General features: G+C 39.5%; 5 protein-coding genes across 7 annotated transcripts; 2 read left to right on the forward strand and 3 right to left on the reverse strand.

The window, feature by feature from the left end:
* Positions 1-4,669: 4,669 nt before the first annotated feature.
* Positions 4,670-26,062, forward strand: PRELID3A (PRELI domain containing 3A). Its single transcript, XM_067467470.1, has 6 exons — positions 4,670-4,878; positions 13,103-13,271; positions 13,547-13,636; positions 15,684-15,754; positions 15,849-15,951; positions 21,621-26,062. Exons 1-6 carry the CDS (start codon positions 4,847-4,849, stop codon positions 21,711-21,713), a joined length of 558 nt encoding a protein of 185 aa, XP_067323571.1. The 5' UTR covers positions 4,670-4,846; the 3' UTR covers positions 21,714-26,062.
* Positions 26,063-30,690: 4,628 nt separating this feature from the next.
* SPIRE1 (spire type actin nucleation factor 1) lies at positions 30,691-138,460 on the reverse strand. 2 transcript variants are annotated; one of them, XM_060775021.2, is made up of 17 exons: positions 137,955-138,445; positions 111,154-111,188; positions 94,278-94,505; positions 74,917-75,042; positions 70,448-70,531; positions 67,906-68,070; positions 67,451-67,537; positions 66,194-66,323; positions 61,952-61,993; positions 51,475-51,635; positions 49,184-49,274; positions 47,627-47,769; positions 40,494-40,631; positions 38,368-38,438; positions 37,264-37,291; positions 36,671-36,807; positions 30,691-35,667 (listed from the first exon to the last, which is right to left on the reverse strand). In XM_060775021.2, the coding sequence occupies exons 1-17, from the start codon at positions 138,301-138,303 to the stop codon at positions 35,409-35,411; spliced, it is 2,274 nt and encodes a 757-aa protein (XP_060631004.2). In that variant the 5' UTR covers positions 138,304-138,445; the 3' UTR covers positions 30,691-35,408. The 2 variants fall into 2 exon arrangements, with proteins under 2 accessions (XP_060631004.2, XP_067323570.1); XM_067467469.1 differs by lacking the exon at positions 61,952-61,993 and having other exon boundaries at positions 137,955-138,460.
* Positions 138,461-160,323: 21,863 nt separating this feature from the next.
* Positions 160,324-179,667, reverse strand: CEP76 (centrosomal protein 76). Of its 2 annotated transcripts, XM_060775013.2 has the most exons (12): positions 179,256-179,667; positions 177,653-177,808; positions 176,057-176,138; positions 175,409-175,633; positions 173,913-174,098; positions 173,333-173,430; positions 170,622-170,750; positions 169,098-169,289; positions 166,738-166,904; positions 165,206-165,539; positions 161,510-161,727; positions 160,324-160,857 (listed from the first exon to the last, which is right to left on the reverse strand). In XM_060775013.2, the coding sequence occupies exons 1-12, from the start codon at positions 179,316-179,318 to the stop codon at positions 160,719-160,721; spliced, it is 1,989 nt and encodes a 662-aa protein (XP_060630996.2). In that variant the 5' UTR covers positions 179,319-179,667; the 3' UTR covers positions 160,324-160,718. The 2 variants fall into 2 exon arrangements, with proteins under 2 accessions (XP_060630996.2, XP_060630998.2); XM_060775015.2 differs by lacking the exon at positions 173,913-174,098.
* Positions 179,668-179,757: 90 nt separating this feature from the next.
* PSMG2 (proteasome assembly chaperone 2) lies at positions 179,758-194,039 on the forward strand. The gene is made up of 7 exons (XM_060775019.2): positions 179,758-179,892; positions 183,256-183,427; positions 184,830-184,888; positions 186,257-186,375; positions 187,164-187,337; positions 190,262-190,382; positions 191,570-194,039. The coding sequence occupies exons 1-7, from the start codon at positions 179,833-179,835 to the stop codon at positions 191,660-191,662; spliced, it is 798 nt and encodes a 265-aa protein (XP_060631002.2). The 5' UTR covers positions 179,758-179,832; the 3' UTR covers positions 191,663-194,039.
* On the reverse strand, positions 192,804-220,212 carry PTPN2 (protein tyrosine phosphatase non-receptor type 2). Its single transcript, XM_060775017.2, has 10 exons — positions 219,949-220,212; positions 211,890-211,980; positions 206,163-206,263; positions 204,517-204,615; positions 204,239-204,376; positions 202,382-202,591; positions 202,100-202,261; positions 198,845-199,035; positions 196,925-197,026; positions 192,804-193,154 (listed from the first exon to the last, which is right to left on the reverse strand). Exons 1-10 carry the CDS (start codon positions 220,015-220,017, stop codon positions 193,133-193,135), a joined length of 1,185 nt encoding a protein of 394 aa, XP_060631000.2. The 5' UTR covers positions 220,018-220,212; the 3' UTR covers positions 192,804-193,132.
* Between the last annotated feature and the right edge of the window lie 9,279 nt (positions 220,213-229,491).

Consider the following 229,491-nt stretch of genomic DNA (forward strand, 5'->3'; position numbering starts at 1 on the left):
AATCTTGGTTTTTTTGATGTTTAGCTGCAACCCAGCTTTTGCGCTTTCTTCTTTCACCTCGATTAGAAGGCTCCTCAGCTCCTCCTCGCTTTCGCCCATCAAAGTGGTATCACCTGCACATCTAAGGTTGTTAATGTTTCTTCCAGCAATTTTTACCCCAGCCTTGCATTCTTCAAGCCCCGCACATCGCATTATGTGTTCTGCATACAAGTTGAATAGGTTGGGTGAGAGTATACAACCCTGCCATATGCCTTTCCCAATCTTGAACCAGACTGTTGTTCCATGGTCAGCTCTTATGTTGCTACTTGGTCCATATACAGATTCCTCAGGAGAGAGACAAGGTGGCTTGGTATCCCCATATCACTAAGAACTTGCCACAATGTATTATGATCTACACAGTCAAAGGCTTTAGAATAGTCAATAAATCAGAAATTGATGTTTTTCTGAAATTCCCTGCTTTTCTCTATGTGAAATTAGCAGTCTACAAACTTCACTAGATGTTGGCAAAACTGTAGTCACTTTTTCCACCTTCAGATAAATGTAATCCATGCCATAATTGAGTTATTAGACAGGCTTGTAATTGAATCAGCAAAAGTTACAGGCAAATAGTAGATGTCTATGCTGGAAAAGAAAGAGGGGAAATATAGATAGATATTCAGATATCCAACATCCCACACACTTTAGGTTCTAAGCAACTCAGATAAGAGATAATGAATATGTTACGTCAGTTCTTTACGTTTCTGAGTCCCCTTCTAAACTGCCATATAAAATCCAGATTATCTGATTTGAACTGGAATATATATATATATATATATATATATATATATGGCAATGTAGACTCGTATAATCCAGTTCAGAGCAAATAATGTGGATTATCTGCTTTGATAATCTGGATTATATGGCAATGTAGAAGGGGCCTGAGAAGCTCATAAGCAAAGTGTGAAGGCATTAGTTCTCTACCACACAAAGGTATGATTCCAGGGAATGAGAAGGAGGGAGGAGATCACAGCTTAGAACAGTGGTTCTCAACCTGTGGGTCCCCAGATGTTTTGGTCTTAAATTCCCAGAAATCTTCACAGCTGGTAAACTGGCTGGGATTTCTGGAAGTTGTAGGCTAAAACACCTGGGGACCCACAGGTTGAGAACCACTGGCTTAGAAGGATGGTGCTCAAAGCTGTCATCCCCCACCCCCCATCTTTCTCAGGAGCCCCTTCACACTACACACTTATAGGTCCGTGGTTCCACTTTGTCATGGCAACGGCTTTTGGAATACTGGGATTTGTAGTTGGCTTTGCAGCAAATTCTCATATCTAAAGTCCACAAAATAATGTTATTTTTATTGTCCAACCAATTGCCAAAACAAAACAAAACACAAAAAACGTAAGATTTTTTTAAGCTTCTCTGGCTTCTTTATCAAATACGTTAAAAGTAATGCAAGGGAAGAAAAGTGACAGTGTTAAGAGTCAGAGGTCCAAGGGCCCTTCCACATAGCCATATTACCCAGAATATCAAGGTAGATAACCCACAATATCTGGAGGACACGGAAAGAGCCTCCTCAAAGACTGAGTAAATACAGTGAGGTGTCCCCCGGGCAAAGTTTCTTGTAAATGGCCAACCTTTCCAACCCAAAAGCATTGCTTTTTATGCAATGCTTTTGACACACAAAAAATCCACAATATCTGCTTTGAACTGGATTATCTGAGTCCACACTGCCATATAACCCAGTTCAACGTAGATTTTATACAGCTATGTGGAAGGGGCCTAGGTTTTGGCTCAGATTTTTTTTTTTCTGTTGCCAGTAAAGATGGTTTAGAGAGGGATTCAATGCAGACGAAGGCTGCTCCCTTTCTCAGCCTTGTGGCAATGAGGACAAAGGGCAATAAAAGTCAGGTAATAAAATTTTCACTCCACTAGTAACAGAAAAAGGACATATTTTTAGACCCAGGCTTCCTTGTCCTTTGTACAGCTGCCTGCCACTTTCTTAAGTAGAGAACAGTACATTTCTCAAGATGTCTCTACTGTTATAACTCTAAAAAACATGTGGGTGCTATATAGGTATAATAATATAATAATAAAACTTTATTTGTATACCTCTATCTCCTGAGGGGACTCAGGCCAGTTTCCAAGTAACAGCACCAGAACATATAGAGTCACAACATAAGCAAAAATAACAATAACAGCAACAAGCATAGAATTATCCCAATAACACATATATATTAAAAGAAATCCTGACCGTTTTTCATGCCTATTTGTTAGGGCATGGGAAGGAATGGGTCAGGACAATTAAAAAGGCTGGGCCAAGACTGGTACAAAATCAAAATAAGATGGGCCTGGAATTTGGGTACAATACTGTAATAGGCAAACAACAATAGTGGGAACAGGCTTGTGGCTGCTCATTTCCAAAGGCCTCTTAGAAGAATAGCTAGGGTAATATGTAGTGGGTGCAAGGTCGTATTCGAACAATGTCTGGGCTTACCTAGCACTGGTCACTCTCAAAGGTTTGTTGAAACCACCAGGTATTCAAACTTTTATGAAAAGAGGGGAGGGATGGGGCCTGTCTTATTTCCCTTGGAAGGGCGTTCCAGAGGTGGTGGTGGGGCTCTCTCTTGTCCCATGGTGGGAGCGAGAGGAAGGCCTCCCCAGAGGATCTTAGAGTTCGCGCAGTTCATAGACGGAGATGCAGTCGTGTAGATAGGCGGGGCCTGAACCATTTAGGGCTTTATAGGTCATTACCTGCACTTTGAATTTGGCTCAGCAACTTATCGGCAGCCAATGAAGCTATTTTAATAGGCGTGTTGTATGCTCCTTATAGGTTACTCCAGTAAGGAGCCTGACTGCCACCCGTTGTACCAACTGAAATTTCCGGGCTGTCTTCAAGGGCAGCCCCATGTAGATTGCATTGCAATAGTCCAATCTGCATGTAGCCAAGGCATGGACTACCCTGGCCAAACAGATTTCACGAGGTATGGTAACAGCTGTATTGTAGTTTTAACTTTATTGGAGATTTTAAAAAATCAAAATAATTACATCTCAGAGCCCTTCCACACAGCCCTATATTCCAGAGTATCAAGGCAAAAAAAATCCCACATTATCTGAGTGTGGACTCAGATAACCCAATTCAAAGCAGATATTGTGGAATTTCCTGTATTGATATTCTGGGATATAGAGCTGTGTGGAAGAGCCCTGAGTCCATTAGATCTTTCTCATTGTACCAACAAGGGTAGCTAGGTTCATAGGGGCAGCCTGCCCTATAATCCAGATTATCAAATCAGATACACTTCCCTATTATCCACACTGTTTGCTTTGAACTGGATTATCCGAGTCTACACTGCCATATAATACAGGGCCCTTCCACACAGTCCTATATCCCAGCATATCAAGGCAGAAAATCCCACATTATCTAAATGTGGACTTGGTAGTTGATTAAATGTCCTTTGACCAGTGTCTGGCCACTTGGAGTGCCTCTGGTGTTGCCGCAAGGAGATCCTCCATTGTGCATGTGGCAGGGCTCAGGTTGCATTGCAGCAGGTGGTCAGTGGTTTGTTCTTCTCCACACTCGCATGCCATGGATTCCACCCTGTAGCCCCATTTCTTAAGATTGGCTCTGCATCTCATGGTGCCAGAACGCAGTCTGTTCAGCACCTTCCAAGTCGTCCAGTCTTCTGTGTGCCCAGGGGGGAGTCTTTCATTTGGTATCACCCATGGATTGAGGTGCTGGGTTTGGGCCTGCCACTTTTGGACTCTCGCTTGCTGAGGTAATCTGTTTGTTTGTTTTGTTCTATTAGAAATGTAATACAATGGTATGGTTGCTGATGACACAATAAATAAATAAGTATGGACTCAGATAACCCAGTTCAAAGCAGATATTGTGGGATTTTCTGCCTTGATATTCTGGGATATATGGCTGTGTGGAGGGGCCCCCAGTAAAAAGCAGATAATCTGGATTTTATATGGCAGCGTAGATGAGCCTGGATCTCAAGGAAAAGTTTTTTCTGTTACTAATGGAGCTGTGATTATATTACCTATCTTGTCTTGCCCTTTGTCCCCAATCTCCACATAGCCAAGAAGGGAATGACCTCTACAGAAAAGTGACATCAGAGAAAAAGTACTGAGATCAGCAGTTTTAGAAATATTTGGCATTCAGAAGAGCAAAGTATATGCAGTGGTTTGAGTATGGCACTATGGGCCTTTCCATATCCCAGACTATCAAGGCAAAAAACCCCATATTTTCTGAGTGTGAACTCCAATAACCCAGTGGAAGGGCCCCGAGTCCACACTGCCATATATTCCAGTTCAATGCAGATGTGGGATTTTATTCAGCTTGTGTGGAAGGGGCCCTAGTCTTTAAAAAGTGCTGCTAGATTGTTTCTCCCTCTCTCACTTCGTTTCACAACCAAGGGCACACATGCTTTAGTTACTTTGTGTTTTGCACAACTTCGATGACACAAAAAAAAGCTCAAGAAGAAGCTCGCGCCCTCAGCAGCAGACAACCTTGGAACAGCTCAAGGAGTCACGCGCTTGCCGAGATAGGAAGTACGGCGATGACGTAAGCACGCCACGACGAGGAAACAGCGCTGCCTCCGTTTCAAGGACACCTCCCGCGCATGCGCCTTCCAGCCGCGGAGTCCTCTTCCGGCCTCTGCCTCTGCGGCGCCTCGCCCAGGAACCGCCGGCGCGTGACGCAAGGAGCCCTGGCCTCGCGCAGGGGACTGCGTCGTGGTCGCTGACGTCACCCGTCACCTCTCACCCAATTTCCGCGAGAAGCCCCGCCCTTTCCTTTTTGGGGGGCGAGAAACCGGTTCACCTCACAGAGCGGCCGCCATTTGCGTCGCTGCTGCTGCCCAGGATGAAGATCTGGAGCTCAGAGCACGAGTTCGGGTAAGGGGGAGGGGGCTCCACAGCCTTTGGATGAATGCCTCGCTTTCTTGGCCCTTCCGAGTAATAATCCGGCTTTATCAGGCATGAGCTGCTGCTTCGCTTTCTAACGCCCGCAATGTCTTCGCTTGGCTTCCCCGGGGATGGAAAAAGCCCTGAGGTGCCAGGCTTTGGGCCTAGGGCTTTAAAAATGGTTAGGGTCGCTTCGCTCTCTCAGTTATTGTTATATTTTTGTTGTCGAAGGCTTTCAGCACTGTGAGTTTTCCGGGCTGTATGGCCATGTTCCAGGAGCATTCTCTCCTGACGTTTCGCCTACATGTATGGCAGGCATCCTCAGAGGTTGAGGGGTCTGTTGGAAACTAGGCAAGTGAGGTTTATATATCTTTGGAATGTCCAGGGTGGGAGAAAGAACTCATGTCTGCTTGAGGCAGGTGTGAATGTTGCAATTGGCCGCCTTGATGAGCATTTAATGGCCTTGCAGCATCAATGCTTGGCTGGTTGCTGCCTGGGGTAATCATTTGTTGGGACATTCCACAGCTATATAAACCTCACTTGCCTAGTTTCCAACAGATCACTCAACCTCTGAGTAGTTGCAGTTGATCGCCTTGATTAGCATTGAATAGTCTTGCAGCTACTGAACAGCAGAGTCATATCCCCAATAATCTCTTTTTCACTACTATTTCTGAAATGCACAAAAGGGATGCCCCACTGTTTGAGAATTAGTAGCAGCAACAAGTAGTAGTTAAGCCAAGCTAACATTTCCTCACTACCTCTGAGGATGCTTGCCATAGATGCAGGTCAAATGTCAGGAGAGAATGCCTCTAGTACATGGCCATATAGCCCGAAAAAACCTACAACAACCCACTAACATTTCTGAACTTGGGGATAGACTTACTACCAATAGATGTTGCTCATCTCTTGAAGTCAATTTATTGGTTCTCTTGATGTATGGTAAGAACACTTTTCCTCTAGGAGGATCTTTGTCTTTACTCTCGTGAACGGAACCACCTCGACTGGGTTCTACAGGCCAAGGGATACTCCACCAGAGACATCAGAAAAACTGCAAGGCCAAGAATAAGCCACAAGAGTAAAGACAAAGATCCACTCAGAGAAAAAGTGTTTTTACCATACATCAATTGGAACCACTGACCGCATTGGGAAGCTGATGAAGAAACACAGCCTACAAACTATCTGCAGACCCATTAAGAAAATCCAACAAAATCTACATTCAGCAAAGGACAAGAGGGATCCTCTCACCTCTGCAGGAGTCTCCTGCCAAACGCAGCAGTGCCCAAATACAAATCAAGGAACATGAAAGGCACTGCAGACTAACTCAGCCTGAGAAGTCAGTGATAGCAGAGCATCTGATGAACCAACCTGGACACAGCATATTATTTGAGAACACAGAAATGCTGGACCACTCTAACAACTACCATGTCAAACTATAAAGAGAAGCCATTGAAATCCACAAGCATGTGGACAATTTCAACAGAAAGGAGGAAACCATGGAAATGAACAAAATCTGGCTACCAGTATTTTTAAAACTCTAAAATCAGGGCAGTACACAAAGAGGAACACTCAAAAAGCAGGGGAATTCCAGACAAGAATCAAACAGGGCCAGCTAACAACTACCAACAAAGGATTCACCCCAGGCAGCAACCAGCCAGTCTTTGAAGCTGCCAAGGCTATTCAATGCTAATCAAGGAGACCAATTGCAACATTCACACTTACTTCAAACAGACAAGGGTTCTTTTTCCCACCCTGGACGTTCCACAGATATATAAACCCCACTTGCTTAGTTTCCAACAGACCTCACAACTTGCTGTGGGCAAAATGTCAGGAGAGACTGCTTCTGGAACATGGCCATACAGCCTGAAAAACTCACAGCTACCCAATTCGGAGATTACTTTTTTCTTTTACACTTCCACCAAGGACTCTGTGAGAAAGACTGTACTGGGAGCTTGTTGGGAAGTTCTCTTTCTATCTCTCCATGTTCTCTCGGTTAGCCTTGTTGTCAGCCTTCATAGCAGCGGTAAACCTTGCATTGCTATTTTTTTTTTGAGGAAATGTTATGAATCTTCCATTATTGGCTATTCTTTAATACCCAGAGTCTAGATGTAAATAACACTGAGGCTTATATTGTAAAATTTTACAAGATGTAGTTTAGCTGGGAACTTTGAAAAAAATTGTAACAATAGCTTAATAAATTATTGAAAGATGGGGCCACCAGTGCCTGCTAATTATGGTATGGTCTTTATACATTCCCGCTGTTCCCAGAGGCAGAATGTTTCTGATTCTGAATTACTGGGGGGGGGGGGGGGGTAAGCAGGAAAATGGGGTTAGGCTTATATCCCTACTAAGGAGCCTCCCTTGGCAATTGATTAATGACTTAACACTTGTGGGAACACTAGACTGGATGAGATAATACTTTTTTGTGTCCCAGCATAGCTTTCCTTATGTTTTTATAATTGGTACCAGATATATGGTTTTCTATCTTTTGACTTTATTTTCCAGTGAGCCAGGTGAGAATCTGTTTTGAGATGAGAAATGGAAAACACTACCCTTTCTGTTCAATTATCTTTTCAGGGAAATGGTGGTGAAGTATCAGTGAGGCAAAAGCGAGTTTCTTTTTCAGAAGTCATGTCATGGTAATAAGCCACTGCTGTCTGAGAATTTGTCACGAAGTAGAACTAGTTTCTGAGAATACTCCAATATAGTACAACCCCAGTATCTGTGGTACCAGTACCTGCAGTATAATCTATCTATGTCCAACATAATATATATTCTCTCAGAATTTTCCAGTGTAACTGTGGTATTCTTGGGCTGAAAATCCTTCCTTTCAAAGGGTTTGCAGTTATCTGCAGCTTCGTGTAAATATATGGAATATGGGAACATATTTCCTGAGGATAAAGGGATTGTACTGTATACACAAACCGAGACTGGGTATACAGTGCCATAGAATGCAGCTTAATTTATTTGGCAGTGCAGATGCATCCTGTTGTTGTTGTTGTTGTTCATTCGTTCAGTCGTCTCCGACTCTTCGTGACCTCATGGACCAGCCTACGCCAGAGCTCCCTGTCGGCCGTTACCACTCCCAGCTCCCTCAAGGTCAGTCCAGTCACTTCAAGGATGCCATCCATCCATCTTGCCCTTGGTCGGCCCCTCTTCCTTTTGCCTTCCACTTTCCCCAGCATAATTGTCTTCTCTAGGCTTTCCTGTCTCTTCAAGATGTGGCCAAAGTACTTCAACTTTGCCTCTAGTATCTTTCCCTCCAGTGAGCAGTCGGGCTTTATTTCCTGGAGGATGGACTGGTTGAATCTTCTCGCAGTCCAAGGCACTCTCAGCACTTTCCTCCAACACCACAGCTCAAAAGCATCGATCTTCCTTCGCTCAGCCTTCCCTAAGGTCCAGCTCTTACATCCATAGGTTACTACAGGGAATACCATGGCTTTGACTAGGCGAATCTTTGTTGCCAGTCTGATGTCTCTACTCTTCACTATTTTATCGAGACTGGACATTGCTCTCCTCCCAAGAAGTAAGCGTCTTCTGATTTCCTGGCTACAGTCTGCATCTGCAGTAATCTTTGCACCTAGAAATACAAAGTCTGTCACGGCCTCCACGGTTTCTCCCTCTATTTTCCAGTTGTCAATCATTCTTGTTGCCATTATCTTGGTTTTTTTGACATTTAGCTGCAACCCGGCTTTTGCGCTTTCTTCTTTCACCTTGATTAGAAGGCTCCTCAGCTCCTCCTCGCTTTCGGCCATCAGAGTGGTGTCATCTGCATATCTGAGGTTGTTAATGTTTCTTCCAGCAATTTTCACCCCAGCTTTGCATTCATCCAGCCCCGCACATCGCATGATGTGTTCTGCATACAAGTTAAAAAGGTTGGGTGAGAGTATGCAGCCTTGCCGTACGCCTTTCCCAATCTTGAACCAGTCTGTTGTTCCATGGTCAGTTCTGACTGTTGCTACTTGGTCCTTGTACAGATTCCTCAGGAGAGAGACAAGGTGGCTTGGGATGCCCATCCCACTAAGAACTTGCCACAATTTATTATGATCCACACAGTCAAAGGCTTTAGAATAGTCAATGAAGCAGAAGTAGATGTTTTTCTGAAACTCCCTGCCTTTCTCCATTATCCAGCGGATATTGGCAATCTGGTCTCTCGTTCCTCTACCTTTTCTAAACCCAGCTTGAACATCTGGCAACTCTCGCTCCATGTATTGCTGGAGTCTTCCTTGCAGGATCTTGAGCATTACCTTACTGGCGTGAGAAATAAGGGCCACTGTACGGAAGTTTGAGCAGTCTTTCGCATTTCCCTTTTTTGGTATGGGGATATAAGTTGATTTTTTCTGATGGCCATTCTTGTGTTTTCCATATTTGCTGGCAAATGGCATGCATCACCTTGACAGCATCATCTTTTAAGATTTTAAACAGTTCAGCTGGGATCCCGTCGTCTCCTGCTGCCTTGTTGTTAGCAATGCTTCTTAAGGCCCATTCAACCTCACTCCTCAGGATGTCTGGTTCTAATTCATTCACCACACCGTCATAACTATCCTCAATATCCTATGCTCAATATCAGCATCCTATGCTGCTGTTAACATGAACACTCTTGACAATAAGCTGATAGGAGTGTAGCATAATTCTTTGCCATGGGTTTCTCCATCTTCAAGCTACAAAGGATGGCTAGGATTTCCCGTTATAATTACTAGAAGTTGATGGAACTGTCCAATATCTTTCCTCAAAGAAATTACAAAGAAAATAGCTGAACAGACATCAAACCCTGAAGCCTAAATTAGATATTGCATTTAAAGGTTATGAGAACCGTGGTGCTTAGCGGAGAATTAGTACTCCAGAAACAGGTGGCTGAAAATGGATGGAGGTACTGCTGTATCTCATCTGTGCACAGATGTAAGGGAAATCATTTTACAAATGCATCCTCCTGGAATTGTGCATCAAGACAAGCTTAAGTATTGCACGTGAAAGCTTGTATTTACGTAATTGAGATAAAAATAGATCTTGATGTGCTTATTCAGAAGGGGGATTTATCATTCCTTTGGAAAGACAGGCCAAGACCTTATTTTATAAAGACAACAAATCAAAACTTGTGAGAAAAACTACTTGCGCTATATCATTTGAGAACCAGCAATTAAATAACTTTATTTTGCTTGTTTACTGTGTGGCAATTGTACATAAAACCAGCTATATGAAGCAGAAATCAGATATTTTTAGTAGTATAACATACCTGGATAGACATTTTGCTTTAAAATGCTTTTTGTAGTTCTTAGCACTGAAGCCTTTATTTTTGGAATTGAATCGAGAATTGACAGAAGTGGAACTCTGTAGAAACATGATAAATAGGTGGAAAGTAACCATGTGTTCACTAAATATCATTTGGCATTGACAAGGACAGTCAAATGTCATCTTGTCCTTTTTAGTTACCTTAATAGGCAGTGTCTGAGTTAGGTTGTTTGAAGTAACATAACCAACATTAATTGGATTGAAAATTTGTTCCTTGGTTATTAATCCTTCAGGAATGAATTGATTTCTTTTAATAATAATAGCATCTCTTTCATATTACTTTCTTTTTCTACAGTTAATCATTATACATGGACCAAAACCTAGTGCAAGTGTCCCATTTGCATGTGTGCCATGCCCAGAAGGCACTGCCATCTAATCAAAGTTTTCCTGGAATTTTGTTGAAACATTTTGTTACAATGGTCATTTTGAAGGTGTCATGTAAACTGTATGATTCACATTCAATATTTTAGTGTATTAATATAATATAATATATAGGGCTGTCTGGAAGGGCCCAGAGAGTGCAATGAAATACAATGGTAATGCCTATACTCACTTAAAGCAATACTTCCACTGGCCTTGAAGAACTAACTAAAGAACTGACTAAAAGAACAGGAAGTCTATCAGGGTCTTGGCACCAGTGAACAGGGCTCTGTTAGGGATGTCAGTTGTGGGAAGTTATTAGTGTGTTATTTGTGATTTTATAACGGTCAATTCTAAATTTGCTGTTAGTTGAATTTTTGTGTATCCACTGGAAATAAGAGAATATTATCAGCTTCATCTTTTCTTTGGGAAAGTTCTTAAGCTTAGTTGTTGATGAGCAATTACAATTTGCTTCTTTAGCTCCCTCACTTCACAGTGTTCCCACCTATATATGGCTGCAGTTGAGCACCATAAGACTGCTAGGAGAAGATATGGTTTAAGTGATCTTGGAGGAGAGTGCTCTTTTCCCTTTGTTGGGAGGAATTCTGAGAGTTATAACTCAAAAAGTAGCCCGTTAAAGCTTTGCTCATTATCTCTCATGACTAAGTGCTATCCACACCGATGAACACCTTTATTAGATGAGGTCTAAACCATCTTCAGATTATTATTTTTTGTCGTGTCAGAAGCGACTTGAGAAACTGCAAATCACTTCTGGTGTGTGAGAGAATTGGCTGTCTCTGCAGAGAGATTGCACAGGGGATGCCTAGATGTGCAAACAGATGGGAGCTCACTCCATCTCACGGATTCGAACTTCTGACCTTAAGGTCAGCAGTTCAGCTGGCACAAAGGTTTAACCCATTGCACCACTGTGGCTCCATCTTCAGATGCCTGTAGGTAGAGGAAGGTTGTGACTTATGATCTACTTTGTCACCAGATATGTCTTTATCAACAGCAAACAATATCTATCTATTTTCCATAGATGCTTGATTAAGTGCTATATTTTTTCAAGAAGCAAATGGTTTAAAAATAATTGTTTTGAAACAGACGAGGTCAAACACATAGGTATGTGTGTTTTTGGAGGTGTTCACAACTATGACCAGAACTTCCAGAATAAAAAATAGCAATCTAGGATAATGTGGCTTTAATATTGCAAGAAATATGTTTGTGCTTAATGGCTGAACTAGTTATACATTCAAGCAAACCCGTGGCTGTGTACAGAACATTTCCAAGGTGAAAAACTGCTTGCAAGCTGATAAAGCAGATTGCGATTGTTCCTGAATGCATAGCTATCACTTATTGATGATAACTTCTGCATTAAATAGTTTAAGAAAACTGAAACAGTTTAACTTACCTCAAGAAAATCTGATAAAGAACAAGTTAAATACAACATTGAACTTGTCATCTGAAAGATTTTCTTCCAGGTACAGTGGTCCTTTACTGGCTAGGAAGAGGCTGATGAGAAAAATCAAGTATTGTTTTTTACAGCTGGGTAATACTTGCACTTGTTTCCATAATAGCATGAATGTTCTCTAGATGCTACTAATCTAATGCTAGAACAATGAAAAAAAATGCAAGCTTGATCTTCCTTTTTGTGATGCAGGAATCTATTCCTATTCTTTCCTTTTTATTTTTACTTCTGCTATCAAAGTTTATATTACAGAAGTAGAGACTACATTCACATCTGGTTAATTAATTGAGGTATACTACTTCAGTTGCCCTTCTACATTGCTAATTTGATTATTCATAGACATTCATAGAATGTTATCTCAAGGAGTCTCTTAGTCCTGAAGTGTGATTATGGTCAGCTTCCCCCAGTCATACTGGAAAACCACTTCTAGATAGATCACCTCTCTAGGAATGTCTTAAATTCTCCAGTACAATTCTATGGCCATCATACAGCAGAAGTCTCCCAGCAGAATACTGGGAGACATAGAAATGCCTAGAGGGGTGCTCTCTCTGGTTAAAAAAAAGTGATTTGTTCAATTGTGTTTTTTCACTTTTACGGATTCCCTAACCCCACCAAATGTGGAAGGCGGACTATATTCTCTTGTGCTGGGGCAGCTTTTTTCTCTTTCTAGTGTATGGAATCACACATGTGCTAGGAGTCTCTTGCAGATATAAAGAATTAAGAAAACAGCTGATACTGTTGTACAGTGAGGCAGTATAATATTTAAATTTTGATTGTGCTGTTATTTGTAGAAGTTGAAGAAAGCTACAAAGGACTCTTCTAGTTTGTGTTTTCTCCTGCTAGGAATTGGGCTTCTGACTAAAGAAATTGCTTTCCTGCTACTGCCTTTCATGTCACTAACAATCTAATAGACAGTATATGAAAGAAGAGAGTGGACGAAGGAAGGGCTGTTACTGGCTTTTACATAAAGCTAGAAAATGGTTGAGTTCAGGAAAGTGTATTTGCTGTTCCTTAATACAAATTAAAGATATTTAATTTGCAGTAAACAGTACTGTATACACTAAATAATGTGGTGATTCTTTTGTGTTTCATTTTTCCTAGACATCCATGGGAAACTGTAATAAAAGCTGCTATGCGAAAATACCCCAATCCTATGAACCCATCAGTGGTAGGAGTTGACGTCTTGGATCGAAGCCTTGATAATCAAGGAAGGTTGCATAGTCACCGGTTGCTTAGCACTGAATGGGGCCTACCAAGTATTGTAAAAGCGGTAAGTTATCAAGTGAAGTTTAGTGGTAATACAGATGCAGATGATAGTACTTTAAGATAATATTCTGAACAAGTTACAGAATAGTTTCCTTGTGAGTGCATGTCCTATTCTTAATTACATTGCATATTATAACTAACTTTAAACTCTTAGGATGAATCTCGTTAAGAATGGATCTAGACAAAGAATGAACCTTTTTTCTGAAAAGATGAACCACAACAGACTTTATAGACATAGATGCTCACAGTGTTTGGGAAATGTTTGTTTTTCTTTTTCAGATTCTGGGAACGAGTAGAACTGTCACATACATTAAAGAACATTCTGTGGTTGATCCTGTAGAAAAGAAAATGGTACTGAGTTCAACAAATGTGAGTAATGAAGTGCTCTATGTTGTATTTGTGAGTGGAGCTGGGAGAGTTGCTTGCTGCTTTTGGACACACACAACATGTCCAGATGTCATTAAATGTTAGGATTCCATGGCAGCCCTGATTAGATTGAAAATGAACGAGCATTCTGATTTGAAAAGTATATTCACGCCTACTTGCAGCAAAAGCAACTAGGTGAACTGCAGACTTTGGTCAGCCCATAACATGAACTTAACAGTTCCTGTAGAAAAGAAAATGGTACTGAGTTCAACAAATGTGAGTAATGAAGTGCTCTATGTTGTATTTGTGAGTGGAGCTGGGAGAGTTGCTTGCTGCTTTTGGACACACACAACATGTCCAGATGTCATTAAATGTTAGGATTCCATGGCAGCCCTGATTAGATTGAAAATGAACGAGCATTCTGATTTGAAAAGTATATTCACGCCTACTTGCAGCAAAAGCAACTAGGTGAACTGCAGACTTTGGTCAGCCCATAACATGAACTTAACAGCAGCTGGTGCTGTAGCATGTTTCTCCCTTAGCGTGCCAGAGAAAGAATCTTTGGTTTGTTGAAGAGTTTATCTGTTTATAATTTATTCCATAGTTTAGTGTCCTGGCTTATCACATCATTCAAATTAGGCTAGTTTATTTGAATGTAGCCTAGTTTATGGCAGATGTTGTTTTATAACACCAACATCGAAACCAAAACTGTTATTTTGTGTTTGTGTTATAACATTTGGTTGTGTGTGCGTGCCTTTAAGTTTCCTGTTGGTTTAGGGTGACCCCATACATTTAATAGGATTTTATCAAGCAAGAAATAGTCAGAGGTCGTTCCTTATGCCTTCCTCTGAAAGACAGCCTAAACAGCATCTGGTAGTCCCTGATTCGAGTCCTAACCAAGCTTGGTCCAAATTCAGATGCAGTCTACTGCATACAGGAAATTCAGGCTTTCGGATTTTTAACCCGATATATATATCTTGTATATATACCTTGTAAGCTGCTCTGAGTCCTCTTTGGGGTGAGAAGGGCGGTATATAAATGTCATACATAAATAAATAGCCCGCTCTCCAAAAAAAAAGAACAGTTTGCAATTAATAACAAGCACAGGTGTGGGAAAAAGGTTTTACTCTGTGTGGGATATGGGTTTTGGGTGCATGTATGGTCTGCAATACGCTGTGTGTTGTTGTATGGATGTTATGGTGAACTCTTATATTAATCAAAAAATAAAATATATCAAAAGAAAAAATAACATGTTTTTTTGAAGAGGACGTTTTAGGAGGAGTGCTCTCGTTTTCTGTGTTAGAGTTTCAATACTGTCTCTCTCTATACACACACACACACGGTGGATTTTAGTTCCCAGCATAGTGTGTTTAGGATTGCCCATTGAAAACAAACTTTTAAGGCACTCTGCATGTAGGACTACAGTTCCTCTCGCTAGCATGTCATCATGGGATATTAAATGTGATAGAAGTTGTAGTTAAGCGTATATCTGAAGTTCACCAGTTTAAAAAAAGACTGCTTCAAGGGAAATTATTTTAAGTGTGTTAATCTATTTTATACCACTTCTGGTCCTTGAATCAGATTTGATAATTAATTTAGATATTATCATAAGATCATATGTTCTTTAGATTGGATTTTTAAAAGCATGAAAAAATTGGAGAAATTAATGAAACATTAGAGCCTCATAGCCTTCCAGTCCCCCAAGTTGATACACAGCAGTAAGCTGGAATGTCTCTGTGAATCATCCTACTCTCTTACAGCACAGAAATGGTCATGATGTGTGAATTTGGGAGAAGGGGGTGACACTGGGTGATATGGGTGTGGAGACTATGTTTCCAGATGTTGAAACTTTAAAAACATATTAAGCAATATTGTGTTAAAATGGTTTAAAAATCCACAATTAAAATAGTCCCAATAGACATAGTTATAAGAACTAAAGACCATACAAAACAGTACAGTTTTGCCTTTCTGTTGGAAGCTCAAAAGAAGGTTTATGCAAGACTAAAAAATGCAAATGGGAAAAAACTGTTTTTTCTTTTCCTTTTTCAAGATAACACTCACAAATCTCGTGTCAGTTGACGAACGATTAGTGTACACGCCTCATCCTGAAAACCCAGAAAAGTAAGTTAGAATATCTCTTTGTTTCTCATTCCTTCAATGAGAAATGGGAAGATGGGGCGTTCTGTACTGATCTGTTTCTCTCCTACCTTTTCAGGACTTTGCTAACTCAGGAAGCAATTATCACCGTAAAAGGTGTTAGCCTCAGTAGCTATTTGGAATCTTTAATGGCGAGCACAATATCTTCTAATGCTAGAAAGGTAAGTGTAGGTTTCCATACCTCAAGCTGAAAATAATGGTTTGAGAATTTTCCAATATGTGAGGCAGTCTCAATTAATGCTGAGATATACCATAACTGGTAAAATATATGAGCTTGTGTGAGCCTCGCTTTCATCTGCTATCCTTGTTTGTGTAGCATCCAACTGCTACACATATATTTGCATATCATCCAAATCCTAGTTTATGATGTGGGAATTAATTAAATTCTAGAACGTAATTAATTGAATTCTAGGTCATATTTTTGTAACCAGTTAAAATGTTTAATATTGTTGGGGGCTCTGGAGATGGCAGGGCTGATGATGAAATAACCTTTTGCTGTAAGTTGTAAATCTTTTCTGTATTACTCTAGGGGTGGGATGCTATTGAGTGGACAATTCAACATTCTGAGAATGTTCTAAGCTAGCAGTCTCTCTCTACAGCTGCATTTTGTACTAACTAGTGGTAATACCAGCATTTGTTATCTTGGTTCAACATTTCAGCTTCTAGCAAATGTGCATGTCATTGTGGTGTTAACTTTTAAAACTTGCATGCTTTATATATACACACATTGCATATAATAAACCATCACCCTTATCTTCAATACTGGATTTAGAGGCATCAGTGATGTCTGAAGTGTTCGAAATAATTTAAAAGGTTGCTAAACAAAAAGTGAACCATTAATTACGCTTGCATTTTGTTTTTAATTTACCTTTTGATTGTGTAGCATGCTATTCAACTAAGGATAGAGAAACTTTTTATGTTGTGGGATATATAGTCATCCCTCCACATTTTGTGAATTCGATTATTCATGGATTGTCATTAAAATGTTCTCTGGCAATTGGTTCTCTAGTTAAACTCTATAGCAGTGGTTCCCAATCTGTGGTACGTGGACCACCAGTGGTCTGCAAGAACTAAAATATGGTCGTCTGCATCACCATTACGACACTGTTTCAACTAGAGCGACTGGTCTTGTGAAACCCTCTTTTAGTGCCGAGGTTTTTTAAATATGGCTTTCTGTGAGTGAGCAGATGGTAATTACTGGATGGCATATATTCTGTATCAGAAACTAGAACTGATGTGATCTATTCGGTGCAATTTTCTGAATCAACACCCCAAATAACCAAACTGAATCTAAAGTTGACCAAAATCTGATTTGTACCCTTTTGGTACTAATGTTGGAGAGTGGTCCCTGGTCAAAGTGTTCACTGGTTAAAAAAAAAAAGGTTGGGAACCACTACTCGATAGAGAACTTCCTCCAGTTATGTTAGAGGACCTAGAGATAACACCTCTTAGGAATCTCTAGGTCCTGAAATGCAATTCTGTGGTCAGCTTCCAGCAAAAGTTAGCCATAGAGTCATTCTAGAACACCCAGAAATTTCTAGGGAAGAGTTTTCTCATATAAGAAATAGCAATTTCCTTATTTGCAGCTTTTCACGTTCCCCTAATCCCAGTGAATGTGGAGGGATGACTGTACTGTCAGGGCTAGCCTTTTGCATGAGATTTTTTGTTGGCAGTGGTTGGAGCTGTAACCCAAAAAGCGGGTAGCCCCCACGTGGCTTTTAAAGAACGAATGTAGATGGAACAACTTTGTTTATTTCGTATCAAAAGCATTGCATAAATAAGTATAAAACTAATAAAAATAGAAGGAGCACAAGTGGCTAATTTTTTTGGGATAAAAAATGAGCAACGGTGACTGTTTTGTCTCTAGATTTAAATAATTGTGGAACAACTGTTATTGCACTATAACAAATATTACATATTATTATAGACATTTCACACAGTTGTAACTCAAGCAAATGTGCTCTCCTGTAATAGAAATGTTTACATACAAAGTTTTGTAGGTTTTTTAAAAAGATTTTTAAAAAAACACAAATATGATGCTTGTGCTTAGTGCTTATTAGGAACATGACAGGTAGTGTGTGGCTGCTGCTGAAAGCAGCCTCAGGATAGGCTGACATTCTCAGATCAGTTCTGCCACACATGTGCTGTGTTTCCAACCTTTGTAGCAGAAGAAAGGAGGGGTAGATCTGAGATTGTGGAGCTTGGTCGTAGGCATGCATCTCCTGTCACACCTAGATCTTGCCTTATGCAAAAACTGCACTTCGCCCTTTTAGCCTCGTTGGCATTTAGTTTTCAGGTAGTTTTACTATTTAGACAACAGGACCAATAAAATTAACACCTTGGCTTCATTCAGATACAAAAACCAGTTGAGTTTGCTTTAGCTTTGAGCAGTAGTTAACTTTGGACTTGTGCATGTTCTCCGCTCCTTTCTTTTCTATTTTGCTTTGTAAATAAGGGGTTAGTAAGAAAACTCTGTCTGGTTTGCAACAATATAGTGATGTGTCATTTGGTTAAATCCCAATTTAATAAAAATGATGTGAACCAGCCAAATCTTGTTTTATTGATATCTAGCAATCTTTTTCAGGATCTGAATTGGAAACGTAAAGCTTCTTAATTTTATTTTCCCCTGTGGAAGTAAGGAAGGGGAAAGAACACATCTTGTACTTCTAATGACAAACCACAGCTGAGTTGTTACTTCTGAATAAGCCCCTTGTCCAAACTTAAATCAATTGCTGTTGCTGTGAAAATAGCTGCTCTTGTCTTCTCTAGTTAGATGTAGTATTTTTAGAAACTGATAGACTGTTATGTATCTGTATGTATGGTTTACAAGTAATTTAGGTGGCTGAATTTTAAGAATTCTTTGAGTTGGATAACAAGAAAGATTTTCCTAATAGTTTTTAAACAGAACAATCTGATATTCAGTCTTGAACTTGTCAGCTGAACTTCACGTCCTGTATGCAGGAGTGAAATACATCATGTTCATTAGTATTCTTAATACTCTAAATTTTGGAGTGTGTGTATATATTTTTAAAAAGCTAAACATGCACTGTATGCATCAAATATCAACCTGCATAATATCTATGTTTTTGAAATATATATTCTCAGTGTTTTTAAAATAATAACCACTGAAGTTATATGCAGTTTCTAACTCTCATTCTAGATACGCAGTGTACTACCAGTGTATATGTAACTAAGGATGCATGCATTGTTGCAGTGTGCTTGCTTACTGTTGTATACTAATATGCTATTTTAAGGCACACCACAATTTCTGTAAACCAGTCCTCTGTCAGATTGTTTTGTCTGTGCATACTGGGTTAATTTAAATGGGGACAAAATCATAGAGTTGTAAAAGACCATAAAGGCCATCCGGTCAAACTCCCTGCCATGGAGGAACAAGTTGCTTAGTTACTATATGAAATTAGTAATACCTGCAAGCAATGCTGGAGAGACTCAAGAATCCATAGGATTTTCTTTAAAAGCAGCAAGTAGTTTACATGAGCAAAGGGGGATTCAAATTGATATTTCACTGTTCAGAATTTGTTTAAAAGCAGATGCGCTGTACTTAAAACCTCAAAAATTGTATTGAGTGTGCAGGTTAGTTTTGCATGACTATCAAATTTACATTAATATATAACATGACTTGAAAGTTCCTCTTAAAATGTGCACACAAATGATCTCAAGCATTTGGCTCTGAGATTGCAGTAGTTCTGCTCCCTGTTCTGCAGCGGTCTGGTCAATTTGTTCTCTTAGCAAGTTTCTATGATGTTGGATCCCTTTTATTCTTCTCTGTTTATTTCATTCTGAATCCAAGCTCTGTAGCTTCCAGGATTCAGAATGCAATTTGGCTGAAGAGATGGCATGAATTTGGCTCAAGATCACAAGTTCTTTAGATGGGATTTTTAAAAGCATGAAAGAACTGGAGAAATTTAAACCTTAAAGCAGGGGTCCTCAAACTAAGGCCCGGAGGCCGGATGCGGCCCTCCAAGGTCATTTACCCGGCCCTCGCTCTGGGTCAACCTAAGTATAAAACTACTTGAAAGCACACAATAACAACAACAATCCCATCTCATCAGCCAAAAGCAGGACCACACTTTCCATTGAAATACGCAGTGGGTTAAAGCACTGAGCTGCTGAGCTTGTTGATCGAAAGGTTGCAGGTTCGATTCCGGGGAGCGGCGTAAGCTTCCGCTGTCAGCCCTAGCTTCTGCCAACCTAGCAGTTCGAAAACATGCAAATGTGAGTAGATCAATAGGTACCGCTCCGGCGGGAAGGTAACGGCGCTCCATGCAGTCATGCCGGCCACATGACCTTGGAGGTGTCTAGGGACAACGCTGGCTCTTCGGCTTAGAAATGGAGATGAGCACCACACCCCAGAGTCAGACATGACTGGACTTAATGTCAGGGGACTACCTTTACCTTTACCTATTGTTTTAAAATGTTTTTTGCACTACAAATAAGATATTTGCAGTGTGCATGATTTTTTCGAATGATAATCCGGCCCACCAACAGTCTGAGGGAATGTGACCTGGCCCTCTGTTTAAAAAGTTTGTGGACCCTGCCTTAAAGGAAAACATCTTGAGGTTTTGGGGTTGTTTTTCTTTTGAAAGATGTATTTAGTTTTGAGGAACATATATGCCCCTGAATTTGCTGCCAGAAATGTTGGATATTGCACAAAGCTTTGAGTGAAGTTAGCATAGGATTCTAGAGTTGGAAGCGACAGTGCCTAGTTACAGCTACTATTATTGTTTTAGAAAGCTATAGAAATTAAGTTTTGATAAATTGAATATAAAGCTATAATGCAGATACGCCCTAAGGTTGGCTGTGATTTTGTCCCATTCTTTCCTTAATGCTCTTTAATTTCACCCCAAAAGCCAGGTTAATGTGAAAGCAATGTAGTAATCTTTCTGTGACAACAGTGTGGCACATAATATTAATATACAGTCCGCCATATCTGTGAACTCATGATCTCTGTTCAATCCAATATGCATTCATATGTGCACAGTACTGTACATGTGAATTTGCTATAGGCAGCATGTCAGTCATCCTCTCCTGTCCTTGAAGCACCAAGACTCCTTCGCAAGGCAGAAATGAGGGGCTGTGTAGGTTTGCCACTTCCGCCACTGTGCCCTACACCATTTTTAATAAGGGTTTCTAAGGCTTGCCTTGTGTTCATATGCAGACATTGAAAGGTGAGGCTTTTGAGTCCCTACTAAAAATGGCAGCAGGCAACAGCAAAGGCAGTGGCTAATCTGGGCCTCCAGGCATGCTGCTCTCTATTTTGTGCCTCGAAGCAGGCGGCTGGCATGCTCTCTTAAGGTGTGGAGAGTCTGGAGAATGCAGATAAATTAGTCGTGTAAATAAATTATTGGGTAGAATTAATATTTAAACTGTTTACATTGTGTACAAGGCATACTATATGAATGCAAGAAGCAGGTAGGGGTGACTGCCACATCTAGAGCAAGCAGTATAATTTACCTTCTGGTTAAACAAACACAAACTGGGCCAGAAAGATAAATGATACTGCTTGCACTACACACAGCAGTTCGGCCTCTCTACACTGATCTAACATCTGCAGTCTTCAGCAGAATTCGCCTATGGCATGTAACTGTCGGCTTTATTCTCCTAGGAAAAATGTGTTATCTGAACAGACAAACTTCCATTTTCAAGACTGTTCTAATGGGAGGCATTTCAGTAGCACAGTTCATTAAGAAATACAAGAGATAATAAAGCAATTTGCTTTTGAAACTCTTGGTGTCTGACAGAGGAAAGATTTATAATTTCTGACATGGTATCTGATAGATCAAATGAGATTTTGTTCTTTCTTTAACAGGGCCGAGAAGCCGTAGAGTGGGTGATTGGCGAACTATCCTCCACGCGTGACAGCATGAAATCCACAATGGCAGCTGCTTCAATGGAAGATTGACGGACTATGACAAATGTTATTTTTCCATTAGATTTTTTTTTGCCAAAATGATACTCCATAGTTTTTAAAGAGATGTATATATATTTGTTTATATAATGAGACTCTTACAGGACAGAAGCGACATTTTTAAATGTATTTTGAAGCTTCCATGGGACCTTCTAGTTGCCTGAAGTGCAGATTGACATTACTGTATTTTTAGTTTTTTCACGGCTTTAACTTGAACTGTTGGCTTACTCCAAGTATGGAAACCTCAAGTCCTACTGAAGTAATGGCTTTTGAAGTCCAAGTGGAGGATTAGAATCTGCATAAGTACCATGCTTTGATAAACAAACTAAGGGAGTTAACTTTTTTATTATGTATTCCATTGTGCCCCCTGCTTAGTATTTATTATTTTCTTTAGAGGTGCAGCTACCGTTCTTCTGTAAAGGACAAAGGTACAAAAAGCACTGGAGATTTAACCAATCTCTAATAGCTCGTTTTGAATATGGGAGGATAACGAATGACAGAAGAGGAGATGACCAAGCTTGTCCAGTGGGCCTTCCTCAGAGTTTGCAATCTAGGATCTTCCAGAGGTTAATTCCTATCAATCCTAGTTAGTATGGCCAATTGGCAGGGATGATGGGACTTATAATGCCGTACATCTAGAAGACAACAAGCTGGTTACTCCTGGCCTGCAAAGGTCAGCAGCAGAGCCTACTTTAGTGGAACCTCTTTGGGAGTCAAATACTACTGGGGCTCTTGCATAACAGGGCTCCTTGGTGGTGAATTGCGCTCTCTTGTGAAAGAGGCCTTCTGAACCTTGGTCTTTGTGGGGACAAGATTGTCTTGCACTGTTTAAATGCAGAATATTTTACCTCTGATTATTTATGCTCAGCCCACAGTTAGGGACAGAGGAACTGTCCCGCTGCTAGCACAAAATGGCTTGACTCTTTGTTATCCCCCTTGTTTGTTCATCCAGTAGGCATTTTTTCAGATATATATTCATTGTGGTCACTAATGTGAAGATAACTGATATCCTAGTGGAAAGTTAGGACTAATTTAATATGTAGTTCTTAGTACTAAGAAAATAACCTTCAAATATTTTGATAACTTGGCTGCATATCTTGCTTTTATTTTTCTGTAACGGATGCTGAACTGCAAAAGGAATTTCCATCCCAGTCCAAAGTAATACTTATGGAATAGTTCTCTCGAAATTGGAAAAAAATAAATGGGAAAACCCTTGTTTAACAAAGGTTGAGATGACTGTGTAGCGTGATACTTCAGACAGAAGATGAGTTAAAAAGAAGAGAGAAAAGCAGAGTAAAACTTTTTAATGAAATGGAAATGGTTTTGAAAGTTTACGTAAATTTGGAGGCAGTTAAATTTTGTATTAAACATGTTAATTTGGATTAACATCATTAACAATTCATTGAATCATGAGAAGGCTGATCCCTTGGAAATTGTATAGTATATAAACCTAGAAACATCTTAGGCCAAATGCATTTTCAAGCCTTCTGTATTTCAGAATGGTAAAAGAGTTCCCTACATAGATTTGAAAATTTCTGCTGTCTACATACATCCAGTAAGAAAATAACATTGTTTTCCTTTCTTCAAATTTTGTGTTTCTGTTTGCATTTCTTTCTTTTTGGGTTTTTAACAAAGAGATCAGAGAGAAAAGACTGAAGTTTAAAAATCCCTTTTCTGCTTTTAGTGCGAGTCGAATCTCACATTGTGAAAATGTATGACTTCTGCTTAAGCGCATCATGCCGGAATTCTCATGTGGAAGCACAGTTATTGAAGATACAATGTGATATGAACTTCATGCTTTTGACAGCATGTTATGGGAGGAGGGCTTTTCTGTTCCTATTCCATCTGGCTAATTTCGGCAGGAAGGCCTGGCATTGTGTGTTCATCTTACCACATGGAGTTCAAGGAAATGGTTTAGTGTTTTAGCTGAAAACAGCCTGTTACTTATGAACAGTCACACAAGTTCAAGATCCTAGGGCATGTATCACAGGAAATAGGCCAGCTAGTCAAAATAACCAACTTTCTTCTGCACATAGATCTTATTTTTATCCTGTCCCGTTTCCTTCAGAAAGTACACTTCTTTGTGCTGGTCATGTTTTATTTCTGGCTCTTCTTTAGCCAATAAGTTTTGTTTTCTTCAGTATCCCTCCTGCCTAATGATGATCCCCCATACTCTTTCTGCTCTTTTCTCTTTGCTCATGTACCTCTCTGTGATGTCAGCTCCATCATGTAGCTTGCTCTTATTGCTGATGTTGTTCTTTGGTTGTAGTGGAAGCCTCACTGACACTTCCTGTATATGAAAGCTTGAAGGAATGTTTGTTTGTACTTCTCTAGTAGCTCCTGTTCTGTCATTTTCCTTATTAAATACCAATTAGTCATCTCTTTAGTTATTGATAGTCTTTCAACAGCCACAGGCGTAGACTTTATTTTCACTCCGAAGTGGAATGGCTTGGTTGCCACCACCTTGACTTTTTGTGAACCTATGGTGAAAGCACTCCATGATTTTCCTGATCCTGGTGACTGTGACGTTCTCTTCATGGTGCTAAGCACAAATCCCCACAAATCGTGGTGGTTATCCCCTTTGCACCCGATTCAGACATTCTCCTCAACTAAAAGCAAAAGGAGTCATGCTTTTATCTCTACAAGGATAACCACAACCATTTCCCTTGTCTAAACCCTTAAAATTGCTTTTCTGATTGTTGGGCATCCCAGCATGACATACATCTAGGCTAACCTTTTGCCATGTGCCCCTCATTCCTTGAAGTATCTATAGTGAAACAGGAAATGGTTTCAACAATAGCAATGTTGACTGTTGCCTTCATTCTACGCACAAATGAGTTCATTGTTCATTATGATGACAACGTTCTGGTTCTTCCTGTATTTGCTTGGTACGTTAGTGATTCTTCAGTAGTGAAACATCCAGTTTCTCATACCTGGCTTTGTAGTTTGTATTTACGAATCGCTATCCAAAGAGCTTAACTGTGTTTATGAGCATTCAGTTAGAACAATTGAAATTAGTCTTCAAAGGGCATTTAAAAAACCAAACAAAAAACCACAGATTTTCAAACATTCTTGTGTAGCATTAACAAACATCGGGACCGGAGACAGTTTGCTATATCATCTTGTATCTTGAATAGGGAGACACTGGTGGAAGGTTTATTTGGGGGGGGGGGAGGTCTTAGGATTTCCCTTTCGGGGAAGGCAATAAACACCTACCTCTCCAATCTGAATATGGCTCTGAAGGGAATGTTTTTACACTTGTTTCCAGTCTCCAAGTTGTAGAAAACTGGCCAATAAACCTCGAGTGCTTCAATGTTTGTTTCAAGCTGTCAATTTAGTTATTTTTCCACAGTTATGGGAAGGGAGAGGGACATTTTTCAGCTTCACGCCCATGAAGTTTTCATTTTACCTTGCAGTAAATCTTAACACAAGCTAATGAATGTTCCTTTAAGGCAAAAAAAAAAGTACAGCACTAGGAGGAAAGGAGACAAGTGCTCTAAAAATAACAGCAAAGTTGCAGGCAAGAAGACAATAATTAAAGAATAAAATTACAGGCAAATGTTTAAGACCTATACCGTTCTGTGCTTTGACTGTAAGCTCTTTAAAGCCGAGAATCTTTTTATGTCAAGTGGTAAATACCAAGGACATCTGGGGGTTATGAATAACATGACCTACTTCGCAAACTGTTTTTCGTTAAGATGAAACAAAGCTTGTGTTTGTATTAATTGTTAAGCAATATGATCATGCAATATGGGACTGAATCATAAAAACTAAAAATAGCACCACTATGAAAGCTAGAAGGTGTAATTTTAGAATGGCCTCTGTAATTGGAATTATAGAAGCATCTGAGGACTCATTGCGGCAGAATTATAGGTTCAAAGCAGTGGAAATGCTGTCAAAACAGGAAAGGTCCACTTATGAGTAAGACTGGCACTCCAGGGAAATTATGTTTATTCTCTTGAATGCAAGGCGATTGATTTATTAGCAAACATTGATAGGGCCGCACCGAATGTGTATGAAAATAACTGGTGTATTAGTGTTATGTTGTAACAGTAGTTTGGTACATGATGACATGAATTAATTGAAAGTAATATTGTGCAAAAGATTGGTCCACCATAATCCCTCAGTGACCAAGGGACTTAAAAAATATTGTATAACAGTTCCTGCAAGTTATTCAAAAGCTATGCTGTGAATTTTTAAAAAAAATGCTTCTAGGTTAAGCATACTTTTTGGTTCTGATATATAAAAATTAAATACAAAAGAAATGACTGTGTGCCCAGTTTTCATAACAACGGAAAATTAATTCTTGTTGGTCTCTGATGAATAAAGGAAAGATAATGCTACCTGATCACATCTTTTTTTTATTAATAATGCATGAACTGCGTGTCAGTATTACATAACAGGAAAACAAGCAGAAAATTTATTGCCTTTTCATTTACAAATGGCCATCTGATGCATCAGGAGCCATACAGAAGACATGCACAGTCACATCATCACTTAGGAAGGAATAAAAAAAACAAAACACCAGCTTGTGCTTCTATTCTTTTCAAATCTTAACATTGTTCCTGAACTTTGCAGACCTATATAACCAAGAAAATGTAGGACTAATACAATTCCCTTTCTGTTAGACTATTTGATCATGAATAACTATGAAGATGCAGTGAGATGAGTTGACTTCAACAGCTGAATGTAAATGAGCAGAAATTAACTCATGAGTCATAATTGACTTGATAAAGCGTAGCCCTGTGACTGTAAAGGAAGAACACTATAACATGTTTACATTTGTTTTAATTACATGGGGTAAAAATGGGGCAGCTGGTTTCCTGCCGTTTTAAATTATGTTCTTTAAGGGGTTTCAAAGACAACACAAAAGTATTACAGCTCTTGGAATATTCACATTGTACTAAAGTTCTGAATTTAACCATACCATTATCTGTGTCAAACATGCATCTCTTGAGGAGTTCAGGTTGGCAGATGTAAATTCCTTGTGAAAATAAAGGATTGGGACTAGGCCAAGTTGAAGAGTGCTAGCCAAATCACATTGTTAGTCTTGACAGAGTCGACCAATTAACTATTAGAATTGCCTGCATGTTGATGAAACAGTTGATTCTCGGGTTAGTCATGTTGGAGCTAAATGAGAGGATTCCAGACAGAGGCTACATCAGGGTCATGAATACAGCTGGGACAGAGATAAATCTTCCTCCAATGCCAGTAGTTTAAATTAAAATGTGTTGCCACATCTCAAGGGTTGTCTGGTAGTTCCTTATATTTTAGTACCATGTGATAGTGAATTGACATTTATTCACCTCTAACTTCTTTTGACCTGACATTTTAAAAAATACTTGGATTTGACTTTATAGAGTTGAGCTTGTCTTCTAAAAGCCAACTACATAAAAGATAGTAATAAAACCAAAGCCATGTCTTGAGATTAAAAAGACATTCTATATCTTGTTTTCTGATTCTTTAGTGAGATGGGAACATAGGTAGACCGTCCTCAGCTACGGCTTTTTTATAGATGGGAAAAAATAACAATTTCATTTGTAAGATTGACGGCCAGGGCTTCAGCCACTTTCTTCTGTTGCTGCTTAAACAATTAATATAGCTTTGCCTTCATCTTAGGATCCAAGATAGTGTTACTTAGCAGATATACTGCATCTAAACAACAAGTTTTATTAACTACTTTCAATATCTAGAGTTATGAATACAATTCGTGAAGCCCAGATATTTTATGTCCTTTCATTGCTCTAGGGCAGGCATGGGCAAATTTCAGCCCTCCAGGTGTTTTGGACTGCAACTCCCACAATTCTTAGCAAACATCTAGCTAATGAAGTCCAAAACACCCAGAGGGCCGAAGTTTGCCCATGTCTGCTCTAGAGAGAAAAATTACTACAGTCATCCTTTTAGAATTTGGCATTGGCTTTTCTGGAACTACAGCCTACTTCACCAGATATGTCTCCAGAAAAACTTATGCCAAATAATATTTGCTAATGATATAGGCACCATAAAAACAGGTTCATTTTGCTGTTTCAGATGAGCATAAACCCCCTTTTAAAATGTGTATCTTGACTTTTTCTGTTTATCTCCTGGGATTAACCTAGATGTACCCTATAGAACCTCCAGGTAATATATATATATATATATATATATATATATATATATATATATATATATATATATATATAAAAACAAACAGTAAACATAAGAAAAACTCACTAACTTATGTTAGATAAATGAACTTCTGTTAAGATTCTACATAACTTAATTTCTTGCTGATGTGAGAATGGTGAAATTGCTCATCCATCTGTGAAAAGGCACTTGTAGCCACCTCCACATCAAATCCCATCTTTGAAGGAAGCATACATTTCATTTCTATTGCACTCCTCTCCTATTCATATCTAGCTAATGAAATGTGGCATTAAGTTCCATGGGATTTATTCTCTGGTACATAGGAACAAGATAAGCAGACATGGCACATGGCTCTTCCTGTCTCCCAGCACATAAACCAACAATTCACTGGTGTGATGAATGGGTCTGAAAAGGAACTGCAGTTGAGATGCACAGTATAAGCAAAAGGCAAAGGTTCAGCTTGCAGGTACAACATGACCCCAATCACATACCATATTCATCAGATACATTTGACGTGGTGGAAAACCATGGCAATTTTACCAAACACATGGCCCATGTCCTTTTTGTGTATGCTAGGAGTGGGAATGATATGGCCCTCCAGATGATGTTGGACTGCAATATGCAGTATTCACGCTTAACTATGCTGCCAACATGGTTGAAGTTGAGGTCCAAGATCTGAAGGACTGTATGATTTCCAACATCAGCTTATGTGAGGAGGTCATAAATGTACTCTTCAACTTCTATACAGATTTCCTAGCATTTGTTTTGTTCCTTGTACTATTTTTCTGGAATTACATGCATTGTAAAAGTGTAGCTTTGTAGTGCTGCTGAAATAAAATAACAACATAGTTTTATATATGGCCTGCAGAACCTCTGTTTGATGCCTTCCTATACTCACAATCCATTAGGCATGAAGTAGTAAGGGAGAGAAGCAGTATGATAAATTCAGAAAATGCTATGCCAATTACGTTGACATCTTACGATGTGTCATACGTGTAAAATGAGAAAAAATGCTTCCCAAGAAAAATGAACAGGACAACCAAGCAATTTTGAGTTACACTGTTTTTCTAAAATATATGTAATATGTGCTCAACAACGTGAGCATGATGATTTTCTGTCACCAATACTGAAAAATAAGTGTTTGAACCTAAGCTATGATATCTTTGTGGTATAATTTTGAACACAACAATCCTTTTAACTCATTCTCATAAATTAACCCTAGACATATTTGCTTGGGAATAAACTTTATGGAACTTGTTAAATAGACAAGCATTGGACTAGACTACACTCCTTGTATGTATAGTCTCTATGCAAGCCACTGCAACAAGAGCTCCATAACTGTCTGTCATTTGACAGGTAGTGATCATTTGGTTTAATAGTAAGTTAGGATTTACATTCTATAACACTGTTGTGATTTTTTAAACAGGGAGAGAGTAACAGTTTAAAATCTAAAAAGAGAAAAATATAGGGTTAAAATTGCAAAACAGTTATAGAGGTAGAGGAGAAAAAATTGGACAACAGTTTAGATACAGCCACACCTTATTTAACCAAATGTTTGTGTGATGTCACCATTTCACAAATGATTCAGTCATAGATCACAGACCTGCTGAACTAAGTAATGCATGGCAACATTATATAGGAGCTGGTTTGAATCATAATGCATCAAGGAGGAAGAACTGAATAGGACATGGCATGGCATGGATGTGCTGGATGAAATGGGGATTGTTTACTTTGATAGCCCTTTCTGCCAAAGGAGAAGCTGTTATTAATTCTGACAACACAGATATAATGAATTCAATGAGTGGAAGTGTAGTTTTCCAGAGAACAAAAGCAGATTTAGGAAAATAGATCCCCTAAATGTAGTTGAACTGCAGTTCCCATCAGCACTTCCCAATGTAGCCAAAGGCAAAGCGGATGGAAAAGTATGACATAACTACATCTGGAGAGTCACAAGCTGCCCACCGATAACAGTTACTTACAAAGGCAGAAATATTGTCCATCAGTTTTTTGTATGGAAATAATTTTGGTAAACCACATTTTTAAAAATTTAGAATAGTTTTGTCTTTGTCTATGTGCTACAACCCAGTGTTTGTTTCAATGGGACGGGGAAAAAACAACTATACTATTACAAGTTGAGTACCCTTTATCCAAAATGCTCTGGTAGGGAATGGAGAAAATTTGGATTTTTTTCCAGATGTTTTAATATCTGCATTTGCATGGGACCCAAATCAAAATGCAATAATTCATTTATGCCTCATAAACATGTTATACATGTAGCTGCAAGGAAATTTTAAGATTTTTTTACGTTTGGTTTTCAAACAATATTTGTGTACATTGCTCTACTGAAAAGCAAAGCTGTCAATCTCTCAACCACTCGTGTGAACCATTTTGGTTTTCAGGATTCTGAACAAGGGATGCTCAACCTTTATTTCCCAAATTGCCATTTTATGTTGATATGTTTCCTTTCCTTCATGTACCCAAGTACAAAAAACAAACCCATTCAATTTTGTATTGTTGACGTCTTTCATGGCTGGAATCACTGGGTTGATGTAGGTTTTTCAGGCTATATGGCCATGTTCTAGAAGCATTCTCTCCTGACGTTTAACTTGCATCTATGACAGGAATCCTCAGAGGTTGTGAGGTCACACAGCCTCTGAGGATGCCCTGCCATAGATGCAGGCGAAACGTCAGGAGAGAATGCTTCTAGAACATAGTCATATAGCCTGAAAAACCTACAACAACCCATTCAATTTTGTTAGCAAACCAGGAAGAGCAGCCTACCAGTTAACCTTGTAGGTATACTGTAGGAACAGACTTTTACCACATACTTAACAGAGACAAAAGCTGTAACAGAAAGGCATTTTATTTTTCCCATGTATTTAATGTTTAAATAATGATTTTTAACAAAAGTAAAGCAACCACAGTCTCCTGGGATGCATAAGAATTTTCTGCACATCAAGCCATCACAAAGGCAGAGGGGAGCTGCCTTAGAATTAACCACAGAAGGTTTGAATGTACATAAACCCACAAGCATTGCACTGGACGCAAGTCTTCTACAGTACACACGGAATACTTTCTAGATGGATTAATAGTTAGAAAAATAAAAGCTTTAAAGTTCTCATAGTGGCAACTTTACTGGGTTGATACCCATTCCCCTCCTGAACAATGAAATATGAACTGTGAGGTTCCATATGTTAAAACTGTGTTAATGGGCAAAGTACGTAATTGTTGGACATACTCTATTGTAATGCATCGTCTTCACAAGAAGGTTCATTCCTACTTTGCACAGAATGGCATCTTTCCGAACCATAAATTACACATATTTACAAGTTGTGCTAACACTAACATCTGAACACATTTAAACGAAGTAGGGCACCAAAAGGCTTCATGCTAAAGAATGCTTTTTCTGAGGTATGGAGGGACAGAGATCACATTCTTGACCCCTGAACGTATTTGGAATATTAATGGCAAGGTGGCAGGAACATTACACCACTCAACAAAACAGACAACCTCACTTGCTGGGTTGAAAAATTAAGGAAAGCAGCAATAGTGGTCCAACTATCTTTTGCCAAACAAAACATTGCTGTATTGATTAGGGTTGTCATCTTCCAAAAGATGACTGGAATGACCAAGGAGAAAAAAAAGGAGGAACAGAGGGACATTGGCAACAAGGAAAGTATACATTATTAGGTCTGCTAGTGGAAGTTTATATTATGAAATATACAATTATCATAATGTACCTAAGTAGTTGGGAATAGCGGAAGCAAAAGAAGGAACTAACTGCCTAATGTAGGTGTTTTCTATCCTCTCCACTCCCAAAATCTGAAGCATCTGAGGTGGAAACTCCTCGGTCTCAGAAATGGTTCATTCCTGAAACCCAGAGATAATTTGCCAGAAAGGATTTTATCCACCTCCTTCCAATTCTCCTTGGACCAGTAAACTCGTAAAGTAATGTAAGGAGGATTTAATGATGGATGGGAAAAGGGAGTCCCAGTATAACTTGAAAAGTCCCTTGACAATATCTATAGAGAAATAACTAGATTCCTGTTCATACTTCAGCTTGAGATCTGATCATAAAGAACCCTAACCAAAGAACTAAAGCAGAGTGACTGCACAGGAGAAGAACAGACAGGAGAAGGGTGATCTGCATGGACGGAAACTTCTGCCTACACCTCACCAGGTTGCAGGAACATAACAGGAGCAGCTGCTGGCAGAGTCAGGCTATAAGGCAACCCTTTACTTTTATACCATAAATGTGTCAAATTTTTAATTAATGGGAAATACAGTTTAAGGTTCAGGAACCAACCTATTGTTCTAGCTTCTTGAGGGGGAAAATGCTACACCGCAACATGATAAAACACATCATTGCACGATAATTTTGTTAGGCCAGTTCACTTGCCATGGTGGAGCCCTGGGTGGCAGAATGGGTTAAACCCTTGTTCCAGCAGGACTGCTGAGTGATAGTGGTTCTAATCCGGAGAGAGCGGGCTGAGCTCCCTCTGTCAGCTCCAGTTCCCCATATGGAGACATGAGAGAAGACTCACAAAAATGGTAAAACATCAAACAAGTGGGCATCCCCTGGGCAACATCCTTGGTTCTCTCACACCAGAACCAACTTGCAGTTTCTCAAGTTGCTCCTGACACACACACACAAAATTGCCATGGCCATTTCTATAAATCTCGTTTGATATGGACCACAAACCACATTACATTTGATATTGTGGAAGACCAAGGTGTTTTGCCACATCAAGAAAACTTAAAAGCAACCAGCACCTTCAGTTGTGGTCCTCAATCCATTAATTTCCCAGCTGCAATTTTGGTAAGATTTAAAAAAAAATCCATGATCCAACCAAATCTATGATAAAATGACTGAACAGCAGCAATAGTCCTTAATGAATCTAATTCTATACAACAAATCTGAGGTAACCTGTGGCTTTCCCTATGTAACAGCTGTCTTGTTCTGGTACTGAGAATTCTCTAGGATGTCAAGCAGATAAGGGCTATATGCAAGTGTCAATCCACTTTTTGCTTGTATAAGTCTTTTTTAATCATTGTGGAGGTGGAGATTCTCTTCTACTTTCTGCAATGGCTAAAGCTCCTACCTGGATTCACTATTTTGGTATTGGAAGGGGGGGGGGCAATTAGAGCAGCATCTAGTTATGTCCACAAAACAAGATGCAAAACAATGGTATCACCAGCTGGGACCTCCAGGGTATTCCAGCAGATCGCAACAAATTAAGTCACCAATTGGTATCTGACTACAGGAGCTGCTTGTGGACGGAAAAAGCAGGGTATAAATAAGCAACAACAACAACGTAGCCAGACACTACTCCAACACTACCACCCTCCCCACAACAGCCACTGAATGGCCACAGACGGAGGGACTGCATCAGATAAAAGGGAGAGGAGAGATGTAGTGTGGCTCCACCTGCAGAACTATTATGCTTCTCTCTGTCTAACTGGATCTTGGTCATTGCCTGCAGTCTTCAATCCAACGAGACTACAGTTGTCAGTCTTGGGATCTGATTTAAAGATTAGTGGACAGGAAAATGTACCTTAAGCCACCAAGCACTCATGCTAGTCCATATACTTAAATATGTTGGAGCAGTAAGTCTTAAAGATCTGGCTACGACTTTTGAATTGTTGGCTCTGAATATTTTGATTGGCTTAAAGTAACAGGTCAGTTTTCAATAACGTTTTCATTAAAAAAAAATGTCTAATTAAAGAAATGTCTAATTAGAGATAGTATTTTAGCAGATTCTACTTATTTTGTGATATCACTTATCAATCTGTAATATGAAAATGAAAACCTTGAGCTGTATAGTTACATAGAGTGTTTCGATAGTAAATATTGGCCTAGCCATTACAAATGTGGAAGGTCTAACCGTCCTTGTTCACCAGATGATTTGAGATGTTTATAACTGAACTGTTATGAATATAAAAATAACCCAATTCCGCAACTCTACATTAAGCTCCAGTTTTGATTAGATTTAAAAATCTGAATATAAAAGAGTGCAAAAACGTGATGTTTGGTAATATTATTGGAATTTCTAGACAACTAGACAGTGTTTCTCCAAACCTTTAAAAAATCCAGAACAAAACCTTTCAATCTGAGACACGACTGCCTCAAATTTTGGCAGGATATAAAACTTCTTTGCAGCCAAGATATAAACCCCTGTAAAAAGGGGGTTTACAATGGATATGCTTCCATATATTTTGTTATTGCAATACTTATGTTTTCTATTATAGTACAAATATACATATTACCTGTTTTCTCAGGAATATCACCTAGAGAACGTTCTTTATTTTACAAAAAAACACACACCAATATTAAAAGGTTGAACTTGTATCTTGCACCTTTCCCATCAAGACTATGATTCTGCTTATTTCTAAAAGTTACAACGAGCGAAACTATTACTACAGCTTATATTCAGAATACATTCAAGACAGGGAAGAAATTACTACCACTGAGAACATACTAATTATATTATACTGGAACAGCAGCAGGTGAAGGAGATTGAACACTTCCAGTTCACTCAGTATTTTACACTAGAGTCCAGATGCTAGAAAAAGGCCTGCACAACCTGTGACCCTCCAGGTGTTTTGGACTTCAGCTCCCAGAATGTCTGACCACTGGACAGGCTGGCAAGGGCTTCTGGGAGTTTGAGACCTAATCATCTGGAGGTCCATAGGTTGAAGAGACCTGCTTTAGAGCCCCTGGCTTGGATTGGTCAAACACGCTGAGCACATCAGCAAATCAATATCACGCTTGGGCTATACTGCAAGGCAGGGATGGGCAACATGCAGGCCACATGCACACCTTTCCTAGCTGCCTCCTTTTCCAATTTGCCTTAAATGTCAGTAGAAGTGTGCTGCCAGAGTTGGTGCTCCCCAAACACCATGGAAGAAAGAAACAAAGAGCAATCTCCTCTTGCTTTTCTGGAAGGGAAGGAGGCAGCCCGCTTTTGGGATCCAGAGAGGCTCTGGCACTCTCCTGGCACTCTCACTGCAGCAAGCATCCATTTCAGAGGCAGTACAACAGCAGCGGAGGAAAACTTGGCAGCAGCTTAAATTATTATTTCAGCAGCAAGAATGCAATTTCCCAGTGGGAAGTTTGCCCTCCCATCTATAAGGCATTAAGAGCCTTCATCTCTTTTGCACACAGCAACACGGACTTGTGTACCCCTACACTGTGAAATATAAAGTTAGTTGGTAGCAAACGCCAACATCGTTTAACAACAACAATTTTGACATTATCCTTGAAAACGCATACCAGAATAAAAATAAAAGGCTTCCTTTGTACACTGCACACATACAAAAAGGCAACAGTCTAACTGTTGTTTTCTTCCAGTGCAAACAAGTTTATTGGCCGACCTTCTGCATAGCCCGATTTCTGACCATTTCTTTTTTTTGCCAACTAAATGGAGTGGCGATATTAGTGACCTAATGCAAATGTAGGCTGTCAAGTAGAACAAAGGAGAGGAGGGGGAAAAGACATTCGGGTTTCATCAACAGGTTCTCTCAGGACCGCATGACAACAGAGCAGAGAGAAAGGCACAAGGCTCAGACCTCATTGATAGTTCTCTCAGAAGGGCAGTACTCTGAGGTGCCTGGAGACGCCATGTAGAACGACTGGGTCTTCCTTTTTAACCTGGCTCGCTTGTTGGCCAGGGAGAGGCTGCGGCGGCTGGAATTAATGATCTCTGAAATGAACTTTTTGCAGTCCACACACACTTCCATTGTGCTCCAGTCCTCCATCAGTTCCTTTGGAAACAGGGCTTCTTCATCTGACTTATCTACAGACTTGGACTTTGTGGACAGTCTAAAAACAAATATACAATTATTTCCTTATTAGTGTCAATAGTACATTTTTTCCAGCTCCTATAGATCAGGGGGTTTTCTTGTGGTCAATTATGGTAAACAGAAAACACAATTTAGTGGCAAAAAAAGCCTGGCACCTATGAGGGTATTATTGTCTTAGAGAGGATTTGCAGTCAAAACAGATCAAAACAAAAAGAGTACTTTGCAAAATAGATTCAGAAATGTTTTCCAGCATTGTATTTTAACAGTGAAAAAAGTTTAAAATGATTTTTTAGAAAGGGAAAACATATTGCCCTATAGAGGTTGTTGGGCCGTAGATCCCATCAGCACTAGCCAATGGTAAGGGATAATGGAACTCAAGAGTTCAGCAATATCTAGAACACTGCTCATTCTCATCCAGGCTCCAACACAACACACGTTGAAACAATTTTACAGAAATACGCGTCCCACCCACAAGAGTTCTTAGCACCCTAAAGACAAGCAAATGTATTATAATACCATTTTCCACAGGCAAGAATTGACATGTAGATGAAAAAAGTATTCCTCTAAATTATTTTAAGAAAAAATACAAAATTATTTAGCAGATGGCTGTAACTATAGTAAAATACACTTTCAAAATACAATTTCAACCAGACCGTATTGCTATTATAGACCAAGACCCTAAGATAGCCATATTTCTACAAATGCCTTTTTAAGTACTCAAAGCTTTTTAGCTTGCTTATTTCTACTCAGAGAGTCAAATATTTGTGCTTTATGACATGCCATGCCTGAGAGTCCAATCATTCCTCAAGAAATGCTGACATGTATTACTGGAAAGAGCACAATGAAATGCCCTTGCGGATTTCCACAGGCAACTTGGTATCTGCCTATCAGTCTGATGGAAGATAGATAACAAATTTCTAAAATATACTTCTAAAAATGTAATATAAACCACAGGACACAGACAATGAATAGCAACCAGTTAATAAACATTTCTCCTGATCTTAAACAGTATGATATCTTACCTTGGAAGCCCCCTCAAGGACCTATGATGACTGGTAGAAGGTTTATCGGGTCTCATAAAGCTCTCTCCTCTTTGTAAAGCAGATGGGCCCAGAGAAAAGATAGGAAGAGTGGAATATGGCTTTGATGGCAGACGCATCTGTCACAAGTGCAACAGAAAAAGAAAATATTATTGCCCTGAGACTATGGTCTTTGGAAAAAAAATATTCCCATCCTATTCCAAATACTAATCAACCAGATAAGTGAAAAGAAGACCTAGCAAAGTCCTACAGCTATTTAATAATAATTATAATAAAACAGGAAAAGAAGAATATTATTGTGTATATATGAGAAGTATCATATTTGAAACACGTAAGACATTTAGTATTTGTCACACATACTCTGTGTGTATACACACACACACTTGAACACACACAGTCATACACACACACACCGAGTCAAATAAATGTATACAGAGAAAGAGAATTCAAAGTAGATTGCAGGGAAATTCTTTCAATTTTATTTCTTATTGTGTCTGGATGGAAGCCAGAAAGCAGCCATTTAATTACACCACCAATTTTAAGATGTGAAATGGTTTACAAGTTTCTAAACTTACCTTTTTACAACACTGTGAGCATACAGGCCTGTAAAGGTAAAATGAAATATATGGCTTACTCAGCTGAAAGTAATGTCAACAATGAGTGTATTTTCAAAAGCTTACTGTATTTTTCTTGTAAATTTATTTTAAGAGCTATGTTCTATTCTTTAATTTTGTTTGCTGTGGAATTTTTAAGTGCCACAACTGAGGAGATGTGTCAGAGAAATGACTTTAATTGGGACACAAAGGATCCTGTGAACATCAATTGGACCTTGCTCAATTTCCTGTTTTGACTTGTTGTGCGGCACCACAGCCTGCTCCAGAGGATTCTTTGGACAGAAAGGTACAGGACATCAGAAGGTATGATGATAAAGTTCTGACAAATATTCTTCAATCAAGAACTTCTGAGCAATATCCTTCAATCAAGACTCCCAAATGGACTTGAGAAAAAGAACGGCATTTTCTCTCTCTTCAAACTGAGAATACTGCCCCGCCCCCTTTAAGACTCTGCCTTAGCACTCTTTTCAATCATCCTAGGAGTGCAGATGACAGCTTTTAAATAGGTCTTACAAGAAACATGCAGAAACATTCACCTTGAGTGCAATATAGCTGTCAGTTAATAATATTTACAGCTTTTTAATATTAGAGTACTTATATTCAGTCTGCCCAGCAGACTGAAAATTGCTAAGCCATTTCCTGCTCTTCAGAAAATAATTATGATACATTTTAATTGGCAGAACTTTGCCAGCTACAGTTCACAAAAGCTGAAATAAAACTGTTATGAGCTCTTTGTCTTTGCTGAAATATACAACTACGGCTGCCATTGGACATCTGAGAAACTTGCAAAATCATGGAAGTTGAGATATGTTATCTACCCACTCTTATTTTTGTATTCCATAATGCACCTGATCAGCTGCAACAAAAAATTCTGTGTCTTAAGTCTAGAAAAATAAAAAAGTGTTCTATTCAAATTCTCATTTGTTCCCTTCCACAAATGACCACTTTTTCCCAATTACATAAGAAACATGTTAAAAATACAATAAATAATTACTTGTCCATCCAGCATTCTGCACCTACAACTTCACTATATGTATTGGTTCCCCATGACAATCAACAGCTTACCTTTTACAAAACTGACAAGTATAGGACCAGGTGAAGAAAGAAAACCTTCGAATTCGGCAACAAAAACAAAGCTACAAAAATTGACAAGAGCACATAACGTTAGGATGATTTCTGGAAATCAATTGATATTTACCTATATAGGAATAGCAGAAGATATAAAATGTCTAAAACGGAGATAAAACTACTATTTTTGGTGATTTAATTGATGCAATTAACTTTGTGAAGAGGGGCAAAAAGGTAAAGATAAAGGTTTCCCCTTGACATTAACTCTAATTATGTCCGACTTTGGGGGTGGGTGGGTGGGTGCTCATCTCCATTTCTAAGCCAAAGAGCCGGTGTTGTCTGTAGACACCTCCTAGGTCATGTGGCCAGCATGACTGCATGGAACGCCGTACCTATTGATTTTTTCGAACTGCTAACAGTGGGAACTCACCCCACTCTCTGGATTTGAACTGCCAACCTTTCAGTCAGCAACCTTTCAGCAGCTCAGCGGTGAAAAGGGGTAGTATTCACAAACTATTAATGAACTGCTTTACAATCCTTTGCTAATTCAAGTGCTTTCTTCCAGATAAATGGGAAATATATTTAAATGGTTCCACGGATGTTTCTTCCACAGAATGTTCCTCATTCTTGCAGCATTTCTAAATACAGGACTTGAAAATCTTTTTTTTTTTTTTTTGGGGGGGGGGGGGGGAGGGACAGCAGGGGAAAGAGGAGAAATTCTGCTTGTGTTTCATTGGAGTTCACCATGTGTAATCAACAGCACTGTCCTAAAGCCATTCTTTCTCAGAAGTAAACCCAATTGGGTTCAATTGATTGAATACAGACTTGTGTTTAACAGAATGCAACTGACTTTGGACAAAGTGAACTTCAAAGTAGAGGATGTAGTTTATTTTTCATTAGTGTACATCATCAATATGACCCCCTGTAAAAAGTAGCTGGGGAAGAGAGAATCAGCAAAAAAATCACTCTTCTCCAGCAGTAAACTTTCATGACTCATTTGCAGAGGAACATGTCTGAATTTTTAACACCTTTCTCACATTTGCATAGATTTGCGGTTTGTAGACCAGAATTACTTTCAATGCTGTTCTAGGAGACAAAGGCTTTTGTATACTGAACAGTCATTAAAGCAGTGGTTCTCAACCTGTGGGTCCCCAGATGTTTTGGCCTTCAGCTCCCAGAAATTCTAACAGCTGGTAAACTGGCTGGGATTTCTGGGAGTTGTAGGCCAAAACACCTGAGGATCCACAGGTTGAGAACATTAAACCAAGGGAGAAAAAGGGAAAGCAGGTTGGCCACCACAACAGAAATCATATGAAAACCCGATGAAAGGAGGGGAAAAACATCCCTGGATACAGTTTGTTGGCTCTAGATCAGGGTGTCAAACCCATTTTCATCAAGGACCAGCCTTATGGTTGCCTTCAAAGGGCCACTGAATCCATAGACAGAAAACTCATGGATACAAAAGACCAACAATAATCTTTTTACATAGTGATCAGTGCTCTTCAGTTTTTACTAAATTTGGTCCCCAGATGTTACTGAGTAGGAACTCCCATCCCTTCTGATTATCTGGGGATAATGGGAATGGCAACCCAACAGCACTTGTGGCTCTGAGATTGGGGACAGTAAAGGGAATTTTCAAGTCAGACAACATATCCACAGCCCTTGTATCTAAATACAAATCCTGACGAAACAAAACGAACTGTAGCCTCTCAGATGTTAATGTATCACAACTCCTATCTTCTCTGATCATGATATCTAATATTGAGGAATACAGGAATTGTAGTCCAGTATCTGGAAGGCCACATAAAGGACACGGTGGGTGGATTTGGCTCGCAGGCCTTGACTTCGACACACTTGCTCTAGATGATTACTGTTTGTGTTTACTTGTGCAGGACCTGCTTTCATATTGTGAATTTTGGATAAAAACCTGACTGAAACATGTTCAACTGTTCTTTTTTGTGGGGCAGGAACCTGTCTCAATTATGTCCATTTTATTTCTACTTTTCGTACCAGAGTTTCTCTCAAATGCCAAGGAACCCATTTGTTAAGAATGTCTGTAGTCAAATGAATTTCACCAATTTTCAGGAGCAGAACATTAGAAAATGAACAGAATTTAGATGTACCTTTCCCTTCTTTAGGGCAGTATAGACATCTTTATACTGCTGGTACTTCTCTAGCTCTGCCTTCACCAATACTTGACGAATATGCATTACTTCTTCCACTGTGAGAGCCAGGCATTCCACTGGGTAGCAAAACTCCTCCTGAAAACCAACATCCTCTTATTAATATGCACCTCACAACACCACCCAGCCACCAGTTCAGAAAGCCAGCCACCTGGTTAGTCAGAAAGTTCACCACCTGAAACTGAAAGAGCATTTTCGGATCCATAGGCATCACGAGTTTCAAGATGGCCAGGAGTTTTAATATGCAGTCATTTGTCAAGCCAATTGAATGAACATCATATTATATAAATGATTTGATTCAGAAAGACACTAAAGTGTCACCTAACCCTGAAAACACAGGTGATTATTTTCAGTGGAAGTACTTTGCCACTTCGTGATGTCTAGAGCCAGTTGATAAATAGTTAGTAGCCCAACCCAAGATAAATCTTTATTCTGTGGTACCACATATGGGTGCAATATAGTTATAAATATTTAGTAAGATTACTGTCACACAGAGATTTTATTTACATAGAGCTTTCATGACATTTAAAATTATAGCACATCTATTAATCCAACAATAAGACTTTTGTGGCATGTACAATATTAAACCTCCTTAATGTTAGACCATCAATACTGCTAGTACCACGGAATAAAAATACACTTCCAAATCATCATTATTGATTGTACAGGTCTAACTAAAAAACAGAAAATCTTATATCTATCTTGCCATGAATGATAAACTATGGTAACCAATTATATTTGGTGGAGGCAGGGTTTTACTTTAAGTTCAAGTACAATTTATTAGCTCTCAGGAAAAACAGAGGGAAATCTCATTGTAAATGTGTGCACAATTCTGCAAAATTTAATATGTATATTAAATGCAGATTACTTCACTTTACATGGCTTTAAGATTATTCTGTCTTTTAGTTAGAAAAAAATAATTTACAATGTAGACCTTGTAAAAATGAGCATGTAGGAGCCACCACATTTTGAAGGATTACTGTCTTACCCATCCAGAAATGAAACACACAGAACTTCATCCTGCTTGAGATGCTCACAAAAACTACAATATGAGTTAAAGCTGCTTTTGCAACCACTAACATTTGCCCCGATTCAAGACTCCTTATCTTCTAGAGGGACAAAAATCAGTATAGCCAGTTCTGAGAGATGCTGTGCTTTAAATCACAATCACACGCTTTCCTTTCTAACAAGTTTTAGAAAAGAAGAATATTTTCTAAAGTTTCCCTAGCTTCAGATGAAGAACTTGCTATTTTCTTGGGCTTGCAAAACACTTTTGATTTTTTTTAAATACTGTAGACCACCCTGATATCCAACGGGATCCCAAATTGCCATTCCAGGAATAAAAAGAACCCTTACATTCAAAAATGAGATAGCAATTCAGTGGAGGTTTTATTCTGAAGGAAATGAGGTAATTTCTGAAGATTTTCTTTCTCCTTCAGCTCCTTATCATACTTTCTCGAAGGGTTCCCTACCCTACAGAGGAAACTTTAAGTTGGGGGAGCAGCATTATAAATATGCAATTTCTTTTGGTTCCTTTCTTGAACATACTTGAGCATTATCCTCTACCCTATTAGGTGAGGGAAATGTGTTCTTACTTCCCCAATTCTCATTTAATATATAAAACAGATATAAATGAAAGAAGAAAAATGTACATCCTGAAATGTTAATTTGATTTTTTAAGGGATTACACAAGGGCAATCAAACTATAATGCAACATTAAATGAAAAAGCATGACTGGGTTCTTACAGGAATAAAATTTAAGATGTTAAAATAGATTCTATATTAGCTTAATATCAAAATCAGAGACTAATCAAACTAAAGTTTATTAAAAGTAGCATTTTCCATCATCAATTCCATACACAATCCATACCAATCTCATGACTATTACAAATAACTGAGAGTACATTGTCCAAGACCTTTTCTCAGTTCTGTCATTCAGCAAAATCCAGCAAGCACAGTAAACTATTGAAAAATAGTATTTTCTATATAGGAATCTGTCTTCAACTTTGGGGAGAGTTGTATAACATAAGCAAGATTAATTTAAAATGACTTAAAACTATAGGAAATATTTGGTTATATTTACCTAAAGCATAACACAACCTATAGAGCAGTGAGGGACAATGCTGTGATCCTCAAGTGTGGTCCAAATGACAAGGGACCCCTTTGTTCAAGCAGGGCCAAGCTTTGAGTTACTCTTGAAGTGCCTCCTTTTTTGACATCGACATGTTGAGTATGATTTTCTGCTAAGGAACCCTATATATGTATATGGGCTCAATTTGATCGCAACACCCATGTGACCAGACCCATGCACATGAGCTAGAGTTCCTCTAAAAGTTACCATGTACAATGTGCAAATATTAAGGAGGAAGGAGAGGTGACATCGAGGCAAGGCTTTTTAAAAACACTGCTTCAATGAAGAGATGTCCTATGTGCAAACTGTATATGAACAGGTCTTAGGTTTTCATAGATTCACTTTGCATGTTCCTGTTTAATACTGGCCAGGATCCCAAACTGAAAGAATCACTCCTACAAGGCCAAAGCCACTACTGCCTTGCTTTTCTCCAAAAATGGGTTTCAAAGTATTTGTTATATTGGCAATAGGATTAGCTATTCAAAGGGAAGGGAAAGGACAAAAACTCTAAAGTGAGCATAAGACAGTCTGTGGATCCTGGCTATTTAATTCCCATTGTGCCATACTTTTACCCATATAAAAAACTAATTAACACTCACTGTCATGTATTTAAAATAGTTGCCAAAACAGAGGGTGTATTCACTGATATATATATGAAAGCTAAATAAAAGCACCACCATGTCATTGCACAACTTCTGTAATGTGAGAGTTTCTCTTCAGGAGCAATTTCTGTTGCTTGTGTCTTGGGTTTCTTTCCAACCAAGAGTTAGATATACCAGGATTCTTCTTATATATGCACTTGTTCAACACTTGTTTTTTTTTTACATATTTAATGAGTTAAAATGTTATCTAGAATGACTGTGGAATGATGTATACATCAGGGACTTTAGTAAAATTGTTAAGACTCACAATCCCTGTTCTACACTCCAACTGAAGTCTACCTTAAAGGACATTTTTATGAGAATTGATCTAAGCTTACTTAAGTTGGACCTGATGCAGTCCCCAAATGACCTTAAAACAGATATGGGTGTTTGCTGACCCTATCTCTTCTATACCATCACTGTGTAAAAACAGCAGGCTTGGATTGTTGCTGCAATTCTGACAGTTCACCGTGAACCAGGGATAATTCATCAAGCTATAGTGTTTTTACAGGAGGATGAGCTTTGAAGGTTATACACTAGCACTGCTAAACCAGTGTACTGGCATACTAGGAAGGGGTAAAAACATCACCTAATAAAATTAATATAGGAATATTTTTTAACACATTAAAGGTTTCAATGAAAAAAATCTCCAGGTATTCAGATATATTGAGGTTTCTCTTACATATCTTTAAATTATGAACTCAGTTCTAAAACTCTGTGTTTGATTAAATCTTGTTTTATGGTTGGCATATGCATGAATACAAAACAATTCTCAATTGTCACAATCTCATCAAATTGAAACATGATCATTTCAGAAATAAGTTAATTTTAATCATATATATATATATATATATATATATATATATATATATATATATATATTGCGAACTGGCGTTCTACCAGTTTCTTTCTTCTGTGATCCCAAGGCTTCACAGATTAAATATTCTGAGAAGTCCTTCCTTATTTTCTTGTGATGTTGCATTTCGAGTTTGCTGCCCTTTCTCTTGGAATATTGATTAGGGAATCTACACATGCAAAGAAAATTCCTACAAGTACGGAAATCAATTTTAATCAGAATCTAGAAAGCTCTTCCAAACAAAACCATAACATTTCCCCCCCAAAAAACTAGAAAAGGCAAACATATCAAGGATCAGAGGGGTAGGGATGTCAATTAGGGGAAAAATACAACAACAATAACTACTATTGTGGGGAGAGGGGAAACATACAAGGCGTTAGGGGTAACTGTTGACTTCCATTTGGAATTTAGTCTCTTACTTCTTTCTTTTGCTTGTAATCCACTCGACTAAGGTTAATATAAATTTAAATAAACGTCTTTGGTTTTGTTTGGATATGTTAATAAAAATTATGGGGGGGGGGGGGAAAGAATCTAACAAGCTCTTGTCACATCTTAGGACTCTCTCATTCACTAGAAGGAGAGAATGACTTACAGAAAGGTTTATAAAGCCAACAGTAGAAGGCAAACCTTTGAAGGCTTCCACTGGTTGTTAAATGTTCTTTCACAGAGATAATAGACAGTCCTCACCGCCCCAAACAGGGCTGCTTCAAAAGGATGGGAGCTAAGCTGAGAAGCTGTATGTATAGTTGCAAAAAGTGATTTGAGGGTCATCCTTGGAAAGAACCTGGAAATCTGAACAACAGACAGGAAGTAGAAAAGGGAATGCTGAACACAAACAACAGGCTTATCTGGCACTTTGGATAATGTAACTAGTTGCAGTAACAAGTTCTTCAAGATATAGGGAACCCTGTTCAATAAAGCGTAGCTAGCTTGGGACACAGAATACGTTCTCATCTAATCCTTTAAAAACAAGCAATGTCCTGTTCACTGGAAGTGAAGAATATTTGAATAAAGCCTTTCTCTCACGCTGGAAACAAACTACCATCATTAGAAAAGCAACAAACGAAGAATATGTTGTTAAATTTAAAGTAATACACTGAATGTGATTATGGAATGTTCTTCATATGCTGAGAGCTTGATCACAGAACTATACTGTTAAGCACATACGTTAAAATAGATAGATCTGTCTTTAGCAATATTAAATGACACTGACTCAAAATATGGTGACAGTTTGAAGGATCTGCTTCAATACTGTATAGATTTTCTTGAAAATGTGACTGCCATTTATTTCTCCTAGGAGGCACTACTGTACAACTCATATATATTTACTTGCTATAATCGGCCTTTCTGAGTTTATCCAGACAAGCCAATAGTTCTATTAAATGTTGGAATATTCTGCTTCTTGATGCTTAGTGTTTCCTTGTAATGGCTGTTCCTGCTCCTGTGTTAAGATTTCATACACTCTCTTTTCTTGCTTGAGATGTGGCTTTCTGTGATGTGGGTGGGATTTCCTTCCCTCCCCATGATTCCTTCCATAAACTCAACACTTCTCACTAATGTTTCATTCCCAGTATGGCCCTGCTTGGTCTGCACATTTATGTATACACACACATATAAAAATATAGTTATAGTTGAATAGCAGAAGTACCATATCAGTAACATGCTACACCACTTTAGTACTCGATTTGTAAAAAGTACAAAGAAAATAAAAGACCATACTGTGAATGTAGAGCAGATTAATTATTTAATATGTTAATTGGGAATGTAATGAGAGCTCAAACTGTGAAAGATTATTATGACAAATTATTATGTTGGCAAGCCTTGTTCATCTGTCATGTTTTATCTGCTTTTCATGGCTGTGGATTTTTTTGTGAAGTATTCTATTCACAGTTCTTGCTCCAATTTTACCTCAGTCTAAACTCAAGAACTGTAGTAATAATATATTTGTCAAATGACATCTTTCTCCCAGTGACCAATATCAAGCTACCATCCAAATTAATGTGACAGCAATGTCAAAAGGTAAGAATATGGTTTCTATCGATGTAAAAAAAAAAAACACAGGGAACTTCATAAATTTATAAACAAATCAAAGACTCAAGAGTGTCTTTAGACTATTTTTAAAAGAATTAGATTAATGGATTGCTTTGAATTTTCTGGGCTGTATGGCCATGTTCCAGAAGCATTTTCTCCTGACTGTTTTGTCCACATCCATGACAGGCATCCTCAAAGGTTAATTTTTTAAATGGCTAAGAAGATCCCCAAGTTCTGAACAGGATCAGAAAAAATGTATCATGTCCATCACAAATGTCAAAACATATATGGAATTCAGAATTATGACCCTCACATCTAACTGGAAAACTCCTGTCTCTGATTGAGCTCATTGGATTGGATTCTCTCAATCATACATTGAATGAACTCAGTCAGTGAAGTGCCAAACAATTACTCTCATAGGTTAATTCTTGGGAAATAATTCCTTTTGTGCTGTATTTAGCATATTACATTGACAAAGGAGCTTAAGGCTACTGAAATGCAATTTACTCAAGATCACAAGCTGTACTCAAGTTAAAATCATATGACAAAAAATATTTGATTTCTTCTTGGAGAGAAGTCTGTAACATGTACTATTTTATATGTTAACCTCAAGCACCTTGAAGAATTGGCTTCAAAATCATAGCCTCTTGAGCTGAAGAGATGAAGGTCTCTCTTTAACGTCTGTCAATGGCACTCTATTGACCTAAAGTGTTGGAAAGTACTCTTTCTCTCAAAACCTGAAATCTTTTACTCTCTCTCTCTCTCAATTCTAAGAAGCTCTTCAATGCCTTTTTGGCACAGAACAAAGGGACAAAAAAGTGACCTGCCAATTTCTTATGAAATTGCAAGACATTCAAAGCACCATGCTGCGATATCCCCCCCCCCCCATTATACTTATGTGCTGTCGGAAAACTACTTTCAATTAAAGCCAATTGACGGAATGTGCTTTACCGTCTTTTCAAGAAGAATCCTTTCTTGTACTCCGTGAATTCAATATTGTAATGTGATCATGTGCTGCTTGGAATTCTTTTTAACCAAACAAACTTTTGAAATGCAGGGAACATAAAATAATAAATTTAAGTGTTATGAAAGCAAATATTGGTTTCATTATATGTTTATCATTTGTCTGTGAAAAGATCTTGTCATAAAGGTACAGTAATTTCATCAGTATATTTAATAAGAAATTAGTTGAACACAACATGTAAAATCTGAATTGGAAAGTTCAGAATTGTCTCCTTCCAGAGGTTCCATTCAGCTTAAGTCTTGATTCAAATTTTCATACAGTTTTAGGTTGTTATTGGGAGTTGGAATTTCATCACAGCAAACTTTTTAGGTTTTTCAATCCCCGTTGTTTGGAGTTGCTTTAATCTGTACCCTTAAACCAATGGTAAAAATAATCTGCCACGTTACTTACAAGTGATCTGGAACTCTGTTTTGTGGGGGGCAGGAACTGTCGTACATTGGTTGGGGTTTCCTTTTCTATAGAATGGCGTCTCTGAGGTTGCTGCCTCCTCTCCGGCTGCGGCGTGGAGGATATTGGCAAAAATTTGGGAGGCACTACAAATTTAATTAGCATTAGTTAGTTCCAGTTTATCTTCACTAATGGTGAGACATTTTCTTATAAGAATAAAATTAATAAAACAAAGAAATGAAGTACAGGTAACTCAATACTATTATTCTGGGGCAACTGAAAAAATGAAGTCTTGAGTATAATTTGGCATGCCATGGTAGCAGAGGTATCAGGCATGTTGTTAAGGTCCTCAATCCATCTCAACTGTCACTGCCCTGGCCTCAGAGGGCGAGAAGAGGCAACTATAATTCTATCATACCTAGGTCCCATAAACAGACGAAAGGCTTTCCTCCATCCCAACTCCTTCCGAGAGACAGAACAGGCAGTATCTATTGGAATCAATCCCCTGCCATACTGCCATCTCCTTTTACTTTTGTGTTAGATGTTAAGCTTGATAACAATGAACTGTTTTGTTGTTCTTTTACTTATAAAGTGCTATGTAAAGCCATTGCACTATATACGCAAATACATAAATAAATATATGATGATGCTTATAGTGGTTGTAATAATAATAATAGTAATAATAATAATCTTAAACGTATTATTATGGTCATGAATTCTTCTTGTTAAATAAAGTTACATCACTACAGTGCAAGTCAAGTACACAGTTGTTACTCTAAAAAACATCCTATAAAAATACAGGTTTAAAATTCACTATGCTCTTTTATATAGACTCAGAAAAAATAGCTGGATGTTTTTCCAAAATCTACATATTAAGGAGGCATATACTGTTATATACTATATACTGTTATATACTATAACAACTCTCTAAGTTACCTGTAGCACAGTGTTTATTTCTTTGCTCAGTATGCTTCTCAATACAAGCTAAAACCACAAGTAGGCTGTATTATCTCCTCATCACTTCTTATCAAGGAGGGATGAGCAGAGTTTGGTCCCTGAAGGAAGGAGTTTGCCATTGCCTTCCTTGGAGGCTGAGAGAGTATGACTTAGCCAAGATCAGCTTTGTCCTGCTCAGAACCTGCACACCTTATAATACAGTGGAATAGGCTGTCTCCTTCTTTGGAGATTGTTAAACAGAGGCTAAATGGCTATCTGTTGGGAGTGTTTTGTAATCTTTTCCAAAACTCTATGATTCTAAGAGCAGAGTTAGTTAAGACTTCAGGTCCCATGAGACACAGTCAGAACAGAGAGTGGTAAGAGATCATGGGAGATGCAGTTGAATAACATTGGAAGGGCAACAGGAATTTTAACGTGCTTCACGACCTTCCAGTAAAAACAACTAGCTTTTCCATTAGTCTGTTCTAGCCCTAATTCTCTGGTCATCTGAACCTCCATTTAAGTGCACAAGCTAGTTATCCCCCATCTGATCCACCTGCCTGACTTGGTTCATACTGTAATGATCAACACGATCTTTATTTTTTTCAGTGTCAAGACTCTTACCCTTTTTCCCAGATGTCATCTCTGGAAATGTATCTTCCATTTGTGAGGGAGAGATACTACTGCTACTGGCTGATTTGTGTACAGATTCTTCCTAGAAGTTAAGAACAACAATAAAGGTATTTTGAAATCCTGGTGATTTATTGCCCCCTCCAATTCTTAGAAAATGACAGAAAATCTAGTATCCAAATACAGTATATTGATCTAATTCTAATACCCGCAGTAATCCTAATTCTTTAATTATTTGCAAACTGACCAAGATCAGGATTTTTCAGTGTATATATCAGTAGCATATATGGATAATAAATATATTGCAATATGACAAAAACTCTCAAAGATGTCCGTAAGCCATGGAGGATATTTCAAATTCTCCCTCCTCCCCCACTATCACAGCTTGCATTGCTCGCCCTGTTTTTAGAAGGAAGTGCTTTTTCTCTCTCTCTTTCTCAGTCTCCCTCATATTCTCATTCCCTCTCTCTTTCTTCCAGTTTCTGGCTGCCTGCTGTTCCTTCCTTTTTTCTCCCTGGCTGGCATAATTGCTTCCTGACAGTTTTGCAAATCAAAACAAAACACAGTGCTTCAAAAGCTGCAGCTCGGTTCTAATTTTAATTGAAGCAATCATCTCCAGAGTTGGAGTGACAGCAATCCCAACTAGGAATGTACTGCTATTGGCATGCAGGACCTATTATTATTATTATTATTATTATTATTATTATTATTATTAGTTATTTAAAATATTTATAATTAATTTTGTTGTGTCTTTCTCAACTATACAATTCTATGCTTACTATCAAAGTCTTGCAAAAGGCGTCTTGCAGCACAATAAATATAAGCAGAAATTGGAAGAAAAAATACAATAACATATGGTCAGAAATATTAAAGCAATTTTTGGAATGGCAAGAGGTGGGAAACCTCACTTCACTGGCACCTTTGTTGTCTGTCTAACTGCAAGGGTGGTTTCCAGGGAAATCATCAATTAAAATCATGTGCAACTATACCCTTGGGCACTGCACTTGTTAGTGCACTGCATGTGCGGCCTCTTATGTTTAAGTGCTGTGAACTGCTGTAAGGCCCTAGATTTCCAATGCTAATAATACCACTGTCTTTAGCAAGTGCTAGGAGAGTAGTAGATGTGGTGATTTTCCAATAAGGACTCAGAGGGACATCCCTCTACCCAATCTGTTTTAAAAATCAAAAATATCTTCCAATTTCTCATAGGGCAAGAAAGTGATTTTTTTTTAGCAATGTGAACTTCTTGGCGGTTGCTATCAGTCTCTGGAAATCCCATCCTGGAGAGGTAAAACTGGTCCCCTCCTTGTTCTCCTTCTGCAGGTTTTGTTTTGGCAAATCTTTGAAGAGTGACCGACTACTCAAGGGGAGTGGGACATGCATAATGTGCTGTACATTGAGTTTTTGCTATCCACATGGATTTGATTCTAGGACACCTCCCTCCGAAGATACAAAAATGTGTAGCTGTTGATGTACAGTGAGGTAGTATAATTGTGTCCTTTACATAAAATGGCAAAAACCCCACAAAATTTCTTTTTGGATTTTTTTCTGGGATGGGGAAAGAATATTTTCAAGCCATGGCTTGTTGCATTTGTGGATACAAAATATTGTTTGTTTTCAATGGCTATATTTTTAATTTCATTGGTAATTTAATCAATATGAACATTTTTAGCAAAGGTTTTGGGGGGCTCTTGAAGGTCTCAAAATGATGTAGAGATTGGTCCTCAAGCCATCTGCATGACACACTTGGCTCACATTCAGAGCTCCAGAGGGATGCAGGTGTCCCTTTTTTAGTGCTGTGGGTATCGCTATTTCTTTATCTCCTAAGTAGTTCCCAAAGCTCTACTGTCAACTTACTATGAAGCTCTGAAGCATAGGTCTCTTCCGTTTTCCAGGAAAATGTATTTTATCTACAAGAAAATGTATTTTATCTACTCCTGGTTCATACAACTTCTTTGCTTGATGCTGTCTCTGTAAAATTATCTCTGGTGGTGAACATGTATCCTTCAGGCCACCAATTCAAGGCCTAACTTCTGCACGAAACCTGACATCGTTTCAGTGCAGTGCTTGGTTTTCAAACACAGAACTGGCATTGGATTATTTATCTCAAATAACTGACTGGGATGAATATTAATGCATTTTTCCAAAATTGATTCATTATTTGTATTATTTAGGAAGGGGAAACAAAATATTTTCAAGTTAATCAATAAGCAGTAGTAAAATAGATGAAAACGACAAGAAGTATATATAGTGAAAAGAGAGGCATATGCTACTTGACACCTTACCTCTGAATCTGAGGTATCCAGTTCGGCCAAAGTGGGAGCTTTCAAAAGTCTCCGTTGTACTGTCATCATAGTAGTACCATTCATCTTTGATTCAGATGCCAAGCTGCCATTTACTACACAGCTTTCTGGCATTTTTTTCTTGGCCTCTGGTGTCGATACATCTAGGGGTAAAAGCAGAAATGCTTGTGATGGAAGAGACTGGACATTATCCACTTAATTTTTTTTTCTAGATGATATAGATTCCACAATTGTAACACTTATATCTTGTTTAGAAAGTACAGACACTGGAGTGTAATACAGATGTGATAATGACGGCAGGACCATTATTTAAACTGAAGTGGTGAACATGTGGCTTTCATAAAGGTATTTAATTCAAACTATGTAATTGTACTTCTAGCTGACAGCGACCTCATCTACACTGCCATATAGTGCAGTTTGAACTGCACTCTATGGTCAGTGTAGACTCATATAATGCAGACTCAATTTCATTGAACTGGGTTATATGAGTCTACACTGCCATATAATCCAGTTCAATCAGCATTATAATGGTAGTATAGATGGGCCAACGTTAAATTGGGGGGGGAAACAGGAGTAAATTTAAACTATTATGGCAGATTAACTTTCTTGATCCTTTTCTGATTTACCGCTGAAGTGTACAATTCTGATTCTTCTTCCCTAGAGAGAACTACGAGGCCCAGCTGTGTTTTCTTCCAGATAGTAAACAAACAAAAAGGTTTATCTTTTTTAAAAAAAAAATCTTGCCTAAACATGTACATCTCTTTATTTTTCCTTGTATGAATGAATACAGATGGTTTCTTTAGTTAGTGAGTTTTTGTAGATTTTTGGATGATTTTTCACATTTGAGGACATTTCTATTTTTAAAATCACTTACAAAAACACCATTATTTGCACTAAACATGTTTTGTTTTCATTATTATTGGGGTATTCCCCATGTCTGCTGGGAGAATGATAATTTCTGGATCTGAATTGAGGTTCTCTGAATTAAAAATAGAAATACAAAAAACTAAAACAGGACCCAACCAACAAAATTACACAAAAAATCAACACTTTGATCAAGAACTCAATTAATCTTAACATACGCCAACATCTACGCAAATTGGAAGCCCTCCCTCATAGGCTTTATGGACACCCAAAAATCCATAAGGACTCCACTCTGCTCAGACCCACCATGAGCGCCATTAGATCTCCCACATATGATTTGGCAAAATTTCTGGTTGCACAACTAAAAACCCATATTGAGCGCACAACATGCTACATTAAGGACACAGCCCACTTCATAGAAAAATAATCAACAATCTCAAACTCAACACCAATGATAAACTGATTAGCTTCAATGTGGTGTCTTTATTCACCAAGGTCCCTATAGCAGACACCACTGCACTCATTAACTGGAATTTTCCAGAAGATATCACAGCCCTGTTTCAACACTGCCTCACCACAAGCTACTTCCAATGGGACAATGAATTCTATGAACAAAAAGACAAAGTAGCCACCGGAAACCCTCTTAGCTCTATCATAGGAAATGTTTACATGAAACACTTTGAAAAAACAAGCCCTGGAAACAGCACCAAAAAGTCCACTATATGTTCGGATATGTGGATGAGACTTTCACCATTTGGAACCATAAAGAAGAACGAAAGAAGTTCCTGGACAACATCAAGAACATCCATTCAAACATCCGATTTACCATGGAAAAAGAAAATGAAGGAAAACTACCATTTCTAGATGTCCGAATCATCCCTAAACCAAACCAACAATTGGGCCACACAATTTTCAGAAAACCTACGCACTAATACATACCTACATAAGTCACCCAGGTCAAAAAAAGAAGCACAATTAAAGCCCTGACAGACCGTGCAAATAGGATCAGCAAACCCCATCTCCTCCAAGGTGACTTGAACCACCTAAACTGAGCTCTACAGGCTACTGGGTATTCTACGACAGACATCAGAAGAGCTGCAAGACCAAGAACAAGCCACAAGAGTAAAGACAAAGATCCATCTAGAGGAAAGGTTTTCTTACCATACTTCAAGGGAACCACTGACCGCACAGGAAAGCTGATGAAGAAACACAACCTAAAAACAATCTACAGATCCACCAAGAAAATTCAACAAATGCTACATTCAGCAAAGGATAAGTGAGAACCTCTAATCACTGCAGGAGTCTACCGTATACCGTGCACTATGCACATAGGGACAACCAAACGCAACACCCAGACACGAACATAGCAGAGCACTTGATGAACCAACCTGAACACAGAATCTTATTTGAGAACACAGACATTCTAGACCACTCTAACAACTATCATGTCAGACTACACAGAGAAGCCACTGAAATCCATAAGAACGGGAAAAATTTCAACAGAAAGGAGGAAACCATGAAAATGAACAAAATCTGGTTACCAATATTAGAAAACACCAGAATCAAGACAGTAAATAAAGAACATCGCTGAGAAATAGCAATCTCAAACTCAAAAAGAACTTCAGATAGTAAACAATCAAGTGCCAGTTAACATCTCCCAAACCCAGGTTACCTCTATGCAGATACTCTCACTGATTGACTTTGCAGCTTCACGGCTAGTCAATGCTATTCAAATTCACTAATATTAATATTATTAATAATAATTCAATAATAATAATAATAATAATATTTTATATTCCGCTGTATCTCCCCAAGGAGACCCAGGGTGGATTACAACACACTAAAAATACATGGAGGCAAACATTCAATGCCTCACTACAAAAGGCATTGTCTAGGCCTCTGTCTAGGCCTCCGCCCAGATAATGAAATAGTACCCAAAAATGTATAGATTGACCTTCCCAAGATAATTGTAACATTCACACTTGCTTCAACTGACAAGGGTCCTTTTTCCACCCTGGACATTCCACAGATAGATAGATAGATAGATAGATAGATAGATAGATACTTGCTTCTTTGCCAACAGAACATCTAAAGATGGCAGCCACAGATGCTGGCGAAATGTCAGAAGATAATGTTACTGGAACATGGACATACAGCCCAAAAAACTCATACAACCCAGTGATACTGGCCATAAAAGCCTTCAACAACACACTAAAAATATTTTTGTGTTCTGCAGACTGTCTCCTGCATACACAAAACAGCTTCCTGTTGAATATATTTGCAAACTAGATCTACACTTATAACTTTTAGAATTAATGTTGTTGTCAATGAGCAAATGTAACCCTACCAGAAAAAACACCTAACTGTAAGGTTTCCAAGATGATACAGAGCCAGGTGCTAGGAAATTGCAGGGCTGGGGTATCTCCAGCTGCCTATCTCAATGTTATTGGAAGAGCACTCTAGTTGCTATTTCCAAGAACGCTGACCTGCAGCACCTCAAAAACATTTTGTTTGAGGCACTACTTGACTCAAGAGGCAGGTTTTGGGCTGGCGGTATCAGAAGTACAACAAGCAGAATCTTGGCCATTGTTTTGAAAGCAAAAACCAAAGTTTTTGGTATAACATTTTGAAAAGCTTCCTGAAAACCAAAAACAATTAACAAAAATAGTTATTGTTCCAATAGTCCATTTTACCAGGGGAGAGGGTGGCTGAAGGAGGAAAACCATTTATCCAGTTTTCATTGGTTATGCTCTCTCCGCCCTCCCACTTCCCATGTCATAAAAAAGGGTTGTTGCGAGGAAGACAACATGGGGGTGAGAATAACAACCCCCCCCCCCTAAAATGGATCATTCTTCTCTGTTTAGGCCTCCTTTTGGCCTCTGCCTGGATAATGGAACTGTACTCCCCCGGGTATCAAGACATCCTATTTCATTGGGGACAACAAAATGGGTGATACTTTAATTTTATGGTAGTCATATTTTATAGCAGTGTTTCTCAATTTGTGGGTCCCCGGGTGTTTTAGCCTACAACTCCCAGAAATCCCAGCCAGTTTACCAGCTGTTAGGATTTTTGGGAGTTGAAGGGCAAAACATCTGGGGCCCCACAGGTTGAGAACCACTGTTTTATATCCTGTTGCTAATATATGTTATTGATACGGTTCAATACTTATTGAACAAGGCTAGTCTGAGTTTCTGTTTCATTCAAAAACAATAATTTAGAAAACTTAAGCCACAATATTTGGGAGGAGAGCCTGCTGTCCCTAAAAAGTTTTAAAGTATGTCATTATCAATTAAATTCAAAATTTCTACCTTGGCATCCTTTTGAGTGACAGGCTTTCCAAAAAGCTTAAGTGATAAATCTAAAATTAAAATGGAAGAAAAGCAATGTTTTCATTTTTACACTTAATATCTTTACAAGGAAACGTTATTTTAATTTTATTATGTGAACTTAATGTTATTCCAGATTTACAGAGCCACTTCTCTTTCTCCGCAGTAGAGAAATGGGAGATAAATTAATTTGCTTTGGAGGGGAGGGATGTCTGGAAGCTAGGATTTTTCAAAACATTAATTCTTCTCTGGGTTTGATACATCCCATGTTATCTCTTAAAACACACATAGGAATAAGCTACATAGAGCAAAATGTTTTTGATATGCAAAGCCTTATTACAAGATTTTATTTGATTAGTAAAAACTGGGTCCTCTAAAATAGTTTTGAAAATGATACAGCTAAAATAATCACATTTGCAATCAACTGAATTACTATTCAAAATATAGAGTAGACTGGAACATGTTAAGAATTGATGTGATCTTGTTTTTTTGGATAAGTATGTTTTAAAAGATTATTTGGGTCATATACTTATAAGCAGTTTTGTAGTAAAACCTGCTTTTTATTTAGGTATATTTAATTGGCCACATTACTTTTATGAATATTTCACAATTTTAGTTGTGTCTTGTGGCAGAAGACCATAAGATTTTCTTAGAAATAAAGAAAAGGAAATACTGAATCAACAGACTAACTGTTGAAAAATATTCAATAAAAAGATGTATTTTGCTGTCTATTTCTTCAGTCGTTTTCGAGTCTTTGTGACCTCATGGACCAGCCCATGCCAGAGCTCCCTGTTGGTCGCTGCCACCTCCAGTGCCTTCAAGGTTAAGTCAAGTCACTTCCAGGATAACATCCATCCATCTTGCCCTTGATCAGACCCTCTTCCTTTCTCCTTCCATTTTCCCCATGTATGCATTTCTATATTTACAGCAAATACAGAAAACCAACTATGTCCTCATTTGCCACAAAATTACTCAACAGAAAAGGCTTTCATAGAAAATAATTTGAATCATATTACTGAATTCTATCAACTGATGCCTCTGTTGATAGTAATTCTAAAGCAAAGAGTATACTGGCTGTAATATACTTCCCTTTTTCTACCAAAAATATCATTGAATACTATAGGAACTTGGAAAAATGTGTTTATTCCTTTGAAAGTCACGTTGTTTTTAATGGAAATTGCGCTAGATCACTGCTTCTTAAACTGTGGATCCTGACCTTAAATGGGGTTCCCTTAGCCCAATATTGGGGTCATGAAAAATCTGGGAATGGTAAAAGTTTTCTGAACTCCACCTAGTGACGATTTTAGACATTAATATCTTGCAATGTGCATTGTTTACAGTGTAGTAAAGGTAAAGGTAGTCCCCTGACTACTCTGCAGAAAATGCTTCTGCTGTACTTCATAAAAAGGAGAAATCAGCCTGTTAAACAAAGATTTCTCCTTTTTATGAAGTACAGCGGAAGCATGTTTGATTTTGATACCTTCTTTATACACCCATATACCTGGGGTTGCACAAAAATGCCTGTGGCAGAAAGAGGTCATGAGTGGAAAGAATTTTAAAAGACCTGCTCTAAATAAGTCTACATATAATAGTAGGTTTCTTTACAGTGTAGTCCTATGTATGTTTACTTATAAATAAGTCTCATTGGATTCAATAGTATCTGGGCCCAGATAATCACATATGGGACTGCAAACTTACTTTCTTAAGAAGACTGTTTAGGTATGTTGGTATCTGTGACCATTAAAGTACATTGTTTTACTAAATTATGATAAAATAATGCAAAACCAAATTGGAATTCACTTTACTTCTAGACAGATACTTATGTTGTTCTGATTCGGTATAATTACAGAGAAATCTTGTAGCACTTTTCAGAGTAAATTATTTCTCTATAATCTTTCATGGACTCCAGTCTGACTCTTCAGTACTGAACTTGCCAAATTCATAATGAAGAAAATACATTATATATGAGCACAACCAAGCATGGAACCATATGGTGTTTGCCTTGAAGGCCTGCTTTAATAGGCATACAGAACAGATGCATGGGGTGTGGTATAATATACTATTTGCCAAGAAATATAAGCAGTCTGGAGATGGCAGATTTTTAAAGAAAACGTTTTACAACAGGTAAAGATCCTTTTTTCATATGAAGAATATAGGACTGCCTAAGCAGAAGTAACATATAATGTGTTTACAATTACAGTTGTCTCTCCATATTTTGCAGGATAAGCTTTTGCGGATTTGATCATTTGTGGATTATTGTATTTTTCTGTCGTCTCTGCTGCTGCCCTATACACAGACAAAATATGTTCTCTTCAGGCATTTCTAGGTAGTCAATCACCGTCGTAATTCAGTGCTTAAGCCACGGTGTCCCCCTAGACCCTTAATCACACTGTAAATATGTAAAGCATTTTTGAATTTCAGCTGCATTTACCAGAGAGGAGTTTCCATTAAACTACCTGGGGCATACTTCTGAGTAGAAGCGCAATGCAACTGCAATACTAATTAAATTGCATACCTTTCGTTTGGGTCTAGATAACCAAAAGGCTGAATGGAAAAGAGATTAATAGCTTCATCATGCTATTTGACAAAACACTGCACTCCATGCTAACTATGGGAACCCAGTGCAGGCTTAAATATTACCTTACTGGGGAAAATAGTTGTTTTTCTTAATTTAAATTATCCTTGGGCTTTGGATCAAATCCATTAAGGGGAGATTCTAGTTAATATAGTCAGCCCCCTTACTTATTATGATAGTTTCAATATAGGTCTAAAGCATTAGAGATCAATTTGTCGACCCACCTTCAAGATTCTCTTATTTGTGAACAAAATTCCTGATTTAGCTAAGTAGCTTAATACCAGGAATTGTGGACTGATATTAGAGAATGTTTGCTTAATCTTATTAATTCCCAGAAACAGTTTCCTCACTCACTTCCCTGTTAGTGTACAGAAGGCTCAAAGCATGAGAGTTATTATTTCCTTTAAAAACAGAGTTCCCCTGTGATGAATCTGTTAAATTATTAATTACTGAAGTTTCCATCACACACAAAATGATAAGTAGCCTATCTCAACCATTTCAATATCAATTAAATAAGTGGATCAAAAGAATAACTGCCTCCAGTTCTAAACTGGGAAAATATTTCCTCTACAAATCATGGGACCATATTTCTAGTAACGGGTCTATTAGGGGATCAAACCAATTCCCTCATATCTTACAACCTTCCATCTTCTGACTGGATCAATAAGCTAAAGCCAACTATAAAATTCATCTTGTAAGGTGAATGCCTCTTTTTCTCTTTCAGCATTTTAATACAAAATTTTCATCTCAATTGTCTCCTGACCCCTTTGAAGTGCCAAAAGGAGATGAAAATATCAGTTAGGAGCAATATATAAATACAAGGGGCAATGGTACTGGAAGCTATTGAGGCAAATACAATTACTATAGTAACATTTCTTGATAACTAAGATAGTTACTTCCTAACATTTTCCATGCTCCATCCTATAGATATTATTAATAGTCTGACAAAATTGAACTTGCTACAGATTGGCAGACATTGCCTGATGAATAAGTTTCTCCTCTTGCTACAGCCTATCTGAGATCCCCAAAAATCAAGTAAAACTAATTTTTCATCAATTATCTTTTCTTGGTAAAGAAAACAGTTTGATGGAATTTACTCCTACAGAAATTATTGGTAGATCGTAAGGGGTGTGATATTTGGCTCTTTCTCCTAAATGTATCTTCAATAGTTTCCAATTTCCACACTGATGACTTCTGTAAAAATCCAAATAGAATTGAGTTGCAAACAAAGGCATGTAAATTACTCAATAGCCACCTCTCATTTTATGTTAAGGGCCTAATGATGAATTGTAGTACTGTGTACAAACTATGAGGGTACAGATAGAACAATATGTTGTCAAACTGCTGGTCTTGATTCTGTCTCCCTGATCAGACAGATTTTCTTAGTCTTCAGAGATGTTTGCCAGTTAATAAACACACATGTCACCTTTCAGTTGATATTCTACGCCCTTTTAGTATTGTGAACTGGGCAAAGCATTGTAAGTTCTTTTTAGACTTTGAAAAAAATGAAATTTCCCCATTAGTAGCTTTTTATCACACTTTCATCTTAACTGTTGCTCAAAAGATTAACTTCTCTACACCCAAGATCATTTTAATTGACTGTCCATTTTCTGAAAATCCCAAAAGCCGAAATATTCCAATGTCCACTTGGATCGCTGAAATAGTGGCACCTATACTTTCTGATGGTCCAATGTACACAACATTTTTCTTTCACAAAATTGTGAAAAACACCTTTAGGATATGTGTATAAGGTGTACTAAAACAGAAACAAATCCCATGTTATGATCTGGGTCCCATCATCAAGGAATCTCAATATGTATATGCAAGAATTCCAAAACCTGAAAAAATCCAAAATATAAAACAGATCTGGTCTAAATCATTTCAGGTAAGGGTTACTCAATCTGTTTCAGAAACCTTCCAAACACAACATAAACACCTTATTTGTATTTTTCAAGTGCTCTGAAGTCTGGTCTCATTTGAGCTTTTAGCCCATGGTTTCTGTTTCTGCCGTTCCCATGATCATTACCAGTTTCAGTGCATATTCTCAATTATAATGCCTTTTGCCTCTTAGAATTACCTCCCTGCTTATCTTATGAGGGACCACATTTCTCTTCTCCTTCATGTTTTCCCACCAAAATACACCTTTTTCGTTCGGACTTCGACTTCATCAAAGCCTCATTTCATCAGTGTTTAAGACAACACCCTGTTTTTCCTGTATCCTGAATCACAATTTCAACTTGTGCTAATCATGTGACATGCCATTTCTTTCCTCACCAAGTTATTTCATAAAACTTCCTCAATGTCGTTCTAGAAAGGACAACTCAACCCAAAATTCAGACAATAATCATATTTCAATGTCAATCACATGCCTATTCTAAATGTTATCTTCTTAACAAAGAGGAAAAAACAAGGAGTTCTTCAAAGATCATTCAAAGCCAAAGAACTATTTAAATATGTTACTTGCTATATTGTACCAAACACTATGTGCTTATATAAAAGACTATTGATATATCAAATATATGTACACTATTAGAAAGCTAAACATATTTATTTAATTTACTGCTTAAGACCACAACATGAAAGCATAGTATGCCCTTATGTTTGTATCCTTCCCTCTTCTCCCAATTTTTTCATACGAATTCCACTTCTGTTTGATTTATGCCTGTTGCAGTACCTTGCCTAAGTTTTTTTTATCCTTCTCATTACAGTTAGAGCTGTGAGTGAAGCTTAGCATAGCTGGATGAAATACAAGTACAGATATAACAATGTAGATCATAGTTAAATTTGAATTTTAAAGGAGGGGAAATTTAGATGTGAAAGAGAAAGCAAAATATATAGCGTTACAGAAGGGTAGGGAATCATGTGCTTTCTAGATGTTATTGAATTTTAATTCCCAGCCTTCCTCCCTATTGGCTAATGCTCACTAGGTCTGCTGGAGCCATAGTCCAGCCACATCTGTTAGTATAATTTATTTTATTGAACTGTAATTAGAGTTTACAGCATGTTTAATATTTATAATATTTATAATATTATTTATAATATTAATGTTATTTATTTATTTAATATATTTTTATCCCATCCTCCTCACCACCACCACCACCCCGGGGGGGGGGGGGGGGAGGGACTCAGGGAGGCCTCACAATTGGCAACCATTAGATGCCAACATTACATAGTTTTAACTTTTATATTGTTATGTTTTATTGGCTATAAACTGCCTTGAGCCCTTGAGTAGGGAAAGGCAGGATATAAATGTCTTAAATAAATAAATAAATAAACATCTGAAGAACTGTACAATGCCTATCTATACCAAGTAGGTCACTTCAACTATGGCTAGTAGATCTAGTCCAAGAATTGAAGGAGATTTCATACTACATTATAATGGATGATTACACTGGTACAGAAGGCCAATAGAAATACTTGTATAAATAACTTCTGAATGAATACAGAAAAAATAGCTTAAGGAAAAGGCATTCATTAAAACATTTTACACTGGTATTGTTCCCATCTAACTATACATATATTTGTCTGTCTGTCTTTCTCAGATGGCACTCACATTAATCTTAAAAATTTTAAACTAGGATTTGGAAGGTGATTTCTAGGTTTCTTCCTCACATGAAAGTTAAACAAACAAAATGGGATGGAACACATTTTACACGGATCACAATAACCACGTCAGGTGCTCTAGCACTTTTACCTGACAAGTCAAAACTGTAAGACATGCTAAGAGGCCGGATTGCTGGAAAAAAGAAAGGAAAAAGAAAGAAAGATGACAGAAAGAAAAACAATTCCGTTGTTAAGGAAGCAAAGAAAATAGATGGTTAGTTTCAGGGGAGACACATTTCGAAGTCTAACATATAGGCCAATCTAAATTTGAAATGCGCCTGACACTTTTTCTTTACGGTTGTAAAGGTATAAGTGTAAACACCACAACAGCATCACTGGAGGATGCAAACTGACTTGGTTGGATTCATGCAGTGTTCCTCAAATGGAAGAATTCCTTCCATTTGTGGAAGACACTTACAGACAGTGGAGGCTCCCATTTCAAGAAGTTTGAGAGAAGCAATCTTTCCTGATTTGGCCTTCCCCAAGCATCCCTTGTACCATCTCTGATAATATTCTGGAAAGTCCTTCAACCCTTCAGATAATGTTTTTCAGAGGCCAAGGGGCAAAAGAAGGATCCGCAGATTCATTCCTTCTCCTGCTTCTCTTGTGGGAGTGCTTACTTGCTGAACAATTCTGTAAACTTCTGAATCCAACATCTAGATCCTAAACATACATTGTTGGAGGTAACAGCCCATGGAGGTGGTATTAATTCCATATGCAGTCTATAAAAGGTCCTTTTTGTGGCATTATAAACCCAGGCAGTATAATATTTATAAGATCTTTTATTAAATGCACAGCTATTATTTCTGTATTACACATCTCTCTCTCTGCTGTTGAGAGTTGTGCTGCAGTATGGCTGTCCAGCAAAATGGAGATTTACCCAAGGTAAAAAAGTTTTAAATTGCATTCTGCTTGTATACGCATAATCTTTACATCATTAAGGGCTTTTCTGCACCCTGCATGCAGAACAAATACCTTCCAAATTGACTGTATGTTACATATATTCCAGTAAGGGCTACTTGGAACATGCCATTATTTTTTTGTAACATCATCCATACACATGGTCAGGAAATCCTGACTGGTGGTAGGTTTTTGTAGCATATGCACATAAGAAAATAGACGTGCATGTATTGTTGTACGTTTTCTATTTGAAACTTATATTGAGGTAGGACATTCTTCATATTCCAAGTGGCTCGGAATATACTTAGGATCACGAGCAAAGTAAAACAAAACACAAAACTCACAAACACAGAGTAGAATAACTTTTTCTACAGTTACAAATGTACATAAGGTAGGATGTGGAGGGAGAAAGCACTGCACAACATCAAATTTCTGTGATCTAAAACATTCACACAATTCTGAAAGCTTGGCCCCTATAACCTATATTTCATTTAATAACAAAACAGCATGTGAATGAACTTCAGCCATCTTTCTACATGTTAAAAACTGGAATTTATTTTTATCTGAGATACAAAAGTGTGACAATCACAAAATATTTTAAATCAATTTTAAGTCAACATGTAGACCAAAGGGGAAAAATAGCAAGCAAGCAGTTTTTCACTCTTTGGAACAGAAAGAGATACACCCTAGGTTTGTTTAAAAGGTGTCAATAATATTAATATAGTACTTTCCCTGAAGGTTTAAAGGCCTCCACATGTTTCATTTCTGTTTCATTTTCCCCCAATAAAGGTATAATTATAACTTATGCAAGGAAAGCATCACTAATTTTGGCATGTAAACGTAATGTAAAGTTATTATTGTGGTTATTAAAGTGTGGCTTCATTGAATGACAACATATCACATGGTTAAATGCTGATTTCTTGCATGTCTTGTGCTACTGTCTTGTGCTTTACTCGGATGGCAATGTATTGTACTACACGCCAGCTGCTTGCAGGATTTATATTTTTTAATGAATTAACCAAAAGTAATTATTGTTGTCACTTTTAAAATTACTACTAGGATGGTAACCAGTAATTCTCCTTTGGATGAGAAAACCATTTCATAAAGTAATATTTCATGCTCTGTTTCACTCTTCAATTTTTTACAGTAATGCTGGGAGGTAAATCGGAATCACAGATGAGGAGCAGATTGAGTGGCTCAATTCAAGTTGCCCAGTTGTCCAGCTGAGCACAGATCTCAAGTAGATTATACTAGATCTCATCTAAAAAGTCTTATATAAGGCAGTTGATTAATAACAACAACTGTGACCTCAACGCTGCAACAATACAGAATTTTAAATGGTAAATATCTAATTTTACATAGATAGATTTTAAATTAGACCCCTCACACTGTTAGGTCCAGCTTCTGCCAACTTAGCAGTTCGAAAATATGCAAATGTGAATAGATCAATAGGTAATACATCTGCGGGAAGGTAACGGCGCTCTATGCAGTCATGCCGGCCATATGACCTTTGAGGCGTCTACAGACAATGCTGGCTCTTCAGCTTAGAAATGGAGATGAGCACCACCCCTCAGAGTCGAACACGACTAGACTTGATGTCAAAGAGAACCTTTACCTTTACTTTAGATTTTTAATAATAAGAATGGAAACTGCTGATGTCAAATATTGTGCACTGTTAGTGCATAATTAAGATTAGGCACTGCAAAGGTAGAGGGGGCAATTTGAATAAATTTAATTTACATCAACCTTTCTCTGGATATGGGAGGGAAATGCTTTTTTGCCGCTCTGAGTCCCCCATGGGATAAGAAGAGCGGGATAAAAATAAAGTAAGTAAATACATAAAACATGGATTAAAACAAGATATACCCAAATACCTAATGATAAAGAAGTTAAAAAACAGTTAAATAAACGAGAAATAGGCACCATAAGATATAGCAATTCCTCTATCTATCTATCTATCTATCTATCTATCTATCTATCTGGTCGAATTCAGAGAAGCAACGACGGAGAGGGGAGAGTTCCCCTTCCTCATGTTAACCCCTTGTACACATCACAGAGGGCTCTGCAGGGCTGGAAAACTCTGCTGCATTATTTTTCAGGTGGTGTTGAGGGTTTCATGGGGATGGGGCAGAATTCTGTTATGGCTGTCTCCCGTGTCCTGGATGTAGTTCTGGGATAGCCAACACAGGTTTGTGGCCACAATGCACATCCTACTGTAGAATCTTTGTGTTGCAATGGAAGAAATTGTTTGTTTTTTTAAAGCAAAAGGCACAGGGTGTGTGTACTTAAAAGTGAACTACATGTACATAAAGGATGCATGATGGATGCCTTCCTTCAAATAACTTTAAGCTATAACTCACTGACTTTATTTACTTGTTAGAACGAATGTTTTTTTTTTTCTATAGTCACCACAAATTCTGTGATGGTTGTAAAATTACCATTTAAAAAAAACTGGCATCAAAGTGAGCACAATCTACCATGTTTGTAGGACAGACAGTCCTATAGGCACAGTTAAAAAAAGAAAAGAAATGGGAGTCACAGAAAAAATAAAAGCTCTGGGTGTAAAAATGCATTTTGAGACTCAAAACAGTATTTTAAGCTTGCTAAGAGATTTTTAAAAACCTGTCCAAAACAGATTTATTGCGTAGAACATTTAAAAACTTCTAGGATATATTAAATATATGTTTAAAAAAGCTCTCAGGTAGTATATAAGGACTTTTAAAGAATTATAATCTTTTAAGAAATCATAGAATCTGGAACAGCTGGTTCATATATTATGGTCAAAACAAACTAGAAATGACTCAATGAGGAGGCAGCCATCAATTCAAGACACATGTTTAAAAATGGATCTATGAGCTCAAGACTCTGACAGCTAACGACACTTGAAGTTGAATTTTTGCAGTGGGGATATTCACAACAACTGAGTCACAATGAATGTTATTTGGGAAAATTCCAGAGAGATTAGCACAATAGTTGCTGCTATGATCACTAACTACTGTGTGCTGTGTCTCAGCCACTAATATTTTAATGACCTATAACATGAATAGCTGCTAAGGAACAAAGCCATTCCCAAGGCTGAGCTATTTTGAGACCTTTTAAGAAAAGTTTATTGCTCAGAGTTTGACCAGTCAGCTTGGGAGCACTGATCTAGTCTGTTTTAAGAAGGGCCAGGCACCAAGGAAGGCATCGATCCGTATGCCAATGTCCCTTTAAGTCATACATGTTTAGTTTTATTTCATTTAGCATTTCAGATGATGTGTGTTATTCTGTTCGAAGTCTAAGCATACACCTATCCTGATGTTATTAAGATCATCAGTCCCATCTCACTTTTTTCCAAACCAAGGTAATATGCTTACAAAACCTTAATAAGGAGGAATAACTGTGTTAACCCATCATCATTCAACATTAATGTCATTAAAATAAAAATACTTACCTAGCCTGCTACGTCTGATCTCATCTGGAGAAACAGGTCTCAACTTCCTTTCAGACTTAATTTCTTCCAATATTCTTTCATGCAGACTACGTGGTCGTGGTGGGGTTGGTTTCAATTTTCTTGCAGCAGCCTTGAGTATACAAAAGTAGGTGAATTATGTCACTAAACATGCTTATCAGTAGGGAATCCACTCAAAAATGGAGAAATTGGTATAATTCTTAGAAATCCCAATAAAATGTCTCTTGATTACAAAGTGTGGCAATTAAGACTTTCTATAACCTTCTACCATCAATTGACTACTAGCGATTTTCTACATACACTTGGCCCTCTATTTCCACAGATTCTTCATCAATGGATTCAATCACTGCTTGAACCTATTACAATACTATAAGCAAATCTTATATATATGGAACAAGATTTTACTATGTCATTACATATGGTGGGGTTTGACCATCTATGAATTTTGTATCTGGGGAAGGGGGCTCTGGAACCAAACCCTAATGACATCAATTGTCCAATATACTAATCTAATTGCTTTATTCTTAGAAACCTAGAAAGATCTATACGTAGTGCACTGGATTGATGGATCTTTGCTTTCATTGATAAGTTCTAGTTGTCTCCTGGAAAGAACCTGATCATTGGGTTGTTTTTTTTTTTCTGAGAAGTTGCCACAAAAAGGAAAAAAGAAAAACTCAGTATGTGTTTAGACTATTGCAAGTAGTGTGATGGATAGCACACCTATTTTAATCCTCATAAACTACAGTTTCATAACACCCTGATCAGGTTGGCAGGAACACTTCTAGAAATAAACCAAAGTAAGTTATTTACTATGTATTAAATATTCACAACATAGTGAAAGGTGGTGTTCTGGAAGCATAGTCAGCTCTCCGGTGTGAGAGACATCTGGAAATGTGCAAAAGGAAACTTCTCTCTTAATCCAGGTAAGTATATTTGAACATTAGAGAGATAAGGATAGCACAAAAGCCATAAAAAGTACCATCATAACAGTAAAAGTGAAAGGGAATGGTCTCTCTTTCCTATTCCAGTCCCCAAGCATCTCCAAAACCTGCTCTTGAAGACTAAGAAACACTCTGCAACCGGTTTCCTAGAAATACGGAATGCTGAAACTGAAGTGGGGAAGAAAAGTGCCAGCAGAATACTTCACGTAGATCATTCCTTTTTCTTAGAATGGTGACTCTAGTGTACGGTGCTTACAAAAAATAAATAGTTAAAAACACAATTTATTATAATACGTACTGGATTTAATGGAGGTCGAGAACGAATAAAATCCAAGATAATTTCATGGGCACTCTTTTTTAATCGTGGAGGGATATCCCCATTCACCTGAAAGAGAAAGAAACTAAATTTTTGCTTTCACATTTATATCACATGACATTCTAATAATCCAACCAAAGCTACACATTCTAAACTAACATGGTTATTAATTGACTTAACAATATGAAAATATATTTAAAAATGCTGAGGATGTGTATTTGGTTTTAACAAGAAATAGCATGCCAAGCCCTTCTTCTGCTACAACAACCAATGAAAGGAAAGGCATGATAGAAGGAATGCTAATTCATTTATCACTCCTAGTAGTACCACCACCCAATTTCACCCATATTTTACTCCAAAAAAAAAAAAATCAAAATAATAACACATTTTACTGATGAATAAAGAGCTTTTTTTCTTCTGTATTTGTTATATCTTACCATGACTTTTCTTAAAGTATAGCGTTTGGATCGAATATCATCCATTAGCATCTCATATGGAGTCAACTGATACTCTATGGGAAGAGGATTGTACAAACGTTCTTGAACCTTCTTCAGTTTCACACCATTTCTCAAGTCTCGCATGACCTGTACCCAAAATTGAGCCTGAAGAAATAATAATATTTTTCAGAACATTGAAAGAAACATTGATCTATCAAATGTAAGACAACTGATCATACTCTAAACTAAGCTAATAGTTAATCTACATAAATGCACTTCTTGCTTACATTTTGATTTAAAATTTCTGGAAACTTGGTAAACTTTTATGTGTATTTATGGAAGTTAATTCTGTCCTCACAGATATTCTACATATAGGACAGGACATGAACTCATTTTTTTGTTTTTCCTGAGGACACATGTAAAGAATTAGTGTGCACTGACATTTGGATATGAATTAAGATAGAATCGTTGAAGCATAGAGTTCAACAGAAAGTGCAACTCCCTCCTCAATCCAGGAACTGCAGTAAAAGCATCCCCAGAAGGTAGCTGCCCAGCCTCTTTTTGACAATGCCCAAAGATGGAGACCACATTACTTCTCTATGTCAATAAGTTCTTTCTAATGTTTAATTAAAACACATTATCATGTATTTTAAAAGAATCAGACTTAACTCTACCCTTGGAGATAGCAGAGAACAGACTACCCCCCCCCCCCAAGTGTCACTCAGTCTTCTCTTCATAAGAGTATATTGCCCAGTTCTGTCAACCTTTTTTCCTAATATGTTTTCTTTTCCATAGTTCTACCATGCAATCTCCTTATTTGCAGCAGACTATTATGGTGTAAATGGAATACTAAGATTATTAAGGAATACTGAAGTGTGGAGTCATTAAGGCAGATGGTAGAAAAGTGTAAACAGCACATTATTAGCTGATCTGTTGGCCAAAGGGTTAGAAAACAAAGGGATGAAAATGAATGTTAGAAATTGAACCTAAATGTTAAGAATCTCTTATTTTAAAAGGAGAAAGATAGGAAGATTGTTTATATTGAACTAAATATTTAGTTATATCATCTTTCTTGGTTGTATCAAGAATTTAAAACATACAGTACTCAGACAGTCCTCTGAATGTCGGGAAATATTTTACCAGGTTTTGTACTGTGTATGTCATCTCTCATCTACTACACACTTGTGCCTTTCTCATTCTCCGTTTAATTTTCCCCTGACCAAAAAATTATTATCATATTTCATTTTTTTTAAAAATCCAACAAGTACCATGCGTTTTTGAGCATGCCACAACATAAATATGCAGAATGATGATAATTTAGCTTTATAACAATACTTATAATAGTTAATTTGTATTCAAATTATCATTACTGTTAACGTTTTAACTATAAGTCATAACATAATTGAACAAATTGTTTTTCTCATCTGACATGCATTTTAGAAGCAGAAAAACAATTCATTTGTGGAAAATTAGCTCCTAATTAAGAGATACTTGAACAAAGTCTTCTACTTTAAAAGTGATTTTGTTTTTCATATCATTAAGAATGTGATCATACTGTTTCTTAGTTAATGGCAAAATTTAGGTAGGAGACAGCAAAATAGCTCTTTACATCCCTGTGCAAAGGACAGGAAAGATGACAGTAAGCAAGTTTTCCATTACTCCATTACCACATCCTGACTTTTAAGCCTTCATTTTTGTAATAACCTTCTAAACATGAAATCCTTCTTTATCTTACACTGCAGTCCTCAGCATGATGATTCAGAGGCAAAATTCCACTGCATTCAATGAAAACTACTCCTTAGAAGATAATTAGTCCCAGTGAATTCAATGAGTATCAATTTTGAGTGAACAAAAAAGAATTTCAGTATTTGTAGGTGAGATATTCTGCTTAGGACTATGCTTATGATCAAAAAGAACTAGTGATTGTTAGATAGGATTTCTTCAAACTAATATCATCCAGATGAGTTGAACTACAACTCCCCATCACCTCAAGTCAGCATGGCCTGCTCCCAGTATGTGTGTTGTCTAGTAAATGTGGATAGCATCCGTTTGGGAAAAGTCAATTTAAATAACCCCATTGCCACTAAATCCAAAAGGCTATACAACTTTCAGACTTGTGTGAATAGAAGATTCTTCACTTGGCATTGTATGTCCACAAATATGCGTCCATGCAAATCTTTATGGAAAACTATTCTACCGGGGAGTCACCTAATACATTTCATTATGGTGTTTTCTGTCTTTCTCATTTCAGCTACTCTTCCTCCCTTCAAAAACCGACATTCTGAAATGGGAAAGTAGGAGACTGTAACTGGAAGGGGAAATTAGTATGACTCCAATAAGTGTAGCAACCATCTCGTCAGAATTAATACACAAAATTATAATACTGTGTTTAATCTCCAAAATGAAATATGTATCCTTTTCTCTTTTTCCAGGAGACAGTAAATATTTTCCAGGAGACAGTAAATATTTCTCCTGACTGTCAAACTGCATATTTGCCATTATCCTGTCAACATCATTTATGATATTATTCAAAGGTACTTACCCAATCAGCAGTTTTTAATTCATCAAGATCTGTGCTAGATTCATCATTTACTCCTTTGTCCATTTCCTGCATCTTCTTCAAATTCTGTCAGATAAAATAAAATCTATATGTTTGCTTAAATGAAGTAAGAACAGTGAGGCAAATATTAAAGGAAACATATTTAAAAGAACTTCATATTTTATTGCATGCAAGTGTGCTCATTCAAATAGTATAACTACTATCACTAATTCAGCCATGAGTTGAATCATACTTTAGAAGTAACACTAGAAAATGTTGTGTCTTCTACATTCAAACAGCTCTGTTTCAATATTACTTCCCTAGATCTAGACCAGGGGTCCTCAAACTAAGGCCCGGGGGCCGGATGCGGCCCTCCAAGGTCTTTTACCCGGCCCTCGCTCCGGTCAACCTAAGTCTGAAATTACTTGAAAGCACACAACAACAACAACAACAACAACAACAACAATCCTATCTCATCAGCCAAAAGAAGGCTCACACTTCCCATTGAAATACTAATAAGTTTATATTTGCTAAAATTGTTCTTCATTTTAGTTATTGTATTGTTTTTAAGTGGTTTTGCACCACAAATAAGATATGTGCAGTGTGCATAAGAATTCATTCTTTTTTTTTCAAATTATAATCCGGCCCTCCAACAGTTTGAGGGACAGTGACCTGGCCCTCTATTTAAAAAGTTTGAGGACCCCTGATCTAGACACTATGCTCCTATTGGTGGCGGCAAAAAAAGCCAATGGGATTTTGGCCTGCATCAATAGGAGCATAGTGTCTAGATCTAGCGAAGTAATGCTACCCCTCTATTCTGCTTTGGTTAGACCACACCTGGAATAATGTGTCCAGTTCTGGGCACCACAATTCAAGAGAGTTATTGACAAGCTGGAATGTGTCCAGAGGAGGGTGACTAAAATGATCAAGGGTCTGGAGAACAAGCCCTATGAGGAGCAGCTTAAGGAGCTGGGCATGTTTAGCCTGAAGAAGAGAAGGCTGAGAGGAGATACGATAGCCATGTATAAATATGTGAGAGGAAGCCACAGGGAGGAGGGAGCAAGTTTGTTTTCTGCTTCCTTGGAGACTAGGACGCGGAACATTGGCTTCAAACTACAAGAGAGGAGATTCCATCTGAACACGAGGAAGAACTTCCTGACTGTGAGAGCCGTTCAGCAGTGGAACTCTCTGCCCTGGAGTGTGGTGGAAGCTCCTTCTTTGGAAGCTTTTAAACAGAGGTTGGATGGCCATCTGTCAGGGGTGATTTAAATGCAACATTCCTGCTTCTTAGCAGGGGGTTGGACTGGATGGCCCATGAGGTCTCTTCCAACTCTTTGATTCTATGATTCTATGATTTAAATGAGCTAATTCAAAACATATTCATTTCCAGTAGTTAGATACTCCCTCAGAAAACAGTGTGGGGACAATTTGCAATAAACATACACAATACCAGAAATTTAAATATAATAAAGGCACAAAATCAAAGTCAAAACAAAACATGAGCACCCCCTACTGAAACTAACATCACCCAAAATAAAACACACATAGAGACTGCGATTACATGGATTATTTAATGGCCTGGTTAGAGGGGCAAAAGTCTTCACCTGCACTCCAAATAAATAAATACACATCAAAGAGACAGTGTGTACTGTCTAGCAAATCTGGGAAAGCATTTCTATACCAGAGATGCCACTTAATATGTTGTTTTTACTGTTGTTATTCCACCTTTTCCCCAAAGTTGGGATTCAAAATGGCCTATTTTGCATTATGAAGTATTTTAACAGCATTTCTAAGTAGAACACATACAGTACATACTAAACCTCTTGATTATAAGACAGAATACTGAACATTGTGCTTAAATAAGAAAATGATTCTGACTATGCAGTATAAAAATATTGGTTGTTCCTTTGAAATATTAGTTGCTTCTTTTTATCATTTATCAGAACTATAAAAGACAAATAGACTTTCATAACACAGTGAAGGCAATCAAAGGTTAAAATATGAGAAAACATAAAATATCACACCAATATATCACTTCCTAATGAGTAAGGTAAGCTTAATTGAATTCATTGAATCTATTTGCAATATGATTTAGTTCTAGAGCTAAATCAGTGGCTATAATGTAAAATAGCCATTTGAATGAAGGCATTTCTCTTTTAGAATCACTGCTAATTACAGGTTGTATAAAAGGGGTTAACATCTGCTGAGGAAGATGATCCAGGGATGCCTCCCTAGAGAGATCCTTTGAAAGCTATTGTCACTGAGAGAGAGTGCCTTTTGTTCTGTCTTTTATACAGCATTTGCTCCAGTTCTGCTGCTTTTAATCTTTGTGGAAAATGTTCAGGAGAGGAAACAAAACAAGTAGACAGAACTGGTAACAGATTGGTTAGTCATTTTCTGAGCAAAGTCAACTGAATTATATATATCTTTTTGGTATTTCACAGACGACTGCTGTAAAGCCAGATTTTTTAAAATGACCCCATCAGTCAGTCAGTCAGTCTCTCTCTCCCCCCCCCCCCCTCTATATATATCACTCCATTATGTTTCACAAGAACTACGGCAATGCATACCTACAAGTGATTATAAATGGAATTAGGATTCAAATTTTATTTTACAAATGCAGCTTTCTGAGATTTTGCCATGTATAGAACCTGCTTAACTGAGCAGCATCTGTCTAGATGTGCATACTTTCAATTTTGTTCAGATAGTACACTCTTACTCATAAGCCATAATTCCTTAGAATTCAAGTTTGCAGTGGATAAGACATTATGTTCGTGAATATTATCCAACTATTTGTGCTACTGCAGTAGAGGAAACCATTTATTTACCATATTTGTTTACCATATTTGTCTGGTTGCTCCTGACACAATAAATAAATAAATAAATAAACAAACAAACCATATTTGTATACTGCCCTTCTCAGCCTGGAGGCGACTCAGGGACCTTCAATATATTATTTACATATTGTGACATAATAATAATAATAATAATAATAATAATAATCTTTATTTATTTTAGAAATTGGTGCTCTTATTGGTGCCTTGCAGATAAGCCAGAATCAAATGCCACTGTTTTCATCTGTACAACCTCAGGGGTTCAGCGCAGGAGTAGTTTAGACACGCACAGAACCAGTAGAACCACATATGACTTGAATGGGCCATTGTTGTGAGTAAGATTTTGGAGGATCATAGATGGAAATGTAAGTGGTAATACACCCAGCCAAGCACCATGCACTCCCAGAATCATCTTCACCAGCTTTCTCAGATATCTGGGTTTTCCAATTTTTCACTATTGAAACCACTTGGAATCTTCAGTTTCTAAATTTATCCTTTGAATCTCTTTTTCTCTCTATTCTCCTCCCAAATACATCTAGTGTTTCCCGATATCTTCATGTTGTTTTATAAAAAGCACTCCTATGCCTTCACTAGTCACTCAAATTGTGTAACTGGCAGGCACACAAATTATTTCATTGTTTTTCATTGTAACAACATGCCAAAAATCAGATATATTGTCCAGGCTGATTTAAAAAACACACACAAATTAAAAAGACAATTAAATTGTCTGTTAAGCTGAGTGGAAATGGCTAATTATTAATCATATTTATTTATTTACTAGCTGTACCCAGCCATGCGTTGCTGTGGCCCATTGTGGAGAAATGGAAAAGAAAGAAAAGAGGAAGAGCTGGTTTCTAAGCTATCAATACACAACTGAAGTGGCAAAGTTTCAACCTAATATAGGCCCATTTCAGTCTCCTTGAGCCGAAAGGGTTATATGGATGTGTGGAAGGGCCCTGGGTTACCTGCATCCACACTGCCATATAACCCAATTCAAAGATATTATATAGGTATATTATTATTGTTATTATTATTGTTATTATTATTATAGACGTATAGGTATTATTATAGACATATAGATATTATTATAGACACAAATATTATTATTAAAGGCATGTAGGTATTATTATTATAGATGTTATTTATTTATTTTGTATCAAAATTATTGCTCAAAAAAGTCAACATTAAAAAACATCATTCTACATGTTTGTATAAGAATCTTTGTTACTTTGTTTAAAACTAGTAAACTGATTCCTTTGAAACAACAAACATTTCATAATTATGAAACCAGTTTGTTTCAACGAACTATACAGTAATGCTAAACTGGAGTACCAGGGACAAAAATAAAAGTTAGAGAAGAAAAGGAGAAAGCAGCACGTGAACCTGAAATTCATTATAGCTTGATCCCATCATGATTAATCATGGTTTGTCATGATTTCAAGGCATCTCACAGTCTCTCTTACATAAATTTTACATTTAGAAAGCATTTACTAAGCATTTAAAATTTTAGAAGTTCATCTATATGATCTATAAATAACATTTTTGAAATGAAATAATAGACATAGCAATAGACAGAAGTACAAAACAACTCTCAAATATTATAAAACAAAAAATCCAAATGGCTTTTACTCAGCTTACCTCTCTTGCACTTTTAATTCTGGCCAAGAAGGTATATAACTCCATTGTCTCGGCAAACAGTGCCCGACATACTGCTTGATAGTGATTTGGTGCATCTGATCGAGTTGGTAGATGAGCAGCACAGAGCTAGGGGGAAAGTATTTTAATGAAAAAATGTAATTATTCTTGCTTTATAAAATAAAATGCTCGTGTAGTCTCTGACATACTAAAAATGTGTCCAAGAAAAGATCCATTTTATATCATCCTTTTGCAACCAAAGTTCATAATCCATACACTTATTATTATTCCACTACCCAGAAGAACTAAATGAACATTCACAGAAATGTATATGACTCAGGAAAAGTTGCAATGCCATTATCTGCTCTGCCACTCTGCCCAGGAATAAGATGCAAGTAGACTATTAGAAAGTACTTTCATTGCATTGGTCTTTAACTAGAAGGCTGTCATTCAAAAATATATCATGAACTGACCTATTCTTAATCAGCAATCGTACAGAATCACAGAATTATAGAGTTTGGAGGGGCATAAGGGACTTAATACTGGTGATTTATTTATTTATTTGCCCTATTTATACCCCACCTTTCTCAACCGGGGGGGGGGGGCGGGGGGTGGACGGACTCAAGGTGGCTTACATACAGTATAGGCAATTATTCAATGCCTTAAAGCAACATACAATTTCAATTAACAATTAAAGTTAAAAATAAAATTAAAATTAATACACATAAGACATTTTAAAACATTACATTCAGTATTAAAAACCACACCATCAATTCTTCATTCCCTTGTAGTTCACCATGTTTCCAGGCTGAGGAGGAGACTTCAGTGGGGTAGTTAAACCTTTCAAAGAAGTAGCAAATCCTCATCAGGAAGATACACTATATAAGGAACAGGTTAAGTACCACTAAAGTCAAATAAATGTCCTTGCATTAAAAGTGATATTTGTTGCATATACATTCTGCTTGTCTTAACCCGGCCAATATTTACTTCTGGAAAGACTGTTACATGGTGTTCTTTACAAAATGAGAAAAATAAATAGTTCACAACTTAATACAGAATGAAGAAAATGGGTTCTCTAATTACCAATGGCCTAGTAAACAGGTGACCATTGTGTCTCTCACATGATTTGCAAATTCATAGGTATGTCACTTTTATCAACAGTTGGAGCTAAAGGACTGCATCCTCCCATATGGGTCTGTCCAAGAACTTCAGGTGATATGTGAGGGAACTCTGTCTGTGGATACAGTCACGTGGATATAGTTGTTATATGTAGTCAGGTATAAGTCCAGAAATTATACTTAAAGCAATAAAACCCAGACATTGCTTGATTTATCGACACATCAACACAAGTACAGTTCCTTAACTCTTATCAAAAAAGGAACCCTGCCCTTCTCTGAGTAGAATGATGAAAGGTAAGAGCTTAGTCCATCCCCTTTCTGAATATCATGGCAAAACAATCCATTTTTGATGGCTGGGTGGGAAATGGTGGCAGCAGTGGTTAGGGGCAGCTAACTCCCATGGAACATCTCAACATCCATAATTTTGGCCTCAAAAACTGCCCTCGACTTATATATAAGGTTGACTTATACATGAGTATAGGTTGTACTTGCTGAAGAGGCTATGTTGATCCACTCTTTGTTCTTATACTAGAAGGAGAAGACTGTTCATAGACAGACAAATAAAAGGTGAGCTGAGTGGTAAGTGAAAGCTGGAGCTGACTCATTCTTACTTCAAATTTCAGTCTTGGCACATTAGAAAGGGAATGGAAAGAACCTACACAGTCTTTTTGGTTTAAAGTGCTGGCTGTGCTGTTCGCAAGAAACGCAGGAGAAGGATGCATTTGAAAAGAAAAAGAAAAACATTATAGTGTGTTAATGAGGGAAGAGAGAAAGTATGCAAGTGGGAGTGCTGTATAATTAAATTTCTGTGTGAAGCTTTTATATTCAGGGCCCATTTTGGGCTGCTTAGAAAGTGGGTTGCCGTTTTTTGCTTAGATCACTAAGAAGATTAGAGCATTTTCATCTACATTCAGAGGTCACAGGGAAAAAAACATTATGTAAACAGGGGAGCCTGCCAACTTTCTCTTCCTGGGGTTATTTTCCTGTGAGTAAGGAGCAACAGCAAACCTAAGCTGTGTGGTGCTCAAATAAATTACTGCTATCAGGAAAGATCAAACAAAATTTCTGGCTCCATTTGAGTGCATGTCATCAACAGTGAAACCAAATTACAACTAAATATTCTCAACTGACTGACCTCGCAAAGCTCACTTGGCTTCCATATAAACAGTTTCAAATAAGGATATGAAACTTGCACCACAACTCAGTCTGACTTGGGTTAGAGTTCAAAAGATACACACCTCTTTCAACTTCTAATCATCAACTGAAAAGAGATGTATTGTCATTCTGGACATAGAACAAGAAGATTTCCCGTGGGACCTAAAACATGATCTAATTATTGATTATTCTCCAAGTAAGCACCAAAAATACACCAAACGCTTATCCTTTGGATATTTGAGCTTAAAAGGATGGAAATCTGCCACACATCTGCCATGCTGAGTCCTTTATCCATGAAGCCAATCTCTTTTCATGGCTTCGGGTCTTTCACACTAAAATCTGCCACACTCACATGTATTCAGCCACATGAGCCTGTGTGATGATAAAATTAGGCAGCTGTAATTTCCCCTAAAACTGTTGGATGCTTTTCTCAAAATGTTTACACATAGCTTCCCATGTGTCCCACCTGTACTTGATGGAGTTCTGTAGACCTTGGTGATACTATAGTTCCAAGTTAAAAGAGAGAGAACTAAGCTAGTTGGGATAGTGAAAAATCCTTTGTTGGATTTCCAACCATCTTTCTAAAGTTGAAACCAGCCACCAGTTTTAATCAGTATCATGGTATAGCAAACTACAATCATGGTGTTGCAGAAAATAATACAATTTTCCCCAATCTAAATAATGCACCCAAAGCTGCTAATTGTCCCATGGGGAAAGTATGCAGGCACCTCCCAGGAAGTATCAGTATACTTCTGAAGCCTGTGTATACTCAAGGCAGCGGCTAATTACATGAACTTCCAAAGGCGATCACACAACAATGACATTTGGATAATTACAGGTAGCAGCCAAAGGGGAAAAAAAGAGATTACCTCTACAAGAAACTAGGAAAAAGGATCCCTGCTGAGATGTTATCTATTTGTGCAACAGAAAAAATAGAGCACCTATGGTAGAGAAAAAGTGTCCTAACCAACAGCAACCAACAGACACAAATTCTAAATCCAGGCCCAAATGCAGCACGGAAACTTGTTTCCATATTTCCCATATAATGAAAAACTCTGCCCATGTAACAAACAGGAAGTAGAATACATCTATCACATTCTACTGTCATGCAGCTTCTATGAACAAGCCTGAACACACATAATCAACCCCCTACATAGAAACTTATTAGCTAGTCCAGTGAAATTTTATATGAAGTTTCTACTTGGTGATGACCTTGCCCATGTGACCTTGGCAGTTGCCAAGTTTCTTTCCAAGACAGCCAGGATTAGACAATTCCCAATTTTAGACACAGGCTGAAACCCACCAGCACTTCTTGTTTACCTATGTTTTTAGCCAACATGCATTTTAAGCAGTTTTTAACTGTTGTAAATTTTACCCATGTGTGTGTTCAATTAACCGGATGTTGTTAACCTTGTATACCTATGGTGCAATAAGGGTCCACAATAAAATGTTTTGTTTTTATATTCATGTCATAATGACGTATTTGTCTGGAGAATTAGTTCATTTACACCGATTCGGGTAACAGGAGCCAGGGGAGAAGTATACACAAACTTTGTGGAGCAAACTATGGAGATCACATGCTCCCCAATTACTGTAGCTAAAAAGCTTGCTTCTTATAATGATACTTACTAATTATATCTTGCTACTTATGCACTGCCTGAAAAAGGTTAAATCTTCACATTTTCTTTCAGTTCTAGTGATGTAAACATGTTTTCAAATCAAATGCCCCTAAAGTTTAAACAGAGACTAATACAAAGGACATCTTGGAGACAAGGCAGTAAACCGGGGGGGAGGGGTGAATTTGCAATTTTCAGATTGAACTTCAGAGGGTTGATGCATTCTCTGTGTGGAGGAAGGGATTAACCACCTGGGAGACAGCAGATGGTGTACAGACCCTCTTCTAAGAGGATCCCAAGAATACCAGCTCAGCATTAACTCAAAGGTATAGCTCTGCAGTAACAGCAGTGGCAGATGTCATCACAACACTATAGTTTCGGACTGAAATGATGAAGTAATCCCTCACTGTATTCCTCAACAGCTGAGTTATAGGTTTGCAGAAACATGATTTCTTGCAGCAGTGGACATCTAGGCATAGGCTGGGGTTGTCTTTTCATTCCTAACAAAATGCACACTGAAATAAATCAGATTTATCCTTTGTTTAAAAAGTGCACATTAAAAAAAAGTATTATGTAATTTGGTATTTTTTAAAAAGATGAAGATGATGAGGATTTGATTGTTAGTTGCCACATTTAAAAGCTTATGGAAGGCAAAGGTTTTAAAGTTAAACACTGAGTCAGTGACTCAAATAAACATTAAAAATGTAGAATGTTCTTACACAGAAGATACCAATTGGTCTGGGGAAAAATATAAACTTTAGAGATCTAATAGTGGCCTAGCAAGTAAAATGTCAAACTTCTGCCTGATAAGACACTCTTTTTGACAAACTAATAGCAAAAAATGCTCATTGCTACAAATAAACTGTGTAAAATGCCTTCTGAGGCCATAATAGAACTATATGTAGTGTTTTTAAGCCTTCTATTCTCCTTCAGAACATGAATTTATTTTAACTTGAAACACGTGCAGACAGCTTCTGGGGTATAGAGCCATACAACAGATCCAAGTCATTGCCTTTTACTGTGGTGTTCAATGTAACCCCAATCATTCTAGGATCTGGATTCAAGCAAAGATCCAAAGTGGCACTAATGTTTCTTTTTCTTCATAGAATGCTACTACTTTTGAAACTACAAATTGGCTTGATTCCCTGCTCAGCCATAGAATTCCATTGGGTGACCTTAGACAAGTCACATTCTCAGAGGAAATCTTTCCAAGAAAACCTTGTGATAGATTCTCCTTAGGGCTGCCATAAGTGGGAAGCAACTTTAAGACCAACAACAACAAGCTCATTAAAATCTTGAGGGTGTCTATATTTTACCCAATTTTGTGCATATATGTGGGATTTATTATTTAAATGTGTGCTAATTCATTCAATAATTTCATGTATGTTTATATTTTTGCAGTTTAATATTTTAAATTGTTTAATACAGTTTGAAATACTTCTCTTGAAAGTTAACCTGAGATCCTTTGATATAAGGTTGGGTATAAATATTATAAAATAAATACATAAATATGCTGTTTAAAGGGGGAAAAGGACAAATTACATGCAAGGCCTTAAAGCCATGTACACAAATTCTTTGGATCATAGCTTTAAGTTGTTATGAGCAGAGAATGAACTGAAAGAATAAATCCATGATTACAAAGGAACACTCTGCTTCTAAGAGCATAACTAGATGTCATACCAAACTAGTCTTTATATTCAGTGTGCGCATATTTCAAAGTGCATATCATATTCATAGAATGAAAGTGTAGCCCTTTCCTTTTCTATGGAAGAAAAATCACCCCCTAAATTATGTTTATCTGGGAGTAGGGACTCCACTGATATCCCGGAGCATACTAAATCTATTTAAATAAATGTGCATGGTGAATGCAAATCATATTTAACGCTTTGTCTACCTTGGTCAAAAATGTTGAAAACATGGCATGTGGCTCAACTTGCTGAACTAGGCTTAGTAATAAAAGAAGCCTTAATACCAGGGAAACTGTCAATCCCTCACACTAGTTTGCAATGTTAGGTGGAAACATTAGGCCTCAATTTCTCCTGTATTTGCTTAGGAATTAAAGAAAACAACCTAAAAACAGGTTTGCACTGGCAGCCTAGTAAGTGGAATTTTCCACAGTGTGAGTGAAATCTTGGATCTCCAAACTTAGAACGAGGGCAGAATCAATTACATTGTTGTTTAGTGTAGTCAGGGAAAGAAATACGACTCTGTCTTGAGAACGACTGTGTTCTGTGTATTCAGAAGAGTTTTACTACAGGACAGCAATTCCAAATTAATGTTCTAGATAAACCCACAAAGATGACGTACTTTGGCCACATAATGAGAAGACAGGAAAGCTCGGAGAAGACAATGATGCTGGGGAAAATGGAAGGAAAAAGGAATAGAGGCAGACAAAGAGGAAGATGGAAGGATGGTATCCTTGAAGTGACTGGCTTGAATTTGAAGGAGCTGGGGGTGGCCATGGCTGACAGGGAGCTCTGACATGGGCTGATCCATGAGGTCACAAAGAGTTGGAAGCGACTGAGCAAACAAACAACAAGAAACCCAGGTACCAACTTTGTCCCAGCATCTACTCTGGAAGCAATAACACCACTCACAACCTCAGAGGAACATTTACTTGCTCTTCTTCCAGGAAGATATATGCCATGCTATGCCAAACAATCCTCCTCTATACTCGATATTACATAAACAGGTCTCTACCCAAGGGGATTAATGGGCATAAAGTTGACATTAGAAATAGCAATACCCAAAAACCAGTTGCAGAATGTTTCAATCTCCCTGGATACACAGTAAGTGATTTACAGATTGCGATCTTTGAACAGGAAAATTACAAAAGAAGACTGGAAAGACACTCTGCTGTACCAACTTATAGTGAAAAATTCCAATTCATTACCAGAGATTTGAACATATCATCACCACTATCATCCCATCCTAAGGTGAACAGTGACAATTCCCATGTCATTCTTTGTAAATCATATGACAAGACCCAATACAAATGTTTTAATCAACAAGTTAACTAATGGTAAGTCACTTGAATAAATTACTTCAGTAAATAGCATTTATTCTGGTGAATTAATTTTCCAGTTTTACTTCTTACTTAGGCGATCCCTCGTTGGACGAGTAAGATGGTCTTCCATTATGGATTTCCTTGTGGGTCCGTATGTGGCTGTGGAGCCCTATTCTTGCTCTGCATCTTCTTCCGCAGTGAGGGCATTGGTTTCCAGGTGGAAGGCGGTCCCGATCGGGGTTGGCTTGACGTGCCTTCCTCCTGGCACGTTTCTCTCTTTCACCCTCCACTCGTGCCTCCTCAAATTCTGCAGCACTGCTGGTCACAGCTGTCCTCCAGCTGGAGCGCTCAAGGGCCAGGGCTTCCCAGTTCTCAGTGTCTATGCCAGAGTTTTTAAGGTTGGCTTTGAGCCCATCTTTAAATCTCTTTTCCTGTCCTCCAACATTCCGTTTTCCGTTCTTAAGTTCAGAGTAGAGCAACTGCTTTGGGAGACGGTGGTCGGGCATCCGGACAACATGGCCGGTCCAGCGGAGTTGGTGGCGGAGGACCATCGCTTCAATGCTGGTGGTCTTTGCTTCTTCCAGCACGCTGACGTTTGTCCGCTTGTCTTCCCAGGAGCTTTGTAGGATTTTACGGAGGCAGCGCTGATGGAATCGTTCCAGGAGTTGCATGTGACGTCTGTAGACAGTCCACGTCTCACAGGCATAGAGCAGGGTTGGGAGGACAATAGCTTTATAGAAAAGCACCTTGGTCTCCCTACGGATGTCCCGGTCCTCAAACACTCTCTGCTTCATTCTGGAAAATGCTGCACTTGCAGAGCTCAGGCGGTGTTGTATTTCAGCATCGATGTTGACTTTGGTGGAGAGGTGGCTGCCAAGGTAGCAGAAATGGTCCACATTTTCTAATGTTACACCATTAAGCTGTATTACTGGCATTGGGGAGGGATTGGTTGGTGACTGCTGGAACAGCACCTTGGTTTTCTCAATGTTCAGTGACAGGCCGAGCTTCTCGTATGCTTCTGCGAAGGTGTTTAGAGTGGCTTGTAGATCTTCTTCTGAATGCGCACAGACGACATTGTCATCAGCATACTGGAGTTCTATAACAGATGTTGTTGTAACCTTGGTTTTGGCTTTCAGTCTGCTGAGATTGAATAGCTTGCCATCTGTTCAATAGATTATTTCCACTCCAGTGGGAAGCTTCCCATCAACAAGGTGAAGTATCATAGCGATGAAGATGGAGAATAGAGTTGGGGCAATAACGCATCCCTGTTTGACACCGGATTCCACTTTAAATGGGTCACTTTGGGAGCCACTGCTGTCCAAAACTGTTGCCATCATGTCATCATGGAGGAGCCGCAGGATGTTCACAAATTTGTTAGGGCACCCGATTTTGTGGAGGATGGTCCAGAGAGCGCTGCGATTCACTGTGTCGAATGCCTTTGCAAGGTCGATGAATGCCATGTACAGAGGTTGATTTTGTTCTCTGCATTTTTCTTGGAGCTGTCGTGCCATGAAGATCATGTCCACGGTTCCTCTGGAGGGGCGGAAGCCATTCTGGGATTCTGGGAGGGTGTCTTCTGAGAAGGGCAGAAGGCGGTTTGCAAGGATTCTTGCGAGGATTTTCCCAGCGGAGGTTAGAAGGGAGATACCTCGATAGTTTCCGCAGTCTGTTCTTTCCCCTTTTTTGAAGAGGGTGATGATGGTGGCATCCTTGAAATCTGCTGGGATTTTCTCGGTCACCCACACTTTTTTTATGAGCTGGTGGAGTTGGTGTGTCAGCTCAGGTCCTCCCTCTTTAAAGATTTCAGCAGGGATCCCATCTGGTCCACTGGCTTTGTTATTCTTCTGTTGGCTGATGGCATTGCTCACTTCTTCCAAACTAGGCAGTGCTGCAAGCTCATCCCTGGTTTGTTGTTGTGGGATTTGTGAGAGGACCTCTTCGGCCACGTTGGAGCTGCGGTTCAGGAGGCTTTGGTAGTGTTCTTTCCAACGTAGTGCAATTGCGTTTTGGTCCTTCAGGAGTTTGGTTCCATCTGATGAGCGTAGAGGCTGTATGCCATGGTTTCTTGGTCCGTAGATGACCTTTGTGGCTTTGAAAAATCCCTGAGCATTATGGGTATCTGCCAGGTGTTGGATTTCTTCGGCCTTCTTTGTCCACCAGATGTTCTTGAGTTCTCTTGTCCTTCTTTGGACCTCAGCTTTTGCACTGGCGTAGATCTTTTTCTTAGCAGCACTGTTGATGTCTCTCTGCCATGCTTGGAAGGCTTTCCTTTTCTTGTCAATTAGCTGTTGGATCTCGATGTCATTTTCATCAAACCGGTCTTGATGTTTCTTGGCTTGGTATCCAATAGTTTCTTCGCAGGCTGTGATGATGGAGGTCTTCAGTTTGTTCCAATGTTCCTCGACATTTTCGGGGTGTACTGTGGGTAGATGGTCCTTGAGTGCTGTTTGGAGATGGGCTCGTCTGGAGGGCTCCTGAAGGGCTTGGGTGTTCATTTTGCACCTTGTCTTCCTTCCTTGGAGTCTGCGCTTGGGAACGATATTGATAGCCATCGAGGATCGAATTAGCCTGTGGTCAGTCCAGCAGTCATCAGCACCTGTCATGGCTCTTGTGAGGAGCACGTCACGGCGGTCTCTGGCGCGTGTGATTACATAGTCTAAGAGGTGCCAATGCTTTGACTGGGGGTGCTTCCATGATGTCTTGAACTTGTTTTTCTGGCGGAAGAGCGTGTTGGTGATGACAAGGTTGTGCTCCGCACATTTGGTGAGAAGCAGGATGCCATTCGAGTTGCTGTTTCCAACCCCGTCTTTTCCGATGGTTCCTGGCCACAGGTCGAAGTCTCGCCCAACTCTTGCATTGAAGTCCCCCAGGAGGATGATTTTGTCCTCCTTAGGTATCCCCGATAGGACGTTGTCCAGCTGACAGTAGAATTTCTCCTTGATGTCTTCGTCAGCATCTAGTGTTGGTGCATAGGCACTTATGATGGTTGCCCGTTGGTTTTTGGCAAGATCGATTTGGAGGGTTGAGAGTCGTTCGTTGATGCCAGTGGGTGCTTCGGACAGATGTTTCATCAGGTCATTTCTGATGGCGAAGCCAACTCCGTGCATTCTATGGTCTTTTTCGGGCAGTCCCTTCCAGAAGAAGGTGTAGCCTCCTTTTTCTTCCTTCAGCTGTCCCTCTCCTGCTCTCCGGGTCTCCTGAAGGGCTGCTATGTCGATGTTGAAGCGTCCCAGCTCCCTTGCAATGATGGCAGTTCTGCGTTCGGGGCGTTCACTGCCACTGTTGTCCATCAGAGTCCGTACGTTCCACGTACCGACGTTCATTTTTCTTTTTTGGCCGGAGGGTGGTGACCCCACTGGACGCGGCAGTCCAGTCAGGGATAAGTGAGGCAGACTATGTTTAGGGCACCTTTTCTAGCCCCCTCCCCATGTGGGGTGAGCAGAGTGGGTCCTCAAAAGGGCTGCTCAGTCGCGGATACAGCTGCCGAACTACTCAACTGCCTCGGTCCTTGAGGTAGAACGACTGAGTCCGTACCCACCGCCCATGTGCCAGTCTGTGACTAGGGGCTTCCAGATTTCACAGTCCTGCCCCCGTCGCCACTCGCTGATCGCCATGGGACTTTGGTTGCTTGGTTTTTATTTTCTTTGGAAGACGCCTGTGGTGGGTTTTTTTAATGTGTGGAGGTCAGTGCACAACTGATCAACATACAGACTTCACGGAGTGAGGTTCCACTGGTGATGTAGTTTAACACAATGACCGTGGCTTCTCAGTCTGTTGCAGCCTTCTTCCGCCTTCGCAGCCGTTGTAACATGTACCATGTTATCCTCCGCCTGCTCCGCCGTTGAGGTCTTTGGGTCTTCGGACTGTGATTGGTCTGGAACCTCGCCCGCGGCCACTCCTGGGAGTGCATGACTCCAGTTGTTGTGCCTACAGGTTCATCGGAACGCGCAAGCCCCCTCACCACGACAAGGTGACAGTCCATCCAGTTTTAATGTCAATGTTATCCAATAGGTTTACACAGTCTGAAATTCCAAGCTCTGCTTTCTTCTGTACCTATTTGGATGTATTTTTAAGGAAGTAAAGTTAGTTTGTTATACTGTGTTATGCCTTCATAACAAAGAAAATAATCAGATACAACCAGAAGCTCCAAGGACAATTATCCTTGCTTATCCCCAATGACGGACAATTGATCAATCATGTAGTTAATATTTAATGATCATTAATGCTCTCTCAAGAATACCTTTCATTTTGCTAAAGACTCAGTAATCTAAGGCCATTAGAGACCCTAACTCAGAAATGGGGAACCCTTTTTAATGTTGACAGCCAGATTCTTTTGGGTATAATCTATTAGGGGCTAGGTGAGGGAGGCACAAACAACAGGAGCCAAACATGACACATTGCTGCCTTTAACCTCCTTAAGAGGGATGACTGTGTCAACTGAGAAAAATCTACTGTTGTGAAGACTCCAAACTCCCTCTAAATGATATGCAAACTAAGCATTCTTAGGAAGTCGCCAAACACCTAGAAGACTGATAGAATTTCTTTTGCAAGCATGCCAATCTTTTCAAGAGGAAGGGTTTATCTGTTAAGTTTCTAGTGTGTATAGTAAAGGATATTGTTCTTTTTGGTATATTATTTTTGGTGTTTTGTCTATACTTATATATTCAGATGTTGTCCTTTTCGATGTAATACTAAATGTACCTTGTTTTTATTCAAATTTATTCCATGTTTTGGAATGTTTAAAATAATGCTTTGATGTATTGCAAAAAATAAGTTGGTATTTGTGAGCTGTTCTGGGCATACTCTGCTGTCAAAATGTGACTCATAAACTCATTTATTCATCAAACAGAATCTACACTACTACAATAGGTTTATTCAGTTTCACTTTAAACTTTCATGACTCTATCCTAAAGACTCTTGGGATCTCTAGTCTAATTAGATACTTAGAATCATAGAATCATAGAGTTGGAAGAGACCTCGTGGGTCAATCAGTCCAACCCCCTGCCAAGAAGCAGGAAAATTGCATTCAAAGCACCCCCGACATATGGCCATCCAGCCTCTGTTTAAAAACCTCCAAAGAAGGAGCCTCCATCACATCTGGGGCAGGGAGTTCCACTGCTGAAGAGCTCTCACAGTTAGGAAGTTCTTCTTCATGTTCAGGTGGAATCTCCTTTCCTGTAGTTTGAGGCCATTGTTCCGTGTCCTAGTCTCCAGGGCAGCAGAAAACAAGCTTGCTCCCTCCTCCCTATGACTTGCCCTCACATATTTATACATGGCCATCATGTCTCTTCTCAGTCTTCTCTTCTGCAGGCTAAACTATCTGAAGGAAATCTCTACTGCTATAGTTCCCAGGATTCCACAGGATGGAAACATGGCATTCAAAGTGGAATTAGAATATATGTACTCTGTGTACATATATTCCACTCTTCCTGAAAATCTTTTCATGTCCTATTCATGCAGAGAACTAGGGAGGACTAGAGTAGAAAGTTTCCTCTTGTCAAAGATCTGAACTACTGTAATAGCTTGAAGAGGACCTTGAAATTAACATAAGCCCTCAGGTTGTCTACCTCCATCACAGTGAAGTTGTGAAAAACAGGCCCTCTTAACTAGTGTTGTTCATATTATCGATATTAATGTATTAATCTCAATATATTTAGTGGTTTTGGGACTGTATACTTAGCTCTGAGTGTAATACAAGCAGAAAACTTAACTTTGTATAATATCTTAACATACACAAGTATGTTAAGCACAATTGAATGATATAGTTTAACAGCTGGGTTATCATACACATTCCAAATAAAACATTCATTTCTATGTAAGTAATATTGTTTCTCACCAAAACATTAATTATTGAGTTACTTCTATTAATTTCTGTGATTTTTCTTTCCTCAGAATCTTCCCTTAATCAGTCAAGCCAAATCTTTAAGGGCAATGGAGCCTATGCCAAGGATGAAAAAAGCAGATTGACTTGTTGATCCTCAATCCAGATTATTTCCTGTCTTATCCAATTTGCCTAGGTGGATCTAATGCTCTCATCATGAAGATAGTGAAACTGAAAAATGCATCACACCACACACTGAATTTATTAGTGTTAATGTCTGGGCAGCAGAGGTGTTTGCACTAAGATGAACTCAGACAGATCAGCTTTGGAAGTGGTCACTCTGACTTGTCCGTCTGAAAGCCTGCTTTATTAATAAAAAAACTTTCATTCATTAAGAACTTTGTTAGGATGAACAATTATAAAAAACTGTCCCTAAGTGCTAAACTAAGTGAACTAGCAAGACATCTGTTATTTACCTCTTGCCTTTAAAAAAAGAAATTAAAAGTAACAGTGGGAATTACTGTTCAGGAACTTGGTGGTTTAGAAGACAGCACTTTATTCTTTCCCCCATATCTTCTTCCCAACCCAATTAGCATCTGCTCTATACAAGTAAGGTAAGTACAGAGGTACAACAAAGGGGGGGGGGGGGGAGAGAGAGAGAGAGAAAGCTTTAAAAACTGGTGGGTTTCAAATAACAATTATTTATTTCTTCTCTAGTGAATATTTTACCTGTCTTTCTTCATGAAAATTAGAAGAGAATCTACTTAAGCATGCCCCGATTTCATAATGATTTGCAAGTATTAGCAACTATTACAGATTCCATAACTAAATAGATCATCCATACCAGGCATCCTCAAACTGTGGCCCTCCAGCTGTTTAGGCCTCCAACTCCCAGAAGCCCTAACGAGTTTTTTCAATTGTCAGGAATTCTGGGAGTTGGAGGCCCAAACAACTGGAGGGCTGCAGTGTGGGTGCTTGATTTATACTTTCCATAATGTAAAGTTTGAATTACTAAAAGACAGGCCTCGTTCTATCAAATCATGGTCTGATGACCAGAAACAGATATCACGTGTGTATATTCTTTCTTCCTTAGAACAGTCCATAATTGTCCTGTGAACTAAAGTTGAAAACCCAATGCAACCTCAAGATGCCATTCACACATCACAGGAAACTATGACTTGCTCAGATAAGAACATCAGGGGGGTTAGAGCTCACAAGGGAAGGAAGGTACCTACAAGCACAACATCCACTTGCAATATCTGAATTATGGCTTGATTGATGTATCTGCAGTGGGCTAATTATATCAAGAATAGTCGAGATTCATATAATCTAGAATTCTGTAACACCGTTCTAATTTGAATCCCTGCATCAGACGAACGCAGTACATATTTTATCTTAAGCTGTGTTTATCTCTGTAACTTCAAACAAATTCACAAAAGTTTCCCATAGTGTAATGAGCAAATTGTTTTGGCTACTACATTAACTTGCAAAATGGTTATGAGATTCAGATTTTACCTTAGTGGTGCATTTTATTAATACTTAAAACAGCAAGAACATTTTATTTTTGAACCATTTCTGCTTATTTTATTACATGTTACTTTTAAAATAATGGAAGTGAGCTGGGATAATTTAGCTCTCCATCCAGACTTTGATACATAAAGAGGGCAAATGTAATTTTAAAAAGATGCTACTGTTAATCTTGTATAGCCCTCAGTTATTTACAGTGAATTTGAATCCAGTTCATGGATTAAATTTCATTCATTGACAGAATGAATGAGCTGCCCCCTAACAAACAAATCCAACATTCAAACCATAATCAAAATTTAGGGACACGGGGTGTAATTTGCTTCTTTTCTGTCAGCAGTAGATGGCCTCTGTGAAAAACATGCTGGCAGCAAGAAAGCAGCACAGAACTCCTTCTGTATAGTGTGCCAAACAGCAACCTTTACAAAATGAATCTTGGATATCCAAACTGCTGGCAGAAGAATTCAAGCAGTAACCCACAAAACTGCAACACTACAATTTGCTTTCCAAATCTGCCATACCAGCTGCTGGAACAGGGGAAGCACAAATGGTAATGAGAACCCTCAACTGTGCAGGGCTATTCTGGAACGCAACTGTAGTCTTTGATCTCTTAATTAGCATGTATGGTTTGTTGCTTTTTTAAACAACTGATGTATCTGAAAGGCTACCTGCTAATGTTTCTACAGTAATAAAATTGATTGATAATGATCTCCATTTAGGTCAACAAAACTAATGAATCTGAACAATTTATAGCATCTATGCTGGTCTTTAAAAAGTGAAGACATTATGGTATATATGAAGAATCTGCAATCCTGACTAGCAAATTAAGCAACCAGAAGCCAAACATTTAAACTTAGAACATCACAACCTCTCTGATTTGACCCTGCTTGGAAATGAGGTGTTACCTCATTCAAGCATTTGAGACAAAGTGGCATTTCTGAATCTGTAAACCCAAAATGTGAATGATACATGGTCTCATCCTAGAGGATAATACACCATCCACTTAAAAATATTAATGATTGAATGTTCTAAACTGCCACCGTCGCTACAGCAACTGAGGAATGTAAAAGCCAAAATGTTTAATTTAGTAAATGAATTGTAAAGTTTTATTTGTCAATCATGCTAATAAATACATATTTAATGATTAATTACATCCTTTTGGGACCTAGAGCAAATTTGTAAGAAGCATTGTTGGTTTTTAAATCATTCAGAGAGAGCCCGGGGGGGGGGGGGGGTTACCCTGGTAAAATCGAACATATTACATATTCCACAAGGAATAACATTTCCTCTCAAGCCTTATTCAGGAAAAGATGTATGGATCTGAACTGGTTAAAAATTTATGAGGCATCTCCCTTTCAACCTGACCTTGCTTTCAGAAACACCGTTTTAAAGTTAACTGTTAATCCACCCATTGAGAGGCTTCAGGAAGTGATGGAATCTCTCTTTCACTGCAATTTTGAAATTCTGGTAGAATGAAAAATATGAACCAAACCCTCACCCCACAACATTCCCCACACTAGCAGAAACAGCAGCCCCATAAGTCTGGACTTTTGGACACACCCTGAGTCCCTCAGACTAGATCAGGCATTCTTAAACAGGATTCCTTGGAACCCTAGGGTTCCTTTGGCAGGTTGTTCATAATTTCATGAGCGCTATCTATCTATCTACTCTCTCTCCCCCCACCCTCTCTCTCACACACACATTGTGTGTGTATGTGTGTGTGTGTGTGTGTGTGTGAGAGAGAGAGCATGCTGGCAACAAAAAAGCAGCACAAAACCCCTTCTGTAAAGTATGCCAAAAAGCAACCTTTATAAAATAAAACCCTAAAGTGCCAGCTGAAGTTTTAGAAAGGCTGGCCGAAATCTAGAGGGCCCATTTATCTGCCAAGCACTAGCAGTAAATTCAGAGAAATGGTAGCAGGAAGAAAACAAATGTAGCTGGTATGTTATCTGAAAGAGTAGATCTCCCAGGCAAAACTACTAGAGCTGCCAGAAAACTGGGCACAGGTTTCAGTTAAAAGAGTTTGTGCCATAAGAGATAAATGCTAGCTTTTCTGATTCGTGGGCCATGCTATTAGTTCAGGCAAGCCGGATCACTGGCATCTATTCTCTCTTCTTCATCTTGAATTGTCTCCTCCATTCAAAGCTGAAACTTCCATGATGTAGAACATAAGCTATTCCATAGATCCAAAGCTACTCCTGCATTGCTGTGCTACAATATCTATAAATGTGGAGCCTGGAGCTAGTTGACTGAGAGTTACACTAGATGTTAAATGAAGAGTATTGTCCCTTTTTAAAACTAATTTTCCCTTCCAAAATGTGTTTTCATAGAGATACATTTTTTACAATCAGACTTGCACATTAAGCTTGGGCTTACCTCTCAATAACTAGTTATAAAACAATGTAGATAGAATGCAAGGTACAAACACCGCTCTCCCCAAACTCAAAAAGACACATTTTATCACTTGGAGAATAGCTTCAAGAAAGAAAGTCAGAGGGATGTTCAGTGGCATTTCAAACACAAATTGACATCCTGGGAATCCCTGTCTTTTGTTCCCAATTTATTTATTTATTTAGGGCATTTATATCCTGTTCTATCGCACCTCCGCAGAGGGACTAAGGGTGGCTAACAACCAGAACAGCACAGTGCCCACAATAAGAAAAGCATAAATATACATAGTGTAATAAAAACAGTATAAAACAATATAAAAACATTAGAACACATCGCCAAATTCCCAACCATGCAAAGCTGAGTGATGAGTATGTTCCTTCACCGTTCCCTCATGAATATAGAATTCTCATATATTACTTTTTAACCCAAGCTGTATGGCAACCTTTCCCACCATATACGTTTTGCATGACATCTGTTCCCAGGAGTAGATAGTCTGGCTACTGGTCAGAGATAAGGGGAGTTACAGTCAGCCCTCCTTGTCCATTGTATATAATAGGACTTGGGCATGCATGGTAACCCCAGTGGATACCAAGGGTCCCCCCATACAGCCCAACTTCAGGAAAGTATAATGTCAGGAAAGGCTGACTAAAAATGAACCCTTGTGAGAGATGCAGGAGCATGCTCTGACGTGTATATTACTCCGATGAGAGAATATACTGAGGACATTCCTCAATCTCATTTCTGTTGGTTGTTTTTTTCTATTAGTATGTCAGCATCAAGGGTGACTCAGTTCCCAGTTTGTGCCGGATAGCAGTGCATTTATTTATTTTTTGGATTTATACCCAGCGTCTTCCTGAGATGGGATTCAGAAATAATGTGGGTGTGCCTGTCATTTGCCTATTGTACTATTATTTTCTCTTTGAGTGCTTGCCCCTCTTGGTTAAAGGGCAAAACCTATATAGGATGTGGTGGCTGTCTGCAAATATTTGGCTCTACCAGCTATTGCTTTTTTGTTTTGTTTTGTTGTTGTTTTTTGGTCAGGAAGAACTGCTGAAGATACCTTTGAAGACTAAAAGTAGAACTATGATTCAGAATAGATAAATACAGGTTAATTTATCACTATTACCTAGCACCATATTACAATCAATCTCTAAATTTCTAGAGCTAGAAATCATGAGATGACTGTGACATTTCCAATCTTAGTAATATATATGAATATAAATACCAAACTGATCTGCATATTTATATAAGTTATAACTATTTGGAATTTTACCTAGGAAACATTTTGGAAAGGACAATCTGATTTTAAAACAACTCTTCAACTACCATTAAATGTGGCTAAAATTCAAAGATGAAGCCTATAGCATCCTGTACATTATCACAACAGGAATAAGGTGTCATCAACACATTGACTGACATATTTATTTTTCTCCCTGTTGAAAGTGTGAATTTTGTATGCTTAACAAACAGAAGGTAAATTTGCACTACTAAACAAATACAGCAGAAAAATCATTTGCTTCCTTATAACTAGTTCTTCAAGCAACCAGTTGCAGATGCCATATAGATGGATTCCGAATCTCCCAGAACCTTGTCTGGAAACATTCCAAAATGAGGCCAATATTTTGGTGGTTTCTCCAGCCTTCACCCTCAATATACATACTCAAGGGAGCTCAATGTCCCATCTTTCTGCTTAGATCAGAATGGATCACACGCAGTAACATTAGTAAAGATAAAATGGTTGAAATCAGGTAAAATCAATAGCTGCAATGGGTTGGAAAGGCAGACTGAGTCACCACACAGTTGATTACTTACAGCCAAGCAACGTGTCTTTCTTTTTCAGGGTCTCTGTTTGGTCGCATATATAGAAGTGTAGCAAGCTATTTGACTAGAATTGAAGAAAGTGTTTAGTTTACTATTTTCTTCTGAAATGAGCATATGCTCTGGATAATATTGTGTGGCCAAGTGAAGAAACTGTTGGGCAAGCAGTGGCCTTCGTTGCATTAAACCACATGAGAGTTGTGTGTTTAGCCAGTTTATAGAAGAGTTGTATGCTTAATGTTTGTCTGTGGTGCATTGGGAGACCTTTTCTGGGACTTTGATAGTACAGTCAGGGGCCCCACCTGACATCTGCACCCTCGTCCAAACAAATGGCAAGAACGTGTTCAAGATATTAAAAGTACCTCCAGTTAAAAGGTAGAGAACAGAAATGGGTCTTCATTAAGGTGAAAACAGAAATCACTTTTAAGAAAAGTAAGGCATATAGGCCAAACATCAGTTGGAACATGTACCAAAAGATCCATTGGAAAGCTTCTCATGCCCTCCTAACTAATGTGAGGATTACAAGATTGTCTTAGTCAGTGTGCAAAACTGAAAGAAAGGGTCTGTGGCACTCCAGCAAACAGGAGCTACATTTTTATCAGTCCTTTTCTAAATGTCTCATTAAAATGTAAGGGAAAACAACCTGACATACTGTCCATTGGACTATGGAAAATGAAGCAGCTGCTTAACTAAACTTGATTCATGACACCAGGATGGAAAAAAATCTTCAGCTTCTTTTCTAGTTAATTTGAAATTTTCCTGTCACTGTGAATTTTAAGGTAAAGATTTAGTCTTTTCAAGTATTAATTATATATTTTTCCAGGTTATATGAAAGAAAACAGTTTCTAATATGCAATAAAATACAATGCATCCAATATCAGCATTAACATTAGCTACCGAAACTTGTGCTGTACCTTCATGACGTCTCGGTATGACTGTATAACTGGATCATTTTTCTCATTCTCATCATCTTCTCCCTCGTCCAGAGCCTCATAGCCTTCATCTCTGCCTCCATTTGCTTCTGTCACATTAGTCATATGATCAATAAGCTGCTCCAAAGGAGGACTTAGCTCACGTTCTTCATTCTCTTTCAAGCCATAATCCAGTGCTTTATAAATAATAATCCCCAATGATTCAATTACCTGGAAAAGAAGGATATCACTTTTTAAAACACAGCAAATGACTATTTTTCTACTTTAGTCCAAAACTTCTTTAGGGCACCAAGTTGAGGAGAATGCTTTATACTACATAAGCACTTAACAAAAGAAAGAGGTCCTTGGATACATCAGTATTGTGGAAATAGAAGATATTATTTTCAGACCAAAAATGAAAATATCATTACCAATAAAGTGCTATTACCTAAACCCACTTATTCTTTCTCCCCACAAAGTAGTTATGAAAACATCAGAATAGGATGAAGCCTGTGGTGTTGGTAAAACTGTTTCTAGAAAGGTAGCTATCCCATCATTGCCCTTCTAATTGTTGACTTCAAAAGGAAGTCCAATTGATGTTCCATACCACCGTATGCTTGTACTAAAACCACGGCAAGTCTTCTTTTGGTCTTAACATTAAAGCAATGTCTTATGTTTGGGTTTGATTCCCAAGACAATTATTTAGCAAGGGCTGGTTATGGAAATTGCTGGAAATGCAACTTAGGAGCTAGAATGTTTATTTACATGGTCTAGTTTTATTATACAGCTGTTTCAATTTCTTAATGAGATTCTGCATTGCAGTCAGCCATCTACATTCACTGGGGTTAAGGGCAAAGCATTCTTGCAAAACTGAAAAACTACAAATAATAATACTATTTCTTAAATCTGAGAGAACACCTCTCTAGGAATATCTAGTTTCAGAAGTATGACTCAATGGTCAACTGCCAACTGACTATACTGAAGTAACTAGAGATTCCTGGAAATGTGTTTTTTCTAGGAATTTGATTATTTGTAGATTTGATTGAAATATTATCTATGTCCTCCCAGATGACTCTGTGGTCAATTTCTGTCAGATTCCTAGAGAGAATATTTCAGTCAAATCTGCAAATAATCAAATTCTTAGAGAATAATAAAACCTGCAAAATTCAAATTTGAAAATGTGGAAGGCCAACTATACTAATGTTTGCTTAAGATATATATGTTCTCTTAGGAGGTATCATAAATATATAGATTTGGGGTGAATATGTCTTGCTATGTTAATGTTTTAGATTGATAGTGTGAGGTATGTTCCTATTATTTTCCTTTCAAGGATGTTTGCTGCCTATTTCCACTTTTTTTTAAAAAAAATGTAACATATTGTGAAATAAATTCTGACCCATGAAATAAAACATATATACTGAGCTATATTTTACACTATGAATCACTATGGAACACTATCGATTTATTTTTATTTTCCCTTCCTCCTTTTCTTATATGTGAATGGGAACCGTAAAACTCAAAGTGACTTAGTTTGAATGCACTTGACAAACATAAACCAATATTATCTGAAATGGCCCCAAGGGTAAAATTATACATCTAACCAGCAGAAGCATGAAGATGCACTTAAGAGGAGTGCTCAACTCCTTAGCCACCATTTCTACCCCGCTTTTTTACATTTCAGTCATTCTGAGACATGTTAATATTTATCACAAATACCACTCTCCCACACTTTCAAGATTATAATAGTCCATTGTTTATATGCTTGCCTTTCCCCTTGAGGTTCCTCGTGTTCATAAACAGAATAACAAAGCTTTAATGCACAAGCATACTGTAAACATGAAAAACTCTAGTTTTAAGCCAAAATTCCTGTCACACTTGTAATTCTTTCATTATTTTTTTCTCCAAAGCTGGTCATCCCTTTGTGAGTCTTAGGCTCAAAAATGTTGCTGTCAAGAAATGTCACTATAGTTCAAGATTTTTTATTGGCTTCTAAAGGGTAAAGACACATTTAAAAGGACAAATAATATCCATTCTGCCATGTTACAAGACTTGTCGTGTTTTCATACACTTGGTTCTCAAACTATTCAAAAGCCCAGTCTTCTCTACAATCTATTTTTCCCTCTGTAGCACAGAGAAAGAGTTGGTACCAACACTCAATATGGAATAGCGAAAATCAACCTGCTGTTGTTGAGATTTTTCCAAAGAGCTGTTAATCCAATCAGGAACATGGATGGTGGGAGGGGATTTTGCCAACCAGCACCTCATCTTATCCCACATCCCAGAAATTGTCAGAAAGCAAAACATAGGCACATAAACTATCAATTCAGTTGGAAATGCATATGCAAGAGCTGGAAGTCTGCTAGGGTGAAACGTTAGTGAAAAAATAATTGTGTAATTGGTTGTGCTTTTACTGAAGTTGTAAAAGCCTGAGCCCTCCTAAAGTCTGGGCCCTTCCACACAGCCATATAACCCGGAATATCAAGGCATATAATCCACAATATCTGCTGTGAACTGGATTATCTGAGTCCACACTCCCATAAAATTCAGTTCAATGTGGATTTTATACAAGTAAGTGGAAGGGGCCTCACTCTGCATGTATACACACAGCATTTTCTCTCAATTTTGACTCAGTGGATGGAGAGCTAGTCAAATATTGTATAACAGGAAGTTCAACACGCTGCATCATTTACTGTGCACTAGACTATTAGTATTAAGCATAGTTACAATAAAAGTAATTTGCATGAAGATATAGTAAATAGGCTCTTAGAACCTTCTGGGGTTTTGTGTGGTTCCAGGACAGCAAATGAAGGCTTTGTTTTTAACTTTGAATATGTATTAATAGATTTAACTATTTTAAAAAATACTATTTATATTTAATTCTGTTTTAATGTTTGCATATTTCTATATTTTAAATTGTAAGCTAAAGAGATAAAGTGGGGTATTAATAATAATAATAATAATAATAATAATAATAATAATTTAAACAGTGTTGAATCCAACTGTGTAAGCAGAGCAGAGCACAGCAAAGAAAGCGTATCTTTGTCTTAATGGTAACTGCATGCTATTTTGTTTTTATGCTCAGCTTCCCAAATCTTTACTTCTAACACAGCTTGATATTTTTAAGGCTTCTCCTTCTTTGTGATCACATGTTATCATGACATGTTGTGTTTTACTTCATTGGCACAGACCCCTAAATTTAAAATGAGGTGCCAGTTTTCACCACTGAATCTCTTAACCTTGCCAGGCAGTTGAGTCCTGGCCAATCCTCATCTTCCTGCCAGACGTTCCTTGCTGGAGCTGCAAAGGGAGAAGTGACACACAACTCTGGCAGAGCTGTCACCACTGCATAATTTGTATAGCCCAGCATCTAAGAACACAGCAAGAAGGCTTCTGCATTTTAAAAATATCACTCTTGATGAGGGAAGAAGAAAACCACTTAATATAACCATGACAAAGGAATTAATTTGCTGAAGCAGGCTGTAGACAAGGCAGCCAGTCAGACCTTTAAGACTCTTCAGAAAGGTTGTGGCTCCAAATTAAGAACAAGGAATGGTGACATATACAGAAAATGAGGGAGGTTGGGAGGTGATGAGAGTTGGAAAGATGGAAATGCAACCCTTTGAATTGTAGTGCTAAGGGGAAGATGATGTATTCTGTAAATGTCATGTTTTTTGGTGCTGTCTAAAACCAGTCTAATAAAAATCATTAGTCCTATGCATTCTTCACTGAAGTTGTTTCTTGGAAATTTTATGTAATAATATAAAATCATACACTTTCCAAGAACACACTTGATTTTTTTTCAGATACAATTAAAAAAAAACTTTCTGAAGTACCAGTATGATTCTTGTGAAATAGACATTTAGAAGCTTCTTCCTATCCTCTAGATCAGTGGTTCCCAACCTTTTTTTGACCAGGGACCACTCTCCAACTTTACTACCAAAAAGGTTATGAATCAGTTTTTGGCCAACTTTAGATTTGGTTTGGTTATTTGGGGTGCTGATTCAGAAAATTGCATTGGATAGACCACATCAGCTCTACTTTCTGATACAGAACATATGCCATCCAGTAGTCGCCATCTGCTTGCCCACATAAAACCATTTTTAATAAGCCTCTGCACTATAAAAGGGTTTAGCGAGACCAGTCACTCTCGTTGCTATGGTGTAATAATGGTGAGGTCTTGGACCATATTTTAGTTCTTGCCAAACACTAGTGGTCCACGGACCACAGGTTGGGAACCACTGCTCTAGACAGAATATAGTGTTGTGTATTTCAGGAACTGACAGAATGTAAGACAAATTTTGACAATTGCTCTAATGCGCATATGGCATTGTTTAAATCTGTATTTGAACTCCAACTGTGTGTGAATTAGACATGTATGCAATGACCTGTAAATCACAGTGGCAGACCTTTTTCTTAGTTTTCCCTTCTTTCCAGATATCCTTTCCTCCTGTGTATAAACAAGGGCCTTTTAGTTCTTCATGTGTTACCATTCAGTAAAATAAAGGAAAATCTCTCTGTCTTGGTTTCTCAGTACTAGTTTAAATGTACAAACACACTCTCTATAGTGCAGAAGGGCTGGGTCTGGTTCCAGGAATTGCAGCAGATCAGACTGATGCATGAGATTGCTCTAATATAACTTCTGATTGGTTTCAGCAAATCTCACAAGATCTGGAAATAGATACATAAATGCATGAAATCAAGTACGTATAAATATCCTCAAGCATGATTTGAGCCTGGGCCCCTTTGGACTTTTAGGCTATACAAAAGTGTACACATTTCCCTGCCATGTGTTGATAGACCAGGGAGTAACACTATGATCTAGCTGCTAAAGATTTCAACTTTTCTGAAACTTTCTTTGCCTGGTCTCCATTTCACATGAGTACATACAACCCATGCTTGACTCTATAAAAAAAAGATCAACACGAGAAGGGAATTTCATAATCTCTCAATGCTTATGAGGATCTGAATTCTGTTTCTACTCCCAAGTACAACAGACCAATTGAATCAATGGGACTACCCAGTGTATTGACTCACTATTCAACAATTTACTCTATGGGTTCACTTTTTTTAACCAATAGGATTCAAGACAATATCCTGAAGGCTTCCACTTAACATACAATAGTAGCATTCCTACTTTTGTCCAAATCAACTAGTACACAACAACCAAACTGTGTTAATATAAGAATCTTACAGGTATATACTATATATTTACAACATAATTACTTCCACTTAGCAATGCTTCCATTTGTTCAGTTGTGTGATAAAATTATATTTTAGGGCACGGGAGTATGTAACACAACCTGTATCATACCTAACTTAAGACTTAACCCCTCTGAGCATGACGGGACTAAAAATGCATAGACATAATCAGTGAATTTAATGTCTAACAGATAGTGAATATCTGTGCATAATATACGAAAATATTTAATTCATGCACTCCTTAAATGATAGCTATTTAGAACATGCATTATTCTCTGTTGTACAGGACTTTACCTTGACATTCTTGAATACCTTATGTTCAAGTGGGAGAAAATATAAGCATTGCAAAAGATTGTTTACCTTTCTGTTTGGAAGGCAATTTTATGAACTCCCTTAGCAAACGAAGCAAGAACCAAATTGTTTTATTTGGTTCAGTCATAGAAATATTTAAAAGAACTTACTTTTGTTCCACTGTTAACCCTGCAGTCTAATACTTATAAATGCTATTAGACTCTTAACATTGTTTTGAGAATCTTATTTAACACAATGTTAATTAGAAGTGATTATGGTTCAGTGTCTGTACAACATACATGTAAACTGACATCAAAATTACATGAAAACACATTTTAGGAGAGAAGCTACACATACTCAGATGTATATATGGGTATGTCCCTATTTATTATGATTCTTGGAATTAAGTACTGTGAATCATCCCAAAATGGGAGATCATCTACACATCTGCATGAGAGCAACACAAAATATTATAATCTGTAATGTGTTATTTTTTGGTGCACCAAGATCACCAGAGCTATTACTTTAATATAATGATTCATGACATAATTTTAGTTTAAAGACTAACATTTATTTCTCACTCCTGAAACAATCGAGAAGTCATGTCTAAGGATTTGTGACTATTTTGAATTTTTATTTTGCAAAAACAGCAGAAAAAGAATTTTCAAATGACATGCCAGTAATGAGAAACCCAGTGCGCAATATGGTAAGACGAGTGGATAAATGAGAGTGTTCTGGAAGAAGCAATGACCACCAGCACTGGAAGTATGATTCCCCACCATCAACTTTACTGAAATGGCCACTTTGTTCAAATGTCTGCTCACCAGCTCCCAAAACAGTTACTTTATTATAAACTCGAGACAGAAAACTGAATGTTGGTGAACAACAAAATATGGGCTTAAAGATAATCTAAAAAATGTGGTAGAAACAGTAAGAACTAGGAAGCACTGGAACCTAAGTGTTATAACTGGTAGTCAGTTATTACCATTGGTGGCATTGATTTTGAAGAGGCACAAATACAGGGCAAAAGGGAGAAATGCATCAAGAAGAAGGCATGTCAAGCAAACCCTTGTTGTGACTGTCTTCCATCTGGAAATCTATATCATCAATGTGACAGACCATGCGGATCCAGAATTCACGTTCATTTATGGACCCTCCCCTAAGACTGTATCTCTGGAAGACAATCATATGTGGCCACTAGCAATGGTTCATGATGATGGCTAATGCCAACACATTACTTTGCAAAAGTAGCAAGCAATACATTTCTTTTAAAAACAACAGTTCAATATCTGGGTGTCATGAATTAGGGAAGAACAGGCTAGAAAGTCCAGTGAAATCAAGGTGACTTAGACTGTGACTAGAAAGAAACCTGTAACGAATCAGCAATGGTGTAGCACAAGACTTGGCCTACATTTGTTTCCATCAAAGGTAAACTATATCCCTGGAGTATCATATTTTAGTGCCTTAAAATGGGGTGCACTGAGAGAAGTATGTGTAACTTGCCATTGCAAATCCAGATAGTTTTCTGTATATCATATAAGGCAAAGCTGAGAATCTGAGAACATACAGCTATGTATTTTGATTCAGTGGCATTTAAAGCCATGCAATCACAATATTCAAAGGCCAGGGGTGGGGGTGGATTACTATATTGGGGTGTGTCCCTTACAATTAAAAAGGGCCATGCTTTTTATATATAACTCCTACAACTTGTTTTTGCAACTTTTCTTGTACATAAACTGAGCTGTATTTGAAAATAAAATACCATTTCAGTACATTCTGAAACTCCCAAAGCAATATCCTGGATCTCAAGCAGTCGCAGGGAAGGTCAAAATCCCTCTTCTCGTGCCAAACAACAGAAAACAGAATGTCAAACCCACAGGAGTTTAAATAATGTGCATATTTGAAGGGTAGGAGAAAGGGAGGAGGAGGTGATGCATGGAGGAAAATCTAAACGACAACACCCAAGAGAATGCACCAAGTTGCTGGTGCACACAGAAGGTGTTTGGTGAACAGATAAAACCTTTTATCTTTACCTAGTAGACTTTAACAAATCTTATATCCAGTTTGATCCCTACTAATTTTCAAATGAATATCACAGTCTTAGTACAGATTTAATTTAATTACAAAGTTACATTTAAATCAAACATTACAGGAATTGAAAGATACAGAAAAAAAATAAGTAGAGGGCTCATAGAGAGTAGAAGTTCTCAGATATAAGTTTTCCCAGCATATACTAAACTTATATAAAGACAAGCAGAATTGGGCATTGGACAGAACAAAGGAAGCTTTCACTGAGTGTTGCATAAAATAGTAAGGACTAAATAAGCCTCTTAAAGAAACATCATTTAATATGGAAGCACCAAGAGATGTCAAAACCAGTCAATTAACTAAGCTGCCTCTAGGGTTCCAGTTCTTTGATATTTTAAGTATCAGTGAATAATCCCCAACTTCTGAACTATACAATACAGAATGGTTTTCTGTTTCATTTCACTAATTCTTCTCAGTGGATTATTTTCTAAGAGGTGGCCAATAAGGAACAAACCAGTAGTAGAACCAGTCTTACATTTCTGGTTCACAAGTACTGGTTTCACTTAAGGCTAGTTATTAAAGACATTTTAACTTGTGGAGATAGGATTGAATCTGGATCTTTGTGATTGCAAATAGATTTGTGTATGTATGTGATGTGTGCGTAATTTCCTGTCAATTTATGGTGACCCCATGAATTAGGTCTTTCTTGCACATGCAAGGAATATCCAGATATGGTTTTGTCAGTTCTTTTCTTTGAAACATAGCTGATAGCATTGTCAAAGGCTTTAGCACTTGGTATTGATTGGTGGTCTCCCACTTAGCTTCCATGATGTGATGGTACCTAGTGTTTTTAGGTCCTTCAAATGCTTTATATCTCAATCATTGCTCCTGTAATATTTACAGCTACAATTTTTTTTAAAACAATGTCTTGGCAAATTGAAATTCTGAACAAGATCTACTTATCAGTGTGTACTCATACTATTATTTTAAAAGGCCACTTGCCTGGGTTTAGGGCACTCTGTGTTCCTCTTAATTGTTTCTTTCCACCCAACTACACGGCAACACTATAGTTCCTAGTATCATAACAGACTCCCTCCTCATATCATTATGTTTTCCACCTTTTCAGTAACACTCAATTGAATATTTCACTCACAACTTGTAGTCAACATTAACTATAGATCTGTCAGCCCAACTTTTACTGAATTAATGTCAATTACAGCTCTGGGCCAACAAAGAAATATGTGGTTTATTAAAAGAGAAATAACAAACCTTTCCGGATTAATTTTCTTGTTTTTATGTAGGGGCACTGTACGTAGATATTGAACCATATTAGCTAGAGCAGGGATCCTCAAACTAAGGTCTGAGGGCTGAATATGGCCCTCCAAGGTCATTTACATGGCCCTTGCTCAGGGTCAACCTAAGTCTGAAACGATTTGAAAGCACACAGCAACAACAATACCATCTCATCAAAGCAGACCCACATTTCCCATTGAGATACTAATAAATTTATATTTGTTAAAATTGTTTTTCATTTTAATTATTGTATTGTTTTACATGTTTTTTGCACAACAAATAAGATATATGCAATGTGCATAGGAATTCATTCATGCTCTTTTCAAATTATAATCCGGCCCTCCAACAGTTTGAGGGGCTGTGACTTGGCCCTCTGTTTAAAAAGTTTGAGGACCCCCCTGAGCTAGAGGCTTACTGCAGCTTGTCGCTACTCATTCAGTCAATGTGGCATAAAAATGCTACCAACAGTACTCTTAAAATGCTCCTGTACACATATGGGCTGGCACAATGATATTATAAATGCCTATTGTTGTGAAGACTGTAACGGTGCAATTTCACTTCATTATATGCTTGTGTCTCTTAAAAGTACTGCTAGAGGTGTATAGGTTTAACCTACCATGGATCCACTGATTCCAGGATAAACTCCCCCATACTGATGGCACTATAACTATCTATAGTGTCACTGTCTACATAGATCGGTTGGTTATTCTCAAGGAAAAGAAAGCTGTGGCAATTCCTTGTCCTCTGACAGTGAATACAGATGATGCTCCCCATATATCACTAGATACAGATGATGCTCCCCATATATCAGTGTTGAAAAAAAAAAAGAACAAAATGAATTCAATTAACATGCATATTATAATACATTAATATGGATCGTCTATAACAGCTTTGTAGCATTTGTAAAGCACTCATCAATACCACTGTGCTTCAAATCCATTATGTAATTTAACTATGAGGGAACTCCATAATTCTAAAACAGCCATTGCCTAATGCTGTGGCATGATGCTTTATTATTGATCTGCACTAAATCAAGTGGATGATCTAGCTGTCATGTTGGATAATTGAAAGAATCCAGCACATATCTTGATTCATGCACACCTAATCAATATGTTATATACTGCTTGCATCAAGGACCGCTAATTATTTTACACAGGGATTAAAGTAAAATAAAGAAATATATTGTTAAACGAATAAATGAATATCTAAAGTCATATTCGACTTTACCAGTGCCAGTTTCAGTGAACAAGCATCAAGATACGGCAGTGTTAAAAGTCATTATTATAATAGAATCATAGAATCCTAGAGTTGGAAGAGACCTCATGGCCCATCCAGTCCAACCCCCTGCCAAGAAGCAGGAATATTGCATTCAAATCAACCCTGACAGATGGCCATCCAGCCTCTGTTTAAAAGCTTCCAAAGAAGGAGCCTCCACCACACTCCGGGGCAGAGAGTTCCACTGCTGAACGGCTCTCACAGTCAGGAAGTTCTTCCTCATGTTCAGATGGAATCTCCTCTCTTGTAGTTTGAAGCCATTGTTCCGCGTCCTAGTCTCCAGGGAAGCAGAAAACAAGCTTGCTCCCTCCTCCCTGTGGCTTCCTCTCACATATTTATACATGGCTATCATATCCCCTCTCAGCCTTCTCTTCTTCAGGCTAAACATGCCCAGCTCGTTAAGCCGCTCCTCATAGGGCTTGTTCTCCAGACCTTTTATCATTTTAGTCGCTCTCCTCTGGACACATTCCAGCTTGTCAATATCTCTCTTGAATTGTGGTGCCCAAGAACTGGACACAATATTCCAGATGTGGTCTAACCAAAGCAGAATAGAGGGGTAGCATTACTTCCCTAGATCTAGACACTATGCTCCTATTGATGCAGGCCAAAATCCCATTGGCTTTTTTTGCCGCCACATCACATTGTTGGCTCATGTTTAACTTGTTGTCCACGAGGACTCCAAGATCTTTTTCACACGTACTGCTCTTGAGCCAGGCATCCCCCATTCTGTATCTTTGCATTTCGTTTTTCCTGCCAAAGTGGAGTATCTTGCATTTGTCACTGTTGAACTTCATTTTGTTAGTTTTGGCCCATCTCTCTAATCTGTCAAGATCGTTTTGAATCCTGCTCCTGTCCTCTTATACTGGAAGTCACCACAGTACTTCTAATAGTAATCGGTTAACAAAATATTATTAGTGTAATTCTATGCAAGGCTTTCAGAGGTACCATTAAATACACTGGGGCTTCTCCCAGAGATATGAATATTGTAAATGACAGTAACCTAAAATCTTGGTTGCTATCCCTTCAGAAGTTTTCAAATAAATATTTTATATAACTTTAGTGATATTCCCAACCTTCCCACTCACTATTACCATATCAGAAATCCAGTGGGAGTCTGTTTTCTTTTCTAGAATGTTTTTAAGTTGAATTTTTGATAAGCAAACCAAAGCAGAAAAGAATCCTAATACTGAATATGAACTGGCAGTGAATACCAACTATGTGTTCTGAGATTCTGTCTTACATTTTCATCATAGCATATATGAGATCTGGAGCAATAAAGGAAAATTTGGTGGTTTTGATAGAGGAAATGAAAACATTTTGAGTGTGATGCAACTATCATTTGCTCAATTTCTTCAAGAAAGAACTGAGCTGTCATTCTGTTCCTTATAACTCTCTCTTTTCAGTCTAATGTTGTTTGATCGGTCCGAACTGCAAAAAGAGGTCACGCTTTCAGTTTCTGAAAAGATCCTAAGAGAACACCTTGTCAAGAATAAGTGGATTATTTTCAGGAAAAATCTAAGTGAAACATCAAACATAGCAAGATTTCTAGCACAAACCCTCATGTGTTTGTGGAAGTTATACAAATATAACATCTACATAAGATTTTCATCTAATGTGAATCACAATGAGAACAAAATACTGCTTGCACAATGTCCAATAAGATACAGCTTGATTGGCTGGCCAGAAGGCATTCAAGGTCAATAAAAAAACACAGTCATGAGAGTAGCTCTGTTTTAAAAGTATAATCATGGATTTTAACCAGGAGTTGTCTGTTCCCAGAGTTAATACAGTCTGTTACTTTATCCCCAATAAGCACAGAAAAGATGGTATCTAAAACAGTAAGCAAAGCAGTTACAGTAAGCAGGAGAAATGAGTGCCTAACAAGACAAGAGATGAATAATCACCTTGCCAGATAAAGCTGAAAGTCTAACACTTTATCATTGCTAGAGATAAGCAGCTGACTGTTCTAATTAATTCAAAGAATAATGAGATGGGGTACAAGATAATGTGCTTTATTATCTTTATTATCCTTGCTAGTGGCTGCATATTGAACTAGGCTGCTGCAGAAATAGGTTTCTATAATTTTAACACATATAAATGTCATTTCTCTATTTCTGGTGTTGTACAATTTAACAACCCACATTAATAGAATTAGTTCTTTGCTAGTCTAAGCATGAGGATTATAGATGGGGTGTGCAATGAATGTGGCCCGCATAGATTTTTTTCTTGGATTTTGATTCTGATCTAAATTTCATTTATAAATATCTAACTTCGTTTAAAGAAAAGAGAAGGGAGAACTGCCATGGGTACAGGATCAAATGTAAAGAGACTATTCAAAAGAAATAAAAGCCTATAAAGCCCGAAATGGTTCTAGCCCAGTTTTCCTGCTGAACAGGAAACAGTTTCCCTCTATGATCCACCTCGGATATTATGATCTTCTGGGGAGGCCCTGCTCTTGGTCCCACCCCCTTCACAGGTGCAATTGGTGGAGACAAGGGACAGGGCCTTCTCAGTGGTGGCCCCTTGGTTATAGAAATCCCCCCCTAGTGAAATTAGAACAGACCCCTCCCTCCTGACCTTCAAGAAGAAAGTAAAAATGTGGTTATGGGGCCAAGCTTTTGGATAACAAGTGTTTTAGTGCAACAAGAAAACAATTAGTAGTTGAATGACAAATTGAACAGCCTTGGATTATGATTTTGGATGGTGTGATTTTAATTATTGGTTTACAACTGTGTTGTTTTAATGTTTTTGATTTTAATGTAACTACATTTTATTGTATGTTTATTTATGGCATCAAATTGCTGCCTATTTTGTAAGGTCGCTCTGAACTCCCTTTGGGATGAGAAGGTCAGGATATAAATGAAGTAAATAAATAATAAATTGCCCAGTATCACTGTTTTCCCAAAGAAGAAGCAGAAAGAACACTTAACCTCATAGTTGCCTAAGAAGAAGCAACTATACAGCTAGCCAATATACAGTGATTGGACTATTAGACCAACACTCTAGCGGTTATAATCTGCATTCTGAAACTGCATTTTATATAGTGTGCTTTAAGTTCCGTCATAGAAGAAAGGCAAACATAAATGTAATTTTAACTCCAAAAAGCCACACAAATGAACATAAATGAACTCTCACTAAGCTTATTGATCTTCAGGGTGCCAACACAACCATTTTGCTCCCAGTCTAGGCCACTTCCATGATTAAAATTGAGAGAAAGTTGTCAGAGCCACAGACCCTTTGATCATTGCGTTAGAGTGTATACACTTCAGGCAGACTTCAGGCTGCATATGTGTTCTTTTTTTTCTTTTCTTTTTAGAACACTGATGCTTATCAACCACAGCCAGACACAAAGGGGTGGTTCAGGGAATAGTTTTATTACCTACAGGTAATGGGGAAGGAACAAAAGAAGCAAACGCCTACAAAAACACAAGCAATGGTCTTAAAGGTCTTACAGAAGCAAGCCGCAATCCAGACTGATTAAACAACAACAAAAAGAGAGGGCGGAAAACAGAGAAGGGTGGGTATGATCAGGAACTGTGATGAAGAGAAAACAAGATGTTCACATATTGACTTGAAAATTATCCAATTTTTTGTTGTGAGCTTCTTGTGTGTATGTTTACTTTATAGACACAAGCAGCACTTCTATTGCACTTCCATAGCATGTTTTGTTAATTTATTTCAAACAAGGAGCTATTTTGGATTTTATGCATGATGTCAGGTGCTAGGAGCAGAGTAGTTAATAGTATGCTTTAACTTTCAAAGGAGGATTGTCCTTCCCCTTCAAGCCTGGCACATACAACTGATACTTATCACTAGGAAGTATAATCATCTAGTTCTAGCAGCACTTGTACTAATTGGAAACATATACTGTGCTTAAAATATATTTCGGCAAGATTCAGCAGAATTCTTTTCCTAGCATAATGACTTCTGCCAGCTTTTTGTGTCGAAAGCATTGCATAAATAAGTATAAAACTGTTAAAATAGAGGAAGCACAAGTGGCTAAATAATATTAGACCAAAAACGGGCAACAGCAACCACATTGTCGGTAGCTTTAAATAGTTCTTCCTCTTTGCATGAGGCAGGGCATTGTGGACAAGCATACATCTGGTGAGTTGTTTGTTCTGCTCCACAGTCACACAAGGTGGAGGATTCTTCTGCTAGTGCCATTTTGCCAGGTTGTCTTTTGATCAGCCCAGTCGACTTCTGAGTCTGTTCAGGGACTTCCAAGTTGCCCATTCTTGGTTTGCCCCTTGAGAAAGACCCTCATGCGGGCCATCCAGTTGGGATTTCCTGGTTTAGCTGCCCAGAGGGATACTCTTGTTGTTGCTGGGGAAACATTAAGAGGAGTGGTGGTTTTCCTTGAATTGAGGCTACTGGGAGGGGGCTGACAGCCATGCAGTGGATGGCTTTCACAGTGTTCAACCTTATTTCTCTCATAGTTGGCAGCAACTTCCCATCGCAAATCGGGAGGGGATGGGGCAATGCCAGCTAGCTTTCCCCAGTTCAGCTTCTGTCAGCTGAACTGGGGAAAGGCAATTTCCCCTTCCAACCATGCCCGCTACAGAGGAACAGGGATGTCTTAAATGTTCTCAATCTATAAATTTGGTGGCCAGACAATGCAACCTTGTTCCATGACCAAAGTAGCCCCACCAAGACTGTTTGCATAGTATTTAATATGGTCTCTTTATATAGAAAGAATGAAGAATAGTCTGTCCCTCCATGTATTGCTTGACTGCATCATCTTGCCCTGATGACTACAAAATATTCGAGTCAATTTTCTTCTCTATAATACAAAAATGACAGGAAACTGGGACAGAACTGCAGTCAATTTCTAATAAATAAGTTCCTGGCAAAATTTAAAAAAAATCTGCTATAAGCCTGTAAAGGTCACTGAATGGTTCTGACACAGTGGGGTAAATCTTTTGCAAGTTTCCTTCTGTTATCACTACTGGAAGGATTGATACTGGCCTACAAATATTCTCCCTGTGTGTGAGGGAAAACACTTCTCTCTCTTTTGAGTCATGAATCTTTCCTGCAGTCTTTCATAGATAAAGAAGTACAGGCAAGCTAATCCCTACATTAATGCTAACTAAGGAAGGCAGCAAGTGTGAAAACCTGGAAAGAAGCCCTCCCAACTAGCATTGCCAAATGCGTTTCAAGGTAAGAGTTCTGTAACTTCTATGCTTAACAGATTTTCAAACAGGAAAAGGCACCATAAAGCTTCTCCAAGCAGGGCACATGTGTCTGTCCTTCATCGCCTTTGAAACACCAACATTTAGTTGTACCTGTCCATTCTCAACATGATACTGTCCTCAATTGCTTCCCATAACAAGAATAGAGGTGTGTGCTTCTTTGTGCCTCTCCTCCCTCCTTTTCCACCAGGAAGGCAATATGGGTGTTGGGAGGGGATGACTGAGGCTGAAAGTTGGAGTCTGGAAGATGAAGAAATGTGTGCCTCATTCTGATGGAAGATCTGTTAAGCATTAAAGTTGTAGCACCCCCATCCAGGATCCAGTCTAGTAATGTTATTTTCACCCCATCCCAGTTTTTCTTGCCCTTCTATTCCTTGAAATGTTTGTCTGCCTGTGAAAATGTGTAATTAGTTCCTTCTTCCTTGAACTTAGAGGACAAGGCAATCTCACATGTGGTAAGGGACTTATATAAGGATGCCGAGGGCAAGCTTCCTTTCATTGCTATTTTTAAAGAGATAAAATGTAGCTCTAACTTAAACATAGCACAGAACAAATAAGAGCCATTTATCATTTCATTTTTCAGTATGTTTACATACAGTTTGCCTTGAGTTAGCCAGTGCCTTGATCTAAGAGATTATTTTTTCTGACAGAAAACCCAACAGGCAGTTATTGACTGAGAATAAGGCTGTTTATTATAGTATAACATGATATGCTCTTTTACCTTATCTCTGATCACTTACACCATCAATAAATGATCAAACAGAAATTTCTTCCCATTCAAGAAGAATGGCTAGCAAGTAAAACAAATTCACACTGCACTCCTGAATAAATGACAAACCAGTGAAAATTCAGAGGGCGTTGCAAATTCAGATTATAATTTGAAAAAAAATGAATTAATTCCTATGCAGACTGCACATATCTTAACTGTAGTGCAAAAAACACTTAAAAACAATACAATAATTAAAATGAAGAACAATTTTAACAAATATAAACTTATTAGTATTTCAATGGAAAGTGTGGGCCTGCTTTTAGCTGATGAGATAGGATTGTAGTTGTTGTTGTGTGCTTTCAAGTTGTTTCAGACTTAGTTTGACCCTGAGCGAGGGCTGGGTAAATGTCCTTGGAGGGCCATATCCGGCCCCCGGGTCTTAGTTTGAGGACCCCTGGTCTAGTGAGATAGATAAACATAGATGCAAGCAGTCCCCAAGTTAAGAACAAGATAAGTTCTGCAGGTTTGTTATTGAACTTGTAAATAAGTTGGAGCAGGTACATTTTGAAGTGTAACTGGATAGCATGGGAAAGGGTTAATGCCACCATGGTGTTTGCTGTGCTGTCTGTGCTCCTGTTCAGAAGATTTCAGCTCACTTTCTGACCCTGTGACAATTGGATTTTTAACATTTTGGCTTGTTTTGGAAACAAGAATTGATGATAAAGCTTCAGTAGAGACATCTTTTCCTCAGGATAACTCTTTAAGAAATGAATATCCTTTCCTACACAGATTTGTCTCACTTCATGTTGTCTCACTTCTGTTCTTAACTATGAGTTGTTTGCAAGTTGGAATTTCCTATATAGTTCTCAAATAAAGCCCAATAAATTCTTACCTCTGTCTCTGAACAACGGGAATGTTCTGATTTACCTGAAATAAAAAAAAATATCTTTACTCGGGGAGTCAAAAACAAGATTAGAAAACTCATTCTAATGTATGAATTTCCTACATATACACAAGAAACATGTAGACTATTTCAAGCTACATAATAACATTTGGAAAGGATTCTCCTAAATCAGCATTTCTCAACCTGGGGGTCGGGACACCTGGGGGGGGGGTCACGAGAGGGTGTCAGAGGGGTCACCAAAGACCATCCGAATACACAATACTTTCTGTTGGTCATGTGAGTTCTGTGTGGGAAGTTTGGCCCAATTCTATCATTGGTGAGGTTAAGAATGCTCTTTGATTGCAGATGAACTATAAATCCCAGCAACTAAGCCTACCAAATGTTCAAGGTCTATTTTTCCCAAACTCAACCAGTGTTCACATTTCGGCATATTGAGAATTTGTGCCAAGTTTGGTCCGGATCCATCATTGTTTGAGTCCACAGTGCTCTCTGGATGTAGGTGAACTACAACTCCAAAAACTCAAGGTCAATGCCCACCAAACCCTTCCAGCATTTTCTGTTGTTAATGAGAGTTCTATGTGGTTCAGTTTCATCATTGGTGGAATGCAGAATGCTCTTTGATTGTAGATGAACTATAAATCCCAGCAACTAAGCCTACCAAATGTTCAAGGTCCATTTTTCCCAAACTCAACCAGTGTTCACATTTGGGCATATTGAGTATTTGTGCCAAGTTTGGTCCAGATCCAACATTGTTTGGGTTCACAGTTCTCTCTCGATGTAGTTGAACTGCAACTCCGAAATTCAGTCAATGCCCACCAAACCCTTCCAGTATTTTTTGTTGGTCATGGGAGTTCTGTGTGCCAAGCTTGGTTCCGTTCCATCGTTGGTGGAGTTCAGAATGTTCTTGGATTGTAGGTTTACTATAAATCCCAGCAACTACAACTCCCAAATGACAAAATTAATCCCCTCCCAACCCCACCAGTATTCAAATTTGGGCATATTGGGTATTTGTGCCAAACTTAATTCAGTGAATGAAAATACATCCTGCATATCAGATTTTTAAACTGCAATTCATAACAATAGCAAAATGACAGTTGTGAAGTAGCAACTAAAATAATTTTATGGTTGGGGATCACCACAACATGAGAAACTGTATTAAGGGGCCGCGACATTAAGGAAGGTTGAGAACCACTGACCCAAATGCTGCTTTCTATATATGTGTGTGTATAAAGATGTGCAGATGGATGTATACATGATTGCGTACACAGACAAACACTCTAAAGGTCAACAGCCAAAGACATGTCTGAACATGGAGCATGACTCCTTGAACCCAACGCACTTTATCAGAGATTCAGGATATCTGCATGCCCATCCCCCTCCAAACACCCCACCTTGTCATGCCCAGCACTTTAAATTTTAATTGTTACAATTGGCCCGGCCATTTTTTTAAATTGCGTCATTGGGTGTTGTTAATTGTTATTGCTTTGTTTTTTGAGTTATTGTGTTGTTGTTGCTGCTGCTGTTTTATTGTTGTATTTGGGCTCGGCCTCTTGTAAGCCGCACCGAGTCCTTCGGGAGATGGTAGTGAGGTACAAATAAAGGTTTATTATTATTATTATTATTATTATTATTATTATTATTATTATTATTATCCCACATCTTTGGACTTTCCAGTATAGTACACTCAGTGGCAGTGATATTTTAGTACAAATGTCTATGACTGGATCTGAATAGTTGTGTAGCTGTTTTGGACAGAAGAATGAGGCAGGTAAGAGCAAGTATTTCCAACACATAATTTCAAAGCAAAGGGTTTGCAGCTCATGGGCTACACCTGTCAGCAGGACAAAAAGGACTGTAGTAAACCCAAAGGGTGTTGCAGCTCAAAAATGTCTTCTTTTCCAAATTCTCTTATTTCAATGCAGTTGAAATGTGAGTAAGAAAAAGAGCATTCTAATGCTTCCCCCCACCTGTTGCTACAAAGTTGAGATGGCATTCAATGTTGTATACACATCTGAAAAGAGAAAAACCTGTCTTGTTTCTCACTTCCCAAAAAGCCAGCACAACACTTTATCTTCCCATCCCAAGGGATGGAAAAACTGGAGCAATACCAATCCTCTCCCTTCACACAGATGGCATCTGAAGTAAATTTAAAAATACTACCTCTGTTCCTCATGTAACTTGGGTAGAGTGACCATTTTGTATATCTGACACAGGCAACTTCTGTAGTCCATAGCTAGAGAAGCATGAGGCAATTGTTCTTGCCTTGGTTGTGTATGTATTCGACATTTCAAGGCTGTGGTCACAGATACCTTCCTATATGCATTTTTAAAAAGAATCTTGTATTGTATTTGTAATCCAGTGGCATATGAAATACAGGGAATCTGCACTGAGTGGTTATAATACTTTGATACCACTTTGATTATAACCATGTCATTTTATAGAATCCTAGGATTTGTAGTTTGCTACGCAGGTCATGTCCACTCCCCTGATTTATAACAGAGGTAAGTACCTTACCAGTGATAAATCTCATGATTCTATGAGATCAAGCCATACACTTGTGTAACATGGAAACATTCATAGTTAGGTTAGTCTATATCTAAAGAGCACTACTCTTTTTAGATTACGCATTTTAACAGCAACAGAGGTACTTGTCACTAATTTTCTGTTTCCTAGTATGGGCTAATGAGTTTAACCTCGCTCAAAGAAACACTTTCATAATAGTATTTCCTGTTAGTGATCTATCAAGTCAGATAAGGCGAAAGAACAGGGTTATATTATCTGTTATATCATAAGAGTTGTTCAACAGTCAGAGTATGGTGGAAGCTCTTTCCTTAGAGGCTTTAAACAGAGGTTGGATGGCCCATGTGGTCTCTTCCAACTCTATGATTCTATGATTCATCTAGCCACATTTTCTGCTGACCATACATTTGTCCCAGATTTCCATTTCCGGTCCCTGTCTTTAGCTCAAAGCAGTCGAATACAATCTCAATTCTGTCTTTTCCTGTCAATCTAATTTCGCCTGTCACATGTGTAGACATCTTCTCCTTTCTATTTACTTATTTCATTATTTCATGCTTATGCAACTTTCACTATAAGACATTCAAGCTGGCACACATAACTGATCCTTTTTTACTTTTTCAACAAACCTGTAACACATAATTCTCTCCCTTCTTTTCACAGAATTATAAACACATATAAGTATCTCTCCCTACAGAAATATTTAGTTAAAAGGCAAAATATTTACATAATTTTAAGAAAGATCAAGCTATCCTCTTTGCAACATCTTTTTGAGATGGGTTAGTTTAAGAAATATTTGTCATAAAGTCAGCCAATAACTTTGTCATGGTCCAATATTCTAGCCACCCATTAAAATCATAGAAGCTTGCAGCATGGAAACTACTTTTTCTTCCTCTTTTTTTAGTGCATTCTAGCACCAACCAATTCTCAGTGCATAAGCCACTTTTGCCACCCAGTGCAAAGCACCTCTTGCCCAGTGCAAATGAACTGTTGAATATTTTATACAACAGCTCTTCATGGGCTGGGTAATACTGAGAGTACTAAAAGGATTGAGGAAGAATGAGAGACCTCATACTTTGTCAGCTGCTGTTCTGATGGGAGGAGGAAGTAAAAGCTACACCAACTTAAAATAACCAGGTGGATGGGGAGTCTCTTCAAGAAGGGACTATCTCCATATGGGCTGATTTTAGTAAGCCTATCTTTAAATTCACAAGTGGTGTATTCAAGAAGCACATTATTGTAAATTTCACTTATCAGGTTTGTCAATGTAGAATTCTAGACATGCGTCAATTTTTCTCACTTTCCAGGAAAAGATATTCTGTTTTTCTGAAGACTTGGCATTTGACTCACACAATTTATGACTCAATTTCAACAGAAGAACTCATAAAGAATGCACATGTAGAACACTCCCATCTTCCTTCCTCCTTCATACTCCCTTCTATGGTTAACTGGAAACAAACATTAATTGATTTCTAGTATCTTTTATATGTAAGCTATGAACAATGGCACCAACTGAAATCATAAGCACATTCACTTAGCAGAAGACTGCGCTCTTAAATAACTAATGGATCTGAATTTAAATGTTAGGTATAGATCTAGAGAGGTCTTTCAGAAAGCTGCTATATTTTACTTTCAACACTAAGGTGTAAAAAAATCTTTAGTCAGCTGATGATGAAACACTCTTGAGTGGATTGCTCTATACCAGTGAATACCAAAGCAAGTAAGATATGTATTCTTTCCAAATATGTTGCAATATCCTTGATTACATTAAAGATCCATGAGAGTGGAAGGAATGGTCAACCTTCCAACATGGTAGAGGCTTAAAGAGAAAATGGAGCATGATCTCAAATATCTTATCAAACTGGGGTGAATGTAAACAGCAAAATAATAAACAAATATTTTCTCAAATGTAAGGAGCAAAGCAACTGCAGATCAGCCAAGCTCAGTTTTCTGCCTACCTAGGAATTAACTACAAACTTGCTTAGGTAGAGCAGGCCCGAAGAGGATGCAAATGACACATGGTCCAAACAAGGCAAATGCAGGAGAATCTGGTGAAAGAAGGCTCTTGCTCTTGAACCCATGAACTCTAAATACACAGCACTCATCAGGCGCATTGATGATATTGAGGACAACACAAATGCAGCCTTCCAGCCATGATCATTGCATAAGAACATGATTAAGAAACTAGAACAATCAAATTATCATCTCCAAAGTAAAGCTGAAGACCTAAAAATGGGTGGCAGTGTCTCAATATTTACTTGGGGGGGGGGGGGGGTTCTAGAGCACTAGAAAAAAGAAGATATGCTAATGTTTATACTTATCTGGATGAATTAAACCTATCTCAAGCTGTGCCCGAAAAAAATTAAATATTGAGCAAGTAAACATATCCATCACCTTGAACTTGAACTCTACCCAGAGATACCACCCAAAGAAGATGCAAACTTTTAATAGATTTTCTGTTGTGCATGATTTAAACTACAAGAACTGCAAAATACGAGGCCTTCCAAGAACTCTCTCTCTAGAGACCTATGGAAACTGCCATTTCAAACCCTTTACACTCTTGTTCCAACAAGGAGGGATGAAATATGAATAAGGCTTCCCTTTTAACTTAATTACTGCATAGAAAGACATTGTCATGATTATAACAACTAAAACACACATGATCAGTCCTGGGTATTTAAGTCTCTCAGTAAGCTGAAGGAGGAGGCAAGAAGCAAAGACAAATTCCCAGCTCAAAAAGGAGATAGATAACTATCTTCAGGCTGGAATAATAAGAGAACAGCAGAAGAGCATCTCCTTGAGCTTTAGACTGCTTAAGACAAAGGAAAATTAATAAGTTTCAGCTCGGTGATTGTGACTTTTGTCATCTGTTCTGATCATTATTCTCTTTGTGATCCTTAGAGCCTATTCCTGTTTTCCAGTATTTTCCTTGCTGTGCTGATCTTGTTTTCTCACACTTTCCCTAATAATAGGAGGCACACATTTAATTTTGCTACCTCCTTAAAATGTAGCAAACTTGCAATAAAAATAATTACTTTATCTTCACTACCTTCCTTAAAACTGCATGCTCCAATATGAGGCTTTTTATGTTTCTCACCAGGTTTTTTTTAGATTTGTGTTTTCCAGCTGCAATGCTAAAGATGAATACCCTGCCACATGTTTCCAGAGAAGATGGGATATCATTGAGCTTATTGAGATCAAGTACAACCCTTAGATTCTTACTGTCTTAGATTTAATATGTTTAACAAAATTCTTATTTTGATATTTGTTCTAAGGCTTATGGATGTGGCTTATTTACAGTCTAAGACACTTTGCACTCAATCCTCCTCTCCAGTCTGATGAACGCTCAATTAACTCTGCAGACAAATCACATGCATTTAGCATGAACTAAAGGACATTCTGTTCCATTTTCACTGAAAAAATGGAAATAAAAGATCCGCTGTTTTTATATCTACATCCTATGTCTATGTTTGTTTGTGTTTTATAATGTATGTTCTTATTTCATGTTACTTTTTCTTTATTAAACTTTTTTTAAAGATACATAAAATTTCAAATTAAAGTGCAAAACACAAAATTAAATTGTCATTTTTAAAAAGTGCCATGAGAAAAGATGAAACTTGCAACATCAGAGTCTCTGTCTAGCCTCAAACGGCTATAATTACGGTCTTAAGATTCAGCTCTGTAATGTCTAAAAGCTCTATAGTCTGCCCTTTCACAACCTCCAGTAGAAAAGCTCTTGACAATGTTTGACTGACTTTTAAAAGTTGCATGAGAGTTGTTTGTGTGGGTAAGGTTTCACATGATCAACTGCTTTGCCATCCAAAGCAAATTCCTTAGTGATTCTTTTGCATATAGAAAACAACACTCCAGTGACAAATGACAATAGTTTGACATGCTACTGTCTTTGTTGAGGGACTGGTGTTGGGATATCCACACCATGTGAATTTCCTACTGCAGTGTGAAGTAAGGCAGTTATTAGAGCTAACAAAGTAAATTTCTTCAATATTGTAATCAATGTTGATAGAGTTTTTAAAATAAATTAAAGGTGTCCAATATGGACGGATATACATAAAGTACACCCTCTCTCCAATAGTGTCTATCTGAATCCAACACAAGCCCTTTAAATAATGCTATCCATTTCTAGTTTCCTCAGTTTTATTTTCTCTTCTAGAATTATACATCAGCTGCAATTAGTATCATGTCAGCAATTAGCAGGCTACACACATATCCCACTTCATCTGCAAAGCATGGTCATTTCATCTTCAATTATACTGGTAGCTTCACAGGATAGTTTTGCAAGGGAAAACTACTTTTTGTAACTTTTGTAACTGTGCACAGATAAATAAAGGTTGCTTACCTGTAACCGTATTTCTTCGAGTGTCCATCCGTGAAATTCACACTTATGGGTTATCCCTTCGCGCGTGTGCAGCAATCCGGAACTTTCTAGATTTTAAATGATTTTTTAAGTGATTATTTGAGTACAACACAAGCCCCGCCCATCCCCCGCCCCCCCCCCCCGATATATAGGCCGTGGCGTGCGCCTGAGAGGTAGTTCCCAAGCGCCAAATAGCGGCATAACACATATAGGCATGACAGAGGGGAGGACGGGCGGGTCGTGTGAATTTCACAGATGGACACTCGAAGAAATACGGTTACAGGTAAGCAACCTTTATTTATTCTTCGTGTCCTCCGTGAAATGCACACTTATGGGTGAATAGCAAGCTACTGACCTGGAGGTGGGTCATGCCACGCAGGAAAACAGTACAGCTCTGCCGAAGGCCGCATCCTTCTTGGCTAGTATATCCAATTTGTAGTGGGATGCAAACGTGGATGGCGTGGACCACGTAGCAGCTCTACAGATTTGATCCAGTGGAACTCCACGCATAAAGGCTTGAGAGGTGGAGACCGACCTGGTCGAATGGGCCACCAGGTGAGATGGTGGTTGTTTCCCTGCCAATTGGTAGGCTAGTCGGATCGTAGAGACGATCCATGAGGCTAATCCCTGAGAAGATACAGGGTGCCCCATCATGTCTTTCCTGTATTTTAAAAAGAGTCTGGGAGACTTTCTGTGAGTGGACGTTCTATGGAGGTAGAATGATAGGGCTCTTTTGACATCTAGTGAGTGAAGGGCCACTTCGAGAGGAGAGGATGGATTTGGGAAGAAGGCCAGTAGTATGATGTCCTGAGACATGTGGAAGTGGGAAACTACCTTCGGTAGGAAAGTGACGTCGGTTCGCAGTATAACCTTGTCATCATGGAATCTTATATATGGTGGGTCTGATCGAAGGGCCGCGAGTTCACTGGTCCTTCTGGCCGAGGTGATGGCCACTAGGAATGCCACTTTCCATGAGAGATGGGAGATATCATTAGAGGACATGGGTTCAAAGGGAGGTTTTGACAGTTGAGACAGTACTAGTTCCAGGCTCCATTGTGGTGGAGGGAGGGAGACAGGGGGGTGGACATTTTTATATCCTTTTAGAAACAATTGGACCAGATTATCTTGAAAAAGGGACGGCAAGCCACGTTTTTTTCTAAAGGAAGAGATAGCTGCTAGATAACATTTTACAGAGGAGAGAGAGAAGCCTTTCTTGGAAAGGTGAACCAAAAAATCCAGCACTATTTGGGTGGGTGCCGTGATGGGATCGTGGCCCACTGATTTCGTGAATTTAGAGAATAATGACCACTTGTAAGTATATGACTTTGTAGTGGATGGTTTATGAGCAGCTAGGAGTATACGCGATACTTCCTCTGACAGGTTTACTGTGGTTTGATCCTCCATGCCGTCAGGCGGAGGGAGTGGAGGTCTGGGTGGAGAACGAGCCCGTTCTCTACTGTGAGGAGGTCCGGAATGGGGGCAAGGTGGAAGTAGTCCCCGTTGGAGATTTGGAGGAGGGTGGCAAACCAGTGTTGGCGTGGCCACCAAGGGGTGATCAGGATGCAGTTGGCGTTGTCCTGGATTACTTTGGCTATGACATGTGACAGGAGGGGGAGGGGGGAAAAAGGTAGATGAGGTGTGGTGTCCAGCGGAAGAGAAAAGCGTCTCCTAGACAGCCTGGGGATACGTGAGGGCGGAGTCTTGCGCAGTATATTGGGCAGTGAGTGTTCACTGGGGATGCGAACAGGTCTATTGTCGGTGTTCCCCATCTGTGTGTAATGGCTTGGAACTGGGACTTGTGGAGATGCCATTCGTGATTGTTTTTCCCTGTTCTGCTCAGTGAGTCTGCTAGAGTGTTGTCTTGGCCCGGTAGATGAATGGCCGTGAGGAGGATGTTTCTCTGAATGCACCATTCCCAGATGCGTGTTGATATTGACGTTAGTGTTTGAGACCGTGTTCCCCCTTGTTTGTTGATATAGAATTTGACTGCTGTATTGTCTGTCACTATTTGAATTATACGGTTGGAGACGATGCGGGTGAAGGCCCGAAGGGCTTTCTCTACCGCCATCATTTCCAGGGCGTTTATATGGAAATGTGTTTCCTGAGGGAGCCAGTGACCACTGATTCTGAATCCCTTGAGATGTGCTCCCCAGCCTGAGTTGGAGGCATCTGTTGTCAGGGACATGGATGGGTGCGGCTGTATGAAAGGCATGCCTAGGCGAACATTGTGTGCCTTTGTCCACCATTTGAGGGAGTGGAGTATCTTGTGTGGTGGGTGAAGGATTCGAGACTGTGGATCGTGGAGGGGGTCGAACACCCTGATGAACCAGTTTTGCAGGGGCCTCATCCGAAGCCGAGCAAAAGGGGTTACGGCTGTGGTGGAAGACATGTGGCCAAGTATAGACTGAATGGCCCAAGCCGAGGCTTGTCGGGAGTGGAGGAGGGAGAGAATAGCCTGTTGAAGTTTTAGGAAACGGTCCTCTGGGAGGAAGGCTCTTTGAATTGTGGAGTCTATGATGGCTCCTATGAAGTGAATGCGTTGAGTTGGTTGGAGTTGCGATTTTTCGTGGTTCACCACCAGGCCGAGATCCTGCAAAAGAGATAAGGTGTAATGAATATCTGTGCATAATTGAGCCTTAGAAGACGAGGCCAACATCCAATCATCCAGGTAAGGAAAAACTGTTATACCTTGTTGGCGGAGGTGTGCGGCTATGACCGCCATGCACTTTGTGAACACTCTGGGGGCGGAGGATAAACCGAACGGGAGAGAATTGAACGAGAAGTGGTGGTGTTGGACTGCGAAGGTGAGAAACCTCCGGTGTGAATGTCTAATTGAAATGTGGAAGTATGCTTCTCGTAGGTCTATTGTTGCTAGCCAGGAGCCTTCAGGAATGAAGGGGAGGATGTTGGGGAGAGTGACCATACGAAATTTGCGTGGGGTAATGAAGGTGTTGAGTTTGCGAAGGTCGAGGATAGGCCGTAATCCTCCATCCTTCTTGTCTATGAGAAAATAGCGGGAGTAGAAACAGGTGTTGGATGTGTGTGGAGGTATAGGAGATATGGCTCCTTTGAGGAGTAATGATTGAACTTCTTCCCATATGGTCTGGGAAGGTTGTGTGAGGATGACCTTTCCCACTGGTGGGTATTTGTTGAATTCAATCGCATATCCTCTGTCAACTATATCCAAGACCCAAGTGTCAGAGGTGATGGACTGCCACTGTGGGAGAAAAGAGTGTAATCTGTCAAGGTAAGTGATAGGTTGTGCGGGGGAAGGGGGGGGAGGGAAGAGGCTATGCTAAAAACGACGTTTGTTGTTGCTAGAGGGCCTGGTACCACGGTACTGACCTCTAGACGGAAGTGAGGGGCGTCTTGTAGATGCTGCCGGCATATATGGTCTCTGTCTTCCTCTGTAGAAAGAGTTGTTGTAAGGTCTGTTGTAAAATTGGGGGCGATAGTAGTAGGAGCCCCAACGTTGTCTTTGATAAGTGTACGGTTGTTGGTCATATTTGTACACTGTTTGCTTCATTTTATGAGAGTGCTCCAATTGTGAGTCAGTCTCTGGGTTAAACAGGCCCGCTTCATCCATCGGGAGGTTCTCAATGAGAGAACGTTGAGCTTGGGTGAGAATTGCTGCCCTAAGCCATGCATGGCGGCGGAGGGCTACTGAGCCTGCAATAAGTTTTCCAGAAGTATCAGCTGTATTCTTTGCTAGGTCTTTTTGCAATTTTGACAATAGAAGGGCTTCCCCGTGGAAGGCTTTAGCCAATGGTTGTTCTGCTGGTGGTAATAGGTCTAGGTATGGGGATATTTTGTTCCAGAGGAACGTCTGGTATACACTCATATAAACCCCATAATGGGCCATGCGTGCAAAAAGGCATGCTGAGGAATAGAATTTTTTGGCCATAGAGTCTAGTTTTCTCCCTTCTTTGTCAGAGGGGGATGTTTGGTTTATTTGAACTGGCTTTGGTTGAGCATCAGTTACCACAGAGTTTGCCTTGGGCATCTTAGAGAGCCATGAGGCTGTGGATAGATCAATACGGTATAAGTTTTCTGCTCTTTTAGGAGTTGCTGGAACCAGGGCTGGAGCAACTCCTGTATTCTTTAGAATTTTCAACAAATAAGGAAGAGTGGGCAACACAGTGGATGTAGGCGCTTGTTGTTCAGTAGAGGTGAAGCATGGGTCTGTCACAGTGTCCGTGGGCTCAGGTGTGGTAAGGTTTAAGGATCTAGCCATCCTTATCAGTAGCGCTGAGAATTTTTTGAAATCCTCTAAGTGTTGAGGGGAAGGATCAGGATCTGGAAGGGGGTCTTGGATGACTGGTGTGTCATCTGTAGACTCCAGCTCAATGGTTTCTGGGTCTAGCTGGGGGGGCATGTCTGGATTGAGAGGGAAGGCTTGGGGTTCCAAGTCTGTATGGAGATCTGGAGGGCGAGAGAGTGTGGCTGAGGGAGGGGCACGTGGGGGTTGGGGAAAGTTTGGATCCACGGGGTGAGGAGAGTAGGGTCCCCTGAAGCTATCAGGAGGATGGGGGTAATAATAAGGATAAAAAGGGAAAGGAGGAGGAGGAGGAGGGTAGAGGTGGTAAGGATATCCGTGGGGAGTGAAAGGCTGCTGATGCTCCGAAGGCACGGAGCGCATCTTCTTGGGAGGGGGGAGAGAGGAAGCTTCGGAGCGGCGCGGAGCCGGGGAAGGAGAGCGGCGGCGGCGTCCGGCGGCGTGCGCCGAGGTGCTGGGTTGTGCGGGCGAGGGAGATTCGCCTGGTTCCGGGGATTGGGGAGGGCTGGGGGAGGGAGGAGGCGAGGCTTGAGATGGAGGAAGGGGAGGAGGTGAGACTGAGAGATCCGCCGGAGGCTGTGTTTCCAGCTCAAGGTGCGGAGCTAAAAGCTCCAAGGGGGGAAGGTGGGAGGGGTCTTCCATTTGGAGCATGTTGGGGAGCGGTTCCTGCAGATGCAGAGCGGAACCGGAGAGGAAAGGCACAGTTTGTAGCATAGGGGGACTCAAGGGCTGTGCGCCAGTGAGTTGCCGTCCCTTTTTTTGTTTGTTAGCTTTTTCTTTTGATTTAGAAGACCTCGTGGTCTGTTTTGGTGCCTTGGGCTTTTTTCTCGGCGGCTCCTCAATGGGAGTGTCTGCCTGACCCTTGTCCCGCCTATCCCCAACGTGTGGGGAGGAAGGCTGGGAGGTCTCTTGTATCGGGGAAGATTGGGAAGGGGTGGGAGCCGTTTGCGGGGCCAGGGCCCGCTCATAAAGCAGCGCTTTGAGCCTCGCATCCCTGCTTTTGCGCGCTCTGGAGGTGAAGGTTTGGCAAATCTCACACGTTTGGAGATTGTGAGTCTCTCCTAAGCACAGGAGGCATTTGGAGTGCCTATCTGCCTCGGGGAGGTTAGCCCCGCAGGCAGAGCAATTTTTAAAACAGAGGGAAGACATGCTAGCCTGATAGAGTTGTCAGCCGGTCCGAGTCAGGTAAGGAGAGTTTGGGAGGTCGGTAAACGGTCCTGGTAAAGAAGTCAAAGAAGTCCGAACGCAGAGAGAAAGTCCTGAGATGCTGTCTGTTTGGCGTGGAAAAAGGAACTACCTCTCAGGCGCACGCCACGGCCTATATATCGGGGGGGGGGGGCGGGGGATGGGGGGGGCTTGTGTTGTACTCAAATAATCACTTAAAAAATCATTTAAAATCTAGAAAGTTCCGGATTGCTGCGCACGCGCGAAGGGATAACCCATAAGTGTGCATTTCACGGAGGACACGAAGAATAAATATAATTCCAAACAAAGACTATACTGGCAACATTTTAATTTCGTACTATAAGAAGAACATATAAGTAGAAAAGACTGGAGCAATTTGATTTTGGATTGTTGTGAGTTTTCTGGACTGTAGGGCCATGTTCCAGAAGCATTCTCTCCTGACGTCTTGCCTGTATCTATGGCAGGGATCCTCAGGCAGGCATCTATGGTAGACAACTTTACAACCTCTGAGGATACCTGCCACAGATGCAGGCAAAACGCCAGGAGAGAATGCTTCTGGAACATACAGCCCGGAAAACTCACAACAACCCAGTGATTCCGGTCATGAAAGCCTTCGACAATACAATTTGATTTTGCATGAACTTATTGGGAAGGGCATAATTCCAGCTCCTCCTCTCCCCACTACTGAAAGAGTGACAATTCAGTTTGACACAACAGAAGTAAGCTGAGGAGGAGAAAAAAACTAGGAAATATTAAAAGCATCTGAAAAAGTGGGACAGAGTATAAATAGGAAAAATAAATGGGACCATCTCTGCCAAACTGTGACAGTTGGATGATATTCTGATTACAAATTATGCATTTAGCAATCTTTTCATGGCAGAACTTTTCTTCTCTATCACATGTAAAATCTAATTAAGTATTTTACATTCAAACGTAAACACTTCATTCATCCCCAGTACTGACACCATCAACTGCTTTTCACAGTTCCTACAAAAGCAGGCTAATATTCCAATGTACAATTTTCTCTGTTATTGTGTAAACCTTTGATGAATAAGTTTTTACACTCACTATTGGATAGAAGTCAACCTACTCTACTCCTCCCTATTATTTTGATGAAGATTATCTGGCACTTAAAAATAATGTGTGGGCCCTGGTATTTTATGGGAGGAATGCACTGAATCAAATTAATTAAAATGTTACATAAATCACCCAGCAGATAGGATATTTTAAAATCAAGTTATCCATTTAGAATGAACCCATTTCCTAAACAGAAATGCCCACTAAGTACTGTAGTCTACACAATGATTACAACATGATAGCATCTAAAATTAGCCCATAATTGATACAGAGATAGTTCAATTTTCTTCCCTCGCAGCCTAAATGTTTTCTGCACTACTGTAGTCTACCTTTCCATGCACAAAGATTGGCCAATATAAAAATAGGACATTTCTTTCTCTTTTCTTCTTTCTATACATAGAAATACACTAAACAATTAAAATGGAAGAACATAAGAGTCAGAGCTTTCAAAAAATGCTTAAGAACGCTTTCTGCCCACTGAACCCCCAATACATATCCCAGGGCTATCAAGAAGGATAAAGCTCTGTCTCCAGAGAAGCTCCTTGGAAAATACCTGTACTACAGTGTCTCAATCATGGATTTATCTAGTTACAGGGAAAGGGATGGAATTTTCCACAAGTCTCTAAATTCATTGCTCTGCACTAAATAAAAACTTCAGCTGATCATTTAGAAATGCAGTTTAGGCATTCTAAGCAAAGAGGAAAGCAGCACACTAACCAAGGGAATGTGAACAAAATGTGAAAGCTCTAAATGGGAATGATTTTCAATGGCCCCCACTCTACAATGCCAGAAATTTGCAGACTGAAGACAAAATTAATTAAGGGTGCAGAATTCTTGATTGAGGGGGCGATGCCCAACTTTTGCCCCACACATCCCTAGCCTCCATCCATTCTTCTCTACTATCATTGGATCTGCAAGTTGGGTCTACTCTACTCTTTTTATGTTCACATGCACGTTGCTGGTATGCAAACTTTATACAGTGTGAACAAAATCAAAATATGATTACTTTATAACTATTTTCTTATTGCTTTTATTTTAATAAGAAAAACGGTTTTGCAAAACAAAATTAATAATAAAACCATCAAATAACATTTTTCCTTGGATACAAAAATATTTCTGCATGTATTCTCCTTTAAAGAAATCAATTTAACATGTTTAAATGCATTCCAAGGTATTAAAATGATCTAACTTTATAACTCCTGCACAATATTTTGGGGAAACCTAATCTGATCCTTGAAATCCAATTCTGGGTCAGCTATTCTTTCTCAGTAATATGTGCTCTATAACAACGAAACAAGTTGGAAAATTTCAGCAATTAATCATCACTAAACACCTCAGAAATTTATCACCATAACTCTATAAATATGGGCACTTCTCCCCTCAAAGCAAAAAGAAAATCATTATCTTTTCAATTTCAACAGAAAAGAGGAAACCATGAAAATTAACAACATCTGGCTACCAGTATTAAAAAAAAACTATAAAATCATGACAGTAAATAAAGAACAACACTCAAAAACAGGGAAATTCCAGACAAGAAACAATTATGGCCAGCTAATCATCTCCCAGCAAAGGATTCCCCCAGACAGGAAGTAGCCAAGTTTTGAAGCTGCAAGGCTATTCAATGCTAATCAAAGTGGCCAACTGAAACATTCACACTTGCCTCGGACAGAAAAGAGTTCTTTCTTCCACCCTCGACATTTCACAGATATATAAACCCCACTTGCCTTGTTTCGAACAAACCTCACATGTAATCATTAAAAAATATTTGACCTACTGATGCCTCAATTAATGTAACTTGATTGGCATCTATTTTTATTTTGAAATTTACCAGTAGCTGCTGCATTCCCCACCACTGGCTTATACTCGAGTCAATATGTTTTCCCAGTTTTTTTGTGGTACTTTGGCTTATATTCGGGTTGGCTTATACTCAAGTATATATGGTAACATGTTTATAGATTCTTCAAAAATGGGTTCAAAAGTAAAAATTTAATTAAATTAGCTAGCCTTAATCAGTGAACAAATTATAGATGAACACAGAAACACTTAATCATTCATATTTAATGTTTTGTCTCCTCTGGGAATCAAGATAAAAACTGTGTTGTCAAAGGCTTTCATGGCAAGTGAGGTTTATACATCTGTGGTATGTCCAGGGTGGGAGAAAGAACTCTTGTTGGCTTGCTGCAAATCTAAAATTAGGATACTAAATAAAGAGGAACACTAAAAAGGGGGGGGGGGAATACTGAAATGAAATGATCAGGGCCAGCTAAAATTTCCCAACAAAGGATCCCCCCCCCAGACAGGAAGCAGTCAGACTTTAAAGCTTCAAGGCCATTAAATGCTAATCAAGGTGGCCAATTGCCTCAAGCAGACAAGTGTTATTTCTCCCACCCTGGAAATTCCACAGATATATAAACTTCATTTGACTAGTTTCTAAAGACCTCACAACCTCTGAGGATGCCTGCCACAGATGTGGGTGAAACGTCAGGAGAGAATGCTTCCAGAACATGGCCATACAGCCCGGAAAACTCACAGAAACCCAAGATAAGAGACTGTTCTGACTTTTAGTCAGACCAGTCAGAAAAGAAACCATACCGATTTGTTGAAGTTCTATTAAGAAGGTTTAGTTGACATAACTCTAATAATCCATTAATATGTTGGCCTATATCCAACAGTGACCTAGCATAACTTCTTTCCTTTTCCTGCTGTGATGCTGTCCTAACACACAGTTTTCCAAAGAAGGTTGGGGAACTCTGAGGAGGGTGATCATCACTTCCACTGGATGCCATTGCCCCACCAACAGACAACCTGGATTACTGCTCATTGCAAGAACTATTACATTTTGCCCTTTTTTCATCACATCTTGAGTTGCATGGCTGAAACAATTAATTAATTAATTAAGTCAACTAATTATCACCAATATAGTACTGTTATTAAAAATAGTAAACTCAACTGGTATGTTGATTTGTTCTGTTCCTTTTCATGCAGAACTACTGTAAAAGTAAACAATGGCTGTACTCTACACCTTGGAACACCACCAGCCCTATGGTATTTTTACAACACTAAATACTGTTGGTATTTAATGCAAGGTAATTATTTACACAGAGAGTAACAATATAACTCAAGCCACTGGAACAACTTGCTCTTCAGGCACACTGATATGGTACATTCCTCTTTTGTACAACCTCTCTGCTTGAAGTCAAAACTATAAAAGATGATATGGGGAAGGCCAAAACAGATTATGCTACCTTGTGGATAGTTTCCTCCTCGTGCTGCTGCTTTTTTTCTTTTGTTTTTATCTATTAATACATACTATTGGTGCATGTTTTTATCAGCTAGGAGAGGAATATTGCTTTTTTGAGCAGGTGGGAATTGTATAGCCCTAAGTATCCCTTGCCCCCCCCCCCATCCAATAATTGAAATTTTTGAGGAAGAGAGCAAAAATGTGGGGTTTTTTCTGAGGAGAGAATCAAGAGACTCCATTTGAGCCATATCCCATCCCAAACATTTCTGGACATTACCCATTTCCATTTGCTGAGCACACTAATGTGTCCTGTTGAGAAATCAAAAATGGACTGCTGATCCTAGTCATGTTTCCACTCTTTTTTAGCCAGCTGGCTATGACATCCTCAAAGACACTGAGAACAGTAAGCAACTCAATTCACCATTTACTTCACATTGTGGCAATTAATCCACTGCTATATTTGCACACCTTTGACTTTGCAGAGTTTAACATGGACTTCAGAGCCCCTGGTTGCGCAGTGAGTTAAACCCCTGTGCCGGCAGGACTGAAGATCAACAGGATGCAGGTTCGAATCTGGGGAGAGGTGGATGAGCTCCCTCTATCAGTTCCAGCTCCTCATGCGGGGACATGAGAGAAGCCTCCCACAAGGATGATAAAACATCAAATCATCCGGGCATTCCCTGGGCAACGTCCTTACAGACGGCCAATTCTCTCACATCAGAAGTGACTTGAAGTTTCTCAGGTTGCTCCTGACACAAAAAAAAACCAAAAAAAAGCATGGCCTTTAGAGCAAAAGTTTGTCAAATACCTTGACTTCATCACACTAGAAAATGAATCCCCTTTAAATCCGGTTTCTGCCTCCTGCAGAATTCTGGGGTTTATAGTTTAGTGAGGCTGTTAAAGGCTCCTCCCTAAACTACAAATCCCAGGATTCTGCAGGAAGCAAAAACCAGATTTAAAGTGGATACATTTTCTAGTGTGATGAGGTCCATAAGAAGAGGTAGAGGATAGGATGGTAGCATTCCTTTCTTTTGAGACTGAAACCTAGTCAAAATCATAGATTGAGAAAGCTTGCTAAAATATGTTAGTCGATAAATGTTATTTCATCTTGAAGGTTCAACTCACTACCACATATGGAAATATACTATTCCACATCATATTTTGTTTTGGGTTCCGTAGTTTATTTACTTCCCTATAAGTCATATTATAACACAACCTATCTATATATTTGTGTTATCTCCATTTGTTTTGTTTAATAGGTTTGACTTTATCCACACAATTTGTTTCTAGAACATTATGAACTGATAGAAACCGTCTTTTTTAGGGAATAGGCATCACCTAATTATCAGAATTTCTTCCAACAATGTTTATTTGTCTTTTTAGTAGTCTATGACCTCCATAGAACCATCTGATACCACAAAACCAGCTAATCCCGCTTGTCTGTACTATCAGCTTATACCAACTATACTTAATATTGAACAGAGATAGCCTAGAAATTGAGATCCACATACTGATAATGCTATTAAAATTCTTTAACAATAGGTAGTGCATAATGCAATGTCTAGTTTTCCAACTGGACTACCTTACTGCACATATCATATCTGTACTGAAGTCTATAGTAACTGTCAGAGAGCTACTACATTAAGTTTCATGTATTGGTATCAGCATGCCAAGTTCTATACAACTCCTGGCCAGATTATCTTCTATATGTCTGTCTATACGTCTGCTACTTCATGCTGGTACTGGCGTACAAAATAAACAATTCAAAACTAGGTAGTTTCAATCCTAAACCTGTCCCGTTTCAAAACAACATATGCCCAAGAGTGTATATACTTAGCTTGAGAAAACAATAAAGAACCAAGCCAGTCCATGGTCACATACAGAAGATCCAGAAGAATAAATTAATAATGAAAGTAGTCCAGGACCTAAGAACTATGATCGAGACTTTGCAATGCTAATTAAGGTGATTAATTGCAACATTCACATTTGCCTCCAACAGACAAGGGTTCTTTCTCCCATCCTGGACCTTCAATAGATATATAAACCTCCCTGGTCTAGTTACCTATATACAACATCTGATGATGCCTGCCATAGATGTAGGTGAAACATTAGAAGAGAATGCTTCTGGAACATGGCCATACAGCCTGTAAAACTCACAGCAACACAACTATGATCTACATGCACAGTCCAATTGAAGAGGAGAAAATGAAAAGTAAAACAAATTTCAGGAGACTGGACCTTTACAATACCAATGATAGTGGAAGTGCTGTTATGCAGCATAGAGAAAGCCTCAACTGTGCTGATTTATAGCTAGCTATAAGTCAACATAGCTGGACTTATAATAACCCTGTTATTTTCCTTTTAAGACCTAACTTAGACTACACATTTTGCCTGTATTTTTATTGGTATCATTTCAGCTGGAAAAAAGCTGTACTCCAAAGGAAGAACTCAGCCTTCAATTCTTTTCCTTCACGATTAGCATTTCATGGTCCAGACTCCACTTCTGGGAACGACTGAACTATGTGAGGCACCTCTTCCAGTCTTCTCTGGTCCTGATATAATAATACCATCTCTCCAGACTATTATAGTCTTCAGAAAATGTATTGTTTTCCTTGTTATGATCTCCAGATTTTCATTTGCTGATCTATGAAAATGGGTCTGCTTGGCATCTACTTTTTTCAAAATACCTGCTTTCTGCAGTGTATCAGCTAGCATATTTGATGCATTTATTGAAAATATTTTCAAACATATCATTCTTGAAATCATGAGCTAGATGTCTTGTATTTTATTCCTTTCTTGTTCCCAATGGCTATGATCCATCAATACTAAGAGCCACCTATGGCTCTGGAAGGGAATGACCTTCTTCACAAGAAACAAAAATAACATGCTTTCATTTTGATGTAGCCTGGTTGCACAGCAGGGTGAAGGTACATATCTATATCTATTCTGTTGCTTCTGCACATAGATTTTCCTTGTTAGTTCAGGGGAAATTATACCAAAGCTCAAGGGAATAAATTAGGAGGTCTTTTTATCTGATTAGAATATGCGAAGTTACAAGATTCACATACATATCTTAGATCTGTGTGTCAAGAATTTATTTTAATTAATTTATACAGTTTTAGAGAGTCTTGCTGGTAATTTTAGCTTTTACTGTTGTATTTAAAACATTTATTATAGTTCAAAATATATGATAGTAACAGACCACTCCAAAGAAAAGGCTTTTTACTTTAGTGATGTTGCAATGTTTTAAAGGGATTAATAAAAGATAATATGCGCTGTAAATGCAAATATGAATATTGCTGAATTCCACATCAACCAAGAGAATATCTGCCCTGAAATTTAGCCAAGTGGCATCAGCATTATGCATACTGCAGCACTAAGCAATCAAATACAGCACAGTAAGCACTAAATTCCAAAACATGGCAGAAGATACATTTGAAGGACCATTTCTCATGCACCATAAGCTGTGGAGGTCAATGGATTCCATGTCACTAGGGTGATTAATCACTTCTGGAATTTAGTTTGAATGTTAAGGAAGGTCTAGGTATAACAGTAAAAGGGAACCTAACTTTTACTTGTCCATAGCTTTGTTTTTCATTAAGTATCCGCAGATTCAACCCCACGTGGCTTGACAATATTTTTTAAAAAATCCAAAAGATAAACCTTGGTTTTGTCATTTTATATCAAGGATGCTATTTTACTACAGTATTGTATATAATGGGACTTCCGCGTCCATATATTCTGGTAACCAGAAACCAAGGTCCAGGAGATACCAAAGGACTCACTGTAAACAATAACCTTGTTAATGGAGTCTATTGTCTGGGATAGCAGTGGCCTAAACTCTTTAGCCAGGATTGAAGAGTCTGTATCCCTCAAAATATTCTTGCCACAGAACTCCCATTATCCTGGGCCATAGGTCATGCTAATATAGAGGGAAGGGATTCCAAGTTGAGGTACATTTACAGGGTGATGTTGTTTCTCACTCTGAAATTTAACAGACCCCTACTATGGTTTTTCAAACTAATTGTAGCAATTTTTAAATCCTATGTTACTAAAAAGTAACAGGATTTTATTAGTTCTGGACATTCCTTTTTTCTTGAAGAGACTGAAGGATTACTGTGTAGCCTAATCTTTTCAGCGAAGTTGCAAGTGCCAAGAAAATTAGTGGCATGCACTATTTCTTTCTATATATTATGTTATGCTTACTTGTTTGAACTGCATTTTATGACAGATTATGAGCATCACTTTCATTTTATTAATGATACCTATAATTAAGACAGATCATAAATACATAAATAATATACATTCAGATACAGAACACTCTTAAATGTAGGTTAACAAAAAAAGTATTTATAATGCCCATCATACATTGCTTTTTCTAGTTGTTTTGGATAAAAACCAGTCTGGGAGGTGTCTAATGTTTAGCATGTAGAAATTAATTATAATGACATTGAATTGAAAAACCACAATATTCTCTTCACAAGTTCCCTGTTCCCCGGACAATGAATGCAGAAGAAGCAACTGGCATCTGAGTGAGAGTTATGAAGGGCCCTACATGAAAGTAAAAGATCCATAACCCCACAGTTCTCTCTAAAACGACAGATTAGGCAAATTTCTTGCCATGCCCTTTAATTTGATTTTCAAATTCAATTGCACTATAAAGTCTTTATGTTACCTTGTGTTCTAGCATATCCACGTATGTTCCAGAACACATTGTCTGTCACTTTTGATATTGTGATGCTTTATTGATACATAAGTAAAATGACAGGAATAATCTGTGTAGTGCTAGAATGAGTTTATGTTGAGCTGGTTTTGGTTTCGGATGCTGACTCAGTTGTTAAAATTATGTTTGAGGCAACTAATTTAATCAGAGATACTTGAAAGCACATGCTATGAACATACACCAGTAAGGTATTATGTTATTATATTACTCACACAAACAAAATGTGTATTTAATAATAATCTTGAAATTGTAAGCCTGAGGGCAAGGAACTGTTTTTTCCTGTTTTTTCTTGTATAGTGATGCCACTATATAAATCAATAACAACAATTATATGTAATTGCCAAATCCACTTAAGATGATGTACAGAAGCACACACTTTCACGGTACAGGAATTCATGGAGTCATGCTTTCCTTCTCGCATTCATTATGCCATTTAATTAATTTGATATTGTCATTTACTAATAAGTACAAGTACAACATTGACAGATCAGAACAATCTTTTCCACCTGCATGTTTTCCATGAACTCTGTGAGAAGCAGATAAACGACTGCAGAACTAAGACCTAAATCCCACTCATACCAGTAGAATTTATTCCAAAAGAATTTAATTTAGGATTAAAGCCTTTGTTTTGGATAAACACACACACACTAAACAAAGGCACAAAGCCAAGCGACACTAAAACCTCCTGCGAACAGCATGCCCGGCCTCTGACAGCTGCTCTCTTTGTTTTGCTTTGCAGTGCCCTCCCCCAGCATCACGCTGACCTACATGAGCAGCTCTGCATCATTTTCCTTTCGACAGGCTTTCTCTAAGCAGAAGCAGCAAAAATAAAATCTAGCTTATAGAGGCAGAGATTGAGGAAAATGCAGACAGCTACACACACATCTCGTTTTCTGATACAGATCAGAACAACCTTTTCCACCTGCATCTCTCAAGTTCAATGCACACATTCATATAGCTGCATTAAGCATGGAAATGCAGCAGCACAAATCAAGGCATTTGGGGCCAGGTTAAAGAAACTGCCCTTGCAGGATCAAGGAACTGCCTGCCTACATTTGCATCAGCCATAATGCAGTATATAGTATATATATCTAAATAGATACATATATGTATTCATGTATGTATTTAGCAATGTGTGAGCATTAATAAAGGATAAGTTGCTCTGTAAATACAAGCACTTTCCCTTCCCTTTCACATAAACATCTCTAAAAATAGGGTGCATCTTAGAAACGAAGGTGCTTTTCTTATATATAAAGAAAGCTTTTTTCTGTTGGTGGTATTAAATTAGTGTGCATCTTACAAACCAGGGCATCTTACAATTGAAGAAATATGACAAATGGGTGCAGCTCAGGAAAAGGAGGTGTAAACAAGATGGAACAGAGGTGTTTTTGTAAGAGTGATTCTGGAGGGGAGGAGGGGGAATCCTCATCTTGAGGCAGAGGAGGGATCCCATGTTTAGACAGTCAGCCCTCTTTATTCACAGATTCTACCATTCATGGCTTAAAAATAATCCAGTTATTTATACCACCAGCCCTCCGTATCCAGAGATTCTTCATCCATGAATCTTAGAATCCATTGATTTCCAAAAGTCAAACCGTTGCATATCAGGGGACACATTTTGCTATGTCCTTGAATAAACAGTACACTCTCAGTTAACTGGCACCCATGGAGATTGGCAGATGCCAGATATATGTAGTTTCTGGTTGCTTGAGAGCAACAATTAAAACAGGCCATACTATTTATATACCATACCATAAAATTTGAATTGACTTGATATTAAGATCAAACTACAGAGTTCATGATATGGAATACAAGTTAGGCCTGTTTTAACAGTAGCTCTCAAGTAACCAGAAACTACATGTATCCGTTATCTACCAATGCTTTTGATATCAGTTCACAGCAAATTAAAAGCAAATTATGACAAAGAAAGGCAAACATAATGTAACGGTTTTACTGAATTATTTTAAAAAGCCTTGTTCTGCATAAAAATGTTTTTCTTTTTTGTGCCAGTTGAGAGTTTTGGTTGCTCAAGAGTTCTGGTTAATGGAGAGTCTACTGTGGATTAATAGAAAGATGGCAGCTAAACATGGATCAACGTGTTTTATAGTATTAGATAAAATATGATTTTTTAAACTTTTTATTTGAAGCACTCTTTGGTTTTTTGGGGTTGGTTGCTTGAGAGTTGATATCTGGAATAGGTATTTATAATGCAGTAAAACTGTTGTGTAACGTTACATATTTATGTCTTTATATATTTATGTGTTTTTATCTATCTAACTTATTTGGTAATTCATTATATTTTTTAATCTTCATGTATTTTTGAATTTGTTGTACCCTGCCTCAAGCCAGCAGTAAAGGTGTTAGATTGCATTATATATTTATGTACCTTTATCTATGTAATTTAGTAATTTCTTGTTTGTTTATGTGCATTTGTTTTTGAATTTGTTGCACTCTGCCTGTAGCCATTCGGAGAGGGGGTAATAAATAAAATGTATCATAGGAATGTATCATACTCTGATCATAGGAATTAGCTGGTTTTAAACAGTATGTATATATATATATATATACACACACACACACACACACACATAGATACATACATACACACACACACATAGATACATACATACACACACACACACACTGTTTTTAGAGGGATAAATCGTCTTTTAAACTTTTTAAATTTATGTTTACATTATCATGCTATTTTGCTTTTATAAACTGGTATGCAATTATTGTCTGTGTTATATCATTTACTGCATTCTGGGTTGCTGTGAGTTTTTCGGGCTGTATGGCATTCTCTCCTGACATTTCACCCACATCTATGGCAGGCATCCTCAGAGATTGTGAGGTTTGTTGGAAACAAAGCAAGTGGGGTTTTTTATGTCTGTGGAATGTCCAGGGTGGGAGAAAGAATTCTTGTCTGCCTGAGGCAAGTGTGAATGTTGCAACTGATCACCATGATTAGCACTGAATAACCTTGCAGCTTCAAGACTTGGCTGCTTCCTGCCTGGAGGAATCCTTTGTTTGGGAGGTGTTACCTGGCCCTGATTGTTTCCTGTCTGGAATTCCCCTGGTGTTTGAATGTTCCTTTTTAATTACTGTCCTGATTTTAGAGATTTTTTAATACTGGTAGCCAGATTTTGTCCATTTTCATGGTTTCCTCCTTTCTGTTGAAATTGTCCACATGCTTGTGGAGTACAATGGCTTCTCTGTGTAATCGGACATGGTGATTGTTAGAGTGGCCCAGCATTTCTGTGTTCTCAAGTCATATGCTGTGTCCAGGTTGGTTCATCAGGTGTTCTGCTACGGCTGACTTCTAGGCTGTGCTAATCAAGGTGTTCAATTGAAGCATTCATACTTGCCTTTAACAGACAAGAGTTCTTTCTCTCACCTTGGACCTTCAACAGATATATAAACCTTACTTGCGTTGTTTCCAACAGACCTCACAATCTCTGAGGATTCCTGCCACAGATGTGGGCGAAACATCAGGAGAGAATGCTTCTGGAACATGGCTATACAGCCCGGAAAACTCACAGCAACCCAGTGATTCTAGCCATTAAAGCCTTTGACAAACACATTTACTGTATTTGTTTATTTTGCTGTAAGCCACCCAAGTCCCTTTGGGGAGAGGGGTGGGATATAAATACCTTATTATTATTATTATTATTATTATTATTATGTAAAGGTAAAAGTTTTCCCCCAACATTAAGTCAAATCGTGTTCAACTCTGGGGGATGGTGCTCATCTCCATTTCTAAGCCGAAGAGCCGGCGTTGTTCGTAGACACCTCCAAGGTCATGGGGCCAGCATTACTACATGGAGGACCATTACCTTCCCACCAGAGCAGCATGTACTGATCTACTCACATTTGCATGTTTTCAAACTGCTAGGTTGACAGAAGCTGGGGCTAACAGCGGGAGCTCACCCCTTTCCCCAGATTCGAACCGCCAACCTTTTGGTCAGCAAGCTCAGCGGTTTAACATGCTGCGCCACCAGGGGGCTAAATACAAGAGCACTTCATTATCCTGCTATTTTGCTTTCACAAATTGATATGTGATCTTTGTCAGTGTTATACCATTTACTGTATTTGTTTGTTTGGCTGTAGGCCTTCCTGGGTCCCTTTGGGAAGAAGGGGGAAAAATATAAATAAAGTTTATTTATTTATTATTTTATTTATATTTACTGTATTGGTATACGGCCTTTCTCAGCCTGTCGGCGACTCAGGGCGGGTTAACAACAAATCAGTACACATAATATCATAATACAAATTAAAACATTAAAAACAATATAAAACCACAACAGAAGCCATAAAAACCAACATCATTAGCGTCTCCTTTATTATTTAATAGCCATCCCCTGCCACACGTTGCTGTGGCCCAGTCTCTGTATATGTGTTTTGTGTGTGTGTATATGAGTGTGTGTATGTTTGTTTATGTGTGTATATATGTATGTTTGTGTATATATGTGGTTTTGTGCATGTGTTGTGATGTAATTTTTGTTTTTTGGCTTCTTAAGTATCTTCTGCTATGTTTTTCTGTGTTTTTATGAGTGATGGTCACTCATTGGCCTGAAAGGTGTATTGTGTCCAAATTTGGTGTCAATTAGTCCAGTGGTTTTTGAGTTATATTAATCCCACAAATGAACATTGCATTAGGTTCTTGTGGGTTTTTTCGGGCTATAGGGCCATGTTCTAGAGGCATTTCTCCTGACGTTTCGCCTGCATCTATGGCAAGCATCCTCAGAGGTAGTGAGGTCTGTTTTAATAGTTTTACCGTATACCATGCCGCCGCGGATTTTGTCCTATTTCCAACAGACCTCACTACCTCTGAGGATGCTTGCCATAGATGCAGGCGAAACGTCAGGAGAAATGCCCTATAGCCCGAAAAAACCCACAAGAACCTAGTGATTCCAGCCATGAAAGCCTTCGACAATACATTGACCACTGTATTTTTATTTATATAGATTAGTAGTAGAAGTTATAGTATTTACAGCAAGCATGGGCAAACTGTGGCCCTCCTGATGTTTTGGACTTCAACTCCTACAATTCCTAACAGCGGCTGTTAGGAATTGTGGGAGTTGAAGTCCAAAACATCAGGAGGGCCGCAGTTTGCCCAGGCCTGATTTGCAATCTTGGTCACAATTTGCTTAGGGTTTTGCGGATTCCCGGGACCAAACCCCAGCGGATAAGGAAGGCCCAATATATAAACATGAGAGAGAAAGGCGAGCTAAGGATAACGTGAGGGAAGGAGGGGACAGCAAGGGCAAGGCGGGGGTCCGTTGCTAGGAGAGGATTCTCCCCCTAGCAACGGATCCCCCGGGCAGGGAGGGGCTCTCCCCCTGCGTTGCTAGGAGACGGGAGGGGGGCCGTCGCCATGGGAACGGAGGGCTCCTACCTGCTCCTCCGGGGCCTCCTCCTCCTCCTCGGTCCAAGGTGACGGCGCCGTCCCTGGCGATGCGGATGTCGGCGGGGCTCTCCACCCGGCGTCCCAGCGGCGACGACGACGACTCTCTCCGGAGAGACCCGCAGCACTGGTAGCACACGGCCCAGGCCTGCTCCTCGTTGATGGGCTGGTTGTAGAGCCTCAGGATCTCCTCCAGAGAGAGCGCCTCCCGCAGTGGAGCCAAGGGCGCCTCCTCCTCGTCGTCGTCCTCGTCCTTCTCGCCGTCGCCTCGTCCTCCCCTGCGGAGCCCCGAAGGGCCCGGCAAGGGCTCCTCGCTGCCTCCCGCCGCCGCCGCAGCCATTCCCTCTAGCTCCGCTCGCCTCGGCTGCGCCGCTTCAAGTGGCCCGCATCTCCCGATAGGCTCCGCCCACCTCCTGCTTCGCCGCCTCGGGAAAGAGAGCGCGTGAGGCGCCCGACGCAGCGCGCGCCTGCCGCCAGCAATCCACTGGAGGAGGAGGAGGAGCAGGCCCCGCCCAGCACGCGGGAGCGCCCCTCGCGCACCGGCGCCCTCCTCCGGCCGGCGCGCGCGCAGCAGGAAACACAGCACGCAAGGATGGGTGTCTTTGGTTTGTCTTTGGTTGTTCTGTGCCGTTACGCCCAGACGCTTTATAAAACAAACTCTGATGTACTGCTATCTATGTCTGGGCGAAACTGCTGGGGTCTTTCTTTAGAAGATTGAGCTTTCTTGAATAACTGAGACCACTTCAAGATTAAACATTAAACAGGGTATTTATTAACAAAGTCCTTGTAGACTTGGCTCAGCTTATTAATGTTACCAAACAATCAATCAATCTATCTATCTATGTCTATCTATCTATATCTATATCTGTATCTATATCTGTATATATAATAAAGAAGAGTGTTTGTTTGTATAGGACAGAGGAAGGACGGAGGGAGGGCGGAAGTGTATGTGCCAGCGTTCTGATTGGCTGCCGCTGTGGTGCTATTTGCATATGGTCTCTGATTGGCCAGCTTCAATAGGAGCCCCTGGTGGAGAAGAGGGTTCATGGCAGAAACGGGGCATGACAGAAGGAAATTTGCATATGGTCTCTGATTGGCCAGCCTCAAATGCAAGATTCCGAGATGAGAAAGAGAGGAAAGGAAAGGCCGGGGGCTGGGTCAGAACACTACCAATACAGACCGAAATTGGCACACAGAGCCCCCATCACCCACTCTACATCCTACTGCAGTTTGGAGGAGGATGAACCATGGATGATGGGACTTGCAGTACCACCACTCACATTCTGAGACTGCTGTTAACCTCATCCAGTGACTGATCAGGACCAAACTTCGCACATAGACCTCTCATGACCCACTGTACGTCCTGGTGTGGTTTGGCCGGGGATGGACCGTGGATTATGGGACTTGCAGTACCATTGCTCAATTCTTCAGACCACTGCAGCCCTCATCCAATTACCGATAAATACCAAACTTGGCACACTGAGTCTCCATGACGCACTCTACATCCAGGTGCAGTTTGAAGGAGGATGCACCATGGACGATGGGACTTACAATACCTAAACTCCCTTCCTAAGACCATTACAACTGCCAACGATGATGGATCAGGACCACAATTTACACTGAGAGCCTGCATGACCCACTCTACATCCTGGTGCGGTTTGGAAGAATTTGGCAATGGATGATGGGACTTGCAATCATTTCACTCACTTCCTGAGATCACTGCGACCCTCGCCAATGACTGATCAAGACCAAACTTGGCAAACAGAGTCCCCCATGACCCACTCTACATCCTGGTGCACTTTCGAGGAGGACAGACCATGGATGATGGGACTTGAAGTACCTCCACTCCCTTCCCAAGACTGCTGCAACCCTCATCTAATGTCCAAACAAAACCAAACTTGGCACACAGAGCCCCCATGACCCACTCTACATCCTAATACGGTTTGGAGTAGGGCATGCCATGGATGATGGGACTTGAAGTACCTCTACTCGCTTTCCGAGACTGCTGCGACCCTCAACAATGACTGAACAACACCAAACTTGGCACATAGACCTCTCATGACCCACTTTATGCCCTGGTGAGGTTTGACTGTGGATCGTGCATGGATTTTGGGACTTGCAGTACCTTCGCTCAATTTCTGAGACCACTGCAAAACATCATCCAATTTCTGATAAGGACCAAACTTGGCACACCGGGTCTCCATTATGCACTCTACATCCTGGTATGGTTTGGAGGATGATGCACCATGGATGATGGGACTTAGAGTACCTTCACTCAGTGAAACCACTGAGACCCTCATCCAATGACTGATGAAGACCAAACTTGGCACACAGAGCTCCCATGGCCAACTCAACATTCTGGTGAGGTTTGGGAGAGAACAGACTATGGATGATGGGACTTCAAGTACCTCCACTCCCTTCCCAAGACAGCTGCAACCCTCATCTAATGTCTGATCAAGATCAAACTTGGCACACAGAGCCCCCATGACCCACTCTGCATCCTGCTGCAGTTTGAAGGAGGATCGACTTTGGATGATGGGACTTACAGTACCATCACTCACATTCTGAGACCGCTGTTAACCTCATCCAATGTCTGATCAGGACCAAACTTGCCACATAGACCTCTCATGACCCACTTTACCTCCTGGTGTGTGTTTGGCTGGGGATAGACCATGGATTATGAGACTTGCAGTACTTTTGCGCAATTCCTGAGACCACTGCAACGCTCATCCAATTACCGATAAAGACCAAACTTGGCACACTGAGTCTCCATGACGCACTCTACATCCAGGTGCAGTTTGAAGGAGGGTGCACCATGGACGATGGGACTTGCAATACCTGCACTCCCTTCCTAAGACCATTACAACTGACAACAATGATGGATCAGGACCACAATTTACACAGAGACCCAGCATGACCCACTCTACATCCTGGTGCGGATTGGAAGAATTTGACAATGGATGATGGGACTTGCAGTACCTTCACTCACTTACTGACACCACTGCCACCCTCATCTAATGACTGATAAAGACCAAACTTGGCACACAGAGCCCCCATGACCCACTCTATATCCTGCTGCTGTTTGTAGGAGGATGGCCCATGGATGATGGGACTTCAGGTACCTTCACTCACTTCCTGAAAATAATGCAGCCATTATCCAAAGACCAATAAAGTCCAAACTTGGCATACAGAACCGCCATTACCTACTTTCTCTAATAACCCGGGCAACGCCGGGTCCCCAAGCTAGTATATAATAAAGAAGAGTGTTTGTATGTGGAGGGAGGACGTAGGGCGGAAAAGTTTGTGGCAGCGTTCTGATTGGCTGCCACTATGCTGCTATTTGCATATGGTCTCTGATTGGGCAGCTTCAATAGGAGCCCCTGGTGGAGAAGAGGGTTCATGGCAGAAACGGGGCATGACAGAAGGAAATTTGCATATGGCCTCTGATTGGCCAGCCTCAAATCCAACATTCCGAGATGAGAAAGAGAGGAAAGGAAAAGGCCAGAGGGGGCTGAGTCAGAACACTACCAATACAGACCGAAATAGGCACACAGAGCCCCTATCACCCACTCTACATCCTACTGCAGTTTGGAGGACTAGGAACCATGGATGATGGGACTTGCAGTACCACCACTCACATTCTGAGACCGCTGTTAACCTTATCCAATGACTGATCAGGACCAAATTTCACACAGAGACCTCTCATGACCCACTTTACGTCCTGGTGTGGTTTGGCCGAGATGGACCGTGGATTATGGGACTTGCAGTACCACTGCTCAATTCTTCAGACCACTGCAACCCTCATCCAATTACCGATAAATACCAAACTTGGCACACTGAGTCTCCATGACGCACTCTACATCCAGGTGCAGTTTGAGGGAGGATGCACCATGGATGATGGAACTTGCATTACCTGCACTCCCTTCCTAAGACCATTACAACTGCCAACGATGATGGATCAGGACCACAATTTACACAGAGAGCCTGCATAACTCACTCTACATCCTGGTGCGGTTTGGAAGAATTTGACAATGGATGATGGGACTTGCAGTCACTTCACTCACTTCCTGAGACCACTGAGACCCTCGCCAATGACTCATCAAGACTAAACTTGGCATCGCCTAATCCAGTTTCTACGTTGTCCATAGTCATAGTCAGCGCCATCGCCCGGTCTGGTTTTTCATCTTCTTTGGTCGGGGTATTCGGTCGGAGACGCTTCCTTGTGTTTCCTGTTGATGGTGATTCTTCTACCTGGGATGTTGTGCCTTCTCTTTTTATCCTTTGTAGAAAGGCTTTAGCCTTCTCCTCACTTTTAATCCAATATCTCTCATCTTTGAAGGTGCCCATTAGACCTTCCGATTTGTCCCACCTAAATTTGATGCTGCGTCTCTTCAGTTCTTGGGTTAAAAACGAATATTTTTTGCGTCTGTCCAGTATTGATTTAGGAATTTCTTTGAGTACTATGATTTTCTTTCCATCTAGTGTTAAAGGGTTTTTATTAGATTGTCTCAGGATTTCATCTCTAGTATATTTGCGCGTGAAACGCACCATCACGTCTCTTGCAACCTTGTTTTGTTTGGCGAAGGACGATTGAACTCGGTAGGTGCGGTCTATTTCTTGTTGAATTGTTCCTTCTGGTATGTCGGTGTGGGTTGCCAGTAGATTAATAATTTTTGCTCTTAGATCTTCTTGAGATTCTTCCTGAAGATTCCTCAGTCTCAAAAAATATTCCATCTCCTCTTGCTGGGCATGTTCCAGCTCCCTTATAGTCCTGTCATTTTTTGCCGATAGTTCTTCTAGTTCGCGTTGCATCTTTTTTTGCTCCTTCCCTAGCTTGCAGCTATCGTTCTTAATTATATTTATGTCGTTAGAGTTCTTCATAATGTCCTTTCTAATAGTACCTAGGTCTTCTTTAAACTCTTTCCTCATTAGCTCAAGTTGGGCCTGTTGTTTGATTTGGCTTTCCCTAATGGACTTCAGTTCTTTCTTGTTCTCTTCTTGATTTTCAGTTATTTTTTCCGATAGTTTTTGAAGTTCTTTCAGGATGTCTTTCATGTTAATGTCCTCTTGCCCCGAGCCTCTTCTACCCGGGTTTTTGGGGTCTTTTAATTCTTTGTCAAGCTTTGCTTTGGGGGTATTCATCCTTCCCTTCTTTACCAGAGTTTCCCTAAGTAGTCGCTTAGCTTGCCTTGGCGATATATGCCTTGTTTTACAGGGTGGTCGATGATCGTCTGGGGGAGGGATTTCCACTGCTGGTTTTCTTGCCAGCCTCTGTCTACCTTTGTTTGTTTGGCTGGCAGCCAGGGGAAACAGCCCCCTGTCCTTCCCTGCCTGCCGCTTCCCTGGCAGAGGGAGGGCCCTTCTACAGAGTCTTATTTCTTCAAGCGGATAGGGTTAGCATAATTGCTAGGTCTTACCTTCTTACACGGCTCAGTGTGGGTCCTTTTCAGCGTGATTAGTCCTTAGAGCAGTGATTCCTCCCGTCCCCGCGACGTTTCGTAGCTTCACTCCCTCTCCGTCTTCCGTAGCAGCTGGAGGCTGCAGGCAATGGATGAGCCGCTCCCAGGGTTTGGGGAGGGGGGGGGTGAGGAGGGTATGTTGGCTGTTAGGAGGCAGTCTTAGTTGGTCTGTTGGCCTAAGTCTGCCTCCTGTCTAACCTTCCTGGGTCCGCCCACGGACCTCACTTCCTTCTGCGTCCCTTCCTCTCACTCTCTCTCTCTCTCCCTCCTGGGCGTCCTCTTTCTCCTTCCGTCCTCGCGTCCTCGCGTCTCCTCCCACCTCCTAGGCCTGCTTCCTCCCCCGTGATCTGCAAGGCGCCAGTCCGAGAGGAGGTCCGCACCATCCAATGGCCTTCTCGCGCGACCAGAGCCGTCTACTCGAACAGTAATGTAGGTAAGTGGGCGTCTTTTGCCCCAGGTGCGGTGGGGAGAAGGGATAAGGGTGGCGAGACGAAACTGGGTCTACTTGCGTCTACTTGCGTGTAGTTGATGGTTGGTGGCTGATAGTTGGCATGGTGCTAGGTAGTTAAATAGTTGGTTGTTGGTTTTGCTGTTCTTTATACATGGAGAGAATTGCCCTCACTGCTGTCGGCTCTGCAGAGTTCAGCCACTTCAGAGGGTTTCTAATTAGTTAGCCTGGTCGGGACAGTTCAAGGAGATAGCAATGATAGTAGAGTGCCACATTGATATAATTCCACGGTGTCTTCTGCCGTTACCTCCGTATCTTCCGCCGTTACCTCTGTGACTTCTCACGGGGAGACTTCAGCCCTCTTTCGAAGGAGGGAGAGGAAGGCGGGTGCAGTGCAATAATACAGTAGAAATAGTAGAAATACAGTAGAAAAGCGCGGTTTCTCCTACCGAAGAGATACTTTCCCAGCACTTCCCAGCTGGCGTTTTTGATTCTTTACTCTTTCCGGGTGCTTTGTCTTTCTTTGTTTTCTTTGTTCGCGGACCTCGTTTGGCCCCCGTTTCTGGCTGGGAGCATGGAGTATGGAGTTTAGGCGCCGTCCCGTTCTCTTTCGGAAACCAAATTTTCCCTTATTTAAATCCCGTATATTCTTACATTTATGAAATTTATGTAGGCGTCGGAAGGTAGTAGGTGCAGACAGGGTCTGCTTCTCGCCGAGCCGCTCGCGCACCTCTGGCTCTGGAAATGCCAGCTAGGTCCATGCGTACCCCCCGGTGACTGTCTGCCGGGGGAGGGGAGCAGGGGGCTCTACCCAGCGGTCTCTGAAGCGAGTAGGGGTTCAGGCGAGCCGGAGCTCTCCTGACCACGTCCTACCTCCAAGAAATAACTTAGAGAATGATGGAACAACAAATTAACTTTTTCTGTTTGAATGTTAACGGACTCAATTCTCCCTGTAAAAGGAAAAGATTATTTCAGTATATTAATAAAGGTAACTACCAAATCACTGCGTTGCAAGAGACCCATATTTGCCATAGGCATGTTGCACATCTGGCGCAAAGGAAAATAGGTAGAGAATTCTACTCAGCATGTGATGTGAAAAAAAGGGGGGTGGTCATCTATGTCAGCGAGGAAATTCCGGCAGAATTAATGTTTAAAGACCAGGATGGGAGAATGGTGGCAGTGAGAATTAAAGTGGGAGGTGAAAACATTTTGGTGTGTAACATTTACACACCGAACGGGCCCAAAACGAAATTTCTCAGAATTCTGAAAGAGCATCTAGAAAAAACGGAATTCGATAGTCTGGTGCTTTTAGGGGACTTCAACGGGATTTTAGATAAAAACCTTGATAAAAGCCCATGTAACAAGAAAAAAGGCGAGAAAGCCACCCTCCCCAAAAACTTTCTATCTCTTAAAGAGGAATTTGATCTCCAGGACACCTGGAGGCACTGCCACCAGGAAGAAAAAGACTTTACGTTTTTCTCGGCCCGCCACAAATCATGGGCCAGAATAGACATGATCTGGGCGTCAAATTCAATCTTAACTAAAATCGAGAAAACGCAAATCCTGGCGAGAGACATATCCGACCACTGCGCCCTAACAATGACTCTTTTCAAAAAAACAGACTCCAGAAGATGGAGACTAAACAACAACCTGCTCAAATCCGAAACTGATATCAAGAAAAACAAAGAGCACATCAAGGATTTTCTAGAGTTAAATGACACAGCCGAAACACCACCGCAAATAGTATGGGACTCCCTAAAGGCTGTCATGAGGGGATACCTTATCCAGCAGAACGCAATCAAGACGAAAAGAAAATATGCCGAGCTGAAAAACATCGAAAAACAGATAGCTGAGAAAGAAACTGAGCTGAAGAGAATGCCAAATGAGCGAAGGACAGAGGAAAAACTGAGATGGCTTAAAAGAAAGAAACACCACCTGGAGATCGAAGCCTTGGAAAAGAAATACAAATACATAAAACAACAAGAATTCGAAAATGCGAACAAGCCAGGGAAATGGATGGCGAGGAAAATCAGGAAACAAAAACAGGCCCAGCGAATAATTAACATCAAGAAAGACGACAGGCTTCTAACGAAGGACAAAGATATTATTGAAGACTTCCAAGGATACTACTCCACCCTATATAATAAAGACGACACATCAGAACTCGACATCACAAGCTACCTGTCCAAGCTTAAATTAGAGAAAATCTCGGAAGATCGGAGAGAGGCCCTTAACAAGGAAATATCGGAACAGGAAATCTTAGAAGCAATCAACAACCTGCCCGCTAATAAGGCCCCGGGTCCGGACGGCTTCACCGCCTGCTTTTACAAAACAATGAAAGAGATGTTGGTACCATTTCTTCATAAAATTATGAACTTAGCCCTATCTTCTGGCCGAATCCCGAACTCCTGGAAGGAGGCAGAGATAGTGCTCATCAAGAAAGGAAATACGGACGGAGCGGAAAAACAGAACTATAGGCCGATCTCCCTCCTAAACTCTGATTACAAAATCTTTGCAGCAATCCTAGCGAAGAGACTTAAAGGGTTCCTGTCCGGATGGATTGGCGAGGAACAAGCGGGCTTTCTCCCAGGCAGAAGCACAAAAGACAACCTGCGAACTATCATAGATGCCATAGAGTACTATGACGTCAACACGCAAAAAGAACTGGCACTGCTCTCCCTGGATGCAGAGAAAGCGTTCGACAACCTCAGTTGGAAATTCTTGAAACTCTTGTTAGAGGAAATCGATATTGGCTTCACGTTCAAAAATGCAATATTCTCTATTTATTCAGACCAAACGGCAAGACTTCGGATAAACTCCCAGCTTTCAGAGAAAATCCAAATTTCGAAAGGAACAAGGCAAGGCTGCCCCCTCTCTCCACTTCTGTTCATTCTGGCCTTAGAACCCCTTCTGAAAACAATCAAAGAAGATAAAACAATCAAAGGAATGAAGATCGGAACTCAAGAATATAAGGTGAGGGCGTATGCCGACGATGTGATTTGCATCGTCGAGGACCCGCTCACCAACATCCAGAGATGGCTTCCTACATTAGAAGACTTCGGCAGGGTATCGGGCTTCAGAATAAACAAAAATAAGACAACTATACTAACTAAGAATATGGAGAAAGCCAAGCAGGCCGCACTAAAAAAGATAACAGGTCTAGAGATCAGCAAAAAAATCAAGTACCTAGGGATCTGGCTTACGGCCAGTAATGCACAGCTGTATAAAAACAATTACGAAGCAACCTGGAAGAAGACCCAAGTAGACCTGGCAAAATGGAAATTCCTGAACCTCTCGCTTCTAGGGAAAATTGGGCTTATAAAAATGACTATCCTGCCTAGGCTTCTATACCTTTTCATAAACCTCCCTATTATAAGAAACAAAAAAGTGTTTGAAAGTTGGAATAAAGATCTAAGAAAATTTATCTGGGGTGGGAAAAAACCCAGATTGAACCATCGGATAATGGTGGACAGAAGAGAAAGAGGAGGCTTTGGCCTCCCTAATCTACAAACATACTTTGAGGCCTGCGCCCTAGTATGGGTGAAAGACTGGGCAAACCTCAAAAATGAAAAAATACTAACAGTAGAGGGGTTCAACCTCAGGGTGGGATGGCATGCGTACCTGTGGTACGACAGGTCTAAACTGGAGGGTAACTTCGGTAACCACTTCATTAGATCTAGCCTGCTTAAAACATGGAATAAGTACAGGCACTATTTTTACACCAAAACCCCCCTGTGGATCTCCCCAATCGAGGCGAAACAGAGACGCTTGCTAGGATGGCAGCACTGGCCAACCTACAAGGAGGTATTGATCAAAGACAACGAAAATAAAACATGGAAGTTGAAGCAGCAGGAAGACTTAATGAGGAAGTTTAAGCAGCTCACGTGGCTACAATACTTTCAACTACGCGAGTCTTTCAAGCAAGATGAGAAGACCGGGTTCGAAGAGAAAACATCAACCTGGGACGTTGTGCTGAACACAGAAAAGAAGTCTATCACCAAACTGTATAACCAACTACTCATCTGGGAGACAGAAACAGAGGAAATTAAAAACTGTATGGTCCACTGGGCCAGAAATATAGGTCGCCCAATAAGATTACAAGAGTGGCAATTAGTTTGGAGGAAAAAACTCAAGTATTCCTACTCCACTGTGATAAAAGAAAACTGGTTAAAAACCTTTCACAGATGGTACCTAACACCATATAAACTTAGTAAGATGTATAAGAACCTCAAGAACTCGTGCTGGAAGTGTAAAGAACAACCAGGCACCTACTTCCATATGTGGTGGTCCTGCCCAGCTGTTAAAAAGTTTTGGAAAGGTGTTCAGGAAGAGGCACAAAAAATCTTGAAGATTAAAATCCCAAGAAAGCCCGAATACTTCCTACTAGGGATCATGGACGAAGATCTCAAACTTAGCCCTAATGAAGATATTCTCTGGATATACTTATCAACAGCTGCACGAGTAGTGTTGGCACGACACTGGAAAGAAGATCAGACTCCGGTGGTAGAAGAATGGGTAGAGAAATTTGCGGAATTCAGGGACATGGACAAACTAACCTTCCTACTGAAATCCAGTTCTGGAAAGCCAATCAAGCAAACTGACTGGTCGAATTTCGACGAATACGAAAGGGAAAAATTTGAATCTTAAATAGGTGCTGCCTACAAGAAGAGATACGGTATTAACCCTACAAGGACAATAAGGCGCTTAACATGACCGGAGGCGTCAAGGAATCTCCGGCAAATTTTAGTTGATCTTCACTCCGGAGGAAAACCAAATGGAAGTCACAGCCCCTAACTTCCGTAACGAGGAGGGAGGATGGACACTTGTTTGTTAGTTCGTTAGTGTTGGTGTTTTGTCTCCCCCCCCCTTTTTTTCTTCTTTTCTCTTCCCCCCCCCCCCATCTACTTCCCCAGCCATGTCCCCCTTGGACCCCCCCCCCCTCTCCGGCTGTCCTAGCCTTTCCCTTTTTTTTTTTTTAGATGATGAGTTTTTTTTCTATACAGGGAGTATTTCCATGGGAATAAGCATTTGTATTTTCTACATGTATTTATGTCTCTATCTTTCTTAAAAAACCAATAAAGAATATTTAAAAAAAAAAAAAAAGACTAAACTTGGCACATGGAGCTTCAATGACCCACTCTACATCCTGGAGCAGTTTGGAGGATGACAGACCATGGATAATGGGACTTCAAGTACCTCCACTATCCAAGACTGCTGCAAAACTCATCTAATGACCAATCAAGACCAAAGTTGGCACACAGAGCCCCCATGACCCACTCTACATCCTGCTGCAGTTTTGGAGAAGGGTGGACCATGGATGATGGAACTTCCAGTACCTTCACACACATTCTGAGACCTCTGCAAACCTCATCCAATGACGGATCAACACCAAACTTGGCACATAGACCTCTCATGACCCACTTTACGTCCTGGTGTTATTTGGAAAACTTTGGAGATGGATGATGGGACTTGCAGTACCGTTGCTCACCTCCTGAGACCACTGAGACCCTCGCCAATGACTAATCAAGACTAAACTTGCCACATGGAGCTCCAATGACCCACTCTACATCCTGGTGCAGTTTGGAGGAGGACAGACCATGGATGATGGGACTTCAAGTACCTCCACTCCCTTCCAAAGATTGCTGCAACCCCCTTCTAATGACCAATCAAGACCACACTTGGCACACAGAGCCCCCATGATCCACTCTACATCCTGCTGCAATTTGAAAGGGGATGGACTTTGGATGATGGGACTTGCAATACCTTCACTCACTTACTGACACCACTGCCACCCTCATCTAATGACTGATAAAGTCCAAACTTGGCACACAAAGCCCCCATGACCCACTCTATATCCTGCTGCTGTTTGTAGGAGGATGGCCCATGGATGATGGGACTTCAAGTACCTTCACTCACTTCCTGAAAATAATGCAGCCGTTATCCAAAGACCAATAAAGACCAAACTTAGCATACAGAACCGCCATTACCCACTTTCTCTAATAACCCGGGCAACGCCGGGTCCCCAAGCTAGTATATAATAAAGAAGAGTGTTTGTATCGGAATTGTGGAGGGCGGTGTATGTGCCAGCGTTCTGATTGGCTGCCGCTGTGGTGCTATTTGCATATGGTCTCTGATTGGGCAGCTTCAATAGGAGCCCCTGGTGGAGAAGAGGGTTCATGGCAGAAACGGGGCATGACAGAAGGAAATTTGCATATGGTCTCTGATTGGCCAGCCTCAAATCCAACATTCCGAGATGAGAAAGAGAGGAAAGGAAAGGCCGGGGGCTGGGTCAGAACACTCCCAATACAGACCGAAATAGGCACACAGAGCCCCCATCACCCACTCTACATCCTACTGCAGTTTGGAGGAGTATGAACGATGGATGATGGGGCTTGCAGTACCACCACTCACATTCTGAGACCGCTGTTAACCTTATCCAATGATTGATCAGGACCAAACTTCGCACAGAGACCTCTCATGGCCCACTTTACGTCCTGGTGTGGTTTGGCCGGGAATGGACCGTGGATTATGGGACTTGCAGTACCATTGCTCAGTTCTTCAGACCACTGCAACCCTCATCCAATTACCAAAAAATACCAAACTTGGCACACTGAGTCTCCATGACGCACTCTACATCCAAGTGCAGTTTGAAGGAAGATGCACCATGGACGATGGGACTTCCAATACCTGCACTCCCTTCATAAGACCATTACAACTGCCAACGATGATGGATCAGGACCACAATTTACACAGAGTGCCCGCATAATCCACTCTACATCCTGGTGTGGTTTGGAAGAATTTGAAAATGGATGATGGGACTTGCAGTAACTTCACTCACTTACTGAGACCACTGAGATCCTTGCCAATGACTGATCAAGACCAAACTTGGCACACAGAGTCCCCATGACCCACTCTACATCCTGGTGCACTTTTGAGGAGGACAGACCATGGATGATGGGACTTGAAGTACCACCACTCCCTTCCCAAGACAGCTGCAACCCTCATCTAATGTCTGATCAAGATCAAACTTGGCACACAGAGCCCCCATGACCCACTCTGCATCCTGCTGCAGTTTGAAGGAGGATCGACTTTGGATGATGGGACTTACAGTACCATCACTCACATTCTGAGACCGCTGTTAACCTCATCCAATGTCTGATCAGGACCAAACTTGCCACATAGACCTCTCATGACCCACTTTACCTCCTGGTGTGTGTTTGGCTGGGGATAGACCATGGATTATGAGACTTGCAGTACTTTTGCGCAATTCCTGAGACCACTGCAACGCTCATCCAATTACCGATAAAGACCAAACTTGGCACACTGAGTCTCCATGACGCACTCTACATCCAGGTGCAGTTTGAAGGAGGGTGCACCATGGACGATGGGACTTGCAATACCTGCACTCCCTTCCTAAGACCATTACAACTGACAACAATGATGGATCAGGACCACAATTTACACAGAGACCCAGCATGACCCACTCTACATCCTGGTGCGGTTTGGAAGAATTTGACAATGGATGATGGGACTTGCAGTACCTTCACTCACTTACTGACACCACTGCCACCCTCATCTAATGACTGATAAAGACCAAACTTGGCACACAGAGCCCCCATGACCCACTCTATATCCTGCTGCTGTTTGTAGGAGGATGGCCCATGGATGATGGGACTTCAGGTACCTTCACTCACTTCCTGAAAATAATGCAGCCATTATCCAAAGACCAATAAAGTCCAAACTTGGCATACAGAACCGCCATTACCTACTTTCTCTAATAACCCGGGCAACGCCGGGTCCCCAAGCTAGTATATAATAAAGAAGAGTGTTTGTATCGGACAGCGGAATTGTGGAGGGCGGAAGGGCGGTGTATGTGCCAGCGTTCTGATTGGCCAGCCTGAAAGTTCCAACATTCGGATTGGCTGCCGCAGTGGTGCTATTTGCATATGGTCTCTGATTGGCCAGCTTCAACAGGAGCCCCTGGTGGAGAAGAGGGTTCATGGCAGAAACGGGGCATGACAGAAGGAAATTTGCATATGCTCTCTGATTGGCCAGCCTCAAATCCAACATTCCGAGATGAGAAAGAGAGGAAAGGAAAGGCCAGAGGGGGCTGGGTCAGAACACTCCCAATACAGACCGAAATAGGCACACAGAGCCCCCATCACCCACTCTACATCCTACTGCAGTTTGGAGGAGGATGAACCATGGATGATGGGACTTGCAGTACCACCACTCACATTCTGAGACCACTGTTAACCTTATCCAATGACTGATCAGGGCCAAACTTCGCACATAGACCACTCATGACCCACTTTACATCCTGGTGTGGTTTGGCCGGGGATGGACCATGGATTATGGGACTTGCAGTACCATTGCTTCAGACCACTGCAACCCTCATCCAATTACCAATAAATACCAAAGTTGGCACACTGAATCTCCATGACACACTCTACATCCAGGTGCAGTTTGAGGGAGGATGCACCATGGACGATGGGACTTGCAATACCTGCACTCCCTTCCGAAGACCATTACAACTGCCAACGATGATGGATCAGGACCACAATTTACACAGAGACCCAGCATGACCCACTCTACATCCTGGTGCGGTTTGGAAGAATCTAACAATGGATGATGGGACTTGCAGTCACTTCACTCACTTCCTGAGACCACTGAGGCCCTCGCCAATGACTCATCAAGACTAAACTTGGCACATGGAGCTTCAATGACCCACTCTACATCCTGGAGCAGTTTGGAGGACGACAGACCATGGATGATGGGACTTCAAGTACCTCCACTCCCTTCCGAAGATTGCTGCAAACCTCTTCTAATGACCAATCAAGACCACACTTGGCACACAGAGCCCCCATGATCCACTCTACATCCTGCTGCAGTTTGAAAGGGGATGGACTTTGGATGATGGGACTTGCAGTACCTTCACTCACTTCCTGAAAATAATGCAGCCGTCATCCAAAGACCAATAAAGACCAAACTTGGCATACAGAACCGCCATTACCCACTTTCTCTAATAACCCGGGCAACGCCGGGTCCCCAAGCTAGTGTATACAATAAAAGTCAAAACTTGTATGCGGAGGACAAAAGTGTGGCGGGAGGAGTATGTGCCAGCGTTTTGATTGGCTGCTGCAGTGGTGCTATTTGCATATGGTCTCTGATTGGCCAGCTTCAATAGGAGCCCCTGGTGGAGAAAAGAGTTCATGGCAGAAACGGGGACATGAGAAGGAAATTTGCATATGGTCTCTGATTGGCCAGCCTCAATTCCAAGATTCCGAGATTACAAAAGAGAGGAAAGGAAAAGGCCGGGGGGGGGGGGGGCTGAGTCAGACAATTACCAATACAGACCAGACTTGGCACACAAAGCCCCCATGACCCACTCGGCATCCTACTGCAGTTTGGAGGAGGATGAACCATGGATGATGGGACTTGCAGTACCATCACTCACATTCTGAGACCGCTGTTAACCTCTTCCAATGACTGATCAGGACCAAACTTGGCACATAGACCTCTCATGACCCACTTTACGCCTGGTGTGGTTTGGTGGGGGATGGACCATGGATTATGGGACTTGCAGTACCTTTGCTTAATTCTTGAGACCACTGCAACCCTCATCCAATTACCGATAAAGACCAAACTTGGCACACTGAGTCTCCATTACCCATTCTACATCCTGGTGCGGCTTGGAGGAGGATGCACCATGGATGATGGGACTTGCAATACCTGCACTCCCTTCCTAAAACCATTATAACTGCCAACAATGATGGATCAGGACCACAATTTACACAGAGAGCCCACATAACCCACTCTACATCCTGGTGCGGTTTGGAAGAATTTGACAATGGATGATGGGACTTGCAGTCACTTCACTCACTTCCTGAGACCACTGAGACCCTTGCCAATGACTGATCAAGACCAAACTTGGCACACAGTGTCCCCATGACCCACTCTACATCCTGGTGTACTTTCGAGGAGGACAGACCATGGATGATAGCACTTCAAGTACCTCCACTCTCTTCCCAAGACTGCTGCAACCCTCATCTAATGTCCGAACAAAACCAAACTTGGCACACAGAGCCCCCATGACCCACTCTACATCCTACTGCAGTTTGGAGTAGGGCATACCATGGATGATGGGACTTGAAGTACCTCTATTCGCTTTCCGAGACTGCTGCGTCCCTCAACAATGACTGAACAACACCAAACTTGGCACATAGACCTCTCATGACCCACTTTACACCATGGTGTGGTTTGACTGTGGATCGAGCATGGATTATGGGACTTGCAGTCTCTTCGCTCAATTCCTGAGACCACTGCAATCACCATCCAATTTCAGATAAGAACCAAACTTGGCACACCGGGTCTCCATGATGCACTCTACATCCTGTTGTGGTTTGGAGGATGATGCACCATGGACGATGGGACTTGCAGTTCCTTCACTCACTTAGTGAAACTACTGAGATCCTCATCCAATGACTGATGAACACCAAACTTGGCACACAGAACCCCCATGGCCAACTCAACATTCTGGTGAGGTTTGGGGGAGAGCAGACTATGGATGATGGGATTTCAAGTACCTCCACTCACTTCCCAAGACTGCTGCAACCCTCATCTAATGACCAATCAAGACCAAACTTGGCACACAGAGCCCCCATGAGAGACTCTACATCCTGGTGCTGTTTGGAGGTGGACGGACAATGGATGATGGGATTTGCAGTACCTTCACTCACTTCCTGAAACCACAGTGACATTCATCCAAATACCAATAAAGACCAAACTTGGCACAGAGAGCCCCCATGGCCAACTCAACATTCTGGTGATGTAGAGGGAGACTATGGATGATGGGACTTGCAGTACCTTAACTCACTTTCTGAGACTGTTGTGACCCTCATCCAATGACTGATCAAGACCAAACTTAGCACATAGAGCCCCCATGACCCTCTCTCCATCCTGGTGCAGTTTGGAGGACGATGGACCACAGACGATGGGACTCACAGTACCTTCACTAACTTCCTGAGACCACTGCGAGCCATATAAATAACTGATAAACACCAACTTTGATATACAATTCCTTTCTCTAATAACCCGGGCAGCGCCGGGTCCCCAAGCTAGTGAATAATAAATTGCATCTATATTAATAAACTCTATATTCAGTTAAACTCAATTACTCTATCTATATCTATCTATCTATCTATCTATCTATCTATAGGTCTCAATTAAACTAAATTAATCTATTATACTAAATTACTCAATAAATCTATCTATAACTAAATTAAACTCAATTGTTTTTGCGATGGTATTTTCGGAGGTACCTGTCTGCCAATAGCACATCAAGGATTCTTCCTTAAGACTGAAGGGGCAGGGAGACCTCCAAAATGGCTGCTTCTACCCTGGAAACAGGGGCAGGCCCAAAGAGCTACTCTTTGGCCAATCATTGCAGAGGGCCTGCAAACTGGCTTTCCTGCTTCTGGCTGCTAACCTTTTAGGCCTTGCAGAGGCTGCAGCAGCCTGGGAGAAACACAAGGAGAGGCTGTTTCCAACAACTAAAAGGTAATGCAAAACCCAGTCTCCTGGGAGACGGAACATGTTCTATACCAAGCCTGGGCACATTTGAGCCCCCCCCTCCAGGTGTTTTGGACTTCAACTCCCACCATTCCTAACAGCCTCAGCCCCCTTACTTTCCCCCCTCAGTCGCTTTAAGGTCCCGAGGCTGTTAGGAATGGTGGGAGTCCAAAACACCTGGAGGGCCCAAGTTTGCACTATACTCATTATTATTATTATTATTATTATTATTATTATTATAACTTTATTTGTACCCCGCTAGCATCTCCCGAAGGATTCGATGCGGCTTACACAGGCCGAAGCCTCAGAACACAATACAATATAATACATGGAAACACACCATCCAAGCACCCTCGACAGATGGCCCTCCAGCCACTACTTAAAACCCTCCAGAGAAGAAGAGTCCACCACACTTCCAAGGAGCATCTATATATATAGAGAGAAAAAGAACAGAAAATTCATATAAGTAAAACTAGAAAAAGTATGTAACTGATCCTAAAACTAAAATACAATGCTAATACAATTAATGTAAACAAACATGAACACAAAAGGGTTCTGAGTGCCTCTCTGTCCAGACTATAATCATTTCGGAACCATTGGCAACCATCTTTGAGAATTCTTGGAGAACGGGAGAAGTTCCAGCAGATTGGAGGAGGGCCAATGTGGTCCCAATCTTCAAGAAGGGAAAAAAGGATGACCCAAACAACTACCGTCCGGTCAGCCTCACGTCGATACCAGGCAAGACCCTGGAAAAGATTGTTAAGGAAGTGGTCTGCAAACACTTAGAAACAAATGCAGTCATCGCTAATAGTCAACATGGATTTATCAAAAACAAGTCATGCCAGACTAATTTGATCTCTTTGTTCGATAGAGTTACAAGCTGGGTAGATGCAGGGAATGCCGTGGATGTAGCGTACCTGGATTTCAGTAAGGCCTTCGACAAGGTCCCCCATGACCTTCTGGCAAGGAAACTAGTCCAATGTGGGCTAGGCAAAACTACGGTGAGGTGGATCTGTAATTGGTTAAGTGGACGAACACAGAGAGTGCTCACTAATGCTTCCTCTTCATCTTGGAAAGAAGTGACAAGTGGAGTGCCGCAGGGTTCCGTCCTGGGCCCGGTCCTGTTCAACATCTTTATTAATGACTTAGATGAAGGGTTAGAAGGCAGGATCATCAAGTTTGCAGACGACACCAAATTGGGAGGGATAGCCCAATACTCCAGAGGACAGGAGCAGGATTCAAAACGATCTTGACAGATTAGAGAGATGGGCCGAAACTAACAAAATGAAGTTTAACAGTGACAAATGCAAGATACTCCACTTAGGCAGAAAAAATGAAATGCAAAGATACAGAATGGGGGATGCCTGGCTCGAGAGCAGTACGTGTGAAAAAGATCTTGGGAGTCCTCGTGGACAACAAGTTAAACATGAGCTAACAATGTGATGTGGCGGCATAAAAGGCAATGGGATTTTGGCCTGCATCAATAGGAGCATAGTGTCTAGATCTAGGGAAGTAATGCTACCCCTCTATTTCGCTTTGGTTAGACCACACCTGGAATATTGTGTCCAATTCTGGGCACCACAATTCAAGAGAGATATTGACAAGCTGGAATATGTCCAGAGGAGGGCGACTAAAATGATCAAGGGTCTGGAGAACAAGCCCTATGAGGAGCGGCTTAAGGAGCTGGGCATGTTTAGCCTGAAGAAGAGAAGGCTGAGAGGAGATATGATAGCCATGTATAAATATGTGAGAGGAAGCTACAGGGAGGAGGGAGCAAGCTTGTTTTCTGCTTCCTTGGAGACTAGGACGCGGAACAATAGCTTCAAACTACAAAAGAGGAGATTCCATCTGAACATTAGGAAGAACTTCCTGACTGTGAGAGCTGTTCAGTAGTGGAACTCTCTGCCCCGGAGTGTGGTGGAGGCTCCTTGTTTGGAAGCTTTTAAACAGGGGCTGGATAGCCATCTGTCGGGTGATTTGAATGCAATATCCCTGCTTCTTGGCAGGGGGTTGGACTGGATGGCCCATGAGGTCTCTTCCAACTCTTTGATTCTATGATTCTAGGGGGGGGGGGACCACCATTACAGATCCAGCCAAATAATCTAACTAGAGTTACTAATAGCCATAGTCAGAGTATTGCATTGTTATATTATCTATTGCTAAAATAATCCATAAATGGTTTCCAAGCTTTTCACAAAATTCAATTGTCTTATATTTAAAAAGCCCCCAATAATTGTCAATTTGTTGAACTCAGCAACTGGGTTTTTTAAAAAATGTATTGGGCATTGAGTAGATTAGCAGTCAGCTCAGACAGGAAGGTCTGACGTCTCCCCAGGGAAGAAATTCCATTATACACCAATGCATTCCCTATGGCAATTTGCCAAGAGGAAGGCTATTGCTATTATGGCCTGGATAATTCTTTCCTAAATTAATAGGAACCTGTCATTCCTTTCCTCCTAAGTGTACAAGTTCCCTAATTCTATTTCCAGCACTGCTTTGCATGCAAACATCAGCTTTGCATGCCGGAAGTCCTCAGTTTTAATCCCCTGGCAACTGTCTGGCCTTTGCAACTGGTGCCAGACTGAGCAGACAAAGTAGGGGCGCAGATCACCCTACCATGCATGATTTGTCATTATGCAAGAAATGTTTCCATTCCAAACTACAGTTTATTAGTTCCCACTGCCATTCCTAGAGGGATTTTGTTACATTGGAAGCAAGCAATGGTGACAGAAGCAAAGCCCTCTCTGCAGCCACGCAAGTCTTTATCGCTTGTATTGTTTTGAGCTGAAATGGAAAAAGATGCATTTTAAGTCATATTGTCAAACTATTTTAATAAACTGGAGAAAAATTTAACCCTCTAGTCTCCTTCTGCGCCTAGACATTTTCTCTGCTTGAAAATATTGAAGCAACTAACAAGTTAGGTAGAGCATACTTGTAAAATGTACTATTTGCCCAATAGTTGTGCCTTAAAACATCTATTTTATATGTCATACAGTTCTTAATACAGCTTCTCTAAGAACATGGAGAACCTAAGGTTGATGCTGGATGTGTTCTCTCCCTTTCACTGTGTTTTCCTTAATGTTTTTAAAAAACTGTCCCATTTAATTTAGTTACTTAACTGGCTATTCATCCTGCCCTGAATATTCTGGCCAGAATTCCTTGACTGCATCACCATGGTCTGCTGCTAGGTGAGAACAGCTTGCTAAATGTAGATGGCATGCTTCGCATACAGAAAAGCCCAGGTTCAAAACCTGGCACATCCAGCTCAAAATCTTTCTAACAGGGCTGGGAATATTTATCCAGGCAATAACACCAAGAACCTATGGTCTGAGAGACCACAAGTCAGCTTTGTAAGTTTACTTGCAATCTATGCATTTTTGTTGCTTTTCACAGGTGTACGAGTACAAGGCTATCTGGTTTCCCCAAAGTGTGTTGGGCTGCATTTTCCATCATCTTGAGGTGGTAGAAAGAGGAAAGGTAAGACATCTTTCTTTGAATGTTTTGAAAGGAGATTTTGTGCACAATGATGGGATTAGAGAAAGTAGGAAAATTAATATCTGAAACCCACTTTAAATAGTGAAGAGCCTCCAAACAGCACAGCACATGGCTCTGCCTTGTGTTGGCCCTAGTTTGAAAGACATCCCCAACTGCCAAAGAGGAACAAGTAAAGAAATACAGGTGCTTGGGGAAATAACTACATTGAGAAAACTGCTTCTGAGTGGATGTTTTGTCTGTTTACAATGCGTTGTTTATTTCCTGAAGTGTATGTCTTCTTTGGTTTGCCGTCTTCCTTAGCTCTATGTACCTGAGGCAGTGGGAGGGGCTGCAGACCATGTGACTGTTTTAGAATGCAGTTTAAAAGGTTGACAGTTGAGGCTTCAGTCCCTTGGAAGCAGAAATAGCTTATGAAATAGAGCTGTACAGAGCAGTATAGTTTTGAAGAGACTGATAAAGAGTCTAACTTAAAGACACAAACCGAAATGTTTAAAGTTTAACCTGATAAGAAATGTGCCTGTATATTTACATACATGTCATTGTGAGTAAAACACACAAGTTATTGTTAAAGAAGTCTACTTGAATCTTTGTCTTCTGAGAGCATGGAATAGAAACAAGATATTTACGTGCCCAGTAATCATCCATTACCCAGTAAACTAAGAGAATACTTCTGAAACTCTGCTACCCAGTAGGTTATGATCCTAACACCCTCCTGTAATTTCACAAACAAGCACTTAGCCCAGCATAATTATCTGTACAATATAGTCATAATTGACCCTGGATTGAGGAATATGATTATCTGGTTTTGGATCTATACACAATAGTCATGTAATGTTTACATATGTTGTTTTAAATTGTTGTTTGATTGCTTTTAATTGTTGTTGTTTGGGCATGGAATAATGCCAATTATGTAAACCGTCCTGAGTCCTCTTCAGGGCGAGAAGGGTAGGATATAAATGTCGTAAATAAATAAATAAATAACTTATTATATAAATATACATATCACAATATATTATTACCCACAGCTTCATAGGTAACAGAATATATGGCATCTCAATTAAAGTTTATTTTACATAGCAGTAAAGATGCAGAAGAACTATTAAATTGTGATCGCGTACTCTGGGAGTTCAACATTTTACTTATTTTTCTTTTCTAAAGAAAAAGAGGCACTGTGTTTTTCAGGTTTCCTAATTTTAATACAACTGAAAATATTTATTTAAAAAATGACAGTGTCTAATTAGTCAGCTGTTGCTGATGTGATTAACCTTGTACACCTTGTATACCTATGAAGAAAAAGTGGCTTTGGACGATAATAAAATGTTGTTGTTACAGTTATAAGTAATGAAATACTGAAGACTGGTTGTCAAATTAAACTTCAGGACGTCTGTCTTTTTAATTATTTATTTTTATTAAAACAAGTTTTTAAAAATAAATATTTATTTATTTATAAAATATTAATTACATTTTATACACACTTCTTTCATGATACATTAGACAGAATCTCCCAGCCAATGCTCATTATTGTACCTGTTTATCAAAAGCACACCATTATGTTCTTCAGTGCTATTTCAGCATTGCCTTCAAATAGACACAATAACATATAATTCCCCAGCACACTTACAAATAAATTCCTCTGAGATCAATGCAATTTACTTGCAAATTATTGTGTTCAAATATAGGATATGAGTCATCCATCAGTACTGCACAGAGCTGTATTTGAGCCTGAGTCTTTGGGACTTTGCTTGTCTTAGCAGTAATTCAGTGAAACAGTTGAGTGATTTCTTAGAGTACACAACGATATTTGCAAGCAAACATGATCCAAACAGCACACGCAGATTCAGGGTATGTGAATACTCGGACACGAACTGCAAGCCGCACTTGGTCCCCTCGACAACACAGTATTTCTTCACAGAAAGGAGACCTATTTGAAGAAACAGAAACATGATTAATTACGGTCCTTGAATTCTCATATATGTTTTATTGTATTAAAACAGGGCTTCCAATTTCTGCGAGCATCAGGGCTACCATAATGTAACTGCACAATACTGAAAAAAATGATTATTTCAAACCCCCTTTTCCTTTGAAAAAAGATGCATGTTCATTGCACACATTATTTACAAGCAGAGTTTTGTGTTATGAGGTCTTCTTGGAAGGAAATTCTACTTATACATCAATAATACTTCTATTTTTTTAAAAAAGGGTTTTATTTACATACAATAACAACTTACAGTGTAAACAAAACACAAAACAGTGAACATTATATGCAAGTATTAACTATTTTTACTGTCTTTCCACATTCATGATTTGATTTTTGTGGATTTTTCATTCATGAATTTGTTCGCTCTAGTTGCTCCATTGTGAGTCTGATCTACGTCTAGTGGATGTCAACCACAGAGCCATGTTGAAAGGCCTAGAGGTATTATTTTGGGTAGAAAAAAACCAGGAATCTTCCTCATTCAGTTTTTCACTTTCACAAGGGTTTTGTGTCCTTAACTCTAGGGAATGTGGGTAATTAATGGTGGTCTTTGCTTTTAATGGAAAGATAAAAGAACTGACAATGAGTGATGTTTTACCGAAGACATGCTGCAAACGCTCTTCTTGCATTTTTGTACACAAAATGGATAGGAAATCCTTTGAATGTGTGGCCATCAGGGACTGCTCTCCTGATAGCATCTTGAAACTCTTCATTTCCAGAAGAGACGCCTGTGGTACGTTCAAGTTCATAGGCTGCCAAGGCTGGGGACAAAAGATAAGATAGCTGGTCGTCCCAAACTGTTGCCAAACCAAGATCCTATATGTCAAAACACACGAAGAACACAAAATAATAGGATCAATGTATTTATAATGCTCCTTGGCTAACATTAGTGGGGTGGGGGTGGGGGGAACAAATATATGGGAAAAAATATCAGTCAAAATATCAAAAATGAATTATATCAAGTCAGGAGGCATCACAGTTATTAAAAAACAATGTCTTTAGCCAATGCTATTATTTGCTATTTATTTATCAGTAGCTGTCCCCTGCCACGCGTTGCTGTGGCCCAGTCTGTGTATGTGTGTATGTGTATATATTTGTATATATATGTGTGTGTGTGTTTGTGTATATATGTGGTTTTGTGCATGTGTTGTAATGCATTGTTTTGTTTTTTGACTTTTTAAGTATTTTCTGCTGTGCTTTTCCATGTTTTGATGAGTGATGGTCACTTGTTGGCCTGATAGGTGTCTTTGTGTCCAAATTCGGTGTCGATTCGCCCAGTGGCTTTTGAGTTATGTTAATCCCACAAACGAACATTACATTTTTATTTATATAGATGTCAGAAGTTAGTTGGGGACACAGTTAAAACGCATTTAAAAACACAAATGAAGTTTAAAAAGAACTTGACATTATGCTAAACGTCCTTTGACCAGAAGCTGGCGACTTGGAGTGCCTCTGGTGTCGCTGTGAGAAGGTTCTCTATTGTGCATTTGACAGGGCTCAGGTTGCATTGTAGTAGGTGGGCTGTGATTTGCTCTTCTCCAGACTTGCATGTTGTGGACTCCACTTTGTAGCCTCATTTCTTAAGGTTAGCTCTGCATCTTGTGGTGCCAGAGCACAGCCTATTCAGTACCTTCCAGTTTGTCCACTCTTCTATGTGCCCAGGATGGAGTTTCTCATCCGGTCTCAGCCACTAATTGAGGTGCTGGGTTTCAGCCTGCCACTTTTGGACTCCCGCTTGCTGAGGAACTATTCCTATGAGTATCTCTGGAGATCTTAGGAAGCTGTTTCTTGATTTAAGGTGTTGGCATACTGACTGATATCCATATATTGTTTGCTGACATTATTTGCTGACATGTATTAATATGAGGGAACAATAATAGGGTTACATGTTTTTTAAAGTAATTTCCCCCCCCCCCCCATGTACAGATTATTGTGTAATTCTGGCAACTATTGTAAACTGGCTCTCTCAGTCTGTATGGATTATCCCAGTAGATTTCCTCTACAGAAACTGATATTTTTTAAAAAGTTACAAGGCTGAATAAAAACAAATTACAAAATGAAATATTTGGGATTTAAAACCCATATGCTCTAAATTCTCAAAGAAACAAGAGACCCGTGCTTTCTGCCAAACAGGCCAGCCTTTCATATAGGAGTGTCTACAAGCAATCTCTGAGTTGCAAATATATGAATTACATCCGCCTCCTAATTGCAAACAGGGTGAGACAACAGGAAGTGAGAAGAAGAGCAATTCACTCCTGGAAGAGTTATCATGAGGAAAGGTGTCTCCACTAAAGCTTTATCACAATTCCTTGTTTCCATGACAATCCAAAATGTTCAAAACCCAATTATCACAGAAACAGAAAGTAAGGTGACATCTTCTGAACGGGGGCACAGATAGCAAAACAAATGTTAGAGGTGTTAATCTTTCCTGATGTTATTCAGAACTAAAAGGTAAAGGTTTCCCCTGACATAAAGTCTAGTCGTGCCTGACTGGGGGGTGGTGCTCATCTCCATTTCTAAGAGAAAGAGCCAGCATTGTCAGTAGCTACTTCTAAGATCATGTGGCCAGCATGACTGCATGGAGTGCCGTTACCTTCCTGCAGAAGAGGTACCTATTGATTTACTCACACATGCATGTTTTTGAACTACTGGGTTGGCAGAAGCTGGGCCTAACAACAGGAGCTCACCCTTCTCCCTGGATTCAAACCACCAACCTTTCAGTCAGCAAGTTCAGCAGCTCAGCAGTTTAACCTGCTGTGCCACTGGGGTTCTATTCAAAACTAAATGGCTGGAATTATACTCTTAAAAAAGTTCCATTCTGACGTACATACAAATTCAACTTAAGAAAAAAACATACAGATCCTATCTTGTTTGTAACTTGGGGACTGTCTGTACTTATATGAAACATGTTATTCCCACCCTTCAGGTTGATATATAGGAACTGTTACATGCTTTTGTAGCACAGTGAAGCAGTTTGAATTTAGGATCTTCTTTCTAGTCTCTACTGCCACTAGTTCTCTAAGGAACTTTTTAAAGTAAATTCAGTTATTTAAAAAAAGACTGTTAATGTCTTCAAATGATGCTCCAAGGCAAAAAGTGTGTTTTGCTCTATTGTGCATTATAAAAGACGCATGGTTTAGAAAGAACACACATTTAATCCAGTGCAGCAAATGTACACAAATTCCAATTCTAAATTATGCTGTTTTAAGAGGGAAAAGTCAGATTGTGGAAATCCCCATGGCATCACAACATTCATGTGATTAAAGACATTAACATAAGCCAGACAAAGCAATGTTTGTTACCATTAGGAAGATTACAGATGTCACAATCAAGAGTAACTGAAGATAAGAGTCTAAATCCAAAGCTTTCAGAACTTTCCTTCTCTCTCTGACAAGAGGGTATGTTTACATTGTTGGATGTAGTTCAGCCCTGTTTCAACTGCCATGGCTCAGTGCTATGGAGTCATGGGAGCTGTAGTTTTACAAGGTCTTTAGGCTTTTCTGCCCAAAAGTGCTGCTGCCTCACAAAATTACAGCTCCCATGATTCCATAGCATTGAGCAATGGCCATTAAAGTGATGTCAAACTGTGTTGATTCTGCAGGGTAATGCATCCAGAGTCTCCTCCACTGCCCAAAAAATAATGCTGGGGTATCCCAGCCCTGCAAAAGCTATCTGGAGTGTGTATGCATTAATTATGCTACTGAGAAAAGGAGGATAATTATTGATCTGGCTCTTACAACATCCTGTCCATAATCTGCTATTTTGGGTTTTACTATTCCAGTCCTCAAAGCTTAAATAGATTAAAATGATCATATGATTCAGCATAAATGTTTTGTCTAAACATTTTCTCACTTTATAGTTATCAGGTACTACATTGTCATAGTTCAATCCCTGCAGCACTTAGACAATTTATCCCATTATCATTAACAGGAAAAGGCAGAGTTTAATTCAGTGGTGGAGAAATTTAAACTTTCCAACCCTGTTCCATAGCCCTTGAGCTATTAAACTTGGAAAACCTTTTTGGCAAAGTGCCAAACAAGCTTAAACTACTTTCCTAAACCCACACCAGGAGTTAGCTCACTGAGGGTCTTAACTATACACAAAGCCATTTTAGATTATTTTGCACATTAATATAAAACCAATGGTCAATAACCTGAGTACCAAGGGGTGGGGTGGGGGGAAGTAAGTGTGCTATTTTAAAAATATCTAGCCTATCTTTGGTGGTAGCTTTAACTTCTTTATTTGAAGAAGAAAACAAGAACAAAGGAGAACACAAATGGATAATGATATATACCTTCCTGTGTTCTGCCACTAATATCCTCAATTGCAATTCCAGTTCATTGCTTGCTGCAGCAGCATCTATTACTGAAGCACAGAGTGGAGGAAAAGGTGGAAGCGCAGTCGTGGCTCCTGGAGAACACACCGATTTGATGGCTTCTCCGCTCATTGGTTTCCATTTAGATTCATCATGCAAATCGAAGACACAGAGTTCTACAGCATCGGAAGGCTGGCAGTTGGCCAGAAACCTTTGGTGATTGAAGAGGCAACCTATGGTTCGGTAAGGATACGCTGGCTTGGGCTGTTCAATAATTGGAGGATCATCAGGCTTAATAGGATTGTGAATATACCTGGAGTAACATATATATAGATATATAGATATATTACAATACTGCATATTTTCATTTAAGCTAAGGTCAAAAAATAAAAAGAAATCTAATCTACTTTGGATTATATATGCATTGTACAATAGGCATTACTCAACTAAACTGAACAGACTGAAAATGGACATGAGGAATGCACCTTTTAAAGCAGGGGTTCTCAAACTAAGGCCCTGGGGCCGGATACGGTCCTCCAAGGTCATTTACCCGGCCCTCGCTCAGGGTCAACCTAAGTCTGAAATGACTTGAAAGCACAACAATTCTATCTTATCAGCCAAAAGCAGGCCCACACTTCCCATTGAAATACTAATTAGTTTATATTTGTTAAAATTGTTCTTCATTTTAGTCATTGTATTGTTTTAAAGTGGTTTTTGCACTACAAATAAGATATGTGCAGTGTGCATAGGAATTCATTCATATTTTTTCAAATTATAATCCGGCCCTCCAACAGTTTGAGAGACTGTGACCTGGCCCTCTGTTTAAAAAGTTTGAGGACCCCTGTTTTAAAGCATGAACCCAGCCCTAAAAGATACATTCACACTATCAAGAGTTAAATGTTTAATGTGGCCGAACAGTTGCCCACTAAGGTAAGACTACTGCTTAGTTTGCACAGTACATTAGTACATGCCATTTCAGCAAATTTGTATTCAGATCCCAAGTCAATTTTAAATAAAATGTAAGCAACTGTGCTGAGGACTAGTTTTGGCCTGTTGGGAGACCAAAAACATGCGGAGAAACAAAAGTAAGATATGGCATGTCTTACAGTACAGTGGTAAGCTGTTTTTCAGCATTTTTTAAATATAACGGCCATTTTGAATTTATTTATTTATTTATTTAGTATCAAAAGCATTGCATAAATTAGCATAAAACTGACGAAAATAGAAGGTGTGCAGGTGGCTAAATATCTTTCGACAAAAAACGGGCAACAGCAATGGCATTGTCTGTAGCCTCCAATAATTCCTCCTCTGTACATGAGGCAGGGCACAATGGACAAGAATACAGATGCAGAGTTGTCTGTTCTGCTCCACAGTCACACAAGGTATGGGATTCTTTTAGGTAGTGCCATTTTGCCAGGTTGTCTTTTGATCTGCCCACTCCACTTCATAAAACTTCTCTCTGAGAAGTCCTAAAATATGCCGTAATTTAAATTTGTAAGTTGTTTACTTACCTATGTCCTGTCAAACTCTCCCAAAAAGTGACCATTCCATCAATCCCATAAGTCATAACCCATGTGTGAGGAACTCCTTTAGCCTTTGTTCCTACACAGACAAAAGCTTCAAGCCCAAAACCTAGCAGAAGACTGCATAAAAGGTTAGCATGATCTTCGCAGTCGCCCTAAATAGGTGACACATGAATTGAGAAAATATTAGAAAGCTAGTCAGAAAAAGTAGCTTAAATGAAGTGCTATCAAAGTGCTATAATTGTTTTAAAATAGATGAATGGAATTTTAAAGTGGTGACTAGTTGATTTAATTTATTTTAATAGGTCTATTCTAGTTTATTAATCGTATCATCAGCAACCATACCATTGTATTACATTTCTAACAGAACAAAACAAACAAACAGATTAAAAAAACACAGATTTTGCAAACTTGGTAGTTGATTAAATGTCTTTTGACCAGTATCTGGCCACTTGGAGTGCCTCTGGTGTTGCCGCAAGAAGGTCCTCCATTGTACATGTAGCAGGGCTCAGGTTGCATTGCAGCAGGTGGTCAGTGGTTTGCTCTTCTCCGCACTCGCATGTTGTGAATACAACTTTGTAGCCCTATTTCTTAAGATTGGCTCTGCATCTCATGATGCCAGAGCGCAGTCTGTTCAGCACCTTCCAAGTCACCCAGTCTTCTGTGTGCCCAAGGGGGAGTCTCTCATCTAGTATCACCCACGGATTGAGGTGCTGGGTTTGAGCCTGGCACTTTTGGACTCTCGCTTGCTGAGGTGTTCCAGTGAGTGTCTCTGTAGATCTAAGAAAACTATTTCTTGATTTAAGTCGTTGATGTGCTGGCTGATACCCAAACAGGGGATGAGCTGGAGATGTCTCTGCCTTGGTCCTTTCACTATTGGCTGCTACTTCCCGGCGGATGTCAGGTGGTGCAATACCGGCTAAGCAGTGTAATTTCTCCAGTGGTGTAGGGCGCAGACACCCTGTGATAATGCGGCATGTCTAATTAAGAACCACATCCACTGTTTTAGTGTGGTGAGATGTGTTCCACACTGGGCATGCGTACTCAGCAGCAAAGTAGCATAGCGCAAGGGCAGATGTCTTCACTGTGTCTGGTTGTGATCCCCAGGTTGTGCCAGTCAGCTTTCATATGATATTGTTTCTAGCATCCACTTTTTGCTTGATGTTCAAGCAGTGTTTCTTGTAGGTCAGAGCACGGTCCAGAGTGACTCCCAGGTATTTGGGTGTGCTGCAATGCTCCAGTGGGATTCCTTCCCAGGTAATCCTCAGAGCTCTGGATGCTTGTCTGTTCTTAAGGTGAAAGGCACACGTCTGTGTTTTAGATGGATTAGGGATCAGTTGGTTTCCCCTGTAATAGGCAGTAAGAGCACCTAGAACTTTGGAGGAGCTTCTGTTCAATCATCTCAAAGCTCCCTGCTTGAGCAGTAATGGCACGATCATCAGTATAGATGAAACTCTCTGTCCCTTCTGGCAGTGGCTGGTCATTTGTGTAAATGTTGAACATGGATGGAGCAAGCACGCTTCCCCGAGGCAGGCCGTTCTTCTGTTTCCGCCATCTGCTTCCCTGGCCCTGGAACTCAACAAAAAAGCTCCTGTTTTGTAGCAGGTCTCCTATGAGGCGGGTGAGGTGGTAGTCCTTGTGATATTATACATTTTTCTCAGGAGGAGGCGGTGGTTCACAGTATCATAACCCGCTGACAGGTCTATGAAGACAGCTCCTGTGATCTGCTGCTTTTCAAAGCCATCTTCTATGTGCTGAGTCAGGTTCAGCACTTGGGATGTGCAGCTTTTGCCTTTCCTGAAGGCAGCTTGCTGTGGAATCAGACAGGGGTCTATTTTTTCCATAATTCTATGCAAAATAAGTCTAGTTATGCAAAATATTCTAGTTAAGATTAACATAGGGTTTTAGTTCATAATAAGAAATGGAAGAAACCACCCCAGTGCTAAATTCTACAAAAACAAAGCAAAAATGTGCTATATTTTATTTTAAGTTTGTGACCAAAAAGAGGAGCATTATTTGAATGTAGAAGTTCATAGACATGCATCTGGGTTATACAAATGTTAAGAATTCTGAACACTCCTACTGAATATAACTTTATATGGCTTCTGTGCAGTAGGATTTATATTTAATGACATTCATGACTGGGTGTTGAACCCTATTTGAACAACATTTTTGATACTCCAACCATCTGAAAGCCATTTATGTAGCTTAATTTATAAAGTCAGCAGTGGCTCTCCCCACTCAGTTTATGTACATGCTGAAGTAAAGATACAAGCCACCAACTTTCAAATAATTTTGAAACAATCATCAGCACCAACTAAATAAAATATTATCTTAAAATATCTTACCTTGTTTCTACACAAAAAAGCCAGAAGGGTACACCATTGTTCTTGTTTACTATTTCCCCCACCAATAACAGGAGCTCTTTCATAACCGAGCACACTGACAAATCTTGCTGCTTGCCTCGGGGTATCCAAGATACGGCCAGCTCGAAGTGGCCTAACATAGGAGCACACTGGTCTGTTTATCCCATTCTCATCCTAAACATAAATATATAGAGAGAGAGACCATTAAAAATAGTAATAGAAAGTACCATGGTTTTTATAGGTTAAAGGGATAAGGTTTTACATAATTTTAAAATGAGGGTTTTCAATAATAAACATATATCACACCTACACTCTATAGTGAGAATCCCCATCAGATCACTCCATATAAATCTCGCATCGGGGCTTACTATATATTATTGGTATTGGTATTTGTTGTATTTTAATATATGCATTTTAGCAGTGTGGTATTTGATTATTTTAACCATGTTGTACCCTGATTCGAGTCATAAGGAGAGGTAGTTAATCAAATTATTATTACTATTATTATCACTATTAGATATTATATACTAGCCATCCCCTGCCACGCGTTGCTGTGGCCCATATGTGTGTGCATATATTTGTGTATATGTGTGTATATATGTGTGTTTGCATATATATGTGGTTTGCGCATGCGTTGTAATGTATTTTTTATTTTTTGGCTTTTTAGTCTCTTCCGCTGTTTTCCAGTGTTTTTATGAGTGATGGTCACTCATTGCCCCGATACGTGTATTATGTCCAAATTTGGTGGCAATTTGTCCAGTGGTTTTTGAGTTATGCTAATCCCACAAATGAACATTACATTTTTATTTATATAGATTATTATATTGTTGCTTACTTTATTATAAATGACCATTAAATTGTACAAATGCATTAACAATATTTCTTGTTACAAGTGCAATTGGGCCAGGGGGCAGGGATAGATGGAGTGCTACCGCTGTAGTCCCTTGTCTCCCTGTTAACTCACCACCTTTTGCTTCACTTGCTCACTATCCATGCCTTTCTCTGCTTGCTCCCCTGGCTCTTTCTCTTGCAGCTGAGGCAAACATGGAAGTGTCAGGCACTTTTACTCATGGGAAAGCAAAGGTCCAGTGCAATTGATTCTTGGATCTCCATCCTCCACCACCATCTCACCTCCTCCCTGCTCCTGTGGGCCAATGATGGCCAGGGCCATCACCTCCTCACCCATCTACTCCACTGGGGATGCTGCCTCAACTTCATGTACCCAGCTGGTAACATCATCAGTGTTGCCTGGGTGGAGGAAAAGCATCTAGGGGAGTTTCTACCACCACCACCTGAGCTGTCCTGTATGTCCCCAGCCTATGTGGGCCTCTTCCGCTTGCTGTGCTACATATGTCCGTTTCAGTTTACCAAAGGAAGCAAGATTTCTCATTGTCCAGGAGCAGAGAGAAGTCTGGATAAAACCCAGCACATCTGTATTTACATTTTTTTCTTCAGAGATTTTTTTTACATATAGTAAAAAGTAAGAAAATATAAAAGTTGACAAACCTGTGCAAAAATTTTGACTAGCCTTGTGTTGTGTGAGGTCCTGATCTGCAGGTATTCCCTCCACCATTGTTTAGCATACACAAGAAATAAGCGCTCTTTTTCTGCTGTTTTCTGGCGTTCTAAAGCAAGCTGTAATTTAAGAAAACCAACAGGCACTGTGCTATACTGTTCAGTATTCTAAAAATTAAATAATTTAATTTAGTAGGAAAAACATATTACATATTATCAAGGAAACCCATTAATGTAACATTCAATGCAGAGTCTTAAAATACACAGGAGACAATTTCATTATCAGCAGATCTTTCTGAAGTAGTCTCTGAGGTAAAGTCTTTTACTTTCATTGCTAACAAAAGTGGTTACAAAGGTATTTATTCTTAAATAAAACATTTAAGAGACACTGTAGCATCTCTGAGCCTTATGTAGAGTCCAAGTGAGATTTAATCAAAAAATGTGTAACTGCAGCTACATTGTATGTCTCAAAGAACAGTTGCAACTGGCACACTAGTTTTATCTATGCAAAGTCACTGCTCATCAGTGCTCAAACCTGGAAATCAAGGATCAGAGTTCAATCCAGAGGTGTATCCCACTCCAGAGAGGCAGTGATATTATGGTGAATGGTATCAAAAACTGCTGCGGCCCAGTAGAACTTACAGGGATGTATTTCCCTTGTTCAGTTCTCTGCAAAAGCCATCCACCAGACAACCAAGACTCTGTCTCATAATCAGGTCTAAAACCAGACTAAAATAGATATAGATACTCTGCCTCACCCAGAAGCAACTAGAACCGGAAGGTCACCAGATACTGTACAGCCTTATCCGAAAATGGAATGGTACGGATAGGCCAATATTTATTCAGAAATGTGAGATCTAAGAAATACTTCTTGAGTAACAGCTTAACTGCAGCCTTTAGTCAGGATGGAAACGTCCCTTTTTTCAGTGAAGCATTTGCCATTCCCTTTATCCATTTGACCAATTCTACATAAGTCAGACAAGGATCCAATACACAGTGATGGCTCTCATTCCATGCATCTGATTAGAACAGTGGTTCTCAATCTTTGGGTCCCCAGATGTGTTGGCCCTCAACTGGTAAACTGGATGGGATTTCTGGGAGTTGTAGGCCAAAACACCTGGGGACCCACAGGCTGAGAACTACTGAATTGGAACTTGTTTCAAAATATGATCCAGGATTCCCTTACATCTTTTCATGCAGAATAATATGACTATGTCACTGAATTTTTAAAATAAAGGCAGTTATATTACTGTTCTCTGCCCTAATATATTTACTTGCTTTGGTAATTGTTTCAGTTAGTCCAGAGTTAATCCACTGCACAGCTCATGTTTCCTTTCCAGTTTTTCTATATCATTTTGGTTTTCAGCACATGTTAGCAATTTTACAATATAGAATCACTGTATTACATTCCAGGAAAAACTTCATTTGAGAATATTTTACCTCTACACAATCCCACCACATGTGCAGTTACATTTCTCACAACCTCTCCAAGGTTTTGAAGATAGGGTTTCATATATGATGAGGAAACTCACAGAGCAGATGGTGGGTGTCCAGAGAGAAAGAAGGCAAGGAGATTTCCTCCATGTAAACAAAATTCAGTTACTTAATTTTGAATTTAATCTAAAGAAATAATTCAAGGGTAGCTTAAGAAAGGAAGCTGAATTAAAACGGAAGATGAAAAATCCGAGACATTTTCATTCAATCTGACTTAAGAAAAAGCCTGTTTAAAACATATTTGTACGTATGTCTTTGTGAGATCAACAATAAGCAAGATAATGGATAAGATGTTTTAAAATGTATTGTTACAGACTACTTCTTGATACTGCAAGCAACAATATTTTGGAGTACAGATACTCCATCTGTAACAGTTTCACACTTGGAAAAAATGCCTGGTGACAACTATCTTCTTCAAAATTGCAGTTACAGTTGCAATAATATTAAATTGCAAGTATCAGGACAATATAATATTTCCTTCCCAAAAAGCCAAATTTTGTTTCAGATTTACCCTTCCAGTATGGGATACATCAAGCAATGAGGATTAAGGATAGCTCTTTTTCAGTTAAAAGATATTACATAAAATTTAGAATGGTTTTTTTTTTTTTGTCGTGTCAGGAGCGACTTGAGAAACTGGAAGTCGCTTCTGGTATGAGAGAATTGGCTGTCTGCGAGGACATTGCCCAAGGGACGCCTAGATGATTTGATGTTTTTATCATCATTGTGGGAGGCTTCTCTCATGTCCCCGCATGAAGAGCTGGAGCTGATAGAGGGAGCTCATCCACCTCTCCCCGGATTTGAACCTGCAACCTGTCGGTCTTCAGTCCTGCCGGCACAGGGGTTTAACCCACTGCGCCACCGGGGGTGCATTAGGATGGTAATGTTGATGAAGAACAGAATGAGATGAACAGGCAGAAAATGCAACCAATGTTGCATAAATTTTGTTCTCTTAATTCTCCAAACTAAATACATTGATACATGAACCACAGTAGTGCTCAGTTATTCCATGTTTCCTATTCATTGCAATACCACATTTTTAAGAATAAAGAGGGAGACAACTGTATTTCAGCAGAACTTTTACAAACAACAACAAACTCAATTTTTACTGTTTCAAATGGTATAAAAGCAATCTGATTTGCATTTTAAAATATATAAATTTATATGTTAACCTTGATTGTGTCCCGTCCCCCCCAAATGTTAAGACTTACTTGAGTACTGACTATTTCCTGAGAAAGTATCTTATTTAGTTTTGGGTACATTTCGAGTCTGATGTTCAGTACTCCCACTGAAACCTTTGATTCTGAACCTTTGGACCAAAAGATATTTGTTTGATAAGAATATAAATAGACATTTTAATAGGTCAGTTTTTCAGAAACCACACAAAAGACATACATTTTCTCTTCTAATTAAATTTAGGAAATATAAAATCTTTGCGGTAACCACATTCCCTTATAGTCTTATCTGAATTACAAAGAATACTGTGCCCGTTTTCCAAAGCAGAATTTTAAATTATATGAGATTAATATGTATTACTAGAAAGTAATGAAAGGAAAGAACCTGGCTTTATTGTGAAAACAACAGGCTTTTGAGGGGAAAAATGTTGGAAGTTGTATCCTGGGTGACATTGTTTCCTCTTTCAAGAGTGATAAACTTTACAGCTCAAATTGCTTAATAAACAGTTTGAAACCAACTTTCAATTTTACTATTCCCATCTTCCTTTTTTAATTTAATCTGGTGTTATTCTTTATATTTTACTATATTTTACAGTAGTATATTTTTAAAGCTTACCTACACCCAGAAGTTCAACAGCAATATTTGTTATCTTATTCTCTGCACTCAGGACTGACCGCCACTCTAAGAAATAAGAGGCAACTAATGTTGTCTCACCAGCTGTATCTGTTTTGATCAAGACAATGTGCACTGGATCACATATTGAAAGCATAGTGGTTGCATCCACCATTTTACTTCCTTCACCTGTCAATATATCAAAACAGATGAAGAGTCTAGTCAAATCCCCAGACATATTGCCATTACACTTTTGAAAAATGACTTAAAGAGTCCAAATTATGACATACGTATCAAATTTACAACAAAAAACAACCAGAGCTTGTTAATATTGCCTAAGAAAAGCAACTATGACATGGAGAAATTTTGAGTAGAAAAACAGCTGAAGGGGAAAGAAGTAAGCACTTCACTTCCTACTGAATCCTTTCTATCCAAAATTACAGCACTGATTTTGTCTATTAAGCAACAGGTTCCATGGATTTTCATAAGTTTCAACAACAACAACAACAACTTTGTTCTTATATCTTGCCTCCATCTCCCCGAAGGGACTTTGGGCAGGCTACATAGGGACCAAACCCAATATAAACAAAGTTACAAAATGACAAAATTAAAAATATCAATCAAATATATAAAAAATAAAACCAATAAAATCTAAAACACCATAAGACATAACTCAACAGCAAGCAACCGATGGCCAAGAAAAGTGAGCATGTGCAGGTTTGGGACTAATAGGGCAGGAAAGAGCTAGTGCAACATAATCTGTAAAGCCGGGACTGGGAATAAAGTGCTGGACATCCTACCAAAAGATGAGGGCTAGACAGATTTGATGTGTGTGTGTGTGTGTGTGTGTGTACATATGAGAGGATATGGCTGCAGTTTCATGAAGAGTCAGAAGGTGGAGTCTATTTTTTATGAAGGCAAATACATGAGATACACATCAACTGCTGCAAGTATACAATCTGCTGTTACATCCATACAAATGTGAACCAAGAATATTCATCCAATACCAGCACAAGGTGAACCCCCCCCCCCCTTTTGTCCATTTTTGGGAGACAGGCTATTCCTGTAAAATCCTCAAATAATCCTATACAAACAAACTCACAAGATTATGGGAATATGTTCTTTATATTTACACATTTTTGGGCTTATTATTAGTGTATTATCTCATGATGAGAATAACATGATAGTGACGAAACAAGTAACAAAAAGTGTGTGTAGAAGGAACATGGCCATACAGCCCAGAAAACTCACAGCAATCCAGTGCAGAAGCTTATTTTTTGTAAACTAAGAGGTTTTGAATTGAAGTTTACATTTTTTTCAAAATGAGGTCTACAAAGCAGCCATGACTAATTAATTTTGCCAATGTGGATAACTGCTATGAAACCTTTATGTGTGTGATAATACTTCTATATGCAAAAGGAAAAAGAAAAGAAAAAAGAATGCTAATATCCCCAAAGGAGAACTCAATATTATTCCTGTCACACTTCAGATTTTCTTACCTAAGGTATCCTTATATACTTCAAGTAGAAAGCCATCACTGAAATCCGGTTCACAGGCACATGGCACAGGTTTAGAGCGGAAACGTTGATTTCGAAAATGTAAACAGAGGGTGAAAGTAGAACAAGTTTGACCAGGTAAAGGCTCAGGTTCCTGCAGATGTTCCAGAAAAGCTTTCCCACTCAGAACCTGAAGGTAAAGATACCTCCGTGTTGGGTCAATATTTGCTGCAAAGTGTACCAATAAATAGGAAATAATCACAGTTTTGTACAAAATATATTTTGCATTAATAGTTAGGACTAGTCAGTAACTGTACTTTAAAGTATTTACATAAAAGTCATTGTGAATATTAAAATTCCTTTCCTATTTGATCCTGATAGCATACATTAAAGAGAAATAATTTTATTGGATTTGACTGAAATCCCAGATTCCCCATTCATGTATTACAGGATCATCAGTTAAGATCAACTCCACTATGAAAACATATCACCAGAGAAATGGCAACACTGCTGACAAAAGAATACATCAAAGCAGAAGGAAGATACTTCTAACCTACTTTAAAAATAATATAAATTATGTCTTACTTTGCACCTTATAAAGCATCTAAAAAACAGTAAATGAAATGTTGTTAAAAATAGCATATAACCTACTTTTTTTCAGCACCGCTGGTTGTGTATCAATGAAGTGTGTTGAAGGTTTTGGAGGTGAACTTATTTCACCACTGTTCATATCCTAGGATTATATAGAGATAAGCACACATTCAACACACCCTTGCAACCATGTCTTTTTATCTCAATAGAACACATTCTGAAAATGCCAAAGCAGTCTTCAATAGTTCACATTATACAATCTCTAAGATACACTGTTATGAAATAAAATTATGAAAATAGCATCTAGTCTATAAGACAGTTCCTCGGGCTACTTGTCATTGTTTAGGCAGTATGATTACGTGAATAATACGTAGAAATGGTAACACCTCACATTGAATGATGCTGTTCACAGAAGTAGTATGGCTGTAATCTACGTACTTGTATTGGCTGTTGCCAATGTAATTTTTCATACCTCTAATCTACAGGGTGTTTCAAAATGATGAACCCAATTTCAAAACAGTTTATTTCACAACAGCAACATGTTACAATTACACAAAAGGTTACATGCATTTTAATAAAATATCTAGTTTTATTAATCATTTTGATCCAGAAACAAATGTAAAAAATAATTCCACAAATTGAGACTATCTCATTAAGCCTTATGTTGCAGTACTGTCATCTTGCAAATGACTGATTCTTTTGTGTGTGTGCTAAGAGAGGCATCTAGCAGTAATAATTTGAAACTCAAGATAGAATTTATGGGCATTTTGTGGTTGCAGAAATATAGCAATTTCAAATTAATTCCATTTTTTAAAAACACCTTACATAAAATGGTTAGCCAGCAAGGGGTTTAACCTGCATCCAGAGCTGCAATATCCCTAGATAGGATAGGAAGATAACTCACAAAGTGATGTTCCCTTTTCTGTCAAACTTAAAATGACCGTATATGTTTCCGTCACCAGACATGATTTTAAGTATTGCATGTGCGATTGTCTTTGAATTGAGTGACTTCTGATGTCAAATAAGTGCTTTCTTCTTATAACCTAATTCTATTTCAGGTTCGTCCCTCATGCAGCAACATATCCCTTGAGTGTATGGGTGAGTTAGAGGATGGAGGAAGATTCAGAAGTGAAGGCAATTGACTGGAGCAGATAGATCCAGCTCACCCTAACTTCCAGCAGATGACAACAAAGAAATTTACCTACGCAGTTTTGATCTATTAAAATTAACACTGCTCCACAATGAATCCAATCATAAATATTTTTGTACCAGGTTATCTGTATTATACACGAGAGCCCGGTGGTGCAGTGGGTTAAACCACTGAGCTGCTGAACTTGCTGACTGAAAAGTTGGTGGTTCAAATCCAGGGAATGGAGTGAGCTTCTGCTATTACCCCCAGCTTCTGCCAATCTAGCAGTTCGAAAACATGCAAATGTGAGTAGATCAATAGATACCGCTCCAGTTGGAAGGTAACGGTGCTCCAAGCAGTCATGCTGGCCACATGACCTTGGAGGTGTCTACAGACATCAGCTCTTCGGTTTAGAAAAGGAGATGAGTACCAACCCTCCCGAGTCGAACATGACTAGACCTTTACCTTATCTGTATTATGTAATCAATATCTGGTACCATTTCAGATGTTTTCTTCAAACTACTCACAGTTACAAAGCTGAGTTCTTTCATAACATCATTAATGATTCCTCTCCGTATCAGGGCTTTCATTAGATGTTGTTCTGAGAGTTGCTGGTGTTCAGGTGCCAGTTCTTCACGAATAGTCTCAGCAAGGACTTCTCGGACCCTGCTGTGGACATCCATCTATGAAGAAATAATAATACTAATAATAATATAGGTATATGTTTATATTACATGTAATATTATTAATAACATTACAATACAATGGTATAGTACAATATAGTAATAGTTAATATTGATATTGTACTATGCTAATAATATAATATATTGGACGTATGTATATCCTGTAAGCCGCTCTGAGTCCCCTTTGGGGTGAGAAGGGCAGCATATAAATGTTGTAAATAAATAAATAAGTACAGTGGGCCCTTGGTATCTGCTGGGGTTTGGTTCCAGGTCCTCCTGCGGATACCAAAAGTCATGGATGCTCAAGTCCCATGATATACAGTGGCATAATAAAGTGGTGTTCCTTATACAAAATGACAAAATCAAGGTCGGCGGTTTGGATTTTTTTGGAGGCGGGGGGAGTGTTTTTAAGCCATGGATGTTGGGAATCGAAGAATGCAGAATATGTGGGTATGAAGGTCCAACTGAATAAACGAAGGCAGGCAAACCAGCCTTGGTGTATAGTTGACTATTTCAGACCAAGCCAATTTCAGATTTAAACCAAAGATGGAGAGTATCAGGTTCGATTATTCCTGCTCATAAGCCATAGTTCAGTGGGATTCCCACTTTTGCTTATTTGCTTATTTTTTAATTCCACTGTTATTACGAGGGGTATTTTTTTAAGTAAGATCCGTTTTATTGTAGACACTAGTAGTTTGCGCGCATACCGCAACTAGCGCGTGCGTTGTGTACCGGCATGCCTCAGGAACAACTGTGCTCAGTTTCCGCTCTGTAGCTAACCTGTACGGTTCTGTTCTGTGCTTTAAAAATGTTTAAGACTATCAACTCACCCTCCGCATGTGAGGTTCGCTCAGTGATACGGTTTTTGCCAGCAAGGAACCTGCCTGTTGCAGAAATCCATCGACAGATTTGTGAAGTGTACGGTGATACTGTTATGAGTGAAAGCAAAGTGCGTAAGTGGGTACGACAATTCAAAGATGGCCGTGACAACGTCCATGATGAGGACCGTTCAGGTTCCTTGCTGACAAAAACCGTATCACATACGGCTGAGCACAGTTGTTCCCGAGGCATGCACGTGCTCATTGCGGTATGAGCGCGAACTACTAGTATCTACAACAAAACGGACCTTACTTTTAAAATACCCCTCGTATATACACCCAGCCTCTGCATCCATTGATTCAACCATCTGTAGCAGCCATCCCCAAACTGTGGACTTCCTATGGTGCAAGCATGGGCCAACTTGGGCCCTCCAGGTGTTTTGGACTTCAACTCTCAGAATTCCTAACAGCCTCAGCTTAAGCGGCTGAGGGGGGGGGGGGAGGAAAGGGCCTGAGGCTGTTAGGAATTCTGGGAGTTGAAGTCCAAAACACCTGGAGGGCCCAAGTTGGCCCAAGCCTGCTATAAAGGCTTTCAATGGGCATTTTCTCTTCCTCCTCCTCCTTCTCACCTTGGTCAGCTGCTGGTGAATGATCTGCTTGAGCTCTGAGGCTTTCCCGGGAGCCAAGGCCATGGCTCAGCAACTGTCCCAATTCCTTAGACTAAGTGGACACCAGACAGGCCTTCATCCCAGGCACCTCCAACCACAACACCACACTCCTCCGTTCTCCCGCGCGCTCAAACCGCCTATCCCGTCTCCCCCCTCCCAAGAGCACCCATTGGCTGGATCTCCAGCCAATCAGCAAACTCGGCCCCTCCCACAGCTAGCCATGCGCTTGCTCGGGCCTCAACCGCCTTTCAAAAAATAAAAGGTGTCTATCACAATTGCCTGATAGCAAGGCAATCGAGTCTTGTTAGGCAATTAATACCCGTACGGCAGAACAACAACAACAACAACAACAAAAATGTAATTTTCCTTCAAAGGAACTGTCGCTCGCCCGTTAACTGGCTGTCAGTAAGCGCAGATGGGGACAGGCACTGTGCAAGACACCTCTCCGAGGCGGTGAACAAGAAAGGCCCCTTGCTCTCGCTACCAAAGGGAACTCTTGTGTAGGCCTGCGGTGCGTCCAGTCAGCGTCTTGGATAGAATGTTCGTTCCCTGCGAGGGCCGCGCGCCCGCTGACTTCAAAGGCTGCACGCTGCTAATGGTAATGGACAGTTCCTTCCTTGCGCGGCGCGAGACGGCCGGAGAGAGCGCCCAACCCCCCGTTGCCCGGGCAACGCGCGAGCGGGCGCGTGGCATTGAGTCAGGCGTGGGAGGAGGAGGAGGAGGAGGAGGGAGGCAGTAGGAGGGGTCTCTACCTAAAATATGGAGGGAGGGAGTGTGTGTGTGCCCCTTTAAGGGCGCATCTACACTGTAGAATTTAAAGCAGTTTGACATTGCTATGGGATGACTGTAGAATTTAATGCAGTTTGACACCATGGCTCAGTGCTATGGGATGATGGGAGCTATAATTTTGGTGAGACTCCTGCAGTGGTTAGACTGGTTCTCAACCTGGGGTCCCCAGATGTTTTTGGCCTACAATTCCCAGAAATCCTAACAGCTGGTAAACTGGCTGGGATTTCTGGGAGTTGTAGGCCAAAAACATCTAGGGACCCACAGGTTGAGAACCACTGAGAGGATACCTCTTGTCTTTTGCTGAATGTAGCATTTGCGGGGTTTTCTTGCGAGGTCTATAGATAGTTTGTAGGTATATCTTCGAAGGCTTTCATGGCCGGAATCACTGGGTTGTTGTTTGTTTAGGGCTATAAAGCCCTAAACGACTCCGGCCCTGTTTACCTCTCCGAACGTATTCTCCCCTATGAATCATCAAGATTATTAAGATCGTCTGAAGAGGCCCTGCTCTCCGTCCCACCGGCCTCGCAAGCGCATCTGGTGGGGACGAGGGACAGGGCCTTCTCGGTGGTGGCCCCTCAACTCTGGAACTCTCTCACACTGGAGATCAGAACCGCCCCTTCTATCCTGACATTTAGGAAACAGGTGAAGACGTGGTTATGGAGACAGGCATTCGACTAGTGAGCCAATACCCTGAGATATGGATGGAGGATGATGAACAACGATTTTAGTGTGACGACTGACCATTGTAGTTATTGAATGTAATTGCTGTTTTAATGTTTTACTGTAATACGAATTATGATGTTTTATTGACTGTATGTGATATTATGGTCGGAAACCGGCCTGATTCCCTCAAGAGAGGTGAGAAGGTCGGTATACAAAACTTTTAAATAAATAAATAAATAAATAAATAAAATTTTCAGGCTGTATGGCCATGTTCCAGAAGCATTGTCTCCTGACGTTTCGCCCACATCTATGGCAGGTATCCTCAGAGGTTGTGAGGTTTGTTGGAAACTAGGAAAATTGGGTTTATATATCTGTGAAATGTCCAGGGTTGGGAGAAAGAACTCTTGTAGGGTGAGGCAGCATAACTTTCTTTTTTCAAAACTTAATAAAACCCATTGTATGAATCGGAATTTTTAAAATATATAATGTAGGCGAATACCTAAAGTTTTGTTTTACATAGTTTTGAAGATCAAATTAGGTAGGTGACGTCCTCCATTCTCCATACACCGAGTAAACCAAATCTTGTAGGGTCCTTGGATGGTTCACATAAACACGGGATTTCAAAAAAACCCATAGAAAAAAATCACAAGGGGCCAAATCTGGAGAACGGGCCGGCCACTCCAAATCCGCTCGAAAAGTAGGCCTCAATGGCAAAAGCACATTCCTCACTGCTCCAACGCATGATGGCGACTGAACTGTGTCAGGACAAAACTTTATACTCCCGCCTCTCAAACGAGACCACTAGCGCTCCGCTACGTCTTCAACCGACTGAATGGCACGCATTTTTTTAAAAGTATCTGTGGAAGGTCCAGGGTGGGAGAAAGAGCTCTTGTCTGTTGGAGGTAGGTGTGAATTTTCAATTGGCCACCTTGATTAGCATTTAATGGCCTAGAAGTTTCAAGTTTCAGGATTTATTTATTTCATATCAAAAGCATTGCATAAATTAGTGTAAAACTGATAAAAATAGAAGGAGCACAGGCAGCTAAACATCTTTTGACCAAAAACAGGCAACAGCAATGGCATTGTCTGTAGCCTCCAACAATTCTTCCTCTGTACATGAGGCAGGGCATAGTGGACAAGCATACAGGAGTGGAGTTGTCTGTAAGTTTCAGGAGAAACATCAGGAGAGAATGCTTATGGAACATGGCCATACAGCCCGAAAAACTTACAACAACCCAGTTTGTAGGTTTTCTTTATCAGGGTTCCTATGCGGTCAGTGGTTCCCTTGATGTATGTCAAGAATACATATGGACAAAAGGGATCCTCTCACCTCTGCAGGAGTCTACTATGCAGCTGTGGACAAGTCTACATAGGGACCACCAAATGCACCATTGCCCAAACACGAATAAAGGAACATGAAAGGCACTGTAGACGAATTCAACCAGAGAAGTCAGCCATAGCAGAGCACCTGATGAACCAACCTGGACACAGAATATCATTTGAGAACACAGAAATGCTGGACCACTCTAACAACTACCATGTCAGACTACACAGCGAAACCATTGAAATCCAAAAGCATGTGGACAATTTCAACAGAAAGGACGAAACCATGAAAATGAACAAAATCTGGCTACCAGTATTTTTTTAAAAGAACTCTAAAATCAGGACAGTAAATAAAGAGGAACACTCAAACAAGGGAATTCTAGACAGGAAACAATCAGCCAGCTAACACCTCCCAACAAAGGATTCCCTCAGGCAGCTAGCAGCCAGGCTTTGACGCTACAAGGCCATTAAATGATAATCAAGCTTCCAGTTGCAACATTCACACTTTCCTCAAACAGAGAAGAGTTCTTTCTCCAACCATGGACATTCCACAGATATATAAACCCCACTGTCCTAATTTCCAACAGACCTCACAACCTCTGAGGACACCTGCCATAGATGTGGGCAAAATGTCAGGGGAGAATGCTTCTGGAACATGGTAATACAACCTGAAAAGCTCACCACAACCTATGTGTAAGATTGCTAGCAAAACTATGTATATAATAATTGCTGAAGAATCCTGTCTCTTTGTGTTAAAAAGGATTTGATACCCTTTCGCCTCAGTTCGATTAAAAGGACAATTATCTGAACAAGCAGATACCATTTTTAAAATTGGTAAATAGCAGCCACATTACTTTTTTCTCCAAAACATTATAAAATATACTAATACAAACTGCTTTGAGTCTTCTTTGTGAGGTGTAAATAAACATAGTAATAATAATAATCTGAATGTGTACATTTTGCTATAAATTACTTTGGCATTACTTTACTATAGTATTGTGGTTTGACAGCTGAAATGTGTTAATACCACTACTGCTAATAATAATAACCTGCCCTATCTCCCCAAGGGGACTCAATAGAAATGGTTAATAATGTTCAGTGTTCAACTAACATGTTTTTTTAAATTTGAAAATCAGTCATTTTTTTCAGATGATGTAACTCGCATGCATCTGTTATGTCATTTCAGCCCGCGGTATCGGTGGGGAATGTTGGCCAGCTGGCTGTAGATCTAGTTATTTCCACCCTTGACATGTCTAAAGTTGGGTACTTTTATACTGATTGTCTTGTGCCAATGATTGGAAATAATCCATATGCAACAACAGAAGAGAATGCAACAGAGCTGTGTATAAATGCTGAAGGTAAGTACATTGAATGTAATGTTGGGTGCTAACTTGGGCTTGTTGTGTCTTCTCCAGAGAAACACCCTTCTTTTTAGAATGAATTTGAGCATTTTAACTCCTTGCTGTATAGAAATAGTATATGAGAAATAGTATCTGAAGTGAATTATCCCTGCTTTCCAGCACTAATTGATGTGGATATTACAGTTTTCAGCAACATTTCTCATTCAGATTGTATATATTAGCACACAATTCTTCCAAAGGGATAGTACATAATTGCTTATACTATTAATACCGAGAATCATACATTAAAATGGGAAGTGTATAAACATGCTTTTCTCCCTGTATAGTACAGATATTCCCTGTATAGTACAGATATTCAAATGGTCTTAATTGGATATTCCATGAAGTCTCAATAAAATACAGCTTAAGTATCCCTTATTCGAGCCCCCGGTGGCGCAGTGGGTTAAAGTGCTGAGCTGCTGACCTAAAGGTTGCAGGTTCGAATCCGGGGGGTGGTGTAAGCTTCCGCTGTCAGCCCCAGCTTCTGCCAACCTAGCAGTTCGAAAACATGCAAATGTGAGTAGATCAATAGGTACCGCTCTGGCAGGAAAGTAACGGCGTGCTATACAGTCATGCCAGCCACATGACCTTGGAGGTGTCTACGGACAACGCTGGCTCTTCGGCTTAAAAATAGAGATGAGCACCACTCCCCAGAGTCGGACACGACTGGACTTAATATTAGGGGAAAACCTTTACCTTTACCTTTTTTACAGGTATTCCAAAATTTTAAAAACCAGAAATATTTCTTGTCCCAAGCATTTTGGATAATGGATACACAATCTGCATTATCTAACCAGTAACAACATCATGAGTTTGTTCAGACTGTCGAGGTTAATTTGTAATCAGAAAGAAAGAAAAAGAAGAAGGTTTTATTCTTCTGCAAAACAATTCCATTTAGGACTTCATGTCAGGGGGAAACCTTTACCTTTACCTATCCCTTATTCAAACATTCAAAATCAAAAGTACTCTAGAATCTAAAATTATCCACATGGGTAACTGAGATGGTGACATCTTTGCTTTCTGCTGGCTCAGTGTACACTAACATAAAATTGCTGTCAGGCCAAAGTGTGTAAGGTGTATATGAAACATACATGAATATTGTATTTAAACTTGGGCTTCATTTCCAAGATATCTCAAGTGTATGCAACTATTCCAAAACCTGAAATCAAAACATTTCTGATTCCAAGCATATTCGGATAATATTTAGATAAGGAATAATCAGTCTGTATTTAAACTTTAAATACATTGGTAAAATTCAGTCAAGACATAACTGTAAAACTCTTACTGGTTCATCTCATATTCCTAAAGACAAATGTAAGTTAAGGTTGATCTTGATATACTGTTTATATGCTTTTCTTAGTGTATACAGCTCCTTCTAAAGAACTGGTGGTTTTGCAACTCAGATCTCCATTCATCAAGGTATGAGTGTTTTCTTTGTATTATTACATTCCAGAGAAAAACTAGGTATCTTGTTTTCTTCTGCTGGGTAATTGAGATTGTCTTAATTAGGATTCACCCTACTCTATGTTTAAATACCTTTAAAAACATTCCAGAAAGATCTGTCAACTTATCCACGGTTCATATCAAAATTCATAATTCTGGCCACAAAACTTGTCCTCAGCTTATATATGAGATCAACTTATAAATGAGTGAGTACATATAGTACATTTTGATATTAATTGACACTTACTCCTGAGCAAATGTATAATAAGATTAAGGCTTTAAGTTGTTTTACATTTTCAGAATTCGTGATTTACACAACTGCCTTAAGATGTTCTTCCAAAAATAAATTAAGTGTGACAAGTTGATCTAAGTGCCTTTTCTGTATTTATTATCCATTCCAGTTTTGGGGGGATGGGAGTGGGGAGAATTATTTAAGGTGTGAAATTATACAGGGACGATGTAAGAATGCCTCACTTTTAAAAAATCCTATATGTTTACATATAATGTTATTGCAACACTATACAGGACAGCCATGATGAATATGTGCAGCAGATTTCACTTTTTGCTTTGTTAAGAGGGTAATAGAACTGATGTTCCTGTGATGTCTCTTACACCATGAGCTGTGGCTCATTTAGTGCATGAATGTCTTTTTTGGCATTGGCTTGTACAAATTACCTCCCCATCTATATGTTCATGTGTTTGTGTGTGTGTCAGGAGCAGCTTGAGAAACTACACGTTGCTTCTGGTGTGAGAGAATTGGCCATTGCCCAGGGGATGCCTGGATGTTTTTATCATCCTGTAGAAGGCTTCTCTCATGTCCCCGCATGAGAAGCTGAAGCTGATAGATGGGAGCTCACCCCACTCCCTGGATTTGAACCTCCAACCTTTCGTGCGGTAGTTGTTTTGGTAGTTGAGGCAAAAATCTCTTGAGCATCCCTCCCCTGACACTAAAATATAATAAAAACTTTAATAAAAGACCAACTATTTTAAAATCAAAATCTGCCTGAGAAGTTATTCTGCTTAATGACAGACTTGGCCCTGTCCCTTTATTTTTTTCCCACTGATATTACTATGAAGGCCATTGTGATATACATACTTTGGGCTGTCATATTCACCATGTTTGCTTGGACTGCCTTGCTTTCATCAGCTTTCTTTGATTATTTGACTTGCCAAAATTTCTTTGAACAATTCCATGTTCATAAAATCTTTTAAAATTCAAGAAACATAGCTGATGGAACTTTTAGAACTACACAAAGAGATATTTTCAAAATTTTAAGTCACTGAAGAATTAATATATCATTTAATAAAAGTTCTAATTATTTGTTTCTCATTTTGATGTTCAAGAATAAATACAGATCCTTCTCTCAAACAATTCTTGCCTGGGTGAAAAGTTGTGAATTTGCCAAAGTTGTTCTTTTGTCCAGCAGTCATGCTTACCAACGCAATGATCAACAACTTCACGGGTATGTCTCTGTACATAATGTTATTGTGGCATGGTGTGCATACTCAAATATGTGCTTCCCAAAGTGGCTTATTGTTGAAAGTTGTGCGTTAAGAATACATTTGGGTTGCTGTGAGTTTTCCGGGCTGTATGGCCATGTTCAGAAGCATCCTGGAACATGTCCAAACAGCCCAGAAAACTCACAGCAATCCAACCTAGTGATTTTGGCCATGAAAGCCTTCAACAACATATAGAATACATTTGTATACTGTAATTTTTATCTCAGTACTCTAGATGGCCTTGTCCATTAATAATCTGAGTTTTAATCTTAAAAGTGGTGTTTGAGAGTACTATTATCTTAACTACACTCAGTCTAGATCTCATAACATGAAATGAGTTGAATTTAGATTTAGTTGTACCCAGAATGGACCTACTGAAATAAATGAGGGTTGCTAATTGTGGATCAACTCACAAAATAAGAAGTGTGGATTCAGCTCAATGTTTTTAGGGGGAGGTTGTAAGTGTAGTTTTGTGAAAGCCCATATTTCTTTCATGAATTCAGTAGTTTTCTTAAATAATGAATTCTTGAATTAGGTCCGATATAAAATGTGTGAAATTCTGTATTTTAACATTCCTTAGAGATGAGTAATCAAAGGAAACATGGCTTACTTTAGAAGCTTGCGTCTTCTCACTAGCTTTTCTCACTACTTGCTGACTTAGTAATCAATTAATAATCAACTTGCAATTTTTTTAAAAAGTCACAATTGAAAGCTTTTGCAGCTGATGTACATATGTTATGTTTGTTGGCAGTACCTCACTACGATACTTGTTGTCACCCGCTGTTGAAAAAACGATTGGAAACGTAATGGAGAGATTAAGTGGCAAAGAATTAGAGCAAGTAGCAGCTTTTCCTGGAGTAAATGATGACAATAAGATGTTCTATGTTCCAGGAGGTGGAATCACAAAACGATTATTCACAGAGAGGTTGGTGAGGCAATTTAAAAAATAGTTTTGCAAACGATCTTTGGGATTTGAATTGGTAAGAGTTGCTGTCAGCATCCTTCTCTGTCTTTCGGTACTACTGTGTATAATAATTATGTCCCTAACCATTGGTACTGCATATAATAGTTGATGTAGAATTGTTCTAAAAGAATTGCTGTGAGTTTTCCGGGCTGTATGGCTATGTTCCAGAAGCATTCTCTCCTGACGTTTCGCCCACATCTATGGCAGACATCCTCAGAGGTAGTGAGGTTTGTTGGATACTAGGAAGTGGAGTTTATATATCTGTAGAATGTCCAGGGTTGGGAGAAAGAACTCTTGTATGCTGGAGGCAAGTGTGAATGTTTCAATTCATCACCTAGATTAGCATTGAATAGCCTTGCAGCTTCAAAGCTTGGATGCTTCCTGCCTGGGGGAATCCTTTGTTGGGAGGTGATTCGCTGGTCCTGATTGTTTCTTGTCTAGAATTCCAATGTTTTTGAGAGTTATTCTTTCTTTACTGTCCTGATTTTAGAGTTTTTAAATACTGGTAGCCAGGATTTGTTCATTTTCATGGTTTCTTCCTTTCTGTTGAAATTGTCCACATGCTTGTGGATTTCAATAGCTTTTCTGTGTAGTCTGATATGGTAGTTGTATGACTATAAACCCCACTTGCCTAATTTCAACAGACCTCACAGGATACTTGCCGTAGATGTGGATGAAACGTCAGGAGAGAATGCTTCTGGAACGTGGCCATACAGCCCGGAAAACTCACAGCAATTCTGGCCATGAAAGTCTTCGACAACACATTGTTCTGAAAGGGCTTTGCCATGATTCAGAACTGTTCATGAATGAGCTGTGCATGGTCAAGAGGCTTCAAATATTTGCCTCTAAAATACTTAGACCTCATTATATATAGCGAAACAATTTGAGATTAGGGAAAATTTAAAAGTATATTGTGACATGGTGGGATGACATATGCAGTTGTCTACTCGCTCAGGTTTTAAATGGGGGAAACTCACATAGGTTTTGTTTTATATTTATTTCAACTTTGGTTAGTCTTGTTAGTATAATGTAACAGAAGAAGAGGAAGCCATGGTAGGGCATAGGGATGTTGCTTCCAGTTTGTGAATGGCCCTTTGAACTTTTTATTTGAATTAATATAAACCCTGACTGCCCCCAGGTGGCCTTAAGTCATTCAAAAAAGTGTAATGTATCGTAAAATGTATGAATCTGAAAGTGCAATAACACTTAATTTGCTAGGTACTGTATTTGTGATAAAGAACCATGAAACTGCTTAGACAAGAGTTGTAATGGAGGTGGCTTTATTCACATGTAATTTACTGTTTTGAAAACAGCGTGGGGTCTGTTAACTTGTGAAGTATTGTTCTTAACAGCAAAATCCTGAAATATTACTCATTTTCTGTTGCTGTTATGTCCCTTCATGTGATCGATTTCTGAGGTGTTTGTGCCATTCCTTGATGTGCTCATGTCTCAGCACTTCTTCATTGCTAATATTGCAATAAGAACACTTTTCCCTCAAGCTTCAGAATGTCACATTGGATAAAAGTGTCTTTCAGTACAGTTAATATTTGGATGGATTTTTGCCTATCTCTCAACTTTATGTATCTTTCTGCTAAAAATAGTGTAGCTGAAATTTAGCAGATGAGAGCAACAAATATTTTTTGGAAATTTATTCCTTTTTCATATCCTGCTCTTGCTCTCAGACCTGGTTAAATCCCCAGACTTCGTACAAAGTCTTGAGGCTTCTGTCTCTAATCTGTTGTGTTTCTACAAATGATGCATCCATTCATTTTCTGGTGAGCTTCTTGGCTCTTTTTTAGGTTTAACATTTCACTGAGAGTATGATAGTCCACCATATTTCAGTGACTATCTTGATTGCTCATCAAGAGTGCAATGAAGTTTATTTATTGCCAATCCAAGTTTAAAAGTGCATCCCACAGTATGCCGTCGCGCCTGGGGCTATAGAGGAAGAGGCATGGACGTGACTGCTTTCCCCAGGGGATTGCTTCTTGCCCTCCTTTAGGGAAACTGGAACTCCCAAGGACCAGAACACGGCAATTGACTTGAAATGGTGTTTATTGTTAACAGTTCTCTTTCTTTGACACAAACTTTATGTTTCAACTGGGAAAAGATACTTTATAAACTCTAAGTCCAGGGTCCCAGGAGTAATAAGCTGAGAAGCTTTTCCGGTTCCCTCTCTCTCAATGGCTATGGATGCCGGAGCAAACCACAACCCCAGTTCAGTGGCCTAAATTGAAGGACAAGACCTTCCTATGGTGCCAAAGAACTGGTGTGAGGGCGCCTGAGGTCTTCACATGTTCGTTCAGGGGGTTTGAACATAAAGAATAAGACTCAGGGGTAAAACTTAAGAACTGGTAGTAAAAAATGCCTTGACCAGGGGCTTTTGGGCCAAGCTTTTGGACACGTCTATCCAATGAGTCTTTTACTGAGGTAAAAAGGGTGAGGGAGAAACCTTCCCTTTCTCCCTTGGAAGGGGCGGAGCCTAAACAACTGAACTGGGGAAACAAACCAATTGGTGCACAACAACAATAAATTGACAGCTATAGTAACCAATGAAATTTAACTATACATGTACAAGGTAAACAGAAATAAAATGGCAGTTTAAAATCCTGCAACTAACAGTTCTAAGTATATGAGGCACCACACGCGCCGTCACACACAGTGTAGATAACTTTTGGCTCTGTCCACGAGGCAGGATTGTCATTAATGAAATGATTGATTGAATGTGGAAATTAACTTGCTTTTAAAAGCAGAAAATGGAGTTATCAAATTAGATTATTTTTATATGGGAAAAATATTCTGTGACTTACAGCTGAAATGCAAGCAGAAGCGTTATATAAAGAACTTCCTCTTCAGTTACTTGATTGGTTCTGCTTTTGTTCCAGTTGTTCACAAGGCATTCCCATGGTAGCCTTGCTGAAGTTTTGCTCAGAGGGGGACAATATTCCTGATGCCCTTGCGCTAGCTGACTATCTTAATGAATGGCTTCATCTTACTACCCTGCAAGTAAGTACACGTGGTTAGTATAAACTAGCCTGGGTTTGTTGAGAACAAATATTACTAATTTAAGCTTACATCTTTTTTATCAGGTCAGTAGTTTAATGGATGATGAGAATGCTGGGGATATTATCTGGATTTCAGTAAAGCAGTTGATAAGCCCCTCCATTATATTTTGATTAGCAAACTAAAGTACCATGAGATATTTCCATGTTCAGTGGCTGTGTATCAAAGTAGAATGTCTCATGTGGAGTGCCACTGTCCTTGGGTTGACAGCCTTCATTTTTTTTTAACCAATGATTGATATAGGATGAAAGGAATCCCTATCAAGACTGTAGATATAGAACTGGGAGAAGTAGCTGACACTGATTATTATGAATGCCACTCAGTATACCAGAGACCAATGCTTTTGACTTTCCTAAATAAATACTCAAAATTTTGGTCTTCAGTCTACATATTTTCTGAAGAAACCTTCTATATTAATTACTGAATCCACCTATACAGAAATTAGTATGGCATATTCTAGGACACATGTGTGATTCCACTTGGCCCCACATAAAATCTTAAAGGCTGCGGGCCATAGTAGTTGACATGAAGTGAAGACATGGCCATGGGACCAAACCTTTGATCAGTAATGTAGTGCAATAAATGGATATGGAATATGTGCAATTGATAACTGGAATGGCACTGGACTACGATCTTGGACTATGTGATTTTAATTTTTAAAGGTTTTAATTCTGTGGTTTTAATGTAAATGTTTATTTTAATTTACTATTTGTAATATGGCATCAAATTGCTGCCTACTTGTAAAGCAGCTCAGAGTTCCCTTCGGGGTATAAATGAGGTAAATAAATATTAATAATAATAATAATAATATCCAACTCTCCCTGCTTATTAATTCCCTTAAATGCATTTTTGGGCAAAAAATGCCAATTTCAGTTCCTGGAACCTTTTAGAAGTAACAATATTGTATTTGAAAGCAAGGCACAATCCTTCCCTTTTACTTTAGTCACTTACTCAATTTTTTCAATAGGATAACATTTTAGAAATTGATAAAACTAATTGAAACCTTCAGAGTTTATTACAATGTTTACTTAACAACACAGTAGTGGAATGTTACAGACTAGACAAAGATGTTAGTGTTTAAACTTAATTAACAATAATACTTTGTTTTTTTGTTTTTTTTTAATCTGCAGAATGAAAGTTCTACATTTAACTCTTCCAGATGGAAAATACCGAGTTCCTGGAAATTACTTTTTGGTAGTGGACTCCCTCCGGCATTGTTTTAAGTTTTATGTTATTTTACTTTTGAATTCTAGAGAAGTAATTGTAATAGTTCATAACTTGTTTATAGCTTCACTATTGAAGCGTTACAGCCCTTACCACATTATTATGGAAATATTTCAGCAGTTTTTTCTGTCCACCTACCTATAATGTAATTAAGAAAAATAATTTTTATTCAGTTTGTACATTGGTCAGCCTTGCTCTCATTTTATTTTCTTTACATTGCAATATAGTTGAGAACAGATGCATTGTGGAACTCATATTACTTAGGTTGAGTTCTTCTTTGTTTTGGAGAAACCTGTTCTGTAAATCTCAGGAATCTCTGAATAAAGGGTGAGACTACTTGCCAATTGAAAGCAACAAACTATTCTATTTTTATAACACTTATAAAAGGTAGGGCCCTGATGGCACAGCAGGTTAAACTGCTGAACTTGCTGACCAAAAGGTAGGTGGTTCAATCTGGGGAACACCATGAGCTCCCGCTGTCAGCCCCAGCTTCTGCCAACCCAGCAGTTTGAAAACATGCAAATGTGAATCAATCAATAGGTACCACTTCTGCAGGGACGTAATGGCGCTCCATGCAATCATGTTGGCCACATGACTTTGGAGGTATCTACGGACAAAACCAGCTCTTCAGCTTAGAAATGGAGATAAGCACCACCCCCCAGAGTTGGACATGACTAAACTTAATGTCAAGGGAAACCTTTACCTTTTTCTTATATAAGGTTCAAAAACATGGAATCTTTTAAAACTTTCAAAATGGTTTGAAGTGACATGACTTTTAAGTAGTTGCATTTTTTACAGCTCCTGGTATTCCAGGGTGTGTGTGTGTGTGTGTCTCATTCAAGTACTAACCAGACCCGATCCTGCTTAGCTTTCTAGATTAGAGGAGATCGGGGGTGTTTAGGGTGGTATGGCTGTAGACAAGTAGTTACATTTTAATGGGAAAGACTACTGTACTCGTTCACTGGAGCTGGCTTTCACTGGAGTAATACAGATATATAATTACTTCTGTAGTTTGCACTATAATGTCAGTAACTATGGAGAAAATACTGGTTACACCTGAGAATAGTAAGGAATTTAAATAGGATTCCTCTGAAGTATCATCAAAAGAATTCTCGAGGTGGGGAAAAATACACGAACACCTTTATTTCAATTAAAAAAAATATTTAATGCTGCCAAAAGTATAAAAAATACAATTAAGAATGGCAGTACAAAGTATTATCTAATGTGATCTCTTACATCTCTCTACAGATGATACAAGCATAAAACACTTAAGACAAAATTACTCTATTTTGCAAAGTCTCTTGCTGGTGATGTACTTCATTCCCTGGTTGTTTACGTTGTAAACAGATATTTACGAGGCCACTGGGTATGTTCAGACCTCACTTTTGTTCCTGAAGAGGGATGATGTTCTGCTTTGCATGCCAATAGTGTGTTATTATAGCTGCAGAATATTCACAAGTCTTGGCCACTTAGGTGTCGGTCACTCTCGGCCTACAGACACACAACGCAAAAGAGTCACAGGTTCAGTACAGGAAGAGATAACAATTCTATGGTTTTAACTTCACTGCAACTGCGAAAAACAAATTCCTGGTACAATGAAAGCCATATTTATTTCTAGCAGTTTCCAAAACGGGTATGTGTATATATAAAAAATTGTCATGTATACATATTGTATGACAGAATCCAACTAAAATATCCAATGACAAGTAATGCCTAGCTCTTGACTGAATATGAAAAAATAGTTCATTTATTTCTGCTCTAAGACAAATCTCAAATGTATTTTGATTTTAAAATATGTGGATTTTATAATAACATCACTGATCTCTTATTTCATTGAAAGTTTACCATTATCAATTTCAGAAATAAAAGCTTACTGAAAACTGTAATTAACCTTCAAAAGTATTCGAGAAATGAGAATCAACAGAGGACCACGATATTAACCACTGAACTTGAACTGAAAAGCACACAATTTAAAAAATGATTTTGGTAAAACAAATTGACAGATACAACGGTATTTTGAACAAGGTTCTTATTTAAGTTGGATTTATAAATCAGTTTATATTTAAGACAACAAACAACTGTTAACATTTGATATTTGCAAGTTTCATTTCTGTTTGTACAGGGATAACAATCCTCCATCATTTAAGAACTTTAAATTGAAAGCACATCTTCCAGAAATAATGGTTAGATCTGAATGGCCAGAAAATAACTGAAACGAAAATCTAGCCAAGGTCAAGGGGGAGGGAACCAAATAATGTATGTAGCAACTGAAACTGTCAAACCAAAAGAGCTTAGAGTAGAATTAAATGAATATATGTGTTCCTGTTTATTAGGGCAGCGCCTTATGACATAATAAATTTCTCCAGTAAAACTGTATCTATGCTTCACCTTGTTAAATCATGTTGCTAAGACACTATCCAAGACTATTGTTTCCTGCACAGTACTGTGAAATTGTTTCTTTATTACAACAACTTGTCAAAGAGAGATTTTGAATAATTAAACCAACTTCAGACAACAGTTCAACAACCAAATTTGTCCCCAAGTTCAAACAAGATGGGAAACTAATTAATTGAAGACTAGTTTCATTGCTTGAGCTGCAAAGCAAGCCCAAAGAAGGTCTGCATGGATAGAAGGAAATATCACTGAAACATGAACATGAGGTCAGCTGCTGAACTGATTTGTATAGCATTCACAAGAAAGTTATGCCATTTTATTTCCCAAAGGAAGAAATTATTTTAATTTACATAAATGCTGGTGTGCACTTTACATACACCCATCTGTTAATGAATATAGTCTAACGATACTTTCCAGAAGAGTTATTAAATGGTTGTATAATCCAACTGTATTTTAAAAAAAATTATTCTGAAGGTGATTCGTGTTTTAATTTGGATGCAACAAGGCTTAGTGAATTTTATATAAATAATCTAAAAAGTAGATCATGTTTTATATAGTGATGGGATGGAACACATAGCTGCTTAGTTTTAGGGTAAATTGTTTTAAGGAAGGCCACTTATAGCTGAGAGATGAGAGACTGTGGTTCAGCCATATAATATATGCTTTGCCTTCAGAGGACACGGTGTCAAGCCCTCTGCAAGCTAGATTTCTTTAAGGCTCACATCTGTTATTTAATAGGAATAATTAAAAGCAAGTTACTTTATCTAACTTTCTGTATGCACATACAAATGCTTATCCTAAAGACCAGTTTGAAAGCTTGGATAATCTCATCTGAAGATGAAATACTGCTTTTGCTGTTGTGGTATCATGTTCTTGGGTTACACAATATTTCATTTATATACAGAAAGCTTTAAATTTTGTATCAGTACCTTTAAATAAATCTGTTTGCCCAATCCCATTATACTAAAAACATTCAAAGTAACAAATAATGATGACATGAAATGTATCATAGCTTTTTTGCTAACCTCACAACACTTAAAATAATTCTTTTAAAAAAGATATGTTTTCAGATAGTTAGTGATAAACTTAAATGAAGATTCATTTGACTACTTTATTTCTATATTGCAAAGTATAGAAGTAGCTCCTTTGTGACCACTTCAATGCTCTCAGGTGTGGTGGTACTACTTATTTCCCCAGGACAAGAATTCTTAGAACAGCTACAGAAACCATACTCCTGCAGTCATGCAATTCATCTAGCCAAATTGAAAGGCCTGAATCTGTTTTATATTTTTCCTACAGATGATGACTTGATCCTGAACCATTGCTTAATATCTTTTCTTTCCCTTAGTTTAGTTTTCTTAAATATACTTAGGTATTTGAAAATTATCAGTGTCACATTTTACTGCCATAGTGGCTTCTCAGAGAGTAACAGAAATAAATTATTCAAGTAGGGCTGTTCAATTTTTCCTTTCCTGAAAGAAGAACTCTCTCTCTCTCTCTCTCTATATATATATATATATATCAGTTTCTCTAATAATTGTTCAAAGTAAAACGTTTCTCATATGTTGTCTGTGCCCATTATAAAAGGACCCTTAAATAGTGCAAGGAATAGAACTCAAATTAAATGAGACACACAAAAATGTTTTCACATTTAATGGAATGTTTGAATTTTAAACACAAGCTACGGCTTCCAACAGTAACTGCAGTCTTAACACAGCTCCCTTCAAAACAATCAGTTGGAGCTACAGGACCCAAGCCCCCAGTAGTCTCTAACATTAAACATTTTCAAGTTTTTTTTAAATAAAAAGGCAACTACAAGCATAAATACATGAATACAACTTACAGAGCAGAAATTGAGAAGTAGTTGGCATCTGCTAACAACAAATGTCTCAAAGGGCTATGCACTAATCACTAAGTTGGAAATTGTGAAGTCAATACAGTTCCTAATTACTCTTGAAATGTTTGGGATGGATGCACCAGGAACTAATGCATACTTTTTCTGTTAGAGAGATTTGTACAAATGTAGCTTTTAAAAATACAATAGATTACAAAAGGGCACGGTTATATAGATATAAAATTTAAGTCAGAATATAAAGTGTTCATAGTATATTCCACACATGAGTTGAACTGGTCTTCATTCAAACGATAACACAATACTGTTTATTGCTTGTATCAGTATGCAAATTGGCAGAATGAAACTTTGAAAATTCAGTCTAGTTGGCTATTTTGAGTTCTATACATGTAGTTGCTGAAAAATATGCATCAATTTACCCAACAAGTGTATACAATCTTATTCCAGGGGTTCTTCTTACACAACTATAGCTTTAATTCCACAAACTGCCACAGCTGCACCCTATGGGCTCCTTGGATTCATAAGCATTGCTGCTCTGGCAGAGAATTCTGCACATCTCACGAAACCATCAGATCCCAGCATATCATAGGATGAAGCCAGGGCGGTTCAAATGGAATTAAAGTGCTACAATTGTGCCCAGTGAAAGGGCCCCAGGTGTCAGTTTGGTTTCAGAAGTACCTGCAGTGAAGAGTCCTGAGACAGACACTATTATTCAGGTTTTCATATTGTGCATTACAGGCTTACTGCATTAAATTCAAATATAGGCATTCATTGCGGCAAAGTGAAATTCCCACTAAACTACCAGCACATTTGTTCCATGAGCTATGGTAGCTATATTGGACCCAGCAATACTTGATCCCACTGAAATCAGTGGAACTTATATTTGTAGATACATCATTGCATAAGCGCTCAAAAGAGAGAACCATGGAAGTACAAATGCCAGCAAGAATAAGCTGCAATGAAAAGGGCTGAACCAAATCCAATCTTACTAAGAATAGGTTTCCAATATAACCACCTTTTTCTTTTTCTTTCAGTCTCACTCAGCCTATGTTTCATCTGCTGCACCATCTGTGCTGTGTTAGCTTTTCTATCCTCTCTCAGCCGTTTCCGGAAAGTACTAAAAAGGAAAAAAAATGCTGGGTCAGTTTTAGCCACATTTCTAGCATATCTTGCTGCAATATTTCAAAAACAAAAAATAAAGCGACAGGATTTAAAATGTTTATTTGATGCCAAACCAGGCTAAAACTTTCCACCTAAGATACAGTTATATGAAGGAGGCTCTTGAACTTTGACAAGTTTTAAGGGGAAAATTAAGTGTAGAGTATGCATCACAACCTCAATATATGTGTAAAAACACAGGTACAAGCATTTAAAAATTATTGGGACAACTGGCAGCATGTAAGTTGAGCAGAAATGCTTGGATATACTTGTAAATTATATTAAACACATTAAAATGAATCACTGCACTTCCACAGCAAAAGGATTTATACCCAGAAGACTTCTAAATACCTTCTAGCAATAGATAAATTGAGCTATATTTAAAGAGATGAAGATATACAAAAATGAATACATAAAGTATACGTTATTTCTTCTACAAAGATATATCAGTGGCCATACTCATATTTAAAATACTCTGTCTAAATAATGAAGCCACAACGTTTGAGAACTTCATATAAAAACCAGGATTTGAAGTGGAACTGTATTATCCATGCTACACCTACACCAAGAGCGTGATTAAGCTAGGTTCCCCACTTATTTCATTTGCAATGTGACCAGCAGGACCTTGTGGCATCTCAATGCTTGTACCCTCTGCAGTCATCTGAAATTTCAGAAAAACTATCGCATTTTCACATTATACCATTACACATTTGGAATCTTGGCTGTCATTTAGAAACAATCACTAGGAGTAATTAGTATGAAGTAAAACTATGTATCAGAATAGCTTTCTCTCTATCAAGATAAGAAACAAACAAAAATTCCTACTTCTCAATTCCTTACTTTTGCTATTTTAATACATCCTTTCAATTCCCAGGAAAACGCAAACAAGCAAATGAAATTATATATTGAACAAGCAGTCGAATTTGTAAAATATGGCACTACTAGGAACACAGTCATCACAATTTGCCAGCATGATGTAGTGATTTGGTTTCTAGAAGACTGAGGTCGGAATCCCTGCTTAACCATGGAAGTTCACTGAGTGATCCTGAGGCAAATCACTCTCAGATTTCTTGTTAATAGGCATCAAATAGACCTCACCTTATGGCAACCCCATGAATGAAAGACCTTCAAGTCACCCTGCTCAGACCTTGCAAATTCAGGACTGTGGCTTCCTTGATTGAATCTATCAGTGGGTAATAATACAATGTTTCTCTTCTGTCACCTTCTACCTGATCAAATACTCTTTTCTAATGAACCGTGTCTTCATATGAAATGTCTCAGTTTATTTTATGATGCATGCTCAATCTGACTAAATATATTAACAACTATTTTGTCCAACTTCTATACCAGTTCACAATTAACTAGTTCTTGAAAATCCATAGCTGTATGTGTTTGTGTGCCTTCAAATTGCTTGTAGATTTATGGAAACCTCGTGAATTTCAAAGGGTATTCTTAGACAAGGAATACCCAGAAGTGGTTGTTTACCAATTCCTTCCTCTGAAATATAGCTTGCAGGTATTCATTGGTAGTCACCCATCCAAGTATTAATCAGGGCTGATCCCATATGGCTTCCAAGATCAGACAGGATCTGGTGTCTTAAGAGTAATTTTTATCTTTTCCTAATACACAAGTGGGCAAAACATAGCTCGACAATGCTGTTTTTAGGTATTGGGGGCAGCACCCCTCAAAATATTTTTTAAACTGGTTAAAAATGGCTACTCCCCTGAAGAGTCGTGGCACTAATTGGTTTTCTAGTTTTCATACAAATTATACTCACACGTCAGCATTTGCATCTGCAGCATTCTGTAACGTGGAAGACAGGTCAGCATTTATGTCCTCATCTTGCTCCTGTTTTTCTAATCCCACACTGTTTCCATTGAACTTCTCCGTAGTTATTTTGGTTCCTTGTGGAGGGGAACGTCCAGAACTTGGTGCTTGGTCCTCTTTTGAAAGTATCTTCCATCGATTCTGAAATGAAAGGATGCCTTAATCTTTTGAAGCTAAAAATCTGTTTGAAAAGACATTTCCAAAAGTTACAGTTACAGCTATTTTTAAACATCAACTGCAACACACTTCTACAGGTGGATAAAATGCATACCTCAACAAGGAGGTGAATGTATGTATTTCGATATGCAAAAGACATTTATTTACAAAAGGGCTGTTTTAACTCTCAAGAAAAGAAAGCTAAATCCAAAGGCATTTGCTTGCAGGTGCATTACAACTGTTGTGAAATATATCTACTTTAGAACTGTATGAACCCTTCCACAAGCATTTGCAAAAGAAACAATGACTACCTATTATTTTCTATTTACTGTTCTTCAGGTTCAATTACCATACCATTCCTTTAAAAAAGATTGGATTATTATGATGCACTGAATTAAGTTTTCCAGCACTGAATAAGGTCTAATATTTTAACTTAATTCAGCTCCACGGATACCGATTATCAGGCCTGGCCATGGTACAGAGATGGCTTTGGTCACCTTGGAGGATGACCTCCGCAGAGAGCTAGACAGGGGAAGTGTATCCTTCTTGGTTCTCTTGGATATCTCAGCGGCTTTCGATATCATCGACCATGGGTCAACTCTCAGGAATGTGCCTTGCGGGCACTGCTTTGCAGTGGCTCCGATCCTTTCTGGAGGGCCGTACCCAGTCGGTGAAGCTGGGGGATACCTGCTCGGACCCCTGATTCTATTCTTTCCCTTATGCTATTTAACATCTACATGAAACTGCTGGGTGAGGTCATCCGGAGTTTTGGAGTTCGGTGCCATCTCTACACAGATCTCTACTACTTTTTCCACCTGACTCCAAGGAAGTCCCCCGGATCCTTGACCAGTGCCTGGCTACTGTGATGGGCTGGAGGAGGGTTAACAAACTGAAGCTCAATCCTGACAAAACAGAGGTCCTCCAGGTCAGTAGAGGGGCTGATGGGGATATAGGGTAGGAACCTGTGCTCAATGTGGTTACACTCCCCCTTAGAACACAGGTCCGCAGTTTGGGGGTCCTTCTGGATTCTGCATTGACACTTGATGCTCAGGTGTTGACGGTGGCCGGGAGGATCTTTGCGCAATTAAAACTAGTGCACCAACTGCACCCGTACCTCATGAAGTCTGACTTGCCCATGGCGGTTCACACTCTAGTTACCTCCAGATTGGATTACTGCAATGCACTCTACGTGGGGCTGCCCTTGAAAACGGCTCGGAAACTGCAGTTGGTTCAAAGATCGACGGGCAGGCTACTAACAGGAGCTGGTTTAAACAGTTCTACTGCCTGCTGATAATTTTCTGGTCCCAATTCAAGGTGCAGGTGATCCTAAATGGTTCAGGACCTGCCTATATTTGAGATCGCATCTTCCCCTATGAACCAGCACATACTTAAAGATCATCTGGAGAGGCTCTGCTCTTGCTTCCACTGCCATTTCAAGTGCAGCTGGTAAGAACGAGAGAGAGGGCCTTCTCAGTGGTGGCCCCTGGCTTTGGAACTTGCTATCCAGAGAGATCAGATTGGTGCGTACCCTTTCCATTTTCCTTAAGGAGTTAAAAACCTGGTTGTTCCGCTGTGCATTTGAGTAGGCAGTTCACCAGAGAATTGATCAATCTAGCCATAGTCCTTAGCACTTTCAATGGCCCTCCAACTTGTAATTCAGTGACTGTAAATACCAAAGGATGTTATTCTCTCAGCTGTGTTCCATACTGAATGGAACTGTATTTTGCACTTTCCCTGGGACCTACATTTGCACTTTGCCTGATCTCGCCACACTCAGCACCTAATCTTTCAGCCGTTATACCATTTTAAAATGTGTACTTGTGTTTGTAACAATTTTTTGATGATGTTGTTGTTGATTTTAATCTGTTTCATTTTATTTTATTGTGTATGTTTTACTTTGTATTTTTGGGCCTGTCTCCTTGTAAGCCACCCCGAGTCCCTTCGGGGAGATGGTGGTGGGGTATACCTCTGAGGATGCTTGCCATAGATGCAGGCGAAACATCAGGAGAAAAATTGCCTCCAGAACATGGCCATATAGCCCGGAAAAACCTACAACAACCCATGGATTCCAGCCATGAAAGCCTTCAACAATACAATATTATTATTATTAGAAAAGCATAAGTATTCAAAACATTTCAATGCCTATACAACCATTAAAATTGCCTAATTTTGTTCTTTCAATGTAAGTGCTCTGCATTGGAGAATACAATACTATCTTCTCTTGTAACTCAAAAACAGGCCTTTCTGCGCTTCACCATCCACTGGATCTAGCCATAAACTTACTCACCAACATGCTAATCAATAATGTGTTCCTTTGTATTTTGATGATCATGAAAATCACTGTTTTTAAGTGTATTGTATCAATGTTTTTGTGCTTAGTGGAAATCATTTTAATATTTAATTCTTGATAGCACCCATTAACAGTAAAGTGCATATTAGATACAGGCTTTACCTTAAAGTAATATAGTGTACACCAACAGGACAAAAATAGAAATACTGATGTTTAATACCTCACTGTGCTTTTTAGAAAACATAGAAATATTTTGGAAAAATAATTACAGATGAATTAAAATGCTGGGCAGCTAACTATTTAAAGTATTATCTAGTGAAAGTTTAGAGTTAGGTAACTAAGAAGGCAATATGTGAAATTTTTAATATTTATTATACTAAGTAGCATAACACCAGAAAGAGGAAGGACATCTCTGATACTGAGATGTATAAAAAAACGTTGCTAATCCAGCTAGATTTGTGTTAACTGTGAAATTTCTACAGGTTGTATTTGCATCACAAGATAAGTGAAGTTCAATTGTACGTAAAGTTTTGTTTATTCTACAATGTAGTAACACCAAAGTATTATCATCACAGCATTTTAATTCATTAAGAAGATGAATACAGTTAGACAATACATATCATAATGGACATCAACCTTACTTGCATAAGCCCTATAGAACAGGTTAACCTTATTCTGTAAAGCATTTTAATCTGTTTTATTTGGATTTCAAAAGAATCAAGAAATTTCAAAAACAGTCCAATCATTTTAAATACATACCTGTATAGTAGGATCTCCCATTATGTACTTTGCTCCTTCTATTACAGCCATGTAGGAAAATCTCAGCTGATCGGGAGTTTGGATAAGTCCCATTCGGTATTTTCTCATATTTAGTAATACTTGTTTTATATCTACAGAAAATGGGTCTTCTCTTTTTTCCATCTATAGAAATGAAAACAAACACAACTAATTCCAACTGTTACTAAAGAATAGTGAGTAACAATATTTTTATACCAAAATTAACGATATAGTAGTTCTTGGGAAGGTTTGGGGCAAACTTACCAGGACAAGACACGTGTCTACCAAAGAAAATGTACCAGAACGTCCAATTCCTGCACTGCAGTGAATGACTGCAGGCCCATGATCAGGGCTCAAAGATCCAGATTCTCTGACTTTAAACAAGAAGTTAAGGAATGAAGCTGGAGATTCAGGAACTCCAAAATCTGGCCATGTGGTATAATGAAAATGGAATATAATTCTGGACTCCCCAGTCTGAAAAAAGTCATAGTGTTAAAACATGTTTATATGGCTTGAAATGCAAAATCCTGGTTTATCCATATTTCAGAACCACACTTGCAAAATTGCACGGTAACAGGTTGAATCCTTACTATTGTATTTATACTACTTGCAGTTGCCACCTGAACTGACTGCATTAGCGGTGCACTGGCATCTTTTAAATGATCTACAATTATTTCAAATGTATACATAACAAGAGAAGAAACACGAGTTTGTGGGGTTTTTAAAATGTATTCTTCACCTAAAAACATTTAGGAAGTAAAATTTAGTATGGAAAAGAATTATTGATCAAACATTGGATCTCCACTCGTTGCTTGATTATCACTGTTAATAACACAAACATTCACAATTCAATGGTAATTTTTAGTTATACAGTCAAAACATTAGCTTTCAAATAACACCCACAAAAAAGTGCTCTTTAATAAAAGTTACAAATTTCTTAGGTTCACTGTTAGGGTTGTCACAGACCGCTATTGGAAATTTACATCACCATTTTCTCATCTCACATTCTCAAAATGCTTCTTGCATGCCACTACTCACACTATTTGCTTTCCCAGCTCTCCTGCTCCCTCCCTAACCTTCTCCCTTGTGGTGTGTTCCTTGCTTGCTTCCTACACATCACTACTTGCATGACTTGCTCTAATATCTTGCTCCATGGTTTCCCCCCCTGGCTTGCTTCATACATATCACCACCCATGAGGCTCACTCTCCCATCTTTCTTCCTTTATTGCTTTGAGCATCTCTTCCTGTACAGCACCATTCATAATTATCTTTCCTGTCTCTCCTACTCTCTTACCTTACTTGGTGTCCCTGTGGTACGCCTCTCATTTGTTTCTTGTGCAATATTGCTCACATTTCTCTCCTACTCCCACTCTTGCCTCACATTTGTGTGGTGTGCCCTTGCGCTCCTGTCTACAACACCCTCCCCTTTGCACCATCACAGTGTGCTCTTCTCTTGCTTCTTCCAATCCATCATTTTGTCTCACTTCCCTCATGCTTGAAATTCCTGATTGGGCTTGTTCCAATTTGTCACATCTCAGCTTCTGTAAGAGCTAGAAACTTACTTTAAAAAAGGAAATCTTGCAATCCAGGCCAAATAGGTGGCATACCTAGAATCTGAGTAAATTCTAGCTATTCAGATGATATGAGAAACCTGCTACTAGGGAACTGCATGGCGATCAGTAGAGAAAAATATTAATTATCAAAGGAAAACTAGAGTACTTCTCCATATTTTAAATAAAGCAAACATTCTCCTACTTCAATCCAGTATTCTTAAGTATGTAGTGTCTCTTCATACCCTCCCACTCCTTCTCAAAAGAGATCTGATTACACTTTACTGAAATGCTGCTGTTTCTCAGTGTGAGATTTTTTTTCTCTTACAGGCCACACAGAGGTACAGGGTAAGTAATAAATATAGTAAATGTAACAATGTGACATTTCCATTTGCCTATCAATCACATCTCTGTCCATGAAGGGATAATCATGCTCCATCCCCCACAGAGAATCTATAATAGAGATGATTTGATTTCACAAGCACATTTCCACGAACTGTTCCAAACAATAGCTGCATGTGCATTCTATAAGGGTTTAGAGAAAATATCTATTATTTTGATGAAAGCTTACTTTAATGTTTTCTAGCTGAAGTTGGCGTACAGTATAGTACGATTTGACATCTTCAGATTTTAGCCTCACACAAAATCCAGTTTCTTTGAACATCATTTGTTCCTCTTCCCTCGTAGGCCAGTATTGTTCACATTTCACCTAAGTTGTAAAGGGATATTGTTAACAAAACTTTGTTAAAGATGGATCACATGGACATGAATAATGACTGCCAAGTTATTTTCCTCGGAAGGACCAAACTAGTATTACATGTACAGTTGGATGTAATTAACAGAACTCACCGAGTCTTTCTCAACAATTCTGTTCAGCATAACAACTGCTTTTGTCTTTTGTTGCCATACCATTAGCCAAAAATGGCAGCATGTATTTGGAAGTGGACCCTGTACAAGAGAAAGGCCATTCAGTAAGCAATCTATTTCAAATGAGACCTGCAGCAGCAAACATTCCTAAACAAAGAATAATTAGCATAACAAGCAATCAAAGTCCCCTGGTGAGTGCAGTCTTTCTCTTCAGTAAAGAGAACCAGGTCATCTCCAGTGCTTGGGCTCATAAAGGGAATGTGGAGTATTTAATGTTAGAGCTTAATCAAAATATAATGGAGAGTAAAGACTGACAAAAATGTCAATATATTTACAAATCTTTCTGAAATTATTTTAAAAAACCTTTAGTTTCTCTACAGAAGTTCCACAGATTCAAAGTTGAGATTTTCTAAAGTATTAAAATTATTTATGACATATTTATTGAAGTACCATGTTTATATAGATACACCTCAGTTAACAAATCCTCTGACAAAGACGGTCCTTTGTATAAAATCCTTTTACATTGGCCCAGCCCCTTTTCTTCCACATCTTCTATATGGCTGAAGTATTTTTTACCAGGTTTGGTCTTGCAAGGATAGCAAAGGAAGGCTAGAAAAAACAGATGTTCAGTGTTGGGATGCAGCACGGGTATGGACCCAACTGCAAATCTGGAAAACCTACAAATACCTTTGAGGGCAGTGATGGGCCAGTGGGGAGATGGGAAGGAACTAAGTGTTACTTTCCCCTCTCTGACTGCTTGATCCTCCCTCAAACCAGTATGATTCCTGTATCTATTGGACTAATAGCTGTGGTGTCTTTTATCCATGTCTGACAAAATATGTCCTCTTCAGGCAATAACTCCTTCAGGGCAAATCTTGGGCCAGATGTTCTTCATTTAAATAGAGTTCGGTATTATCTGCAGTTTCACTTATTCATGTGAAATCAGGCACATATCCCACACAGACAGATGGATCATACTGTATTCAGTCTTCCTGTCCTGAAGGTCCTGGCTTCTTTGTGCTCATTACATCAAAATAAAAAAACTTTATTTATTTATTTACGCCATTTATATGCCGCCCTTCTCACCCTGAAGGGGACTCAGAGCGGCTTACAAGATATATATATGCATACAATATATTATATTATTAGCATAGTACAATATCAATATTATATATTACTATATTGTACTATACCATTATATTTTAATATTATTAGTAATATTACATGTATATAACATATATAATTATAATATATTATTATTAGTATTATATTACATTATAATGGTATAAATATTATATGTATATGCAACATATTATATTACATTATGTATCAGGAGACAAGGTGAAACTGTCTTCTGGCCTCTTCTCTTCACTCTGGCCCAGAGCAGCTGTTGGTGCTGGGTGGAGGGGTCCCCAACTGATGACATACGCAGGAGACAAGATGGAACTGTCCCCTGGTCCCCTCTCTCTTCACTCCAGCCCAGAGCTCTAGTTGGTTAAGAAACCAGTGGAAGTACAACAGAAAGGAAGGCCTTGTCTTGGCTCCAGTAACCATCCAAACCACCCCCAAGGTTAGGTTTCATGCTTCATTGTGTGAGAATTTAGACACAACCATCTGGAAATACCTACCTGTGTTAATATATAATTTCTCTGAGCTTCTTCATTAACCACCAGGCTTGCATTGATATAATCATTGTCTGTGTTCTGTAGTCTCACACGACTGTGATCATCTTAAAATAAATATAATTAAGAGACTATTAAGAATAAAAAACTAAGACTTTTTAATACCTTATTTTATCCATAATACTGTGTCATAGTAATGATAGTTAAGCAATTCTGACATATTGTATAAACTCAGGTATAACTGGACTTTGTGTATAAATTCAGGGAAAGTTTTGAGGCCAAAATTATAGGTTTTGCTGACTTGTGGATACGTCAAGGGTAAATACATGCCATATCTTTATCGATTTGCTACTAAATATTCTGATGTGAAGTGATACATCTTCCCACACACCACCACCCCATACCTACAAAAGCCATTTTGAAAAAAAATGAAGGAAATTCTACAAAACAATACATAATGAGGGGAAAAACTCCCAAACAGTTCTTACCATATATGCATCAGTTAAATGTAAACTAAGTAAAAGCAGTAGAGCAATAGAGCAATTCGGCTATCTACTTCTTCAAACATAAATGACATACAAGTCTTCCCACCATCCCTCTACAGCATGAATGGACAAACATCAGTCCTCCAGGTGTTTTTGACTTCAACGCCCAGAAATTCTAGCCAGCTTACTAGCTGTTAGGGATTGTGGGAGTTAAGTTCAAAACAGCCGGAGGGCTGAAGTTTGTCTATGCCTATTCTAGACTTTAACCATTCTGTACTTTAAACATGGGTAGGTTTTTATTCCCTTCTATTCACTTGGCCATAAGAATTCTCAATTCCAATGACCTCAATGATCAAACAGTATACAAAGATTTTGCCACATGTTTTCTGTTCTTTCAAGACAGGTTATAAACTACAAACCTGAATCTTTTGACATCATAATCTTAGGAAATTAAAACAAACCACACTCATACGGTGATGAGACCCTGAGTTGTTTTTTGTAAGACTGGGGGAACTCTGTGGTATAAGCTGTGGGTGTCAGCAAAGGCTTTCAGAAAGCTACTCAACAGGATTCACTGCAAAGTTACAATTTGAAGCAGCAATTTCTGCTTGTACTTGTGGCCATGATAAAATTCAGTCAGTGTATCACTTATTGCTAAAATTAACCCTCCTCCATCAGTAGTATGTCTAGCAGCTACCACCAGAAGCCTAATTTCCATCATCTTATCATCTGCCTAAAAGAAGAGTGTTTTCCCTCAAAACTGTTTTCTTTCATGCTCAATTTAAAATAACAAACAATACTTCTATGAACATATTTCATAGGAGTTAAGATAAGCATCATATCTGGCCTGTAGCATAAATAGCAGTGCTTCTGATTGATGTAATACTATCAGGAACTACATGACTTGTTGATAATGAAGACATATTTACTTGGGAAAAACAGGTCATTAACCCTAACTTCAAGAAAGACTGTAAAAAAATAACCACAAATAAAAACTAAGTAATGGCAGACAGCTATCTAAAAAAATTAAAAAGAAAACCTGCAGTTTAATGCATTACAGTTCTGGTTCTAATCTTAATCTTTCTTTTAAAAGTATATGATATTCTTCAAAGGTGGATCTGAAACATTTATCTACAAATCATCAAACTTCTTATGACAAGTACAGAAACTGCCCTCCATTCTTTTCCTATACAAAAATCTATGCAATCTAAGAGTTTCCAAGACAAAGCAATCATACTAAAAATAGCTGAAGACACTTGATTCAGACTATTTTCCTGCAGAGAACCACAATGAATGTGTATTTTAAAAACTATTAAAAATTAAATACTGTTTCCTTCAAAGCAAATTGTTTATCTTCCCTGCAAATTAAAGCACTAAGATTCTCTTTTCATGTATCAATTTATTGGAAGTCAAATGTTTCTGTTGGACAGAAACCAAAGTCTTTGTAAACACTACATGCCATTTGCCAACAGGAAAAAACTTATGATCTTGTTATAGTAAATCACACATACTGGTACTACTGTTCTCGGAAATATGATGTCAGTAAGTAGTGCTTTAACCATTGAATCACCAAGTGGTTGCAGTTTGATTTAATAGATAAGCAATGATTTTGTTTCACTTTCATACGTCAGGCTGTAAGTATTATATACCTAAACCTTTAAAGCTATGTTTCTATTATAACTACCACCACCATACAAAAATGCCCCCCCCCCCCCATTTTATTAGACAGACCATGAAACTTCTGATACTATCTCAGAGATACTGAAACGATCATCCCTGCATCTAGACCAGAGGTTCTCAACCCATGGGTCCCCAGATGTTTTGGCCTTCAACTTCCAGAAATCCTAACAGCTGGTAAACTGGCTGGGATTTCTGAGAGTTGTAGGCCAAAACACCTGTGGACCCACAGGTTGAGAACCACTGATCTAGACAGAGAGGCATGCAGACAAGAAATGTTTCCTTATTTCAATTGAATTCTAGTATGTTCAACCTTTTTTCCAGCATTAGCTACATAATCACAAGTCATGCAAAAATGTTATTTTCTATTTAATAATAATAATAATAATAATAATAATAATAATAATAATAATCTGCCTTTCTTCCAATGGGGACTTAAGGCAGCTAACATATATTCACACTAAAAAGTTTACAAAAGCAATACAGAAGTGAAAAAACAATTAAATAATAACAGTATGGTAAAAACAAACACAACAATGGCCTTTAGAATGGCCTTTAAAACTCATATCCCCCTAATCACAGGAAAGACAGAGCAGAATTTCACAGAAGGTATGCTAATTTTCTTATGGCCTTGTTGTTAATTGGGAGATAAACTTTACCTATCTTAATTCAGCAAAACAAAAGAAGAGTAGAAAAATTACATTTTACTTATTGGTGGATTGCAATATTCCAGGTCAAGCGTTTTTTCACCAGAGTCTGCTTCCTAGCAAATGAAATGCTAAGTGTCTTACTGCCAGTATATAATGGTATGTACATATAATTAAGGTTTATTATTCAAGTAAGCTAAATATAGCTACTTAGCTAAGTATAACAGTTTCTAATCTAGCAGCACTGATCCATAAACAATTTATCTTAGAGAAGTCCTACAGGTTTCACCAGAATTTTAGAAGCATTTACCAGGCATTCTTATATCCTTGCAGCTTGTCAGAAACATTAAGACAGAATACTAAATAGCAGTAATACTATTTTTGTACTTATTTAAACATGTGTAGTTAATCCTTTAAACATCTACAGCCAGTAATTATATTCTAGTCAAAAGACAATGATTGTATAAGAATCATGCATACAATCATGCCCACTAAGTGAAATGGCTAACAAAAGCTCCAGGCAATCATAATATAGGGAGTTAGAGGCACCTAACCTTTAGCTTAGTTGGAAATTTAGACAGCAATACTGAACGACAGGGGATTCTAGCAGCAACTTTGCTGAATCATGGAAGTTCTGATCAGCACATATGTGCAGAAGAGAAATCCTATGTTTAACTGCATACTACTTTGAATTCCATATAAAAGAGGCAGGATATTAATCTTTCGTAAAAAAGTATTGCCATTTCTGAAGAAGGCTTTTGACTGTTCTTATGTCAGTAACTGAGCTGAACTTAATCTTAAAGATTAATTGAAGTCATCAGTTCTAAAATCGGTGAAATTTCTAAGCAAAACTCCTTAAATTAAGGCAATTCAAGATTCAATGGGCACATTAGGAAGACATATACAAATCACTGAATTGCAGAGCGACGCCCCAGAAGATATGGTTACAAACTCATGAAACGGCTATGAATGTTTCCAATAGCCTTTTCTTTGCCTGGATTTCTCAGATAAAAATTCTTACCCTACATGGTAATCTACAGATCATTGCCCTGAGAGACTTGGAAGCTATCTTCTAAAGGATTACACTCCCACTGAAAGATTGTGTTTGCAGCTTGGAAGTGCTCTTGGATCCTTTTCTCCAAACGCCAGCCCAGGTAGATGTCAGGAGTGCTTATTACCAGCTTTGGCTGATAGGCCAGCTACACCCCTTCCTAGATTTGGAGGACCTAAAGATGGTAGTGCACACACTGGTAATCTAAAGGTTGGATATTGGGCTACCTTTGTATCAAGTTTGGAAACTTTAGCCGAGTCAAAATACGGCAGCCAGAATGGTTAGAGGAACAGCCAGGAGTGAACATATGACACTATCCTAAAGTCACTCCACTGAATTTCCAGACCAAGTGCAAGTTGTTGGGGGACAGCTACTCCAGAATACGACTGAAAAACCATCACCTGCAAGACCTTTTCATCAGCCACACCAAGACTTTGGAACGACCTGCCAGAAGAACTGTTGGAATTTTAAACACATCTGAAGACCTATCTCTTCAAGCAGGCCTACCCAGTCTGTTTAAATAATTAATTTAAAACTTGGGCCCTGTGTTTTAATCTTTGCTCTGTGTATTTTAATATGTGTTTCATAGAAATACATTTTAATATGCATATTTTATAGAATGTTTACAATGCTTATGTGTTTTAACTATGTTGTAACCCACCACGAGGAGAGGCAAGTAAAAATAAAATTATTATTATCTAATTAAATTTCTGGATACATATTTATGCTGCTGGCTTTGCTATCTGATTTCAACTATAAAATGAAAGAGCTCAATCAGTTTCCAATGCTAAACTATGTTTGGGTCTACTCCGGTTGTTCAATTTCTCCATATTACTACAGATTCCCCGCTTCAATTGCTAGGCAGTGAGGAAAGTGACAATCAAAATAAGGCAAGGTGATGATTTTTACTGACTTTACAAAGGAGGCAGGTGACCAGAGAAGACAATTTATTAAAGCAAAAATGTTTGTAAGGCACTTAAAGGTGAAGTATTAACCAAGTTTCCCACTTTATTGTGTCTTTGTGGGGGCAACTAAAGAAATTTAAATTGGCTGAGGAAACAGAATTTCTTGAAGAATTGACTCAATTCTTGCAGCCTAAATGTGTGTGTTGTTGGTATGAGCACTTAATTACTCTCTGTAATGTTAAAATCCAAGCCTGCATTGTAACAAATATTTCAGTTGGAGAAATCAGCATTTAATTGATAGTGGTAGTTTAAACTGCCTTTGCAAAACTGAAAAGGGTAAAAACTCTTCATCAACACCAAATGACTGCTCTAAAATAACAAGCTCATTCTCAGTCCATACCTTCAATAAAAATGTTTATCTGTTTTCAAATCTCAATTCCTCCATAAAGTTTATTTGGCATAAGCATTTGGATTACTTTTTTATTAACAAGGCAGCATTTGCCATACAGCTCTTACTGAAACATTATTAGCAAAACATTGCCCCTTTTATAGAATGAATAAATTTGGTATTGGAAAGTTACTTGATATTCAGGGACATGCATGTTCTTTTGAATTATTTATCTGTTTCTTGTAAATTAACAAATGGCCAATGGATGTGATTTTTTTTACTGCTAAAAGCTTGACACTTCATTACTGGAAAGACAATTATTCTCCACCTGTGATTCAACCAATAGGAGATATAACCTTGCTTGCAACATTTGAAAGAATGACATGTGGATCAAATTTACAAATGAGATTTATATTTGGACATTCACAAGCTTTTATAGAAACAATGAATGTCCTTTTGATTCTATTTCCCTGCTTTTGTTATACTGGAACATTTTGTTACATGACTAAGATCCCTTTTCAATGTAAGTAAGTTTGAATTAATTTTTTAAAAATTAAAATATAAGTAAAAACTTACTTACATGGGCTAACATCTCTGTATCTGTTACGATTTCGATTTTCTGCATACTTCGCAATTTTATGTGGATAGTCATTGGATTGGTGCCGTATATCCTTGAAGAAAGAAAAATAATTTATTAATTTTTGAAGAATTGCTTATTTACTGTCTATGAAAACAAAACTCTGGATTTTAACTAGCTTTTTCATAGGACTTAATGCAACACCCCCTTTAAAAAACAAAACTAAAAACAATATTAACAATATTTATTTATAATACACTTTTCAGCCCCCAACACATCATACATGTCTCAGCAACCTCAGGCGTGCATGTTGGTGGAAAAGACAATAATCCTTTGCCTGCATATCTTAGATTCCTAGATGTTACACACCATGCTAGCTGAACTGCCAGGTACTGAGGGAGACTAAAGCACAGAGCAAAAGTAAAAGTTCAAAACAGACCCTGGCCCAAACTGCTAGCTAGTTAAGAGAAAGACAGGAGTAGAGATGTGTGAATATTTAGGGAGATTTAAAATAATTCAGATCACATATGATTGAAACCAAAAGTGGGTGAGAGCAGGAAGGCAAACCTGACAGTAGCCTATTACAATAATCCAGGTATGACATAACAAACTCTTGGTCAAGTAGATGGGCAGTCTTTATTAGCAAATTTCTACAGATTCTTCTAGTTCAAAATATGCAAATTACATATTTTGCTGTTGCCCGGATAAACAGCCGTGGGGACAAACAATCATCCAGCAGGGACAGGAATCACTGTGCAACCCTGTAATGCACTTGAAAGAGGGCTACTGCTTAAGACAGTGGCTGATTATCAACCAAAACAGTTCTGCAATATTAATAGTAAGAATGTGCTACATAGGAGTCCAACACACAAACCACTATACTACATTGGCTCTAATACACAACATTTTTCAGATTCATTAAAATTCAGAAATTTATTAAATGTGTCTTCTGGTACTTTAACCCCCCCCCCCCCCCAATTAATTTGCTTTAACTGGAATCAAATTGAAGAGCTTTTTGCTTTCTTTTTAATTCCTCATTTGTTTAGTATATGAACTAACACACATAATGGGGGAGATTATATGCAAGAAAGTCAGACAGAAATGAAATGTTAAGAAGCCTTAAACTACAATGTCCTTCTATTATAAAACCAAAGAAGAAACTGAAAGTGTCATTTCTACTTTCAGTTTACTGGAGCATATCACTGCAACAGATCTCGAATCTATGTATCGTAACTATTTGTCTAGATATGGATGCAATGCTAAGATGCGGTTCATTAAAATGGGAGTAGAGCCAAGCCAAAGAACGTAAAAGAAGAATTCATTAATACTTTTCTATGATACTTGAAGACAACAGAATAGGAAGGACAAGAGATATGTTTGAGAAAATTAGAAACATCGGAGATAAATTTCAAGCAAAAATGGGTATGATCAAAAACAAAGATGGCAAGGACCTAACAGAAACAAAAGAGATCAAAAGAAGGCAGTAAGAATATACAGATGTTCTGAATAGGAAAGATAATAATATCGAGGATAGCTTTGATGGTGTGGTGAGTGAATTAGAACCATATACCCTGGGGAGTGAGGTTGAATGGGCCTTAAGAAGCATTGCTAATAACAAGGCAGTAGGAGATGATGGGATCCCAGCTGAACTGTTTAAAATCTTGAAAGAGGGTGTTGTAAAGGTGATGCATGCCATATGCCAGCAAATATGGAAAACACAAGAATGGCCATCAGATTGGAAAAAATAAACATATATCCCCCATACCAAAAATTAGAAATGCTGAAGAATTCTCAAACTTTTGTACAGTGGCACTTATTTCATATGCCAGTAAGGTAATCATCAAGATCCTGAAAGGCAGACTCCAGGAATACATGGAGATGTATAAGCTGGGTTTAGAAAAAGTAGAATAACAAGAGATCAAATTTTCAATATCGGCTGGATAATGGAGAAAGGCAGGGACTTTCAGAAAAAATGGCTATTTCTGTTTTATTGACTATTCAAAAGCCTTTGTGTGGATCATAATAAATTGTGGCAAGTTATTGGTGGTTTGTGGATACCAAGTCACCTTGTCTGTCTCCTGAGGAATCTGTATAACAGCCAAGGAGCAATGGTAAGAGCAGACCACAGAATAACAGACTGGCTCAAGATTGGGAAAGGAGTAGGGGAGGGCTGTATCCAACCTATTCCAACTGTATGCAGAACACATCACGCGACGTACAGGGCTTGACGAATTCAAGGCTGGAGTTAAAATTGCTGGAAGAAACATTAACAATCTTAGATATGTCGATAATTCCACTTCGATGGCTGAAAGCAAGGAGGAGCTGAGGAGCCTGATAACCAAGTTAAAAGAAGAAAGCGCAAAAGCTGGGTTGTAGTTAAACATAAAAAACCATGATTATGGCAACCAGACTGATTGATAACTGGCAAATAGACGGAGAAAATATAGAGATAGTGACAGACTTTGTATTTTTAGGAGAGAACATTACTGCAGACACAGACTGCAGCCAGGAAATCAGAAGATGTTTACTTTTTTGGGAGGAAAGTCATGACCAATCTCGATAAAATAGTGAAGAGTAGAGACATCATACTGACAACAAAGGTCCACATAGTTAAAACGGTGGTATTCCCCACCTATGGTTGCAAAAGCTGGACCATAAGGAAGGCTGAGTGAAGGAAGATAGATACTTTTGAACTGTGGTGTTGGAGGAAAATTCTGAGAGTGCCTTGGACTGAATTCTGAGAGTGCCTTGGACTGAAAGAAGATCAAACCAGTCCATACTCCAGGAAATAATGTCCGACTGCTCACTGGACGAAGGAAATTAAAGGCAACGTAATGAGGAAACAGGATACCTTGGAGAAGATAATGATGCTGGGGAAAATGGAAAGAAAAGGGAAGATGGGCCAACCAAGAGCAAGAATGATGGATGTTACCCTTGAAGCGACTGACCCGACCTTGAAGGAGCTTGGGGTGGCTATGGCCAACTTGCATGGGCTGGTCACAAAGAGTCATAATGCAACAGAATGAATAAACAACAATTATATTTGAATACATTATTGTTTATTGCTATGTCTGAATATGATAATTAAACAAAAACTGAAAATTCTCCATTTATTCTTAACCTTATTTGTGAAGACCTTACATAATGGGAAGTGGCTTGATAATACACATAAAACCTTGACAAATGGCCAAGTCTTTCATTTCTAGAAATATCTAATCCAACAAATAGAGGAAAAAATCTGAATAAAGTAGTTGTGCTATTCATGCCTTTACAAAGCTCTCCAAGGAGCAAAGAAAGGATGTGGTATCGGAAAAACACAGAAGTGTTAGTCACATCCGATTTTAACACAAGAGTTATCTTAACGTAACAGCCAAGACTGTCAGCTGAGAGCCACAAGTCCTTGGTTCAAACCTAATTTCAGTAATCAACTCATTCTATAGCTTTCAAAAAGTCATTATCATTAAAACTCAGCTGTACCCATCCATGCCATGAAACACTAGTCATTGCATAAAAAGTCAAAGTAATCCTTGCCATGTCAACTCAGAAATATGTTCAGAGTTAATTAAGTGTTGTATGCAGATACAACGCATAGAAGACTGCAATGCAAAACAGGTGCTCTGAACACTCAAAGTATTCCCCTCTCCCTTTGAAGAAAAAAATAATCCACAATAGCACAAAAATTATAACTATACTTCTCTGGCCCATGCCAGTCATACCTCAATACAGTCATACCTCAGTAACAAAGCTTTAAACAATTAAGCTCCTTTTTATAGTCTTTTTATACGTCCACTGGTCTTTCTCCTCAGCACCTTCTGTCTATCAAAACTTCTACCCATTAGTCTGACATCAGTATTAGGAAAAATTGTGAAATAGATCATTAAAGAGACAAATTGCAATTACTTAGAAAAGAAAGCCAAACTCACAAAAAATCAACATGGGTTTTTCAAAAGCAAGTAATGCCAGATGGACCTTATCTCTTTTTTATAGTGTTACAAGCTTGGTAGATGAAGGTAAGGCTGTGGATATAGAATATCTTGATTTCAGTAAGGTCTTTAACTAGGTCCCCCATGGCATTCTCACTAGAAGCTAATAAAATGTAATCTAGACAATGCTACTGTTCGGCGGATTGGGAATTGGTTGACAGGCTGAACCCAACGGGTGTATAACAATGGCCCCGCCTCATCCTGGAAAGAAGTAATCAGTATGGTGCCACAACGTTGTGTCCTGAGCCCAGTGCTGTTTTATTAATGATTTGGAAGACGGAATAGAAAACATACTTATCAAATGTGCAGATAACACCAAATTGGGAGGGATAGCTAATACTTCAGAGGACAGGATCAGAATCCAAAATGACCTTAACAGATCAGAGAGCTGTGTTGAAATTAACAAAATGAATTTCAACAGAGAAATGGACACTACTACACTTTGGTAATAAAAATAAAATACACAGATGCAGGATGGGTGACACCTGGCTTGACAACAATCCATGTGAAAGGGATCTAGGAATTTTAGTAGACCACAAGCTAAACATAAGTAAAAAAATGTGATGCAGCACCTTAAAAAGTCAATATGGTTCTAGGCTGTATCAATAGAAGCATAGTGTTGAGATAAAGGGAAGTACACTAATTTTTTTTTCATGCTAGGAGTGACTTCAGAAACTGTGAAAGAATGGTGTGAGAGAATTGGTCGTCTGCAAGGACACTGCCCAGGGAATGCCTGGTTGTTTGATGTTTTACCATCCTTGTGGGAGGCGTCTCTCATGTCCCCACATGGGGAGGTGGGGCTGACAGAGGGAGCTCAACCTGCTCTCCCCGGATTCAAACCACTGACCTGTCGGTTAGCAATCCTGCTGGCACAAGGATTTAACCCACTGCACAACTGGGGGCTCATACTAAAATTTAAAAAATCTTAAGAGAAGTAGAGGTTAGTAAAAAAAAAATCATGCATGGGTGCATTTAGAATATTCAAACTGCTTTTGTTTACTTATGCAAGAATTCATGACAGGGTTGATTCATTTCATTTTTTTTTTTGGTATTGATTTAAAAATTACTGTTACATATTGAATTGCTGTTTTTTAATGAACGAACCTATTTTTTTTCTACCATATGTAAACGGAAGCATATCTGTGACATATTTCTTCCTTGTAATCCACAAGCTCTCCACTAAGGCTATTATAGGAACATAGGCAATTATGCATCAGTTCTGAAAACAAAAATCCTGTTAAACACAGTTATCAATCCCATGTTTCTTCAGGAAGTAGAAAGGAGCAAAAGAGACAAGTAGGGATCAGCATGTTTGCCTAAACATGTTGATGACTACAAGCATCTCTTCCCCAATGCCTTTCAAATTCCCAGCCTCAAATACTCACAATTACAGTAATTTCAAATACCCATGGCAAATGTCTGGCATTTTCTCCAAAAGGCCAACAACGGTGATTTTTAAAAATTATTGTACTGCACAAACTTCTTGTCCATGCATTTTATAGCCATAGTTTCGTATTAACCAAAATCTACCCCTCCTGAAAGTAGTTATGGGCCACTCCAGATGCTCAAGTGTGATCCTATAACATGTTTCTGGCCCAAATACAGGCAGACACTGACTTACAAACATCTGACTTAAAATGACTCGTAGTTAAGAACAGGGACGAGACAACAGAAAGTGAGAGAAATCTAACCCTAGTAAGGGAAATTCATTCTTGGAAGAGTTATCAAAGAGAAAAAGGTGTCTCAAGTGAAGGTTTAGTACCAATCCTTGTTTCCACAACAAGCCATTTTTTTCAAAGGTGTTAACCCTTCCATGTGCTATTCACATGGAAGGGTTAACACACATATATGGAGTTACACTTCACAAATTTACCTGTTCCGAATCACAAACAAATGAAACTGAAGAATAAACCTGCAGAACCTATCTTGTTCATAACTTGGAAACTACTTGTATAGTCAAAATATAGCATTTGCCATTATTCACAGTTTCAAGTATCTACTTTTGAACACTCTTGCTACCAACCTCATGCTCTGGAGTTAGTCCCCAAGATGCTACAAAGTCCCTTTGTATACCGTTTCTAATGTATGAACAGAAGTCTAGGAGGGGGGATTTATTTATCATGTCAGAAGCAAATTGAGAATACAGTTATGTGTCTCTGTGTGTATAGAATCATACAGTTGGAATAGATCACATGGGCCATCCAGTCCAATCCCCTACAAAGCAGGGAAATCATATTCAAAACACCCCTGATAGATGGCCATCTAGACTCTGCTTAAAAGAGTTCAAAGAAGGAGCCTCCGCCACACTCCAGGGAAAAGAGTTCCACTGAACAGCTCTCTCTCTGTGTACATAGATAGATAAAAACATAAAGTTAAAAACTTGGCATTATACTAAATTTCCTTTGACCAGAAACTGGCCACTTCAAGTACTTCTAGGGAACTATTCCACAGGAATATTCATAGAATCATATAACTGGAAGAAGCCACAAGGACCAAACTCTCTCCGTGAACATATGAAAAGCACTCCTCGATCACAGGGAACTTGTTTTGAAGGGGATAGACCAGGCATGTGCACAGGGAGCTTGTTTTGTAGGAGGTAGACCAGGCATGAGTTGGTGTTTTGGACTCCAACTCCCACAATTCCTAACAAGCTGTTAGGCATTGTCAGAGCTGGAATCCAAAACACCTGGAGGGACGAAGTTTAGGAATTGTGGGAGTTGGGAGTCCAAAACACCTGGAGGGACGAAGTTTAGGAATTGTGGGAGTTGGGTGTCCAAAACACCTGGAGGGCCAAAGTTTGGGAATTGTGGGAGTTGGGAGTCCAAAAAACCTGGAAGGCTGAAGTTTGGGGATGGTGGGAGTTGGGAGTCCAAAACACCTGGAGGGCCGAAGTTTAGGAATGGTGGGAGTTGAGTGCAAAACACCTGGAGGGCCGAAGTTTAGGAATGGTGGGAGTTGAGTGCAAAACACCTGGAGGGCTGAAGTTTGGGGATGGTGGGAATTGGGAGTCCAAAACACCTGGAGGGCCGAAGTTTAGGAATGGTGGGAGTTGAGTGCAAAACACCTGGAGAGCTGAAGTTTGGGAATGGTGGGAGTTGGGAGTCCAAAACACCTGGAGGGCCGAAGCTTAGGAGTAGACTAACTGAATTTAATGTATGCTCAATAAAAAATAAGGAATGCATCCAATTGTTCTCGTTACTTTTGTCTCAGAACTTCTACAGCAGAGCCCCAAGGGGCAGCATGGGAATTGTGGGAGTTGGGAGTCCAAAACATCTGGAGGGCCAACATTTGGGAGTTGGGAGTCCAAAACACCTGGAGGGCCGAAGTTTAGGAATTGTGGGAGTTGGGAGTTCAAAACACCTGGAGGGCCAACATTTGGGAGTCCAAAACACCTGGAGGGCCAAAGTTTGGGAACTGTGGGAGTTGGGAGTCCAAAACATCTGGAGGGCCAACATTTGGGAGTTCAAAACACCTGGAGGGCTGAAGTTTAGGAAAGGTGGGAGTTTAGTCCAAAGCACCTGGAGGGCCAAAGTTTGGGGATGGTGGGAGTTGGGAGTTCAAAATACCTGGAGGGCCGAAGTTTAGGAGTAGACTAATTGAATTTAATGTATGCTCACTAAAAAATAACGAATGGATCCAATCGTTCTCGTTACTTTTGTCTCAGAACTCCTACAGCAGAGCCCCAAGGGGCAGCATGACAAGCACGTGACGAGCAAATACAGAAGTAAGAGCGAGAAGAGCCTGGAAAGGCTGGCTGCTCCAATACGACCCCTTTCCTCCCAAGCCATTTAGGTCGACCACCCATTCACTGTTGGCGCATGCGCGCTGCAGGCCGGCCTGCCTGCCTGGCCCCCTCCACCCCCTCTTCTCCTCTCGAGCGACCACACAGGCGCCTTCATTTTCGCTTCAGCCCTCAGAGAATCCTTCCTTCCCTCCCTTCTCATCTCATCCCACCCCACCCCTTGGAAAACCCAGAACATGCGCACTTCTCCTGAGGAAGAGGTCGTGGCGCTACTAACTTTTTTCCCCTCCGAGAACTCTCCCTGCCTCCCTCCTTCCCTCCCCGAAGCCTCCCTCACCAGGTACCGGGGCTGCCAGTCGTTAGCAGCGTCGATCTCTTGGAACTCTTGCTCTATGGTGACGGACATAATGGCGGCGGCGGCGGCAAGAGCCGGAGGAGGAAGGAGGGCCGCCGGGAGCCGACAAGTTCATCACCTTCCGCGCGCGACTGGCTGACTGACAGGGCGCGGACCACCACGGCAACCCGCCCACTCTCGCAGCCGCGCTACCTTTGGCTCCGCGCAAGCGCACACGGAACCGGCCCCGCGCCGCTGACGTCCCCGCCAGGCGCATGCGCAGTTAAGCGCTAAGGGAAAGGGAAGGGAAAGAGGGAAAAAAAACAACACCTGGGTTGACGTCACGGGGCGCTCTGGGCGGGGACTGACTGGAAGGGGCTGACTTGCTTACTGTATGTGGGAAGGCGCGTGCGTGATAAGAAGGGGAAAGTTTCCCCCTCCTTTCGCAGCGCGTGAACCAGGAAAGGCAGCTTTATTTCTCAGCAGATATGTGTGTGTAATGTGCCCTCTTATAGGGTGCATCTATACTCTGAATTAATGCAGTTAAGGTGCATCTATACTCTGAATTAATGCAGTTAAGGTGCATCTATATTCTGAATTAATGCAGTTAAGGTGCATCTATACTCTAAATTAATGCAGTTAAGATGGGAAATCAAAACCAATGTAGTGTTAACCCAGGCTTGGGCAAACTTGGGTCCTTCTGGTGTTTTGGACTTCAACTCCCACCATTTCTAACAGCCTAAGCAGCTGAGGGGGAAAAGGAAGGGGTCTGAAGCTGTTAGGAATGGTGGGAGTTGAAGTCCAAAACACCAGAAGGACCCAAGTTTGCCCAAGCCTACTTTAGAGCAAACCTTTACTCTAGTTTTACTACATCAATATAAGAGCATCCAAGGATTTGGGGTCCTAGAACCAAACCCCTGCAGATACCAAGATCTGTTCCTATACTAGGGAATTGCAAGACTAAACCCCAGTGTTTAACCCTAAGTAAATGTTCCATTAATGACAACAGGCCTGGCCTAGTCAGGACACATTACGGAGAGCAGGAGAGGGACAGCTGAAGGAAGAAAAAGGAGGCTACACCTTCTTCTGGAAGGGACTGCCCGAAAAAGACCAAAGAATGCACGGAGTTGGCTTCGCCATTACAAATGATCTGATGAAACATCTGTCCGAAGCACCCACTGGCATCAACGAACGACTCTCAACCCTCCGAATCGATTTTGCCAAAAACCAACGGCCAACCATCATAAGTGCCTATGCACCAACACTAGATGCTGACGAAGACATCAAGGAGAAATTCTACTGTCAGCTGGACACCGTCCTATCGGGGATACCTAAGGAGGACAAAATCATCCTCCTGGGGGACTTTAATGCAAGAGTTGGGCAAGACTTCAACCTGTGGCCAGGGACCATAGGAAAAGATGGGGTTGGAAACAGCAACTCAAACGGCATCCTGCTTCTCACCAAATGTGCGGAACACAACCTTGTCATCACCAACACGCTCTTCTGCCAAAAAAACAAGTTCAAGACATCATGGAAGCACCCCCGGTCAAAGCACTGGCACCTCTTAGACTATGTAATCATCACACGTGCCAGAGACCGCCGTGACGTGCTCCTCACAAGAGCCATGACAGGTGCTGACGACTGCTGGACTGACCACAGGCTAATTTGATCCTCGATGGCTATCAAGATCGCTCCCAAGCGCAGACTCCAAGGAAGGAAGATAAGGCGCAAAATGAACACCCAAGCCCTTCAGGAGCCCTCCAGACGAGCCCATCTCCAAACAGCACTCAAGGACCATCTACCCACAGTACACCCCGAAAACGTCGAGGAACATTGGAACAAACTGAAGACCTCCATCATCCAAGCCTGCGAAGAAACTATTGGATACCAAGCCAAGAAACATCAAGACTGGTTTGATGAAAATGACATCGAGATCCAACAGCTAATTGACAAGAAAAGGAAATCCTTCCAAGCATGGCAGAGAGACATCAACTGTGCTGCTAAGAAAAAGATCTATGCCAGTGCAAAAGCTGAGGTCCAAAGAAGGACAAGAGAACTCAAGAACATCTGGTGGACAAAGAAGGCCGAAGAAATCCAACACCTGGCAGATACCCATAATGCTCAGGGATTTTTCAAAGCCACAAAGGTCATCTACGGACCAAGAAACCATGGCATACAGCCTCTACGCTCATCAGATGGAACCAAACTCCTGAAGGACCAAAACTCAATTGCACTACATTGGAAAGAACACTACCAAAGCCTCCTGAACCGCAGCTCCAATGTGGCCGAAGAGGTCCTCTCACAAATCCCACAACAACAAACCAGGGATGAGCTTGCAGCACTGCCCAGTTTGGAAGAAGTCAGCAATGCCATCAGCCAACAGAAGAATAACAAAGCCAGTGGACCAGATGGGATCCCTGCTGAAATCTTTAAAGAGGGAGGACCTAAGCTGACACACCAACTCCACCAGCTCATAGAAAAAGTGTGGGTGACCGAGAAAATCCTAGCAGACTTCAAGGACGCCGCCATCATCACCCTCTTCAAAAAAGGGGAAAGAACAGACTGCGGAAACTATCGAGGTATCTCCCTTCTAACCTCAGCTGGGAAAATCCTCACAAGAATCCTTGCAAACCGCCTTCTGCCCCTCTCAGAAGACACCCTCCCAGAATCCCAGAACGGCTTCCGCCCCTCCAGAGGAACCGTGGACATGATCTTCACTGCACGACAGCTCCAAGAAAAATGCAGGGAACAAAACCAACCTCTGTACATGGCATTCATCGACCTTGCAAAGGCATTCGACACAGTGAATCGCAGCGCTCTCTGGACCGTCCTCCACAAAATCGGGTGCCCAAGCAAATTTGTGAACATCCTGCGGCTCCTCCATGATGACATGATGGCAACAGTCTTGAACAGCAGTGGCTCCCAAAGTGACCCATTTAAAGTGGAATCCGGTGTCAAACAGGGATGTGTTATTGCCTCAACTCTATTCTCCATCTTCATCGCTATGATACTTCACCTTGTTGATGGGAAGCTTCCCACCGGAGTGGAAATAATCTATCGGACAGATGGCAAGCTATTCAACCTCAGCAGACTGAAAGCCAAAACCAAGGTTACAACAACATCTGTTATAGAACTCCAGTATGCTGATGACAACGTCGTCTGTGCACATTCAGAAGAAGATCTACAAGCCACTCTAAACACCTTCGCAGAAGCATACGAGAAGCTCGGCCTGTCATTGAACATTGAAAAAACCAAGGTGCTTTTCCAGCAGGCACCAGCCAACCCCTCTCCAATGCCAGTGATACAGCTTAACGGTGTAACATTAGAAAATGTGGACCATTTCCGCTACCTTGGCAGCCACCTCTCCACCAAAGTCAACATTGACGCCGAAATACAACACTGCCTGAGCTCTGCAAGTGCAGCATTTTCCAGAATGAAGCAGAGAGTGTTTGAGGACCGGGACATCCGTAGGGAGACCAAGGTGCTTGTCTATAAAACTACTGTCCTCCAAACCCTGCTCTATGCCTGTGAGACGTGGACTGTCTACAGACGTCACATGCAACTCCTGGAACGAGTCCATCAGCGCTACCTCCGGAAAATCCTGCAAATCTCCTGGGAAGACAAGCGGACAAATGTCAGTGTGCTGGAAGAAGCAAAGACCACCAGCATTGAAGCGATGGTCCTCCAACATCAACTCCGCTGGGCTGGCCACGTTGTCCGGATGCCTGACCACCGTCTCCCAAAGCAGTTGCTCTACTCCGAACTTAAGAACGGAAAACGGAATGTTGGTGGACAGGAAAAGAGATTTAAAGATGGGCTCAAAGCCAACCTTAAAAACTCTGGCATAGACACTGAGAACTGGGAAGCCCTGGCCCTTGAGCGCTCCAGCTGGAGGACAGCTGTGACCAGCAGTGCTGCAAAATTTGAGGAGGCACGAGTGGAGGGTGAAAGAGTGAAACGTGCCAGGAGGAAGGTGCGTCAAGCCAACCCCGACCGGGACCACCTTCCACCTGGAAACCAATGCCCTCACTGCGGAAGAAGATGCAGAGCAAGAATAGGGCTCCACAGCTACATACGGACCCACAAGGAAATCCATAATGGAAGACCATCTTACTCGTCCAACGAGGGATCGCCTAAGTAAGTAAGTAAATAAGTAACGGAAATGGATTGAAAGGTGATATTAAACAAATAATAATAAACTGGTGGGATCACAAGCCGGGAAAAGTTACAGAAAATTAACACGTCAAACTCCTCTGGGACTTCCGAATTCAGAGAAGGCTGAGAGGAGATATGATAGCCATGTATAAATATGTGAGAGGAAGCCACAGGGAGGAGGGAGCAAGCTTGTTTTCTGCTTCCTTGGAGACTAGGACGCGGAACAATGGCTTCAAACTACAAGAGAGGAGATTCCATCTAAACATTAGGAAGAACTTCCTGACTGTGAGAGCTGTTCAGCAGTGGAACTCTCTGCCCCGGAGTGTGGTGGAGGCTCCTTCTTTGGAAGCTTTTAAGCAGAGGCTGGATGGCCATTTGTCAGGGGTGATTTGAATGCAATATTCCTGATTCTTGGCAGGGGGTTGGACTGGATGGCCCATGAGGTCTCTTCCAACTCTTTGATTCTATGATTCTATGTTGCAATCCCAGGTGACAGCAGGATTAAAGAGAAACAACTGGTTTCTGGTTGACATGATATGAGGATTTAAAGATCGAACTGCAAAGACTGGCACAAGCCGGTCAAGGTGGTCCCAGTGGTGATCGGTACACTGGGTGCAGTGCCTAAAGACCTTGGCTTGCACTTAAACATAATCAGCGCTGACAAGATTACCATCTGCCAGCTGCAAAAGGCCACCTTACTGGGATCTGCACGCATTATTCGCCGATACATCACACAGTCCTAGATACTTGGGAAGTGTCCGACGTGTGATCCAATTCAACAGCCAGCAGAGTGTCTGTTGTGGACTCATCTTGTTGTGTTTCAAATAATAATCAACTTTATTTATACCCTGCCACCATCTCCCCGAAGGGGACTTGTGGCGGCTTACATGAGGCCAAGCCCAGTAATGCATTGCAACAAAATAAAACCAAAAACACAAAACAAACATCACAACAAAACAAATAAAACATAAGAATACAATAAAACAGTGCAAAAATACAATCACAATGAGCAGGCCACATGAACAAGATTAAATGATAAAAACTCAGCATGAGATAGAAATTAAAAGGAAAATATTTGTGCAGGAGATAAACATTGGAAACTGAGTACTGGAGACAGGCCTTCGAACTGGCAGGGGAGAATACAATATGGGGACAAATATTTTAGGGGAGCGGACAAAGGAGATGTAACGTCACTCTCCAAAGGTGCAACGGAAAAAACAGGTTTTGAGATCCTTCTTGAAGGCTTTTAGAGTGGGGGCTTGCCTAATCCCACCAGGCAGTGAATTCCAGTGTTGGGGGGCCATAGCGGAGAAGGCTCTCTCCCTTGTTCCCATAAGTCGGGTCTGTGATAAAGGGAGGGGCAAAAGGAGGGCCTCCCCTGAAGATCGAAGAGATCGGGCAGGTTTGTGGAAGGAGATATGGTCATGAAGGTAGGCGGGTCCCAAACTGTTTAGGGCTTTATAGGTGATGACCTTTGCCTTGAATTGGAACCGGAAAATAAACGGCAGCCAATGTATATGCACAAGATCTAACCTTGGCATACCAAGGACCTACACTGTATATAATGTGCAAAAGCCAATTTACTTCAGTAGAGTGAAATACCAAGCATAATTAGCCAATTGGAACAGCTCAGGCACTGCAATCTGGAAACCTGACAAGCCAAACTGGCCTCAAATGTTGCTAAAACAATTGCTTGAAGGACCACTACCTTTCAAGACTGGTTAGAGCACACAAATCAAGACAGACCCTTGTTTGCAGAATTGGCTCCTTTGAGAACTAAGTTTGACTCCCTTGTTGTTTCTTATCAGGCATGATTTAAAGACTTGAGTTTTCAACAATCATATCAGTAGTTGCTTGTTGTTAACTGTCTAAGGAGCCCCCGGTGGTGTAATGGGTTAAACCCTTGTGCTAGCAGGACTGAAGACCGACAGGTCACAGGTTCAAATCCAGGGAGAGCATGGATTAGCTCCCTCTGTCACCTCTGATTCCCCATGTGGGGACATGAGAGAAATCTCCCACAAGGATGGTAAAACATCAAAAACATCCGGGCGTCCCCTGGGCAATGCCCTTGCAGACATCCAATTATCTCTTGCCGGAAGCGACTTAAGTCTCAAGTCGCTCCTGACACAAAAAAACAAAAACAAGTTGACTTGTTCTTAGGGCTGTTGCTCTTAGGGCTGTTGTGGGTACTCAGATGTTTTAGCCTTCAACTCCTTGAAATCCTAACAGCTTGCAGGCTAAAACACCTGGGGACCCACAGGTTGGAACCACTGACTTAGGGTAATCCTATGAACTGGAGGCCTCCAAAGCACCTTGTTATTAATAGCTTTGCTCAGGTCTTGCAGACTCAGGGCAATGCCTTCCTTGATAGATATTATTCACCTGGAATGTGCTTTACCTCTTTTCCTATCCCATTCTACCTTAAGAAGCACTATTGTCTTTTATAGTGATTCATGTTTTCTCCTCTCTTTAGTCATCTTGGTTTCTAAGGAGAGTTCAGGCTTGATCTACTGTAGGACTCATTTATTTGTCTTTTGAGGAGTCCTAAAAACCACCACCACATTTCAAATTAGTTGATTTTCTTCCTATTGAAGGGGTAATGAACCTAAATACCCTTAAATCCAAATTAGAAAAGCAGGAGCCCCTCTTCCAGTGGAGAGGGTGAGGAAGGACACCACAAAAGTTGAATCTTCAAATTGCAAGATGGCAAAACACATATACAATGCAATCAAAATATTTTGCCACCCTTCCCCTCAATGGTGCTGCAGAGCTTTTATCACGTTGGCTGTAAATTTAATACACATTCTTATTGGTGTTCAAAGATCAATAATTTAATTGGTTTAAGCAGGCTATACAGATGCTCATTGGTTCTTTATGATTTTGACAGGCATGAAGGCACACGTGGGTCCCTAACAATGGCACAACTATAGTCTATTGTTCTCTGACCATGACTATCTTATCTGTTCTTCTTGTGCAAGCATAACTCCAAAACAACTGGGAAACTTAGGAGGTACTAGCTAGCCAATATGGCAGTAAATCAGAACATATGGGCATTTGGAAAATCCCTAAAATTACCTCTTAAAACTACGTCTTCCTCACTATCATTTTTTTTCACTATCCAGTTTTCACAATAGAAAACGCATTAGTGTGGAGAATCTTAACTTTAGTCTTCAGATATGTATCTTTACACTTCAGGATCTTATCTTGCTCCTTCATTGCTGCCCTTCCAAAGGTTAGTCTTTTTCTGCTAAAAAAAAGTCAAGGTTTGGAAAATCTTAACTATCTTTGTTGTATGTTTTAAAGTAACTGAAAACATATAGCAATATTGCTTCTGGGGAATTCTTTACCTTTTAACTCAGAGGTGAAAGGAAAGGCTGAAGCTACATAACTTGCATAACAGGGACCTCTGATTTGGGCTGGTCCATGAGGTCATGAAGAATTGGAAGCGACTGAATGAATAAACAACAACAACATAACTTATACGGCAGGAATGTAGCTCCCTTCCACATAAGCAAATAAAATATCACATTATCTGCTTTGAACAGGGAAATATGGCAGTGTGGACTCAGATATTCCAGTTCAGAGCAGATATTGTGGGTTATTATCTGGGTGATATGGCAGTGTGGAAGGGCCCATAGAATGTGAAAAGGATGAATTGCGGAAAATATAAATTGTATAACAAAACAAAACAAACCCCAATGCTTTTCAATCACCAAAGAGATCAGATGGGTGCATTTTATCATCCTACATTCCTGTCAGTCCTTCACATTCACCAGAGTTTGGGACCCAGGACGCAACAAAAGTGGGAAAACCACAAATTAAAAAAACTGTTGTAAAAAATATCTGAAAGAACACTTACTTGGGAGTTTCTTGGTCCTCCAGTGCCAAGTACCAAATGTACTCATGTGATTGCTTCCTCCCAAATGTAGCTACTATGGGACACCTCCTAAATATATGCATTAAGGAAGTATTAGTAGTACAGTAGAGTCTCTCTTATGCAACATAAAGGAGCCAGCAGAACATTAGATAAGCGAAAATGTTGGATAATAAGGAGGGATTAAGGAAAACCCTATTAAATGTCAAATTACATTATGATTTTACAAATTAAGCATCAAAACATGTTTTACAACAAATTGACAGAAAAAGCAGTTCAATACAAGGTAGCATTTTGTAGCAATGACTGTATTTATGAATTCAGCACAAAAACATCACAATGTACTGAAACAGCTGAAGAACCGGGCAGGAGGCAGACTGTGTTGGATAATACAGATCGTTGGGTGAGTGAAGGTTGGATAAGTGAGACTACTGTATTACATCTCCAACAATCTGCTAATTTAGGGCGTTTCCAGACAGGCCCAATATCCCAGGATCTGAGCCCCAGTTTTCTGCTTTAAACTGGATTATATGAGTACCCACTGCCAGATTTTATTTATTTATTTATCGTGTCATCAGCAACTATACCACTGTATTACATTTCTAACAGAACAAAACAAACAAACAAACAAACAGATAAAAAAGCACAATTTTTGCAAACTTGGTAGTTGATTAAATGTCCTTTGACCAGTATCTGGCCACTTGGAGTGCCTCTGGTGTTGCCGCAAGAAGCTCCTCCATTGTGCATGTAGCAGGGCTCAGGTTGCATTGAAGCAGGTGGTCTGTGGTTTGCTCTTCTCCGCACTCACATGTCGTGGATTCAACTTTGTAGCCCCATTTCTTAAGAATATGCCAGATAATCTGGGATAAATAGATAACCTGGGTGAAATCCTGGTATATAGGGCCTGTCTGGAAGGGCCCTTAGAAAATGATTTAGAAAGCTCTTCCTGTAAGACATATTACATCATCAGTTGGGGGCCCCTCCCCCCAGCACTCTGGGCCAGAGTGAAGAGAGAGGAGGGCAGAAGCTAGTTCCACCTTGTCTCCTGTGCTATGCTACTTATATAATATAATCTAATGTAATATAATATATTGTATAACCATATAATATTTATAATATAATGAAATGCAATATAATACTACTACTAATAATATCTTATATATATATATATATATATATATATATATATATATATATATATTACACTAGCCATCCCCTGCCATGCGTTGCTGTGACCCACATGGGGGTTCTGTGTGGGAGGTTTGGCCCAATTCTATCGCTGGTGGGGTTCAGAATGCTCTGTTGATTGTTGGTGAACTATAAATTCCAGAAATTACAACTCCCAAATGTCAAGATTCTGTTTTCCCCAAACTCCACCAGTGTTCAAATTCGGGCATATTGAGTATTCTTGTAGAGTTTGGTCCAGATCCATCCTTGTTTGAGTCCACAGTGATCTCTGGATGTAGGTGAACTACAACTCCAAAACCAAAGGACACTGCCTGCCAAACCCTTCCAGT

The sequence above is a fragment of the Anolis sagrei genome, chromosome 4, assembly GCF_037176765.1.
Source record: "Anolis sagrei isolate rAnoSag1 chromosome 4, rAnoSag1.mat, whole genome shotgun sequence".
In the NCBI taxonomy this organism is placed as follows: Eukaryota; Metazoa; Chordata; class Lepidosauria; order Squamata; family Dactyloidae; genus Anolis; species Anolis sagrei.

Coding starts and splice junctions, on each gene's coding strand:
- PRELID3A (XM_067467470.1), top strand. CDS start 4,847: ATGAAGATCTGGAGCTCAGAGCACGAGTTCGG. Junction 13,272..13,546: donor TACCAAGTATTGTAAAAGCG/GTAAGTTATCAA, acceptor TTTCTTTTTCAG/ATTCTGGGAACGAGTAGAAC. Junction 13,637..15,683: donor TGGTACTGAGTTCAACAAAT/GTGAGTAATGAA, acceptor TCCTTTTTCAAG/ATAACACTCACAAATCTCGT.
- SPIRE1 (XM_060775021.2), bottom strand. CDS start 138,303: ATGGCTGCGGCGGCGGCGGGAGGCAGCGAGGAGCCCTTGCCGGGCCCT. Junction 61,994..66,193: donor GATCAGACGTAGCAGGCTAG/GTAAGTATTTTT, acceptor TCTTTTTTCCAG/CAATCCGGCCTCTTAGCATG. Junction 36,808..37,263: donor GCTCACAGTGTTGTAAAAAG/GTAAGTTTAGAA, acceptor CACTTGTGACAG/ATGCGTCTGCCATCAAAGCC.
- CEP76 (XM_060775013.2), bottom strand. CDS start 179,318: ATGGCCTTGGCTCCCGGGAAAGCCTCAGAGCTCAAGCAGATCATTCAC. Junction 170,751..173,332: donor AGGAAATAGTCAGTACTCAA/GTAAGTCTTAAC, acceptor CTTAAATTACAG/CTTGCTTTAGAACGCCAGAA. Junction 165,540..166,737: donor GAGAGTTTGACAGGACATAG/GTAAGTAAACAA, acceptor ATGTTACTCCAG/GTATATTCACAATCCTATTA.
- PSMG2 (XM_060775019.2), top strand. CDS start 179,833: ATGTTCGTTCCCTGCGAGGGCCGCGCGCCCGCTGACTTCAAAGGCTGC. Junction 179,893..183,255: donor AAGGCTGCACGCTGCTAATG/GTAATGGACAGT, acceptor ATGTCATTTCAG/CCCGCGGTATCGGTGGGGAA. Junction 186,376..187,163: donor AATGATCAACAACTTCACGG/GTATGTCTCTGT, acceptor GTTTGTTGGCAG/TACCTCACTACGATACTTGT.
- PTPN2 (XM_060775017.2), bottom strand. CDS start 220,017: ATGTCCGTCACCATAGAGCAAGAGTTCCAAGAGATCGACGCTGCTAAC. Junction 211,981..219,948: donor ACTGGCAGCCCCGGTACCTG/GTGAGGGAGGCT, acceptor TCTTTCTTCAAG/GATATACGGCACCAATCCAA. Junction 206,264..211,889: donor ATACAGAGATGTTAGCCCAT/GTAAGTAAGTTT, acceptor ATTTATTTTAAG/ATGATCACAGTCGTGTGAGA.